Genomic DNA, 285777 nt, shown 5'->3' with positions numbered 1-285777 from the left:
GACATCATAAGTGTACAACCAGGAGTGTATCTAGAGAGAGGAAAATATCCTTTTGGGACAAAATTCTTCAACTTGCTAAGGTATTTCGAAACATAAATCCAATGCCCTCAAAATTACGGAGTTACTCTGTCCTAACGTAGAGATGCCGTTGCGAATAAGTGATATTATAAGCTTGATGTACATATAAGTAGTGTTAATGATTTCTTATTATCTGAATATTAAAATCTTAATTACTGCAATTAATTAGCAAATTCATTTGTCAGTTGATGAATTGTTCTAATTCTCTAATAAATTATTGATTGTACAATTGACTGTAAAAAAAAGGCTGGCACTATGACAATGTTGCATTCCTATATCTACTCTTAAAAACTGCCCCGGTTGTTCATTTCATGATATATAACTCAACTTAATCCCTGACAAATGCGCTTTTAATATCCACTTTACAATGTACTCTTATTCCTTTACGAACATCAGCTTTATTGGCATGAGCAAGGAATTAATTCTCTTTACGAGTCGCAGAATAAAATTGTGATGATTTATGAATTTAATAGCTCAATACATCAACAAAGTGCCATGACCGCTAGACAAATTCCATTTCATTAATTCTCATAAAAAGAATTTCCGCTAAACACTTTCACTCTCGTCCATCCTGCAAAAAATATATGTATTATATCCATTAAGGAATGTCTCGGACTCGACAGACACGAAATATTAAAATATTTATAAATTCAATAGCTAGTCAAATGCAAATGATACAAAAAAAAAAAATATTTTGATGATGAAAATCTTCAATCATTAATCATACACATGTGAATATATATTGAAATATGAAGAATTTTTCTCTCCTCGTGACTCCAACTCACTCCTTCTTTTTCTTTCATGAAAAATGATACAAAAACTGCTTTGAGACTTTTTATTATTATTTGTCCGAGCGGGCTAGATGAAATATTATTGTTACTTAAAGCAAATATTTATGAATTTTTTTTTATTTAATCTTTAGTAAAAATATGAACAAAAAAAAAAGTTGTTTTATTAATAACTTTATGGATAATTATAGCGCATTTCATTGATTTGATTTTATTACTCATTTATTTTTAATACGAACTACTTTTAAAAAACTGAATTATATCAAGTATCCATGAGCTCAATGAAACATTCAAATGAATTGAGCTTTAGGCTATTTTTCAGATGTTTGTGCAGTTAAAGGTTAGGAACATATTATGAAACGCATTTGACTGTTATCTTGTGGAATATTCTAAATGAGATTTAGTCAGTCTATTCATTTTTATTCAGTTTTGTTCAGTTCAAACTGTAGATGGGTTTGAGAAAATATTCGAATGCGATTTTCCCCAACGCTTACTGTAGCTCCCACTTTTGTAAGGAATTAGATTCCATTCTCACCTTAGATAGCTATCTTCCTGTAAATAATGTCTAACAAGGCAAAATTTATGGAAGGATCTCTTGTCTTTGGCAGACAATTACATTTTAACAAATACGAAAGACAGTTGTCCAACACCCAAATGTCTATGGCTATTTTGTGTATTATCGATATGACAAGAATATTCAAAATGCTTACTTAATTTCACAACACAAAAATAAAATCAAATACAAAACAAAGCGATATCCTTCATAAAGCTTAACCAAAATCCGAAATCCCAATAAAACAAAAGAGCTAATCTAAATATAAAAAGTCGACAGCGTCCACAAATGCTCATCAAATGACGAATATACAGATTTAAAAAAAATAAAAACTTTCCGTCCAGGTTTTATGGCTCCATTTAGTGATATTATCATCAAATCCTTCTTAAATATTTCTTAAGAGAGCTTACGTGAGAAACAAAAGGTATACATTGATAGACAGAAGTAGGAAAAGCTGTCAACAGCATCTTTATGTTAATTGTTCACACTTCTCATCTCGGAATGCTGATAACACCCCGTGGACTATTTGAAAGGATTGTTAGGACATCTGGATTCAACTTTATCTGATCGTAGTTCCAATCAAATCTAATTAGTGGAATGAAAAAATATCTGATTATACAAATCACATACTTTATTGAAATGATATCATTTGTCTGCCAAAATATAATTACTTAATGTCCATTCCGCATTAGATCTCACAAGTTGACAAAGTGATAAAGCTTAAAGAATTTCAGCTATTTTTTTGAATTAGCATCTGATCATTGATGACGACAAGTATACGACGATAAAGAGACATAGGAATGAGAAAAACAGATTTATTTCGCAAAAAGGCATTCTAGCGCCATCCAGAATTATTAATCACATTTATAAAAAAATGTTTATTTTTAGATGCGGATGGATGGATGAGAAGAATGAGTAAAAAATTATCGATAATGTTAATGTTCACATCTAACGACTTTTTTTTTTCAACAGTTGCTTTGCTGCTATTGTTGCTATTGATACTTATCATATTAAAAATAAAAAAAATTTTTGTTGCTCTCCAGCCAGTCGGCGCTCACAGACGAGCTATGTGGCGAGACACTTAAGCTGTCATTAATATCACCATTAATTTGCATTTTAGCGTTAACCAGTAGCAACGCAAATTAATTTAACACACACAAGTTTTTTTTTTGAAAATAAGGCGATGGAGAGCGAAAACATACAATATATAGTAATTGATCGGCGATCATTAGCCCTATCGTTTTAATTAATATGTGCTCATATAGAGAATTAAATTTCTTTAATTATCTTACTTTGAGACCGCGTTCGCAAATAATCGTATTTCTCTTAATCCGTCTATTTATTGTACGGCCATTGACTGTGATTGCTGAACTATATAGCAAGGAAAATGCGTTTTATAGTCGTTAATCATTAATATCTTTGAAACTCTACATTTTATAATTTTTGAAATGCAAAAAACTCATTTTACAAATTTTAACAACATTTTTATACGATCCTTAAACTCGTTTTAGATTTCAGAGTGCACAGCAAAAGGCGGCGAGTGTGATGAGTCAAAAAATCGTCCAGTATGTGGATCAGGTAAATTAAGTCTTTCTGGACTTGCAAATTAGGGAGTTCATAAGTGACGTCTGTCAAAATTGGAGATAATTTTTATAAGCCTGAAAGGTCGTGCGTCTAAATTCAAGCAAAACCTACTCACTCTTGTGAAGTGTCGTTCAAACTTTTTCGAGCTACGACATATCTTGGTGGTAGGCCCTGATCGAAACCGCACACGGCATGTGATTCATGACATTTTTAATGAAATTTTGCAGTACACTAGAGTACTATGGCACACAGTTTGGATAACACTGCTCTGGACAAGCTTTAGAGTGACTCAGGTATGGAATCGGATCTAGTCTAAACCGAAGTCACAGTCACATCGACTAGAAGACACTATTTTTCACCTTTTCATTTAGTACCCCTTTTGGGAAAGTGTCTCATGACTAAAGCACAAAGGTAACTCCAGATTTATGTAGAATTTCCCGTGAACCAACACATCTCTCCAAATTAAGACGTCACTTATGAACGATCCCAACTTAAAAAAATGCATAAAAAATTCTTGTTTTTATTTACCTTTCACGAATTCATTATAGATGGACAAACATATCCATCAAGATGCCATTTGATTCGTGCACAATGCAATGGTTATGAAGTAACATTTAAACATCGTGGTAGATGTAAAGGTAATTGACATTTCTTCATTTTTTTCTATTACCGTAGCAAATTTTTATTATTTTATTGACTTTTCTTATGTAATTACATTAATCATAGATGCATGTGTTGCATCTCGTTCCTATGCCCTTTCACAACGAGGCAAAACAAAAGTGAACTTTGTTCCAAAATGTCGTGAAGATGGCTCATATGCGCCTATACAATGCATAGAGAATAATGGATGTTGGTGTGTCAATGGGCAAGGCAAGCCAATACAGAAAACACACACGAAGCATGGTCGACCCAACTGTGCGGGCAAGGGAAATCAGAAAAGATCATCTGGTGCCAACAATAATGCACCGAGAAAAAAATGCTCGCCAAATGATCGAGTCACATTTAATACAGCATTAACTAATATCTTCCATACTGAATATTCAAAATCACGGACAGGCATAGAGATGGGAGATCATCAAGTTGTTGAATGGAAGTTTAAATTATTGGATACGAATAAAAATGGAATTTTAGAGAAGAATGAGTATCAGGGACTGAAGAAAATAGCAAAGACTGTAAGTAGCTTGACAATAGTGTTGAATATATAGCAAAGAATCAAGTTCAATTGTTGTCTCTGCCGTAGACTAGACAACTTTTATTAACATCCACACTTCCTTTCATTCTGATATTTAGGTTGTCAGGCCAAAGAGATGCGGCCGACGATTCGGCAAATATTGCGACACAAACAAAGATCTTTCAATAAGTCGGGAAGAATTTCATCAGTGCTTGAGCAAAGATTTACAAAGACGTGAGTAATTTTCCATATAATTTGTTCTCATCGCTTGCTTTAATTTATCATAATAAAATTAATGAATGCATTGCGATTGTCAATATGGAAATATTTACATTTTGCCTATATGTACTTATTATTACTTCTTCCACTTCTTGTTGCTGCTTATTATAATTTTATGTATATTATTATCTTTTTTTTTTGGATGTTTGAAGAAGCAAATGTGAATGTGAGGAAAATACGTGTGTGTCTGCATGCTATTACTGCCTTTATCTAATTTGCGCAATGAATATATGTTGACTTAGTGTTTTGCGTATTTTAGATTGTTAATAAAATGTATGCACTATGGTAATGTTTATTGACTTCGTGCTCTATATATATCTTTACTAACTAGTGGTTCTTAGACTTTGTGACGCGCGGTATTTGATTTTGATTCATGTTATTAAATATAATACAGTTGCTAGGTAAGATATGGAAACAGAGGATAATAGCCCGAGCGGCACAAGTATTTCATGGCAGGCATATGGTATCTGATTAAGAAATTTTATGATACTTGAAGTGAGAATTATCACTTGGACTCCACCTGGAAATGATTTGGCTGCCATGAATAATTTGTGTCGATCAGGTAAGATTTAGAGAAAATAACAAAGTCTATCTGGATCTAGATTGAGAGATTGAGGCTTCTGTGGTCTAGAGTTTTAGATACAAACTTAAAATCTTCAACCCTGAGAAATTGCGTTCAATTCCTATCAAAAAGTGGTCTCCATGGCGATCTCTCAATCCTTGCATTGAGGACTCGAGGATTTGTACAATCATAGAAAGCATATGGCATAGAAATGGCGAAAAATGAGTGAAACATAATCAGTAAATGTTCCTTAAGGCCGAATTTCACCTAGTTTGATCAAAGGCCAGAGTCACGCTAACCTGATTCCAGATTCGGAGTTGGCATGCAGGTAGAAATAATCGGCGAAAGTCCTTCGAATCATGGCTTCTGCAAATTGTCCCTTCCACAGGTTATCACCTTAAGCTGATGGTCTTTTTACAGGTTGTCATTTTTTTCCACTTCTATGCTATATGCCTCCCGGAAATGCTAAGAGAATCAGCCATCAGATTTTACACTTATCTACGCCCATTTGAATCTAAATTCCAGATATGTAGGCACTTTAAAACCTTATAGTCAATTACAAAGCCATGCAGAATTAGAGACAGTTCTTCCAATGAACTGAACTAAATCATACCTTTACAAAACTCATAAATCACTCATTGTTCCATAACTCAAAAAAGTTTAAGAACCACTGATTTTAACATATTTTTAGAAATAATATTAAGGCATGATTTATAACCAAACCGAAAAAAAATAATTTCCACCTTTTTAGTTCCACCTATTTAATATTCATAATAATCATAATGGACTTCTTTGACATACAGTAGCATTTTTTGTTTATTTAGTTCCGACTACTAACCAAATATAAAAAAAATTAACTAACAAAATTCAGTCTTTATTAATATTTTTATTTTGCATTTTTATGGCTTGAATTCTTGCAAAAATGTTAAATGTTAGAGAGTATTTTTTTATGGCATAAAGATATTTAATGTCTCATAAATAATAATATATCGATATATACACATAGCTTTATCAATTTTATTTGTTGTCCGTAAATAAAGCTCTTATCACAATCATTATATGTATAATAAATCACAAACATAAAAAAAAATATACACTATATACTACATACATGCAGATTTACCAGCACGTGGTTTAGGAAATGGTCTCAATTCAGACGATTTAGACGACGATGAGGAATATAATGATGATGAAATGGATGTTTTATTCACATTAGGAAATGGGAGAAAATCAGTTGGTCTACCAATTCGTACAACTGATGATTCACGTTATCAGTCAGTGCATTGTATGTATATTTAACAATAATAATAACATTATCTCATTAACTCATTTTTATTTGTTGTACTATGTTGAGTGATAAGTAATGCACATATGATGAAAAATGACTATAAGCAAATTTATGCTCTAAATTTAACAACGCAAAATTAGCCATAAATTTTTTGATTTTTGGATATTTTTTTTTCTTTCTTATTTTTTTTCGGCTTTACAGGCTCAAAATTTATATTTTTTTTGAGAATTTGACTTTTTTGGGACAATTTTTTTATATATTTACTAATTTATTTTCATAATATGTGTGCGTGATTAATTCCATTAACCAAAAAAAAATATAGAAAATTCGTGAATTTTATTCCTTCATGTGAACTATTTTGAAGGTATGACACATGAATAAAATATTATATACTTAAATTTTTCCATCTGCTTAAATGACGCATTAGGGTTGCGTGGAAAGACAACTTTGAATTTACAAAACGAATCTGATGGCGGTAGCAGAGACCATGATGATGACAATAATGATTGTATTAAGGATAGGAAAATTGCTTTAGAGGATAAAAGTGTAAGTGATGATTAATAATGAATTGAAAGGTGTACCGAACCCAAAAAATTACTCAGGGATTGCTGACTTTATTGAATAAAATTTGAATTCTTAAGGAACATACCAGGGATTGATACTTTACTAAAAATCATAACTTAACACTCGAATCACTCAAATTTTAAGAAAGTTTTACTCAATACCTTATACTGGAGTATCAAAATATCGATCGAATTTCAATCCCTGACTCATACGCTTATTACTTCAATGTCGGAATTAAAATTTACTGAATTCCGGAATTGATCCCTACTCGTCCCCTTAATCTGTTTGAATTACTCGATTTTAATTAATTTTAATTGACTCTAACTCAACTCAAATCACTTTTTCGATTATGTCGAGGCGACTGCTAATAAACTCGATTTGTAGTTGACTCTAAATTGATTCATTTAGTTATAAAATAACAAGTCAACCTCAAGTTTTTCTCCTGAAAAACCTGTTAATTTAAGAAAATTCATATTTTACATCCAGGATACCCTCTTTTTACCCGAATGCACTCCAGATGGTCGTTATCAAAGAGTTCAATGTTATCGCAGTACAGGATATTGCTGGTGTGTGAATGAAGATACAGGAAAGGTATGTTGTTATTCATAGTAAAGCATGTATCCGATCAGCATAACGCATCCACTATTGTACTGATTCATATTTACCTTACAATATCTTGATGACTCATCATGCTGCTCGGAAAGTTGATACCCAAAAGACATACAAGCTATGGATATTGGATATCTCTGGCGTGAAGTTGGATCTCACTAAATTCAGCTTCACGTTAGAGTTTTGACAGCCTGGAGTCACAAATCCATAGATAATTCAAAAAATCTCTCAAAATTAACTTCATTTCATTTCATCACAGCCAATAGCAGGAACATCAATGAAAGACAAACGTCCACAATGTGATTCTCACGTACCGACAAGAGCAATGGTTGGATGTCCACAAAAGAATGAATTTCTCAAAGATTTGAAAGAATTTTTCAAGGCACAAATCACAGCCAGTGGTAATCTTGGGTAATTAAGATGAATTTTCACGAAAAATCCATTTTTCATGATGATAATTTAATTAATATTAGGGCTGATAATACGAAATGGGGCACAGAAGATGAGAAGATAGCAACATTAAGTTTTGTGTTACTTGACAAGAATAAGAATAAAGTTTGGGAACGAAGAGAATGGAAGACATTCAGAGAACTTGTGACAGCTACAAAGTATGAGATTAATATGAGTATGAAAGATGAAAGTTTTTATGGATTTTTTTCTTGATTCTTATTCCAGAAAACTTCGTCGATGTGGAAAGAAAATGCCAAGGTATTGCGACGTCAATAATGATAAGAAGATAACTTTATCAGAGTGGCTGAATTGCCTTCAAACGCAACGCGTTCAAAGTGAACAAGTAAAGACGCAACAAAGTGAGCCAAAACCAACGACACAATCGAAACTTAAAGGCGTGAATCCCCTCGAATATATTCTGAAAGCAGATTAATTTATTTATGAGTTTTATACGTTTTTTTTTATGTCTGTGCCATTTTTATATGTATTTAATTTTTTTTAAATAGCCATCCATTTGCGATTCATTTATGATTTTTTTTTGAATATTAATTTTAATGAACTATTAATTATAAGCAGTATTAAAGATTTGAACGAGTTATTTAAAATTACGTCTATAATTATCTCCTCTATATGATCGATAAATTGATAGATAAGTGCATGTAAATGTAATGATTGTACATAATAATGAGTAATTATCCCTTTCTACTTCTTCCTTACTTCTCACTATCTTCATCCGATAATTAATATCGACATAATAATTGTGTATTCATACACTCACATTCAATTTATATACTGACTTTGAGTTTTAAGAAATGAGAAAAATAAAAAAATTATTAAAAATTATGAAATTTATGGTTTTCTTACAGGCTGTGGCTTGTCACTGACATTCAGCAATGTATGGATCTTTAGTCACTCTTTAGTCTAACATATGACTCTATTTTTACAGCATCATTTTGACTTTAAATGCGCCCCTAAATCAGATTCATCACGTAAAATCTTGTTACATTAACAACAAAAATTATGCCAGTTTGCTAATAGCTAAGTCTAGACGTGCTTTAATTAAGACCTGCATTTTGAGCTTATATTGTAGTCCGAACCGAATTTTGGAGCTGCGTGAGCTTAGTTACAATAAATTCCAATAGTTGCTCAGCTTCTGCTTCTGTATTTGATCTGCAAACTATAAAATATCTACCCAGGTATCTACCAAATAAAACAAAATACCTAGGAATACAGTCTACAGTATCAAATTTCAAGATCTCAATCACAAATTAATTTTCAAGAGGACATGACCGATTTGACCATAAGCGAGACATAAAAATTAGTCGGAATAAACAATTTATCGACAATTTGATACAACTACCAATTTTATTCAGTCATAAAAAAATATTCAATAAAATTTGCATCTCATAATAATTCGTTTATTGCTTTATTTAAAACTATGATGATTAATTTTGAGACTCCAATTTATTCACCACCTTCCAAATTATGTCATTAATTTATTTTTGATGGAATTTAAAAGTAGCTTTTGATAATTTTATGAAAATCATTAAATTAATATCTTTTATTTGTTTTTGAGGTCGATAAAAATATGATATTGGTAATTATAGCTGCAGATGACTTTGATAGCTACTTCTGAAAAATTAAAAAGTTGTAAAATTTTTGAAAGAACTTGGTTCGGAAATTTATAAAAATACAATTTGAAGCAGAATAAACAAACTCTGAATCCCTCTTAAAACCATTTAACCCTCTCTTTGATCTGCTTTGAGGAGTATATTTGAGTTTGGAATCTTATTAAGTATCGATCTTAGGGAGAGTCGAGATTTTGTTACGTCATAAAATTATGCAATAAAGGAACGAACCCTACGACATATTATCAAAGGAGCAGACAGCTAGTCAATAGCCTCGAATGTCAAAAATCACCAGTCGAATTGTTACAAATATTTTCGATGAGATGTGTTAAATTTTCATCAAAATTCATCAAGATGTCTTTGAATACCTGCAGATACTGGAAATTTTTCCACAAAGCGGAATAAAGACCAAAATAGCTAAAACCAGACGCGATCTACTTAGTAAGTGCCAATTGAATGATCTTGTCAACTGTCCGGTCTTCGTTAGAACATATCTGACTCTAATTATATTGAGAACTTGATCGTCGGTTAGACAAAATCTCAACCTGTGCCGATGCTCTTTAAATTCAAGAAGATTTCATAATAGGGAACAATGACCTCAAATCCTCAATTTTGCAATAAGATTAAACCTCAAACTAAGTAATTGTTTTTTATTCAATATTCTTTTAATCATCAACATAAACAACAAAGTGTCACTAAAATGTGAGTGAAATACAACAACAAAATTTACCATTCTTTTAAACATAACAAGAACTTTTTTTCAACTAATTTTATCCTTATAGGAACAAAAGATTTCGTGTGGGAATTTCCAACAATTTTTATTTAGCCTCTCCTCAATCTAAACTTTTTTGTGTCTCAGTTCACAAAATAAAATTTTCTTCACAACTTAACAACAATTCATTTCTCATTCCAAGTTACTTCCTTTAAATTCAATTACTTGTACTCGTCTATAACTGAAGCTAAATGCATAGCTTATGTGGCAATGTGCTTCCATTTCATTAGAAATGATTATTTTATGTCTAAAAGTTATACTTGGATAAAAAGTCGAGTATGAAAAAAACTTTTATTGCGTTTCAGCTTTTTCCAATTCACGATATTCCAAATTCTTCTCTTCAATGTCGCCGAGTAGCTTCTTCTGCTTTTCCAGCAATCTCAATTCACTTGGCTTTAGAATTCCTCGTAGAATTGTATCATAAGATATGTTCAAGCCTGTCTTCTTCATCTTTTCATATAATCTCCAGCATTCCTAAAGGACAATCATAACTTTATATCATCATATTTTTCCTACAATTTGCTTTTTACCTCCTCGCGTGGCTGTGTCAGTAAATCCTGAGATCTTTTCTCTTCAGACGTTCCATTAAAAAGTTTCGTTTTAGTTTTTGGCTTCTCTTTAATTATGGTCGTCTCTTCTTGTGGTTGATTTGAAGTGTACAAATCATTTTCATTCTTTGGTGCTTGCTGCTGCTCTTCAGTACTGTAATAAATTCATTAAATGACACTTTATTAGTATGAATTGAAACATTAAAGAACTGAACTTTATCCTACTAGACATTCCTTAGGAATTTTCAAAGGTTTTCGGAAGTCTCAGTTTTTGACAATTTTTTGAGACCGTGACCGAGTTCGAGGATGGGACTGAGACCAGAGTTGGCATTACACGATAGTGGAGGCGCTTTTTGGAGTTCGGACTCCAAAAGTCCGTTGTGAGATAAATCAAGAATTGAGTAGGTATGTTAGAATGCCTCACTTTGATAAAACCAAGAGTTATCTGTAGGATTCAGAATTTTAAGTCTAATTTCGATTCTAGGTCAAAATACAAGCTTATCTTTAAGGTCTAATAAAAGTTTTATACAGTACCCAATTTATAAACCAAGTTTCATGACTAAATCAGTGAAATAAAATTCCAATATTACCTGACTTGAAAGTAAGCCCAAGACCTTTGAGTAATAAAGTCCTAACTCTACCAAATATTTCTCATAATATGTACCTTTTAAATGGATTTGTCTGTATATTCCCAAAGATAATAATTGAAATATCTTTGAATGATGTTATCATTCCGTATAATTGGTAAGTTTGTCCTTAGCTAATATACAGCTTATACTGAAACTGTGCATAATTACAGATCATGCTTCATAATTTTTGCCAAAAATTTCTATCAGAAAACTTGAATTATTGATGTAATAAAAAAATATTTTTAGTCTTCCTGCATAAATGCGCCATCTATGTAAAATTGGTGCTTTTTGACAAAAAATTATGATCATTTTTGTGGTAATTGGCACAGCTTATGTTTAAATATAAATTTAGATGGTGACAATAATCATACAGAAAATCAATGTCGATCAAAGAGTCTGGTAACACTCGGAATTACATAAAATATTATGATCCACAATGCTCTACATATGTTATTAGGGAATAATCTAGTCTTTATGAATTCAGGTTTGGTAAAAGCTTCTTAAAAATTAGCTTTACGAAGCCCCGGTTACTAGAAGGTCCTTTCAAAGGCGAAAATTTACTTACAAGGCGAGTACCTTAGGGGATTTGTTGAGATTGGACTCATTCTTTGATTTAAAATCCTCAAAAATTTCTGGTTAAACGCTCAATACCCACCTATTATTGCTACTGGTGCTGCTGTTATTATTATTATTTGTGTTCATATAAAGATTACAAATTTCTTGACCAAATAAATTCCGTGTGTTTCTCATTCGACCTGCGAATGGAACCACAGAGTTCCTGCGAATATTATATCCATCCTTTCCAATAAGGGCTCCTGCCAACTGCGAATCGTCTTCTTGGAATGACACTAAAAATGTAGACAAACTTTATGATTAGTACAAAAGGTTTTCTTAGAGACAGAGGTGCTTGATATGGAGTAGATAAGGCAATGCATCAGCTGATTTTCTTAAAAAATCAAATACTTTACCAGTTTTACGCAGCATCGACCGAATTCTCGGTGCATCATTCTTGATGATAGTTTGTGGTGTTGGAAGTTCCTTTTCTTTGTCCTTATCCTTCTCACCTTCTTTTTCCGAGTCACTTTCACCTGAATTGATCATCGACACAAGCGTTTCAATTCCGATTTGATCACATCCCAATATTGTACGTGATCGCATCTGTTGTGGTGGAGGCTTTTTTGTTGTACCTTTAGGGACAAGTAAAGCGTTCTTCATATCCTCCAATTCTTCAGCATACTCGTCTGGTGACTCGTCAATATCCTTGTCCCTATTGAGTGTTAAATTGACTCTAAATTTTTGTCATGCATGATTTCATGATTTTTTTTTGGATTAATGCATTTTTAAAATGTTTGCGTGACGAATGAAAGAGCAAAAAGTATGCAGTTTGAAATGAATAAGCGATGACAGAAAAATATAAAATTATACATAAAAATAAGTTAAAGAAAAATTCAATAAATTTGATTTAAAAAAAATGAAGAATTGCTACTTTTTTGCAGTCTTTTTAAAATGATGAATTAAAGCCAATGAGTAAAGCACCTGAGTTACTTTTAAGGTAGTATCATGAACTTCCACGCTGTTATAAAATGATAAAAATTTGCAGTTTTGTGGACAATTTACAGCAGGATAGGTACAATAAATTGGAATAATATCCCGAACTGTACACGGATAGTAATATTATGACTGATTTTAGAAAGGAGTCCTGAGTGGAGCAGGTTACGATTAGTCAATACTCAAAGCCTTCAACTCTGGTGACAGAGTTTGTCAACTTTGTCACTTATCACCCAAATTGTCCGTCACCCGCTCCCAACGGAATACTATGCATAGTGAATAATTCTAGAAAAATTGAGATTTATTGAAGCATAGTTTGAGCTGCACTGTCCTAGGATATACAATTGTCGTGTCATTGTTTTCTCAGTCTCCTAAATACATATGGACATTTCATTTAACCTCAAAAGTTCAATCTGTGCTATGCCTCACTTGATTGTTCAACTAAATTGTCCTTAATAAGCAATCCCTATTTTCAGCGTGGAAGTCAATAATTTTAAATCGTTTTCGTGTTTCCGTTCAATAATTTTCACTTACCTTATAACCTTTTTCTTTCTCACTTTTCTCTTGTTTTTTGAGTCGTCTGTATTAACAATATTTATTGGACGAATTGGGGCACTCATAATTCGTCTGCTTGCTGAAAATTGTGCACGTCGAGAACTTGCTGATAATCTACCGTTCGCTGAACTTGACGATGTTTCGATGTTTGCTGTATTTGAATTTTTCAATGCAACATTTGTTGATGATGATGATGATGATGTTGGAGGCTTATGCTGCACATATGCGTTGGCGGACATGAAAGAAATTACAATGCATTATTTACGTCACAAAATATCCTTGACATTGCACTAAACTTGAACAAGAAATTGTTCTCATGTCATGTGAATAATCGTGAATCTAAATATATGCTGTACATTATATACATTTAAAAAGGTGTTACGTGAGCATTACGTGTAAACACAAAGTTTTTTAAATGAAATGTTCTATAGTGTCGCTACATGTCAGCCCAAATGACAGCCCTTTTATTTCATGCAATGTGAAATTGTAAAACTTTAGTTCAAGACGATTTCTTTATCATGTCGAGAACTTAAATGAGCTTTTATTCAGGACTTTATTTGCAGCACAACTACTTTAAATGCGAAAGCATTGTTACCTTTTTCTAGGAAATGAAAGAAGTTACTTAAAATGAAATTTTATGTAAAAATAAAAAGTTAGTATTTATGGCGGAATGATTTGAGACTCGACACTCGTAAGCGAATTAAATGGATGGATATAAATCCATGAGATTGATGGTCATTAACATGATGATCTGTAAGTCGCAAGCTTAATCTGGATGATTTATCTAGAGTTTATGCTAGGTTTACAGGAATATAAGCTAATTAAATAATTTGTGAATTTTCGACAATTCGTACCAATTTTATTCCACCGGGAATCACAACTGTAAATCCAATATCCTGTTGTAGAACAATTTGTTCTCGAAATATTAGAAAGTGAAAATTGACGATTTCCCTCTTATGCTCTAATAAAAAATGAATTAAATGTTTTTTGGCACATTCCAGCTCCCATACACATATTATCATAAATAGATCATCACTAAATGTTTTCATTTTCACAAAATTTTCATACAAGATGTCAGAATTTGTTAAATCAATACAGAAAATTTGATATGAGCTTATATGTAGGATGTCAATCTATGCTTTTGCATTTCATCGGGGTTGTTTACGGCTTATTAATTGAAAATTTGAAGAATTTGGAATTGAATTTCATGACATTTAAATTGAAATTTTATTTAAACATTCCAGCATGTTTCAAATTTCCATTAAATATGGAAAAACGCATATTAGTAATTTTTCGAATTATGTATTGCTATAATGCCTAGTCATATAGACACATAGTAAATTAAAAATCGGTAAAAATCCAATTTTCATGTGTCAAAGTTAAGGAAACACAACATGTGCTTTATTCTTAGAAGGTATATAATTTATGGCTGATTTGAATTTTGTGGTTGAGCAAACCCCAAGAATTTCTTTATCTAGATCAAAATAAATAGTTAGCTATCGAATATTTTGGTTTGATTATAAGGGGAAGTTATTTCGGAAGTTCTACGAGAGGTCTGACTTGCATAACGTAACAAGTGAATGGCCTCAAAAGAACAACAAATGGATTTGTCTATGATCTTGCAAAATTTTGTATTTGACTAGTTAGTTTTTCTGACATCCAAAGCAATAACAATGAAATCATATCTGGTTCAAAATGACATTCATTGTTTAAAAAGTACCTAGAAAGTACATATCATTGAAATGGCCAAAAAACAGACACCAGCTTGACGCTGTTTTCAGGCTAGATCAGATGACAGATTTGCAGATCAGAGTCAAGTCGTTCGGAGGTCATATTTTAGGCTATTTATTTGCCATGTTCCTTCTTTGGTAAAACACTTCTATTCTTATATTTTCATGTAAATATCACGTAGAGCACAAATAACAGAGAAGATCCAAAATATGGTGTGGGACGCACTATGTTTTTCCTTTATGTTAAACTAAAATTTAATCTGATTTGATCACTAGCCTTACTCTTGACTGGTACCAAATTTTCGACTTTTCTGGTTCCTAAGCACAAACTATCTAGACTCCTAAATTGTATTTTATGAAATCGAGAAAATCGCAAAAAATCGAACCGAATTTTTCATAATAACAGTAGTCTTGACATTAAGTCCTTCTCGAACTTTGAGCTACTTATTAAATGCAAAAATGAAGGCAAAAAAGGTTTAAATTATGTATAACTTGAATGTTGCAAAAATGAATGACTTCCAAAACAAATTGGTGCCTCTATTTATTTCATTATCCTCAATAAAATAGACACAAATTTTTATTCCATGAAAATGAAGTTCATGAGCGAATATCAAGCCATAAGAAATGATTGTACATAGCTTACTATTAATAATCAATGACTTAGTTTTAGACAATCCATTCCAAAGAAAATGACGTTATTGAATTTTAAATACTTTTGCGATCTGTTGGCACTAGGCAAATTGCATCCAAAATGAATGAGAATTTATTTCAGGCAGTTTCTAAGATCAAACGAAATCTCTGCAAAAAGTTATTGCTAAACTTTCATCAAATCATAAATTTCCCTCAATACTAACTTTTGTATTTTTAGGCATCTGCTTTCGATTAGTCCAAAATTAAATTAGTGAAAAAATTCGCACACACAAAAAAAAGCACCAAAAATTTCTAAGAATGTAAATAAAAAGTAGTAAATGAGTAAATCTCTTAAAACAGTACAATCTTCTTTCCACAGTCACAGATTTAACTATCCGAAAATTCACAGAAATTAAATTCAAGCAGCTAGTCGCTTTGAATCAATTATTACAAATGTGAAAATTTCAAAGGCTTGAAAACATGAAAAAATATGAAAAATCATAAAGAAAATGGGGACCGTACATGGATGACGTCACGGAATAAATTGGTTTATGAACCTTTCTTACAGGCTGCAATATGCATTAATAGGGAGAAATAGAATTTTTTTGGATGGAGATAATACTTTAAAGGGATGAACGAGAACAAATGAAGCGTTTTATACGTTTCGTTTCTAGGCTATTAATAGTTAAACAAATGAAGATTCGCCAGATTTCTCGCACAATGATATTGAAAACCCTTACTTTACAGAGATCCCGGGGATCTGTATATCTTAATTGAAATGCTGTTCAAACCGGTACCAAGCTGATAGTTCATTGAGAACCAAGAAGCAGCTGTGTTCTTATTTCGGTAGTTTTACTAAAGTATCAACTAGATTCTCAAAGATAGAAATTTGAGTACGAGAGGCTCCGTTCAAACGTATATCTTTGGATTCGTAGAATCATATCTTGGATTCCATCGGCTACAAATCAATTCTCTTATTGCGATATCAAATATTCTAGGGACAATCTGGAGCTTCTTATCTCCAGCTTATTACCCAGTTGACAACAAAACATAACAGTTAGTCCATACAAATGGCACGCGGCTTGAAAAAGTCGGTCTGTGACTTCGAACCCGTGCTAGAGTCATGCTGGTCTAAGAGCCCCATTTTCTCTATTTTAACGCCGTGAACGTTTTGACCAAAAGTTATGGCATATTGTTAGATATCATTTACAAACAACCCCAATATCCTTTGTTATGTAAAACACCAACATGGAATGCATAGAAATAAAAAATTGGAGCATGGATAGGCTTAAATTTGTATATATTGGTAACAATTCATTCAGCATGTCAAATAAAAAAATATTTTTATGTTTTGCAAACTTTTCCATTTCTTTTGTGCTGAAAACAGCTGTTGAATAAAGTTAAACTTAACTTTTCTTCATGGCATGTCTTAACTTATTCTTCCTTACATTCTTTGAACTTTTTATGAGACAGATTTAAGGAGTATGTAAGAAAAAAAATATTGAAAATGAAGCATTTACAGTCAGAATCGATGAATAAACTCTATTGACACAGTTTTGGAAATCGACAGCCACTAATACACATGTATGAGCATATGGGTGGCATAACATACTGCTGTTTAGTGTCATAAATGCAAATGAACACCTTTTTCCGTTTTCGTTGTTATTCTAAACAACTTTTCCCTATGCTTATTTTCCATTTTTTTGTTCCGCGTTGATTTGGTAACGAATTTTTAATTTATTTTCTGTACTTTCCCTTTCGTACTCAAAAATTGCGCCTAATCGAACTATTAGATTGTACCATAATCAAAAAACAGATGCTGTTGGTGAGGCGTTTGGAAATAGAAATCCATTCAATAGTAAGCAGCACATGCAATAAACACACTATAGATTGAGTATTGAGTAAAGTAAGATAAAATTTGTAGGGGTGTGGATCGAGACTTGTTACTATGGGTTGTTGCAGCTGATAGAAGGTACAAAATATGGTGGAATTGACCTTAAATATATCAAATAAATTTGATGTGAATTTTATGCAGGAAATGAAAATCATTTTGTCTTGAAGGTTAGGGGTAAGAGTCAATTTATTTTTTCTGGGGGATTTTATTTATAGTTTGTAGTCAAACATGTGCCACAAGCTTGGCCTACCCGCTGGAGCCTGATCCCTCAAACATGAAGCGAAGCTTGGCCTAACAAAGGAGCCTGATCCCTCAAACATGTGCCAAGCGAAGCTTGTTATACCCTAGCCTGAACCCTCATACATGTGCCAAGCGAAGCTTTTGTTACAGAAGGAGCCTGATCCCTCAAACATTTGCCAAGCGAAGCGGCCTACCCGCTGTTCTTGAACCCTCATATGTGCCAAGCGAAGCTTGGCCTACCCGCTGAGTCTGATCCCAAACATGTGCCAAGCGAAGCTTGGCCTATTATCTGGAGCCTAGTCCTCAAACATACCAAGCGAAGCTTGCTCACCCGTGGAGCCTGATTCCTCAAACATGTGCCAAGCGAAGCTAACCCGGGAGCCTGATCCCTCAAACATTGCCAAGCGAATTCCCACCCGCTGGAGCCTGATCCAAACATTTGCTCAAGCGAAGCACCTACCCGTGGAGCCTGAACCCTCATACATGTGCCAAGCGAAGCTTGGCCTACCCCTGGAGCCTGATTCCTCAAACATTTGCAAAAGCTTGGCCTATCCGCTGGAGTCTGATTCCTCAAACATGTGCAAGCGATTGGCCTATCCGCTGGAGCCTGATTCCTCAAACATGTGCCAAGCGACTCCTACCGCTGGAGCCTGATTCCTCAAACATGTGCCAAGCGAAGCTCCTACCCGCTGTGATTCCTCAAACATGTGCCAAGCGAAGCTTGGCCTACCCGCTGGAGCCTGATCCCTCAAACATGTGCCAAGCGAAGCTTGCCCTGGAGCCTGATCCCTCAAACATTTGCCAAGCGAAGCTTGGCCTACCCGCTGGAGCCTGAACCCTCATACATGTGCCAAGCGAAGCTTAGCCTACCCGCTGGAGCCTGATTCCTCAAACATTTACCAATCGAAGCTTGGCCTATCCGCTGGAGCCTGATTCCTCAAACATTTGCCAAGCGAAGCTTGGACTACCCGCTGGAGCCTGAACCCTCATACATGTGCCAAGCGAAGCTTGGCCTACCCGCTGGAGCCTGATTCCTCAAACATTTGCCAAGCGAAGCTTGGCCTATCCACTGGATTTCCTCAAATGTGCCAAGCGAAGCTTTACGCTGGAGCCTGATCCCTCAAACATGTGCCAAGCGAAGCTTGCACCCGGTAGGCAGCCTGATTCCTCAAACATTTGCCAAGCGAAGCTATGTAGGAGCCTGATTCCTCAAACATTTGCCAAGCGAAGCTTGGCCTACTCACGAGACTTTTTATGGGACGGTGTGAATATATCCGCATTGGGTTTCTACCCGATACACTAGTTTATTTTCTGTACTTTCCCTTTCGTACTCAAAAATTGCGCCTAATCGAACTATTAGATTGTACTGCATGTGCTGTTTGGAAATAGAAATCCATTCAATAGTTTAGCACATGCAATACTATAGATTGAGTATATTGAGTAAAGTAAGATAAAATTTGTAGGGGTGTGGATCGAGACTTGTTACTATGGGTTGTTGCAGCTGATAGGCAAGGTACAAAATATGGTGGAATTGACCTTAAATATATCAAATAAATTTGATGTGAATTTTATGCAGGAAATGAAAATCATTTTGTCTTGAAGGTTAGGGGTAAGAGTCAATTTATTTTTTTGGGGGATTTTATTTATAGTTTGTAGTCATACACAGTCACAACCTTGAATATAATCAGTTTATGAAGCGTCTTTTATGTTGCTTACAAAGGTAAGTGTGCTTTATTATTGTGGTTAATAAAAATTGTTATATTCTGCTTGGAATTTTAGAAGAAACTTTTGTTCAGAAGGGATTTAAAACTATGTCTTGTGATCGAGTGTAAAGTACTTGACTAATATTAACGGTCATGATCATCCCAAACGATCAAGTGACATTTTTTTACATTATCTTATTATTGTCTAGTCCGGTAAATACCTAACACAAATGCTCAAATACGAGAGAATAAAATGTTCGTGACATCGACGTTGCTCGGTCAATTCAATGCTGAGGAAACACTGTTGCTCTGGCTAGCACTTTTTCGCCTTTTTAACGCAATGAGCCTTAAGTGGATAAGTGTCTTAAGCCTTAAAAATTTTCTAGACCTCAAAATTTATTTTTTTTACGGGTCATGGGATTCCGCTTCATCCGGCTTATATAAATCTCTGACCCACTCTCGTCTGGATACAAAATTCAGTTGCTCAGGATCATAAGCTGTTTATTTCAGCTTCAATTTTTAATATTTTCTTGATATAATATTTCAGAATGCAATCACTTTGATCGCCAATTCCCATACACAATGTTACCAGCATGAACTAAGCTTAACTATCTACATAAATGAACAACAAACTTGTTACATCTCAGCGATGTTACTGCTAGCAAATTCAAAGCACAAATTCTAATCGAGGCATCTAAAAAATTTCATTAAGCTTTGAATAGGCACAATAAATATTAATGAACATGATGGCATTTAAGGCTTTAATGAAAGCTATAAGAAGGAATTTCATTTTCATATCGTGAAAATATTTCGCTCAGTGATTAAATTTATGGATGATAGAGAAGGCACAGGTAGGCAGAGAATATAAAAAATATAGAAATATGTAGCAGCAACTTAGAATACCGTGAATGTCATAGAAATGGAAAAATTTTCCGCAAATCGTAAAAGACAGTAAAGCGTCATGGAGAGGAAGAACCTTGAATTGAAGCTCCGATTCCGTGCATATATTCAGTAAATTTAAGCCACAGTCAATAAATAACAGAAAAATAAATTTTTGGGTTTTGTGATAAATTGATTTTCTCGAAGAGCTTTAATGCCAAAAATATTCTCTGTGCTGGATTTCCCCGACACAAAAATTTCGGATATGCTGAAAACTTAATAATATCGAATTGATGTGAAATTGCAAATAAATTGATTGAATATCCATGTTTTTGCACTGTGATTGCTTAAGTGAAAGGAATTATGGAAGTGCTTGACTTTTGAAGCTTTTGCGATAAGCTTTTTATGTAGTTTCGATCTCTACCAGTCACTTAATGATATCTTTCGATTTATTGAAAATATTACTGCTGATTATCTCTCAATAAAATGCTGTTTACGATAATAGAGACAATCGGAATCAATGCATGCTAAGGATAAAGATTAAAGAAATATCGGAAATTGTTCATTAGAACTAAACATGACATGCAGCATGAAATGAACTTTGATTTAATCACTTTGGAATGATATCTGTGTTAATAGCATAAACCAGTAATAGGCAAACTATGTGCCGCGACACACTGCTATGCAGTTTCGACCATTGCTAACCATGAAGACTAGCCGTGCCAGACAAAAGATTGTCCACCACTGCCTTAAACCAAAGAGGTGGTTTTGTAGTTTAAAACCCTCATGAGGTGATTTTGTCCAAAAATTTTTGATAGCCAGGACCACGGCCGAAACAGCATGTAGTTCAAGGCATGATCATTAGTTTGCCGCGGAAAACTGTTTGGATTACAGTGCTATTAAAGAATGAAATTTTTAAATAAAGACTCTTCAAAGGCAGGCTTTGCCTCTGGAGTGACCATTCAAATTCTAACTAAAGGAAATGAATTTTCAAAACTATAGCTAAGAAACTATTACTAAGCATTCTAAGAAAATTGAGTTATTTAACAATTATAGCGTAGGAAATGAAAATTCATGAACAATTTTTCAATGTGATTTTTGAGTTGTCATGCAGACATGATTATTAACAGAACACGTCATTGCTTCGTCAGGGTAGTGTTTTAATACTTAAATAAATAGTGTTCGATCAAAGGCTGAAGTTTTGCATTAAGATATCGACAAATTTTCGAGATGGAGATCGGGACCGAGATTATAAGGAGTGATAAATTGTGAAATTTTTAACAGCCTAGTAAGAGATTGCATTTGTGGTGTCTGAGGATAGTGAAATCTGGGAAATTGAGCGATTTGCTAGAACTAGTCATTTACTGGATATTAACTTGCTTTTAATTAGTTATATCTTATTTCTGTCTATTCAAATTAGACAGTGGTTAACAACCTCTTTTTTTCGGAATTTAATTATAAGCCTCGAACGAAGCCACACATGTCATACGGTTCATTACATTCCTAAATTCATGGCATACGGTTCATGATACACGAGTATGCATCGTCTCAAATATCTTTGTGACTCTACTTTGGCGTGGTTTCAAAACCCATAAGAACACGGTCTCTCAAACATTCTATAGAGTGCTGTCGACATGATATAGATTCGCAGAGCGCTCACGTGTTTACAGCAATATAAATTTATAGAAAGAGAGTGTTAGAGGAAATAAAGCTCAAATTTTTGCTCGTGTGATTTCAAAAGCTCATCAAAAAAGCTTTCAACAGAAATAAACTAAAAATTGAGAATTAGCCAAAAATAAAAAAAGAATCTTTAAATAGAGTTTAATAATTGATTCCAAACATTGTTACCTAGCATTTACAAATAATGAACTTCAAAAATAAAAATGTCAATTTTATATCCAACAAATAAACAACTCAATTAAAGCTCTAAAAGTTGTATTGCACCCCAATGCATTTAAATATAAATTTTCGTGATGATTAAAGCATATTGATAAGCACAGATGAATAATTATGATAAGCAAATTAAATCGAGGTGTCAAAAGTGAAAATTTTAAATTACTTCTGTGCACACAAAATGGAATTAAAGTAAAAAAAAGTGCAACTTTTATCACACATGATAAATTGTAATTAAAGTACTTGCACGAAACAGACATTTACACTCACAGTGGTTTGAGGTGCTGCCTCATTATCACTATATCCATCATCCTGTACATCATGTGACAAGAATATATTTATGTTGATCTTGTCCTTAGCCTTAACAGCTGTTTGTTCACTCGTAGCACTCTTCATTGTTTTTAAACAATTATTTATTAGGTCTTGACTGTACATACAGCACAACAGCATATATAGAACATGAGAAATTTATGAATGAATAGGAGTAAAAAGGAAGAAATTATATCGTTAAGGAACAAGGCAATAAATGTAAAATAAATGAGAAAATACACGCTTTATCACGCACTTAATATCTCATCGTAAATCCACACATTTAGGTCAAATTGGAACTTACTTGGTTATAGTATTATTGCCACTTGCACGCTTTTTAATCGCGTTGCTTTCTGCAATCCTCAAACTTGATTCATTTACTTGCCACAATAAACTATTTAAATCTGTTGGTGCGGAACTACTTGAAGCGTGCTTCAAGCTCGACGTTACATGATCGACTGATAATTGTTTACGAAGAATTCTTTTATTACTACTGTGGCTGTCACTTGCCTTATGATGTCGCATGCTAGACATTTTCTTAACACGAAACAAATTTTTTCCTTAATGCTATATATCCTTTTGTTGTGTGTATGAGTAGCTGTATTATGTAGTTTATTCATAAATTTGTTTAGTCAAATACATCCATGACTTTATTGCAATTCAATATTTTGTTGTTGTATACAAACTTTTCATATTTATGCAAATCTTTCTTTCTTGGATATCCATTGCTATTATTGTATATTTCTATTATTTTCGCAAAAGCACACACGCAAAAGCTCCTATGCTGCTTATTTTTATTTCAAAACAAATTTTGAATGGAATTAAATTATGATTTGGAAAGTTTATCCACATTCAGTCACACACAGATCAATGCCCTCACTTCTTCAACTAAAACCGTTCTGTGCAGCACAAATGGAAGCAATATTATTCCTAATAAAGTTGATTCTATACTACTCTATAGCACAATGTTGGGAATTGGATTTTTTTTTTATTTCCTTTTTTGTAAAAAAAATTCTATTAACACAAAGTTTCCACCTGCTATATATGTCGATATATAGTCAACATATCGGGGAAAATCCCTTAAAAAACATAATTTTTTGGATGTAATTTTGTAGAATAATGTGAGTTGAATGATGCAGTTTGTCTGGCTGTTTTTTGTATACTTCTAGGTAGTTTCATACGGAATGGAAAATTTTGTTGAAATGGCTAATTTTCAACGAAAAGCTTTTAGTCAGATTTGACAGGTTACACGTTCAAGTTCAATTTTTAACTAGTTCAAGTTCAAAAAAATTTAAATTTTTGAAAACCGTTAAATTTTTAACATTTTGAAGGTCTTCAAATTTTGAAAACCGGTACAAATTTGAATCTAAATTGCCGAAAATCGAGAACTTTTGAAAACCGTTGAGAATAATTTTTAAAATCCATTGAATATTTAAAGTTTAAAAAAACCAGTTGGATCAAATTTTGTAAGGTCACTTGGTGATTTAAATTTTTTAAAACCGTTGAAGTCTCAATACATTGGAATACAATGAAAAATTCAAATTTTTGAAGACCGTTAAAAATTCAAAACGTAGAAAATCGCCAAAATTTTAAGTTTTTTAAAGCCGTTACAAAGCAATAATCAGAAAATTTCACATAAAACTGCGTCTACAGAAAGTCCTTTCTCACAACAATACTTCAATACTTCCTTAAATATTCCCATTTCTCCTGAATGAATGGAAAATGAATGAAAAACGGTTTTATCGTAAAAAATTAACTGCACGATCACTTCATTTCTCACTAACATTAAGGCACTAAATTAAATTTACTATAAAAGAACTTCGATTCATGATTAATTTAAAGTAACAAGAGATAAGAAACAATTATTACGCCTCTATAAAAGAATTAAGAGAAAAATTTTCTACAACATAATAAATAAAACTCGTGGAAATTCTGACCGAATTTCTTTTCTTCTTTTTTTTTGTGTGCTGTAACCAGACACAAAAAAATTATTACGTTGAAACCATAGCAATGAACAAAAGTTTTGTTTATTCGCGGATTAATTTCCATAAAATTTGAATGAAATGGAAAGAAAAGAAATGTTTATTTGATAAGAAAATGATGTGATTCTGTCCCATTTCGCAAATTTGATATTTATCGATTCTTATTATAGGATACAATGACTTTTCATGTAAATGAATTATGATACTTTCTTATAAAGCTGCATAATCGGTCAATTACAGAATTTTGCAATAAAATCATCATAAAATATAATTGACGATCGCTATCCTTCTGGTACAGATTGTTCAATTTCCATATTTATTATAAATTTAGCGTACTTTTTTGAAAAGCTTATAAGATTGCTTTGTCTACAATGTTCTATCTGTTTGAAATAAATAACGACCAATTTAAAATTTAAATAAATTTTGATCAAAATTTTCAGATAATACGCACGTGTTCACTAATTTGAAATTTTTTCAGTTATAATTCTAATTCAAATAATGCGCACTCATTCACTAATTTGATTTTGATTGTTAGATTTTTATTGTGGATAATACGCATCTGATAAAATCTATTTTATGTTTTATTTCAGATAGTACGCATTCATCAACTAATTTGAAAATATTTTGACCGTTATATTTTTCATTTCAGATAATACGCATTAAATCACTTATTCCAGCATGCTCTTTTACTTTCTATAACTCATTGTATATGAATACGCCATTCACCTCAACATTGAAAATGCTACCTGCCTTAAATCGAAATATAAATCCTTTGTCTACTAATCAAATGCTATGATCGATTCGTTATGAGTCTGATGTTTAGATAACATGTAATCATGTTCCACTGTCATGTACTCTTTCTTTTCCTGCAACCTATAGCTTTGATAATGAAAATTTCAATATATTCATGCCGTTCCATTACATTACATTTTTTTGCTTTGCTCTTTTGAACGGAAACAACAAAAAAAAAAGGAAAAATTGATATTGCAATTTTGATTTCAAGGTAGCCAGGCTTTACTTTACATCATAATCCAAAGAAATTGTATAAGTATCAATAACTCTTTATTTCCTGAATGTCAAACAATTGCCAAATGTTTGTTGTTTACGATAAATGTCAAAAATTTTATTTCCATACTTCCGTAGGTATTTACATAAAAATAAATAAAATGAACAGTCTTTGTAAGCGAGTTGATACCTAATGTGACTACTTATCAGAGATTTAATCGAACCATGTTGGTACTCTATATGTCCAATTATTACTTTGAACGATCGTCAATTTTGGGCCGTAATAAGGTATTACGTAGTTAGAGCCATCAGCAGGTCCAACAATTTGAGATGCAACTGGAAAGAGATTCAGGATTATTAATAATCACAACATCCAGAACTTAGAACTTACTTAATATGACGTCGATTAATTGTCCTAAGAACATGAATCCTAATGTGAATAACTTAAAACATCCAATAGCTGGATATCCTAAATAAAATCTATCGATACCAAACATGCCGAGGAAAATCGATAGAATCAGAGCAACGTCAAAGTGCTTTCCATTTCTATTATTAGAGGACATAAAAATGAATATAAATTTATTTGGCAATAAACATGATTGATGCTTACGTGTATTCACATGGAATGGAACTATAAAATGTATTATTTGATGAATCCTCACATATTATGCCTTCACTTGCTATACACCGAACTTTTGCAGTTCCTTCTTTTGTACATCCTCTAATACTCTGTGTATTTTTATCGATATAATCATATGACGAGTCTGGATCTGGACAGATAAACTGCCCGATACGTAGTTTTGAACAATCAGTGGCAGATTCTAAGGCTATTGGACAGGATAAAACTATTATTAACAATATCACTTTCTTGTCCATTGTTTATGTTTTTAGCACATATTCTGAACGAATGTGATATAGGCTAAACTTTGTCGGTCTAGTCGTGAAAAATGCCCATATTCAATGATTCCCCACATTTGGGGATTCTCAATCATTGAAACCCAAAAATTTTCAATTCAAATATTTTATTACCGTTTATTTCCTTAATACTAAATATTTAATAACACTACTAAATATCAAAGACTGGGATAAATATTACATTATTATTTTGGTATGAGATTATATATATCAGCCTTAAGCATCAGCTTCTTCATCGGCACTTTCAACAAGCATTCTAACGTCAACTTGTTCTACATCAAAAATCACAAAGGATATTTCTGGATGTTCAAATTGGATGAACTTAAATTCATCAGTAAATGATAAAATATAGAAACTAAAAATTGTAGCGACAATCCATTCGCTAACTGATGAAGCTACATGATAGCGCCAGCCTCCATCACTAGGATACCAATGTCTTGGATCTGTTCCTTCGAACAGAATATGTGAAATTATACCACAAATGGCAACAATAAAGAAGAAAATCGTGCAAAATACTGACAAAATGATTCGATATAAAGCTCTCTTTACTGAGACGAATGGCTCAAGTCTATGTGATATGATGGTTTGGTACCAAAAGTATAGAGTTCCCATGCCAAAACTAAAATGAGATAAAATATTATTTTTAGGCACTTATTATATAGAATCCAGTTAACTTACGCAGAAAAAGCTCCTACATAGTGCATCGGACGTACATTCGTTTCCTGGAAATTAGCAACAATACTAATTCCATAACATGATACTAATCCGACGTAAAGACTGCGTTTATTTATTTTATCAACAAGTTCCTTTAATGATTCATGATGATCCGTAACGTGAATTATCTGCCTATAACGGATGTAAATCGTCAATCCCACTACAAAGGAAAATTGCAATTTGAATTACATCATTTGATGCAGAAAAATCAATTATTTTCCATACGTAAAACACATCCAGTATTTATTAATTGCCCGAAAATGCACGATTCAGGTGAATAAGTTGCTGAATCCGATATGTAAGGAACATCTGGAACTACATGATTTTGAAGAACTGAAGCGATGTACCTGAAAATAAAAGATGCATTTAATGACTTTTAAGGTACAAAATTGCACAAATTGCGTCTCACGTTATTATAAATGTTAGTTGAAATAATAGGAAGCAACTTATTGGCAATAAATAAATTTTAGACATATTTCTACTGAATCTTATCACTTCAATCCTATGACTAATTCATTTCACTGAATTTTCTTCAATTTTAGTTCACAAAAAAATTTCAAGTAGTACACAGAGACAATGAATCACTTATTTTACAATAACAAATAGCAGCCAAACAACAATTAATGATGGTTGGGGAATATCCACAGCTGACTTTTGTATGTTTTTAGCGCATTTTCGTAAAAAGGTGGTTGATGTAATACACTTTGTACGGTCAGTGAACTAGATGATTGGATTACTTGGATCTAGTTCTAAAGATAAGGAAAAATGCCTAAATTCCATTGGATAATGTATTAAGTCTCAGAAACTTTCTTTTAGACTTGTCTTGTGATTCTGAAAATGACTACTGGATCTTGCTATTTTGGGTTTTTAAGTATTATGGATCTTTCTGGATCTTGTATTTGTGTTTCTAGATGTGACTCGTATCCTTAAAACTATTCGTATACTCGATATAATAAATTACTGCATTAAATGCGCTGAAGTCACTCCATCAACTTTTAAAATTGTTTATTTATACCGGAAAATAACATGAGATAAAAGATTAATTTAACAACAAAATGCCACTTAACATCAATATTGGATTACTAGGTCACGTAGATTCTGGTAAAACGAGCTTATCAAAAATATTGTCGAATATTTCCAGCACAGCTGCGTTTGATAAAAATCCTCAAAGTAAAGAAAGAGGTAAGTTGAATATTTTTGGACACTTGTTAAGTCTGATATGAAGCTTAGGAAGCTTTCAACTGAGTTCCAGAGTTGAAAATATCCAGTTCAATGCCTTATTAATTCTAAAATACTTACAGGAATCACACTCGATCTTGGATTTTCAGCTTTATCAATTGATGCACCAGAAAGGCTGAAAGAAAAGACAGATGGATTGATTCTAACATTCGTTGATTGTCCAGGACATAATTCCTTAATAAGGACAATTATTGGAGGGAATTTAATTATTGACATGATGATTTTAGTGGTTGACATCCAGAAAGGATTTGAGCCACAGACAGGAGAGTGCCTTATTCTCGGTGAGATCAATAAGAAGCCAATGATTGTTGTGCTTAATAAAATAGACATGATTGAGGAGAGTAAGAGAGATACAGCAATAGAGAAAATGACTAAAAAGGTATCAAAAACATTAGAACCGACAATATTTAAAGGGACTAAAACCATTCCAGTGTCTGCAGTTAAAAATATTAATATTGATAAATTAATAGAATCAATTAAGGAGGAAGCATGCAAGTTGGAACTAAGAAGACCCAATGACGCTTCATTTTTATTCGCATTTGACCACTGTTTCTCAATTAAAGGATCAGGAACAATTTTGAGTGGAACTGTCTTACAAGGAACCATAAAGATAAATGACAGCATAGAAATCCCAAGCCTCAAAATGGATAGAAAAATCAAAAGCATGCAAATGTTCAAAAAACCAATCGAAAAAGCAATTTCCGGTGATCGTGTTGGAATTTGTATCACAAATTTTGATTCTAAATTATTAGAACGTGGATTAATTTGCAATAAAGGAACCGTCGAGACATCGTACGCAACAGTCATAAAATTAAATCGCATCAAATATTTCAAACGTGACATCAAGTCAAAAACCAAATTTCATTGTTCAATTGGTCACGAAACAGTCATGGCAACAATCATAATATTCTCAAATAATATCAATGAATTTGATTTTGGGTCTGAATATCAGTATGAAGACATGATAATTGAGAATGATGAGGATAATAGACACTACTTTGCACTTATTGAGTTCGAACATCCTGTACTGATTTATGATGACATGTTGTTGATAGCATCTAAATTGGATACAGAACAGACGAATGTCTGTCGACTTGCATTTTATGGAAATATCCTCGTTAAAAATTCATCAATTGACAAGAACAGTCACGAAAGCTTCCTCCAGAGACTTAAGATTTATAAGGAAAAGTCAAGAGAAGGAAATGTTCAGCGACTTGTTAACGACTATGAAATTATTGTGATTAATCTATTCAAAAAGGAAACAGACAGGTCGAAATTCGAGAGAATGAAATGTAAATTATCAACAGGTGAAGTTGGCATCATTTCAGGTTCTTTTGGCCAATCGTCAAAAGTGAAAGTACAATTTTCAAGTCCTCTGAGTCAGACGACAATTGATTCCATCAAGAGCTCGAAAAGTGACATTAAAGTTCATCTGTCATTCAAGAAATTTATATTCGATAAGAATCATCGAATGGTTCAATAAATAAATGTTGCTGGTGGGGGTTGTGCATATATGATGTCCAGGAATTTGTTGGATACTGAGCTTTTTGAATGTAGCAGTAACAGTGTCACTGAGGTCAGTGCATCATTGTCATTAAGGTCAGTGCAACAGTATCATTAAGGTCAGTGCAACAGTGTCACTGAGATCAGAGCAACAGTGTCACTGACCTTAGTGTAACAATGTCACTGACCTCAGTGTAACAGTGTCACTGACCTCAATGCAACAGTGTCACTGATCTCAGTATGTTAGTGCAACAGTGTCACTGACGTTAATGAGATCATAGATATTAATAAGAATTATCTAGCATTTGTTTTCGCCATATTTGAGTATATGACAGCCAAAAAGCTTCAAATAAGACATCGCTTATGAACGACTCCCGATATTGAATTTTAAATTTTATCAAATTATCGACTTTTTATTATATTTCATCATTTTTCATCTCAATAAATTACATTACAATTGTGGAATGATGGGGAAACTATGAAGAAAATTATTGTTTCATGTTTCAGAGATATATCTTGAAATTTGATAATTTTAAAAAATATTATTGACATCCATCTATTTTTTTTATATTGGGGAAATAAATATCATTCTTATTTATGTACTGTAAGTATGTCTTTTTTTTGTTAGTTAAGAAAATAAATAATATTGTTTAATAATAGAAAGGAAACAAGAAATATTTAATAAAATTTGGCTGATATTGCAGTGTTGTTGGTATTATATTTCATGTATAAATATCTCTTCTATTTTGTTGATTTCATTCTATTAACGATAGTGGATTTTTTTCATTTATATGCAATATAATCTTTATACTTAAGGGGTGAAAGTCTTTAATTTTAATCAATTTTATTGAATTGACTGTCATTTAACGGCTTTTTTGAATTTTGAATTAATCGCAGGATTTTCCCTTTAGAGCGAATTCAAATTTTGAAATTTTACTGACTGTTAATAATTTAAATCTCATTTTACCGTTACTTTTTAAGATTTTAGATGGTAAGAAATTCAAATCTTTTTTGACCGTTAAAAATTCAAATTCATCTTGATAGATATAATAAAATTGACCAGAAATTAAAGATTTTCACCCCAAAAAGTCCATATAATTTTATTAAGTTTGACTAGAATAATAATTTTTGATTAATTATTTTAAACATTTAAAATATAGTTATCTGAATAGGTAAGTTTACTGTGTGTACGTGTCTTTTATGTGTAACCATTTGACATTCTTAGGAAGATAATTGTATTAATTTATCATAAATTTGTATCTACAAAAAGAAAAAGTTATTAATTATTTAAATTTGAAGGAAATAAATATTGCATAAAGTAGAATTAGGTTAATTAAATTTAAATTCCGAAATCCATCTAATTACTGTTCCACATTTGAGGACCTACAAAAATAGTTTTTTTTTTCTATATCATAAATTTTTTATGCTTCATGTTTTTCCTTATCATTTACAGAAAATCCCAAAAAAAGAAGAGAAATACAAATTTTTTAGATTCAATCATTATTATTATGTACACACACGAAAGTAATCATGCACACGTCTTATTCACTCTTCTTTTTTAATTAAAATTTTTATTATAAAAATCATAAAACAAAACCTGAACAGCATTAAATTTGATGTGACAAGTTTTTCTCATGCTTGACAGTCGTCTTGGCTCGGAAATAACATAGATAATTGCCGTACCAAATGTTCATGCTGTTGACATAAATTAGAGGTTTTCCTAAGAAGAAAGTTTCCACTGAAAAGCTGGCTTAAAATTCATTAAAATTTATCTTGTCTAATAAGTATAAAATTTATAGTCCAAAATCCAGCACATCCAGTAATCAATGTTGTTAATTGTGTGCCTAAAATGCATAGAAACACTCAAACCGCATGCAACGTACGATTTTGGTTCATCATCATAACCCTTCCAAGTCTTGCACAATGTCATTCCAAAGTCGTACACAGCACACGATTTCAAACCAATTAAAAACACTGTTTACTTAGATTACATTCTTCTCTAATCAATAACATTCATAAATGTCCTTATGATGATTTTTGGACGACTATTAATCCATAGGATCATTTTCAAGAGTGAATTAACTTTCACGTTTTAACTTAAAATCATTAAAATTGTGTTATTTAGAGCCAATATTCACCGTAAGTTTCACATTCATGCTTTTCTTTTTTTAATTAATAAATACACAAGTCATGCCTTACAAACAGGCAGCACATCAAAACATTTCACTTTTCATGTCCAGTTTTTCAATTAGTTGAGATCAAAATATCGTAAACTTTGTGTATTTTTAGTCAGCCAATTTAAAGAATAATGAAGAGTATTATCACAACTATTAGCAAGACGCTGAGGAATGCAATTGTCATCCACTGGCGTCTATCGTTGTTTGATAAATGTAGCACTTTTCCAACTTTCTTCATTGTTGCGTCAAGTTTTGAGTCAGTTGCATCCAGTTCATTTCCAAATTCGTCGAGCATGCTGCAAAAATTGTGAAAGTAAGAAGAAAATGTCACAGATTAGTCTAAGAAATGAAAATTTTCAATTGTTTTTTAACGAATTTTCAGAATTTGAATTTAATAATGTTAGAGCGAATTCAAATTTTGAAAATTTTTAAACCGTTAAAGTTTCATTATTTTTGTTTTTAAAGCTAATTGCATACTGAGCACTACAATAATGCAAAATATCCCTTCTACATGTCACTTACACAGCTTGCTCGTCAATTTCCACTCCAATTTGTCGACTGACGGTTTTGAGTGTTCCTATCGAGTCACTTAGGACGTCAAGCTGTTCATCTTGTGATTGCAGCATTCTTTGTTGAATCGAGACAGTTTCTCCAAGGAATGGACTCTCGCCGTTAAAATTTCCATGATGATTGGGACTGTCATTAATATTCTCGAGCTTTTTGTATTTGGTACCATGATGTCGTGCAGCTGCCATAGTGCTCATCAAATTGTTTCCAATTGAGTTATTTAAATTATTATTACAATTATTACTGTTTGTATTATTGACTGTGGCTGTATTTATTGGCGATGGATCGTCAAGTAATGGTTGAATCGCTGTTATATCCTTATCACGATTTTTTAAGATGCTAATTTTATCTTTCATAGACTTGATCTCATTTTTTGTAGCATTTATAAAGTGCCGTCGCTGATTAAGTTCCTGTAAGTCAACTTTTTGCTTTGGATTCTTTTCAGCAATAGCAATTGTATCCTCTAAGTCCTCTAAATCCCATTCAATGGACCTTAATGAGTTCCTTAATTCTGTTGTCGTATATTCAAGATCTGTTGGATCGCTCGTATCGTTCTGAAGCTCGCGATATCGCAAAAACAGTCCACGAGTTTTATTTAGTCCTTTAAAAACTTCACTGCAAAATAATTGTACACGATATAAATTTCAGTGAAGATACACAAAAAAAGCCAAGGTAATCACAAAATAAACTTTTTTTAAAAAATAAGACTTTCCCGATTACAGCAGGAAAGGAAAAATCAATAATTTTTTTAGATGAAAAAATAAAAAAAAATCTGCAAATAAAAAAAGATAAAAATAACCAATGAAATGATAAATAATCTAGGTATATCCAATATTCCGGCCTTACACTTCACATTTTAAATATAAATCCGCAGAAGAATTCATCACAAATGGTACGGAAATTTAGAAAAAATTAAAATTTTATCAAGATTATCAGATTCACAACATTTTACCCACTTATTATCGGTAAACATAAGATTTGCCCACTATTCGCAGTTATTATTGCCCAATTGTGGGTCATTTGAAAAAAATAAAATTTTAAATTTTTTGTGGCAGTTATTTTTATTTCACATTGGAATCCTTTCCTAACTGACGAGATGTTAATTTAGATTAACGCGATTTTTTGACTTTTTACTGCATCGAATAGACTTGTCCTAATTATTTTAGACAAAAAATACTGAATTCAAGTACCGTAGCCATCAAGTTCAAATTTTGAACTTTAATTTGAATTTTGATTTTTCGTTACTTTTTAAATTTAAAATTTCCGTTAATTGTAGTTTAATTTAAATTGTTATTTAAACGATTTTTTTTCCTTACGTGTCATCCATCATGATGGTCAATGTATACATCCTTATGTTAGAAAGAAATATTAAGTTCTGAGATTTTTCGATGATTATGCAAAACAAAAGTTTTAATTAATTTCAAAGACTACTTAAACTACAATAAAATTTAACAGCAACATGACACGAGTTTCTTCAGCAAAAAATTGACATTCTCTCAAAAAAGAGACTCTAATAGTCAATTTAATACAGTTTAAGACATAAAAAGATTTACACATAATTGCATAGACTTTATCTTAAGCATCTCACGATTATGTGATTTATCTTCCATCATAAAATTATCTATCTCACTAGTTTCACGACTTCGACAACGATTTTCTCATCCAACAAGTACAAAAAAAAGTGATTAATAGTGCCATAAACTTTCCCATCTTTCAATCTTTTTGCCATTGGTCGTGTGAGATTATTTAAGCAATAAGAACTTGAGATCATACATTATGAAAATTTATGGAAAATTCATTTGTGGATGGAAAAACGTAGATTTTTCTTATGACCGAGAAACTACATCAAATTTAACCAACATGATATTTTTTTGGGGATTTTTTTCATTCATTTACATACATGAAGTCATATGAAGGAAGAAACATATTCATATGGTAATGAATGTGTTGAATATGAAGTGGTTAATGAAAATATAAAAAAAAAAAAGTTTTCCCATTTCTTCTTCCTTCCTGCTTTTTCAATTTTCACATGAAAATATGTGTGGTCTTGCATTAATAACTTCTGGTCAGAATTATTTTTATGCTTTCTGTGGTTGATGCCTTTAATTTATTTTTAATTTTGTGGATGTAGTTCATAAAATCTGATAACACTTTTATAGCCTTTCATTGGAAGTAATTATTGGCATTTCACTATGCTTGATACCTTTTGTGCCACAAGATAGACACAATCAAATTACTGCTTTTTATTTGCTTTTTAACCAAGGCAGGATACAGTCTGGCGGAAAGATAATTTCCTATCGTAAAAAATACTTTTTGAGTAGTTGGTCTTTGTGGAACGATTTATTGCTTAATTCTAGCCTCAAAGACACTTGCCAATTTGCAAGTCAAAGGTTGCATGAAGATTGGCAATAAAATAAGGTGATGTCAAAATTCTGATGAACTATTTCCCCTCGATATTGGCTGGATTTTAAAGATTTTCTTGCCAGCTTCCAACACGTAAGAAATTCTAAAAAATTCATTCCGACTGCAAGGATACTGGTTTAAAGAACATTGTAGAGTCGATTTGAACTTGTTTATAAAATGCCAACGGTTTTTTCATATTCAAATAATATGAGCATGCAACCCCCTTTTTATGGCTGTTAGTCCCCTCAATAGAAAATAATAATAACAATAATAATACTTTACAATCTTCAAACAACAAAACCATTACTTCTAGACAATTATTATTTAACCCGATAGAGACTTTTAAGTTCCTTCATTTACAAGTTATAGAAGTAATGCCATTAGATCGGTCAAGAATCACATCTTTGGCACACTTTTGGATCAATAATTCAAGTTAACAACCCCAAATTATCAACAAACATCTGCAAAACAGCTGAGTCGCCCTTTAATTTAAAATCTGAATAGCCAATCGCAGCATCTGCTGTGCCTTTTGCCAAACTTGCATTGCCAAATTTTATTTCAATTAAGTTATCCTCTCGAGCATAAATTTTTCTTTTATTCACTTTTCCTATCTACTTCAATATTCTCTTATTTGGCACTTTAGTCCTGTAATTGCTATGGTTTTTGCATCTTATCGGATGTACGTAACGAGCATTTTCCTTTTTACAAAAACTTAACTTTGCCTTGATATTAAATGAGGAAAATTTGGATAAAAAGTTTTCATCTAAGCTGCTCAAAAGACATCCAATGCATCTTTGAAAATAGCAATCACATAATTGAATCTTGGTAAAGAAACTTCGTCACAGAAACTTTAAATTTAATAAAATCAAAAAAGGTTTTTTGCAGATTGACCTGAATCAAAATATTGTCAATAATGAATTTAACTCATAATATTGTTCCAATGACTTAATAAGGGGTCACCTTCCTTGTTTGAGGATAAAGTTATTTCTTCTTTATTTGCATAAAATATAAGTCTGTGAACTTTTCTGTTTGAGCTTTATGCTTTCATTGTAGAAGGCAGGGTTGTTGAACAGGTGTGTTGAGGGTTGGCATTGGACTATGTTTTGGATGGTTGTGATGAATCTGGATGAAAGCTGTGGAGTATTTAGAATAACAATTGAGGAACAACATATCAAAGTCCTTAAGGCCTCATTTTGACAGAAAGCTTTAAATAGGTTAAGGTTCTATGGTGGCACCATGACGGCTGATTTCGATCCATTTAGCGCACAGAACGATATTAATCGTAGTGTGCTGCTCGGAGTGTTTATTCATCTACGATCTAAATAACAGCACTATTGAATATGCTTTTACTAGAGATTCCAGATATAAAAGGTAAACATCAACCCTGACAGGAGCTTATATAAAAAGGAAGGAAACGTATCAAAGCTACAGAAAACTAAAGAAATTTCAATGTAGCAAGAGAGCAAAAACTTAGAAGAATGAATACTAATAGTTGAAAATGCTTATTATCCTAGTCATATGCAAGTGAAATGAAAAATCGTGAATAGATCATGGAGCATGGAAGCATATTATGTATGCCTTGAATTTTAATAAGACATACAATCCATATTCCCGAATTTAAAACAATAGAAAATGTAGTAAATTAAAATTTTGGTACTTTGAGTAATTCATGCTGTCATCCCAGTACCATTTCGTGTACAAATAATTCATGAAAGAAGATTTAATGAACTCATAACAACATATTTAAATATTCATTTCTAATGAACCCTTACTACTTCCATAATTTATTACGTATGTGTCACATTAAATAAATTTATATGATAGGAACGTGCAAAACATAATTTTTTACTTAGAGATGCATATAGGTGGGAGTTTGTTGAAATTTTTATGTCTGTCAGTAGGTGTTGTAATGCCGTTTGAAGTATTTTCATATTTAAAACTGGATATTTAATTAAAATTACTGATGTATGTTTATGAAAAATACCTAACGACTTTTAAAAATTTAAATAAAGACTCCGAAAATTTTCTGTTTAATATTCAAAAAAATAATTTCCGTCAAAAATTTACAAATTTTTCTTCAATTTCAAAGCTTTAAATTTTAATTCTTTTTGCAAAATCTAGGTTGAAATGAGTTCATTTTCAAAACTTAAATTCCATGCAAATTAACACAAAAGGTGTTGTATTTATTCCACTAATAACTTAGAGCTGTTAACATCTTTAATTGCAAGCTTTTTCTAGCTTTTACATGCAAATTTAGTGCTTCAAAATGTATATAAACAACTTAGCAATGCTCCTTTAGAGAAGCTCTCATCTACGTGATTCATTTTACATCCACTTTATGATTTCCCTTTGCAACCATGAAGAGGATGTAGATATGTTTACAATTTAAATGGTACTAAATGCATGTAGTGCTTAAATTGACATCTTACTTGAAATTGTTATTTGGATTCAATGTCATAAAAACATTTGTGTACAAGACACACCAATCGATTGAAAAATTTCTATTGAATTGCTCGTTGTTTGCTGTCCCTTTGAGAGATTTATTGCTGAATTTTATTACGTCACTAAATATACTTCTGGGAAAACACACATCAACATCCTTCTCTCCAAACCTATCTAATATATAAAATAATGTAAAAAATAAATTGATAAAGAACAAGAAAAGCTCAAACAAGAGATTATAGCCGATCAATTCATCATTATAAAAACATCATTATTCATTTGTTTTCTTTGTTAAGTAAGGAATTGCCAGACATTCTTAATACCTAAAAGGATGTGTATATTGTTTAGCTGAAGAAGTCTCTTGAAGTGGGTGGAATATAGACAGTTTTATAACCGACTATTAAGCGGATTTTATTGAACTTTAATTGCATTTGCTCATATAAACTTAGTAACCTAGAATTATTATTTAATGTGCACTTGGAAAGATAGACGGAAAATAGACTCTTCGTCTATGACTAATAGAATCTTCAATAATTCAATGCTGTTAAAGGATGAGTTCAGCTATACTTATCAATATTTAATGATTTTTAAAAATCTTCTTAAAGAAAAGCTTTATGCTAAACAATTTAAATCATAATACAGAAAGCGATTGTATTAATTTGAAAAATTTTAAAAATGGAACTCAATTTTCAAAAAATTCAAAAAATAAACTCTACAAAGTAACTATCAAAAGTGATCAAAAAATTTCTAAGTAGAAAAATGCCTTTAACTTTAAATTACTGAGTGTGAATTTCTAAACGGCCATGCCCATCTTCAATAATTCAATGCTGTTAAAGGATGAGTTCAGCTATACTTATCAATATTATGTTTTTTAAAAATTCTTACAGAAAAGCGTTAAAAGTTTCAGAAAGCTGGATTGATTTGAAAGATTCAAAAGCTCAATTTTCAAAAATCTCAAAACTATCACAAAAAAAGGCTTGTTCACAAGCTCAATTTTAAATAAATTCAAAATTTTTCCAAAAAAAAGCTCTCAAAAAGCTCAATTACTTGAAAGTTTCAATTTAAAATTGTCGAAAAGTCAAAAACTAAATTTTTAAGCCTCAAAACTTTCAAAACGCTCATTTACTTTGAAAGTTTTAATTTTTTATAACATTTTCAAAGAGTTAATTTGTTTCGAAAAATTTAATTTTTTCAAAAAGTTCAAATTTAAAGAAATGAAATCTTTAAAAACTTTTTCAAAAAAGCAGAACTTTATGGTAATAAATTACAATCTCATTCCAATTCCAAGTTATATCAATTGCCAAGTCATCAGCTATTCATAACAACAGTTCTGTCACAATACGACCAGTTTTGACAAGCAATTTACTAGAATTTCAAATTATTATCCATCATAAAATAATTCAATGTATTCCCAACAGCTGCTATCACTAGAAAAAATCCTTCAAAACTCACTCAACTCTTCTATTCTTTGAATTGAATCGAGTACGAACAAAAAATGCCATTGATATTCCTTAGATCATGAAAGTATCATAAGTATTCACTTACAAAACATGTCACAAATCGTCATACCCGCACATACAAACACAGTGTCTGTATAATGCAAAAATAGTTTATAAAATCATGAAGCTTAAGAGAAAAAAATTTCTCCAAGTCATGTCTCAATATTTTTATGTTATTCCCACGACTCAAACACTGAATTCTCAATACGGAAAAACGAAAGGCTTCATGATCCATCATGATATAATATGCTTAAAACATCTTGAAGATATTTCCTTTGGTATGTAAAGTATTTGATGCTTTCAAAATATTTTCTCCCATCTTCTTCTTCTTCCTCCCATTCATCCTTTATGCTGACAATCATACTTCTCATCTTCGCATCCTTCATTCATCTTGAATCAAGCTTTGTGTCACTACATGAGGAATATCTTACCTATATATTTTTTTTGGTATGTAGAACAATTTATTTAAAGGGATTTTGGTAATGCCTTTAAGAAAATTATGTAAAGTACAACCACAATTGCGGTTCTGTATTGAATGTCAAGCATTTAATTTTATGCTAAATAACATAATCCCATTAATCAAAAAAAGAGAATTTCTTCCTTATCAATTGTTGTTATTCATTCATGATCAACAGGTGGTTCGTGTGTCAAAACATTCAATGTTTAATGTTTCAATGTTTCATCAAACAATCGAGAAAAAGGTGTTAAAACATTCAACATTTTCTTTCCGTTGTTGTGTGGAAAATGAAATTTTTCGTATTTTTTTTCTTTCTTTTTTTTTTATCAGAGCAAAAAATTTTCTCAGTTTTGAAAAAAATTCCTCAGTCATTCATTAGATCGCATCGCGTATTGTACGGTCTACAGTTAGTTGAAGAGAAAAAAAATAAATTATTTATTGATATTTATGTAGTTTTATTTTTCTGTGAATATATTGTGATCCTTATAAAATATTTATGTTTATGGAAATTAGTTAAGCCTTAAAAAAAAATTCAAAAATTGGAGGAATTTGCTCTCGTGATGACATATCAAGTGTGTGTCAAAATAAATATGATAATTAATCACTCATAATGTCCCATAAATATTGAGACTTATTATTTAGTCGAAAGATCTAATAAATCATCATTAATGGACTGGAAATGAATTAAAATGAAAAGAAGTTCTCGTGGGAAATAAAAATCTGGTGAAACTTAATTCCTTGTTTGTGCTCTTGACTCAGTCAAAAAGAAAGTTTTTTTTGCTTATTTAAAGATAAAAAAAATAAATGAAAAATTATCACAAGCGAGTTCAAATGGCAGAGATTTTTTTCTGTAAATTTACCGTCTTGACTCATAAATCAGCTAGTCAAAAAAATGTCAAATGCTGAAAATTTAGTACTTTGTGTTGAAAATTTACCATCTTTAAATTAAAATTTTGTTGGTTTTTCACACCCGAGGTGTAACAACTTTATGGAAGAACTTTATGCCATAAATCATATAACGATTCTGAAGAAGAAATGCAACAGTTGAGGATTCAATTTTTTGATCGGCTTTGATTGTAAATTTGTGATTTTTTTGGAGCTTTTAAATTCTGCTTATTCAGCATGAAATTTTGAAAGTGATATTTAATAGTATGGGAGGTCACAGCATGACTTAATACATTTTTTGAATTTGTTAAATTTCAATTTTCAATGTGTTTATAATTGTTTAAAATTGATGAAAATTCTGTGTTGATTCAGATTTTTTTGGATTTCAAATGGATAATTCTTACTTATTTACATCCTGGAACCACTCTCCGATTTGGAACTTAGGTTTACAAAAGTCTACATTGTTCAAATCAATTACTGGCCACATCACAAAACATCCAGTTCAAGTAATTCTAATCAATTCTAAATACTTTCATTGACTTAATCAGATCTAAACGCACTTAAAGCCTTTTCAATTGAACTTAACACAAATCAATTTCGAGTCGAGTAAAAATAATTGAATTTAAATTTATTCGTCTTTCCTTTCTTTTAAATTGTGCAACAATATTTCCGGAACAGTTAAACTTGTCATTTCCAAGTGGACAGCTTGACATAATGGCCAGTAATTAAATGCAGTCGTCTAATGACACGTATTATGGCACGTTCAGGAGAAAATGCCATTAATCGACCGTAGGTCTAGGCATTAAATAGACATTCTGTCGAGTTGTAAACTTTGGATAAGTTTCTTAATTTGTTTTGCTTTGAATTCTATATTTTATATTTTTCAGTCATATGGATATCACTCGGAGGTGGCTTCCATTTGGTTTTAATAAAAGAGCTTTTTGTGGAGCCTTCCTCATTTGTGTCACTCGAGATTGACGATGTCATGATGATTTTACGTCATATGACTGTCATTTGTGGTTATGTTGTGAGCTCGAATGTGCATTAAAAAAATTGAAATTTAAAGCCTCAATTACAAAGTTTAAATAGTGGTTTCACTGAAAGACCAAAAGCAATATATTCATCAAAATTGAAAATTTAAATATATTCAACTGCCTTCCTATCAATTTAATTTTTAAATTAAATTTCAAAAATAAGAGTTTGAAGCTTCTGTTTTCAATTTTTTTGTTTTTTCATATTTCACCAAAATTTTAACTACAGAATGTCAGGATGTCTCAAATTCTCGATAGAGTAATGCCCTAGAAAATTAATTAAAATTGATAATCTATACGAGACGAAATAATAAAAAGAATTCTTAATATGTTCAACATAAAGAAAATAATAAGATTTAAAGCGGATTTAAAAGTTAATTTGCAGACAGTCATGTTTGCTGTCTAATTAGCAAAAACCCTAATTAATATAATAAGCCCGCATGATAATTTTCAAGTAAGATTTAAGATACAAATTCGAGGATTAATTTTCTCAACATTAAAAATTCCATCGATGGATTCAATTTAAAGCTAGTCATAAAATATTCTTTTGAGCTTAAAAACTCATCATTGACAAAAAATTCCAACAGAAATAAGGTGAAATTAAATTATTTTTCAATCACTGTACGTGAAGCATACTTTATATTATTAAGGATTTATTTTGTCCTTGTGTTCGCGATGAGTTATAGGAAATTGAGAAGTTTATAAAATTTTCCAACAAGACTTTTTTTTGGATGTTCAAAAAATTTTGTAAAGGAAGAAGAAAATACGTAAATTTTTTATGAGCTTATGAGACATGTTGAGATTCAATTTATTGTCAGAAAACATCCGATTATATTGTATTTGATTTTTTTTTCGACAAAAAATGAGATGCAATTTGAAGAATATTGTGAAAATATGCAGAAAAACTGGAGCTGTTTATTCAGCAAATAAGGATTCATCGTATTCATAAATCTCGAATTGAAAATGTATTTTTTGTGTATTTATGTTCCTGAATTCGTATAAACTCACATAATATTTGATAAAGTTTTCACATTTAGTTTATTATTTTTGATTAAATCCATATTCAGGATGACTTTAAAGTGAACAGCTTCACAACATTTTTGCATAAGTTTATCATCAATTTTGATATTTTTAAATCCTTTTTTTATGATTTAACTTGGATTCAACTTGGATTTGAGATTAAAACTAGATATGGAAGCTTAGTTACTTAGTTTAAGAACACTGCAACATCCATTAATGGAAGTTTTGATTATCTTGTTCTTCGAGTTGAACAAAAAACTTCTTCATTTTGAAAGGGTTGTTGAGAAAAAGTTAGTCCAGTGTTTCTCAACCTTGCAACAGTGCAACAAAGTAAATTGAACATCAATTTCAACATTTTGATTGTAACTTATGTTGAATTGATTTCTACATTAGTCCAAAATACTGAGATCAGTTTTGCTTTTATTAGTAAAATTTCTAAATTTTCTCAAAAAACAATCTAAATTTGAAATTTTTGAATTTTTCGAGGCACAACTGAGTTTGTTCAACAGCACACCAGCGTACTGCTACACGCTACTTGAAATACACTGCTCTAACCCGTGTAAGACATCATAACAAAATAATACCCTAAACCCTTACAAAAGAAAATCATCGAAGTAAAAACTCAACAATAATAAGTTTTTATTTACTCAAAATCCAAAATGCACAAGCAACAGATTGAACGAATGAAATTAAACCTTCTTTCCAAGAATCACAACAAATTTAAGGACAATCAAAAAGATATTCTTACAGACATACAAATCCTTGATTATAATTGTCATTCCATAACATGCTGAGGGCGAAAAGATTCTTAATAAAAAGAGAGAGAAGAAAAGAAAGAAATAAAATCTGTGCGTGTGTAGATTTAATTTTCTTCTTATACGTTCATAGAACGGCAGAGATATCATCATAGAGGTGAAAAAGTTAAATGATTTATAACGCGCTCTGCATTTCTCTCTTCTATTCCCCATCTATATAATACAATAATCTTATTACAAATATTCTTCTTGTTATATCCCTTTTGGAGTATAAAAGCCTTTCTAAGATTCTTATCTAGGGTAGGAAACTACTTAAATTACAAGTCATCATTCTTCTTAGCATTTTCATCAAGGAAAAAGAATTTTCATCAAAGTTTTTTAACAATTCTTCATCTTGTTTTATAGTTTCTCTTTCTCTACATCTTACACATTGCTTCAGATTATCGCAAACGTTGCGTAAAATTTCATTAGGCACCGACAAAATCATCGTCTGAGCTAACATAAGGACGAAAAAATTGCTTACACTTTGATTTATGTATCCAAAACTTATTCAACCACTTGAAATAAATCGATTTAAAGTTTTAACCCAGTCTTCTACGTATTTGTGAGCGTGCGAATTATCTCTAATGTTTGTGTAAGCTCGTCAATTTTTCATGATTCTTGTGTTGATTTGCGTGATGAAAAGTTTTGTTTTTTTTTCTTTAGTTTTGTTGTAAGGCTTTAAAGTGGAAGGGTGGAGAAATGTTGACTTAATGTTAGGGCAGAGCTCGAAGTTGGCTGAATTTAAGTCGACTTAAGTCGACTCGGACTTTATGAAAAATGGCGGAACTCGACTTATTTTATTCAAGTTGACTCGAGTCGACTTGACTTGCTCGAATTCGAGCTTTAGTCGATTGTACTTAACTTCGAGTTCTGAGCTTTCAATTAGCAACAATTCTAAACAAACTTCGCAGGAAGCACATTTCTGGATTTTTTTCTGTCATAAACTCAAGCAACACAATGCGGCGTATCACATATTTCCTGGAAAAAATAAGGCAAAATAAATCTTCCGAATAACTTTGAGTTTGATTGTTAAGTACAATTTCGTCTTGTTTTCGTAACAAAATCCTTCAAAATTCTTTCCAAATTGATGCGATGGAGTTTGTTTGTCTTTTAAGGTTTAGATTTTCAACTTTTACCTTATTTCCAAGTTTCAAAAGTTTATAGAGTCACTACAAATCTAGTAATTTTTATTTTCATTAGAGTCTAGATCATGCCTAGACTGTCTTTTGACATTTGATCGAAAATCAATATTAAATGTTCTTGATACCCAGACCAAAACTTCTTGCTTTTGAGATTTGTTGAGACCGAGATTCCCGGAAATTCCCTTAAAATCTCTCTTGCGGTTTAAAATAGTTCCTGATTTATATTGAACTTGACAACTCAAAAATTTCCACAAAATTTGTCAAAAAAATTTTCAGAACAATTTGACAAAGTATCAGATTTCCTCCATAAATCCCCAATAAATCACCAAAAGACACAAGACAATTCACGCCGATAAAAGAATTTCCACGAAATATTTCCAACTCTCGTCATGACACTTTTATTCGCTTTATGCTGTCACATTTAATTTTTGTAAGAGTATCTCAAAATAAAATTTATTCGATCTAAAAAAGCATAGGCATAGAATTAAGTCTCTCATACTTTTCCTTATTAATTTTTCACTCTTCTTTATTGTTGAGCTTTAAAAACCGATAAGAATAACAAGAAGACATGAAAATTTTTTTCTTTAAACGTGATTAAAATGCTGAAAGGCGAAATAAGTTGATTGATTGTTGGGAAGTAAGTCTAAGGCTGAGTTATCACATCATAAAGAGAGTAAAATCATTTGTTAACTTTAGCTTTACGTAAATTCCCGTAATCATCTACAAGAATGACTTTACAATGACATTTTTTGCTCCATGCCTATAAAGAAGTATGTATCTCTCCACAATTTACGATCCCCACATTTTTCTGTCCTTTTTTAATGCGATTTATTTTCCTCATTTTTTATTATGATACTCATACACGTCAATACATTGGCAATGATTATCATTATACTCTATGGAAACTTTTTTGAGTCGCTTGGTGATAAGGGAGGTCGAGCTTTATATTTTATTATTCAATATAGGGGATACATATTGAGGGAAAAAAAGAGAGCAAGAGGACGAAAATAATAAAAAGCTTATTACTACAGGAGCATCTGAGAGGATCATGAGAATAAAAAGGAAATTTTAATAGGGGCAAATGCCCATGCTAATTACAGACGAAATGATAAGGATGAATCATATTTTCAAAAAATATTCATGAAATGCTCATTTCGGGGGTTGTTTGTAGAGTGCGTAATAAATTTTATAAAAGCTCATGCTAATTGCAAGATTAAACATTCATTTTGGTTGTTATTTCCCGAGCGACACAAATGAAGCCACAAAATTATAAAAGCACCGTTAAATCTTTTTTATTGACATCAAATGGAAGCCGTCTCCGAATGGCTTGTCCTTCTTCATTTTTGGACTCTTGCAATAAATTTAGCCCATTTTGTGTGACGTGAATACCACGAATTGATGGTCACGAGTGTGACCTAAAACAACCAAAAAGCACTCAATTCATGCTTTACTTTCCCTTGACTTGGGATCGAACTTAGATCGTCAACTTATAATGCCGATACTCTGTTTACTCGACCATCGCTGCTAACCAGAGTCAAAAGAACTTCAAGAATCTGGATTATACAAGTCAAAACAGACGCCTCTAATGCTGTTCAAAAGGACAAAGGGTCTTCTACAATGTAGTCCTGCTAAGTCGAGTCTTATACCCATTTTCTCTTGATAAATTATGGGAACCTAGTAAGACTAAGGTTTAATATATTCTGGAAGAACTAATGATCTGATCCTATACCCTTCAGGTTGAAATACACATAGAAATCCCCTTGGAGATCAAACCTAGAGAGGTTGAATCCCTTCTTAAAACGATACATCACCCTCCAATTCATAAAGAAACTTCAAGATAGTCTCTTCTTTCGATTTATGTACAAAACATTCAAAACATCCCCTTATTAATAATTTCAAGCTTTTCCTTGATTTTTCTGTATGAATAAAATTAATTTTATGTTTTTAGAACGACAGCTTTTTTTTTTTTTTTTGCTTTGAGCATCTGAATTTATTATTCATTTTTTAACCCTCATAAGTATATTAATTGCATTACCGCTGTCAAAAAAGACGGTAAATTTTTACTTCTTGCTTTCCAGGCATTATATGTTAACAACCCATAAAAGCGGTTTTGTGGCTTTTTAATAAAATTTTCTTCTGGCCCTAATACGCATTAATTGAATTTGAGTTTGGGAACAAAAGATAATCGAATGTGATGTTAAAGCACCAAAGTTTATGGTTTTTAAATCTACTGGAAATTTATATTGAAATGAGAAAATTGAAAATTTTTTAAAGACAGCCAATTCAATGATGCAAATCATCATAAAAAATCAACAAGTCGCGATGAAAAACCTGCAGACGAGAAAATGTTTATTTACATTTCAGAAAATTTAATTATCTCATTCAAGATTGAGTGTGTTTTAACTTTTTTTTGTACTTGAGAATTGCTGATTAAATTTTATCATGTAATTTGTTGTAAATGTATGAATTTTAAATTTGATTTGGGTATGAAATTGCTAACTTTTATTCTACATTCCGAGTAATATAAATGAAGAAGTCTTCGTCATGATTTTGCTACAGCTCTTTTATTAGCCAAAAATCAAATCCAACTGTCATAACGTTCATTTGAGATTTGAACAATATTTATTGAACATAGTTGAAATCCCCTTTTTCATAGGAAAGTTCAGCCTGTAATTGAACTCTGATGAATAAACATTTCTTTAATTAAATTGAATAAATTGATGGATTGACATTGTTAGCTCTGTATCATCGAGTTATTAGCTTATCGATTTGTTTAGTAGCTTAAAACCCAGTTTTTGCAAGCAAGGCTAAATGCTTTAATTGGTGATTTTTCCATTTTTTTTTTCACAAAAATACGTGTTTTTTTCTGCTTCAAAAATTTAAAATTTTACCTTCCGTTAATTTTTGAACAAAGTTTGACCGTTATTTTTCATACAATTTCAAGCTTATTTTCAAAACAGATCATTTCACAGGGAGCTATGAAGAAGTGGCAATCTTTACTCAATCTTTTCCCAAGTTGAAAATTTGAGATTCAATTTTCAAGAGATTCCAATAAAAAACATAATAGACCTCAATCTCTCTAATCTATTCCTAATATCGATCCTTAATGGCCCTCCAGTGAATTAATCACAAAGAAATTTAAAATTTTGATCCTTAATCATCAGATAACGAGTTTTTGGGTTCAATAAAAACCAATATTTTAGGTCTTTAATAAATTTTTTGAGCAGGCACAAAAAGAAATCATAAATTAGAAATACAAACCCAAAGAAATGTCGGAAGCATAAGCACACACACGCAGGAAGCAATTATGAACAGACAATATTTTTTTTTTATTATGAAAATTTTCATAAAAGCTTTTAGCACAAAATCTTTTTGTTTGACTAAAGCTTTTTAAAGCTTGTTATAAAAAATTTTCCTTCTTAAATCCCACAAAAAAAAATGATTGAATGATTTTTATTGCTACGCTCACATACATTGAAATCGATTTTACAGTAATGCATTCATTCTTTTGTTTTCTAAGCTTTTGTTCCTTTTTCACTCAAAAGCTTTTCAATCATTTAGAAATGTTCATATATAATTTCCCAGCTTGTGCAACAACATACAGATTAGTATGAGTAAACTTTTGATCATGTAAAACATGTGTGGCATAGAATACATACATCGTCCATTAAACAATAACTATTCTTTAAAAGTTGACGACAGAGCTTTTGTGAAATTGTTTAAAAACTTTTCAGACTATATAATTTTATTTAATTAAATTCTATAGTCTGAATATATACGGTTTCTGCATGCTGAGTGTTTGATCTTTGACTCTGAATTTAATGGAAAAATACTGTTTTTGTTTATTGGATTAATGCTTATTCGGAAAGCATATGCGGTAGAAATGGTCAAAATCCAACCCCAGGACCGCGTGACATTGGTTTCAGGCAACATTCGATGAAGTCAAACCTCAGGCTAGAGTCAAATTACCCTTTTGCTGAAACCATGTGCTTGCCATGTGCTTTCCGAGTTAACTGGTAAATTAAATCTCAATATCTAATTAAACTGTGTTGCATGGATTATTGCATAGTAAAAGTCAAGCTCTTCAAAAAAATCGTAAATGAGCTACCATATAAACATGATTAATTATTTAAATCGTGGTTGCGGAACTAATCAGTTCCGCTTCTTTGTTTGAAACTCAGTAGCTTGTTGAACATAGAGCAAACAAACCTCTAACCAACAAATGACTACATATGTACATTTTTGCTAATTATTTCAGTATTTATGAAGCTCGGATCTATATCTTTATGGATTAGGGTACCACATCTTACTTACTTACTTGAACCATGCTCCAACTTGGAGCCAAGGTTAATAACACTTTCACAGTGAATCAATAGGTCAACTATCATCTTGACTATTGATTAAGCATATACATTCATGTCCCCGTATATCAAAAAAAGGTTAATCGACCAATAACCCGGCCACACACCGACGTAACTCTGCCTTCATGCTGAATTCGATTTAAATCAAGTACTATCTCCAGAGTCATGATGGATTTTGAATCGATTAACCAACTCGTACTATTCGTGTGAGATATCCTCCATATCCTTATTTACATTACATCATAAACTTCAGCTGCATAATTCTAAAAAAAATATCAAGATTTCAAACCAAAATCTAATAAAAATGTAAATTACACATAAAATCTGTTCTTATTTATTACCATGCTGATCAATTTTTCATTTCATTCAAATCAATTTCATGATTTATTCAAGAATAACACAGACTGGGACATAAAATTAAGTAATCTTTGAAAAATATTGATTTTATTTTTTTTTCTGTGTAGATTTTATGTAGTGTTATTTGAGTTTAATGGCAGTTCAAAGACCATTTTCCTTTCCTTACTACCATTCGTTGATTGTAGTATAATGTGTCTTACTTACAGTAGAAAACCCATATAATATTTGATTTATGTAAATCCTATATAATCTTTTCTAATATTGCAATCTTCTATAGTATCTTGAATGAATGTCCCGAGAGCTGTACATGGGTTATATATATTTACTATCAAGACTGTATTAGATTCCAACTGAATTATTCCAGCATTCGCATAAAAATTCAAGTTTTTTTTACTAGTTTCCTTAACACTGACTCCATTAAATTGAGATTTTATGTTAGATTTGTCATCAGTGGCGTTTTCCTTCATGTGAGAGAAATTTATAGACTTTATTTCCCAGCAATATATAAGAAAAAAGTTTGTTTACAACTATTTGGTAATATTAAGGATAATTTATTCATTTCTTAGTGCAAATGTGATAGGAAAAAATATTTCATTGCCAAACTTTTCACATAGAATCGCTGATTAATGCTTTGTAGGAAGTAGAATTAAATAGATTATGGAGTGAGCTTTTTTTTGTCATAAATAAAAGTTTCGTTTAAAGAGAAAATTAAATTCGGGGAATAATGTAATAAAAAATGGAAATGGTGGTTTTAGTAGAATTGCGGTACTGGATAATCAAGTAATGGCGCATATCTGACGCATTCTGGAAAATTCTTCATCCAAAATGTTTGGAAGCTTAGAATTCTTTTGTAATGAATTTACATATTTTATCGTATATTAAACCATTCAGCACATGCTAAAATATCAACTGGTTTACTCGCCACTTACCTTAAAATAGCTGCAATGCAACTTAGATGTAATGAAAATGTAACGAACTTTTCAAAATTAAAAATTTTATGCTTAGTTTCTCACCCCTTTTTGACTTAGACAGATTCAAGCGACACAATTGAAACTGTAGGCATGGCATACAGGCATGTACGTGGCTTTCATTTTGTGTTGATAAAAGAGGTTTAGCGGAGCCTTAAAAGCTTAGTGGAGGAGCCTTCTTTAGTTGTGTTGCTTGGAGGGAAAGAACTACCGGCCTGATTGTCTTGCTTTAAATTAAGTGTTTAGTGAGCACATGAAAAGGAAGGAATACAGATATGAGTAACCTGAAGAGCACAAATCGGTTAATTGATCAACAATTCGACATCAGGTTGACGTGATCCTAACTTAGTGCCCAATCTGGTTTACATCTTAATGTGGAAAAGCCCACAGAAATGGATTATACAAGGAACAGCGTTATTACGAAACAGTTCAGATTAGGTTCAAATCCGACACCGTTTTAGAGTCACGTTTACTGATGCCTTATTTTTTATCATTTACCCGACTTGTGCTATTTGGGTAAATTGTGGAAAACTACTTAAAAACTATTCAGTCTGACAGTCAACAGACTTGACAATTGCAAAATTACTCTTGCAAAGAAAAAAAATGTGTAAAAATTGTCATTCAAATAAGCAAGTATCCACGAGCCTGACACAAAAAGCATGTAATTGAAATAAAATTTGTGGGTCGCTTCTGTTCACGAAAAAAAGGCAGCAAAAAAAAAAAAAAACAATAATAAGAAGTGAAGTAAGGGAAGGAAATAATAGGAATATAAAAGAATAAAATTTCCATCACAATAATTTGTGGAAGTTACTTAGCTTTCAAGCATTTAGTGACTGAATGGAACGAAATAAATAATTGAAAGGAACTTTTCTTGCATTGTGAATGTGAAAATGTGTGTTGGATGGAAAGGGCAAAAGACTGAATATAGAAAAAGTTTTTTCATCGACGTTTATTGAATATCAACTGACAAAAGTGGCAAAGAAGAAAGGAAAAAAGAAAACGAAACGAGAAGTGGGATAAGTGGTTGAAAAGTTTAATGTGTTTGTATGCTGTTCCTTACTTGGCACCAAACCACATTTTCATTCATACTCGTCTCTTCCGTCTATGAATCGGTTATACTTATGCTTTATGATATTTAAGCTATAAAATTTTATTATGATACTCTCATCTCTAGCCAGAAGCGGTTAACACTTTGCGATATTACCTTCCTATACAACAACAAGACAGAAATGGTTGAATGAATGCTCTTTAAATTGATATTGTTATTTTCTATTTGAAAGACAATCTAGAGCTATAAAGTTAAATAAAAGTGCGCAAACAAAGAATTGTTTGCTTACTCACGTACTTTTTGTTTTGTTGAGCTTGGGACATTGTTGAAGGGGTGACTACTTGGGCGGAATTGATTCTTTAATGTGGTTCAGACGTGGTCACTTATTACGTGTGATAATTCAAACTTAGTATACTCAAAAGTAGCGTTAGTGCTCAAAAATTAATTTAAAATAGGGCAGGGATGCATTCAGGATTAATTCCCTCAACTGAATCTTAAATTTCCAATTTTCAAGGGATTTTCGTAAAAAAATCCAAAAATCACCTCTTGCGATCAACTAAAAAAATTCAAATAAACTTAACCCGACCTCCATAATTTCTGGCTACCTCCCTGAAGTGAAGGGTTGCCTTAAAAGTGACGGTTATAGTGATAAATTTGCCAAATTGAAGAATTGTTCCAAAAAGAGGAATTTTGACCCCAAAATTTAGCTGAAGATACTAACGTCCTTAATAGAGCAGTGCTCCCCAAACTGTGTACCATGCCACACTAGAAGTGAACGGTTCGATTCGAGGCTTAAACTACCCAGGTGTGCGTGATACAACAGTTGCAAAAATCACCTTTTCTTTCCAATATTGATTCTAAGATTCAAGATTCACCTAGAAATGTCACTTTAAACAAACATTAAATTGTTTCATCTTCAAGCCAATCCTACGGTCTAAATTCTATACATTGATTCTTAAAGCATCTCAGACATCTCCTCATTACCATAAAATCTGTGTCAACAATGTATTTCAACACAATATTTCACTGCCCTACTTTTTCATATTCATCTCCAGTCCAATAAGTGTTACAAATCTTTCTACTAAGTAGTCCATCGCCCTAAAGTAAAATTAACTTTTTTCTTTTCTTTTTTAACGTAGGTAATAGAAGTAAAGTGAAAAGACAAACAATGCAGAAAAACATATAAAATGTGTGTGTAAAAGTTATAAAGTTATTAAAAGAGTTTTATTTTTGTATATTTTTTCGTGGTAAAAATAAAAGTAAAGGAAGAAAAGTTTGTGCTCGAAGGTAAAAACGTGGAAAATTCAAGGAAGTAAAAAAATTTCGTCAAGATGGAATTTATTACTGAATTTTTTTACGATAATGCAACATTCTACGACAGTACGTTTACAATGGATTATGAGAATTCAACATTATTGGATAATTTAACAGCTACGGAAGTGCCATATGTTAAATATGAAGATCGTTTAGAAACATACATTATTCCAACAATTTTTGCTCTCATATTCATAATTGGAGTTCTTGGAAATGGATGCTTAATATTGATATTTTTTCGACATCGAACCATGCGGAACGTACCAAATACGTGAGTAAATGCCAAAATTACATTTTATACCCTTTTATTCAATATGATTATGGAAAAAATGGAAATGATTCAAATTTATAGGTTCCGTAACACAAAGATAAAAAAAATCTCTTCCTTATCTTTCTCATTTCTCTCAATTTTATTATGATGATCCGAAAAGTCCAGTGGTGAGCAACCTTTTATTTTTTGGGGCACACCTTGGTGGTATGTCACGCATGTCATGTGCACGGTTGATTGCATTTTCAATAATTTATACCGACACACTATTGTGCCGCGACACACAGGTTGCCCATTACTGAAATAGTCATTTCGCACCCTTACTACCTCCTTTATCTCTTCCTTATTTGACATCTCTTCATCTTATTTTTTATATTCAAACGACCATTCTAGAGATTTTTAGTATTTCCATATTGAGATATCCTTGATTCTATGCTGATTTTATCTGCTACTGACAGATTGTCTGACTTGCTCTGATTACGAAATGATGAATTGATAAAGGTACTAATTTTTTTTCAATTAAAAAGCAGTAAAACTTGATTTCTGAGTAGGTAGTCTTTAAAATTTGATACCTCGATTGGAGATTTTAGCACTTGACCTTTTTAGCAGTTATTAAAATGAAATTTTTGATACTCTTTAATTAAAGACTTTCAAAAAGGAAATTTAGGAAATAAGGGTGGAATTCGATCATGTTGAAAGATATCAAATGGTTCGATAGAGATTGAATTGTAGATGCTCTTATACCTTTTTTTGGTATGAAAAATCGGCTAAAATCTGAAAATTTTGACTTTTTGGAAGTACTAAAAAATTATCCCGTTGGACGGGATAAATTATCCCATTGGACGGGATAATTTTTTGGTATGGAAAATTGGCCAAAATCTGAAAATTTTGACTTTTCGGAAGTACTAAAAAATTATTTCGTTGGACGGGATAATTTTTTGGTACGAAAAATTGGCCAAAATCTAAAAATTTCGACTTTTTGGAAGTACTAAATAATTATCCCATTGGACTGGATGCGTCTTCAAACCCCTCAAATCAATACACAAACAACATTCATTTTTCAACTAGTTTGTCATCCACAAATAAATATAAGATCCACTCACTTTTATTTTCCTTTTATTTGCCTCTACTGTTCCACTGTGGGAAATTAATTTTTCCTCTCGTTTCAGGCGAATTTTTTTTATTCTTGTCAACATTTCCTCTCCACGCTGCTTTTACTGCTTTTTTTGGTGGTGTTGTGTGTGATGAAGGCAAACAAGAAATTTTTATTCTATTTTTGGGTGGGATTTAGCTTCTTTTCCTTACTTTTTTTATCTTCCTCAAGAAAGTAAGAAGTTCAATGTGCTCAGCTTAGAGGATAGAATTTATTTGCGTTTAAGAAGAACGCCAGGAAAAGAATCTGCGTTCGTGAGCTGCAAAATGTCTTACTCAATTTCCATTTTCATTATTGCAATATATTAGGTTGACTAATCTTATGGCCTGCTTTATTGGAATAGTTGAAAATTGACGTTGAGACCAGCCATAAAGCAATAATGCGATCATCGTTGCGAATCTTTGCCGAGGGTAACAAGATTGACTATTGGGAATTGAAAAGTTCTTATGAATAAGTAGAAGATTGCCAAAAATTTATTATTAATCCCAGAGTTGGATAAAGGATTGAAATGGGTTGTGACAGAATGACATAAACATCGTTTATTCATTCCTCATTCATGCTGTTCATTCTTTAGTCATTGCCATTGTGATCAAAATCTATTGTCATGACATTTATTTCTATTAATCTGCAGTGCATTAAATGAACATCGTGAAATTTGATTCTAATAATGTCAATCATTGCAAGGGACGCAAAATGAAGAAGAAGGCTTCGCCACGGAGCTTTATGGGCTTCGTAAAAACTCTTTTATAAGCACTAAATGGAGGCCGCTTCCATATGACATCCATGTGTCTCTGTAATCCAGTGATTGGCAATTTGTATGTCGCGGCACTAAATTTTTGGGGAATTACATTAAAAGCATGTCTTGTGCGTTTTCGGTCAAGATTTACCCGATTGGCACAAATTATTCATGACAGCCAAGTGACTGCCATGACTCCTAAGTATCTATTTTCACAAATATGAAAGGATTGCCCACCACTGCCGTAGTCGAAAAGAGACACCATTAAAAGAGCTTTTGCGGAGTCTTTAAAGCTCCGTGGGAAAGCTTTCTTCATTTGTGTCAGTCATGCTTGTCCTAAAATCACTGTCTCTTTAATACCATTATACCTTAATCACTTCTTAATCCCATTTAACACCTCTGACCTCATCAATGTGAATAACTTTGAATGAAAGCTCATTTAATTAATCGCATTGTTTAATAAAATTCAAAACAATTTGCCATCCTCATTTTTGTTAAGCTTTAAAGAGCTTATTAAGTTTTTCTTTGGAAGTTAATTCTTATTAATAAGGATAATCAACTTAAAAGAAAAGTCGATGAACAGAAACTTTGCTTCTTTTATACGTTTGGTGAATAGATTAAGAACTTCTTGATATTTACATGATATTACTTTAAAGTAGATCAAGCTCATATAGTGGATATACATATGATTTCATCTCCCCGTGCTCATAATGTCTTTGAAATATTTTTTATGTATTTTTTTATGAGACAAGAAAGGTGAATCTGAGATCATGTTGTATTTTTGAGTGTTTAAATTACAGCTAAGGGGGTTCTTGTGATATTATGTAGCACCAACAAATGTCTGATAATCTAATTCGCCCAGCATGCTTTGAAAAATTAGATTTTCTAATGCACTTCATCATCCTACATCGTTCATAAATTTGCCTTGTTTACTTTCCATTTATAGGTAGACTAATCCGTATTATCACCTAATTAGCATATCCAGCAGCACCAATTTACCGTACTAAAGCTAGAAAATTTATGAATGAATCTTTAAAGACCGAAGAAATTTAAATTAAAGACTCAGGATTCACAATAAATTATGCGATTCTTTAAAAGATGTCCACAAGCGGAAATTAAGACGTTCCTTCATTCTTTCGCCCAGTCATGAAATTTTTCATCTCTGTTCGGATAGCAAAATTTACATACAAATGTATTTTCATGACAAAGCTCAACTCTACATCTCTGCTAAATTGAAAATTTTCTCTCTTTTAAAACATTCTTGTGAAGTGAAATATTTACTTTATGGAACTCTGTTTATGACTTTGGGTACAATGACTTTTAAAAAAACATATTTGACAGATTTGCATTTTACTTAATTGTGTCAAGTTCTCCCCTGGATATACTAAATGTCTTTTTCTCATTTCTGCAAAAAAAATCATTCAAATTCAAGTGGAAAATTGGTAAAATTCTGAATAAATAAGAAATACCCTTAACACATTCCTTTCCATTCGTAATCTACTGTGTAAACAATCTTGAATCTCAATAAATCCATTAAAAAGGACAAATGAAATTAAGGATGGGTGACCTTTTTTGAATCCCAAAAGCCGATAATTGTTAACACAATCTTATTGTTTTAATATCTACAGAACGAAAGTCCTTAAGTAGCACTGAATGAACATTTTTCAATAAATTTCAAGAGATTTGGGTGTCGGACAAGTAAAGTTCTTGAGTTATAGAATGTACGGACTAAACTAAAAGTTTAAAGGTAGAAGAATTGATTTTTGTTTGGGAAACTTTTTAGATTGGAAATTAGAAAATGCAATTTAGATCCATTTTGCTCGAATGGACAAAAATATAATATAACAAATTAATAGTAAGGCAATGTCCAGTTGGTATCTGTGATGTATGGCCAGAGTGGACTGTGGCATCGAGCTATATAAATTTAAATCTTCCAGTGAGATTTTAATTATTTTGCGGTCGAGTAGCTAAGCATCAGACCGAATAAAATCTTCTTCACTCTTTTGTGAGTACGTTCGATTCCCACCAGAGACAGATTACTCAATTATTAAAAAGAAGGTTGCCAATATGGCAAGGATTCTCACAATGTTCACGGCAGTGTCTAGTTCTAAAGCACAAGCATTTTCACTATTCTAGATAGGCACATATATAGATGTTGTTCATACGGCACTAAGTTAAGTGACCTATATTTAGAATCAGTCGGCATCTGCTTAAGAATGACATCCAAGTCCAAAGCATGAATTCTGCCAAGGAAATGTCAGTAGATTCCTAGTAAGTGTTAAGCGGATGATAATATTCCACTTAGTTCTACCTAAGTAATCCAATCGGGTTAGTTTCATAAATTCTAATCCGAAAATTTGATCTAAATTAAGTTTAGATTCCAAATGACTGCCTAGTCTAATTATAGGGTCTGTTTAGCTGTCTGTCAAGTGATACACAATTTACATTTATAGCTTTAATATTGCTTTAATCTGAACTAAATTTCTACTTTAACATCCGCAAAAACAAAAAAACACCCAATCTTATTCCAATATTGATATTATCTAGAAATGATCGATATCTAATTTATTTCAGACATACATAACATAAACAAACCTGAAAAAAAAAATTCGCAATTTATTCAAATTCGTTTAATTGAAAAGTTTTTCCTTTAAAATTTTTCCCACAATGTGATTAGAAGTCGAACTATGTAAATAAATATTTCCATTTCACATATTTGGATGTACCAAAATAAATCTTTGAAAATTCAACGAAATAATGTAAAGATTTTTCACAGCGAGGAAAAACAAAATAATTTTAGACTATACAATAAAACTCTGGTATTTTTCCTCTAGAAAATCGCACAACAACAAATGATTTAAACAAAGAAGCTTCTTCTTCCTTTAAAGATTTTTACAAAAACAGAAACTTTGTCTTATCTTATCGAATTTTATCTCAGCATGAGTTCATGAAAATTGAGCAGGACGGATGGTTTTGTGACATTTGAATCATTCATATCTTCAACCCTACTTAACATAATTTCTACAATAAGTGACCTATATGATTGAGTGTGTAGACAAACAAGTCGACGACAAAAATCAAAAGAGCGGTCGTCAGCAACTTCTTTTTACTTTGAGTCTTGAACGTGCTATAAATAAATTTAGCTGTAAAATGTTCATAACAACATACATCATCGATTGTTGTTTTTCAGCTACTTACAACAGTTTTTATGATAGGAAGTTCCATGCATAAATATAATGTATCAATAACATGAAACCTTTGAAGTATCTCATTTACATAGAGGAAGGGTATGAAGGAAAAAGGATGAATTAATATGAAATAATACGGAACTCATTAAGTATACATATAAAGTTATAATTAATCATGAAAGATTTTTTGAAATTTCCATATACTTACAGTGCAGTGTTGTTGTATGGCTGATTGGTTAGTCAAAACATGATTCGATTTGGGTTTGAGTATTGCATAAATACGTTGGGATGCGTATGAAATAGAAATAAAATGTAACGAGACGTCTGGATACTGTCAAAGTCTGCATTAGATATGTCTAAGCCTGAGATTGATTGTCTGATGAATAGGCACCTAGTGCTTGGAATAATTAGTAGATTAATCTTACTCTTGGTCGGCGTAAATCTGACTGGATGCTGGATATTATCTTATCTGGACACAGACCGTGTCACGTCAATGGTGTCGTATTTTTTGCCATTTCAACTCCGTGTGCTTTCCTGGTATGATTGATCAAACCATTGAGATCCAAACCTGCGCTATTTCGTTGCGCGAGTTAGAGTGTCTTAGTAGACCTTAGTGGACCAGAACCAATCGTTTAATGAAATTCCTAGCTTTGAAATGATGACTTCGAACCTAAGAACGCAGATCAATACTTCAAATTAGGACAATACTGAACTATTCTACCACCGAGCCACTTCGACTGAATTGAGTAAGTTATAAATTCATCGACGCCCGATTATTGAGTAAGGATAAAGTATTAATCTGTTCTAAACCTAGATTAAATCACATTGGCCTACTCAATCATACTTAAACTTAGCTTAGTTCAAGCAAAACTCTATAACACTCTGTATGCATCTAAAGTGAAAAGTGAATCAAGCTATTTGATGAACAACACTGAATAATTAAATTTAAATGGCATAGTAATATTTCACGCTTAATGGAAAATTCATGCTTTATCCAAAGAAACAATATTCAGCAGGAATGCTTAAAGTGAGAGAAAAAAAGGAATTTAATAAAAGAAAGAGAAAAAAATTCATCGTGTTTTCGACAATGTTTACATAGCGATTAATGTGAAGTGTGAAGACGATGATAATTAGGTATCAAGCGGGAAAAAAAACACTTTATAAAAAGCGTATCTATCTTCTCCGATATCAAGTTAGTCTAAACTTTATGTTATTTTCATCTCTCTCAAACATTTTACAGAACATAAATTTTCACACATGTTCTGCATGTACACACATCTTCATTCAATTTATATCCGTACGAGGCACTTGGCAATTTATTCGTTCTGTACACTGGCTCATATAAATGAATAGTGAGTCATAAGTGTACATAAAATTTCATGTAATCATAAACAAATCATTTAATTATATAAAACCATACTCGCTGTTTTCTTAACGATTCTTTTGGCCTCAAATCTCAAAGTAAATATTTTGTAATTGTTATCGCTTTAACTGTCTATTCCAATTGAAGATTGTTATTTTAGTATTGCACAAATATTCATTTTTCGCAGACTATACAGGAATCTGAAAAATGTTTGGTAAATTCATAATTGTTGATGGATTTGTTGAGGAATTGGTTAAATAATTCTGTAAAAATTAATGGAAAGTCCATGGAGTTGGTCACTTTATATGCAGCTTAAGGCATAATTTGAAGTTGAGTAATATTTTGCATGGAAAAGTCAACTATACTTCATAATAAAGCTCATAGGCGACTCATCTAAATGCACCCTTCACTTTAAAGCTGTAGTGGGTAGTCTATGTGCTGCGGCACACTAGTAACCGCCAAGAATCTTTGAAAGTTTGTTGGAAATGCTATGAAACATATCACGTGTGAGGTTTTGGTCGAGGCTTACGACAAAAGTGTAGAAAAAGAAGGTTCAAGAGTGCTTTTTGTCACACTTCCTAACAACCCTCGGTAGCTCAGCGGTAGGAGCATGCAATCAGAATTCTTAGGACGTGGTTTCAAATCCCACTCGGGTCACTTTGATGAAAATTGTACTTTTCTCTCTAGAAAATTAGGAGTAGCAAGGTTCTGAACATTCTTTGTGAAAAGTGTGTTCAATTCCCATTGGAGACAGATCCTCTCAATCATTGAGTAGATTGCAAAACACTCATGACAATACAGCATGATATGCTTCAATGCATTTAAATAAGATCATATTTTTAAACTCTAGTTTTTGTACCATTTTGCTGACATCAGTTACATTACTCAATAATATTGCATTTTCATATTTATTGAAATACTACTGCCATACATATATACAAGAATCAGCCGTGCAGCAGCAGCTTAACGTACACAGAAGATGATGAATAAATTTTATTTCCATCTTTTCTTCTTGACTGCTTTTAATTCTGCTTTTGCAGTCTTTTTTTGAAAATGAAATGCATCTCTTGCTTCCGTTTAATTTTCATTAAATTTATCTTTAGAGGTTAGCTCATGCTTTGTCTTGTTATCTTCTTGATTGACATTTTTGACCTTTAAAGTTATTTCCCAATAGAAATTCATCATCCATTGATTAATCTTCTAAAAATAACAAAAAAACCTTTTAATTAAAATTGTTACATCCTGGAATGTTGTTCATTCTTTTCCGAGAATGCTTTTTTGGGTGACTAGGAATAAAGCACTTAATGTGATTATCTCATAAAAAGTCGGAAAAGTTTGGTCAAAAGCAGTGTTGGGTAACCTTTTTTGGTGGCATGGTAGAGCTTGATGGTGAAGTCAGCAAATGTCCTGTACATGCTGTGCACAAGCTTCGCCCACAACATGCGGTTCACGACCACGAGTGGACAATATAAGTTAGAACTAGTCATCAACTTGCCATCAACTAGTTATAACTTTTTTTTGCCCACGAAATGCGGTTCACGACTGCTCTATGAAATTCATTGACTAATGGTTCGCGACACACAATTTGACCAACACTGACCAAAGAAAAGCAAACAGCAACAGAAAAATAAATCCACAAAACTTTTCCACATTCTGCTTTCTACACCAGCAATTCATCTATAGAATAGCAAAGAAAAAGAATCAAAATTGATTTTTTAACGTTGATATTAAGTCAAGCAAAACAAGCCAGCACACACTTTCCCTCCCTAAAAAAGTATGTATAGGAAAAAAGGTTCGATGTTTAATTTTCCGATCAGGTATCAAATTTCTGAGTAAGTCACTTAATAAGTCCCTCAGTGCCGCCAATTTATGAAGGTCAATCATCGTATAATTTTGATTGATTACATATTCAACACGTTCGCATACAGGCAGGAGGGAACAAAAAATAAAAAAAAAATTATTAATATTGGAAAATTATGTTTACATTATGAATACATCTCATCGACGCTATGCACACATGGATTCAATATGTGGGGTATATTTATCTAATATATACACACTTGTATTATTAGCAATAATTGAAATGGATGAAATCTTTCCGCACATTATCATCATAATCATGCCATATCATTATCATTATCGTCATCCACGAAATTATATGTAGACGTGGTTTTTATACTCTTTGATTCCTGGAAATTGGATGTGGTATAATAAGAGCATCATTAACCTCATTAAATAACGATGAAGTACATGTAAAGAGGTTGTTAACTTGAAACGTAAACGTTGATTTTTATGATGATTTCAAGAGTGAAATTCTTTTGGTCTTATGAATAGATGCTTTTATGAATCCACAATAACGTGGCGGCTTCTGATGAGAGCGTTAGAAAAAATTGCGGATTTATACGTTAGAGTGATTACCCTTGTAGGAAAATTAGGATATAATTTAGTAGGATTCTAGATGTGTGTATACTAGAATGTGTATACTATAGTGTGTATGCTATGTCTTGTTCTGTATGCCTTAATATTTTGGGGATCTGTAACTGGTGTCGTAGTATTTACATTTGAGTAACCATCAAATTCACTTTGGCATGCCTAGGTTTTAGGAGATATAGGTCTAAGCTTACCTAGTAGTGCCAAATCTGTTTCCAGTAGCTGGAATAGATTTTTGAATTAAAAAATCAATAGCTGACAACTCTGGAAGCATTTATTAATTTTTGGGAGTTTGAATGCAATTGCTATAGATTTTCCTTACAAATTTGATAACAAATTGCAAAGCAGTGCTATTTGGTTAATTCAACGCCATAAAGTACCCTAAATCAGTTCGCCTTAAAAATCAGCTATCAAGATACCAAGATTCGAGTCTTGACGCTAATACGGTGGTTGAGCGGTGCTCTAGTAAACACGTTGTGCTATTCGGATTAAGGAACAAATGTTGACAAAATTCCTAAAAAAATCCAACCAAAATTCAATTTTCAAAACACGAAAACTCACAAAATTATCGCAATAACTTCATGATTTGTTCCAGCATTCTGATAAAATCACATGCAAAACTAGGTTGAGTTATTTCATTCTAAACGTATGCCCTGAATTATTTATGCAATTTTCGAACTAACAGCTTAAATGCTTTATATATTTAAAATCGAAGTTTTGCATTTTTTCATCACTTCCAGAGCATGTGCATCTGGAAAAAATATATATAAACACAACAAGCAATACAAAATTCAGCATAGAGCAAGTCTATCTATAAAATTCATTTAATGTGTTAAATAAACATTTTTATGGACGCAGAAAAATGCTTGAAATTTTCCACTTGTTGTAATATCCAGTCAAGATAAAAAACAACTAGGAACTGCTTCCGAAATAAAATTTAAAAAGATACAGTAAAAGTTAAATTGCCAATCCAGAACTTAAATTCCACCAAGACATAATCTCTAACTTCTAACTACAAATTGAAATAAATTTTTCAATGTCATTCTGTGTGCTGAGCGGAAATGATTTTTTCCTACTGCTAACAAGTGTCATTGAAAAGTTTTGTTCTCTGTTGAGTTAAGATTTGATACAGAGTTGTCGTTCCGGATATCAGTTTTAGGCAAATTTCATATTTCTTCATAAGAATGGACATAACTCACAATCTTGTTGTTGTCAAGGCACCCTCGCCCTCACGTCTTGCCATAAAAGCGACGCCCTAGCGACTGTATTGTGTTGAGTCGTTTTCTCCATCGATGTTATGGTACGGAATGATATATGTATAACACTGGAACGGTGCAATGATACACTTATTTAGAATAGTGTCTGTCCTGTACCAAAGGTACACCAGTGGAGCATCTATACTTTGCCGCCACCGGAGAAATCAGCCCTGCTCTAGACATGAAGTTGACATTAAGCTAAACTCTCAGTTAGGTCCATCAAATATTATGTCAAGTCTGTATGATTATGATGTCACTGCGATTAATAATCTTATGTAGTTTGAAAGGTGTTGTTCAGACTTATAGTTCATAGTAGGATTCGAACCACTTCCAAGCTCATTCTTTCCATTCCTGATTATTACACAGTTACCCTTAGTAGAAAAACTACTGTTTTGACAACCCTGACATAATGATTATTTATAGTGTTCCTTACTCATTCTTTTACTACATGCTCCATTTTTTTACAAAACATGACTGCTTTAAGTAGTCGTCATTATTTAACTGTGAAATGATATGACATGAATGTACATTCTTTTTTTCTTCTATCCTGTAGATACATCCTTTCGCTGGCACTTGCAGACTTGCTAGTTATCGTCACAACAGTACCCTTAACAAGTGTCATTTACATCTTAAAATCGTGGCCATGGGGTGAACCACTATGTATAATATCAGAATATTTTAAGGATTTGTCAATTGGCGTATCTGTATTCACCTTAACAGCATTAAGCGGTGACAGATTTTTTGCAATTTGTGATCCATTACGTAAATTTCATTCACATAGTGGGAAGCGTGCAACAAGAATAACAATAATAATTGCTGTTTCAATATGGATACTTGCCGCATGCCTGGGCATACCAGCTTTACGAGGATCGTACATTAAAGTAATAATTTACAAGTTTTTTTTTTATTTATTTATTTTACATTTACTTATTGTTCCTTTACGCCTTACATCTCTTGTATAATATTCTATGTTAATAAAACATGACATTAATTTTCGTTTTCTTCACGTAATTCTTGTATAATTTACAGAAAATTGTCATTAACGGAGAGGTCATTAATATATGCTACCCATTTCCAGCGGAACTAGGAAAAGGATACGCAAGATTAATTGTGACGTTTCGATTCTTGTGCTATTATGCAATACCATTATTTATAATTGGAGTTTTTTATGCTCTAATAGCTAAACATTTAATTCATGCAGCTAGTCATGTTCCGGGTGAAAATTTTCAAGGTGTACAGAGACAGGTAATTAGTGCACTTGCTGCTGTATGTATTTATATTGTATTTGTTCAATTTATTTTTATTTTTTGTTATCTTTAGCATGCTTTGTGGATTAATATTTATGAAGTTGTCGTGTCTGTCCTGTTTGTTGATTAGCTCTTCTGGGAAATTGAGGTTGTTATTGATGATATTGAATGTTTGAGAGGGATTTGAGAGCAATGAAGGAGACATTTTTAGATGGACTTTTAATGATGAAAATTGATGGAACTGGAATTACTTTTAAAATTTTTTTAAACGATCTATCGAAGTAAATGACAAACTCAATAAACATAAGTCCAAAAAATTCATCATCAGGAGTCGATTTCTCCTTTATGGCAAGGTACGGTACGCGAAAAGATCATTACTATTAAGGTACAATGGTAAACCTTTTATGGCAATGTGGTATTCCTATACTGTACCAGTGGTATACCTGTACTGTAACTTATAATGTCATACCATACCACTACCCGAGAATTCGGCCCAAGTAATCCGTACCTTTGGTACAAGTTCAGATATAGATACCGCTTTACCATACTACAATTTTGTTGTATTACGATGAACGTTGAAGTGGCATCCGTAACCTAAATGGTAGAGCGTTGGCCTTGGGTACCATAGATCGTGGGTTCATTCCCAGGAAATGTCTAGTTTTGAAGCTTTTTTTACATTTCACCGTTTTGGTTAAAACGCTCGGCTCGTTTTTTGAGTGCCATAAAAGTCCACAAGGATATACTTGTATCTGGATGATATTCTATGCTGAATCTTGAATACTCGAATTGAAACTAGATGCGATTGCAGTATACCAAACATAGGTAAAGACAACTAGGGAGTAGAGACAACTAGATTTAGACAATAGAGCTCTGCCACAAATGCAACTATTTAGACGCTTTGTGCAATTCAAGTTCGCTTACCAATTTCACCCTCAACACATTCACTACTCGATAACCCTCAATCCAGTTATATTAATTTTTATCTTATCAAATTACCGCCAACAAGTTATCATAAACCGAATGCTATTGAATATTTACAAATAAATGTATAAATAAATTCATTTATACATGAGCAATTAGAGCTTAACATTATTAATTGTTGTTAATTAACGACGAAAAAAGTAAAATCCCCTCATTGTGCACGATAACAATATATTGATTCTGATTTTTTTTGCTATCGTTGCGGAAGTACTTTACTGTATATAATTTGTTCCCTTGCATACATGAATGGGTTTCTTATTAGCTTTTAGGACGTCCTTTTATCCAATTTATATTTCTAATGGCTATCCTTAAAAAGTGATATATTTATGTTTCACTTTCTCCCTAACGCTACATGCTTATCTCGATCAGCAATCCCTAACTTCACTTGTGTAATTTAGTGCAGTATTTAGCCAATGTACATTAAGGTTCTCTCTCTTTTTTTGGGTTAAAGTTCAGTTCGTGAAAAATTTATGGAAAAAAAAAACCCTTTGGGCTAGCTTCGCAAATGTCACATTTTCTTCCTCCTATGCCTCTTGTTTACGCCTGTTTGTTTTCATTTTTATTCAGTATATGGTGCTGTGTATCGAGGAAAAAAAAATATTATTTTCTTATTTTTTTCGGTTTCAATGAAAAATGATCTGATACTTCTTTGCAACCCAAACATTTTCTAATGTTTTCGTTTTGCATTAAATGGAATAAAAAGAGGGAAGTTGGCAAATATTGGTTGAATATTTTCATAATGAAAATTGCTTTTTTTATGAAAAATATTTTAATCAGCTTATATCCCCATTCCGAGGAGCACAAATTAAGAAAGGCACTACCATTGCCTCGGTGCTTTAATGGCTCGATTTAAGTTATGTATTTTAGTAACACCAAATTGAAGTAGGCTCTAGTTTGGAGCCGGACAGATGTGGCAATTTAGAATCTTCTTCATAAATATGTGGTACTCGGGCATGTTAAAGTTGATAGAATTTGTTTAGCTGTTCAAGTTCATTAGCGTATCTCTGAAAAGTTTGGGTGTTATCTCTTAAAATATCGTTTTTAAATCCCCCTTCTCACATCGCAATGCTTTGCATCAAAATTGTAAATAAACATTTGAATCCAGTAACAACACTGTAAAACTCTTCTCTTCCTGGCTTCCTTGACGTTACATAATAACTCCAAACATTACTTTAGTGAGGTCTAAAAGGCTCTGGATCCTTATTAATCAACAAAACGCTTAAGCTTATTTTGTAAACTTGAGAAAATCGATCTAAAAGCTTCATTTGAAGAAACTCATTCATATGAAGCAGTGCTGGATCACTTTTATTTCTCGTGGTACTGTGATAGATTTCGACCAAAACTACTTGCGACCCAAGGTTCATGGTAATTCTTAAATTTTGCCACAGCAAAAAGGTTATTAACCACTGATATAAAGCATGTATTATTATTCCCGAGCAACACTGTTGAAATGTGCTCTGTCGTGGAATTTTTAGGCTCCGCAAAAGCCTTTTTATGAATATCAAATTGAAAGTGTCTCTGAGTGGCATCCATATGACTTCCAACAAGAGACGGCCCCTTCTTCATTTGTTTTACCCGGGATGTTAAATCAAGATTATGGATTGCGATGATATAGCAAGATTCTGAGCATTGTTTCCACATCACTAAACAATGTAAACTCTATGATTAAATATTATTCCTTTCTTTCACCAAACTCAATTTATCCAGAAAAATGCGCAAAATTCTCCCTTATTTTTATATATCCTTTGATAAGATCTGTTTTCTTTAGTCAGTTCCTTATTTACAATATTGATCAATGTGCTTATGTTCCTTATCTCAACTCGTTTCTTCCTAATGCTACATAAATGAAATTCAAATTCCCTAAAATAACACGTCTCAAATTGAGTATCAGATTTAACTTTTTATTAAATCTAAAGGAAGTAAAAATATTTTTTATGCTTTTTTCCCAACAAAAAAAAGGTTTTAAATAAAAAATGGATAAACATTTCTTTAAAAAGAACAAGAAAGCTTTTTACACAGGCACATTGATCTATTGTTTTACCGCACTTTGACTAACGGCATTTGAGTAAGGTATAGGAAATATTTTTTAAAGAGATATGTATTTTTCGCTCGATTTAACAGATTTCTTTTAGCATGTTATTTGTTATTCATATCCTTGGGAAAAAAGGAATAAAAATAAAAAAAGGTTTGGGGAAGGTATGCCTCATGAGCTTCCTTCAAAGTAGATTGTAAATATCATTTTGTCATTTGTTTTATTTGATTTGAGATTCAATAGATGAAACTTATATCCTTACACATGAATCAGGGGTGTAGCCAAGGGGGGCACAGACCCCCCCTCCGAGAATTGGAAAACCATTTATTTTGTAACGTATTTTTTATTTTTAAATTTTTTGATGGCTTTTTAAAAAAAATTTCAAAAAATAACGGTTGGGGCTCTTTTTTAGCTACACCCCTGACATGAACATCAACCTGATATATGTCAATAAACTAAGGTATTCATTGTATGCCTTCATGCATCCTTTCACAATTCTCAAATGATTTTACTAACAACAATGGCAATGAATATTGTTTGTTGATAACATTAGCCTTGATTGAGGCACATAAGCATCTCAATTTCCTCATGTGACCATACTGCATCCTCTTCATAATAATTAAACCTTAAACCTAAGTTTAACAGCTCTCTCATGACTCATCGAAAAAAAAACAAAAAATATCCTCAATATCCTGCAAAAAGGTCTGATAATTTATGAAAAAAGTCACTTGCAGTAATGTCCGCAAAAAAAAAAATCATGTATGAAATAATCACGTACGCAAACCTTGTTATCACGCATGGGATGTAATTGAAATGTTCTTTACATTTAATGTTATCATAACAGCAGCAAAAAAAGAGGAATTCACGCGTTTCAGCACTCAATGATGAGATTGAATGGACTCAAATTTCAATTATTTGTTGAGAGATTTGAAAATTAATTATTCATTGAGTTTCAGTTTCGTGATCTTTGCTCACTTAATCTCTTCTTGTTTACAGTATCGGCTTTATGCTTTGGTTGAGGGCATTTGCATAATGAATTTAGTATCGTAATAAAGTAGACAATGCTGGTCTACTCAAGTGGCAATTCATCTTTTTGTTTTATGGTACATTTACAATCTTTCTTATTAATAATAATTTAGGATTTGAAGGTGATGGATTTCCTAACTTGACACAATATTCATTGGATAAAAAGAAGCTAATAAGAAACCCATTCAGAGGACAGGTTTCTTAGTTTACAGCTAACACCAGGATATACATTAGGGTAGGATAGGGGCAAAGATAAGGTGCAGGAGTAGCTGTTTACCGAAAAATCGGCTCTAGGGTATATTAGTTCATTGCAATTTATCACCTTTTGCAAGTCGCAAATCATATTAATCGAGTTGATGTTGCTAGAACAGCGAAAAATCACTCAAAATCTGACTTGGTTTTCCCTGGGAATCGAAATCAAGTCATTAGGATCGGTTAGGACATTCTAACCGATTACTCTTTTTCACTGAATGACGGCTACCAAGTGGCAAAAATAAGTTATAACTAGTTGATGGCAAGTTAATGTCCAGTTGAAAACTAGTTCTAACATATTTTTGTCCACTCGAATTCATGACTAAAATGATGATTCTACATGGTACACATTTGTTCTGCGACACAAATGGCTTACACAGATAAAATAATTTGGAATTTTTACGACACAAATACACCATCATACGTTGCTCTTCTTTTTTTTACATCAAATGGGTTGAGTACAGCTGTTATGATGGATTATGGCCTTTTGGCATTTAGTCGTCAACACAGCTATGACGCAATGAACTATAGCGAATGTTCGGATATTACAAAAAGCTGTAAATAGTGTTTTAGACCCCTTCTTCCACCGTAATGCTTTATAGACCATACAAATATGTAAACCTCCTTCTTCCCCTTCATCTCTATGTCTTTCGTAATTTTTTTTAAAGTTCCTTTGCTTTTGTGCTGCTCGGGGCTTATTATTTTAACATTTTTGTAACTCAAAGTGATAACTTTAAGGGATATAATTCAATTCACACAGCTTTTAATACTATTAATATTTGCATGCTGTATAAATCTCATTCTGCAAATGAATCAAACAGAACAACCTGAATATTTCTATGCTGAACATTTTTAATTATTTCAAAATAAATATTTTCAAATCTGACTCCAAATGCGCTGTATTTATTTAGATTAAATACAGCATAAAAGATTTACCTCTTTGAGCTGATTCAGCATAAACGTTATTCAGGTACTCTCTGATGTTCAATCAAGCCAAAAGGAATGAATCCTTTCATAAACATTTGCAATGATGCTTGAAAAGAACCTGTGTTGCAGAAATATTTTATATATTTATTTGCTTTGTTGTTGTATTTTCATTATTTTCATGGCATGCCTTCATCACTGGATGAAGGGGGAGAACAGAAATCAAGTCTAACGTAAAGCTTTTCAGACATGTTTGCACATAATATGTTGGATTCATGCCACGAGACTTTCTTTTTTGTTCTCTCCTTTCTATTGTACAAATATTTATTTTTTTCATATGATATTTGCAAAAAAGTATATAAATATGTGTGTATATCCTGTGTATCTATTTAGGTAAAGGCAAGACGGAAAGTAGCTGTAACAGTTCTAGCATTTGTCGTGATATTTGGAATTTGCTTTCTACCCTCTCATCTTTTTATGCTCTGGTTTTATTTCAAGTAAGTAAATAAGGATATATCTTGAAATTACTTTCAGGGTTAAGACTAGATTTTTTATGAATACTGTGACATTGTCCCAAAAATTTTGTATTTTTTTTTTGTGGCTGAAATTTTTTTTGTGCTGTAGACTATTTCCCGAGGGACACAAATGAAGATGAATTCACCTAGGAGCTTTGAAAGTTTCGTTAAAGCTCTTATATTATCACCAGATGGAAGCTGCTTGTGCCATAGTCTATAAGCTATACCCATAGCCTACAGGTTGTACCTATAAGCCGTAGCCATAGCCTATAGACTCTTCCTATAAGCCATAGCCTATAGGCTCTCTCAATAAGCCGTAGCCATAGCCTATAGACACTGCCTATAAACCACAGCTTATAATCTAATGGCTTCTATCCATTGTATATCAGACAGCTTTACCGGAGCCTTAAAAGCTCCATAACAGACTCTTCCTCATTTGTGTCACTCGGGTCTGAAAATATTTAGCACTTGACTTTTAATTAACTTTAAATTTAAAACTTCTGTCCGGAAATATTGTGCAAAACTTAATAGACTATTTGGTATCTAGATCTGTATCATGCTTGTGGCTCTTCTTTAAACTTTTCTTTAAATCGTAAAAATTGTTGGCATATCCTAGGATATTACAAGGACAGAAAGATTACTATTTGTATAAAAGTTTAATTTTTTGGGTGAGAAATTAAGTTAAAGGTATTGTCACTAAAAAGCTAGGGTTTATGACTTTGCATTTTATTTAATAAATTTGCAAGTTTTGTAGCTTATTGGAGCTTTTCTGACTTTTTGTTGATTTTAGAATTGATGAGAAAATTTGTTTGAATTTACAAAGCATTTTGTGGGAAGTCAGAAAGATTTAAGGCTTATTACGGATAGATTATTGAGTTCCTGCGATGTGCTGAGTGAGGATGCGCCAGACATTTGTACTCAGTAAACCTATCGTTTACAGTGGGGGATCAGAACCTCTCTTATGGTGAAATTATTCCATGTAGCTTACAAAACAGGGCTGTTAAGTGCGTTTCCATGAAATACATATAATTCGAGAAGGGACAAGTGAAAAATCCTTCTTAGTCTCGAACCCATGATCACAGAGTCGGAGTTGCAATTATTAAATACTAAAGCACTAACCCATTCCACCACCGTGTCAATTTGACTCACATGAGCATTTCACATTAAAAAGCATACAGAACCCTCAAAAATTAATTTTTCATGAAGTTTTTCATGAACTTTAATTAAAAGTTCCCAAAAACAAATCTAATTAAAATCACGAAAAAATCAAAACAATGGAAGTGCTCACACCTTGTTCTCATTTTCATTACAACATTATACTGTTTGGTGAGGGTAGACAAAAAAAAACTGTCATATTGACTTGAGTGTGCATACATAACACCTTTAGACAGTATGAGTTATGAAACAACATACATATCATGGTGAAAGCACAGTAATGAAATCCACTTTTGTCGCTTCCCATAAGACGCAATATATATATACCTAAACGCAAAAAAAAAAATATAAAGTATGATAATAATTCTCGGGGTTGTTAAAGTACATTTTATTACACGTGTATTAAATGTGTACATATACACGGACCAGTGAGAATGTTGATATAATGGTGATGATGGAGTACTATGCAAACATTAGACGAAGCATGAAAGAAGCAGAAAAGCCAACAAAAAAATTTTTTCATCACATAATTTTCTTTGGTTCATGAAAAATGTCCACAATTTGAGTGAGTGAACATAAACAACATCGGGTTGAAGTAAAAGTTTGTTCCATTTTCTTTCAATCATTTGGGGATTGGTGCTTAACTCAGCATAACACATATTGTTGATGGAGATGGAAACAGTTCCCCCAAAACACATTTATTTATTTACTTTATTTATTATTGCAATTCTTCGTTTCAAAAAAAAAATTTTTGGTCCTTTTTTTACAGTGACAATGCAGAAGAGGATTATAATGATTTTTGGCACATATTACGTATGGTCGGATTCTGTTTATCATTCGCCAACAGTTGTACAAATCCAGTAGCATTATATTGTGTCAGTGATGCCTTCCGAAAACATTTTAATAGGTGAGGATGTGTTCCTTTTTTTTGTGAACTTAATTTACCCATCATTATGTAGTCATTTGATGCCTGTGTGATGTAAACTTTAATTACATTATACTTCCTTTCTGTTCCATCAATATAGATACTTGCTTTGTAGAAGTTCGGCCTTGTCTCGTCATATGACGTACGATAAAACACATCGAGAGATGACCATTACGAGTCAGTCAACAATTTATAGACGATATCCTTCTAAAAGGTTCGCAAATCAAAGTATCAAAAGGTAAGAGGTATGGAAAAAATATATATAAAAAAATTTCTATTATTTTGTGTTCACTCCAGTTCCTTTTACCTTTACAATTAATCTAAAATCTTTCGTATTTGTACATCCATTGTCTATTTTGTTGTGTAAGCATGTAGATGTACATGGAAAATGATAATGTCATCTGTATATCCCTGCGTTTTGTATACAAAATGCAATTCATGGCTTTTAATTTAGAATTTTAATTGCTTAGCCATGAGGAAGCTTCAGATTCCAAAAATTCGACACGTGTATTTTGTATATTTTATTATGAGTGACAACAAGATAAACGACATTAGTTGTATCGGTCATTAACGTAACTACTTCTTATCTGATATTTCATAAAATGCAATCTTCCATTATTGGTATTATGTTCAGCTGCTACTCAATAGATTGTTGTTGTATCTCTTACCTCTATTCAGTGGCGTTGTTTGCCATCATTCCTTTGGCTATTGAGTTTATAGAAGTATACATAGACGCCTAGCTGAGCATCGTTTGCTTTTGCTTTAGAATCATTTAGACTGACACATACCTAGGCTAGATAATCCCTGTCATTGATAGGTTTAGCACTATCAATAACGGTTCAAAGCAATCCTTAAAGGTGCCTGAAGTTAGTTTTGTTGTTCAACCTCTCTCTGTCAAATATCCACCAATAATGTCATTGGAGTTGGGCAAGATCTTGTAATATCGAAGTTACTCTATATAATAATTGAGAGATCAGTCTCTAGTGGGAATCGAACCCACATACTCCTAAAAGAGCGATACCGATATTCAGTCTATTGCCTAACCACTCGGCCACAGTGCCCTTACTCTCGCACTGACATATGTGCCTTTATACATAGCTCAATACCCCAGATTCCAATATCCTCAGACACCACATCACCATATTATGTACAATGATTCATTGCTATAGAGACATAACTCAGCTTAACATCGCCTCTCTTGGCATTTGTCATTGCTAAGCTCAAAAGCTTTTGATTTTTTTATTCCGGAAACAAGCATTAAATGACCACATAACTCTTGCTCTGTTTTGTCTTCCTGAATAGTTGCAAAAACTAACATATTTATTATTGTCACGAGTCCAATTTTTGTTGTCTGTCCACAAAGTACAACTATGTTGTTAGATAGTTCACTTCCTGGAAATCTGTTGATAATGACAGTAATAAAAGGATTACATGTTGTGGCTGTAATTTACATTCATGTGCCTTGAAGGCTTTCCTTCAGGCAGAAGATTTTCGCTTTTGAATATTGTGCATTTCATGCTGCACCTAAGGGCATCTCTTGTTTTGGCATAAAATCGATTGAATTCTCAGAACAACCAACTGACTTTCAATATGTGTGCAGTCGTGTACAGGTGCTTAAAAGTCCTAAATTATCATTTTACACCTTCATAAAAAATGCGTTAAAGTCACTGGATTATTAACGTCTTCTAAATTTTGTTCCTCCAATTTATATGACAGCATGTAACATAAAGTAAAATTACATTCATTCCATTTAAAATAATGGGATGAAGCTTTAAAGGTTTTTACTTTTTCTTTTGTGGTATAAAAGAATAAAAAGAGTACATTATCTACGATCTGATGGATTTAAAAAGAATATATGAAGATATAGGATATGTAAGCCCGAACGACATAAATGAAGAAGGCTCCGCGACGGAACTTTTAAGGTTCCGCAGCGGAACTTTTAAGGTTCTGCAGCAGACTTTTAAAGTTCCACATTGGAGCTTTTAAGGTTCCGCATCGGAGCTTTTAAAGTTCCGCAGTGGAGCTTTTAAGGTTCCGCAGCGGAGCTTTTAAGGTTCCGCAGCCGAGCTTTTATGGTTCCGCAGCGGAGCTTTTAAGGTTCCGCCAGGGAGCTTTTGAGGTTCCGCATCGGAGCTTTTAAGGTTCCGCAAAGAAGCTTTTAAAGTTGCGCAGCAGAGCTTTTAAGATTCCGCATCGGAGCTTTTAAGGTTCCACCAGGCAGCTTTTAAGGTTCCGCTAAACTTCTCTTATTAATACCAAATGAAGGCCATTTCAGTTTAGTGTCCATACGGTTGCTAACAAGAAACGGGCCTTCCTCATTTGTGTCGCTCGGGAAGATCAGTTGTTGTTGTCTATATCAAAAGAAGTATGTCCTTTTCTTCTTTTTGGACGAAATTTTAATTTATTTATTTGGAAGTTGTAGCTACTCTTAGTTACTAGATTACTATAATAAAAGATATTTTTTTGAAGGTTTTTCAATTGAAAGAGAAGCAATTTCAATTCCATTTAGATGATTTGAGTGCTGTTGACAAATTTTACAAAATGTACTTACGAGGTTACAAAGGCTTCAAAGAGTAATTCGTATTCGTTACTAAGTAATCAAGCTGATGCTGTATTCAATCAAAGGTTTTTTATTTGATTTCCTTGAAAACATAACCTCCAAAATTATTGAAAATAATACTTTACAATTATTATCCGTGCTTTTGAGTTGTTGCTTTTATGGAAAATTGATACAACAATTTTGCAAAGTCACATCATTTTGATGTTCATGCCTTTAATAAGAAGTATATAAAATGAAACGTTACACATGTTTTATAAAGTTTTTCAAAGTTTTCATGTCAAACGCTCGTGGCATTATTTCTGTATTGCTATAATTTCAGTCATTGTCTTCCTATAATTTCGCTTTTTAAGCCATGATTCTTTACAGAAACATCAATTTTGCTAGGAAACCTCGAATACTTTCCCAATCCCCACAAAAGCCAGGTTCCGTACACTTATTACAAAACGTTCAAAAACGTACTCCTGAAGGATGTTTTTAACCGATTTCTGGAACTTGTTTCAAAAAGGGAAGTTAATTAAACACTTTTCTCGTTCGTGCGTTCGCGCGTATGGGCGTCTTAGACCTCCTCGAGAACTCTAGTGTTTTTCTCGCGCTGAAATCTTGTTAATAGCTCCTAATGGATTAGTAATGAGTTTGTCTAGCCAAAGTGAAAATCTGAGTGACTCTAACCGGTTAAAGCATGCTTTCTTGGTACAGAAATACCACTACGTACCTTTAAGTGAGGGAGAGGCAAAATAATCTAAATTTAGCTGAAGAGAAGTCACTTTCGTCTATAGAATGAATCCGGTCCTGATCTCAAAGCACGTTTATATACAGCCACGTGTCACTTGAATGCTTCACTTGTTTACTAGACTAGTCTATCTAATCTAAATCTCTTGATTTCTCAGAAAAAAAATGAATCCGAGAAATCAAGAAACCTTATTAGGAACTACTGAGAAAACAGATTCCAGAACAACATGATATAATCCTGATCCTTTAAAACCCTTTGCAAATATATGCTCTGAGAACATATTTTGATAATATCAAAATTATTCATTTCTGAGTTAACTCTGTTGACATTTTTTGAATTAAATCCCAAAGACACATGGAAGACACCACATTAGTTTCCCAGAATAATTTTCCATCTACAGCATATAAAGTTTATTAAAAAAACGTACATTTTGTGGGAACTGTCTTTTTTACAGTTTCTTGTCGTTTGTTTATCTTGATGTAAAAAGATCTGATTCCAGCTCCATATATGTATTTATATATAAATATTAAATATGCTTGATGTTCCTGGTAAGATAAATAACTGCGAAGATCCCGCATAATATTCATATTACGAAATAAAGCTTGCTTTTGAAAAATGATCAGGAAATGGAATTACATTTTAGTTCAAGGAACTTCCATAACCATAAGACAGCAAATAGTGTGTCACATAGCTTCTAGTAATACATAATCTAGATTTTATGAATAGATTCCGATAGAATCTATAGAAAATTTATGCAAGGATAAATGGAACTAGTTATTTACGTAAAAAAAGAACAGAAATATCTCGTACCTAATATTTCAAATTCCTTTTATGTTATTTTTCATCTTGTTGAAATAACATGCACATTCGAGATATTTCCATCAGAATTTCAAATATAGACATGCAGGATATTTATTTTTTTTTTTATGGAAGACACGAGTATGAAACAAGTTTAAACATTTTTTTTGGGAGCGTAAAAAAAGTTTATCAAAGGATATGAAAATAAAGCTCGTAAATTTTTTTAAGTAGTTTATATGTAGGCGTTGCGGATGAAAGCAGCTAAATAAATGGTATTGAAGGGGTCGTCCAATATGGATGTATTTTTAGCGTACCCATAAGTATTCCAAATTTAATTAAAAACAATATAAAAGTTTTATTTTTCAAATATATCTTATACCAATGTTATCTTTATTTCAATGTTTGGTATGGTTGGGTTGAAGAAGTGCTAAGCAAAGCTATGTATACACCAGCAATGAAAGAACAGTACAGAACGCCAGTTCAGTTTTCCCAAATCTAGGGATGTTAAGGAGCATTTGAGATGCGGAGAACTGCAGTTTAAGTTTCACCTTATAGATAGTCCAAGGTTCCAGGCCTATATTTTTATCTGCAGACCTGTAATTTTGAAGTTTTAGTTTTAATCTAGTTTTAGTCAAAATGATGTCTAGGTAAAGGTGTAACCCAGAGTTGGAAAACAGGCACTTGAGACAGACAAAAACCGTACAAATTCTTGATAATTTGTATGGATTTGTAAGAATACTTTATAAATTATCAAGAATTGCCTGTCTCATGTGCCTGTTTTGCAACTTTGGTGTAACCTTTGATGAAAATAAGATGAAACAGCTAGTTACCTGTCTGTTACGATCAGACACGCATACAGGAGGGGCGGGGTGTGGTTTCATGATCAAACCCATCAATCCCCTCTCTTTTATCAAACGTTTTAATATCTACAAGAAATAATTTATCCAGTGAACCTTTTGTAAGGATCAAATTCTCACATACAATGAGTATGTTAAATTCAGAAAGTATTGTCTTGAGCATGTCTGGTTAGTATATTCGTGTATACACTCAAAATTGATTATGCTCAGAACATCCTCATTATATGCTAGGTATGTTTTGCGGTAAATATTGAAATGTTGCCACCATTGCGACATGGTGGTAGTATACTTAGAACCAAGTGGCAGCCACTTGACGAAAACAACCAGTTTTGCCAAGTGGCGAAAACAACCGGATTTGCCAACCTTCATTGTGGCAACGTTTCAATGTGGCAACATTTCAATGTGTGCCGATCGGGAACAATTTAAATTTTGACCTAAATTTATCTAAAAAAGTAACTCCAATCCACAAACAGTCGCAAGCCACTAACAAATGACCTCATGGAATCATCAATTACAAAATGCTTAACATGAATCAAGAATTCAATAACAGAAAGTTATGATTTCAATTGTTACATCTAAACTTCTTACATATCAATTTATTTATATCGCCTGCAGTCGCCTTTCAATGCCAAAAAAACTCACAGCCTGATTATTTCCAAGTAAACGGATACAAAACGAACCATAGTGCAGACAATAATGATTTTTATCTCTATGACGAGATACGATAACAATTCTCACAAAGGAAAAGAAAACGATGAGAATTTCTTGCGTCTTAAAGTAAATCCTTCTTGCTGTTCATTTCCAAAAAATTTATTTCCATACTTCAAAGAAGAATTAAGAAAATTTTGTTTTCTAAACAGCCCTTGAATGCTCATTTTCATCTTCTTTTGAAGATTGTTACAATTTGTTTTGTGATAAAATTTGAATGGCAGTTCCTTTCATTTAATTTGTACCTCCGAAGAAATTTATGAAGTTAAACAATTCTTTTTGTGAATTGTAAACATTTATCACATCCTTTTGTACCTTTTTTTGATGCTGTTTTATTCTTAATGAAAGATGATGTTGATGGCAATATTTCATCTTTTCGTCTAGTAGTTCACCTACGCAATATGCTGTATAGTCACAGTTTGATCGTCTATTTTGTGTGTGAATTATTTTCTACTCTAGTAAATCGAGGGTGCGGAACTGATCAAACACATTTATGCATACTTGTAATGAATACGAATTTTAGCACTTGGACTCTTGTTGCTATAGTATCGGATAGGCAACGATGCTTATGCATGTGTTACTATGTCGATTTAATGTTTTTTAGAATTCAGAGCTTACATACAGTATCAGCAAACTTTCGTACAAATTTGCCAAACTTTCACCGTTCTAGTTTAGAAGCTCGTGTGTTGGGTGCAATTTTGAGGTCTTTGGCATAAAATGTGTCCCTCCACAGTTAGGTATACAAGTAGATACCACTTAGTATTTAAATGATTACCTTTAAGAAATCTTACTCACAATAATTATAACTGTGTACATTGCAGAGTACACAAGGCCATGATTCATGGCAGACTCTCGTTCTTGCAATGCGCTGAGCTTACAATTGATTTCCCACTACAGTACTACAACTATTAACATTCAGGATAAAATTGTGTCCTTCCTTTACAAATATGACAATTATCAACTATTCACCAAATGGTATTCGAACCCTTGTCCTCTCGATTACATGTCAATTTGTTCTTACCTACTGAACTACTGGGGTTAATTTGGGATAGTGGTATAACGATCACTTAAAACCAGAGCTCGAAGTCAACTCGGATTTTATATGAAATAGAGTCGAATTTCGAACTTTGAAAAACTTAAACCTTTTTCTTTACGCATTCTGATTGATTTTGAGCCACTAATTCAAATTTGGCTCACAACCCCTTATTGCAGAACAATCTGTATTCAATAGCTACCCTATCTTAAAACTCTTTTTTTCGGTATTCTATATTCAATAGTTATCCTAACAAACAGCCAAACAGTATGTTCTTAGATATCGTATTGGTATTACCGGACAATGAAAGCATGCTGTTTATCTATTAGGATTAATAATTGCTTAATAAGAGTCATTTAGAGACATATCTAGAATTTAGTTCATTCTCCTTAATCTATCTGCCTATCTACTAGAAAATTTATCTTAAATTCGTATGTTAATATCCCTGAATCAGTATATTGATTCCTAGATCCCTAACAAATAGCTTTAAAAGCATCAGTCGTGTCCAGAATTGTAAATTTATGTTACATCCAATAACCTTTTTCTATTCTAATCTTTCAATACATATTTTTTTCTCTTTAAAGCACCAGTAGAGCAGCCGAAACTACAGTGATTATCCTTCAAGATACTGGAGATGAGAATAACGGCTTGATTGATCACGAAAAGATGAGTTGTATGTAAAGAAAAGAAAGAAAAAAATGAAAATATTCATTCGTGCATTCATGGAAGGAAGAAAAATGTGATTGAATAGTAAAAAATTGTGACAAAAGCAAAGTCATGGGACGGACGAATGACCGGAAAGGAACATTATTAGAAAAAATTTGATCGATGTGATGTGATTTCTATTGAAGAAATGTTTTTTTATGAAGAGTAATTCAATATTGAATTGAATTGAATATATCGAATTTTTTTCTCTACCCCTTCCTCCCCCCCATCTCCCCCAATCTTGAAAATGTATAGTAAATAGTTGGAAATTTGATGTAGATAATGAAAAAAAAAAAGAAATTTAAATTTATTTGTAAATAAATGGAGAAAAAAACATTTAAATGCCGACATTGAGCTTATTTGTTTGCGTATTTTTTTATGCCTTTTATTTCCTTTATTTCAGCTTTCTTTTTTTTTTTGTGCTGACGATATTGATTACGAATTACGTAAGGATTCTTTTATGATTGCTCGATTTTATTCTTATTGATGCACTTGAAAAAAGTTCTGAACTTTTTTTTTGTTCTTCTCGTTTTCTTAATCATCATTAGAGAGTGCTTGATGACATTACAGATTATCTTGTGAACTTCTTTATTATGTCCTTTAAGTTTCTAAGCGTAAACACCTACTAATCATTTTGGATAGACACTCCCAAAAGTTTAGTAAATAACAGGGTAAATGATGAATTTTGAGGGCGTCAAAACTATATTTTCAGGAGGCAGAAGCCGAATTGCCAGCTTTAGGCAGTCATCTGAGGGAGGCCATGGATCACAATTGATCTGTAAGTACTAATTCACTAAAAACCAATTTCAGCTTGATTTATATCAAAAATATTACAATTTGTATGAAATGATATACTTCACAAGAGCCAGCAGAAAACATACAAGGCTTTGCAACTTACTTACTTCCTTCACTGATAGTACAGATCTACTGTAATCCATCGCTTCGCTTAGTTGACTTAGTTGATTTCTGAAGCTGGATCTATCGCTGGCTGCTCTTTGCAAATCACCAATATCAAATGCTACAGTGTTTCTATCAACGGACTATGTACAAAATTTATTTGGCCACCCTCGTTGTCTTTTGCCATCACCTAATCTATGCAAACTTAGGCGTATTTAAGAACTCTAAGTAGACCAAAGAGCTCATGGTATTGCTGTGTGAGCAACGATGCTAAAGTGCTGGGAATTAGAAACTAGCAGAAGTTATCTAAAGACAGATCCAGCTTTCGAAGAATTCTAAATGCGGAAATGGGCCCCCGTGCGCCTCAGACCTCAAATTTAGGAATATCTTGAGGAATAACTCGAAATCGACTAAAGTCAACTCGTCTGTTTTTAAATTTCGATTGGTATCCGAGCTCTTACTTTAGAGATTTTTTTGTTAGAAATCACCATAAAGACCACATCACTTGCTCTAAGATCATTGACTCAATGCTCATTTACATCATAAACGCTAACACAGTTCAATTATTTAAGGTCTGCTGAACTGAGGTTGTTTTTGTCAAATGACTGCAACTAAGTTCTAAAAATACTGCCGACGAAGTCGTTAACATTGAATTTAATGCGGAGGAAATTCATTTTGTTAGGAAGAAGTGGTTCTGGATGAAATTTTGTGTTTGCATCTGATGAATAAATCTTCAGAAAGTGTCAATGCATTGCTGCTAGCTCGTCCTCGTGACGACAGCTTTCAATGTTTGCCGATCGGATTAGCTTCACAGGTGCAAAATCTAAAAGTTTCTCGTTTCTAGTTCCAAAACTCTGTGAATCTTCTTGATGATTGATGATAATGAGTTTCTAATTATCCTTTACGAATCATAGGGCATTAATAAAGAAGTTAAGCATGTTACAGTCAAAGGTTATGACAGCTTCTTCTGCTAATACCTTTTACTTTTTTATCCAGATTTAATACCTCCATTAAATCATGGAAGTTCATCACTAATCGTATTTATATCCTGTTTTAAGCTTCAATAATTGCTGCAGGACATACCAAAAGCTTAAAGTAGTAAGTACTTACAATCTATCATTATTATATTTCAATATACAATGCGAAGCATGAGTTAATGCATTTTTTATTATGTCCTTTAATCAAATACGATTGACGCCACATTATTACATAATAATACTGTCCATTCCACATATTTACTTAATAATATTTACAGTCCACAAGAATATCATGCATTTTAGTCTACAGACTTACAATTTTTATCATTTACAGCAACAATATTCCATCATCATCATCAATGTTCAGTCTAATAACCATCATATTGCTATATTAAGTTGGAAAGGATGTAGTAAATGTGTATCTATAGCAAGTGTGAGAAAATATATATATTATTAATGTCAACAAAAATGTAGATTGAAAAACATTCAATTGTATAAATGTATGACATTGAAGACGTAACACAGAAGAAAAATGCTCTCATCTTTCCATCCACAAAAAAACATATTTCATTTCTTGTTATGCGAATTTATTATAATTTGATGGAAATGGAATGTAAACATTATTAGCGCATTTTTGAAAGAAATGACGTTTGTTGCTTCACTTTGATCGGCTGGCTGACTGGGTGGGTGGGTGTCTGGCTGGCTAGCTAGTTGGTTGGTTTGTTGGTTGGCTGATTGACTGACTTGCTGGCTAACTGACTAACTGACTAACTGGTTGGCTGCCTGACAGTTTGACTGACTGACTTGCTGACAGTCTGATTGACAGTCTGATTGACTGGCTAACTGGCTGGCTGACGGGCTAGCTGATTGACTGACTGACTGACTGGCTTGCTGGCTGACTGACTTGCTGATTGGCTGACTGGTTAGCTAATTGGCCGGATGGCCGATTACATGGCTAGCTGAGGTGCGAGATCTTACAATCCAGACATCGTAGTGAGCTCTGGTTTGGAGCATTAACTCTGTACCATCGAGTTACTGGTTTATCGATTGGATTAATAACTAAGAGCCATCATTAAATGCAGAGTGCGGCAAACTGAAAATCGAAAATTCGACATTTGATTGTCGAATTTTTTCTCAAAATTCGATGTTTCATTAGAAAATTTAAAAATAATTTGATAGTTAGCAATTTTGTAACTAAATATTTACGAAGTTTTCATTAGCTTTCTCATTCTAATACAAATTTCGAAGCTTCTAATATCCTAATATAATCACTTGATTGGTTTAACGTTATTTTGTGCATAAATTTGCTTAAAATTTTTTTGTAAACATTGAAAATTTTTTCAATGTGTTTTGGAATGATCGGTTATTTCTTCATAACGGAAATTTATTTTTTGAAAAAAGTAACGAAAAAAATAATTCAAACAAAAAAATAACAGAAATTTTTCAGATAGCCGCACTCTGATTAAATGCTTTAAATTATGATTTTTAATTTTTAATAGGAAACGTGCTTTTAGCCCTTTGAAAATTTGAATTTTTTTCGACCGTTAAGTTTCAAAAAGAAATTTAACCGTTATTTTTAACACAATAGTCAACTGATTTTCAAATGTTTGCCTACTTGAATTTTATTCTGCTAATCAAAATCTAATCGTTAAGCAAAAATACGCTTTAGTCCCTCGATCAATAATACGAGGACTTTTTAACTTTTCTCTCTTCCTAAATTCAGTCTTCAGTTTTCTTAAGCAAATACATACAATTTTTTTTATTTCAAATTAGAAATCCTAATCGTGTGATTATTTTTCAAATCTCAAGTCTATTCCTTAAGCTTATTTCAATTCTACTTTGCCGCATATATGTCGAGTCTTATTTGCCAAAGCAAAAAAAAAACCTTTTTCTCGAGAATGCAAGTAAAAATAAAATGAAATGATGATATTTGTTGAAGCATGTGCATTAAAATTTCAAATAAATGTAGGAATCTAACATTTTTAAACAGAAAGGAATTTTCATGATTGAAGTGTTTTCGATGAATTTTTTAGGATAAGCGGTTTAGTATTTAAATTCCGTATTAGAATCTAAAAGAAGATAGACATGTGCTATTCAATCTATACTCAATCATCTAAAAATAAGAAATAATAAGGTCAGAGAATTTTATTTAGAAGAATCAAATAACGCTTCAGGGATTAGAATCAGTTGCATGTTCAAATATAGATCTTTAAATCACCACAAATACTTTGTTCTATTCCTTAATATTCAATTTTTTATTACAGTTTCATGTTGGAAATTTTTGTTCATCAGCATTGGAAAAGGAATTGTGGCTATGGTTGTGGTCTTCCAATGGAACAACCACAATCCGCTCTTAGAGAAGATTTATTTGGATTGCTGTGGTTACTTAAAACCGAGCTGGGTTTCATGAATATGCGTTAATATTTGAAGAAAAAAATCAACTTTTAAGACATCCTTTCATCACTTTTCGAGCAGCATGTTGAGAAAATTTGAATTTTGCATCAGATAGTATGGTCAAGTAATAGTGGGTTAACATCGCGTACGACAGTAATGAAGGAATGCTAGTTAGAAGTCAAAACTGAAAATTTCTTCAAGCTTTGTAATTCGACCAGCTTACTTACTTACTTCGCTGGCCGTAAAGATCAAGTGTGATCCATGGCCTCCCTCAGTCGGTTCCTGAAGCTGGCTCTATCGCTGGCTACCGCTTGCCAATTTAATTCCACCAGCAATAAAGTTAACTGTACCGTCAGGGTAACTTCACGTCTCATCGTCAACGTGTAGAAGGTGTAACAAGTGAGTCTTGAAACAGCTATCATTGTGTTGCTCAGGGTTTCTTGACGTCTCATCGTCAACGTGTAGAATGAAATATTCCTGAAAATGTGAATCTGAATTGCTCTACCGGGTTTTGAGGAAATTTCAAATGAATCTCAGAACTCCACAGTAAAATGTCAGACTCGTCAGAATCTTAATTATCAGCCATTTTATCTAGATCAAATGCTTATGTGTACAAAGCTTATTTGTATGTGAAATTTGTATGGCATCAAGTCGAATTTTCCCTACAAAATCCGAGTCGACTTCGAATTCTGCCTATAACTATCCAAACCTTGAAATAAAACTTTAATATTATTATTAAATAGAAAATATTACAGAACAAACCATTCCAACCATTATGAAAAGGGTCATATGTAATTTCAGCAAAAAGATGAAAAATGAGTTTTGAGATTGGCAAAACCATTTACACACCTGTGTCAATATTACGTAATGAATATAATTTAGCTCAAAATTTTACTATCCATTCGTATGCATTAAAGCTAGTAATTTATGGTATTTTGTTAAAAGTATGTCTTTCAAAAAGTTTTTATTTCTTTCGCAGGTTAAAGAATAAGAATATTGTGTAGAGTAATAAGTAAGGAGCTTGACTTAAATTTGTTCTGGAAATGTCAAAAGTCGTAGGTTCAAATCCTTCCATTTTCAAATCTGTTGAGATTTTAAATTCATTCTGAAGATCCTCCTCAGTCCTTATTGAAAACTTCCTGTTCTTCTTTTAAAGGTTCCAGATCTAGGCGGCACAAAGGTCCACTTGACAGCCATTTAAGTTGGAATTTTGACTGCTTAATTAAGAGGAGGGTTAAGGATTTGCGAAAAACCAGCAAGTTTACGGTTAAGGACGTTTATTTGCGAGCCTACAGTTTCTGGTGCTGTATAAGCTTCGGGAAAAATCTCTAGGCCAGCACATCTAAATATACAGGGATATGCGTAGGCCTTCAGTTATGGCCGAAACCATAGAAGGTCATGATGATCTCCAATTTATAAATATGTTCAACAAGCGAGAATTCTTGAAATTTTCATCAAAATTCCTCGATTTTGATATGAATTATGTCAAAATTTACTTCCTAATAAAACATTAAGCATCATAAATAAAAGAACAAGCAGCACAAGTTGAGCAGATATTTGAAATCTAATAAAATGAAATTTTTTCAATTAAGAAGAAATATTGAAACCTATCAAAAGATATAAGAAAGTTCAAAAAGAATTGCTTAAACTTAAACCATTCCCAAATCTTACCTGAAAAAGCATTGCAAATCTTCTGGCAAAGAAGCTTTAAAAACAACAAAGAAAACTTTTCGAGAAAATGCGGAAAAACATATCTCACGTGAAAATCTTTAAAATAAAAAGTTTAAAGCCAACTTTACATTTTTCTTTCGATACCCAAACATGTTGACTTCGTTGCCTTACATTTACGGCAGCATCATTCAGTGTCTGTACGCAACATCATCAATAAGGTATTATGTCATTTGCTATGAAAATGTTTGGAAACAAATTGCACGTCGAGTCTTGAAGTTTGGAAATCAATCTCAACCATCAACCTATCAATTTTCAATATTCTTCTTTAGAGATTTATCACAGCTGAGATGAGGAAGCTTCTTCCATGAGACTTTTTATTCAGAAATTTTGATTTATGTTCCAAATTTTGGTTTTGTCATGAAAATTGTTTTTGTTGGAATTTACTTGCTTACTGCAACTATGTTCCTATGTGGAGCTTAGGTTACAATTGCATAAAAGGCTTTCCCATTCCTGAGTCTGTTTCAACATAAAGCTTTCTGTCACCTTATCCTGGCTCTGTCATCCTATCCGCAAATTGATCTTATTTTCTTTCATCCCTGCTACACGTCAAGTAGCTTTAGGAGCTCCTGCTCACCGTTTCCAACTCACAGTCACAACTTCCGATTCGGAAATTCAGATTCAGCCAAAAAAGACTTTAATCAAAACATAAAAATGTTAAATTTCCACTTTTTTTTTTGGATTAAAGATTCATATGTAGTTCGTGACGACCATTAAATTAATTTATATCACTTTTGTGGGTGTAAAGGTATTCGACATTGCCTGTTCACGTGATACATATTTGGAGTCTATGGTATTTTTATAAATAAATATATTCTCACATTTATAGTTATGGAAATTCCATATTGAAATGATAACAGTATGCTTGAAAATGTGAAAATATTCTGCTGAGATAGGCAGAGATAAAGTTTTTTGATGATTAAAGCACAATTGATATAGATTTTCAAAAAAATTGCTATTTCTAATAGTTTCTAATAAAATTAAATAGAGATTGAATATAGTTAAGTTGAGCTAGTCTATTCGACTTTAAAATAATCCCCAGCACAATGTGGGGAATCACACTATTAAACGTAAAAAATTGTTGAAATCATCTGTCATAGTTACGAAAGGGCAACTTGACACGTCTTGAACAAGTTGTGATGTTTGGAGATTAATTATCAAACTCTATAAATGATGATAAATGTGGATAAATGCACTTTAAATTATGATCGACAAAATTTTGAATTTTAACGGATTTATAATTTTTAAATTTTAACTGTTTTTGAAATTCTAGAAATTTGTCAATTTCAAAATTAATAAATTTCAATGGTTTTCAAAAATTTTCAACGTTTTTTTAAAAATTTGAATTTTCACGGATTTTAAAATATTTCAATATTACAATTTACGAAATTTCATTTTGATCAAAATTTCCAAATTTATAATTTTTTAACAACCATCAAAATTTCGAATTATCCCAAATTTTGACAATTTTCTAATTTAATCAATTTTTGAAAATTTAAATTTTAAAGTTTTTTAAAATTTTAAACGTTCTAAGTTTCAAAATTCCAATTTTAACGAATTTCAAAGTTTCAAATTTTAACTCATTTTTAAATTTCAAGTTTCAACATTTTTAATTTTCATGGTTCAAAATATTCAAATTTATATAAATACTTTTACATCTTTTCTCAATAATTTCAATTTCAACTAAAATCCATTACATACACACCACAAATCCTTTATAAAAAGAAACAAAAGAATCGCAAGAAAAATTGAATTTCTGTCTTTACTTTATCTCTCACCCAGAATCATTCCTCCACACATCCTAGCAGCCAAAATAAATTGTATTTTGTATCATTCTTGTAAGAGTAACCCCCGAAAAAAAAATCGGAGATTGAATAAAGCCAGCATGCGTGAATAGTATTAGTTTGATCTTGATTACGAGACCTCATTACAAGCATCTCATAAAATGTAACTTTTATTTCAGATTGAATAGGACAATCATTTTTATTTTTGATTATCCAACGTCATGAGCATTGAAAAGGCTTTCATATTTGCCAAACGTGCGAATGGTGTGATGAATCATTAATGTCTGTGTATATAGACATACATACATATACAGTTAAATTAGTGGGATATTTTCAGTGATGATACACATTTGATGCTTTTTACGTTCTCGTCTTTTATTTCCTTTCATTACGACAAGCATGACTGAAAGGTTCACATCCAAATAATATAGTCCGGACATAAACTGGAATTTTTAAAGCATAATATTGTGAACAAGAAAATTGAAATAAAATAATTTCATTTATGTCTTATTTTAGCGAGTTTTAAAGCCTTTTTGGGATGTTTTGTTTCGGGATTGTTTGGATATTATGTGACATTTTTGAAATATTCTGTGTAACTGCAGAGTGTCGCTGATAACATTCTAATGAGCTCTTTTGGTCTCGAGACCGAAACTTTGAAGAAATCCCTTGTAGCCTCAATCTCAATCTCGGTCTAGATCTACAGTTACGTTACAGTTACAGTTACAGTTACAGTCTTAGTCACAGTCACATCATGCTCAGTCACAGTCAGAGTCACATCAAGCTCAGTCAAAGTTATTGTCACAGCCACAGTCACAGTCACAGTCACAGTTAAAGTGACAGTCACAGTCACAGTTAAAGTGACAGTCACAGTCACAGTCACAGTCACAGTCACAGTCACAGTCACAGTCATAGTTACAGTCACAGTCACAGTCACAGTCACAATCACAGTCACACTCTCAGTCTCAGTCTCAGTCATAGTGACAGTCACAGTCACAGTCTTCAAATTCGTCGGAACCGATACTTCGATAAACCATCTCATCCTCTCCATTGATTATACAGCACGATGCATAAACACATTTCGTTCTTCAATGCTGTTGATTATGATAACCTCAAAAAGTTTTCCCTATTGCATTACATATGGACGCGGACACATTGTATAAATGAAAAAGTTTGTCCTAATTGTACCAGACAACAACGAAAAATTTTTATTAATAAACTTTTTTGTTAACAACTTTTTAAAAAAAAAATCATTAAAAAATATGAAAACAAAAGCGCAACTCGTCATTCAATTTAATAGGATTGAAGGAAAAAAGGGTATGAGTGCATTAATAAAATTTTATTTGTCACTAGCTGCCATTCAGCGTCTCGAGGAACCTCATTAAACGGTTATGGCATTTTAATCACAGTCATTTTGAATGTTTTCATTTTAGATGGGTTGGAAATTTTTTTGAAAAAATAAATTGGAAAAGTTTCCTGTTATGCTGTTGAACCCGTTAAATTGGTCGATGACTAATTTTATAATATTTTTCAGCTATTGAACAGTCAATGTCGTCCCAAATTTTTATCATTCAGAATTATTGCTGATGCTTGTATCGGAGCTAGTTTGACTGAATTCATAAGGTTTTAGCCAAGTAAGTCTAAAAAAGGATGAAAAACTTTAATGCTTAGATGATGAAATAGTTCCTGAATCTGATGATGTTCATTTAAGAAGAAAATTCAATTCAATGGATTCACAATTTTTTGATGCAATTTAGCAGAAAATCAGATTGTGCTTTGTGATTACGGAAGTCATCAATCGAATGTTCGATGTCACAGCAAAGGGAATTTAGAAGCAATGAAGATTTATTGTTTGAGATTTTGATGACTTTTTGCATTGAACTAAATCTTTCAAAGTAGATCTGAATGGACACAAAATTCTTTAAAATTGTTCAATGCCAAGGCTGTAATGTCGTGAGCCTTATGTGAACTCATGACATATCGACAACACGATGTATTAGTGATGAGCAACCGCTATTATAATCCGCTAGACACCTTGGTGGTAAGCCTCAACCACGGCACCTGGTGACTTTCTGGATGGAAAAGATCTCGAAGTTTTACCAAAGAGCTTATGAGATTACTGTGTGTTGCGTATGGGATTACGATGCAAAAGTGCTCAATCTAAAGACATCAATTATCTAAAGACCGATCCAACTACTCATGAACTCTAAATGAAGCAACAGGTACTCGCCCGCCTTCATTAAGGAAGTAAGTAAGTAGTGTAACGGAACATTGAGTCATCGGTTTCTGCTGGGAATCGAACCGACGCCCTCATAAAAGAGTGAAAGAGATATCCGATCTGTTGTCTAACCACTCGGCCACAGAGGCCTTACTCTCGCACTGACACATTCGTCTACATATGACTCAATTCCTTAGATTCAATTCTACTTAGACATCACAAATCTCATCAGCTCTAATGTCAAGTTCTAAAATATCATTGTCCAATGTAGAATTTTTGGTTACAATTGACTTCAAGTCTACTCAATTGCATCCTTTTCATATCCAACAAAATTAAAACAAACACACTCTCAAGCAATAAAATTCAAGTGCTGAGTAGTCTCAATTTTTTATATGATCAGGTGCAATGATGCTCACATTTGCTGACTGTTTTTTGTAACAACAGCATTTTTTTGCTTAATATTTACAAAAAAAGAAATTATTTTGGTCATGAACGAGACTTATTTTATATTTCATACGACGCAGGGAAAAATGCTCAAGTAACGAAACTACAGACAGTCAGTATCAAGGCTCTATAGAATGCATTAATTCCCAACATAATATCCATTTGCGTCCATTAGTGAGATTTATTAAATATTTTTTGATTCAAAATTCCTTTTATAAAATGACGACAGAATCATTGCCTGTCGTCAATGCAGACGTCAGCAATTAAGCCTACCCTACTCAATGCTACACTTGTCAGTTATTCGGAAGCTACAAATAGTTCGAAGTTCAAGTATAGTCAGTATAGATTCTATATTTGCTGACTTTGTGTCACTCAGTCACAATAAATAAAAGCAATTTCTAGGTATCATTGTAGCTGCATCACTTTGATATGACATTCTCGGTCAGGATTAAATATTTCATCCGGAATATAAAGTCAAATAGAACCGACATTGTACGGAAAAATTCCCATTTTAAAATGACATCTTTCAGGAGCATTTTTGACGTCAACAACTTAAAAAGCAATGCAATCAGCAAATTCCGAATCTGAACATGTTTTTGAAGCGTACAGAGCATTTCTATTGCTGGAATTATATCAATGAATATCTCAAATATTTGGGTCAGTGCTGATTAAAATGACAATTTTAGATTGAGATCTTGAAGACATCTACAAGAATTATTTTTTTAAATACGAACATTTCAATTTAATAATTTTTATAAGTTGCTGGATGTGATGAACTCTAATTCAACTAATTCTATGAAGGTTGTTCAAAAGTGATGTCTATTAAAAATGATAATGCACGTCCTTGATACTAAGGATATATAGTTTGATGTTTCGCAACACGTTGTGACACTGTAGTGCAATGCTTCTTCTCCTCACTGTGCTGCTACTCAATCTCAAGAATGTCGTGACACATTCAGCATACATAATTTAAATTTTTAACAAAAATAAGTCATTATTAATCATAAATTCAGGAATTTAATGTCTCGCGATTTCACGGGGTAGCCTAATTGAATATGTTAGGAATTAACACTGCCCTAAAAAAAGGATTCGAAACTGCGCAGCCATTTTTCTGAATAGTAGCCGTTGTCGACTTTAATCAACTTGCCCGAATGTCAATCGATCTATAATCCGTCACCATGTCGACGTGACTCTAGCATGGTGTAAGATTCGGTTGAAATTTAGCAGCAAGTCAGAGTCATGTCATTCTGGATCAAATTTTAGACCAGTTAACTCAGTGCTGAGCAACTTGTCGTCTTGGTCGTGGCTAACCACCAATGTGTTCCGCGAAAAATTGGTTATTCTCCACTGCATTAATTATTTGTGCTATTCGGGTTAGTGATATTGTTGTATTCAGAGATCTGTAAATTGATAGATCTTAATCCATTAAACAAGATCTACTACATAACTGCCTTCTTAAGAGTCGAACGTCATTTACGAGCCACCCTCAAATAGTGCACATACAAGCACATAATAATCTTTCCAAACTCCATCAAAAAAATAATATGTCATAAAATACTTACATGAATATAATGATGAGAAATAAATTGAGTAATGTCAAAAATCCAAATGACATGAGATTAAGTTGAAGATATTTGAAGAAAACAACATGAGCAGCACCATTAACCACGATTGTCACATGAAGTATTATGGAAATTCCAACAATTGAGAGAACAATTCCATAGAAATCGTCCAAGATGTCATCATGTTGGTGGATATCAAGAAATTTCATTGAATACATTTTAACGAAAATAATTCCAATTTTTACAGCAACAAAGATACAAAGTGGATTCATCGCTCCGAGATTGTCGCTGTTGAAGATTAAAAAGAAGCAAAAATTTATTGAGTATCAATTTTTAAATTTCAAATCGAATGGAAATGCTTACCATAAAAATGATAGAATTACGTGACATAATGAATAAGCAGCCATCATTATCAGCATACCCAGTACATAGATCGATAATTTTGTGTTGAAATAGATTCTTTGAAATAAGTGGTCGCCTAAGGATTCCATTCAGTCGTTCAATGCTGTTGCTTTAAAGTCAACGAAGCCTAAAATAACAAAATGATGCATGAAGGTGTCGGTGCCAGTTGGTATGGCTATTAAATTTATGTGTGTGTATCGTCGAACGTCTCTTAAAGTTGAAATAAAGAGCACCAAAAGGAAGGTAAAAATTATTTTCGAGGACATGCTTTATTAAGCAGCGTATTTGCATTTTTTCACGCATAAAAATTTTATCTCCTTATATATATTTCTTTGCTGATATTGTACCAGTACGATTATAATGATGAGCAATGTCCCAAACATAAAAGCAGAAAAAATGAAAAGCTGCAGAAGATTGAAGAGCAACAAAAAATAATCCTTAAATCACAAAAGGAAAGAATTTTTATGGCTCCAAGGTGTAAAGGAAATATATATTGTAAAATATAGGTAAAGGCATTAAGATGAATGTGTGAAAATAGCGCATATTTCTATGGCAGAATCAAATGCTCACAATCTTTTACAGAGTTGTCCAAGCTTTTTTGTCCCATGGCACACCTTGATGATTAATCACGACCAAAATCACACTAAGCATGCGATTCATTGAATATTCAATAAATTTTGACAGCACATAGTTTGAACAATACTGATCTGTAGGAAGCTCAATAGGATTGTATGGAGTTTGCCGATAAACTGCAATTTTTATTGATCTAGATGCGCAGGTTTGCAGGTTTTTCTATCTATCCAAACCTGTGCATCTAATTTTGGCTAATCTCAGGATCATAGGATGAATCAATGGAATTAAGATTGTTGTCCCGGAAAATCCTATTAAAATTAAGAATTTTGTCCAAATAACAGGGGGAGTAGGTTGAACCCTCTACCTTGATATGCCCCTGAGTAAGTCTTCAATCGGTTTTACTAAGCAACAAAGAACAAAAGTCAACTTAAGCGAATTTAGACCTTTCGATTCATAATGTGATTCAAGTAAGATTATGTAAAAAATTTCCCACTCGACTCTCGCTGGGTACCAGTGTGTATACCAAATAAATCCTGAAGATCAAAATCACTATGCCACCGAGACATATTTATTTAGTGGCTAGACCACCACCCACATTTTCAAATTTTGATGATGAATTGTTATTGAATCCTAAAAATACTCTCTTTGCTCCCTTGACCCTGATCTGAATTATTTTTGAACCTTTCGCACTTATTAAAATCCCACACATCATTTGAACCATTGAATTGATCCACCTGCCTACAACTGTAATTCACATACGCTTGGTATCTAATTGAGTCAAACATGTATCGAGTCTCATTATAAAATTCATCGAAATAAAATGCAAAACGACACCAAACCCAAGACATTCCCACACACAAAGAAAGCTCTCATTTCGCAGAAGCACTAGAACAACAATCATCAGAAAAGAAGCAAAAACAAAAAATTTTTCCTTTGAACTGTATCAATGAAAATTCATCTTAAATTGTTAAGTAACAGAACAGATAAATTTTCCGGCACAAGACAAAAAAACCTAAAAGGAGTAAAAAAGAAGATTCTCATGTCGTATCGTAAATGTCGAGCAGCGTTCATTCATGTCTGCATACTAATTTTATTTTATTTTTGGCAAGGCAAGGCTCTGGCATTTGTTGAGAGATATATAAATTTACGATTTCATTTTTTTCATAAAGGCAAGCAAGTGAAATAAAACTTCAGTTATGCCCAAAAAAAAAATATGTATCTCAAATGGATAATGTTTTATGCAATTTACAGTCACAGCAAAAGGTATGCGAATGCTGATAACAATAAAAAAAAAACTCTTAAAGATATCCAGCAGCATGCTCTTAAAGCTTGTTTTAAATCTAAGATGCTTGATAAATGTTTAAATATGCTCAGGTTCATGATGCCGATTACATGCATGACATAAAATAAAATTCATACTTTCGTTTGCCTTTTTCAATCAACTTCCTTTTCTTCTGCATCAGAAATTTAATAAAAAGAATAAGGTAAAGGGAAATGATGAACAATTTTTTACGTTTTATATACGCATACCTAGTAAATGAATATGCAAGAAATAAGCAACAAAACAAGAAATAAACAGTTGAAAATGTTTAGGGGAATCATGCAGGAATGATGTTGTAGACTTGCTGAAGGATATAGATTGAAAGAAATCATTTTAATTTCAAGGGCAAATGCAGGAACAAACTCTCTCTCAAGTTAGAGCAGTGTCGTCCGAACTTGTTTGTGCCACGGCACACATTGATGGTAAGCCACGACTAAAACCGCAAACGGTATTCGATCCATGGCATTTACATTTACGGTACACAAATACACCGCGGCACACAGTTTGGACAGCTTTGGGGCCAATTTATTTGATCGTGGTACGGTACGGCATGGTATAGGTACACCAGTGATAAGGTTTAATGGTACACCTGTTCTGAACCAATAGTGCATCAGTACCGTACCACCATCGGTACCATAAGATGGGTGTACCACTGTAACTTCCCTTGCCATACCAGATGCACCATTGTACTGTACTAGTGGTGTGCCTATACCATAATGTACTGGGCCGTACCCCACAAGAGCATTCGACTACTGATCTGTGGGGTTGGAATATAGAGGGGATTTGTTGAGTCAGGAAGTAAGTGAGTTTCAATAGACGAACATTGTGTCTGACTCTTATTTGAAGTGTGCCCAAGTTACACATGACTAAGAAACCATTCACTTACTACCTTACGCACGGAAGTTAGGTAAATTTTGTAAATTAATTAGTGAACATCATCTACGGCCTGTTTCACTAAAGTGGATTATCCTCGATTTCGGATTATCCACTTCAGTTTTTTGTTACTATCTCTAACATTTTAAGATTTTTCAAAGATATACTATATGATACTTGTAGAGTACATATAAACCTATATTTTCGTATACTTGGAATTTTTGGTTCTCAATCATTGACAAATTTATTGCAATAATTCCGGGAAATCTACTAGATTTGACTAAAAATTTGAACAATTAATACATCTTAAGGACCAACAAAATTAAAAATGTATAGAATTGTCACGGCTAGGTCATATTATTATAAACTAAAAACAAAATTATTTCAGCTTTTAAATTGCTTGAGATATTTCCAAAAAACTGAAGTGGATAATCCGAAATCGAAGATAATCCACTTTAGTGAAACAGGCCGCTAATGTTCCACCTCTTGAACTACCTCTGCATCTCTATTTCAACCCAAAACACAACATCTATTCAACCCCTTAAAATATTAAGCAAGTCATTAAACAATTAGTAATTAATATTATGGCTATTTTTATATCACAGCCCTCACTGCCAACATTAAATATTAATGAGCTTTTAATGAAATTTCTAACTATAAAATATTATGCTGGTATAGCAAAGCTGATGGGATGTAAATTGACCTAAACATTCATAATTTACATCATAAAAATAATTACTTCGGAAGCTTCAAAGTAAATACTGAATAAATCCGTCTATATTTCAGGTTAGTAAATAATAATCTGCAGTAAAATTTTGATTATAAAAAACTTCAGGAATAGATGCAAACAATTTTTTTAAATATTTTATCGCGTATGTTGTTATTATTTTAGATGAATTTGATGAAAAGCAGGTGCCTCAGCAAAATCAATGAAATTAGATCACAGCAAAATCACACCAATTTAGCAGAAAGTAATTAAACTTTTAAATTGAACATTCTAGATGAGATAGGCAAATAATATTTTTTATTGCAATAAGCCAGTGGTGGGAAATCTGTGTGTTGCGGCACACTATTGTGTCGGCAAATTTTTTTGGAATTGCCAAAAACCTTATGCACGTCCATGTCTGTCGTTTGAGGCTTTCTACAAAGGAGTACCGCGGAATAAAGGTTGCCCGCCACAGCAAAAATGAAAAAATTACGCGTACTGCAATATTTGATCAAGAATTAAACAATCCATTAAGAAGAGGAGGGTATTGACTTCCTTAAAACAGTTTCCAGAGAGGCCCTTTTGTGTAGTTCAGAGGGGTCCTTGTGAATAATCCAGAGGGGCCTTTGTGTGCAGTCCATAGGGACCCTTTTGGACAGTCTTGTGTATAGTCCATATGGACCCTTGTGTACAGTCTTTTGTTTAGTCCATAGGGATCCTTGTGTACAGTCTTTTGTATAGTCCATAGGGACCCTTGTGTATAGTCCCATGTGTAAAGCCCACAAGGACTCTTTTGTATGAGTCACAGAGATTTAAGAAAGTATATATTAAAATACATAAAGAGATCCAACCAGTAAGGAATGAATCCGTATTCAGGGGGCAGAAGAGGTGGTTGTACAGTTAAGCGCTCGTTACAAAATGATTCTTAACCTTCTCCTTAAAAAATTTCTATCTGCGTCACTGCCAACCAGAATTGGTAAAAGGACGCGTAATAAGTAGAAAAAAGGATAGCTCACAGAGGTCATTCATTTATTAAATTAAGTAAAAATGAACATTTTGACCAAATTTTGAAACAATCAACACATGTACTCACCCTGAATTGAGCACTAGATTTTCAATTTAAATCCACACAAAATCAGCAATTTTCAGCACACAATAATAAAATATTTCATCCCATTAATCAAAAAACCCATTGAAAAATTGAAAAATATTTGAAAGCTTTTGAATAAATAAAAATATATATTTTTATCTATGTAGCTGCATTCATCACTTGTTATTCACGCACAGATTAATAAAATATTCAAATTACTGCAAAAAAAGTAAATTTTGAAACTTAAATTCAACAAAAACAAATAATTTAATCGATATTTCAAGGCTGGCTACGATGACGAGTCAGAAGAAAACTTTCCATTGTGAATAATTTTTTTTAAGGTATTGTGATGAATGAGAACATGAACAACATCCAGATGAGTACGAAAAAGAATAAAGTTCGTTACCAAAAAAAAGCAATAAACACGTACAGCATATTAAATTGAAGCAAATAACATGTAGTGCTTTATTAAAAAAGTTTTGTGACTGAATTCAATCAGAACAAAACAAAAAAAAAGTCATTTTTACATTCTCTTCAGGGTCTTATTGTGTGTTTGATGGCTGTAAACTGTAACAATGTAAATTTGAAATTTGATTCTTTTAAGTAATTTTAAAATTAAATTTCCTGATTTATTTTTTAATATAAAATGCCAAAAATGGAAGTGCAACCAGAATTGTTTGGCATCGGATTGAGTGCCAAAAATATTTTCAATTAAGTGGGGTTGAAGTTTATTCAACTTGACTTTAATTACTCTTGACGAAACCTCGTTTCATGCATTTTTGAATGGGAATGTTGCGATGATAATTAATCAGTTTTGAGTTATGGAAATGTTGAGCACCTATTGTTTAATAGTTTGATAATTGAAGTTTCAAATTTTTTAGTGTATGCTGAGATGCAGTTGATAACAAGCTGAAACGTGAAATAAATTGAAGTGTATAAACAAAAAGGGATTGTGGATTTTGAGAGTCATGTGTAAGGGAATCTGGTAATGCAAGTGTAAGGTCGATAACCAGGGGCATAGCCAAAAATTGTTGAAAGGGGAAGATGAAGTCGGTGCATAAATTTTTTGTCACAATTTGAAAAATTTATGAGGAATTTTCATGGATCTAACTGAAAAAGTGAAATTGCGATTAAAGGATTAAAGACTCGTACTCACGTCCTATGAATTGCGATTGCATGTTTCTACTACTGAGCTATCGAGGGTTTCTCGATTATATGGCAAAACGTCATGTATAAATTGTACATTTTCTGTATTCTCTTGCTACTGCTCCCATCGGCACTCTTTAAAATGTGAACCGGATTTGCCACTTGGCGGCCACTTGGTTCTAAGTATGCTACTAACTCGTCGCCGTGTTGGTAACATTTTAAAGAGTGCCGATCGGGTGCACTCCCATTGTTATACCATTGAAATGCTGTTCCAGGAATCACATTGCAAAAATTAATCTGGCCCCAAAACGCCTCCTTCCAGAAAACACCTCTGTCTATACCACATGAATCCATGTGATACTTACAACATTAAATGCCGTAAAATAACCACACTCACAAAATGAAGTATTATTTTTAACGGCTTATAACTATTTGAAATTTAACGGTTTTTCAAAATTTGAATCAATGTTTAGTTATTTTAAGAAGCGTTTAAATCCAGGCTGAGAAACTAGGCAGTATCGGCGGTATTCAATGAAATTCCGCGTCATTTGGCAGTATTTGTAAATCTTTCTTTTTGCACTTTTTATGACTACTTAAAATGGGCGAGATTTCAAAAAAAAAATCATTAATTTAATTAACTACTGCTCTAAAATAATGGCTGAAAATTAAGAATTAAGACATAATTCAGCAAGCATCTATAAAAAGGTTTCCGATTATCCAAACTTCTTTCCTGCACCTTAAAAGACACCAGACACTGAAAAATTATTGATGTACACGTAAGTAAATCTTAATTATAGCCATAAAGAGCTTCCCCAATTCAAAAACAATCCACAAAACAAACTTTTCAACTTTTATAGCATCGTCAATAAATTAATTACTTCCAAAATTATGGCTTCTAAAGGAAAGTATAAATCATTATGATTTTTCCTATTAAATTACTAATAAGCTTTCCATTTATGACCGAAATCATTAAACATATCATAAAACATCTATTTCTATCATAAACATGAATTATAATGAGCACAAACAACTTTTTATGGCTTGCTGTAAATAGTAAAAGTTGTAAACTATTTCCCGGGAAACAGAAAAAAGGAAGAAGAAAAAAACGTGTAAATGAAGGCTTAAGGTATTCTGATGTTAACTTAATTACTTAATGTATTACCATGGAAAATTTTTTCATATTTTTCTGCATTTATCCTTACTGCATTAATCTCATGATTTAAAATTTCATCCTTTTCAGCATTTGTAAGGCAGAAAATTGATGTGCTCATGGATTGAAATGTTAAAAGAGACAGGAAAAAAGTCTTTTTCAATGTTGAAGCTTATTTGAAATAATTCATGCATAAATTAAGGACGTTATGAATGGTTTAAATGATAAGATTATTAAAATAAATAAAGATGGATGTTGTGGTCAGTTTGAAGATTCTTTAACGATGTTTTGACATTTTGACTCAATTTTGAAATTTCAGAATTTTTTAATTTTTGGAATTTTTTCAAGTTTTTAAATTTCTTGAGCTTTTTGAAGTTTTTTCATCTTTTTTAGATTTTTCAAATTTTTTAGAAATTTTCAAATGCTTCAAACTTTTAAAAATTTTTGAGCTCTTCAGATTTTTCAAATTTTCAAAATATTTCAAATTTTTCAAACTTTACGATTTTTTTAAACTTTTTGAACTTTTCAAATTTTCTGAATTTTTCCAATTTTTGAACTTTTCAGATTTTTTAAATTTTTCACGAAAAAACTTTTCAAAATTTTTGAACATTTCAAATTTTTCACAGTTTTTGAACTTTTAAATTTTTTACAATTTTCAAATATTCCTAATTTTTTAAACTCTTCAAATTTTTTAAACTTGTCAAACTTTTGAGAAATTTTAAATTTTTTAAACTTTTCAAACTTTTCAAATTTTTTAATTTTTTCAAGTTTTATAAAACTTTTTAAACTTTAAAAGTTCACATTTTCTAAGTTTTTCAAATTATTAAAAATTTTCATATTTTTAAATTTTTTACTTTTAGGTACAGTTTAAACTTTTAAAATTTTTCAATTTTTTTTAAAGATTTTAAAAAGTATTTAATTTGAAATTGTTTAAATAAAAGCAATTGATGGATTTTATTCATCGCAATTGTAAAACTTTCCAGAAACTCAAAAACAAAATCTTTTGTTATCGCGACAAATAAAAAAATCAACTTCAAAAAAAGCTTTCTTTTTCCATTGTGTAAAATCACAAAACGCGAACAAACACCAAAGTTTTCACTTTGAATCCCTAATGAAACTTTTTTCAAATAGATGCATTGAATTTTTAATGACATCATTTCCATTCATCACGAGAAAGTTTTACACATTTATAAAGTTCTGGATATTATAAAGCATCTGAGAAAAAATAGCAGCAAGCTCTATTGTTAATTTTTAATATAATTTAAAAATAGAGCAAAATTTGTGTCTGTATTTCCTGACTTTCATTGCTCATTGTAAATAATGAATGGAATACGATATCCGAGTGATACAGCTATTGTCTCGAGGTCATATCCGCGATGCCACAGCGGTGTCAAGATGAGATTTCTGTGGTGTCACGATGATGTCTCGGTGCTGTCACAATGACGTCTCTGTGGTGTCACGATGACGTCTCTGTGGTCACGATGACGTCTCTGTAGTGTCACGATGGCGCCACGATTGAGTTATTATGACATCACAGTGCCGTCAGAGCAACTTCGCATTTTGTCGTTAATACGTCGACGCAACTGTGTCCTAGCGAACACGATGTGCTGTTCGGCATTTTGTTCAAATTTTGAGAAAAGTCTGCAATTTTGTAATCGTTGAAACAAAAGAAATACATTTTTGCATTCAAATTTTCTAACAAGTGATGGAGCATAGATTTTAAAAATTCGTGTCTTTTCATACACTTTTTAAGGTATTTGATTTGACAATTTTATTCCAACATAATTAAATAAATTGCTCTTTTAAATGACCTTCAAATTTTAATAAAACAAATCATCATTCCAATTGCATGCCAATACACGCCAGACTATGTAAACACAGCGTGTCATCCAGACTTACTTTCGAAGGGACATTCTCAAATGACGTAACGATTATAGCAAGGAGGGAGGAGGGATTATGATTCTCCTTCATATCACACAGTCCTTGACCTACCTATACGCATACCAATTATGTGATCTAATTAATTAATTAATTAAATCCCATCATGTTTGCATACGCAAAAATAGTCTCCAAATGTACAAACTATTCACATCCAACATGGACGAGTCTCAATAATCTTTACATATTTTCTATTGACATCTAAATTGAAAGCATTGTTGCTATGATTACTTCCTCTGTGAAACGTGAGAAAATTCAATTAAATCCAATGCCTTTGTATAATCGTCTTTACGCTTTCACAGCTCATCTACCGAACATTCTGACTTCTTATTACTATTATTCTTACCTTTATTTGCGTGTTAATAGAAATAAAATAAAAAAAAGACTCTACTGCCAGAGCCAAAACTAACACGTGGCGCGATAAAGAAGAGTTTACCATGAATGTTAAGTATAATTTACATTATTGCAACGGGTTGAAATTTTCAGAAAAAAGGATTTATAAAAAAAATCCGATATTTGACATGCTTCCGGATCTTGGGTAGTGTTCATAAATTACGTCATGTTTAGTCATGGATGGGGAATTGGAGCTGTAGATTGAAAAATTTGTGGCTTTGCGGTTTGAGAGTGTCTGGGACTTGTTTAGAAGTTCTTAGGCGTTCTCAAAACTCGAACGTGTACCCTGGGCACCCTGGGGTAACTTACTAGAATGTCAACCTCCCTATTCCCCTCCTGCAACCCACCAATTTTAATTTCATACAAAAAACACAGATACATTCGCAGGACCTCTCCCAGACAATCCTTAACAAATGTGCATCCAGCCAAATATCTTGGACGTCATTGATGAATGACCTCCTACAATAAAGCTCTACATGCAATCTTACAAATCGCTTCATGTCTCATAAAATTAGTATGAAATTTCCGCAACATCTGTTATTGATTTTATGGCATGTACATGGCTGATGTTAATGTCATGTCAGTGAACATTAGAGTTACTAGATATGAGCAGTTGACTATTATCAGATATTTTTAAAAAATATCATGTTCTCGGAATACTTGAATGTAGGGCACGCTTCCTTTAGTAAAAAACATAAAAAAGTCCTCAAAAAAACTTAAATATATTAAATTAGAGCGTATCCATATTCTCATTAATTTAATGGTTCCTTGAACTAATTTGCATTTGCATGTACGTCGAGAATTAATTGGATCTAGTTGAGTGATGGTCAATCTGTGTGCCGCGACACTCTAGTATGTCGTAAAAATTCTTGGATGTATGCCATGAGCAAATTCTGTCGAGGCTTGCCACTAAGGTGGACCGCATAAAATAAATGGTTGCCCATCACTGATCTAGACTGTTGGACTATTTTATTATATTTCTCATGAAAAATGACACAATGTGTATGAATGCAGAGTAAATTTATGAGCATTAAGATTAAAATAATGATAAACCGTAAAGTAATTCCAGTCAGGAGTTCCACAACACGATTATATACAGCACAACAAGTTGGATGACTAGAGGAAGTTAACTTGACTTGAATCTGGACCTTCAAATGGAAAATTTTCATGATTCATGCAAATTTCCCAAATTTGTGGACATTTTGAGACTATGTCGGGACACAACATCAAGTGACAAAAGTACAGCACGGTCCTACCTAAAATACAGCACATGGCCGTCCCTAACAACAAGTCTCAAAAATCAACATAATTTTTTAAAAAATTATGAATTCGTGTTTTGGATTATATCTTTTGACAGCAAAGGAATTGAGCAAACAATATAATTTTTTTTTATTTCCTTGAAAGTTTGCCAAGTATCAAGTCACACCAGCAACAGAATATGCTTCAACAAGTAAGTGCTCAATGTAAAATTCACATTTTGGCTGTGGAAGTGAGAAAAATAAATAAAAAAAAAATTTGGAACATTGTTTAATTTTAATTCTTTTTGGATGTGACTTAAAGCTGTATAGGAACATTTGTTTAAAGCTCCAGGAATGCTTGATTTGTGGATTGAATGATATTCATAGTATTTTATGCTTCATTTCTTGGAAATGTGTGAAATATTTTAAACATTTCAATGGTTTTGGTTTTGAATTGTTTGGTTTCATGTCAAGATACATACTTCAATTGGATATGAATTGACAAGGGCATTGAAGATGCAGAGATTTGTTTGAGATTTGGTTTGGGCTTTAGAAGACAAGGAATTGTTGCTTGGAAATTGAATTTTAAAGTTAGATGTCTTGATTAATTCCGAGCAGCACAATTTAAGAAGGCTCATCCACAGAGCTTTTAAGGCTCTTCTAAAGCTCTTTTATTAATACCGAATGGAAGTCGAATCTGTGTCGTATTGATACAGCTGCCAAATTTTGGCAGCTGTAACATTTTAGGCAGCATTTCGTGTTAATTCGAGGCCGAAACCTGACCGTTTTCTTAATCTACCCGAAAATTACTACCCTGTCTTATTCGGGCATCCTTAGGTACTCAACCTACCCATGTATTCTAGAGTACCAAACCTACCCGATTATCCTAGGGTACCCCACCTACCCTAACTCTTCGACAACCATAAGTTACCCTCTCCAACACTATCCTAGAAACTGTACAGCTGAAAAAGAGATAAGGTAGGTGAATTTTTCTTGGATACATACTCAAGTAGGGTAGATCATCTCGGTTAGGTTGAAAAACCAGACTTATGACTTTCTACTCTCGGTCTCGAGATTTGTAACTTGGAGTTTCGCTGAAAAAATTCGTCAAAATCGAGACTTTAAGAACCCTAATTTACCAAAGCCTTAAAATGCTCCGTGGTATAGCCTTCTTCATTTGTGTTTCTCGGGTTATAGAACAACTCAATCCCAATAACCACGGAATTTTTAATTTACCGCATATTAAATTCTTATTGCTATATATTGATATATTCAATCATGCAATTATTAATTTTTGGGAGTGTACGCATTTTTAATATTATTAATAAATTCCCCGATTTGCTTCAGGCAAGAATTAAAAGGTCAGACTTTTTAATAGATTGCTCCCAAAAATCCTATTTTTTTAAATTTTTTGCAGTTACTGTGGTATTTTTATACAATTTGATAGATTCCTAGAGATTTGATGCCAAAAAATCATATTGATGTCAGGGGTGCAGCCAGAGATTTTGTGAATTGGGACACCCCTTTTTATGGATCCCAAAATATTAGAGGAACGAAACCCACAGCAAATTAAAGAGTTTTGTGACTCCACCCCTGACTGACAACAGTCACGATGAAAATTATACTCAATAAAACCATCGCGATTGAAATGAAAATTCTTGTGAAATTATGGGTGAATTAACTTGTAGAATTAATTAATTACTGAAATAATTCAGTCATAAATATTTTTATAATGTTGAAATTTAAAAATAGATTTTTGAGATTAAATTTCGAGGAAAATAGCTTGTCGATTAATTAATTTCTTCCATAATATTATTTTTAATATGATTTATGATGGTACTAAAACAGCGTAAATAGTAATCTAAAAGAGACAATCTAGTGCTGTTGAAGAATTTCATAGGAATCGGAAGCTTCTTAGATTTAGTATTTAAATTGTTTTATAGGGGAATCAGAATTGAAGTTCATTTGATTTTTGATAATTATTGTATTTTTTTTTTGGTCTCCGTAAGGTGTACGAATGCGGAACATATACAGTCACGTACCGCACTCAGCCTAATCACATCAAGTGCTAACCTCATCTTTGCGCGGTGAAGACCGTCAATCCAAACCACAAAGTGGGGCGGAATCAAACGAGGCCCTGGTTAATACTGGTTAGCATACGCTGGTCTAGCAAGCTGCCATCATTATACCAAACGCTAAGGGACCCAAAGAGAGAGGTCAACTGGAACTAACAACGACAACCAAAGCTAAACGGTAAAGGACTAATGATTTGTAGCTAAATATGTGAAACTGAAAATGATACTTTGATACAGATGAGATATGAGAAAGTATGGCTGGATAGGGCATACGCTTCGGAAGGAAAATGTCATTGGTTGGACAGAAACACAAGTATGTTACACAGCCCTTGGATAGAATCCACAAGGAAAAATGCGACCAGAAGCTTCAAAAGCTAATTGGCGCAGATCAGTAATGAAGGAATCTCAGCTCAACGTGCGGACAGAGAATTTGTACAAACTAAGTGACAGAGCCAGCAACACAGTCAGATGGAAAGCATTCTGCTTTAACCTAAGCTCCACATAGGAACATTGTTGCAGTAAGTAAGTAAGTAAAAAGGTAAAGCGTGCAGACGCTGTACAGAAGACGAAATGAAGCGGACATCAAGTAACGCTTCTTCAATCAAATCCCCCATCACCCCATCCCCATCTCTGTACAGTAACAAAATCTGCAATAAATAGTAATATAGTGTTCATGAAAATACACTTTAAGTAGCAAGCTTCATATTTTACACAAGTAAATCGAGAATGTCAATGAAAATTACTATCTTGATATTATGTAACCCCTAATAAGCATAAACAGCCACCCTTCGTATTTGTTTATAAATAGCGAACTTTGTAGAATATCTCGGTTGTTTTCAAAACAGTTGCGAATGCTTTTAGATTGATAAAAGGATCACATTTCTCAACAACGAAAAAAAATATAGCAGTAGATAGCTTTAATATCGCATTTCTTTGTTTTCACTTATAAATTCACAACAAAAAGCTGAACATTCTTATTCCCAGCATAACAAAAAAAAGCAATTTCTTTACTCAACACAATCAAAATTGTCTATGCTTCAGCCAGCACAATCACAAAATGTCTTTTGGAATGGAAAATTTTGTAAGGAAAAATGGAAGTCATTTACAGTTTGAAAGTATGCTTTACAAAAAATCAATACTAATTACCATGCGTCACAATTAATGCCATTTTCCTTATCTTTGAAATAATTAAGAAGCGACTCCGAGTCAAGCTGAAAAACTTACATCAATGACTTTTTAATTGATGATGGACTTGGAATGAAATGTGAACATTAGGAATGAAGCTTCAAATAAGTGCCTGTTAAATGTAATGAGCATTAATGCCTCTCATTAACAGTTATCCCGGGATTGCTTCCTGCTTCCTAATTATACCATTAATCCCGTTTAAAAAAATATGATCCTTGGTTTATTGCTGCTCTGTCTTTTAATCTGTTAATTATGCAGGAATAAAATTATTCCCGAATTTTTAATAGGATTAAATTAAATTGCATTCAGCTTCTCTCATATGCCCCAAATAAGATTAAATATTGGGCGGTTAATGATAATTCTTGTTTATGTTAAACAAATACAATAAATGAGGAATTTGCATTTAAATGTTAAATTAAAATTCAGAATAAGTGCTGGAATCCAGGATTATAACATGAACTGATGTAAATTTTGTTAGAATTGTTGGATCCTTGTTAGCTAGCTTCTGGAGCGTAGCCAGTAATTGTTTGAATCACTAATAACTAGATGCGATGGATACGTGTGGGTGTTCTTGACTTCTCTGTTGCTTTTCCCTCATTTACCGACTTTTCAAAGTAGCTTTTGTCTCCAAATGTCAATTTGAGAAGCCTATTGAGATCATAAAAAGAATGTTCATGTCCATCTTTCATTCGAAATATTCAGCAAAATACACAACGAACCAGAATATATCCGTTTGAGTAAAAGCCTTTCATGATGAATTTACGATTCTTGTATCTTTCTTATTTCTAACTACTCCATCATTCATGATTCCGTTGTTGTATCTTACATTGACTAATTCTTGGTTCCCGTCATTAAAATGCTACACTTAAGAAGCCATAGAGTCTAAATTTCCGAAAAATCACTATATTGATAGTAGGATTCGAACACAGGAATTCAAATGCAATACCAAATTTTGTGACCCGAACCTTACTAAGTGAATTATCGAACCACTAACTAAGTTATGGCAAATTTACTTTAATTAATTTTTGGAACAAGTTGTCGTCAAGAGCTTTAAGTAAAGCATCAATTTTCCGAGCAACTCAAATAAGAAGGCACCGTCACTGAAGAGTTGGAACTCCATCAAACCATCATTGCTGTCTTCCGGGCATCTAATGAGACAAATAAATCAATATTGATTAGATATACCATCAACTACAAAAAAGTCTCAATTCTTTATTTGACTATTAACTACAGTCACATTTGCATGTGACAGTTCAAAGTTCATTAACTTTTTTCACAGACAACGTAATCAAATAATGATTAAGACATGTTGATTGATGATACCGACATGATGGTTGCTAAGTTTATCAACCCCATGTTATATTGACATCAATAACATCCTTCAACCTCACCTGATGATTTTATTACTATTTATTAAGAACTGTCCCCGAGTGACATAAATTGAGATGGATGTTATTGAGGAGGTATGCGGATGTAACATTGAGGTGGATTCCGTTTGGTGTTAATAAAAGAGGTTTAGTGGTCGTGGCGGAGACTTTTTTATTTGTGTCGGTCGGGGTCTATTGATTCAAGCATTTAAAAATTAATGTTGGCATACTTTAACTGAGCTATGTCAATGATTGGTAACTTATGTGCCACGGTACTAACGGTTATTGATTCGTATGCTATGTGTGGATTCGGTCGAGGCTTACCAGCATGGAGTGCTTTGTCAAGGGCGTATTCAGGAGGTGAAAACTGGTTAATCAATAGCAAACTCCGCATCAGGTCGACGTTTCTTGATTTAATGCTAAATTCGATGAAATCTTGCTTTGGGGCAGAATAAAGCAGGTCAGGAACTCAATTGTCAGCCATTTTACCCAATGCGCCTTCCAAATGAATGCTTCAGGGCAGAGCCAAGCTGGACAGAAGCTCAATTGTCAGCCTCCAGTTTGGTCATTTCTACGCGAGTACTAATCGACCAAACTTGGCTACTTTAATCTTCCTGAATACTTATTGACTTAAACAATAAAAGGTTGCCCACCCCTTGAGCTATGCTAATGACCTCAAAAAAATAATTAAATTTAAAATTCATCTGTGGAAGTTTATGCCAAGTTTATGCAAACAACTGTTACAATAAATATAAATATTTTTTGTATCCATTATGAAATTTCAGTGGCTTCAGAATTAATGAAATGCATTTTCGGTCAAGTGGTTGGAAACTTTAAAGGATTTAATTGAATCCATTCATTAATTCAAGAGCCTCAATAAATATTTGTTTGATTAATGATGTTGTGGCTGAATAAAGCAATCTGATTTCAAAAAATTTATCTCTAAACATAAGAGACATCCCCAACAAGATGAAAAATACCTCAATCGAAATTAGGTATACCCAAAAATAAATTTATTAAGCCTCTTCCTTTCCCTTTTTTTTCTCTTTATTTTCATTATTCATTCAGCATAAAATTTTGTTTTTCCTCTTTTAAAATTACAGTGATTAAAATGAAAATTCAGATTTATTGAAGTTCCGCTGAAAATTAATCATTTCAAAAACAAATGTTTACTTATTATGAACGAAAACTTTATTTATAGCAAACAAGGCAAGCTCAAAAAAGTGGAAAAATAAATTTACAGCAACTGACGGTGTTGTGTTAGAGGCAAACATTTTGATATAGAAAAAGTGTTATTTTTTATTACTTAAATCAGTGGTGGACGACTACCTTTAATTTTTAAGCAAACCTTAGTTGCTACCATTGGGCTTAAGGCTACACATGACATAATGTTCATGACATTTCCTTGGCCAGGTTGGCCAAAACTATCCTTAACTTTCTAAGTAATTTATGATGAGTTTTGAACGAATTTCGGAATATTCGGTTGTTGCTTACACTGACAGAAGAAGTATAATTCCAAATTCCGAATCCTGAGTGGGACTTGAACCCACACTTCCTTCGATTTCAAGTCACATGCTCCTACCATTAAGCTATCGGGAGTTATTCGATTATACGGCAAACTGTCATATATAAATTACACATTTTCTATGACCATCTTACTGCTGAACTTCCAATAATATTCTGATTAAAGATCATAGTTACCAGACTAGCGCCATTTCATTTCGAAAGGATTCGACATTGGTTTCGAAGGATTCGAAATTTGATGCGAAAATTCTAGAAAATAATTACCGTTACTTTAAATGTAAACAACGAATTTTTTTTACAAAATTTATGAATATTTCTCATGAAATTTCATGAAATTAAGACTCAAGTGATCATTGTTATCATTGCTTATTTGAAAGAAAACAGTTACACGCCTCAGAATTTAAATAAATATTGACTTTTTGTTTGTAACGTATTTTTTGATTTTAAAAAATTTCAACGGTCATTTATTTTTTAAAAACATGGTTTTTATCCCCGTTTTTTCATTCAAATAATAACGGTCAGTATTCAAAATGGCGCTAGTCTGATAGTCAATTACTTGCTGCACTGGTCATACAGATCAATTGGGATCCATGACATCCCAGAGGAGTCGCCTGAAGCTGGCTCTATCACTGGATTCCACTTTCTTCCTCTGACCTATTCCAAAATATGAATCTACAACAAAATCTTCGAAATTATTCCATTGTCGTGCAATCGAGGATAATTTCCGGCCTCTTTTCCCCACAAAATCCTTCTAAATTTGTTAATTGATTACATGTAATTGCAAATCTATCAATCAGGTCATTAGAAGCGTGTTAAGAGGATGGAAGGGTGTGATTGATACTCAACAAAGGCTAGATCGATAGTGATCCATGTAACCTGAAACTGGCCCTTTCGCTTGCCAATTTCAAAATACAATAATCCCGATTGGTATTAATTATTCATAGTTGTAATATGCTGTCCTAGTGGCCATTTTTATTGCAATTTACATTAATTAGGCAATTTTAATGTGAATTTCCATAGAAATTGCCTCATATATGTCAAGTGTCCATTATATGGCAGCCATTAAAAACATGTGCCGATCCAAAGTGTCTCTATCAACAGCTTTCACCCATGAACCAATTTTTAAGCAATTGACTTTAAAAAGCTTTATTAAGCGAATCATGACGTTACATGATACAAATAATAAATCATAGCGTTGAAGAAGAAAATAAAAAAGTCATAAAAAAATCTGCCATCGACTATAGATTTTCCCGTCATTTATTTCTCTTATCAGAAAATTACCCCTCGGTATTCTTCTAGTTTGGGTTATGGTCAATGTCAATGAAAGGATATTTTTTTTCTTTCCTTTCTATTTAATCAAGAAGAAACATTTTTTTCATCCTTTTTCTGACCACAATAATTTTTATAAATTAACCTTAAATTGAATGAAGCACAGCCATGAAATGAAGTGCTATGGACATTATACTGCTTCATAATAAAAAAATCTGGGTTCAAAAAGCATTTAAATATGCTTTTTTTAAAAATACAGTCAAGTTTAAAAATAGAATCTGAAACAATGCATGCTTTAAAATAGAAAGTTGATAGATTATTAATTAAAGCGTCGTCGCTCTAACCAATGGAAGCTATCTATAGAGACAGAAAGTGGAATCGATATTTAATTCTTGTGAAATCAGTGTGCAGATAGACAAAGCTACATTCCGTTTGGTTTTTATGAATTTGATGCCCCGGTGATAGTTGTGTTACTTTTAAATTAAACTGACGAGCAGCACGAGATTTATTTTTAAAGCGTCGCGCTAGCACATAATGACAAAGGGCAGAGAGGAGTGCCTACTGATCTCGAGAAAGACCAAAAAAATCCTGGATCGAATTAGTCAAAAAGGAAGCTAAAGTCCTTGACATTTTGAACTAGCAGAAGTTCTCGAAGGATAAAACCAGCTTTAGACGTTCTCTCCGTGTGGTAATCGGCATACATGCTCCCCAGCCAAGGAAGTGAATAGGTACCCCGGGATCCCAAAACGCGTCACTACACAAATGTTCATGTCAGTCATGCTCAGTCAACCTGAGAATAAGCCATTGTTCGTTCAGTGGATTATTAATAGCACAAAAGGATTTCAAAAATATCCGAACCCGAACAACAGAGATGCGAGCGACTCTGCCATGGTGTAATGGAACTACTAAAGGATTAGTGGCTCTCTCTTTCAGTAACATCCAATAAAAGACCCTTCATTGAAGCCACATGGATTTGGCATATTGATAATCGGAAGCAAGCACCAGTTTCAGGCGGAATCTGAGGAAGGTCATGAATCACAATTGATCTGTTCGGTCAGCGAAGTAAGTATGAATGGATAGCGTTATGGATGATACATCTTCCGTTTGGTGTTGGCAAATGAGCTTTTTGCAGACTTTTAAAAGCTCCATTGTGGAGTCGCTTGCATTTGTATTGCTCGGGTTTGGATATTTGCTCAAATTTAAAAGATCAGCTACCATGAGTCGAGGTGACTCGATGACGTACTTCGGTACCTTATCATTGTGATACCGACCAAGCGGCAAAGTTCCTCGTCAGAGCCTCCTAAATTTATGTTGCTCGGAAAAAACCTGCAAATATCTGATAACCAATTATTAATTGATGTCAATATGAGCAATATGAGAATATAAAACACAAATGAATAATCTGATGCCATAAAATTGAAATTTTTACAGAATAGCCTTTGTGTAGTTCTGACCGGAAAAAAAATCTGATATTGAAATAGTTAGAACTGATTGCAATAAATGCCTTCTCACCCACAGCAGTCAGAAAAAAGATGCAAACATTTATATCCTACTCACATCCACTTATTTTTTGATGACGAAGAAACCTGTTGACATAAACATTTTAAATATTTATGGGTGACATTTGTAACATGTATAGTGCTCAGGTGAGACAGAATTACGTTTCAAACAGGAAATATGCCGCACATGACATTTTGTCGTACACAACAGTCTGTAAATCTATTTTAATGATTTCATGACTAAATGACATTAATAGCAGCATTGCAAATTTTGGTAATTGAATGACTCTATGCCTTTGTGTTTTATTATTGGATCTGAATGGTCCATAATTTGACCATATAAAATGAAGGCTCATTAATGTGTCAGCAGTTATTGTTGACTGTACATTATTGTGTTAGCTTGCACAAATTTCTGTTGATGCCGGTTGGAATCAAAAGTATTTTTAGAATTTGACAAGTTTAAATCATTTAAAGTGTTTGAGTTTGAGGTTGTTATGGAATTTTAGACAGTATAGCACTTGATTTTGGTGATTGACAAAGGGCGGTCAGCAAAAGAGCCAGTTCTAGGCCTCAATTGAGAGAGGCAATTGGTTACAGACATCGTGAGTTGAATGCTAATAAATTTCAATTAATTCTCTACATAATGCGCCCCATGTAAAATTGGCCTTTTCATAATGCGCAAATAATGCGTAAGACAAGAAAAAAAAAAAACATATTTTTCGTATAATACGCCCTGTAAAATTAATGTTCACATAATCCTCAACATAAAAATTCTCAGCAAAACGATTTTGTCCCATACAAAATTCCCAGCAAAACGGTTTTGCCCCCATATAAAATTAATTCTCCACATAATGCGCTGCATAAGAAATCAATTCATTACATAATGCGCCGAATAAGAAATTGATTCCTGAAATCCCTTATAATAACCAATCAAACCTCAATTTAAGCTATTGCTCTTTTCCCGCCAATTCAATCCATGTATTCCTAAATGTCCAAAAGCTCTCAATGTTTCAAAAAACATTCGATGATGTTTCTCAATGTTTCAATGTTTTAGCAAAAAACATCAAGAAGATATTTCAATGTTTACCAAAACATTAACTTGCTGTCCTTTATTCCACAGGCAATTTAACATAATTCCATTACAAATCTCAACAGGATATTAAAGAATTAAAAATTTAAGTAGCTATTTATGTAATTGCTGAAATTTTTTGTTGTTTCTAAGGTCGCCAATTTGATGAAATACCTTAATTTCTGAGAGGTATGTAGACATTTATTGCATAACACATTTATGATGCTTTATTACCAAGATTATGCCTCAAGGTAGACAACAACAAAAAAAATTTCTATGGTATTTTGTTATTTAATTAAATGTATTTGGTATCCACTTAGAATCCATTTATCCATAAGAAAAGCTTACTGTAACTAAGAGATGAATCTTTTCATCATTTTAAAGTAATCTTATAAGTAGAAAGAAGATTTAAGACAGCATTGAGGATTTACGTGACGAGCTTTAAACCTTTTCATTCAGAAAAAAAAATTTTTCATTCGGATTAAATCCAAATCCTTTCTAAATTCTTGTAAATTACGCAAGTATCAAGCTTCCAAATAGAAATTTTTTGAGTTTCTCTGTTTACAAATAAATTAAATCTCTAGTTGATGTTTGCTATTTTGAGCAGCAACAAGTTGGAAATAAAAAAACTTTTTATCTTCAAATAGACAAACTTTTTATTTTGAAAAGAATCAATATTGGATGTTTATTCTATACATTACTAATTGACTATTTATTTATTTAATTTTGGATACTTGTGCGTAAAATGTTTAGAATTCTAATATTGATGAGTTGCTGGGTTTAAAGCTATGTGAAATGTGAAATTTATTTTAGTATCAATTGGTAACAGAGCAATTTAATTCTAGAGTTGTTGTTTAAGACTTGAAGTATGCTTGCAGGTGCGTAGCCAGAATTTAAGAAATAAATTAAGAATTAAAATTTTTAAGAAAGAAAAAAAATTTAAAAATAAAAAAATCGTTACAAAGTAAACGGTTTTACAATCCTCGGAAGGGGCCCACTCAATGTCCCCCAGCCTATACCCCTGATGTTTCCATCATTAAGGAATTCGAAGAAGAAAGAAGCCAACTTCGGATTCAAAACTTAGAAAGCACATGACGTAATAAGACTCGAAGCTTGCTTTCCTCTAACCCTGACAGAGACTTCTGATTTTTCGATTCCTTTTCTATTACTTGTGTAATCTTCGGAAAAATAAGAATTTGCTCAAAAATGGTCCAAAATCAACTCTCTTTGTGCTGTTAGGCCAACTTCGCGCTTTGCCAATAAACCTGGATCGTAATGATGCCTTAGCTAACACGGTCGGATGTTAGGGCTGATTTCATCTATGACAAAGTATTACAAATATTCCAGAACACAAAGTCGACTTGGAATTAGTATGAAAAAGCCGGAAACTAATAAAATTTTAGTCGACTTCGAGATCTGGAATATTCAAAATTGCCATTTGCCAATTCATCATTATCTAAGTAATCTGAGTCCACAACTAAAAGTCAGTTTGGATTTTTTATGCCCTCGAGTAGCAAAGGAATCCCACCACTAGATCTAACCTAGGTAATGAGACAAACTCAAGTTTGGGGTCAAATTGGATTTTTATGGACTCGGAAATCAATTTTTTCAATTTTTGGATAGAATTTTCAATGAAAAGAATCCTAAAGTTCCTTTCAAAAATTTCTGACTTCGCTTCTAAACGAGTTAATCCTCTCTTTGCGAATTCATTCATAGAAAAGTTCATTACAAGTATTCTGTCTGAACATATGAGTCACAATTACCTAAGCTTTTCGAGAAACTTCGACTTATAAGAGCAATCCATAAATAAATCAGATTACTTAAATTCAATAAATTTCAAAATCCTAAAATTTCTAGAAAAATCCAAGCACAGACTTTAAATTATCCAAAAATAAATTGCCTTAAAATTTTCAAATGAAACTCCCATCAATCTATTCAATGAATAATTGGCACTTACTTGCGCATCCTAGAAAACGTGATGTAAATTTTACGAGGCACTTGAAGTGTGACGAGATAATTGATGAATCCTCATTTGTGACGCATAAAATAAAGTTCAACGCAGGAGGCGGAAAATATTAATTTCCTATTTTTATAAGCAAAAAACAGCATTTTATTCCTCATCATCTGAGTACTTCCTTCAAAGCATCTTGATGAAGATGAAATGACAAATTCAAGATGCTCTTCTGAACAATGTCGTCATGATTCTCAAATACCAAATTTTTTGATTATTAAACAAACGAAAAAAAGAAGTTGTAAGGTTAACTGATATATGTTAAGAGCATCACATGACATTGACGTATGTTGATTAATCATGAAAGAAGAAGTAAATTGAATCATTGCATATTTTATTTCATTCATTTCTATAGTCTAGATTTCAATAAATATGAAGGAACGTGATGTTATCAACGTATTTGTGAGTTAGTTAAAGATGGAATTATTATGAATTCATTCGACAACAATTGAAGACGGAATCACTTACCATTCTGGATGGCTTATTCTTTGGAATGCGGAATCGAATAAAGCTTCAGCGTCTTTGCTTTGTTATTTGATTGTATTAAAGTGTTGTTTATAAGAAACTTTCAAGGCTTCTGCGCTATTCTGCTTTGTACAATTCAAAAATGTTTTAAATATGTCGATGGTGTATCCGAGTGTTGTATCTGGGGTATGGTTATCGAGTCTAATGAAGGCTTATCTATCTGTGCAAGAGGAAGGAATCTGTGGCCGATAGTTAAGCAACAGATCGGATTTCTGTATCATTCTTCAATGAGGATGTAAGTTCAATTCCCACCAGAAGTCGATCTTATCATTGAATACATGCAGCGCCGTCAATATGACAAAGGTTGGTACAACAATCTCACGATATTACACCGAACAACTCCACGTGGCTTCTGATCAAATTATCAAATTAAATAATTCAGTTGCACCTAGTAGACCCTTCAATTTTGAGGGAGATCAAACCGACTCCTTTGATGGCATTACTGCCTATATTTCACAAAGGAATTCTTATTTTCGAATTCTCTCAATTGGGTCAATTGGGTCTAAATCAGCCGTCACGGTGTCGTCAGGGTGACTTCGCGTCTTAACGTTAATACGACGACGAAGCGAAAGAAGCTGTTGATAGAAACAGTGTAGCAATTGATAATTTGCAATGGGCAGCCAGCGACAGACGAACTTCAGACGTCAAGTAAGAGACCCCATGGATCACAGCAGTTGATCTGTATGACTTGAGTAGTAACTAAGCAAACGATACCCTAGGAAATACGTTTGAGTAATTGAATCGCTGTGTCTCCCGAAGCCAGATCATTATATTGACCGTAAAATCACCTAATTTACTCAAATTCCTTCATTTCTAATGTTTCCTAACAATTACCTTAATCGTTATTCCTTCAACAAACTAGATAAAGTAAGCAATTTACCAACTTTTAATCAAATTAATTTTAAAGAATAGAAGCTCTACTTTCCCCCCACAAGCTAATCTGTTATTTTATTGTTAGTACCTGTAATAAAAATTCATTGAACGTAGATCCAATTGAGCGTATCACGGAAAAAAATCTTTTTTCATCAAACATGATTGATTTAATCAATGTAATTGACACTTTTCAATCTCATAGTTTTCATTGTTGTGACCTCTTATCTATTCAGGTGCTTGATTGAAATGGAAATAACATGATATTTAAGCGATTCATTGATTCAGTTTTTTGAAAAGCTTTTCTTTTGTGTCATTGGATTCGCTTCTTTTTTTATTAAATTTTGTGCGAATCAGGTATGATATTAAAGATATTAAATATTAAAGATTCATTGTCTCGCATTCTGAAATATTTAGTGCCATACTCAGACTACATAAATTATGTGAGTTTTACGAGCATTGAATATGAAATGAAATTCAGAAATCTCGAATCTACATGATTGGACATTCAATGAAGAGACGTTGTCTTGGCTGAGTGTTTGGATAGCTTAGATTATTTTTTAAACGCCCAGTCATCACCTTTCTTATGGGAATTCAATTGATTCAGATTTATATTTTGGTTTTGAATGTTTTTTCTTAGATTATTTGTGATTTTAGAGTGATTAGGACAAGATTGACAGGGTTGTACTTGGTTATGATCATTGGCAAGCGGTAACCAACGATAAAGCCAGATTAGGACGCTATTTAAGGGTAACTATGAATCATAGATCACTGTGATGCCAGAGAAGTATATATATAAATACTAGCTACATTTGCTAAAATCAATCCGTTTCAAATACTCAATTGTAGCTATGATATTTGATCGGATTAGGATACAAGCGTAAATTTTACACGTTTTACGAACTGTGTCCTGTTCCTTTACGCTAAGAATAGTTAAATATTCTCAAAAGAATAGAAAAAACTGCAATTTTTAACCAAAGTTTCAATTTTTGTTTGTAGATTAGTTTGTAAACAATTAATGTTGTTGATTCAAAAAATATCAAAATCATAAAATCGTAAATTTTGGTTCATTAAATAGAATTTGCTAACCAATATTGATGTTAAAGGCTTTGCTCACACTTGTATATTGCTTAATAATCATTTAAATCAGTAATTAGCTAGTAATTAGTTCAAAATTGAACAACAAAATATTCAGGTGGAAATGTAAACAAACCGAATATTGACACCAATTTTCCTTAAATTTGTCAATAATTCAGCTTAATTCTTGTTCCTAAAAACCATTCATAATTCTCTATACTCATTCCTATCATTCGACAGCCAAGCATTTCCATTCTAATGTGAAATTTATGAGTAACTATCATAAAATAATAAAAATGGAAATGCTTCTTTTTCCCCAAATATCACACATCTAGTGTCACTAATTGATTTTTTTTTCCTCAACACCATTTGTGTGCCAAATTGATAACGCTCCAACATGCACAATCGTTTGATAACAAAATTTGTACATTTATTACAATTTCAATTATATTGCCTCAGTGCATAAAGCTATAGCTGCATAGCCATAAAAAAAATTCAATTTATTCAGCATTAATTTCTTTCAAAAAATATACATAAAAAATTGGGATAGATTTATCAGTACAGCAAGTTCACAAAACTTTCAATCGAGTTTACATGCTAAACATATACTTTAAGTTACTCGTGTTAAATTTAATTAATAAAAGTTTTAAGGAGCAAGAAGATAACGAAAAAATTTTTCTCATTAATATTTGCTGGTTAAATATGAATAAATCATTCTACTCGCCAAGACATGATGATATTGCTGATGTAATGAACTCTTCAGCAAATGTCTCAACGGCACTCAATTTTTCCGATTTTTCTTTATCACCTAACGATGCAAGTGCTTCACCTTTAATGATATTATTAACGAATGTATCATCTTTTGTAAATTTGGCATTGATGCATGTTGTTTGCTTTGGATCTGATGAAATTTCTGACATTTTTTCGATTATATCGCTACGAATTTTATCAGTAAATTGCTTTAATGCAGCAACACATTGTGGTTGTGTGCTGTCATATGTAACATGATTAAATTCGGGCTCATTGAATCCTCTGGACTTTGAGTAGGCTGCTAAGCATTCAAATGATGGGTCGTCGCATGATATTAATTCGATATTCCATAAAAAAAGAAGGGTTGTGAGAGTTATGATTGTCCTAAATAAACGTGAGATGATTAATTGGAATGAATTATATGTGAATGGATCCTTAATTGAATTGGTAGTTCAAGGAAATGTAGGAGTTAGTCGGTTGAGTAGTTTGAGTCTTAACAAACAGCGATCTTGAGTTCGAATCTCACTAAGGTCACTGAGACTACCCCAAACAACCAAACATATTGTTAATCTAGTTATCCTTGCTTTAAGCTTGATCAAAACTACAATAATATACCTGCAAATCGTATATAATGCAAAAGAAGCTAACACACAAGAAAATAACTTTCAACTCGTTCTTAAAGATAGTAAACATTTGACACAATTTCTCAAAAAAGTAAATAATGAACACCAGTGTTGTCCAAACTGTGTGTCGCGGCCATATGTGGTGGGCAATCTATGTGCCGCCAAAATGTTGCCCAACTGCACTAGTGTGTCAATGTTACGTATGAATCATGTGACGTGCGTTTGCAAAGCAAAAAATTAAAAGTTGTCCATCTCTGCTCTAGTGTGTCGCGACACACAAAGTTATGTATGACCATATGACGTGTGCGGTACAAGGCGTGTCACAAAAATTTAAAGATTGTCCGTCACTGTACTAGTTTGTTACGACACAAAGTGTTACGTAGGACCATGTGACCATGTGACGTATGCGATTGTGGTCGAGGCTTATCACCAAAGCGTGTCGCAAAAAAAAAATGTTGACCATCACTGCACTAATATGTCACGACACACAGTTTGGATCACAGTGTTACGTATGACCATATGACATGTGCAATTGAGATCGTAACTTATCACCAATATGTGCCGAAACACAAAAAAGTTTGAACAACCCTGATCTATACCACAGTCAATATACAACTTATCTACATCAAAAACTCATTTAAATTTTAACATTTTCAACAATAATGTCAAGCACTTGAGAACCTGAATGTGCAGTTAGATGTGAACAACTAATGTCAATAGCACAGAATCAAAAAAGAAACTTTTTTTTTTAAATTTCTTTAAGTTTTATGGATTCGGTGATTGCATCTTAAGGTCAGATAAAAACATTGAAACTTTGTCGTCGCTCTAAACAGCAAACCGAGAAACTTTGCAATTTAATGATCCAATTTTCAATTTGAACTACCTTAGTAAAGTCACTAAATATTTACCTAGTATTCATGCTATTAAAATAATAAATTAACCGTCAGCTGAATTTCTTAAAACTTCTACTCAAATTGATGTCCACAAGCAAACTAACTAATTTTCATCTAACCCATTTTCATGCTTCTTTGTTTCTGTTTTTTTTTAAACCTGTTTCAACACGCTCTAACTGTCTGATGACCTTTTTTGCTCATCGGTTCTCTCTTCTTGAGGCATTTTGAAGACTTTTTTTTAACAAAAAATTTCTCTCATCAACAACTTTTTTTTTTCTTTTCATTTCTCTCGAGAATCTTCTTTTTTTTGTGTGTTTTGTTTTCTTTACTCCGTTGCTGTCATATCGTTCTATAATGAAAGCTTGAATGGAAGTCGCAGAGAGTTGCGAATTAAAGCTTGAGCAAATGCATGACAAAGGAGAATGAGAGAAAAAAGAAAGATGTTATGAGAAGGCCTCGAAGCCTTGATTTGATAAATTAGGCGCATGTAATTGCAATGAATGTCCTAGAAAAGATATGTCAGATTTCTAGAAAAGACTATGAACATTCTAAAAATAATTTGCAAATTTTTAACGGCTTGTAGTTCAAATTTTTTAAGTAATTTCAAGACTTTTAACCAAAATTTCAATTTTTCAAAAATTTCGAAAAAATAGTTAAAAGCGGTTTGTAGAAAGTCCAACGGTCGATTTTTCGCTCAAAAAAACGATTAATATTTGCATTGACGTTTTTTTTCCTGCTGGCACTTGTTAAGTATAACCTTTTATATCATACAAATTTCAATTGATTCTTACCGAACTGTGTAGAACTCAAATGGGTGTCAACCAAATTTACGGTAAGAAATTAAAATATTAAACGGCTTTTAAAAATTTAAATCGATTGTTTTGTAAAATATGAATTTTAACGGATTGCAGAAATTCAAAATTACATCGGATTGAAAGAATTCAACACTTTCAACTCAATATTTTAACGGTTTGCAGAAATTCACCTTTGAGTTTAATAAACAAGGGTGTGAAACTAATGAAATGTTCCAAATCAGTGTTAGGCAACCTTTTGTTTTTCGCGGCACACCTTTGCGGTAAACCTCGGCTGAAACAGAACTCGTTATACAGTTCATGTGATTTCCAATCATTTTTGGATCCACTCAGGTTGCCAAAATTGATCAAAAATATGATTTATCAGTTCTAAAGCCTTCTTTTAGACATAGGACAATAATGAAGGAATGCCAGTTAGATGTCAAAACTGAGACTGAGCATTGTGATTCAGTCAGCAAAAAAGTCAGATTTAAAGACTATTTTAGCAACCTAAGGTCCAAGTCTGAGCATGATTCCAGTAAATAAGTAAGTAAATTAGTATATTCAAATTTGAAGCATTCGAAATCGTGCAAATTTTTACTCCAAGTCTACCCTGCCACCCACACAGTACAACAAAGTATAAAATTGCCATATAATAAAGCTGTCTATTTTTCAAAGAAGAGCTAAAATTGAATTTTAATTTCCGATAAAAGAGTAAAGAAAAAAAAAAAACAAATTTCGATTATATGATTGACTTTTAATGACTTCTTTATTTCAGCACGTAGCAATTTTGGATGTTATATTTGAAAAAATTTGAATAAAATTCTCACGTTCAACGATCTTTTGTTCTGATGTGATATTAAGTGTTGACAATGCGGTAATCTTCATCACCAAATCAAAATAGTCTGCCTCACGAAATTTATCCACAGCACATTCAACCTTCTCATCATTCGAAAGGTTTGGCTTTTGAAAGTAAATTGTACTTAATTGATCGTAAACGTCTTCATTCGATTTTCGTATCATTTCCTCACAATTAAGTCCCGTCACGTTAATATTATGTGGATTTGGGTCAATATCATAGGTGTAAATATCAATCAAATTATTCTTAATTAAATACTTTTTTATACAATATTCTTCATATTTTGTTAAATTTCTAGTTCCATCAAATGTCGAATTAAAAATCACATCAAACTCATTACCAACTTCATCTTCCTGTCGACATATCTGGATTGAATTGTTAATTTCCTTCAATATACTTGAAATCGTACGATTTATTGAATTATTATTCTCATCAAAATGCTCAAAAATAGCGGCTTTTATGACTGAATGCACAAATGATTCACTTCCTGTTAACTTTTCGTAAATACAATTTGAATATCTTGGCAAAATTTCCACTTCATTAATTTTCGATCGAATTTCGGTACGAACACGACTGATTAAATTTTGTCTTGATGTTGTACATTCAGGCATTGTACTATCGTACTCAATTTCTTCATTTAGCACCGGTGTGTTTATATCTTTAATTCCTTGTAGCTTAGCATATGAAACTAAACATTCAAATGATGGTAAAGTTGTTCTTACTGTAATCTGAGCAGATGTTGATATTGATAGTATTATAAGTGCTGTAAGACGTAGAACGATGAAGCTACTGTTTGGAATAGAATAATTTCAATTGAGCACACACAAAAAAATTTGGGATTAAAGTTTTACCTTAGTAAAGTCATCACGGATACACAAAAAAAAAAAGACAAAAATTTTGGTTTTAATACTTCTGCGACAATTTCGATACTGAGAATTTCCCATCTCAGAATATCTTCTTATATAGCTTGTTGTCTTGTGCTTTCGCCTCCATTCAATTTCATTATCATCATCGTTTTCAGGTGTAGAAGGATTCTTCTTATTAAAGGATTAAATCAAGTTTTGGAACGACCTTCGCAGGTCAGACATTTGGTCGCTTCATCCATTCACTCACTCATTTCATTCATTTATTCTTTTGAGTTTGTTCTCAATTTCTCAAGAATTAATTTTGTACGCTCTCCACAAATATTATTTTTACTTTTTTTTTTTAAGATGTGAATGAAATGAAATAAAAACCGGAATTGAGTTTTAATATATTTTATTTATAAATAAACAGCACCAAACCGGTGCTTTTTTTTGTCATCGAATCTTCTTCCATTCATTCATCATTTCCTTTCCTTTGACTTCTTTCTTCTTAGTTTATACATTTGTGTTGGCCTTTTTACTGCTATTACTCCTACAGTATGACGTTGTTGTTGGTGACCTTTTGTGGGATCGTTCGTTTGTTATGGGTTTAATCATATTCACACAAAATTGTGTGAATATATTGTTTTTTGGAAATCTACTTTTTTCGATGAAAATTGACTTTTTGGCGTAGATTCACTTTTGAGTCACTTATCTAAAGTTCGAATTTTTCGACATTAAAATATCGAATTTCGAAGAATTCGAACATTAGAATTTCGAAAAATTCGAACATTTTATCAGAATTCGAGCTCTGACTTTTAATATAAAAATTTACGTTGCAAATCCATCCTCTCTCCATCCTCTCACCACTCTCTCTCAATGCTCTCCATCCTCTCCATCCTCTCCATGCTCTCCCCATCCTCTCTTCATCCTTTCCCCATCCTCTCCTTATCCACTCCCCATCCTCTCTCCATCCTCTCTGTCCTTTAGCAAGTCCATTTTAACACAAAGTTAAGACTCTTTTTTCTATCGATAGATATTGGTTATCCACGAGCTCATCCTCTCTCCATCCTCTCACATATTTTAATTTGGTGATCCTCTCTCCATCCTCTCTCCATCCTCCCCCCATCCTCTCTCATCCTCTCCCCATCCTCTCCCTATCCTCTCACCATCCTCTCTCCATCCTCTCTCCATCTTGTTCTCACCCCCTCTCCTATATCCTATGAAAAACCATCCCCAAAAGTTTAAAATCATAATCTCTTCATCTCTCTTACCCATCCTCTCACCATACTCTCTCCATCCTCTCCTATCCTCCCCCCATCCTCTCTCCATCCTCTCCCCATCCTCTCACCATACTCTCTCCGTCCTCTCCACATTCTCTCTCCATCCTCTCCCATTTATGTTGAAATTTCCTCCCCCTTTTGATAAACAATTCTCTATGGTTAATCTTCGGGCGAGCGAAGCTTCTAATAAGTAAACGCCCCCCATAAAGTTACATTATTGAGTACCCAGTAAGTAACTTAATGCTACTCAATGATATTATTTACATTCATCAACAGAACATTTATGTTGAAATTTTTTTTGATAAACAATTCTCGGAAAGTTCTATAGCATTGATATAAATAAGTGCAAAGACTGTAAACAAATTAAATTCATTCCAGGAATTGTAATGTCTGAGCAGAGTGGGAATTTGGGTATTGAGTATTATGTAGGCGAATCTGCCAGAGCGAGAGAACGGTCTGTGTGGATGAATGCTTAGGGGACAGAACGGATATCTGTATCATTTTGTTGTGAGTACGTGGGTTCGATTCCCAGCATCTCCCCAGATTCTCCCCATTCTCTCACCATCCTCTCTCCCCATACTCTCTCCATCATCACCCACTCAGAGTAGATATCGATTTGACAGGGATACACAAAGTGCTCAAAACATTACCAGGAATCATTAAATCCCTTCCATGTGCAGCAACACGCGCTAATTTTTCTAATCGACATTTCCAACACTTCAATGAACTTTTGCATGGAAACATCTTAAAATATGAATTTACGTCATCCCATTTAAATTGTGTCATCAAAGAAAATCTTGTTGATAAGCACTAGAGAGAGCATCAGCACATGCCAAAGCTCACGTTCATTACAGAATCTCTTAAGAAATCATTTGAAAAATGCTATGCTGTAATCGATGAATGATAAATTTATTTTAAATCAGATCTAGCTGTGACTGAAATGAAAAGAACAGACGAGAATGAATGGCGGCATTAATTAGAAATTTCACACACGTGTGTAGCTTTTGTCAGCATGCTGTCTATTAATAGATATTGCGTGTAAGGAACTAAAACTTTTCATCTGAAAATAATCAATACTATACATTTAGGCACACAAACATTTGTTACAGACATAAGAAGCACTCAAATGACAGTTAACATATTTCACAATCAAAACTTTATATCTTCTTAATCATTGTTACTCTCGGGAGAATACATTTCATCCTCATTCATCAGATTACCTATGAAATGGGTTGGAAATGGGATTCCGAATCACTTCCAGAATGTAGTAAACATGATATTGCTTTGGGAAAAGAGTTCCACACTTAGTAATTATGTTGTTCTTCATCCCGTATCAATTAATTTTTTGGGCTATGTTTATGTGCCATTTGATGTTGATTGAGGAATTGATGGTAAAAGTTGGGAAATTTTAGGTAAAAATTGACAAGTTTTAGATTTTTCCGTTATTTTTAAATGTTTTTCAGTCAGGTATGAAAATTTTCAAAATTTTGCTTACAGTCAAAATTGAAAATTTCAAATTAAATCAAATTTTAAAGGTTTAACTGGAAGTTTTATCCATTTATGTCCTTGCTCACTCATTTTCTATCATATTCAACCATTAAACAAGCAAATAAATCAAAAACCAGATCAAATTTTGATCCCAAACATTTGAGGTGGTAAAAAAAATTCACTTTAATTTTCCCGCCAAAATAATTCAATCCATACAACACGTGTTTCGAAAACCTCAAAATTGTATTCGAAAATTTTGTGACCTACAAGACTCAATCATAAATTAGATGAGGAAATTTCACCTCGAGCTTTACAGTATTTGTATCAACATAATTAATTGAACAATTTTGATGAAATGTGAAAAACTTTTATTTTCCACCTTGATTAATGAAATGTCTTAGGAATACATGCAAAGACCATTAACAGGCAGAAAAAAATGTTCACGTTGTGATATGTTTGCAGTTCCTCATCAGTTTTTTTGGTATGTTAAATTTAATTCTTACTCTTTTCTTGTTCGTGCGTATAAATGTAAATAGTAAACGACGAAACATTTCACTCAGGAACTTATCGGATACGGAAACATGTGTAAATAAAATATTACAATTTTTGACATGGATAAATATGATCGAAACATGGGTTTTATGATGATATTTAGAAATTTAAGGATAAAAACTTGATAGTCATACTTTAATGGATTGAATGTAACTTAGTTTGGTCGATCAAGCATATTCTTTAAGTTGCCAAGTCTTCAACATTTTGAGCATATGCCAAAAAAATTTAAAGTTGAATTTTTTTTGGTAAATTTACACAGTAAGCTCGACCTTTTTGTTCTTAATGGAAACAAATCCTCATAATTTGTAAGATGAAGACTTTTAAATGGATATAAACTTGAAAAGTCCGAAAATGGAATAAAGCTTGACTTTTTAGTCAAATCTTTACTAGCCCGAACAGCACATCGTGTTCGCTTGGGCACCACTGAGTAGCCGAATTTTGAGTAAGACGGGAAGATAGTTGGGAACCTTACAAAACTTCTAAGGTTTTAGAGAAGATAACGACATTTTCCCAAAGCAAAGCCGTGTGGGATTCGAACCCACGTTCTTTGAGTCCCGGTCACATACTCCTAACACTGAGCTACCAGGGGTTATTAGGGAGTGTGGCAAAAAGCACATTTAAACCTTCTTTCTGTATTCTTTACAGCTCTCATCGTTTTTTTGGACCTCAGCACAAATTCATCAACATTCTCAAGATATGGTGGATTTTGACCTTTTGTGTCACTCGGAATAGTTAATGTAATTAAGCTATCCACATCTAGGTACTGTGTAAATTTAAACGACCGTTTCTAAAGGACAATCTTAAATCACAGTAGCCGCTGCCAAACTAAATTCATATCTAGCACAAAAAAACCTTTATGCTGCATAAAATTATTTCTCATTCCATTTGTAATCTTAATAAGAAATCTTCATTTAGATGGAGCATATTAATCAAATTTCATCACTTAGATCGATTGATGGAGATAAAATAAGAGAGCAAGAACAGCCATAACTCTGATTACGAAACAAATAGATGTTTGCTATCTGGTAGTTCCGAGCGTTACAATAAAAATGAAAGCGATGCCTCAACAAAGGCTTCAATCAGCGTTTTTCAATCATAAAAATGAATGGAAACTTGATTTCCCACAGCAGATAATTCAGTATGCAGCATAGAAAATAAATCTGAATGTAAAGTAAGCATTAGATATGCAATTTTATGGCATCCTCAAGCAGTTGATCTGTTAAAATTAATTTTTTTTTTGTATACTGTATTGATTGTCTTGAACGTAGAACTGCAAATGACATTTGAAATTGAACGTAATATATCGAAATGGATAGATTATATCCGAAATATCGACACCAAGCATTCATGATTTATTGGAAAAGTTAGCCTCATGAAGCAGAACGGAAAAAAAGTTCAAATCGCATTAAAGCTAGTGCTATCATCATATTCTCAGATGATGAGGGTTTATGGATAACATGATGTATCATGTAAATTGTTTTATCCTCACAATATATATGTGATACAAAAGATTGACCTGAATATAAAGCTCAGAAGTTGGAAACAAGAGGTTAGGGAGACATCAATTGCAGTTTGTAAGGACAAATAACTTTGAAATTTAAATTTTTGAAAAAGTTGAAATTTGAATTTTTGAAAAAGTTGAAATTTGAATTTTTGAAAACCGTTGAAATTTGAATTTTTAAAAACCGTTGAAATTTGAATTTTTGAAAAACTGTTGATATTAAAATTTTTGAAAGTCGTTGAAATTTGAATTTTCAAAAACTGTTGAAATTTGAAGTTTTGAAAATCTTTGAAATTTGAATTTTAAAAAACCGTTGAAATTTAGTGTTTTGAAGACGTTCAAATTTGAGTATTGAACACGATTCTGAAAACGTTGAAATTTGAATTTTCAAAAACTGTTAAAATTTGAAGTTTTAAAAACTGTTAAATTTTGAAATTTTGAAAACGTTGAAATTTGAATTTTTAAAAATCGTTGAAATTAAAATTTTAGAAAGTCGTTAAAATTTGAATTTTTGAAAATCGTTGAAATTTGAAAATTGAATTTGACATAGCTTTCTACCCCCTTACAAATTTTTGAAACCATGCCAACTTGAATTGTGTACAATAATTTGTCATGTTGATGAAAATGACAAAAGTCACAATCATACATAAGTGTATCATGGGAGCTTAATTTTGACACTCGAAGTCATCGCACACTCATTTTAGAATTCTCCAAAAATAGCAAAAAAAAAAAATAATAAAATGTAAATTTCATCATGGAATTCAGTTCAAATTTCTTATTATTTCAGATGCCGTCAGTCAATTTTTTTCTCTCAAAACTGTAACATATTTCATGGGAAAGGAAGAATTACCATAACGATTTGAGAACAAGACTTGAGGAGAATAGGTAAGTGGGATGGTGCAGATGAATTTTGAATTAAAATGCTTTGACTGATGATAACAAGCTATTGTGAATCACATTGTCATAACTTAAAATATCATTTTAACCGAACCACATGACTGAATTGAAAATTGCAACTTGCAAGATGTTGCAGCACTAGATGATAGTTCACAGTTGGAAGCTTAATTTGGAATGGGAATAACAATTTATTTTCATTCAAAAAATTCGAAACTAATTGAAAATTAAGAATTAATTAAAAACTAATTTTATCGGAATCTTTAATTGAAAGTTTTCATTGCTTAAGGTAATCTGAGCATGAAAAGTCATTCATTAAGAAATTCTTATTTTATTTGGGTTGATGGATTTTCATGAAAATATTTTTCACTACTATTACAATGTTTTTCTTTGAAAACATGAGTTTATGACTGGTTCCTAGAAAATTAGATTTATAGTTTCATTAAAAAACATTATGGTCGAAAAAAGTTTGAATTTTGAATTTTTGAATTCCGTTAAAATATGAAATTTTCATAACCGTTAAAATTTGAATTTTTAAAAACCGTTAAAATTTGAAATTTTGAAAACCGTTAAAATTAGAAATTTTGAAAATCGGTAAATTTAAAATTTTGTAAACCGTTAAATTTTGAATTTTAGAAAACCGTTAATCTTTAACTGCAAGTACAGATGTGTAGATTGATTGAAATAAAACTTCAAAATTAAAGTTCATTGCCTCTAAAACTGCGCCTTCCATTTCATTTCAAATCTCAACTTTTACAATATAATGAAAAAATAAATTCACGATTTATTAAACCTAGAAGAAGAAAATTTTTTTGGATGTTGCCAGAGAAATTTCCAATTCCCCCCGGACCGAAATGATTGACATCAAAAATCGTGAAAGAAAGCAAAAAAAAGTTGCTGAACTCAATAAAAAAAGAAGCTAAACTGATAAAAATAGCAAATGACTTGCGAAATAAAGTTTAGAATGTAATGAGTAATGAATGAGGAGAATCAGTCACAAGAAAATATAGAATAAAGGAGCAGATGTCAATAGTACAGATGCCTTAAAGATGCTAGTGACAGAATAGAAAAAAAAGCTCATGCCAGTAGCAGAATTTATTAAAAACTTTTTTTATTTCATGCTTTAAGAAGCTGTCTTTTTAGGTATAATATCCATAATATTGTTCATCTTCAGCATAGAGAAGTGGTGGTTAACCTGTGTATCGCAGCACACCCAAAAATTCTTGGAACCGTATACATATCGTGCACGGTTTCTGAAGAGGGTTGTCACCAAAATGTGCCGTGGCATACATGTTGTCCACCACTGGCATAGACCACGATTGAGCAGTGGTGGGAAACCTGTATGTCGCAGCATCCTCGTTTTCCGCCTGAAAATTCTTAGAAAAAATGCCATGAACCGTATACCGTGAGCGGTTTCAGTCCAGGCTTACCATTAAGATGTCCCACAATCATAAAAGGTTGGCCACAACTGCCACCGAGCATTAAAAAATAAGAAAAACAAATTTATTCATGATATAAATACTTTTTAATCCAATTTATTTATTCGAAGAAAATTATTTCTAATCTACACTCTTTGTGCCGTAACCGAACGCACTTCTTCAATTTATTGTCCTCATTTGGTTCCTATTTATACATTTCCTCAGCATCAGCATAAAATTCAATTTTATGAGTAATTTAATTTTTGTTTCGCGGCGTGCATGAAATTTTTTTGGATATGGAATTTAGGGAAATTGCAGAATTTCTAGGAAGACCGCTTTATTAAATTAGTTGGTACATCTTTTAGGTTTAAAGTGTTATTTTAAGGTTATAACATCCTCGGAAGGTTCATGGGGAAGAAAAGGTAGAAAATTTGGTTCATGTTTGATTGCTATGTTTTAAAACATGACCTCTGAAATGATGGTAGATCTGACATCAAGTCAGAGTCACGCCAGTTTGAGACTTGATTTGTCATCGATTGACCGATTTGTTTGATTATGAGTTGGAGGAATTGCGATTAACAAACAAGTATCACACCTGCAACGTATACAGGAAAGGGGGAGGAAGGAGGGGCGGTGGATAAGTTTCGCTTTATGTGGATGAATGGCCCCTTTTCTTGTTTTTCAACTGAATTTTTGTCGTATTACAAGTTTAATAAAGACAATTATTAAAGCTAAAAACTAGCAGTCTCATCACTTCAAAATAAGTAGTCAATGCACACATCCAAAATCGTAAAAAATTTAAAAACATCCATAATAGCAACAAAAATTACAACTTTATGTAAAATATCAAAAATTCCCAAACCCAAATGAAACCAAATTAACTTAAATAATGAAACGCCATAAAAGCTTTTATATCATGGAAATGATATGCATAAAAGATGATACTGTGATGATCAAAAAGTAATGATAAAGTAAAGTTCTTTTTGTTTTATTCAATCCTAGATTGAATATTGATTTTTTTTTTCTATCTTTTGCAAAGTCATTTGAGAGGCTTTGGCGAAATTGGGTATTAGTAGTCAATAGAAATGGAGAGGTCAATAATGAATACATAGATCTATTTTTATATTTAAGTATAAGATACATTGCAACGTGTCCAATCAATCATTAGCAATGATTCTAATATGCTCAGCACGTTATGGATGATATAAAGGACGGATGTGATATTTGTTTAGATAATTTACATTAGAATGCATTGACATTATGTCTTTCTAAAGGTGGAAAGATCCATAAAGTTAGACAAAAGTGTCATTTGAGAATTATTTCTATAGAGACAGATTATGTAGATAGACTAGAGATAACGGTTAAATTTTGAAAAAAAATTAATTTTCCCGCCATTTTGGTTTTCTTTCTTAGAGGAATTAGAGGACTTTCTTACAAGACTAAAGTGATTAAAATCTCTTTGCTCACTAAATTTGAAGAATTCCTGATCATTTACTAGTCAAATTAGCTTCAAATTTCATCAATATTTACAATTAAAAACTCGAGGTGGAGCAAAAAATTTAGGACAAAATTGATTGATATCTCTATGCTCACTAGATTTGAACTGTTCCTTATCATTTACTGGTCAAAAAAGCTTTAAATTTCCCCAATTTTTACAGTCAAAAACTCGAAGTGGAGCAAAATTTTCATGAAAAATTAAAAAACTTAACGTAAAACTATTCCATCTACACTGGATGACTAGAAACAAACAAGTCTAGTGAGAATACATCATCAACAGCTACATAAAATGAGCATAAACATTAAAACTCTCATTACAATTGTCTCTTATTTAAGAACTTTAAAAGCTATTAAATTACCAACTTGAGAGACTTAAAGATAACAAATATGATGAATCTTTATGAATGATCATGAAGCAGGTGTGTAATTGATGAAAAGAAACTCAAATTAAGTGATGTTATGCTGTCAAAAAACTTTTTCTCCTTTGTTGTATTTTATGAAAGACTTTGTGTACAACGACAATTTTCATCGCACTTAAATCTCCAGGTGAGCATCCGTAATGAAATTTTCCATCTCTCTACCTTTCATTGCGGAAGTAAATGAACGTAAGTGGGTGAGGGAAAATGAATAAAACTTTTTCAATTTTTCTTTTTCTTTTATTTTTCCATCATATTGCATAACATAAAAGCAAAAAACTTTACGCAATAAAAGCGTGTTCCTGTAATGTCTCAAAATTTTCGCGCATTTTCACTGCCAACGGAAATTTAAAATAAAAGATGGAATCCAGAACAGGAACAATAATGCAACCTTAATGTGACAGTGAATTTATCAAACGAAATTTTTAATGCAAAAAGAACCCATCCATGAATCCTTATTATTTTCTTCCTGTATAAATATTAATGCTAGCTCTTTTATTAAAGTTTATGAAAAGAAATTTTTATAAATTAAATGAGATCTTTTTGAATATTTAAATAGCTTTCATCCTTTTTATGAGTAAATTAAGAGATTTTCGAATCAATGAGCAGCTATAAGTTTGCTTGAAGCGATTAACAGGAACATAATAAGGAGATTTCAATTTTGAGGAATGGGGAGTCTTACAAATTGACCAAAGACTGTTTGATCCCCTCAAGGCGTCTCTTCCCCCGAGGCGAGGCACTTCTTACCCCATGGCGGGGCACCTCTTACCCCGTGAGGTGAGTTACATCTTACCCTCTTTCCCCGAGGCACATCTCCCCCCGAGGCACCTCTTACCCCGAGGCACCTCTTACCCCGAGGCACCTCTTACCCCGAGGCACCTCTTACCCCGAGGCACCTCTTACCCCGAGGCACCTCTTACCCCGAGGCACCTCTTACCCCGAGGCACCTCTTACCCTGAGCCACCTCTTACCCCAAAGCACCTCTTTCCCCGAGGCATCTCTTTCCCCGTGGCATCTCTTTCCCCGTAGCATCTCTTTCCCCGTAGCATCTCTTTCCCCGTAGCATCTCTTTCCCCGAGACACTTCTTTCCCCGAGGCACCTCTTCCCCCAAGGCAACTCTTCCCCCAAGGCAACTCTTCCCCCAAGGCACTTTTTTCCACGAAGTAATTTTTCCCCCGAGGCACCTTTTTCCCCCAAGGTACATCTTCCATCTAGGTGCTTCCTCCCCCCGGGACCCGTTTTCGAACGAGGCAACTTGCCCTAAAGCAACTTCTAATATTTGTTTAGTTTTTCAACATCCACATAGTTTCCTTTCGAATGCGCCCCTGATGCTACATCACTGAAGCCCCATCACCTCCTACTCAAAATTGTGTTAAACACAACTTAATAAGAGTAATTATAAGAAGTGCATTAAAACTGAAACTTTTGATTCTTTGTACTATGCATTCATTTAAATATAACAATCTAAAATTGTGAAAATATTTTATCTTCAAGGAAAAAACTTTTTCAGAAGTAGAACAATTTCCATTATTAGGGTTTGTATATTAAAAAATTAATTAAAGAATTTTATTGTGTACCAAAAATATTCACTGAATTAATTTTCTTTTTTTTTCCTACTTTTGAATTCATCTTCTTCTCCGTTTCATCCTCAAGTTTGGGGTTTTCTGCACTCAATTGAATTAAATCGAGGTAGAATAAATTCTCATAGATGTATTAACAAGCCATAACACAAATTCTCAGAGAACCTCAGATACTTGATGAGCAAAATGAATTTTATGATTATGGATATAAAGATATGTGTTGAGCATTGAGTACATCCAGTGTAAAAAAGGTAAGCAGTATTAAATTTTCTATTCAGTTGAGCATTTCAGGCACGCGAGAATATTTTCTGAATGGAAAATGAATAATAGTTGGTTCATGATGTGGTGTAAATGGATTAAATTTCATTAAAGTCAGTAAAAATCAGAAAATTAGTAACAACTACTAAGAACGAAGGATGTGATTCGTGTTACAAATTGGTGGAGTCACGTAGACAGGGAAGAAATTTTGAAATAACCTGGAAGGCACACGATGAACATATTATCCAAAATCCTGATCCAGAACAGCTTGACTCTTGATCCAGGCCACATTCTATCCCGATCAGCACAAATTATGCATGGCAACCTAATGATGTGGATGGAAAGATATCGCGAGGAAGACCGAAGAATTCAAGGATTGCGTGTGTTGAAAAGGACGCCATAATATCCCGAACTGGCAAAAGGTTTCGAAGGAAAGAGCTGTCTTCAGACATGACTTACGCGTGGCATTGGGCCCTCGTGCGTTGTTGCCAAGGAAGTAAGGAAGTAAGCCTAGTGATTGCCATTTGGCGTCTTAGTAACAGCTGTCATGTCAACAACCAAAAAAAATTGTCACTTGGATACTATGTGGCAGCCATGAAAAACTTGTCCTGATCAAGTATGGAATCTGATTTCAGGTCAGAGTCAAGTCAACCTGGAACTGGACTTTTGATGATTTCGACGCCGTGTGATTTCCGGGAAAGCTTTCATCATAATTTTTGGAAATTCAGCCAAATTTCAGTCGATGTTATTGAACCACGTCTGACCAATGTATCGCTCACGTGTGACCAGTGTGTTGCTCAAATGTCACTCAAGTGTTGCGCAACATTTCTTAACAAACTCTGCCTTTACAACTAAGTTTTCCCTCAAGTTCAGTCTCAAGGCCAACAGGAAGCCTTAAAAACGAATGAATAATAATAAAATGCTTTTATTTGACTTGCTTTTATAATTCCTTTATTAAAGCAATTGCTAAATTTTCCAGCAAACAAACAGTTCATCCATGAAAAAGTTATCATTTTATTTTTAATTGCTTTGCTATTCTCTACAATCTTTATTCTTATTGTTTCCGTTTCATTAAATTTTTTTACCATTGCTATCCTTCGATGTCCCTTTTTTTTCAAACAATAATGACAAAAGGAAATAAACGCCCACGCTCATAATTCTTTCTGGTATTTTAGCATGGATTATTAAGCATTGAATATAGGATTGTTGATTTTGGGCTGCAAAATATATTTGAAATGCTTTTATTTTCTTAATGATGAACTAGGTTAGGTTTGGTGGAATGGAAGTGACTTTAAAATGTTGATGGAATTTGAGCTGATTGTTGAATGAATGTGTCTAAAATAGTCAGGTGGATTGGGGATTTTTGGGATGATTTGATTATCTACGAAGCTGACATCATAGCGTCATCAAGGTACTGACTTGCTACTGACCATTTGACGTTATAAAAGGCTTATTCTAGGAATAAGATGAGGGAACGGAAGGGGCTCTTTAGATTAGAACGCGCTTAATTCCTCACGACTTTACAGCATATCCTAACAAACAAAGAACATGCTCTCGAGAGCTTGATCACCTTAAATATACTAGATGAGCATGCTCTTGAGCCTAGCTCTCAGTTTACTCTGCTCACGCTCTTTGCCTGCTAGGGTTAACAAATACTTTATTGATGCTCAATTCATTTTGGTTCCACCGTCTTTCCAGTGCATTTATGTAAATTTCTATTGATTTCAGCATTTTAAGCAAACAGCACAACCAAATTCTGCATCTGAATCAGCATAATCAGCTTTATTTGATGAAATTACATAATACTGTAACTGACTTACTTGTACGTGAACTTCAATGATTGAGGATTGCGACCATGAATTTATGTTGGCGTAGTAAGTAAGTAAGAGCATCCTTCAGCATGTTTGGAGTCAAATAAATTGGATATTAGCAGAGAGCATAATAATTTAGAAGGTAAAAAAGCTCTCTAATGTTGAAATGTCGGAATCCTATTAGCTGATCGAGAGTCCTAAAAAAAGTTAATAGACATAAAAATCAAATGATTTTATGCAATGCTGCCCACTGTTGTATTGCGCTTCTACTGAATTTAAATCTGAATGAAATTAAAACAAGGTCAACAAATGCAGTAAGTAGCCAAAAAGTTGAGAAGGGATAAGAACGTTAAAATACAAAATTTTAGGGGAACCTCCTCATTAATTAGGGTCAATTCACTTATTAAGTAACACGAAATCCTCTTCTTAACCTCAAAACCTCCTCCCAGCCCAAAAATCTCTTCTATAACAGAATCTCAATTCAACTCCAACCCCCTCCGTTCATTATCTACGTCTAAGAGCGTTACATAATTAATGAACAGTCCCTTAAAGAATCGGGCCCTTAAAAACTCAGGAAGATCCCCATTGTATACCCCAGGATAAGAAACTAGATGATAGTGACAGTCATTTGTATTGGATACCGCAGTATTTAGCAATATTCATCGGTATTTTTATGGAGTCGACATGAGCATGGAATATGTCCATGTGCTTATAAAAATAACTTCATGTTCCAATCTACAACATCCCACCGATGCCAATATCATAACTTTTCAGTATCAAAATCAGTATCCCACAACTCATATAATGTATCACATAAACAACATATGCGATAAAAATGTAAGTATAAATAGCACTATCAAGCAACATAAAGATGTGTTTAGTGTAATAAGATCTCTGATTGATATTACAGTAACCCAGGAAGGAAGTTGAAGAAGAAGAAAAGAAGATATGTTTGCGTTCGTTTGGATTCAATTTCCTACATTGATATTACAATAAGGTCAACATCTTATCGGTCGGAAGGAAGCAGTGATACTTTTTTGTGAGTTGCAACATTATTAGTGAGACAATTGTTAGAGATGCAGGGGTGGAGGAAGAGGTGTTGTCAAGGTCAATAAGGAATCCTTATTAAGGATGAATTGGTCTTGGAATGAAGCTGTGGATAGAGACAGTATTGGATTTGGTATTGGTAATTGGCAGACGGAAGCCAGCGATAGAGCCAGGTTTAGGTGTCATCTGAGGGACGCCATGGATCACAGTTGATCTGCACGGCTATCGAAGTAAGTTAGTAAGCAAATCCTCAACTTGAGGTATAAATCCAACCCTGTTTCAATAGAAAACTGCAAATGCGACTCGCAAACTTCCAACATAAGCAAAATTAAGCACTTGACAAAGCTCGAGCAAGCTAAAATTATGACACAATTCAATTAAGCAGTTGAAACTAGATGACATTTATTGCACAGCTTTTAAAATACTCAAATCAGAGATCCTGCATTGTTGTTATTCATGAATTCATTTGAATAATTCGATTCCCCATGTACAAGAACTTTTGTAGACGAACTAGCTTAATAAATTAAGTCTTGTCATAATTTTAATTAAATTCAATTATTCCATCGTGGATATTGTGGGATTGCAGCTGATATAAAATTTTTGAGGAAACATAAAAGGAGCATGAATATGAATGTAGAGTTTTGACTAATGAAATATGGTTGGGATGCTTTACAACTTTATTTTTTTCCCTTAAAGGATGCTTTCGCGGAGCTAATGCGGCCAAAAAATTTGTTTATTTGGTTGAGTGAATTTTTAGAAATAAGCAAGTTTTTAGCCTGGAGACGTGATTCATACACTTTTATGAATGAATTTCCTGTTTCAGGAATTTCCAACACTTGTTGTCTCTATGATTCAGGCACTTACTTAGGTTCCATTCCGACTTGAAAAAGGTTATTAAAAAGTTGAATCTGACTCTTGCCACATCACAAAGCTTGTATAAATTTCTGTTACTTGACATCTAATTGACTCCCGTACGGATCACTGTTCTACGCCAAGTTGCCTTTGGAGCACAGGGCGTGCTCTGAAACTTGTGGATTCCATCCAAGCGCGGTGAAACATGTTTGTGTTTCCATCCCATTTACGACACATTCTCTAGTGTTTCGTTTTCGTATGTGTCCTAACCATCCAACTTTAGTTTGAGGACTTCCTTCTTCCTGACCAGCTCTTTACCGCAGTACTTGGTTTGACGGCCAGTCAAGTGGATCACCAGTTTTTCAAAGTATGGTCTCTATCAACTATCCTTCCAAATTATTTGGCCGTCCATTTGACACTGTTTACTTAAAAGACAGGTTTTCAATCTGAAACAAATCCTTCATTTTTCGAGACAAATCAGTGAGCTTTAAGATTTTGTAGTTTGTTACCTAAACCAATGAGGCCCACCATATGAACTGTGATTGCACTGCATTTACTGACCACTCTCAGAAGCCTAACTCACCCTTGACTAGGCAGCACACAGTTCACGTTGCCACACTTCAAGTGCAGGCTTTATCTTTTGAAACCTTGTCATAAGTTTGAGATAAACATGACCCAAGCTTGTTTTCTACGTATAAATTCAATCAAAATGAGACGTCAGACACCAGAAGCATGAGTCAGGAAGTTTGGAGAAGGAAATGGCTGAGACAGAACTATTTGGAGACAAAAATCACCGTGCTTTTGATAAAAATCCCACAATTCCAAATCGATGTAAGCCACCGTGCAGCAGATTCAAAAACTAACATGCATGTACTCAATTGACTTGTCAAAGTCACCTATAGCTTTTATCAACAAGATGTAACTGTCAAAGTCATGACACATAAATCTGTAAAGAACAACAAAGTTGATTCATAGAATGATGTAATGCCTTAAATGTCAATATACATATATAATCGAGAATTTTCAGTTCTATGTGACTATAGACGGATACTTAATACTCCCTCTTGCGACAACAAAGTTTTGTTTGATTTACTATGTCATGAGTTATAAGTAAGGACATGAGTAAGTAACACAACATGGTGTTTTATTACAAATTTACTCAAATGTCACCTTTGGAAGTGACAGATGTATCTCTAGAGATGGAACTGAGTAGTTTGTAGTATTTTGAGTTCTGGTTAATCAGAAATGATTATTGTTGCTAGAAACAGTCTGCATCTGTAAATGTAAAACCTTAGAAATGTCCTTAAGAGATACAATTAACATACATTATACACAAATTTGGCTCATTATATGCTTCCATTGCCTTGCTAACACAATTTTATTCTGAATTTCATTAAAGTTCGTCTGAATTGTCTAAGTAAATTTACGAAAATTGCCAAAAAGTTTCCAGCAGGCAGCTGCTTTAAATGCTCAACAATGTAAAACTTTCCACATAAAAATCAATAACATCCTCCTTGAAAATGTTCTCAAGTTCAAGTATGGTCTTGTGTATAAAATTACATGCTTTAAAGCTCTTTAGTTCCCTAACAAAAGCATCCATTGTATTATCAATAAAAAGCATGAAAGGCATCGCCATACCAGTTGTTGCTTATTATTTTTACATCATGTAACCAAAAATTTATTAGAGTTAAGTGATCTGAAATTTATGTACCGTGCAGTAAACTTTATAGCCACAAAATAGGAAAATGAATCTTGAGATTTATATGAATATTTACATATCGAAAGGTTCCATAATCTTGATAATAACGGCATCATATGTTGTTGTACTTGGTTTATGTTTATTTTGAACCCATTGAGGATGTAAAGTCAATTTGAACTGCTTACGGCAGTGGTGGACATTTTATGTGTCGCGACACACTGAAGATGCAAAGTCAATTTTAACTTCATGCAACAGTGGTGAGCAACATATGCGTCGCGGCACACTGAGGATTTTAAGTCAATTTGAACTACATACAACAGTGGTGAGCAACATACGTTTCGCGACACAGTGATGATCTAAAGTCAATTTGAACTGCTTATGGTAGTATTGCCAACCTATGTGCCGCGGGATACTGAGGATGTAAAGTCAATTTGAACTGCTTGCAACAGTGATGAGCAACATACGTGTCGCGACACACTAGTGCAGCGCCACAATTTTTTGGAAATTCCATTAGCCGTACATCGTGTGTCAAGGCTTACAACCAGCGTATACCGTGTCATATAGGTTTCCCACCACTGCCATCCATAAACAATGTTGAGCTACAAAAAAAGGAATTTTTATCACTTTATGCAGACATAAAATTAGAGATTGAGTCTGAACACAAAATTAGGAATCGATAATTCCGTTAAAGATGTATCCAGGGAATGAAATAAAATATTATCAAGTGTAAATCAGAACCAATATTGGGTTACATGACATTGTGGATGTCATCAATCATTGTAAAGTTCCGGTTCCTATACATTTATCATTTATACTCTTGATATTGTTACTATGTGGAACAAGAAATGAATGAGTCCCACATGGAACTTAAGGAAATATGAATGGAGCTATTTATGTCCAAAAAAGGTCGTTTATTGAGCAATCACGCAAAGGTTATTGTGGAACTGCTGGTACTTTTCTCAGTTAGAAATTACATAAATTCTCAAATTAATGTCTGGTCAGCAAATGTTGACGCCACATGAATGGAATATAGTCTCAATGTTTATATCCGATCAATTTCACATTTTTCCTTTTATAGCGACTGCAATCTTGTTCTTTAATTCATAAATAATTTAAGGACATAACGTCTATGGATTATCATAATTTCAAGGGTAAATTGATTGATGGGAAAAATATTTGTAATTTTGCAGTAATTTAACGAGTATGTCAGACTATAATTGTGCATTTTGTGGACTCTTGCATGTCTATACAAAACCAACATGTATTTATGGATTACCACTTCCTCTTGAATTTTTCATGAATGAAAATTGCTGAAAATTTAAATTCCATCAGGTAGAATTAAGTTTAAAAGTAGCTTACTATAATTGAATCTGGATAAAGTTTATGGATTAAATCAAGTTACTATATGGACTTATTTTAAATGCTATAATGTGAATATTTAGGTATCTATCTAGACAATGAAACTATTTTAAATCTCATATGCATTGAATATCTCAAAGTTGTGGTTGCATAATTTATATATTTAAGCTGTGATTTAATCTTGGTTCATTAATATTAGTACAAGCAATCAGAAGACTGCATCTAAAGTCAACAGTCATCAATTTTAGTTTAATTGGAAGTTAGAAAGCATTAAAGTGTCATATTCAAAAGCAGGACAAAACATCAAAATGACGGTAAGTCTATAATTAAATGCTCAAAAATTCTAAGGAATTGAACTCGTTCGACACAAAATTGCATGAATTTCCTCGCCTACTTGGTTTTACTTACTTACTCATGACTTCTGAATATCTCCGCCTTAATTCTTGCCTTTCCTTCTGTAAAATTCATCCTAAACTCATCATATCCAATTTCAATCTTTCCAGGTCGCCTATCAACTACTGTCACTTCCAGATGAGATCCTAATAAAAATCCTTCTCATAAATGAGATTAAGGACGTAAAGAACTGTATGCTTGTTTCAAGGAAATTCAGACATATTATTTTCAACGCACCTGAGATTATGAAAAAGATTCAAATTAACTTGAGGCCAAATTTTATTGAATGGGATGCAGGCACAAAATTTCTTCGTAGCAGAGGACATTCCTTTAAAAATTTAAAGTTCAAACTGTTTGACTTGACTCGGCCGCTTATAAGATTCATCATAGAAAAGACACCGAATTTACAGGAACTAATCTTAGACCATGAACAGCCTTTAGAGAAATTTGGAACTGAATCCGATGATATGGACGAAAAAATTGACGAAAATACACCGGAACTGCCGCATTTAAAATCATTACAGCTTGAACTTTGTGACTTAAGGGAGTTCCTTAAAAATACAAAAAATATCAAAAACCTTGAGAAATTTACTGTCGGTTCCAAAAATTATGAAGATCCTAAACTGCTGATGAGATTTTTGAATCAACAGCCTAACCTAAAGGAACTGACAATCAATGCCACAAAGGAGAATGAATACGCAAAATTCATCAATTATTTCGGAACTAAAGCAAACTTCCAGTTGAAAACATTCAAACTTCATCTTTGCAGCTACAAAAATGAAAGACACATTGTGGACTTCCTTAAAACTCAAACTGATTCTTTAGAGGAATTGGAATTTAGTGAAGAACCAGAAAAAGACGTTCTAGAACTAATTTTTAAGCAGTTTAAGAGATTAAGGAAATTGTCAATCCTTAAAACAAGCTACAGAACGATTCTGTTCAAGAATACATTCACTCCAGATCTCATATCTACACTGACGTACTTTGAAGGAGATTATTTTGTGGATTTACATGAATTAATCACAAAATTCCCGAACATAACAACCTTAAAGTGCAAGAAGCTGATAGCAGATAAAGGAAATTATGAGAAAATAACAACATTGGAAGTAAAGCTTTTAAAAATGCTGGTTTTTATGCATGTGAAATTCCCAAACTTAAAGAATTTTTCAGTCACGAAGAGCTTTTATACTGATTGCTGTGAAACATGGAAGTTCATTGCCAAAAACATTAAAAATGTTGAGAATATCACAGTCAATGCTGGAGGTCCGTATGAATTCTCAGACATCGACTTCTTCAAGGGTTTGAAGATTTTCCATAACCTCAAAAAATTCTCGTACAGACACATGCTCAATGGTCAGCTATCTGACAAACCAGTTGCTGAGAATGAAAGAATCAAGGAAGAGGATTTCTACTTGAAAGTCCTGGTTGATGGACAGAAGAAAACTGTTAAAGTTTCCAACTTCCTTGTTGACAGATACAAAGCAGCTTTAAAAGTCTTGTTTGATACTTTTCAAGGATATCAATTTATTGAGTTCTGCTTTGAAGATCTTTGGGAACGTCCGATTAATTTCAAAACTGCAATGACTTATCATTTGACAAGAAATAACAAGAGACATGCTGAATATGATGGTAAAAATGGAAGCAAGAAAGCTAGGTCAATTGAAAAATCATTTAAGTAGTCAATATAGCTTTGAAGGATTATGTTTGGTGCCAAAAAGTACTCATGATGACTGACTAACTTGTACTCAAATTAGTTTTTGATGTTAGATTTTTGATCAATTTTTATATTAAGTAAGATGTAAAGCTTGAATTTTGATTATTCCAGAGCTCAAAGAATACAAGAAGAATACAAGACGAATCTTGTATTTTATCGAGTCGACTTTTTCATACAAAATCTAAGTCGACTTCGAGCTCTGAATTTTAAAATAGAAAAAATAAAAAAAAAAAAAACATTAAAAAATACAGCATATTTTGACTTTTACAATTCATGTCACAGCTCCTGCAGATAATCTGTTAGTCGTTATTCCTTGTACACCATTCTAATCTCTGTCACAACAGTTACAGACTGTTGAAAATTGAAATTTATTGCAAAATAAATCTAACGGAAAATTAGAATTCAAAAAGTGACGAAAATTCAACTCAAAGTTCAAAATTTGAACTTCACGAGTTTTGGCGCATAAAAAGCTTGGAAAAAAGAAAAGATTTTGAAAAAAGTTTTATTCTGACTTGAAGTCTAAGTGAGAAAACATCAAAAATGTGCCTTCCATTCGTGCAAAGTGGAAGGCGCAACCTGTGTGACGCGGTATATTAGTGTACGGCCAACATTTGTTGGAAATGCCATGAATTTTGATCGAGAATTACAATCAAGGTATGCCGCGAAAAGTAAAAGGTTGCCAACCACTGATCTAAAAGAAGGATAATTTTTTAATCCAAAGGATAATAGAACTGAGGAATAATTAAAAGGAAAAACCAAATTAAGCACTTTTAATGCACTGAATTAATGATTAAAATAACTATCTTATCTGTTCTAACCGCATCGTTGGTTTTCAGCATTGCAATTTAACTTAAAAACTTCCATATGAACTTGATGCAAAACAATATCTGTTCATCCAAATTATTCAACAATGAACTTATACTGAGCACAGTAAATCCATAAAATCCACTTTATGCTACATACTCACAAAAAAAACTGTATAGTTGTAACATACAATAGAGCATTCTAGATTGGATATTTCACTTTATAACAATAGAACAGCAGGATAGTTGAATGGTACTGTAAAAATATATGTTTTTAAATCCATCAAGCTGTACAATTCATGAAAAAAAATCTCCTTTAAATCAACAAAAAAAAAAAACTTTTTCAATTTCTCACGCTGCAGTTAGCAAGCATAACTCTTATTCCTTTTGAATTTTGAGCTGATTATTATCATTACATGAATAATTTAATTTTTTTTTTGTATTCATGTTTACATAAATTTTATGTTATAGTCTAACTTTTTTTTGTGCTTAACATAGTGAATAATGCAGAGGAAATACACTCATGTAATGTACAATGAAGACTTATTCAATAAAGCTTTTTTTTGTACCGAACTTCATGAACTGATATAAATTTACTCTTATTTTTAATGAAACTTTATATTTTCGGAGTAAAAAAGTTAGTGGAACAATATATTTTTCATTAGAGTCATTCATTTTTACACGTTGTAAGGACAATCAACTTTTGATGATTTAGTTTCCTTTCTTCTTTCAATGGAGCATGCAAAAATATTTTTTACTATATTTTCTTTGCCTTATTTTTGTTTTGAAAATGCGTATTTGTTCTTATTTTGCCTATGGTGTAGACCCAGAAATGGTAGTTTATTATCCGTAAAGCACAACGTGGTCGCAAGGACACTATTGCGTCCCTATATAGACATTAAGATGCATATATCACGTTGACGTCATGTCTCCGTCACGTTGACGTCATGTCACACTCGCATAATTAGGCTGTTCATCTGTGCACTTTTGGTCCAGAATGTTCCATTTTATTTTCACAAATTCCACGTCCTACTTTAAATCTAATGTCTCGGTTAAAATTCCATGGCCCATTATAGACAGTCCTTATTTATAGGATCTTCAACTAAGTCTTGTTGTAACATTTCCAGGTCATTTAAGCTTATTCAATATAGTTTCCCGAACAGCACAACGTGTTTTCTAAGGCACGACTACGCTGCCATGTTTAAGGTAAGACGCGAACAGATTTGCCAGGACTTTGGGAGTCCGGAATCTAAAAGTCCAAAAAGTCACCTAAACTTTTTCCAGACTTTAATGGAGACGACACCACTTTTTTCCACTTTGGGATCCTGCCAACTCTCATCGCAAATTGGACAATATCTCAGTTCACTCAGACAATCAATGAGCCGATTGAATATTAAAGGACCTTGACTGATATCGATGATACAGCATTGTTAGCATCGGCAGCATAGTGTTCCAAATTCCAAATCCTTAAATTCTCGTCAGACTTCCAATAAAAAATGCGTTCAAATTCCAAATCCTTTAACCTTTTCATCTCTCACCACTCATTCAAACTTTCTTATCCTTATATCCTTATCGAATGACGTACTGAAATTTCTATTAACCATGTCGAAGAATGTTATTCGGGTCAAATACTTTTGTATACGCAATTCTCATTCATTCACTTGTTTTTGAAAAATCTACAGTCCGTTCGAAGGATGTTTGACTTTATGTTCAGCCATCGTCTTGATGAAGAAGCATGAAGAAGCTGACAAGTCATAAATTTATCGCTCCTGTCAAATTAAATTCGGAAGTGAATGTCAAGTCATTGTGTGATAATTTTGATAAATGATGCTAATTATACTGACAATATCCACAATAATTATTAATGCTGAATATTCTATACAATCAAAATTTAACAAAGGATGTTTGGTTCCATTCATGATCTTTTTCCAATAAAGGCATAGAGTAGGTAATTAATAATTGCCATCAGCATAATCTCATCCTTACTATGAGTATCAACAAATAATTTTAATTTGGGTCCTCAAGTTGTTGATCCAATTTATTTTCGAGAATGCTATTATTTGCTCTACTTCTTATGCCATTTATTTCTCATTCTTAACTCATACATTCAGTCATCGACTTCAATGTAACAAACTTTTTCGTTATATCCTTATCAACTTTTTTTATGTATTTTCTTACTTAATGAAATACTTAAGATCGGAAGTAAGCTGATAAAGTGTTTTGATAGTCTTTTGACGTTTACATGATGTTAACCCGAACCCCCAAGTATGATATGCAAATAACAGTTGTATGGGCGTTTCCGGTTGAGCTCCTTAAAATGACTGGGGTACTCATCTAGATAAATTAACATCACGTCTTTTGATATAATTATCTTTTCTTAACGACAAACTAATTAGTAATTGCTCGTGGAAAAAATAAAAACATCCTTCAGACAATAAAGTTTGTTGTACTGCTCACTTTTTATTGTACTTCGTCGACAATGGGCGACATGAAAATATTTTTTTTTTTTTTTGTTACTGATCGATTTTCTCCTTTTTTTCGATTATTGTTTAGTCTTGAATTGTTTTGTTGGCTTTAATATGCCGTGATATTTTCAATGCCTGGAACTTGTCCTTCACGCGGTAGGAACCAAAAAAATCATTACAAGAAGCTGAGATAGTATTACAATTGGAATTGGTAATTTTCAAGCGGTAGTTAGCGATAAAGCCAGCTTCAGGCGCCGACTAAGGGAGGCCATGAATCACACTTGATCTGTACGGTCAGAGAAGGAAGGAACTAAGGAGCTGGTCCTTTTAAATCAGATTATTAAATCCGAGTCTTTGACTTATGAAGTGTGTTCTAGTCTCACGCAATAGCTACTCTTTTACTGTTTTGATCGATTCAATGAGGAAGTCTTGCGTGTAAATTGACTAGGATTGGAGTGGGTAACATGTGAGCTAAGCAGCATTGAAAAATAGCTGTTTATTCCCACCTTCTGTCCCTGGCGACCACCGATGGGTATCGACCGTCGGGAACACCGAATATTGCTGGTCTGTTCCGGCATTCCAACTCTGGTGTCAAGGACGTATTCAAGGCAAAAAGGGTTGCGAGTGGTCTGGTCAGACTTGATGTCACTAGAACAAATCCGTGTCTCACGACAATCAAAACAATGTTAAACAAATTTACTATATTGATGTCTACAGTATATCTTTAAGGATATCTTGATATATGCCCATACTCAATAAGACACTTAAATGTCATAACCTTGAACAACAGCAGTTTCATACCGATAACATCAAACGCCTGCACAGTTGATAAAAATGACCTCAAAAACATTGTACACAGTCAATAAACTTGCTTTTAGAAATAAGAATTGAGCGACAAGACTTTCATTGTTATTTGTTGATAGCCAGCATACAAATAAAGATTCCTTTAAGCATCTAAAATTACATACAAATTAGACACGACTGAAGGATAAACTTAAAGCTTAGAGATTAAGTTTCAACTTGCAAAGACAAAAACTTTCGGACTTGCTTAATTTGAGATATTTTGATAAAGTATAGTAAGCATCCATGGACGATGAATTTATTTATATCACTTAAATATAGCAAAACTTTCTGTGTCGTGAGATACATGAGACCAATTCGTCTTGTCTAATTTTACTTCTATTGACGAAGTTGTTGAACTCAACATCAGTGCTGGATTCGATTGTCCAGGAGCCTCTTTGGATTTGTAGAATCCAAATTCCCAAAGTCAAGCCAGCTCTGCACAACACTATCTAGTAACAATCACATGAATTTAAAGACATTACTAATTAATCGATAGCAACAAGAAGCACAAAAAGTTTGCCGAACAATAAAGCAATTAAAAGGATATAATATGATACCTACTTTATTATATTACGGTTCCATTAATCGAGTAGCATTTGGTGTTTAATGTTATATTAACAACTGTTGCGATATTTAATGAATATATCCTTACTATGATTTTTATTATTAAAACATTCTTAGTATTTTTTTGGACCGGGAATTATTCGCACGAGTAGCAATCCAGCTTTAATTTCGACAATTTGGGATATTTTCAATAACATTCATTGACGGCTCACTTTTATTATTTTCAATACATTTACTTATTGAGAATTAAATGCTCAATTTTCACGCACAGTAGGAGCACATTTTATGAATTGTTATACTCATTTCCTAAGGATTCATTCACGAATGGCGTGACTCTTATGTGACAATAATATAGTTTATCAGGCTTGAAATTAGGCGGTTTTGGGTATTTCATTGGATTTAGGGATATTTTAAGAGAGATAATCCTAATTCACCGAAAAGACAAAAGGACGTCTGAACTAGTCACCAACTGGACATTAACTTGCCTTAAACCAGTTATGTCGTATTTTTGTCCACTCGGGTTGATGATAATTGATTCCTTTTTATACACAGTAAAGCATTTAGTAAAGGATGTTCATTGTCTTTTAGGAACAGGGCTGTAACCTAACAGACAAAAATCATCCTTTCATGAAACATAAAGGCCAATACGATGCCTAAAACGGTCTCGTTGCTGGTGAAGGTTAATAATTTGGATCATTTTCCAAATTCTGTTCTAACTTCCAAAATGTCCAGACATCATTGAAAAATCAACCAATAATTATTACAGCTATATATACCACCCATGATTCATCCCTCACGTGATTCAAAACAAATTAGAAGTGAAATTCGAAAACAAAAATAAAATTATATAATTTTTGTCGATGTGGCTACATCATAACACAACTAAAGCCGGAAATATATTTTATGATATCCAACACCACGGTATTTTTGGCGACATCATGATTTCGTGTCACAGCATAACAAAACCAAACATTTGTAAATGACATACGATTCAGCCTATGGGTGCTTTAATGTGAACTTCAAAATGAATATATTGGGTGAATAGCCAATTGGAATCATTGAATTAAGATAGTGTTTTGGACGGAAATATTGGAATTCATAGGTTTTGGCTAATGGGGATCGTTAAGCTGTCATGTCCATAATAAAGAAATTTCAAAATTTTATGGCAATTCTAAGAAAAATTTGACTTCAAAAGGTTCAAAATAATCAAGCCAGGGGTGGGCAACCTTTTAAATGCCATGGCCACCTTGATGATGAGTTACGACCAAAACTGCACACGACATTCTGTTCTTGACAATTTCTGGTGACGCACAGGTAACCCCCCGAACAACACAAATTAAGAAGGCTCCTCCACGAAGTTTTTAAGGCTCTGCGACACCTCTTTTACTTATACCAAATCGAAGCAGCCTCCATCTAGAGGAAAAGAGGTGCAGTGGAAACTTAAAAGCTCCTTGTTGGACCATTCTTCATTTATGTCGCTCGGGCTAACTCCTTATTCGAACAAAAGAGCCTAATGCTATCCAACACTGCAACAGACATAACAAGCAATCCTCCATAGACAACTCAAACAACAAATGATTGTTTCCTTCCAACTGCACATTGTGTCATATCAATAACAACACAACATTATGTAAGCATATGCAACAATTGTCAATATTTACTTCTTCAATTATGTGAAGCAACTGAAACTGACCATGACAATAAATGGCAAATGCTTATGATATAGAAAATATTGACACAATAGAAAGTGTAATTAAAATTCTTTTAACATCAACAGCATATTCTCATGACTTTTTATACAGAATGTGATAGAAGAATATGAAAATAATATTTAAGGACGTGTTTGGATAGCAAATAATATCAATTGAAAGTGCATGAGAAAGTTCAGCATATGCTATGTTAGTTCCTTTAATTGCATATCTTCAAAATGAAAACATTGAAATGAATCAAATGCTGTAATTTAACATTTTTAAAAGAAATTGTTTGCTGAGATTTATTTATTATTGATTTGGATGCATTGAAAGCTTTACATTGTAAGGAAAAGGAACTGGTGCATGTTTCCGTTCACATTGCTATTCAAGCTCTTTAAAATATACTATGTGAAAGTTTGCCAGATGCCCCGTGGCAATGATAGAGAGATGCTTATTTTTATGAGCTGCAATTTAAGAAAATTATGCTTATAAATGTTTTGTGGATTGAAATGACTCAAGTTATCTCTCAGCTGGATATTTATTTATACTTTAGATCTTTGTTGAGATAGTATTAAAAGTTTGTCTTTTGGTCAGAATAGTGCGACCGAGTAGCATACTGCGCCTCATTGCTTGGTGTTAAATTAGTTGAAATTAGCTGGCTTCGAGCTTTAAGTGTAAGGATGTATCTCAGGTAGTTGTAGGTGCATACAGGGGAAGATTTTTTAACCAAACCTCACTTTCTCTTTTTTATTGGATAAAATTCTTCAATTTGCTAGGGCTTTTCGAGGAAATAAATTCTTAAATCTCCCTGAATTGAATTCAATCCATACCACAAATTACAAGCAATATCTGGCTACTCTCCTGTTTGTAGGAGTATACTCATAGCAAAACTGAATCATTAATAGTTATTTAAGAATAGCCAACCGCTTGTTTTAGCTAACAACTTTCCTAGTTACTTTCTTCAACATATTCTTAATCAGATGCCACCTAAAGCTGGTTCCATCACTGAATTCCGTTTTTCAAATTCCAGGCCTTAGAGCCCACAGAGCAATACTGTCTCTTTCATCAGCCTACTTCTAAGAATTCCACATGACTTTTACAATCTACAATTTAAAGACCTTAGGGCTAGGAGCCTTCGAGGCTTAAGGAGGACCTAGAGGTGCAGCGTAATCTCAATGTCTCCTAAAATGTTACGTTACAAGTGTACAGCTCTTCAATTGGAGAACAAGTGAGAAGCTATATTCCACCAACTGCTTATTGTGTTTCTCGGAATGAACTTTATGACAATTATGTGAATATGAAGCTTTACGCTTCAAAAAGTTTTTTATGTTTGAAATTTTATGTCACATGTGGACTGACAATCCATCAAGTGTTTCTCTAAAGAAAACATAATTTAGTTTTTCCGTCATTTTTAAAGATAAATCTTTTCAATTCGAGGAAATGCTAAGAGCTAGTAATTGCTGTAGGTCAGTGGGAATGCCATAAACTTTAAGCCGTTTGTGGTTTCGGTCGAGGCTAATCTTGGGCTAATCATCAAATTAAAGGGGTTGTCCACCATTGTTGTAGATTGCTCAATTCTTACTATATTTTCAACAATACATTCACAAATTAGGAATTGAATAAGATGAGCATTCACAAAATGACAAAAGGACCAAAATAATTCAATTAAATGTTCTTAAAATTTATTTCCATTTCAGTATAAACAAGCTTGTAAGCTTATTATGTCTTTTTGAATTATTTCCTAGTATAATAAACCAAATTTACCAAACACTTCAAAAACAACCGAAATAGACATTATTATTTCATCACTTCCATTTTAACATCATTCATTGATGTTGTTTACATTCAATTTTCTAATAAAGCACTTTAGTTTAATGCTTAACAAGAAGTTCCTCATGAGAATAATCCTTTATAAATTCATGATGACATAGAGTTATAGTTTTATAGACAGAAAGATACAGAAAAAACATTAATATGGATTCTCAAGAGAAGATTAATTTGAAGTTATTAACATATTCATAAAATATGTACATTCACTCTCTTTCGTGTGAATTTTAATCTCTCTTTCATAGTAACTTTATTCATTACATTGAATTTTATAATGTGTTTACTCTTTTCATCTTTAATGCTCAAAAAGCTTCCTTTGAGAAGAAATATTTAATGGTGAAATGCGTTTAATTTTTTTGAGGTTTACAGTAAAATGAGTATAGACACTTTTAGCAATATTGAGTAAAATGGCATGGAGGTATAGGTACATTTGTCATGTTACCCATGACGGACAACCTTTTATTTATGGCTGCACACCTTGGTGGCACATCTTGGTCATGGCATTTCCAAAAATGTTTGGCAGCATACAGGTTGCCCACTACTGTTCAATGGTAATGATTGATAAATCTGACTTCTGATAGGAATCAGAACCTACGTCGTCCATATAGAATTACAGGTAAGAAGCTTAGCTACTAGGTCATAGAGATCTTATTTTTGAACTGATAGATTCATCTACATACGGTTTGATGTCTTAGATACATGTGCCACATACCACAATTACATAGTAGGTAGATGAGAATGCTGAGTTTTGTGGCCATACTCATGAGTATGCTCCTTATCTGTTCTGGTGGAAAGTTTTCTTACACTTAAGCATATTTAGTGGAAGACCCTAAAGCAGTGATGGCCTAAAGAAGAGGAGCACGCGGCATGCAATATCGGTCGAGGCAGTCAAGGCGTGCCGCGAAAAATAAAAGGTTGCTCACCTGAATTGCTCTATTTTTTATGGCATTCCAAAAAAAATGGCTGCTCACAAATTACCCTCCACTGTCCTAAAGCAAGGTCAGACATTTTTATCATTCAATATGCAATATTATAGCGAAGTAACATCCTAGTGGGATGAATCTCTTTGGGCCAATTCATATTTATTTTGGAAATCAAATACAGTCACACCTACATTCAAATTGATAAAAAATTATTCAATTTTTCCAATTATAGCCAGCAGACATAGAAATTTTTAAATTCTTAAAATAGAAAGTACATACCAGAAGCTGTTTAAATCTCATTGAGTAACTTTTACAACTTAAGGCAGTGTTGTCCAGACTGTATGATGCGACACACTAATGAGTCTAATGTTTTTGCAACGTGCAGAGCCTGCAAGTGATGTGGATCTCAATATGAACTTTAGGTCTAAAGGATGTGGTACAACAAATTGTTAATTCAGTGCTTCCAGCTCATTAGGTTGAGCTCTTCAAGCATTATATAATTTGATATCAAATTTCCTCATAAAGGCCATGAACCACATACCAAGCTGTGCCGTGGCACAAAAAAGTTTGGACAACACTGGATTAAAAGATAAATCGCAATCAATGCACTTGATACATCAAAGTCATCAAACCATCTAATTTATGCATCATACAGCAGATTATTCATCCCCAACTGGATGCGTTAAGAATCAACTTGAGAACAAATTTTCAACTTTTTATTACACATGTTCCATTTTCAAACAGTATTTTAATGACATGAAAAGGCGATGGAAATTAAAGCTATATTAATGTTAAGTGAATTGTAAATGAAAAGAATTATCGCTATGGAAAAACAAGCTTGCTGAGGCATCAATATACATTCTTGATATTCATTTAATTGCCGCTTCGAGAATTATAATATAGGAAATTAATGCTTTCATTCAATTTTTACATCCTACGCTACCACTCATTGTGAACATTAGAATGACGCTTTTAGGATAGTTAGGCTCATTCACACTTCCAAATACACGAATTAATTTTATACAAACATTAATTACTTTGTGAATTCTGTTGTAAGTTGAAGGTCATGTACCGTAGTGTACTTAAATTCAGGTCAATCAATTTGTGTTGGTGGACGAAATTGGAATCTAAAGAACGAAAAGTGAAATCTATATCATTAATTTAATTAATAGACAAATGGCTTACGTGATGATGAGATAAGTTACAATTGTTGACGTCGTCTAGAATAAAAGGAAGAATGATTGATCGTGAGAATATTTGCGTAATTGAGAAAATCTATATAAAGCATCTACGTAAATCTTGTCAATGATTCTTAAAGACTAAAATAAGACATCGACCTGATAGCAACTCACCCCGAACACTATTTTCCAATTAATGTCAAAAAAAATTGTTTGCAGCTTTACATTTCGTACTTCAACAAGCTTCAGCACATCAAACAGAAACGCATTAACCGGCAACAAATCAGATATTGAACTTATTGCTTTTGTGATGGAAATTTTAATGCTTTCAGCTTCATGTGTCGTTGAATGACCGATATATGAGACCATTGTTTTATACACAAAATGTATGATAATATAATACAGAGCCATCAGTACATGCGAATAGTTTGTTGTGGTCAATGAAAGATGTGCAAATCCGTAAAGTCCAAACGTATCGATTAACAAGATTGTCAAGATTGTTGGAATAAGGTGTAAAGTAAATAGTGAATTTATTATATCTACTGCATCACAGAGACTGTGGAAAAGCTCTGTAAAGAGCTTTATGTCGAAATTTTTCTCTATGAAGTTTCTGGATCTGGAAATGATTAATAAAGTGAATGTAAATTCATTTTTACTTCTTTTAGCTTGTATTGAAGAGAAAAAGTCGTTATTTTTTTTTAGAAATTTGAATTTTTCCCGCACTTTTTACAAAAATTTGTTTGTTTACAAAATTGTGTTTGAAAAACATCCGAATTTAAAAATTACTATTTTTAATCTAATTAATGTGTTTTATTAACACTAATTGACTTTAATAGAAGCGATTGATATACATTAACTTGTCAACATCTTTAAAATAGTTAGAAATCATCAAGAAAAGGTAAAAAATTTAATTTTAAAAATTTCAACAAATTATCAAAATTTTAACAAGGGAAAAATTCACAACTTTTGATGTTAGGTCAACCACAGCTAGTTTCTTACCTTATGAAACTATTAAACAGTTTGAATCGTTCACGTAGAATGTAAGTAAATACGAAAAATTGTAAGCAGAACATGCACTCGTAGGATAAGTGAATATTGTACATAATTTCGGATATCATGGTCTCCACAGTAAAAACATCAAAGACAATCCCAAATAAAACTACAAGTGGAGCTCTTATGATGAAAACTAATGCAAAAAGTATCGATAATTTTTTGACAAATTTTCGTTCCTCAAAATAATCAATTCCAAGTGATAAATGGGACAGCTTCACGTCAATCGAGTGCATTAGTTTTAAAAACATTTTGATTTCATCCATTTTGTACATTTGATAAGCAAATTGAAGAAGGACACAAGTCATGCCAAGCATAAAGATCCATGTCCAGATTGAGTCAGTAAAGAAACTTCCTTCGTGGACATCATAAACATAATAATGAGTGATGTTTCCAATTACTGATACAAAAATCACAATAACTGCACAAATAGTTTGAATTATGCTACATTTTGTGGCACTCAAGTATCCTTCAGTGACTGGCTTTTCAAATTTTAGTGGAAAAAATCCTAAAAACCTTAGAAATATGCACAAAGGCTCAATTGATGTGTAAAAATTTTTCATGCCTTTATATTCACGTATTTACATTCTTACTGAATCTTCTGGACTAATTCACTATCTGCTGGAGTTTGAAATTGATAACTGGAGAGTAAACATGAAAATTCAATATTTGGATATAATTTGATATTATTCTCATTACTCACACTATAATCAAATAAGTCACAGTTGTTGATATAGTCTGAAAATAGGAATTACACATTAATAATAGATAAAACGAGCAACAAGTCTAGTTGAACTTTACACCAAGCAGGATATTCCAATTGATTGTGAGAAAAAATGTTTGAAGATTAAAGCTTCGAACTTGAAATTCTTTCAAGCAGTCATGCAACATATACCTTTGAGGATGACTTCGAGGTAACTTATTCAGCAACTTTGCCATAAATTCAATCAATATTTCAGGTTCAAGTGATGTTGTACTTCCACTATATGCCATCATAATTCTAAGGAAGTACATATTTGCAACAAAGTAGACAGTCACCATGTTTAAAAAAATGTTGCCAAAATATGGCGAAAAATGAAGGGCAACATATAATCCAAATATATCAACAATTAACGTATATCCTAAAATTGGAATCATATGTATAGCAAATAAACTGTTGATGATATCAATTGCATCACAAAGGTCATGAAATATTTCACCAAATAGCTGAATGTTGAGAAATTTTTCATTGAAATTCTCATATCTGAAAATGAAACAATCAAGTCTAAACTTGTCAAGTGCTTATGCATGAAAATTTAATTACCTTAACAAATCTTTTAGTAGTCTGAACCGTTCACGCAGTAAATAACATGTAAAGACAAATTGCAGTGTAAATATGAATATGTATAAAAGATATCCAAAATATGCGATTTCCTGAGCGATTAAAATTGCATCTGTTTTAAAATTTTTACCATATTTGATCGTAAATACAAAGGTTCCTGTGAATCTTGCTACTAATGTGCTTATAAAAACTGCAGTAATTCCAAAAATCACTTTTCTGTGTCTTTTATGCTCAATTTTGATGAATAATTTATAACATTTGTTATCAATTTCATCCATGAAGCTGAAAAAGTCCCGAATATCCTTTGCTTTGATCATTTGAAATGTCAATTGAATAATTATCATTGGATATACTAAAATTAGAAGCCATGACCAAACCGTTACCCCTAAAAATGGCTGTTGTTCTAAAATAAATATTACGTGATTGTTTGCAATTAAAAATGTCAGCACAAAATAAGTAACAAAGGCTATTGCTGTTCTAATTATACTCAAATGAGTGAATTTCAAATTTCCTCTTTTCACAGGCTTTATAAAGCTCATTGGCAATAAACAAAAAAATATATTTGTTATTTTATAAAATGGCTCAATCGATGTGAAATAATTGTCCATGGTGTCGATCCTGTATGGTAAATTTATTAAATGGAACTAATACCTGTAAAATTAATCAACGAATTTAACAGAATTTAATTTGAATTAGAAATATCCATTAGAATATTAATTATAATCAATAGAGTCGTCTATTTAGTGCTTCATACATATTTGATGATATTTGACAGAATGCAAAATATTTTATTCTAATCTATAATTCATAAATGCCATAAACTCAAAACTAGATATTCTCATACAAATATTTATACATTTTTGACGGTTGAAGTTTGAATTTTTTATTAACACTAACACTATGAAAGAAAATTGTTAAATTTTATTATTTAGAAATTTCTACTTTTAGTTGAGTTTTGTTAGTACAGAAGTATTGCAATTTCTTTGCTGTATGCTAATCTAACTAGAAAAAGCTAATAAAATTATGAATCTTTTGACATTTGTGTAGAAATTTAAAAATGCAATTTTACAAATTTCATTGTTTACATTCGCACACATAATTCTGTTTGATCGATTAAACGCTATGAGAGCAGCTATATGTCTTAGCCATAATTAAGGTATTATGCGTACAGAATGTTCAATCCTTAATTAGACAATGGCGCTTGATATTGGTACCTGGAAAATTGAATTTAAGAATCAGATCTCAAAGTTGTCTTGAATTTCATGGATTCGAATTAACTTTTCCATACAAAATCTAAGTCGACTTTGACTTCTGGAATTAATCATATCTAAATTATGTTTTAACAACTTACACTAAAATCAAATAAGTCACGATTGTTGATATTGTCTGAAAAAAGCGAAATTCCATATTATCAAGTTCAAGTTCAGTAAAAGCTCAAAATATACTTTACCCCTAACAGGATATTCCAATTGATTGTAAGAAAAAATGTTCGTAGCTTAAAGTTCCTTACTTGAAACTCTCTAATGTAATCTTGTAAAGTATATCTTACAGTATGTGTTCGTGGTAGCTTGTTTAATAATTTTGAAGCACATTCAATCATCTTTTGAGGCTCTCGGGATGTTGTGCTTCCAAAGTATGCAATCAGAATTCGACATATGAAATTTTTTAAAATAAAATAAAATGTCACGAGATTATAAAAGAAATAAGGATGTAAAGGTGAACTTTGAAAGGCGCCATGCAGTCCAAAAATGTCTACAATTATTGTCGATGCCAATATCGGAATCAAATGAATTGCAAATAAACGATTGATGGCTTCAATTGCGTCGCAAAGGTCGTGAAAAATTTCACCAAAAATATTAATTTTGAATAAAATTTCGCTGAAATTTTCGTCTCTGGAAGTAAGATTGAGTAGGTTAGAACAGTGGTGGGCAACCTTTGTGCCGCGACACACTAGTGTCATGGCCACTAGGAAATGCCAAGAGCTACATGCCGTGTGCAATTTCGGTCGTGGTTTGCCATCAAGCTGTACCGTGACACAAAGGTTGCACACCCCTGGGTAAGAATGTCCAAAATACAATTTTTTATGACTTACCTTAGTAATTCCTTCAAAAGAACAAACCTTTCTCGGACTAAATAGCTTGCAAATACAAATTGTAATGAGAACATAGTGATATACATCAAATAGACTAAATAAGCAATTTCCTGAACCTGCATACTTCCTTGTGATGTGAATGAACTAATATTTACTATACCAACCACAAAGGAGCAAGAAAATCTGAATAAAAGAGTTCCTATCATAATTAAAGTGACTATAAAAATGTTCTTCCTGTAACTTTGATGATCAATTTTAATGAACAACTTGTAGAACTTCCTATCAATTTGATCCATGAAGCAGAAGAAGGCTCTTATTTCCTTAGCTTTTGTTAATTGGACTATGAACTGAATTATGATAAATGGATAAAAAAATAAAAGGAACCAAGACCAAATCATCACACCCAAGAAGGACTTCTTTTCATGTGTGAATATGATGTGGTTCCTTATACTCAATATCATCACTATGATTAATGCCACATAAATTAAAGCTGTCCTGAATATGCTTAAAAATGTACATTTTAGATTTCCTTTCCTGACTGGCTTTTCGAAGCTCATTGGAAAAAATCCAAAAATCTTTGTGATTCTGTAGAAAGGTTCAATTGATGTGAAATAGTTGTCCATAATTCTGTCTAATTAGATACTGTATGTTCACTGGCCTAACAGGATGGTACTTATAGAGCTTAAAACTATATTTGAATTATAAATTGAAGCAAAAGACATGACTGCTTCTACCTTTTATTGATAATTTATATGTTTATTAAGAAATCAATTAAAAAATTAGTTTGACTAGTTTGATTGACATGTTGAATATCCAAAAAGAGTATCAATCAATTAAAGTAAAGCACATAGATATTGTTGTTAAAACCGTTTGTAACTGATTCTTGGAATCCTATTGTAAACTATGTTTCAATTACAAATTGATGGTTTTCAATAATGTTGAATTATTAACAAATTGATGATAATGGAGAGTTAGTAATAAGGTTTGACACCCAACACCCAGTAAGGGGAAAGAGCATTAAGCCCCTTAACGGCACACAATTTCGACACAATAAAGTATTCATCTAAGCTGCTTGTTGAAACTGGCATCTGTAATTAATTAGAAATTCAATATTTTAATGAATTTATTAAATTACAATTTAAATTACTTACATAATTATCAGATAGGTTACAGTTGTCGAAATTGTCTGGAAATCGAAAGGAAATTATCAATTACGTTCACAATAAATTACAATTTAATCCAGGGTAAGACACTATTGTAGTGTTGTCCAAACGTTTTGCACGAACGCACACCTTGGTGGTGAGGCTCGACCGAAACTGTACAGTGTATATGGTTTCGTGATATTTCTGCAAAGCATTGGTATGCCACCAATCAGTGTGCTGCGGCACACAGTTTGAACAACACTGCACAATTATTGTAAAAACTACAAATTTAACTATTAAAACTTCAAACTTTTATAATTTTCACCATAGTGTCACACCCTTCCAATTACTCAAACTCACACCAAGTAGTATAGTCCAATTAACAGTAAGAAACATCGCCTGAAGTTTGAACTGCCTCGTTTGAAACTGTTTCATTAAATCACATAATGAATGTCTAACAGGATGAATTGATGTTAATTTATTGACTAGCTTTGCAATCATTTCAATCAGCTTTCTAGGCTCTCGAGTTGCTGTGGCTCCAACATACGCAATACAAAGTCTGAATATGAAATGTTTTGAAACGTAGTAAAGTGTCATAACATTGTAGAACATACTTTGCATTATTGGAAAATTCTGGAACATTGCGTAAATTCCAAAAATATCAACAATAAGCATCGAGAGTAGAATTGGAATTAAATGGATCGTGAATAGAATGTTAATGGAATCAATAGAATCACAGAGATCATGAAAGACTTCGCCATAAAGATTTATATTGAAGAAACTTTCACTGAAGTTCTCGTAGCTGAAATAAAAGATTTTGAATCTTTGAATCTCGGTCTAGATCGGCTTTCGGTCTAGATCGGCTTTCGGTCTAGATCGGCTCTCGGTCTAGATCGGTTCTCGGTCTAGATCGGCTCTCGGTCTAGATCGGCTCTCGGTCAAGATCGGCTCTCGGTCTAGATCGGCTCTCGGTCTAGATCGGTTCCCGATCGATCGGTTCCCGGACAAGATCGGCTCTCGGTCTAGATCGGTCTCGGTCAAGATTGGCTCTCGGTCTAGATCGGCTTTTGGCTTAGATCGGCTCTCGGTCTAGATCGGCTCTCGATCTAGATCTGTTCTCGGTCTAGATCGGTTATCTCTCTAGACAAATTCTCGAGACCCTTAACCCTTAGTTTTAAGCTGTACCTTAGTAAATCCTTAAGCAATGTGTATCTTTCCCTCAATAAATAAGCCACAAATGTGAATTGCAGAATGAAAAAGGTTTCATAAAATAAAAAGCAAGCATAACAAAACTCTTGCGCAATCATGTTTGCATTGGTTAAAAACTGATCACTGTTAACAATTGCAAATGTCAAAGATGTAAGAAATCTTGTCAATAATGTGGTAACTGCTATAAAAGTAGCACATAAAATAACTTTTCGGTGTCGTTGATGATCAATTTTAATGAATAACTTCCTTATTTTGCAGTCGATTCCATTCATAAGTTTAAAGAATCTGTAAATATCTTTTGTTTTACTGGTGTGGATGGCAGCCTGTATAATCATTACGGGATACGAATACAATAAGAACCAAGACCAAACTAGCATTCCTAAGAATGGCTGATTTTCAGCCATATATGTAAGGTGATTCTGTACAATGAGCACTATCAATCCACATAGAGTCGCAAAAACTACAAAGGTTTTCATGATATTAAGACACGTGAATTGTAAAGCTCCTTTTTGGACATCATTTTTGAAATCCACAGCATAGAATCCAAAAATGTAACCGAATTTTAGAAATGGCTCAAGAGCTGCCAAATAATTATCCATTTATGTTGATGTACAGCTTACATAAACGACTGATGACAACTACAGTCAGTTGATTTTAGATATACATATATCCATAATATAATTAAATTTGTTTTGACATTTGGATGCGTTCGATTAATTGACAAAGTAGATTTTAGGTAAGTCCATAAATAATTCAATTTTTGGCTGGTGATTGAAATTGACATCTGGAACTAAATATGGTAATCGAATGTTTAAATGACGATTAAGGCATTACTCACATGATGATTAGATATGTGACAGTTGTTGATATTGTCTGTAGTAAAATTATAGTTAATAATTTATTTAAGTCCTTGATTGATTACCTAAGCCAGTGGTGATCAACCTTTTATTTTTGTGGCATATCTTTGGTTGTAAGTCTCGACTGAAACCTCACATGGCAATATCTCGTCACGGCAATATCTGGATGATAAGCCTAGACCGCACAATGATTACGGTTTAGTTGAAAATAAGTGTGCCTCAGAACACAGGTTGCCCACCACTGACTTAACCCCAGTGTTGTCCAAACTTGTTGACGCCATGGCACAATCTGTGTGATAAGCCTAGACCGAAACCGCATACGGCATCCGGTTCGACTGCACACATTAGTACCATGACATACAGTTTAGACAACACTGTTTTACCCCAAGTAGAATATTCCAATTGATAGTAAGGAACAAAGTTTTAAATTTAAAATTTCTTGTCTGGAACTCCTTTATAAAATTTCGTAGAATTGGTATTGCTGGATGATTAAATGACAAGTTATTTATAAGTTTTGCAATCATCTCAATAAGAATTTCTGGTTCACAGGTTGTTGTACTTCCGATATGTGCAATAATAGTTCTCAGAATGTAATGCTTGACTATGTAGTAAATGATCACAAGTGTCGAAAAAGCATCAAATGCTTGTCCAAATGCATAAATGTATTTACATATAGCAAATAATCCAAATATATCCACAATAAGCATTGCTGATAATATTGGAATCAAGTGTACAGCAAACAATTTGTTAATATGCTGAATCCCATCACAGAGATCGTGAAATATTTCAGCAAAAAGCCTAACATTGACAAAACTTTCGCTAAAAGTTTCGAATCTGAAAAGATACAAAGTTGTCATCAAGTGAAACGTATTCTGGCAGATTAGGGGCTGTTCACTTATTACGTACTTCTCCTTACTGCTTACCTTAACACCATCTTTAGTCCACTGAATCGTTCTCGTAGCAAATAAGTAAGGAACACAAATTGTAGAGCAAAAAAGCTTTCATAAAACAAGAAAAATAAAAAACAAATTTCATGTGAAATTCTATTTCCATTTGTTGAATAGTACTTCCAAAATATCTTAGACATTACTAATGATGCTATAAATTTCAGGAACAGAATTACCATTAAGATGGATATTGATTTAATAATTAATCTTCGATGCCTTCGATGGTCAATTTTAATGCGCAATTTCATCAACTTCCTGTCAATCTCGTCCATAAATTTGAGAAACTTTCGGATATTCTTCATTTTAAGGACTTGAAAAATTAGCTGCGTGATTATCAATGGATAAATAAAGACCAGAAACCATGACCAAAAAGTCATGTCAAGAAATGGCTGATCTTCAGCCATAAAAGTAATGTGGTTGTAGATGATAAAGCAGATCATCAATAAAAAGACACCAAAAGTCATCGACGTCCTTAACAAACTTAAACGAGTAAACCTCAAATTTCCTTTATTAACAGGCTCTTTAAAGCTCATTGGAAAGAGTCCAAAAAACTTTGTGACTCTATAAAATGGTTCTATTGATGTAAAATAATTATCCATGCTGCACTTTAATACTTTTGTATTAAAACACGATGCGCAACTAAAATTACTTATTATCTGCACATGGAAATACACAGAGGATATAACAATATGCATAATATCTTTCATCCATTAAGCTGTTATTTCATTAAATTACTAGATTATTACAGAAGGTGTAATTAATTTTAATGGGTTCAGTTGCTGATTGGAAAATTTAATTTGCTTTTTATTGTGAAAGTAGAACGACCGCTAAAGGTTGGTCGATATAGTGGCTACAATTTCAAGGTATCGATGAAATTCACCCGATCGGGACATATTGAAATGTTGCCACCATGGCGACGAGGTGGCAGTATAGTTATAACCAATTGACAGTCTTTTGGTAAATTTGGTTGTTTTCGCCGTGGTGGCAGCGATTCAATAAGTGCCGATCAGGTCACTTAAATCCCGAATAACACAAATCGATTAATAGATCAAAAACCGACCTTATCTTAGCGGGACTCTGACTTGTTGCTGGATTCGATGTAAATCCCGAGAGGCACAATGCGACAAGCTGCGCAAAATGGACCAACATCAGCTGTCACAGTGCCGTCAGGGTAACTTTGTGTCTTTCCATTATTACGATGACGTGTTGTGTGCAATTCCATTTTGTGCAATTCAGCATTTAAAGCTGGATGATCCTTCAAATGTAATTTATTGCCCGCAAATGATGGTTGTCAGTAAATGGAGTTCATCATTTACAGCGACGTTCCTATGATTCTGTGAAATTTGCTCCAATATAACAGCAAATGATGATAATATTAATTATTAACAGGTGATTGAAACTGACAACTGAAATTGAATGCATCAAGTTATTGCCATAACAATAATTCAATTGAAATAACTTACATAATGATCAAATAAGTCACAGTTGTTGATGTTGTCTAAAAAAATTAATGAAAATCAATCAGCACATGATAAATCAATTGACTTGAACAGCACAAGTCGGTTAATCATCCAAAATCCTCTTCAATCCCAGAGTGACTTCATAGACCTGAGTGTCATAGTGACCTGAGTCAGTCCAGTCACACCAGTGGTGCCAGAGTCAGTCCAACCTGCCTAAGTCACTCTAGCTTGGTGTCGGATTTTAGATCGATTAACCAAATAGTGATTTTCAATTGACCCTTACAGCAAGCAGCATGTTCCAATTGAATGTAAGAAATAATGTTTGAAGCTTAAAGTTCCTCGTCTGAAACTGCTTCATATAATTGTACAAAACAAATCTTGCTGGATGATTGAATGACAATTTATTGATAAGCTTTGCCATCATCTCAATCAAAATTTCAGGTTCGCTGGATGTTGTACTTCCGGTATGTGAAATCAATATTCTCAAAATAAAATGCATTAAGATGTAATATAAAATAATTGTATTGGAAACGCCATTTCCACTTAAAGATGATATAAATCCGAATATGCTGTACATTCCAAACACGTCAACAACAAGCATAGCTAATAACGTTGGAACCAAATGAATAGCAAATAGATTATTAATCATCGTAATTCCATCACATAAATCATGAAAAGTTTCAGCGAAAAGCTTCAAGTTGAAGACTTTCTCATCGAATGTTTCGTGTCTAGAGTATGTAAAGAAGTTATGGATTTATTGATAAAGTCAATCAAAATATGGATATTAAGGCATGGATTACCTAAGTAAATTTCTTAATAAAATAAATCGTTCTCGGATTTGAAATGTCGGAAAAATGAATTGAAGTGAGAAATAGCACTCAAAAAACAATACTGCGGTATATCCAGTTTCCTGTGTTAGCATCTTGCCTGCGGTATATTGTCCTTGTACAGTGAACAGAATAAGTGACGAGAAAAATCTGATTAAAATTACACCAAAAATCGTAACTGTGACATAAAGGATGAACTTCCGGTACTTCCGGTGATCAATTTTAATGTACAGTCCATGAAGTTTCTTGTCAATTCCACCAACAAAATGCACAAAACCTTTTACACCATTTGTCTTATAAATTTGATAAATAAGCTGGATGATAATGGACGGAAAAGCAAGAAGCAGGAACCATGACCAAACCATACCTAATAATGGCTGCTTTTCTGACATTAATACAAAATGGTTGATGATTATCAACCCGATCATCGAAAATAATAATCCAAAGGCAATAACCGTCCTTAATATGCTTAACTTTGTGAATTTAAGGCTTCCTTTCCCAATCGGTCCTTCAAAGCTCATTGGAAATATTCCAAAATTTTTTGAGATTTTGAAGAAAGGCTCGATTTCTGCGTAGCAATTTTCCATCTTCCTGCTGTATAGATTGTGTGCCTTAATCCCTCTTAATCACTTCTATTGATGCACGACTAAATTAGAATTAATAAAGGCAATTTTACTGATTGGACTTAAGAAGAATTTGTGGCTGACAAGCACAAAATCCAGCATAAACACCCACAAAATTTATAAATCTTCCTCTAAGCATTCACAAATACTAATTTTTTTGGTGCTGAAAGCTTCAATTTTATTTATTGACTAAATTGACTTTAAATGCTCTTATTGAACTTCCATTTTGATCATTATTGATTTTTCCATAATCATTAGTTCTACACATCTTCCTGCATACTAACGTAATGGTGATTGAAATTGACACCTGAATTGTAATTATAATTAGTAAAGTATATTTTGGTACCAAAACAATATTTCGGAACTTACGTGATAATTAGAAATGTGACAATGGCGTATGTTGTCTAAATGAGGAAATGAAAAGTTGGAAATGTTAAAATATTGTAGTGCTTGATATTCAGCTTTAGGCTGTCGAGCATGAGACTAGTTGATGCCGAGACTGCGAAGGATTCCCTTGAAGACTCGGTTCCGATTTCAAAAATTGGTTGTAATCAAAACTTCAGGAACAAATTCCCTTTGTCATTAAAGCCTAACTCAGCACATACTTACCCCAAACAAGATCTTCCAGTCAACCACAAAAAATATGTTCTGCAACCTCAAATCCCTTACTTCAATCTGCTTAAGTACAGTAAAAAGCAACAGCTTCTCATGAAGTGATTTCGCAGAATTAATTGCCTTAGCAAAATGAATTTTGACACTTTCAGCATGACTTGTTGTCGAATATCCAATGTGTGAGATCATTGTCTTCAGTATCAAATGTGCAAGAACGTAAAACATCGAAATGAGGATATCCAATAATTTGTCGGGAGCTGACGAAGCTTCTGTGATTCCATAAATACCAAATGTGTCAATCAGAAACATTGTAAGAAATGATGGAATCAGATGAGATGAAAATAAAATGTTGATTGTGTCCAGTGCATCGGAGAGATCGTGGAAGAGTTCAGCAGTTAGATTTAGATTGTATAATCTGAGTTTTGAAGAGTTTGAGCTGTTGATGATAAAGGACAATACGATTATTCATCAGAGTTCATGAGTATACTTCAGTGGTGGACAATCTCGACCGAAACCACAAACAGCATATGATTCATGGCATTTCCAAAAGACAATAGTGTGTCGCAGGATACAGATTGCCCACCACTGGCTTATTCAATTAATTAAACTGAACACGCTCAATCTGATCATGTTAGCAATCTGGCTTAATATTGTCATAATCGAGCTTGGCAGGGTTAACCCTACATGATTATTGCCGATTTGTCGTTGTATTGCCAACATTCACTCTAGCAGCACAATGGGTTTCAAGAAGTCGTTTAAATGGCCTATTGACTACATTGTGCTGCTCGGGTTAGCTCTTCTATTGTATCATTGCATCAACTACTTTTCAATTACCTCAAGAAGTTCTTCAAGACCACAAATCGTTCTCTCAGCAAATATGTAGTTATTATAAATTGTATACCGAATAAGCACTCATAAATCAATATGAAGCTATACATGATTTCAGATATTAAAACTTGTGTTGTATATACATTGAAGATAAATTTATAAAATATGACAATTATTGGAATTCTGGAAAACATCATCACAAGAACACTTAATGTGACATTTCTGACCATACGTCTGTATCTTATATGATTAATTCTAAGCTCTAATCTCTGAAATTTCACATCAATTGAATGCATAAGTTTAAAGAACTGCTTTATGTCATCAATTTTATGATTTTGATAAATACATTCGATGAAAAATAAGACGATTCCCAAAGCTAGGATAACTGTCCATATTTGATAAGTCAAGAAATTATATAGATAGACTTCAAAAAACATATAATGTAAAATGCTTCCAAAACTCAATGCTATTATGATTCCAATTCCAATTATTGTTTGAATTGCAGATATTTTAGTCCTTTGTAGATGTCCTTTATACACTGGATTTACAAAAGTTCTGGGAAAAAATCCCAAGAATCTCAAAAATGAACATAAAGGCTCAATTGACGTGTAAAAATTTTCCATTTTTGATGAATTGAATTATTAATTGATCGAATTTTAAGTAGTACTTGATGAAAGTTAATTGACAGACTAAAAAGAAGTTTTTGTGTTTGAAGCAATAAAAGTATTAAATGCTGCAATATAATTAATTGACTTTAACATGGTCTATGTTTATCATGATAAATTATAATTAAAATTAATTGATATTTATAAGCAAATATTACTAAAATTGTATGTCATTACGTGATCACTAGGAAAGTTAATATGATGTAAGTCATCTATTTGGAAGGATAACAAAATTTTTAAAATTCAGACATTGAATTCAAATATTAAAGTTTTTAAACTAACATCATAGTAAGTTTTAAAGATAATTTTAAAACAAGTTATTGGAAAAACTGTTAAACGTTCATTTGAGTTTTAAATATTATTTATGAACATAGTTGAAAACCCCTTTTCATACAACAATTCAGTCTGTTTTTAAACTTTGAAGAATAAACATTATTGAATTAGTCATTGTTCATTTGAATGGTGTTAAAGGAGGTTTTGCGGAGTTTTATAAGGTTTATGGCTGAGCCATCTGCATTTGAATTCCGAAATTCTACATTTTGTTACAACAAACAATAATTTCATCAACTAAAATAAGTATTTTTAATAATTAATGACCAAATAAATAAGAAATATAATAAACTATTAGTTAAATATAGGATAGAGATAGAACTCACATATTGATTAAGTATGCAAATGTTGATATTGTTTCTAAATTATGCGAACAATTTTATACACAAACATTTGCGTTATTATTTCTTTATGGAGCCTTTATTTTGCATAGGGTGCAAAAATGACCTCAGACTCGACGATTTAATTGATATATGACACGTAAAACTTGTTGCATTCAAAACGTTTTCCATAATTTAATGTTAATTTAATTCCATTTAACATACAAATGTGCTTTCACACATAATTACTTTATTAATCATTTACTTGATGTAAATAGCACTTGAAAATTTTTTTTAATTAAAGCGTGCATGCAAAGTATTTAAATCAATTGATCAATCCTCGTATTCATTTATTAAGCTATTGGCGATTGAAACTGACATCTGAAAAAAGATATTAATCAACATTTATAAATTAAATAAATTAACAGGCTAAAAGCTACTTACATAATGATCAAATAAGTCATGGTTGTTGACGTGGTCTGCAAATAATGTTAATTTTTCATTAATTTAAAATCAGAGTGGACAAAAATGCATTATTCACTGAAAATTTGGATTTAAACTTACACCAAGCACAATATTCCAATTAATTGTAAGAAATAAAGTTTGAAATTTAAAATTCCTAGTTTGAAACTGCTTCATATAATTGTACAAAACAAATCTCGTCGGATGATTTAGTGACAACAAATTAATAAGTTTTGCAATCATCTCAATCAGCTTTTCAGGCTCTCGTGATGTTGTACTTCCAATATGTGCAGTAAACACCATCAATATAAAATGAATTGAAATGTAGTATATAGTTGCAAGATACATAAAAGTACTCCCAGGTATTGTTAGGAATTTAAAAATATTATACACTCCAAAAACATTAACTGCTATCATTGCCAATAAAATAGGAATAAGATGACTTGCAAACAGATTATTGATACTTTCGATTGCATCGCAGAGGTCGTGAAATGTGTTGGCGAATAACCGAAGATCTAAATATTGTTTATCAAATCTTTCGTATCTGAAAATAAAGTTGACTTTTAACTCTTTTATTAGCACCAAAAGGAAGCCACCTCCGTTTAGCGTCCATATGGCTGCCAAAAGAAGGCGAATTCCATTTTGTGATAATAAAGAAGGTAATACGGAGTCTTTTTCATTTGTGTCGCTCGGAATTGATAGTAAATACTTCAAATCTTACCTTAAAACTTCCTTCAACGCCCCAAACCGCTCCTTAATTAAATAAACAGGAAATATAAATTGAATTGTAAAAAAGATTTGATAAAACAGAAAGCAGAGATAAAAGATTTCTTGAAGTATAATATTAGCTTCTGTAAAAGTACGCGTGCCACTTGTAACTCCATAGAATATTGCTGTTGCAAAAAAATTTTATCGCCATATTTCCAATCGCAAACATTGTTGTATAGGATATTATCTTTTGACATCTTTTATGGTCAATTTGAATATGAAGATGTCGAAATTTCAAGTCAATTTGATGCATAAACTGAATAAAGTTCCTGATATCTCTCATTTTGTAAACTTGTAGTGTCAATTGAAAAATAATTGTTGGATATACGAGAATTAGGAACCATGACCAAATCATCATATCCAAAAAAGGTTGATTTTCCGATTGATACGTTTTGTGATTATGAATTATCAAGACATTCATTGCTAATAAAAACACGAAGTTGGCAGCAGTCTTAAAATGCTGATTTTTGTAAATTTTAGATTCCCTTTCCTTACAGGCTCCTCAAAACTCATTGGAAAGAGTCCGAATATTTTTGCAATTCTATAAAACGGTTCAATTGATGTAAAATAGTTTGCCATTTTAGACTTGTTGTACAAAAGGCACAAAGAATATTAACTCAAATTAGCAATAGCTGGATACTAACAATAATTAAATTAATTTGCATTAGTTGAGCATTAGCAAGTAAAATTGTCATTTTGTAAATTAAGTACGAGATATGCAGGTGTTATGAAAATTGTCCACAACTTCAAAGTCTTCCTCTCAATCTAATTAGCTAATGGTGATTGAAACTGACATCTGTAATTGAGCAATGCATAGCCAATTAGTCTATTGCAAATACTGATAAGCTACTCACAATATAATTAGATAGGTCACGGTTGTGGATGTGGTCTGGAAATAATGTGCATTTATGAATTATTAATCATTCAGCTATTACATTCATCACTTACACCAAGCACAATATTCCAATCGATTGTAAGAAACAACGTCTGAAATTTAAAATTTCTAGTTTGAAACTGCTTCATGTAGTTAAATAAATTAATCCTCAATAAATGATTTGGCGATAGCTTATTGATTAGTTTTGCAATCATTTCAATTAATTCTTTTGGTTCCTTTGATGTTGAGCTTCCAATATGAGCTATGAATGTTCTTACGATGAAGTTAAAAATGATGAAAAGTAAAATATTGTAAATAGCAGCAATATTTCCAGCAAGAACATATATTTTAAAGATATTATACAATCCAACGATATCAATCAGAAGCATTGCCAGTAAGATCGGTAGAAGATGAAAAGTCGCCAACTTGTTTATAAGTTTAACAGCATCGCATAAATCGTGAAAAACTTCACCAAATAATTTGACATTAAAAAGCTTTTCATTGAAAGTTTCGAATCTAAAGGAGTAAATTTGTCAGAATTAGCATTGACAGAGCTCGAAGTCGACTTGAATTTCGTATGAAGTCGAGTTAACGTTTCCCATACAAAATCCGAGTCAACTTCAAATTCTGGCATTAAAAGAATTAATTCAAATTTTACCTTAACAAATCTTTTAGAGCTTTGAATCTCTCACGAAGTAAATATGTGATAAATATGAATTGCAGTGAAAAGAAGCAGTAGTAAAATAGAAAGCACATGTAGCAAATTTCCTGAATTACAACTCTTGGTGTAGCTCGATACTGAGACTCATTGTATACAAGAAAATAAATTTGCAATGCAAACCTGATGAGCATTGTTACGACAAGAAACCCCAAAATCGAATGGATAAATCTTCGATGTCTCTTATGCTGTATTGTAACTAAATGATTCAATTTGCCATCTATTGCGTTCATAAATAATAAGAAACTTCTGATTTTCTTCATTTTGAAAAGTTGAATGACTAATTGAATGAAAATTACTGGATAAATTAGGACCAGAAACCATGACCACACCATATGAATCAAAAATGGTCGGCGCTGAACAAAAAGTATAATATGATTTAATAGGATGAAAAAAATCATTGCAAGTAATACCAAGAAAGCCAACAGTGTTTTTATAACACCGCAAACAGAGAACTTAAGAACTCCTTTTGTAACTAGTCCTTCATAGCTCATCGGAAAGAGTCCAAAAAACTTTGCCAATCTATAAAAAGGCTGGATTGATGTAAAATAATTTTCCATTGCTGTTGAATGCTATTCTATTAGTTTGTGTATGGCTATTGACACTGACAACTTTTGATTTTCATATTGTCTGACAAGATTGACAATAAATATGCATTATTTACGTTATTACTAAATATGTAATTACAGTCTATAGTCTATACAATTGATTTGATGGACGATCAGAGGATTAGAAATTAAAATATGGTAATAATAAATATACAATAGCAATGACTATATTTTAGTTGATTCCTAAAAATGCGTTTTGCAATCCTTGATCAAAACTGCCATAATAAATTATAGGATTCTATCGCATTCGCACTCTGTGACGACAGTTTGTTGGCACTATTTGCAATTATCATTAAAATATTTGATATCAGATGCTGTGCAATGTCCAATTAAGAACATAAGTAGAATATTCATGATCAAATAGTACGAATTTATAGTCATTCTAATTCCTGATGAATTTGCATTCTAATATGTGCAGCGAACTATGTCGTATGAAAAATGCTCATAATTAGAATATCCAACATTATTAACGATTTTATTTGGAATCAAAAATAGTGTTAATTGAATCTATAGCTCTGCATAATTTATGAAAATCTATGAATTAATTTGTTTGATAAAGCATTGCTTGTTGAGTGATATATAGAAAATCGGCAATAAAAAAGCCTTAAATCTTGAAGAAAATTAAATCAAGTTTATCATGTAAACTTTGCAGTTTCAATTGATCTCAACAAAGCGGTATGCTCTCAAATTAACACTAATTTTATCAATAGTTTACCATACCTGCCAGAATATTTCAATTCCTTTCTAAACTTTGCTAGATATAATTTAGAAACGAATCAAAAATGAAAAATCAGAAAATTGATTTCTTTAATATTTTCAATTCGCTTTATCCAAAAGATGTGAAGGCGAATTCAAAGAAGCAAAAAATTTGAATTTTCAAAAGCCGTTAATTTTTCAAATAAATAAATCCATTGTAAATCTGTAATTCAATGACTACCTACTTAATTAAAAATTCATATTGTTTTAGATAATAACGATAATTGTTTTTATTTACATTTGATTTGCCTTTTATATTCAGTAAATTATGTGGCATAAATTATGTATTTTATTTTCATTGATGAGTGTGTATGTGTGTTTGTTTGTGTGTGTGCATGTGTGTGTTTTCCCGATATTTACACAAAATGAGATAAATTAAGGAAAAATTATTAGAAAAATACAAATTAAATACTTTTTTGAATGACAGCAGTTTAATATATCAGCTAAAGTGTTTTGTGTGTTGTACATTGATTAAGAAAATTATTGTAAAAATCCCGAATGGACAAAAATACGTCATAACTAGTTGTCCAGTTCAGTCCAGTCAATGCCCAGTTCTAACATATTTGAATCCACTCGAGAATAGTGAAGCTAGGCTTTAAGTCCTGACAAATTTTTAGATTAATTTTTCCTGCTTTGTTTCGAATCGATTTTTAATAATTTTTTATGGTTTTGTAAGAAGATGAAAAGGAAAACGTCATTAAATAAATAATTTATGTTGATGAAAGCTCTATGTAGTTATGTTGTATGTAAGATTTTTTTTTTTTTTTTCATTATCATTTTTTACTTATTTTTTTCTTTTTATGAAAATTAATGAATAGTAGGAAAAATAATCAGCTTATCTAAATATTGTAAAGCCCGTACCAACAGGCGTTTTAGGACTAGAGCACATAAATAGAAAGTCATCATTCTGTAATTGCGATTGTGTCAAATTCGGTTCACTTGCACTTCGATGAATTTTTGGTAATGTCCTCAAAATATTTTCCAACATATTAAGTAATAAACGAAACAATGGCCGTTCACATCTATCAAACTTGATACAGTCTTCCGCGCAACGTTTTAATGCTTGTGGACAATCAGATCGTCCTTTTGACAAATCTGGTCTCAATAATCCACGACCAACTAAATACAAAATCTGATCTTTATTATTAATATGTGAATATGGTAATTGTTCGGTTAAAAGTTCATAAAGTACAACGCCAAATGAATAAACATCTGATTGAAAAGAATATGGATTTGGTTCTTCCATGCGTATGATTTCCGGTGCCATCCTAAAATGTCATACATTAATTAACAGCTTCAAAGGATATAATTGCATTAAATTACCATAATATGGAACCTGTTGGCTGATTTTGTCCTGTTGCTCCTGACCATTGAACTTTGGCAGTTGCTAAACCGAAATCACCACTAAAGTGTGAAAGAGGAAATGATAATTATCAGTTTTATTATTAACTATAATAGTCAGTCAGAATATGAGAGTTTCAAGTAATTAGTAGCATTTATCTCCCAAATTATTATACATACATTTTAACTGTGAGATCATCATGTAAGAAAATATTATTTGATTTTAAATCACGATGAATAATATTTTTGGCATGTAAATAATCCATTCCCTGTGCAACCTGACGTGCTATGTCGATAAGTGTATTCAGTTTAAACTTTGTTTCAAGTACATGAATATGTTTATAAAGACTGCTTCCTTCACACCACTGTGTAACAATCGCTAGAGACGGCTTACTCACGCATCCCATAAACAGCAATATATTGCAATGACGAGTCTTTTTTAGCATTGCTACTTCATTTTTGAACGCTTGCAATTGAGCTGGCGTTGGAGTTTTCACATTTAACGTTTTAACTGCTATCGGTCCATGCCAATGAGCTGTAATCAATCAAATTAATTAGTTAATTGAAATATCATGTGATTGACTAATATTCACCTTTATATACAGTTCCAAACGAGCCAGTTCCGATACGAGGACCCAAGAGAATTTCACTTGCATCAATATTCCAGTCCTCACCGGCTGACTGCATTTGTTCGCGTGGCGATAAAATCTTATTGCTCTCATCAGCTGATCGAGCACGTTGTCTTCTTTTGGCATGCTTCAATGTATTTGTTGGCGATGCTTGAGTGGAATGTGAATGTTCAGAGTATGGTTGCAAAGGCAATGGGCACTTTGCATTTACTAAAATCTTATGATCGACTCCTTTTAGGACACTATTAACACAAACATTTGGTGCTGAATTTGATCGATTCTCAAAGTTTAATGTTTTTGGATGTCTGGAAATTGTACAAAAATAAGACTTGAATTTTTGACATGCAAAGCTATAGCTACCTGTGGAATCCACTAGATCCAGCAGTTTCGGAGAGCAATAATTGATAGTAAGTGTCCATTTGCAATTTACTACATAGCGGTGGAACCTTGTCAGCACATCGTTGATGAAATCTATAGTTACACTGATTGCAATAAAATCCAGTGAATAAAAGTCTTCGACAGCATTCACAAAATGCAAGTGAGAAGAATGTCTTGCGAATGAATTGATGTGAGATATATGTTGGAAATCCCACAATGTCCAATATTTTAACACTAATCTCATCACAATTGATTGTACTAATGTCTGTATCCCATGGAATGGGTATATCCGAATTCGGTTGATAGACTTCACACATTTCAAAATTCATATTACGACGACTGAGGGCTTTTGCTAATGCATCACGAAGTCTCTGACCAGCGACAATATTGATTGTTGTACGCTGTTGATTTGGCAAATGTGCTCTAAGAAATAATTTTGGTTGCTTCGGATGTGATTTACTTTCCAACTAAAAAAGCAAAAAAAAAAAAATCGTGCATTACTATATGATCCAAAAATGGATGCAACCCCAAAGAAAAACTTACTTCAGCTTCTAATGATTGTATTTTTTCGATTAAATTTTGTTCCATTGTCTTAAATTCATGTAATTTTCGTGTAAGGTCCTGATATTCCTCAACATAGATTTTTGGTGATGGCTTAAATTTACTAAATCTTTCATTTAAAGCATCAATAGAGCTGCATTTTTCGAAGGATTAGAAAAAGGAAAAACAAATTTTCATATTAGGAAAATTTTTCGTATTGAAAAGAAAAAAGTATGGAAAAAGTACCTTTTTGTGAATTTTATGACACTTTGTACATTTTCCAGTTCCATTTGCATCTCAATTAAGAGAGCACTGTCAGTTAATGTGCCGTTTTGATCCATTTTAAGTGTTGTTTATTCAAAATTAATTTTATCCTGAATAAAAAAAATCAATTTTCATTTTTCACCATTTTTCCACATGTTTTCACTCTTACTCACCGTTATTTCTATCTCCTGTTTATTTAATCCTTGCATTTTAACATAATTTAGAAAATTTTCACATCTTTACCTGATAGATAATGAATAATAATGCAGAAAATCTTAATAATACTACGACTGGGTTTTCTCCGATTTTTTAGAACTGGCGAATTTTACTGTGACCTGTGCTTTTTCTGGCTTGTAGATATGGGCATTCTATTCACACCGCATTATATTCTGACCTTTAAATGAATTAAAATTACTAGAGTAGAATTTTAACGATTTAAATTTTTTAAAGGTTTTACCGGCTTTCAAAAATTTGAATGTTTATGATTTCTCTTTGCCTTCTTTGTTTACAAACTCAAAAGTTTCTAAATTAATAAAATAATGCTTTTAGAGCTCCCATTGGCGACTGATAAGTTCAGAATGATGCAGCTTTTTCAACAGTTAATTAGATAAAGCATCTTAAAGTAAGTTTTCAGCAATATTAACCAACTTTTAAGCTATTTTTAAAATTGCAAAACTCTTCGGGGTGTACTCCGAGTATTTGAAAAAAGTCAACATAAAATTTGAATTTTTATTATCCGTTAGTTTTTGAATCATCATTTATAGACGAAATTTCACAATTTTGGCTAGAATTTCTACATTAACTAAGCAAATTAAACAAAATAAAAAAGCCGGTTTTTGGTGTGAATATTGTTGACACACATAATACCCCTAAATCATAAAAAATCAAAAAGTTGAGTAACGTATTTCAAGCATTTGAATTTACAGGGATTGAAACTAGACACACAAAACATAAAAACAACAAACAATAAATTGAAAATAAATTTAATTAAAATTTCATGGTAAAATGAAAGAATTAAAAGTAAAGGAGAAGGAGAAAACAGAGGAGTCACCAAGACCGTTCAAATTAGCACATCAGATTTTAGCACTGACTGGTATATCATTCGAAAAAAAGAGTATAATTGTAAGTTTGTTTTTAAATGCCGATTAAACTAGCTGAAAATTAATATTTTTATGTTTTTCACTGTCTTCTAGGGTTTTACGGAATTAACGATCGTTCCTGTAAGAGAGACACTAAAATACATCAAATTAAATGCAAAACAGTGTCGAATATACAAAGCAATCTTAAATGACACTTATGAAGCTCAATTTCACTATTTTGATCCATTTACAAACATTTGTCAGGAGAATCCAAATACGCGTTCATTAGAGCAGTTCTCAAAGCATCATTTTAATGCATCTCAATTGATAGATCCTGATCAAAATGCTGGTGAATTAGTTATCATAATTCCACAAGAAGCAAATCATTTGATAGGCGAAGGACGTGGATTGAGAGTAGGATTAGAGTTTTCCTTAGAGGAACCATCAGGTGGAATTCATTTTGTTATTCCTGACGATGGAACTGACAATCCAAATGCAATGTACGATCTTGGTGCTCATATGTTTACTTATGGACATGAAAATTCATCACGTTTATGGTTCCCTTGTGTTGATTCATATGCTGAACCCTGCACATGGAAGCTAGAATTTACAGTAGATGAGAAAATGACAGCTGTTTCAAATGGTGAATTAACGGAAGTTGTAATGACTCCAGATTTAAGACGAAAGACTTTCCATTATGTTGTTAACACGCCAATTTGTGCACCAAATATATCATTAGCTGTTGGACCTTTTGAAATATATGTTGATCCAAACATGCATGAAGTCACACATTTCTGTTTGCCAAATCTATTGCCACTGCTTAAAAATACAGTGAGATATTTGCATGAAGCATTTGAATTCTTTGAGGAAGTTTTGGCATCACGTTTTCCATTTTCGTGCTATAAACAAGTGTTTGTCGATGAATTGGAAGGACAAGTTCATGCTTATGCTACAATGACAATTTTAAGTACACATCTTCTTCATTCGATTGCCATTATTGACCAAACTTTTACGTCACGTACAATTATGTCGAAAGCAATTGCTGAGCAATTTTTTGGCTGCTTTATAACGATGAAAAATTGGAATGATGTATGGCTTGCACGTGGAATTGCTGAATATCTTAATGGATTTTATAGCAAGAAATGTTTCGGTAATAATGCTTATCGTGCTTGGATAAGAAGAGAATTGGCAGAAGTCGTGCAGTATGAAGAGAAATATGGTGGGATTATTTTAGATCCATCTCAACCACCTGCTCCACTTCCTGTAGCTAATCAATCAACTAAAGTTGTCGAAATACAGAAAATTGAAAATGTTCATTATTTTCCCATAAAAAGTCTTCATACAATGTCACCAAAATATGTCGAAATTATGCGAAAGAAAGCTCATTTAGTAATAAGAATGTTGGAACATCGAATTGGACAGGAACTGCTTCTTCAAGTCTTTAATAAGCAGTTAGCACTGGCAACAAATGCAGCAACAACAAAAATTAGTGCCGGCTTATGGCATCAATTGTTGATATCAACAAATGTGTTCACAAAAGCTATTTTTACTGTGACTGGAAAAGACATGACAGTTTTTATCGATCAATGGGTACGAACAGGTGGTCATGCTAAATTCAGCCTGACATCTGTATTCAATAGTAAACGTAATACAATAGAATTGGAAATACGGCAAGATTCATGTAATCAAAAAGGTGTGAGGAAGTACGTTGGACCTTTATTGGTACAATTGCAAGAATTGGATGGAACATTTAAGCATACACTGCAAATTGAAAATACAATTGTCAAATCAGACATAACGTGTCACAGTAAATCTCGTAGGAATAAAAAGAAGAAGATTCCATTATGTACAGGCGAGGAAGTTGACATGGATTTATCGGTCATGTCTGAATCGCCCGTTTTATGGATTAGACTTGATCCTGAAATGACTCTTATGCGACATGTCAATTGTGAACAACCTGATTTTCAATGGCAATTTCAATTAAGACATGAAAGAGACGTGACAGCACAACTCGATGCAATTCAGGCATTAGAAAAATATCCAACAGTCGCAACTCGAATGTCACTTACTGATGTAATTGAACATGAAGTGACATTTTATGAAGTAAGATGTGAAGCTGCTAAATGTCTCACAAAAGTAGCTAATGCAATGCCATCACAATGGTCAGGTCCACCAGCAATGTTGACTATTTTTAGGAAGCTTTTTGGATCATTTTCAGCATCGCATATTGTAAAACAGAATAATTTTACCAATTTCCAACATTACTTCCTGCAAAAGACAATTCCTTTAGCAATGGCTGGCTTGAGAACAGCACACGGTATTTGTCCACCAGAAATTATGAGATTCTTATTGGATCTTTTTAAGTACAATGACAATGCAAAGAATCATTATTCCGACGTTTATTATCGTTCAGCACTTGTGGATGCTCTTGGTGCATCAATCACTCCTGTCATATCTGTTGTCATTCAACAAGGATCAAAAATTAAATCTGAAAATTTAACACCAGATGCAAAATTAGTTCTAGAGGAAGTGACGAGAATATTAAATCTTGAGAAGAGCCTTCCTTCATATAAATTCAAAGTGTCTGTTTCATGCTTGAAAGTAATAAGAAAGTTGCAGAAATGTGGACATTTGCCACCAAGTTCCAAAATTTATAAAAGTTATGCTGAATATGGACAGTACATTGATATTCGTCTAGCAGCACTAGAATGTCTTGTTGACTACATAAAAGTTGATGGAAAGTGGGAGGATATGGAATATATCATACAAATTCTCGAAAATGATACAGACCCGGAAGTACGTCATCAACTGTCAAGAATGATTGTAGAAAATCCACCATTTGAACGTGGTAAGCACCATCGACTAAATCGTGAAGATTTACGTGACAGAATTTGGAGCAGCATGAATACAAAATTGTCACACGATACACGACTTCGATGTGATCTTGTTGATGTTTATTATGCACTTTATGGCGCAAAGGAACCAATGATGGTCAGAAATCCAGAACTTGATGCACTTTATCAGCCACAAAAGGTTGAATCTTCTTCAAGCAAAAATGAAAGAGAGAAAACTGAAGTTGAGGACCTTAAAATTGACATGGTTGATGCCAAAGAGGAACCGATCATTGAAGGTATTGAAGTTGTCACAGAATCAATGGAAGAGCATAATGCAGACACAATGATAATTGAAACACATGACGATCTTGACATGAAAATTGATGCTGATGACTATAAAGCTATTGAAACTTCATTAATTCCAACAACATCAATTAGTGACACTGAAAAAGTTCCGACACTTTTCAGCGAGACTGTTGAAATTCCATCAGCTAAACGAATCAAACTTGATTATGCATCAGATTCTCAGTCACAACCAAGCACTGAACTCAATGAGATTCCAAATCTTGGTGAAAGTAGCACTGCTAATCCTGGAGAGCCAGCGACTAAGGAACATAAGGTAAGTTTAATCTCAGGATTTATTTTAAATCCAAGGATTTAACTGATTTTTAATCCAACAAAATTTGTTCAATTAATTCACAGAAAAAGAAGAAGAAGGACAAGAAACGCCACAAAAAGAAGCACAAGAAGGAAAAGAGACGTGAAAAACACAATATGGAAATGCTGGCAAAACATAAAGGAGAAGTTACTGAAACTTTATCAAGCGGCGAAAGCTCTCGTTCCTCATCAGTTAATCTTGATTTAACAAATTAAAAAGTTTATGTATTTTAGCAAGAATGTTTATTAAATTGAATAATAAAGTAATGTTTTATTATTTTGTGTAATTTTCATCGCCATCCTTTATTGATTCCATGTTCTTCTTAAATTCCGTTTTGAGTTTACGAAGTTTTTCGTTCTTATTTTGCCGTTTTAAAGACTTTTCTTTTTCCAGCCTTTTACGTTGATTTTCTACAGACATTTCCTTATTATAATATTCATCAAGCTTGTTAATCAATAAAGTGCGAGCGATTTCACGGTTCCTAGACAGTAATCTAGTTCCATGATACTTGACTATAATATTTGTTGGTATATGACGAAGTTGGACGCAATTTGATGTTCTTTGAACTGCTTGTCCACCCGGACCATCTCCTCTCATAAAGTTCTCTTCTAAATCAGTTTCAATTAGCTGTGGAACTTTGGAATAATCTAGCTTCTTCTTCATACTACTAAAAAGTCTAACTAAATTTACTGGATTACGTTGCATTATATTAGAGAACATTTTTGGCTAGCATAAAAACTCTGGCTTGTTTCATGCAATATGGGATGTTTCCTTCCTTGATATCCTTATTCCTAATAAACTCTTCCTTGACCCACCTTCTGAAATACTCTTTGTCTGTTAGCTTCAAATCTTTACTGTATCGCAATAATTCTGTAAATAAAGATTATTAGCATTAAAATTTGATGTCATGTGATGTTCTTAGTCATAATTACCCTTATAAAGCGCTAGAACTTGTTGTCTGTAGACCATTTTACACTGTATTATTTAATTAATTGAAATAAACAAGTTTTTTAATCTCATGTGTTTTTACTGTTTATTGCGATTGATGCGACCTCTATAAACAAGGGATTATTATTCAGAAAAGCTATAGGCAGTGTCTAGGCAAAGGAAAAAAAGATTGTAGGGAACGGGCTAGTCGTTGTAAATTAATTAAAATTTAAGCGTTTTTCCGATGAAATTTAATTCTGCAATATTGGTATCTCTATATTTTGCTTCCTTACAAAAGCTTTATAATCGTCTTGAAGCCGCTATTTAATTAATTATCCTGTGAAATGGCCAAATTTGCACTTTAAAAGTATGATGTGACGTTGGCGTCGAATTTGCCCGAATGCACAAAAACTTTGAATTTGAAATGTCCGTTAGTTTTTTTGGTCATTGACCGTTAGATGGTTTTTGAAAAAATATCGAACTTTAGAAATTTGAATTTTCTTGTCAGTAATTTTCCGTGATAAGTTTTAGAGCAAGACTGCATTAAAAGCACAATAAATTTAATTATTAAATTTTTCAATTCCAGCATTTAATTATTAACGTTCAAGCATCTCAGTCCAAAGTTTACAAATCAAGCTATCTCAGTGACCTCTGCGGTGAAATCTCTCAAGTTCCTTCGATTGCAAAATTCATTAAAGAAATTTTTTTCATAAAAATTCATCGATAATCATATAAAGCTTAAATTTTAGACAGTGATAACGTAATATTATTGAACATATTCTAAATCTGTAATGTAATTAATTGGAGTACAGTGGATATTTGTTGCCTATAGCTTATTAATAGTGTTTTTTAAATTTTATTATTTTTTGGTGACTTGGAATTTTTTTTCTCGCAAAAAGAAATAAGAAAAATGATCTAAAAAGAAAAGTGGATAGGCAGATCAGATATTATAAATATACCGTGCTTGGAAAATAGCCCAAAAAAATATAAAATCAAATTATAGTTATAAAGTGGAATGAGTGAAAACAATATTAGTAAATCGATAACATCGAATGATACAGCAACAAAACGGAACAACAACATAAATAGTCAAGAATCAGCTAAAATCATTAATATGTCTGAAGACGAATCAAAGAACAACAACAGCAACAACAAAATAACTAAATCTGGATGGTTGCTAAAATGGACAAATTATTTAAAAGGTATATGCTACATAAGATTGCATCATACAAGGCAATATAAATGCATAGAAGAAAAAAAACATATTTAATCAAGTTCAAATCAATGTACAATAGTGGATTTCAATGACACCAATACTCAATATTTCTCGTCTTGTCTTGTCTTTTTCTTAGGCTATCAGAAACGATTTTTTGTGCTCTCAAATGGCGTTCTGTCATACTATAGGTGAGCTTATTAATCCACATTTTATATACTTTAATACTACGTTTCTCATTCTTATTCATTTTCATTTGTTTTGGCCGTCTGTATGACAAAAAAAAGTTAACTTATATACAGCATACAGACGTGGTGAAATGTCTTGAAAGATTATATTGATATTGATATGTACAGACATAAGATATATTATGTAATGAATGGTGTGTGCTGTTTGATGTATTTTATATTTAAATTTATTTTTTATCTATTTGATTATGATTTTTCTTTTTCTTTATTACTACATCTTATCTATCTATCTGTCATACACTTGAAACGAAATTAAATAATTGGAATCAACATACATTACACATTCCATTAACATTTTATTTTTTACAATAATTTATCCTAATTTTTCTCTTATTTATTTAAGTTTGTTACTCATACATATCATACTATCGATAGTAATTCTTAGAAGCATATGGATATCCTCAATCCTGAAATGAAAAAACCGAAAATTTCATTAGAATCAGCATTGGGTATATCCTTGATATTAACACTTTATTGATATTTTAACGTACGTATACATTTATTGCATGCATTGCATTATGAATTTATTCACTTGTATCGTGTGCTGAACAGGTGGTAAAATAATATACAAGCATATCACAGGCTCGCGTTCTCGACACGCAAAAAAAATGGGAAATTTTCTCATTTCCTTAAAATATGTTCTCTGTTTAAACGGAATGTTTGCATTAAAACACATGATTTTTATGCTCCTTATCTTTCAACTTTTTCTTTTTTTTTTAATTTTATGTTATCAATCGAGAAATGCTTTATTGTCATCACATCTATTGATAACAAGTCATATATTATTAATGAAATGGAATGTTATGTATTATCAACAATTATTATTTTATGCTCAATTGCTCGAGAGAAATTCTGTTCCTCTCCATGTTATTTCGAATTGTTTACGTCTCGTTACTTCTTTAATTTTTTGACAAGACACACGCCTCATAATCTTTATATACTTCAATATGTAGTAAGATAGTAATACTTTATTTCAAATTTTTTCATCGCATTTGATACCAGAATATAATATTGGTGCAATATGACAAAATTTGGTTTATTCAATGTGATAACCAAAAGAATTTTTATAGCTGTGGTGAAGTACCGTGTTTGCCGACTCGATCATTGTAAAATTATATCAAATTGAGGTTTTATGATCGAGTGCCAAAAGAGCAAACGCTTGAAATTCAAAGCATCCGTTAATTATTAGAAATTTGAATTTTTGAATTTCAAAATAACGAATTTCAAAATTCAAAGTAACAAACTTTTGAGAGTCAAAATACCGAACTTTTTCAAATCAAATGAACTGAAACGAAATGAACAAATGTTTGCTGAATGATTTTCTGATCATTTGTTCAAATATTAGCAAACATCCTTTTCAAACACCATTTAGATTAAATAGTCCATTTTAAAATGTTTACTTAACCTGACCATGTTATGTTAAATAACACACGCACAAAAAAAGTGGGTCAGAGGTATCTAATTGAATAAATTATGCAAATATTTTGAGAATGTGTGCAAATTTGTGCGCATCCATTAAGTAGATCTGAATATTTTATTTACAACTTCGTTATGACATTCCCATCAGTCAATAGAAATGTAATTATTGTCAGCGAGAAGCTTATTAGAAATTCTAATGGTTCAGCTTTAGGAGCTAAAAGCTCATTCTAGCTGGCAATCAGCATGTCATCGAGAGCTTGCTCACCTGTATCATACAGGTTACTCCCAGCTTGCTCTGCTCTTGAGAGCATGCTCTTTGTCTGTTAAGGTCAATTTTTCTATAGCTGCAAATTATGAATAACCGGTTATACCTTGATATATACCTCAATACTTCTTAATAATCGACGACATTTGATCTTTTCTAATGATTAACTTGATTCTATCTCGCGATGAAGGTGAATTGATTCCATTCATATCTACATATATAATTTTGTGACGGATATACAAAACTTAATTCCATACAGATTAATTGCTACCCTTATGTCATTATCATTCGGAATATTAACGTTCAAGACACATATGTGAGAGAGGTGCATTAATTAGAATATCGTTCGGGGAAATAAATTGTTACTAAAATATTTAACACATCATTCATAATCAAGCCAATAATAATAATAATTTCATTATCAAACGAGTGTTTTTTTCTCATAAAGTCCATATTTCATTTAAAAATTATTTTATTATAGATCATGAGTCATTATTTAGCATTATTTTGTTACCTTTTTATTATTTTTTTGTTTTATATTTTTTTTTCTTTTTTTCCCTTTCATTTTTTTATATATTTCAAAAAAAAATTAAAAATTGAAAATACCTTAAAATCTGATTTTCATACGTACTCTTCCATCTGTATAATCTTCTGGCACCTATTTCTATAACTTTATATATTGGATTTTATTGCTTTTACAATTTGATCACGTTATGTAATTTTGTGCAATAAAAAAATGTAAAAAATCCTTAGAATGCCAAAGAAAAAACATTGGAAACGTAAAAAATTGATGAATTTGATAAAATCAAAAAGCTTAAATGACATTGAATATACCGAAAAATATGAAAATGATGTTTTGTATTTGGGGGACAGGGCTGAGCCAGGAGCAAGTGGTGGATCAACAATGAGTAGTAACAATAAAAGTTCCGTTGGTAAATTGTCAATTCGTCGACGAAGGAAGAATCATAATCATACATCCATAGTGGAGTGAGTAGTCATAAATGAACTTAATGAAAAAAAAAAAAAAAACAATTCCAAATCAGACATTCGTCATTGTTAATTGCAAATATTTTGGTTAGCTTATGCTTTTAATTCCATTTATGTTCCTCTAACTTGTTAATTTACATTTTTTATTAACTCATTACTTTTACTTTTTTTTTGTTATCGTTATAAAGGACAATCTAATTTTTTTGGGAACTTCCTAACGATTATTATGTGCTGCCTCTATCTCACCTCATAGACATATAAATTTTTATATTTAAATGAGATTTTTTTTTTGCGTATAGAATGGAACATACTTTCATAACATTGATTTTTGTTCTACTTATGCTATAAGATTTTTGTTTTGCAGTTCGTTTCTATTGATTTTAATTTTAATTCCTATCTATTGCATTTTAATCTTACAAAAAATCTAACGGTTTTTCAAGGTTCAAAATTCAGTCATTCAGTAATCCAAGTTCATTTTCTTTCCGACCACTTAAACATGAAAACATGAATTTTCGAAACGGTAAAAGTTTTAATCGGTTTTAATTCAAATTTTGAAGAACCGATAAAATTCAAATTTTCGAAAGTCGTTAATATTCAAATTTTTGAAAACCGTTTGAATTCAAATGTTTGAAAAACACTAAAATTCAATTTTTGAAAGCCGTTAAGATTCAAATCTTCAAATCCCGTTAAATGTTTCCTTCAATTCCACTTGATTTATATCTCAAGAATCAATAGAAACCCTCTGTATTTTTCATGCCAGTTAATTATTTTTTACCTTCTCTCAAGCATTACACCTCTTCATCAAAAAAAAGGAACAACAAATAAATACATACAAAAAAATAGTTTAATTAATAATGTATGAAAAGTTAATGTGTATGCTCGCGATAATAGCCACACTGATTTATTTTTCGTAGTTCTATGTTATTTAAAAATTTTATTTTATGATAATTTCGTTTGCATGTTCTTAACAAAACAGTTTTTGTTGTTAATAGATAGTAATTTATGGTTTGTTGTTAACTAAATCAGACAAAAAAAAAAGAAGTTGTAAAGAAAGGAAAAATAATTGTGTGGAATGTGTTAAAAAGGCATTTTGATTAGCTAGTCAATCTATCAGTATTTATATTTAATTACTAATTACTTTCCCCTATGTCACTACTATCTTACTTTGTGTTGCCATTCCTTCATACACAACAAAAGACTTGTGTATGGGAAGCAAAGGCAAAATAAATTTGTTAATAAATTTTCATGCACTTCGTCCCTTAATACCGTTGTTGTATATATATTTTCCTTCTTATTCTTCATACTTTTTTATTTATTTACATATTTTTATCATAATTTCGCGTTACAATGAGTAAAAAGGTAGTGGCTTTGGTTGGAAGGAAACGAACAGTAAAAAAATCATATTTATCGATCTATTCTTTCTCTTTCTCTCTCTTTTTTATATGTTTCGGAAAATTCCCTTACAGAAATCAAGCAGAAGTGGCGCATACATGTCGTGGAACAATATCTCTGCATGGCGCCCTAATTCATACAGTTGATTCATGTACATTCGTCATCTCCAATGGTGGAACACAAACTTTTCATATTAAAGGTAATTTTCAAACTTTTTTTTTTATTCTCAGCTTTTATTATTTCATTATTGCCTTTATGGCATGCACTATGCGGCAATGAAAAAGAGATTTTTAGTGTGTGATTGCATGGAAATATAATATTATTACAGTATAACCAGATGAGCGTATTTTCTAAGAGTTCAGTCCATGTTTTTGTACGTCTGTGGCAGTATGTGGTTTGCGACTAGTCAGGTCATATCCCATGACACCAAAACACTATCTAGGCAAGCTAGTGGTTTAGAAACGAGTAGTGGCTTTTTACAACATCTCTCAACATCCACAAGAGTCATATTAAGCACTGCCCCAGGAAAATGCGCTCTTTCCGTCCACAAAAATCCTTGCCTTTCCCAACTTTTATTATATTTCTCTTTCTCACTCTTGTACAATCCTTTCCATACACTCACATTCATCAATTCTCACGATATGTTATATTTACAGCAAGTAATGAAGTAGAACGACAATCGTGGGTAACTGCACTGGAACTAGCAAAAGCGAAAGCAATTAGAGCAATTGAAAGTGAGGAAGAAGAGGAGGATAACACGGCGAATGCCATTCCGAGTGAAGAATTGAATGCTGTCGTTCGTGATTTAACGATTAAGTGAGTATTTTTTGGATCAAATATTAAAAAACTTATATCCAATAACTTTTTTTTTTCATTTCATTTTCTTTATTGCGCAATAAATAGATTAGAAAATTTGAAAACTTGTTATGATCTGATAACGAAACATGGCAGTGCATTGCAGAGAGCTCTCTCTGAATTAGAAAGTGGAGAGGATTTAGCAAGTAAAAATAAAATTGTGAATGAACGAGCAACATTATTTAGAATATCATCGAATGCTATGATTAATGCATGTACTGATTATTTATCAACGGCTCAAACACAAGGACATAAATGGAGTAAAATGCTTCAGCATGAACGTGAACAAAAATTGCATTTAGAGGAAATGGTTGAACAATTGGCAAGACAACATTCGCATTTAGAGCAGGCAGCTGCACATCAAGGACAGCGTGCCCTTGTAACATCGCCAAGTGACGATGAAGAAAATGAGTTTTATGATGCTCAAGAAGGTGCTTCCATTGCCTCAAATGAGGATACATCATTTATATTAAAGATTCCTGGTCCGAAATCACATCAACGTGATGCATCCAATGATGAGGATGACAGGAGCTCCTCAGAAGGCGAAGATTATAAATCTCAACAAGTTTTGGTTGTTTCGGATAATAATGATGCAAATTTATTGAATAGTAACACAGATGTGACTGATAGAGCATCAGTTCATTCTAGCAGCTCACTTACGCCGCTTAATCTAAAGAATTCGCTTGTTAAGAGACGAACTAAAGTTCCCGATAAGCCTAATCATCCACTTAATTTGTGGAGTATAATTAAGAATTGTATTGGAAAAGATTTGTCTAAAATTCCCATGCCAGTTAATTTTAATGAGCCATTATCGATGTTGCAACGATTAACCGAAGACTTTGAATATTCTGAGTTGCTTGATAAAGCAGCAACGTGTAAAACTGTATGCGAACAATTAGCTTATGTAGCTGCATTTACAATTTCTAGCTATAGCACCACAGCAAATCGTACTGGAAAGCCATTTAATCCCTTGTTAGGTAAGCATTCGATTTTTTTTATAAAGGTCATGGCGTGACTATCATTTAATGACGAGCATTTGCGTAACTTTTGAATCCTAGAATTTTAATCTCAGGATTTATATTTTAAATCCGAGGATTTAAGTTGAAGCTTGAATATTTATGTCATGGGATCGTTGAATGTACATATGAGTTCTTTGGATTAAAACTAATGTGATTTTTTCATGCTCATATTTCAGGTGAAACTTATGAATGTGACAGAACAGATGATTTAGGATGGAGATGTTTAAATGAGCAAGTTTCTCATCATCCACCAGTCGCTGTCCAACATTGTGAAGGTAATTGAACTCATTTATCCTCATTTTGTGGAACTAATAAATAATACAAAAAAATTAAATTTATGTTAAAGGTCGTGGCTGGAAGAGTTGGCAAGAGTTCACAATGACATCGAAATTTCGTGGCAAATACATTCAGGTTGTGCCATTAGGAAATTCGCATGTTGAGTTTACAGCAAGTGGTAATAAATTTTCATGGAGAAAAGTGACGACGACTGTTCATAATATAATCGTGGGACGTTTATGGGTTGATAATCATGGTGATATGGAAATAATTGGTGAAAAATCAGCTGCGGGATACAAGTGTCATTTAAAATATCTTCCATATTCGTACTTTACACGTGATTCACAGCGTAGAGTTAAAGGTGTCGTAATGGATCCAGATAAACAAGTTAAATGGGTATTAAATGGTACATGGGATAATAAAATGGAACTTGCCTCGGTCACATCAACGAGTGGATCGCCTGAGAATCCCGTTTATAGAACTTCGAATTATAAGACGATTTGGCAACGTCGATTGCCACCGCCTGATTGTGATAAATATTATAATTTCACTACACTTGCATGCCAATTAAATGAGCCAGAAGAAGGTAAACATATATAAATTATTGTTTATTGAATGATTTATGGGATATTAATGAATATGATAATTTAGATGTTGCACCTACGGATTCTCGCCTGAGACCCGATCAACGTTTAATGGAAAATTCAATGTGGGATGAGAGCAATTCGGAAAAATTGAGGTAAATATTGACATCTATACTTTCCATACTTTTTCGTATGTAATTTAATCGGACCACTTACTTTATAGACTTGAGGAACAACAACGACAACGTCGTAGACAACGCGAAGCAGAAGCTGAAAAAGCAACAATAGAAGGCCGTCCGTATCCACCATATGAATCGACTTGGTTTAGAAAGGAGAAAGAGGAAGGCACTGACAATGTAATACATGTTTATAATGGACAGTATTGGGACTGTAAAGCTAAACAAGATTGGTCTAAATGTCCTTCAATTTTCTAAATTTAATCATCACAAAATCAATGGAATTGCTTGATTTCCCGCATCAATGACGAATGATTTCTTGTGCAATGAACTTTTTCCCTTGGTATTTTTTTGATATTGTACGTAGTACACAAAATTTTTGCTTAACTAAATAACTTCTTCTTTAATTAACAATGAAAAACTATGAAGCTGCGTTTCCTATTTAAAAAAAAAAAAAAACTATAATATATTTGATGAAAAAAATATCTCAAAAAAGTTTAAAATATATTATTATTATTACTATTATTGCTATAACTATTATTATTATTGATATAATAGTAATAAAAATTGTTAAATTTACAAAAAAATTAAATGTTTTATTTTTAACGGATTTTTCAGATTTGAATTTTTATTTACAAGAAAAAAAACTTTCATCACTGATAAATTTGAAAATTCTTCAATAACGAACAAATTTATAGAAATTAAAATATTTTTTGTCATTTACACGTTAATTAAGCTTTGTTTCTTCACAAGTCACATTGTAATGAGTCGTAAACACGAAACAAAAGTATATCAGCTAGAAGATTTGTCATCTTTAGTTGATAATGTTCCAGAAAAACTCCAAGATGCTGTGACTCAAATTCATTATGGGATTATTTCGCATTATGCATACAATAACAGTGGCTATACTTGGTGCAAAGATGATTTTGAGCTAGGAACACCGCTAGGAAAAGGTTTGTGCCATCATAAGCTCCTCAATCAATCATAATTTTAATGTAATTTTTGTGCTGGATCATTTAGGAAAATTCGGAAGAGTTTACATTGCTAGAGAGCGAAAATCAAAGTTTCTTGTTGCCATGAAGATCCTCTTCAAATCGGAATTAGTTAAAGGACGTGTTGAGAAACAAGTCCTACGAGAACTTGAGATCCAGTCAAGATTAAAGTGAGTTATTAAAAATTAATTTAAATTATTACAGTTACGATAAAATGAGCAATTTCAGGCATCCAAATATCCTCCGATTGTTCACTTGGTTCTACGATGACAGAAAAATCTACATAGCACTAGAATTAGCTAGTGAAGGAGAACTGTATAGGCATTTAAAGGCCGCTCCTCATGGACGATTTGATGAGCACAGAGCAGCAAAGTACACATATCAAGTAGCTGATGCATTAAATTATTGCCATTTAAACAACGTTATTCATCGAGATTTAAAGCCTGAGAATTTGCTACTTACTGGCGATGACAATGTAAAACTTGGTGAGAAACAAATTAACTAATTAAATATTTGCAATTACTAATTATGGGTAATTACAGCTGATTTTGGATGGTCCGCACATACACTTTCAAATAAACGTAAAACAATGTGTGGAACCTTGGATTATTTGCCACCAGAGATGATTGAAGGCAAATCATATGACGATAGTGTTGATCAATGGTGCTTAGGAGTTTTATGCTATGAATTTCTTGTTGGAAGTCCACCGTTTGAGTCAGATGATTCTGAAAAGACTTATGCTAAAATTAAGCGAATTGAAATTCATTATCCAAGATACGTTACACAAGGTGCACGAGATCTCATTTCAAAGCTACTCAGGCGAAATGGATTGAGAATATCATTGAGAGAAGTTATGGTACATCCATGGATAAAAGAGAATATGAAGAGGCCATTGGACGAAACATACACAGCAGTTTAAGAATGTCTTAATTTATAACAATTAGATATTAATTAGCATGTATTATGTAAAATCAGCTAGTTCCATTTTTCCGTTAAGGAACTAGCATAACGGTCGTTTAAAATTCAAACATTGTAGAAACATTTTGACATTACAATACTCTCTCTCTCAACCAACATTGGAGAGCTTCTCTCTCAGCACTATAGAGTCAGTCTCGTTTTGCATTTTGGACTTAAAACAACAGCTTGTTTTTTTATCTGCATATTATATTCCTATTATTTCTACACAATTTATTTTACACACATTTTTTTCATCTAAAATATTAATATTAATCTAATCTCTAATTCCTTACAACTATAAAGCTGTTCTTAATACTGTAAAATTAAAGGAACTGATAAAATCTAATACGCAGAATATTCACACATTAAAAATAAACCTCAAACAAAACGCAAAAGAAATTTTTTTAAAAAAGATATTTACGTAAATTTTACGGAGAATATACGATTAATTTATAGTAGTAACATAAAATTGTGAAATAAGTATAGAAAGTTATATAAAAGAGTGTAAATTTGCAGGAAAATCCTGTTTGATACATTAAGTGTCTACCTGTTGAACATTATAATTTGATTGTATTAGTCATAACAAAAGTAGAAAACAGCATAAAAAGTAATATAAAAAAAGAATCAGGAAGATAGTACAACAAGAAGAAAAGAAAATAAGTAGAGTACATAACATATACATACTATATAGCTAAGAGCACGTAAACATCTGACGATTTAGTGTATTTTGTGATTGTAATTTTCGTAACTCAAGGATTTTACCCTTAATCATCGTATAACAAGTTTACGGAAATAACCACAGAGCATAAAAAGATGCGTCATAAGAGTGATCAATTCGAAGAAATTGGCAAGCTTATTACTAACTTTGAGACTGAAGATGTCATCATTCAATCGATGAAATTAAAGGAAATCCTCAAGATTTTTACAAAATATATTGTGGATGATAAGACTTTAAGGTAATGATTGTGACACGTCAAACAATTGAAGAATATAATTAATTAATCTACATAACTGCTTTACATTCAGTGATTTATTTGACTTCCTCAACACAAAAGCATTAAAAGACGGTGTCTTTGTATCGAAATTCGTTTCCGTTCTTTGTACTCGACAAATGGATGGATTTAGTGCGAATGGCAAGTCAACAAAAAATGCATGCATCGAAATCTTGCAAAAGAACTTTCAATGTAAGTAAATGTGACATTTTCTCGTCATCAAGAGATTATAAACAGCTTATTTTACGGCAGGTGCTGACCATTATAAACGTGACGATGTCAATAAATTTTATAATTCTATAAAACTGCTCGGAGAATATTTTAATAAAGCCAGAAATTCAAATGGAAGTCCAATAAACATTTTGGGACAATCGCTGCTGAATCTCCTTAATTTGGAACTCGAAAAAGAGCTCAAAACGCTTTTTCATTTTAAAAATGATAACTTTAGTGAACTTATTTTAGCTCAGGTATGACTAAGTGCTTTTAAATCAATGTCACATTCATTATGCTCAATGCTGTTTCATTTTCAGATGGCTCTTAATGGAAATCTCTTAAAAAATCGTCATAAAACAGAAATCGAATTGGTGTTAATGAACATAAGGAAGTGCCTAATTGAAATAAATTCATTAACATCCAAAACAAAAGCTTTTCTTCTCATGACGCTTGATCTCCATTATAGCAGCTTTAGTGACGCAATATCAAAGTCCATTGATAAAGTCTATAAGCCTTATTTGCTGGAAAGTCCAAATATAAATCCAAACTTTTCAAAGGACATGAAAAAATCTGAGGAATCAGAGAAAGTGATAAAAGTGACCAGCAAAATTAATGAAAATTCACCACCGCAGCAGCCAACGACGTCACAAAAATCAACAGTATCAAATGAAAGGAGATACGAAAGATATCCGAGTGTTCCTAAAAGTGTTCCAGTAAAGCCTGTAAGGCCTCCTTTAAGGAAATCTGAGCCAATTTATCACTCAAATAGCTATAATTCTAATACCCACCAACCAACCCAACGATCACAATCAGTTCCTCAAACGCAGCATAAATCACCACAAAAGAAAGTATCACCAAAGGAATTACGTACAAGAACTAACAGTAACAACAAGACATCACCAAGAAATGATAAAGTATCGTCAAAAAGTCCAAAGGCGTTGCATATAGTCGAAAGTGCCATTGACAAATTACAAATTAAAAGTTCAAATGAAATAAAACAAACGTCAAACACATCAGAACCTGTACCTCAATCAGCTAATGATGAAAATTTAATTTTAAAGCAGCAAAATTCCAATGGAAATTCTGTAAAATCACCGAAAAATTCAGATGCGAGCAAAGTGTATTTTAAGGAAGAAAATGTCGAGAATTTAGATTGGAATGGTGAATCATCCTTTGAAGATCCAGAGAAACCAGCCGATCCAGTATCACCGAATCAATATTCTAGCTCGTTCCTAAATTTCTTAAGTAACAATTAGTCTAAAGTTTAGATTGTACATAAAAACATGAGTAAAGCTTTTTTATTGTTAAAATATTTTTTTTTTTTATAGATTAAACTTTTTATCGTCAAATCGATTATATTTTTTTCCAACATTAGTTTTATCTTCCTTTTTTTATAAATAAAGTGCTTAGATGTATATTTTTATAAACTAAACTACGGTACACTTGACTAATAATTAACCAGAAAAGGACAAAATTAATTTTTTTTAATACACATTAACATCACTTTTTAATTTCTACTTTAAATGGTTTGAATTTTAGCATTGTTATATAAAAATTCAAGGGACAAGCATGCTGGACATAATGCGTAAGCTATTGTTGATCGAAATTTTTTAAAATTTTCAAGATCGAAAATAACGATTATTAAAAATTCAAATTTTAAAACCATACAGATTACTTAAAACAACAGTTTACTTTGTAAAACTTAGAACCTCACAAATTATATTGCGTGTTTCAAAACCATACAAATTTTATTTTTGGTTTCAAAACCTTTCAAATTATATTGAAACATTTGTGAGGTTCCTATCAGCACTGAATCATTTGACATAGGTAGTCAAAATAAATCTCAAATTTAATTTTCATCAATGCCTTACTAATTAAATCAACGTAAGCTTCATTTACACATCATTATCAAATTTGTTGATCCCTTGATAAAAATCTACAGTAAATGGACAATCACACTAAATCTTGCAATTTGAAAGTCTGAATAATGAAAAAGGTGAGGGATAAAAAAATGCAATAACTTTATCATCTCGATGCAAAAATTTTGTAAATATATATATATATATATCGCGTATCTTATAAAAAGAAGTCATCCAATTTGGCTCAAATTTTGTCTGGCTGATCTGATCATAAGGTATGTAAATTCATTAATGATGCAATGCACAATGTGTTATCATATTTGTAGCTTAAATGTTAAGTTACTTTAATCGTTTTGTTTTTTTTTTTCCTTTAAATTTATCTAGTTTGCTTTAATGCGATCCGTTTTGATTAAATTAGGTTCTTTTAAAAGTATGATAAGTTGATTCCGTAAAGTTCTTGCTATAGAAAATTGTTTAATTGGCCAAGCTGTGAATGGAAATAAGGAAATTGAAGTTATTGTCACTAAGTCATCATCCTTTATTATTGAGTATTACTTACCAAAGTATGTCGCTGCACTTCCTTATCAATTACAAGCTGAGTCTGCTGAGGAGTAAATTTGAGAACAGCTGCAATTACTTTCACTAATGTCGTGCCATTGGCATTAACATGACCCGATAAATACTGTAAAATATATAATTCTTAATATTCTGTATTTTTTGGATGACTATCTACAATTTATGACAAAAATCCAGGCTTGATAGTTCATTCAACTTATAATCAAGACGGTTGCAATCATAAATTCAGATAAACATCCTTAAGTATGCATTAAATTGACTTACTTGGAACAAAATGTTTCTGAGATATTCAAATTCCGTATTGGCTTGAATTCCTTCATTGTGATGCATTGAGACCTGATTTAATGATTATGGAAATTATTAACGTTTTACGAAATAAAAATAATTTATGGTTCATTCTCAAATGACGTCAACAATAGTGTGAAGACATAAATTTGTCAACGTCCATAAGTTAATGACCTTTAAATGCGCACTCACCAGAGTTTCGTCAAGCTGTCTCATCAGTTTCTCATTCGTTAGCTTCAATCTTTCATTTGATTGCTCAAGAATCAGATAATTTTCAACCTTTTGTTCTAAGAACAGATTCTTATTGGACACATCTTCAACTTCTATCATGATTTTCTTCAATTTATCGGCAAGTTCGTCTCGTTCTGTTTTAATGGACGAAATCCCGTCGCTATTGCCAGACTCATCATCGCTCTTATTCGCCGTCTCTTTCACCAGTTGATCATATTTGACTTTTAGCTCATTAAATTCTGAATTGATTTGAGCAAAATGTTGTGAATTTTCTTGTAGCTCTTCAATCTCTTGTGTCATATCTGAAATTCTTCTCTCGCTTGTTTTCTCGAGATTTTCTAATTTTTCAAGAAGCTTGGAATTTTCCATTTGAAGTGATTCATATTTATCGGATGTCTTCATGCTCTCTACTGTATTTAGTTCTTTATCCATTGTAGATATTTTCATATTATGACTTTCGACCTCCTCAATCAATTTTGCTTTTTCTTCTCTCAACGCTTCCATTTCTTTTAAGTTGTCATTGAAATCTTTATTTAAATCACTAATTATGCTCCTACTGCTTTCTATTTCTTTCTCAAGCTTAACCTTTTCATCGTTGATTTGATTGAATTTGTCATTGACCGTTTGAATCTCATTTTGAATGCTTTCAAGTTCTTTTTGAGTTTTTGCATGCTGTTCTTCGACTTCCTTACAATGCTTTTGTAATGCCTCATACTTCTCATCGACTTCCTTGCGTTGATTTTCCATAACTGAATGATTCACTTCCAATTCCTTACAGCGATTTTCCAGCAAATTAAATTTACTGTCGACTTCCTTCTTCTCATTACGTAATATATCCATCTCCATTACCAATTTATCATATTCGCATAACTTAATTTCAAATTCCTTCAATTTTGCTGACAACTCATTATTTTCGGTAATGCGAGACGCGAGCTGTTCCTTCATACCATCATAATCTGATAGTGAATTCAATTTAATTTCCAATTCATTGACTTTTGTGCTCAACTCAATTTTCTCAGCTTGGATATTTGCTGTTAATTTATCACTCAATTCCTTCAAATTTTTAATCACATCATTCTTCTCGTCTATCTCCTTTGATAATTCATTCTTACTCGCCAGCTCGTCTTTTAAATTGCTTAAATCTGTTTGCAGTTGATTGACTAATGTCTGCAAATATTCATTCTGAATTTTAATTTCTTCGTAATTTTTCATTTTCTTTTCGATATCCGTTGCATTCTTATGCAATGATTCGGTCAATGACTGCTTCTCATCTGTCGTTAATTTAAGCATATTTTCCAACTCTGTGAGTCTGTTTTGATTCTTTGCATTGAGTGTGTCAAGTTCACTTTTTAGTGATTTATTTTTCTCACTTAGATTCTTATTGAATCCACTCAATTTATCCATTTCAACCTTCATATTATCAAATGACTTTTGAAGTTCATCTCTTGTAACAATCATTGCTTCATTTTCTGTCTTGATATTGTTAACGACAATTCTCAAATTATCACAACATTCAGTCAAATTTGATTTTTCGGTCTCTAATTGGCTCACTTTTGATTTACATGAATTTAGTTCCTCTTGAGCAAGCTTCAAATCTTCCATCAGGCATAATTTTTCCTTCTCAATCTTTTCATTTGCATCTTGTAATGATCTATACTGATGATCAAGCTGTTCCTTTTCGTCAAATAATCTTGCATGATCACCAGTTAATTGTGTGATTCTGTCATTGAGCGTGAGAATCTCCTCCTCTAATTTACTCGAGTGATTAATTAATCTATCATGTTCATCTCTCAGTGATACCTGATTTTCAGACAGATTGGACTGTAATCTCTTAATTTCATCGGAATTACGACGTGAGCTTTCTTCTAACAAGCAATTCTTCTCAGCTAATTGAGAATTTTCACATTGAATTTCCTGCAATTTTGATTCTAGCTCCTTAACTTTAGTCTGCCATTTATGAATATGATCTTTTTCCAATTTTGATTTACTTTCATTATGCTGTCGCTGAATTTTTTCGATTTTCTCTTCCAATTTTTGTTTCTCAGCTTGAATACTCGAATGACTTGATCTAACTTCCTTTAATTGCTCTTCTAAACGGCCAATTTCTTGAAGAATGTTTGTGACTTGTGCTTTAAGCTCATTTTTCTCTCGAATTTCTCGTTCCAACGTTTTTTCCAAGTCACGTTTTTCATTTTTCAATGAATCAATTTTCGACTTGCAAGTGTCACGTTCCTTTTCAATTTCACCGTACTTTTCTAACATCTCCTCGTGCTTACTTGTTAATGACGACATTTCTATTGATTTATCCTCAATTATTTTATTGAGTTCTTCCTTCGTTTTATGCAAGTTTGTTTCTAATTCAGCCACAGTTTTTCTCATTGATTCCTGAAGTGTATTAATCGTTTCCGATTCCGTACTTTCGCTAATTATTTTAATGCTTTTAATTTCTTCATTTAATAATATTTTTTGTCTTTGAAGCTCATTAATTTCGTCCTTGCATTTTTTAATTTCCAAACTCAAACCTTCATTTTGATTTTGAAGTGATGCTTTGTCATCAGCTAGTTCCTTAAACTTGTTATTTACTTTTTCTATTTTATCCTTCATGTCTTTCAACTCATTATTTACCGTCTTTTTCTCTTCAAACACTTCTTTTAGGCGCTCTTCTAGCTTTAATTTATCATTTGAAACTGTTTCAAAGTCTTGTGCTTGCTTATTAAACTTTTCTTTTATTGCTTTAAGCTCGGTTGTGAGTGATTTTTCATTAACTTCCATTGCTGCTATCATTTCCTTATATTTCTTTACCTCGGATTCTTTATTTTCCAATTCAGAATGAATCATCATTTTATTTTGTGCCATTGTAATGTTGTTCTCTTCCTCACAATTTTTCAATGAATCAATTTCCTTCTGTGAGCTTTCAAGTTGATCTGTCAGCTGTTTTATTGTGCTCTCATGTTTACTGATTTCATCAGTATGAGTTTTCTTTAAATCGTTTATTTCTTTTTCAAGTCTATTGATAAGTTCGTTATGTTCGTTAGACGTGTCTCCTTCGCTTGAGAAATTTATAAGGCTGTCTTCTTTTGATGAGGAACCATTTAAAATGTGATCAGGATTTTCACCAAGCAATTCTAATTTTGTTTTTAATGTCTTAACTACACATTGCATATCATCCATTTCTAATCTTAATGCACTTTCTAAATGAGCTTTTGCTTGTTGCTCTAATTGACATTGTTCCTTTAGCTCACTTATACGACGAAGTGCTTTATCTTGCGTCTCGACGAGAACCTGGCGTGCTTTTGCATTTTCCTTTTCGAGTTCTCTAAATCTCCTAACTATATCCGTATATCGACCTCTATATTTTTGATATTTATCTAGTGAGTTTCTGTACGCTTGATAGATGTGTTCCTTACTAATTTGTTCAAGTTGAGCATCAACTGATGGGGCGAGTCCTGAGTCTTCAGCCTCACTTGCTGATTCCCAATCTGATTGTATGTTATGTGCCTTGAATTAAATAATTTACATAGTTATCATGATGCATGTGCATTACAATTGTATAACTTACAGGCTGCGATTCATAGTGTGGTAAACGAAAACTGACATCACTTGCAACAGATGAATTAGATAATCGTCTTGTACGTTGCTGCGAAGTGAAAGATGTACCGTTATTCACAATTGAAGAACTTTGCGAGGATGGACTGTATAAATCTACACTGACTGTTTTACTGCTACTTGGTGTCGACGAACTATTATTAAGTGGTATTTTCATTGGAGAATTTTGGGGTGTATCTTCACTGAGCGAGAAAAAATTTTCATTTGCTGATGACGAGTATTCGCTACTTTGATTTGTGTTGGATGTGACATTTTCATCAGAATTGGAACTAGAACTTGCCGAACTAACAGCCGCCTATAAATAAACGGAAAAAACAATATTTATACACTTCAATACGATGATTTGAATAAACAATGAATCGCTATAATTTAATTATTTGATTTTCCCTTAGTCCAACAAAAATTATATTAATTTTCCTCGATTTTCCCATACCTGCGCTGTATTTAAGATCTGTTCCCATCGAGCAGGTGATTGCTTTACTTCTTCTGCGATCTTATCCTTAAGTTTCTTGAACATTTTCCTGATATTTAATGGAAAAACTTAATTTTTAGACGAATTATTAGTGAAATATTTTCTTTGCTCTTTCTCACTCACTTTTTTTTCGCGTCTTTTTGCCACGGTTCGCGTCATTTTTTGAAAAGCGCTTTTTCAAAGTTTACTAAGTTTTGTTTACTTGAAAGGATAGAAAAAATAAAGCCGAAAATATTCAACAATTTAAGTTTAATCGTGTTAAATTAACTAATTTTACTATAAAAACATCCTAAAAACGGACTAGAAGGTGAGTTGAGTTGGATAAAATGTGAATTTCAATGGTAGATACTGAATTTATAGGATTTTTTTGTCAATTTGTTAATTGTTGAAATCAACATTCTGAAAACAGACATTTTCGTTTCCAAACGTTTATAAAAATGCGCTATTTTCACTTATTAAATTAATATTACTATTTTAACCTTGTTCTAACTCGTTTAAATCCTATTAAAACATTATTTAGGACTATTTAATAATACTACATTATTAACCTCAATTTATAGATAGAAGTGGGATAAAAAAATATCCAGGATGAATCCTTATATGCTGCCTCCGGGGATGGGACCACCCCAATCTCCCTGGACAGCACAACTTATGGCTCAGCAACAGGCAATGATGGCTCAACAAATGCACGCTCAGCAGTTGGCAGCTACTCAAATTCAAATTCCTCCTAGTACAGGAATGGATTGGAATTTTGGAAATCCACCGCCACCAAGAGAAGATACAAAAATCATAAGTGAAGAAAAACTACAAGAAAAGTCACAAAAATGGGCACAACTTCAATCAAAAAGATTTGCTGAAAAGCGGAAATTTGGCTTTGTAGATGCACAAAAAGCCGATATGCCTGCAGAACATGTTAGAAAGATTATCAGAGATCATGGTGATATGACAAGTAGAAAATACAGACATGATAAGCGAGTCTATTTAGGAGCATTAAAGTATATGCCTCATGCAGTCATGAAACTTTTAGAAAATATGCCAATGCCTTGGGAACAAATTCGAGACGTTCAAGTCTTGTATCACATTACAGGAGCTATAACATTTGTAAATGAAATTCCATGGGTAATTGAACCTCTATATATTGCATTATGGGGTACAATGTGGATTATGATGAGACGTGAAAAGAGAGATCGTCGACATTTCAAAAGAATGAGATTCCCTCCATTTGATGATGAGGAACCTCCTCTTGATTATGCTGATAACGTTCTTGATGTTGAACCGTTAGAAGCTATTCAAATTGATTTAGATCCAGAAGAAGACGGCAGTGTTTTTGATTGGTTCTATGAACATAAACCACTTGTTGGAACTCCTCATGTCAATGGATCCACATTCAGAAAATGGAATTTGACATTGCCACAAATGGCCACATTATATCGTTTAGCTAATCAATTGTTGACAGATCTTGTCGACGAAAACTTTTTCTATCTCTTTGATCCAAAGAGTTTCTTTACCGCTAAAGCCTTAAATATGGCAATTCCTGGCGGTCCAAAATTCGAACCTTTAATTAAGGATCAACACTTAGGAGATGAAGATTGGAATGAGTTCAATGACATTAACAAAATTATCATTCGTCAACCTGTTAGAACTGAATATCGTATTGCATTTCCATATCTTTACAACAACATGCCGCTTTACGTTCATCTTTCATGGTAAGTCATATGATTTTTTGATCCTTAATTGTCCACAAGTCCATGCGAATTGGGTAACTTTCTAAGACAATGGAAATTACCTTTGTTTCCGTGGATAGATTAAATCAAAGCAATCAAACTTTACTACAATATGTGCTAATTTTGTGCATGACTGTGTATTGCAAAGTGAATGCCATTTCCTTAATACCATATATTGGGTATATAAGGGCTGAGTTTCACTTATACTAATACAAAACATTTTTTGTTTTGTAGGTACCACACACCAAGTGTTGTTTACATCAAAACAGAAGATCCAGATTTGCCAGCATTCTATTTTGATCCACTGATCAATCCAATTGCTCATCGTCATGGAGTTAAATCTGTTGATCCATTACCAGAAGATGACGAAGAATTTATTCTTCCTGATGAAGTGCAGCCATTTTTGCAAGACACTCCACTTTATACTGACAACACAGCTAATGGAATTGCCTTGTTATGGGCTCCAAGACCATTCAATATGCGATCTGGACGTTGTCGTCGTGCTATTGATGTTCCAATCGTTAAATGCTGGTACAAAGAACATTGTCCACCAGGAAATCCAGTAAAAGTTCGTGTCAGTTATCAAAAGTTGCTGAAATATTATGTCCTTAATGCTTTAAAACATCGTCGACCAAAACCACAAAAGAAACGCTATCTATTCAGATCGTTCAAGGCAACAAAGTTTTTCCAAACAACGACATTAGATTGGGTAGAAGCTGGACTGCAAGTGACAAGACAAGGATATAATATGTTGAATCTGTTGATTCATCGTAAAAATTTGAACTATCTGCATCTTGACTATAATTTCAATTTAAAACCAGTTAAAACATTGACAACAAAAGAGAGAAAGAAGTCACGTTTCGGAAATGGTGAGTTAATACTTTGAAGCTGGGTTTAATCTTTGGATTAAAATTAATCCATGGATTAAAAGTTGCTTATAGCTTAAATTTCGAAACAATTTTACTACGTAAATCTAATAGACATTTATTTACAGCTTTCCATTTATGTCGTGAAATTCTGCGTTTGACAAAGTTGATCGTCGACTCACATGTCCAATACAGATTGAATAATGTTGATGCGTTCCAACTTTCTGATGGTTTGCAATACATTTTTGCTCACGTTGGACAATTGACAGGAATGTATCGTTATAAATACAAGCTTATGAGACAAATTCGTATGTGTAAAGATTTAAAGCATCTCATTTATTATCGATTTAATACTGGATCTGTTGGAAAAGGTCCAGGATGTGGTTTTTGGGCACCAGGATGGAGAGTTTGGCTCTTCTTTATGCGTGGTATTACACCATTGTTGGAAAGATGGTTAGGAAATTTATTGTCACGTCAATTCGAAGGTCGTCACAGTAAAGGAGTTGCCAAAACTGTCACAAAACAACGTGTTGAATCTCATTTCGATTTGGAATTGAGAGCATCCGTTATGCACGATATCGTTGATATGATGCCAGAGGGAATTAAGCAGAATAAAGCAAGAACTATTCTACAACATTTATCAGAAGCTTGGCGTTGTTGGAAGGCAAATATTCCATGGAAAGTTCCTGGACTTCCGATTCCAATTGAAAATATGATTCTACGTTATGTTAAAATGAAGGCAGATTGGTGGACAAATACAGCACATTATAATCGTGAAAGAATTCGTCGAGGTGCGACTGTTGATAAGACTGTATGTAAGAAGAATTTGGGAAGATTAACGAGATTGTATTTGAAGGCTGAACAAGAGAGACAGCATAATTATTTGAAGGACGGTCCATATATTTCTCCAGAAGAAGCTGTTGCTATATACACAACAACAGTTCATTGGCTTGAATCGAGAAGATTTGCTCCAATTCCTTTCCCACCATTATCATACAAGCACGATACAAAATTGTTGATTTTGGCACTTGAAAGATTAAAGGAAGCTTACAGCGTAAAATCACGTCTTAATCAGAGTCAACGAGAGGAGCTTGGATTAATTGAACAGGCTTATGATAATCCTCATGAAGCTTTATCGAGAATCAAAAGACATTTACTCACACAAAGAGCATTTAAGGAAACTGGAATTGAGTTTATGGACTTGTACAGTCATTTAATTCCAGTTTATGATGTAGAACCTTTAGAAAAGATCACAGATGCATATCTTGATCAATATTTATGGTATGAAGCAGATAAACGTCGTCTATTCCCTCCATGGATTAAACCTAGCGACACAGAACCTCCACCGCTTTTAGTCTATAAATTCTGTCAAGGTAAGTTTCATTTTGTTCCTTCTTATTTGCGTAAAAATGGTTTTATATAGATATTTTGGTGATTATTGTGAACGTGTGCTTTGTAGCATAGAGATTAGATTTGATTTGTCCCCTTGTTACAAACCTCACGCTTACGGTAAGTCTTTTGACAACAGAATAATGTAGAGCACATCAGTAACTATTAGATTTTATTATCTGACATAATTGGTAAATAATTAAAATAATAATGAATTTATTTCATAGGAATCAACAATCTGCAGGATGTTTGGGAAGTATCTGAAGGTGAATGTAATGTCCTTATGGAATCAAGATTCGAGAAGTTGTATGAAAAGATTGATTTGACACTATTGAATCGATTGCTTCGTCTTATCGTGGATCACAACATTGCTGATTATATGACAGCTAAAAATAATGTCGTTATTAATTATAAGGATATGAACCATACAAACAGTTATGGAATTATTCGTGGTCTTCAATTTGCTTCGTTTATCACACAATATTATGGACTTGTATTGGATTTACTTGTGCTTGGTCTACAACGTGCTAGTGAAATGGCTGGACCCCCACAAATGCCTAATGATTTCTTGACCTTCCAAGATACTGTCGTTGAAATTTCACATCCAATTCGATTATATTGTCGTTATGTCGATAAGATTCACATCTTCTTCAGGTAAACATTCATCATTTAATTCCTTTAGACGTTAAGTAATTGATAATGTTATTAATCAACAGATTCACAGCAGAAGAAGCAAGAGACTTGATTCAAAAGTATTTGACTGAACATCCAGATCCTAATAACGAAAATATTGTTGGCTACAATAATAAGAAGTGTTGGCCAAGAGATGCAAGAATGCGTTTGATGAAGCATGATGTCAATTTGTAAGATTTTTCACTTCCTTTAAATTATTTAAATTATTAAAAGACAATTTTAATTTTACAGAGGAAGAGCAGTTTTCTGGGACATTAAAAATAGATTGCCACGTTCAGTAACGACTGTTCATTGGGACAATACATTCGTGTCTGTATATTCAAAGGATAATCCCAATTTGCTGTTTAATATGGCTGGATTTGAATGTAGAATTTTACCAAAATGCAGATTACAGCATGAAGAATTCACACATCGTGATGGTGTATGGAATTTACAAAATGAAGTGACTAAAGAAAGAACAGCTCAATGTTTCTTGAGAGTCGATGACGAATCATTAAATAGATTCCACAATCGTGTAAGACAGATTTTGATGGCTTCAGGATCAACAACATTCACAAAGATTGTCAATAAATGGAATACAGCACTTATTGGTTTGATGACATACTTCAGAGAATCAGTTGTAAATACACAAGAATTACTCGATTTACTTGTCAAGTGCGAAAACAAGATTCAAACTCGTATCAAAATTGGTTTGAACTCAAAAATGCCTTCAAGATTTCCACCCGTTGTATTTTATACACCAAAGGAATTGGGTGGCTTGGGAATGTTGTCAATGGGTCACGTTTTGATTCCACAATCTGATTTGAGATGGTCAAAACAAACAGATGCCGGAATCACTCACTTCCGATCTGGTAATTTAATATCTGTAAATATTGGTATTGCCAATTTATTAATTTGATTCTTCGTTCTCTTTGTTTATAGGTATGTCACATGACGAAGATCAATTGATTCCTAACTTGTATCGTTATATTCAGCCTTGGGAAAGTGAATTTATTGATTCCCAACGTGTTTGGGCTGAATATGCTTTAAAACGTCAAGAAGCTAATGCTCAAAGTCGACGATTGACACTTGAAGATTTAGAAGACAGTTGGGATCGTGGTGTTCCTCGTATCAACACCCTCTTCCAAAAAGATCGTCACACACTTGCATACGATAAGGGTTGGCGTATTAGAACTGAGGTAAATATAACGATCATTTCAAATTTGAATTCTAACGGTCATTTTATAATTTAAAATGAACTGAAATGAGTTGAACTCAGAATTACTGAACTAGCATTAAATTCTTATTTTTATTTGCAGTTCAAGCAATATCAAGTCTTGAAACAGAATCCCTTCTGGTGGACACATCAGAGACACGACGGAAAATTATGGAACTTGAATAATTATCGTACAGATATGATCCAAGCATTGGGTGGTGTTGAAGGTATTCTTGAACACACATTATTCAAAGGAACTTATTTCCCAACATGGGAAGGTTTGTTCTGGGAAAAAGCCTCAGGTTTCGAAGAATCGATGAAATATAAGAAATTGACAAATGCACAGCGTAGTGGTTTGAATCAAATTCCTAATCGTCGTTTCACTTTATGGTGGTCACCAACAATCAACAGAGCTAATGTATACGTTGGTTTCCAGGTCCAACTTGATTTGACTGGAATTTTCATGCATGGTAAAATTCCAACATTGAAAATCTCATTGATTCAAATCTTCCGTGCTCACTTGTGGCAAAAGATTCACGAATCTATTGTTATGGATTTGTGTCAAGTATTCGATCAAGAATTAGACGCTTTGGAAATTGAAACAGTACAAAAGGAAACAATTCATCCACGTAAATCATACAAGATGAATTCTTCATGTGCTGATATTCTTCTTTTCCCTGCCTATAAATGGAATGTCTCGAGACCATCACTTTTGGCTGATTCAAAAGATACAATGGATAATACAACAACACAAAAGTATTGGATTGATGTACAGCTTCGATGGGGTGATTACGATTCCCACGATATTGAAAGATATTCAAGAGCCAAATTCTTGGATTATACAACAGACAATATGTCAATTTATCCATCGCCAACAGGTGTTTTGATTGCAATAGATTTAGCATATAATTTGCATAGTGCTTACGGAAATTGGTTCCCAGGTTGCAAGCCTTTAATTCAACAAGCTATGGCTAAAATTATGAAGGCAAATCCTGCATTGTATGTGTTAAGAGAACGTATCAGAAAGGCACTTCAGTTGTACAGTTCAGAACCAACTGAACCTTACTTATCATCTCAGAATTATGGAGAATTGTTCAGTAATCAAATTATTTGGTTTGTGGATGATACTAATGTATATCGTGTAACAATTCACAAAACATTTGAGGGTAATTTAACAACAAAACCAATTAATGGAGCTATTTTCATCTTCAATCCTCGTACTGGACAATTGTTCTTGAAGATTATTCATACATCAGTATGGGCTGGACAGAAACGTTTAGGACAGCTTGCAAAATGGAAAACTGCTGAAGAAGTTGCTGCCTTGATTCGATCACTTCCAGTTGAAGAACAGCCAAAACAGATTATCGTAACAAGAAAAGGAATGTTGGATCCACTTGAAGTCCATTTACTTGATTTCCCTAATATCGTCATTAAGGGATCTGAACTTCAATTGCCTTTCCAAGCTTGTTTGAAGGTTGAGAAGTTTGGTGATTTGATTCTTAAAGCGACAGAACCACAAATGGTTCTTTTCAACTTGTATGATGACTGGTTGAAGACAATTTCATCATATACTGCATTTTCACGTCTGATTTTGATCCTTCGTGCACTTCATGTTAATACAGAACGAACAAAGGTCATTTTGAAACCTGATAAAACGACAATTACTGAAGCTCATCACATCTGGCCAACATTAAGCGACGAAGAATGGATAAAGGTTGAAGTCCAATTAAAAGACTTAATTTTGGCTGACTACGGAAAGAAGAATAATGTAAATGTAGCGTCATTGACACAATCTGAAATTCGTGATATTATTTTGGGTATGGAAATATCCGCACCTTCAGCACAACGTCAACAAATTGCTGAAATTGAGAAGCAAACAAAAGAACAATCACAATTGACAGCTACAACAACAAGAACGACAAATAAGCATGGAGATGAAATTATTACATCGACGACATCAAACTACGAGACACAGAGTTTCAGTTCAAAGACGGAATGGCGTATTCGAGCTATTTCAGCCACAAATTTACATTTACGTACAAATCACATTTACGTCAGTTCCGATGACATTAAGGAAACTGGATATACTTACATCTTACCGAAAAATATTCTCAAGAAATTTGTCACTATTTCTGACTTGAGAGCTCAAATCGCTGGATATTTGTATGGCATCAGTCCACCAGATAATCCACAAGTTAAGGAAATTCGCTGTATTGTCATGCCTTGTCAATGGGGAACGCATCAAATTGTCAATTTACCGAATATTCTACCTTCACATCAATACTTAAAGGATATGGAACCTTTAGGTTGGATTCATACGCAACCAAATGAATTGCCACAATTATCACCTCAGGACATTACAACTCATGCCAAGATTATGTCCGAAAATCCAAGTTGGGATGGAGAAAAGACTATCATCATTACTTGTTCATTTACGCCTGGCTCATGTTCATTAACAGCTTACAAATTGACGCCTTCTGGTTTTGAATGGGGAACTAAGAACACCGATAAAGGTAATTATTGCCATATTTGATAAACCTTAGATTTATTTTATTTTAATAATTAATTTAAATATTCTTAATTCACAGGAAACAACCCGAAAGGCTACCTGCCAAGTCATTACGAGAGAGTTCAAATGTTACTATCGAATAAATTCCTCGGATTCTTTATGGTTCCAGCACAAGGCAGTTGGAATTATAATTTCATGGGAGTACGTCACGATCCAAACATGAAGTATGACTTAATGCTCTCAAATCCAAAAGAATTTTACCATGAAGTTCATCGACCGGCTCATTTCCTAATGTTTTCAAATCTCGAAGATGCCAGCGATGGAACCGGTGCAGATCGTGAAGATGTATTTGCTTAAAAATAATCTATAGATTTATGTCTTGATATAAAACCCAATGAAACAATAAAAAAATAAATAAATAATAAATTTTTCCTCATTTTAAAAAAAAAATAATCGAGTTTTCATTGATTTTAAAAAAATAAATAAAATTGAAGGACAGAAGAAACATTTTGGCGACATAAATTCAATACATAGTGAATGAAAGTGAAAATTTATCTATAGTTGATCACATAAACCATCCCCTAAAAAATAAGCAACGAAACTGACAAAAAGACAGCAGCAAAAATAAATACAGCAAGGCAAGAGAAAAGAAAAGCCGGCAAAAACCACCAACCCTCTTTTGCATGCATTGAAAGGATATACAGTGAAGAGAGAGAGAATTTGCACATTATACACGATATATGTACGGTATAGTACTGCTCTTGAAGTTGAATGAAGAAACTAAACGCAAGCGCAATAATTTCTGATTTTAAAAGCATCATATTGAATAATTTCATTTGTAAAACAACAATCGAGTGCATCGAATGTGGATATAGTTTGTGCTGTTCAGCAGTCAGTCTTGTCATCAATAAAAGTCAATTGTGTTATTAATTTGTGACTGAAAATAGAATCGGAAATTTAGATTTTTAACGTATTGTGTTGACAATGGATGATCAGCCGAAGGAAGGTGGTGAAGGAGATAAGAAGATTGTCCACACATATGCATTAGTTAAGGTATGAACAAATTGCAATTCCTGGAACATTGTAGGCATACTAGAATTCAATAGACCATATCCGATACCTTCGATTATCAATCGTGTGACATAAAAAGAAGTCGACAAACAAAAGGCAAAGCGCGACTGAAAGGTTGCATGCAGTAACGACATTATCAGATCAAATTTCTTCATATAAGTTAATTTTATAGTCACAGTTGATATTTTTTCGGTGTGTCACAGTTATCGACATAAAAAGAAATGTAACACATTGTAATCAGCCTTACAATTTCATTTAGTCATCAATATCCGCTTCTATATGTCTAGCTATTTATCTTTATATTCGCATTTTTCCCCTATTCATTACAATCCATACAGTTTCTTCAGTTGCTGCTTTATTTTTTTTCCTTACAATGAATTTTATTGATTCATAAAAATCATAAAGAAAATTGAGCATAACGAGCTTAAAGTTATGTGTGTATCCATGCTAACTAATCGACAGAAAATAAACAAACCTTTCTTTCTTATACTCAGCGGAATTATATGTCGTTTATAATGCGGTCTATTATGTCACTTTGGTTAGAATTTTTAATGATTGACACTTAGATTCTATTAAGGTTTACAGACAGGCAATAGAATGATTTTCCTATCAGACTGCTTTGATTTTAAGTTATATCTTGGGATTTATTTTTAATCCTGAGATTAAGTTTATTTTCTTTTCAAATCATTCAGAAACTCAAGTTCAATTCAGTTCAGTTCAAATGATTCATGACTTTGAATTTAAGAAAAACGTTAAAATTCAAATCTTTGAAATACGTTAAAACTTAATTTAAAAATTCCGTCATTAAGATTAGCTCCGAAAATCCCTCAGAATTCAAAAACGATAAATTTTGATACTTTTCCCCAACCAAGTCAAAATATGCGTTCCATCCATTCATTTTAATCCGTTTTTACCTACCGTACTTTATCATTCTACCTTCAAACCGTGTTCATGCATGCTCTTCATTTCACATACAAGCATTATCATGTATATCTATATCGTAACTAAACAAATATCCTTTTAATTTGCATAGCATTCCGACATGAGTGACGATATCAAAAATGAAGCAATAGAGATTGTAACGACAGCATGTGAGAAATATGCACAAAATTATGAATTAGCAGCGAAAACTGTCAAGGAGGCAATGGATAAAAAGTTTGGATCGTTTTGGCACTGCTGCGTAGGTGAAGGCTTTGGATTTGAAGTGTCGTACGAGACAAAAAATATTGTATATCTATTTTTCGGTGGTAATTTAGCTATTGTCCTATGGAAATGTTCGTGAAAGTCATTGATGATTAAACTGTGCTGTAAATAATCCTCTTCCAAAGAAATGTGAAATTATTTTGTACAAATTTGTATACAAGGGCGGAGGGTTTGGGGGTGTAATTCTTGTCAAGCATAATTTATGATAGATGTGGTCAAAAGTGGTGTGGGTAATACGACTTTGACAATTTTACGATGTTAATAGGTGTTGGTGTTATTTATGTTTAAATTATGTGTGATTAATGGTAAACTTGATGTCAAAAACTTTGATAAGGTAGCATATGGTGTCGGGGATGATTCGGATATTACGTAACGTCCAAAATTGCCATTTTTGAGCAGTATATTCCTTCCATTGTAGCATTAAGAGTATGGGCAGTCAAACTTCAAATTTATCGTCATTTGTGGACGACTTCTATAAACAAAGCAGATGTCACAACCTCTAATGCTCTAACTACGTAATTACTGATTCCTCCCTGAGTCAGCTTGACAAATCATTGCCCCCAGATTCTCCGCCAAATGTAGATGTTGACTATATATTAATTATTTATCAATAAAAGAAACAAATAAAACTATTTTTGGGAATAAGCAAACATTTAAGAAGTAGAATTTTTATTAATTAAATTACAATTTGCCAAATACAATGTTTTCTATCTCATCTCGTCCAAATACATAAGTTTAATTTTTTTGCAGAAAAAAATAATATATTTTAAATGCTATAAATTTATATTATGAGGGGGATCCACGAGGGTATATATTGCAAAAAAGTTTAAAGCATATCTTAATGATTCTTCTAGAATAAACATAAATACACAAAAAAGAAGCAAATTCATGTCTGTGTATTGGAAGCCAAAAAATAATAATAGAAGAATATAAAGGAATAACTCTCGAGTCCATGAAATGATGACGAAAACAGAATAAAAACCTTGGAAAGTTTTTGACATCATTTCATGAAGTCGTATTCCATAAATTAATCTCATAAAAGCGCTTTTTCATATTTTAACTTAAAAAATAAATCTTTAAGGACAGAAAATTAAAAATTGTCATCATGCAATTTGCTCGGATATTCCATCGAATAATAGAATATGAAAATTAATTCCGAGTCATTCACTGAATGTCACAAAAAGGAACTAACTCGAGCAGTAAGCACAACTAAATTATAATGTAAACTTTCTTGACATCCTTAGAGCAGTAAATATGGCACTGCTTATCATTTCACAACTCTTCAAACTATGCTTTGTTTTTAAAAAAAATGTTCCTTCGATGAACAATAATATGATTAAATCCGACTAGACAAAAATAATTTTTTACTCTTGTTTTTCTTCCTCGTTCCATTCTAAAATATGATAAGTTCCTCATAATGTTTCTTCAAAAAGGAGAATCTTGACGATTGATTACTGTATATTCTTAATTTATAGTAATGATTATACATCAGCTACATATTATCGTTGATTTATTAACGAAGACAAAAAAAAAACTTTTTCCTTTTGATTCCTTAATTGTAATAGAGCGTCATAAATTTTATGATAATTTATGCTGTGGAAGAGAAAATAGAAACAAAAATTAACGGATTATTGAAATTCAAATTATATTTTGAACTTGGTTTTGAAAACTGTTAAAATTCAAAATTTTGAAAAACGTTAAATTTTCCAGTCTTTAAAAATATTCGAGTCCTCAAATAACCAACTTTAAGCATTGCATCAAATATACAATTTTTGCTTACCAATTTGTTCGCAAGTCGAACTTCTCTTGATTCTCGTAACATCCTTTGTTGGACTACTGACAATTTTTCTGTTGACATTGCCTGTAGGCGTTGACAGCTTACTTCCTCCATTTAATTGAGTCGACGAACTAGAAATCGTCCTCTTTTCATTATTCTTCCATATTCCTGCAATTTTGCTCGAGACAATTTTCTTTGGATTATTCAAAGTTATTCCTGTATTGCTGCGTGCGACAGGATTAGATATTTCCTTAATTTTCATAGAAGCATTACTATTGGAGCGATATTTCAATTGTGTTAAGGAAGATGGTAAATTGGAAGTTCTTTTTGGCGATGAATTTTTACTTTCAATCGATGGAGTTTTTGATGCTGATGATAAGCGTGTCGGTGGCTTTAGTTTTGATTGTTGCTGAATAATTTTAGTTGTTGGTGTAGCTGGAGGTTCAACATCAACAACTGGAATTTGTTCATTTGTTGGCTCATCCTTGACAAAAGTCCCTTGACGAATGATTGGAGCCGGTGCTTGTTCTTCGATTATTTCTGGCTTTAAGTTGTTTTGTGGAGATGCAACAACATTATTTGATTTCATCGATGCTTTTGGAATGACTCCAAAACGGCTCTTGTTTCCATTCAATTTAGTATTCGAGATGTTCAATTTTGGTGACAAAATGTTGTTGGATTTATATTCCAGACATGAGTTTTTAGTGGTAACAACTTTTGCTATTATTGGTGACTTTGTAACTCTGACTGACTTATTCTTTGCTGGCGTTATCTTGGCTGACATTCGATATGGTGAAATGTAGGATGTTTTAGTTCCTTTTGTTTTGACAACGTCTATTGCTGGAGCTGCAATTTTTTCCTCTACATTTATCTCTTCCTCTATATGCAAAACATTTTTGAGATCTCTTTGCGATTCCGTTTCTGATGACTGATGCTCATCCTCGAGACTTTCATCACTATTTTTATTCGACACCTGTGCTGAAGAATTTGATGAAGCATTTCCATTTGATTTGATACAATTCAATTTATCTCGAAGTCCAGCAGCATCAAAAATATTATTAGAAGCAACTTTAATCGATTCCGTTCGAATAAATTCAAAATTAGCAGTCATGTCACGAATCGAGCAATCTTCATCATTTTCAATGTTAAATGTCTTGTATCTTTCAGGATCATCTTTTCGTCTTGAGACACTTAAAGATGCATCCGGTGAATGACTGATTATTTGTGTCTCAAACCTTTGTCGATCTTCTTGACGTCGCTGCCTTGCATTGAGAGATGAGCGTCTTCCTGATTCCGTACTTGAATTTTGCATTTCTTGCTGTTCCTTAAGTAGCATATCAACAGCGATTGTATATGTCTTAAAACGTTCCTTTTCAGCTTGACGTTTTTGTTTCGGAGTTCCAGCTCTGACATTTCGCTTTTTCTTTGGTGTTGACTCTACGCTGCTGAAATCAGATGACATTGGCGTCAAAGTTTCATCCTTTGAGAGATCTTGACAGCTTCTTAGTGTCAAACTGTCTTCCATATCACTTAAAGCTGTCTCATAGCTAGATATTGCAAATGTTGGATCAACTATTTCACTCATAATTGAATCAACGCTTATCATCGAATCAAGAAGTTCATCCATAAGTGATGGTGGACGAATGCTGTCGATATTATTAACACTTTCGACACTTCCACCAAACATTTGATGTCCTAAAGCACGTTTCGCGACTAATCCAGTAAGTAGTGACTTTTTATTATTGCCATTATTATTTGATTGGCCTTTAAATGGACTCTGTTGGACAGATACATCTTGATAACTGCACAAACTAATTGAGTCCATGCTTGAAGGCGGTCTTATGTTCTCTAAATCTAAACTTGATGTACTATCCATCATTTTACTGTTCATTAAATTATTGGCAATTCTTTTCGCTTCGACTTGAACAATTGTTGAGTTACTCATTGTCGAGCTTAATGTGTCAATGCTTGCTGGACCGCATGACAAAAAACTAACTTTATTGCCATTAAGTGGCTGAATTTCTCCGCCCACTTTAAAGTCAAGTTTTGGTGATGGACTGTCACTGTGTGTTTCATTCTTAATTACATTAAAGACATATTGCTCATTTGTTGGTGTTTTGTCATCAAGCTGATTATTTCCATCTTTTTCATCCTTTTCATCCTTTTCTTCCTTCTCTTCAGGCAATGGATTTATTTGATCTGTTGCAAAAGTCGCTTCGTCATTTGTCGAACCAATCATTGGAGCTGTCATACTTATGCTTGGGAAAGAAACTTCATCATTCCATGTATTATTGCTAATGCTACTTGACATTTTCTGTTCACTAACGTCATCAACTGCATTCTTCCTTAAATATTCAGCAGTTGATACGAGTTCTTGTGTCAAACGATCAACAGATTTAAGCATTAAATCAGGATTCTTATGTTTATCCTCAATTTTAGCTTCAGATGTTTTCTCATTTTCAATCATAAATTCATTGGACACATCCATAATTGATTCATCGTCTAAATCTACACATGCTGCAATCATTGATAATTTATTTGCTGGATACTCATTCGATCTTTCGAGTACATTATCGTCCATACTGTTTAGAGATGCACTCAATTCGTATGTCATACTGCTAGACCCATTTGGCATCATCCAAATTACTGGGAGAGAACGTTCGTTTTCGGAACCGATACTTTCGTCTTGGTCTTGCTGCATCACGTTGCTGTATATCTTCGAGATGTTCTTTTCGGTACTTGACTCTACGCCTGTAATTACACATTGGACATCCGTTGTTGCAATTACAGACGTAGTCTCTCCGTTTTTTGGATCGGCAATTGACAATTTTGTGAAATCCTCTAATAGTGCATTATCAGCCTTAGATGTTTTCATCATTCCCGTTGCTATGCATTCCTTAAGTAGTTCCTCATCTTGAAGTGCTTGACTTTTTTCAATTTTTATACTCTTATTAGAACTTGATGGAATAGCTCTAACATTTGGTGTTGGAAGTAATGATTTTTTAGGTGACGACGTCATTAATGGACGATTCTTGGAACTATCCTTCTTAACTACTTTATTAATTCCACTCCGTATACATTGCTCTAATATCGAATTAGAAGCATCGTCTTTATCACACGAGTCTACGGAACTAATTGAATCATTCGCAATGTCGGCTGATGTTTTTGGTTTCATTGGAATATTTATAGGATTACTGACATCTTGTTTCTTTGGATTTTGAACTCCTGCTGCTATTGCTTGATTAAGTAAATTTGTATCATCTTCCGATTCAACTGATAATGAACTCAGCGAATCCTCATAATCTGGCCGAGACATTGTCAATGGCTTTTTAGATGATCCTGGTCCTTCATCAGTCTCGTTACGAACTGTCGGTTCCACTTTTGCAGTTGGCCTTGAAAAAATAAAGAGAAAATTATATAAAATTTTTTAACGAATTTACATAATTCAAATGAACTGAACAAAGATGAACTGAGATATTACTGAACATTTATACAATTTTCAAATGTTTAATGACCGTTAAATAATAATAATTTTACTTACTTGTTAACTTGATGCATATTCGACTCAATTGTTATAGCCGAAAGACCTGACATTACAGAGAAATTGCATGGACTATCCTCAACGATAAATCTATTCATTTCGTCGACTACTGGAAGATAAGGTGGCAATAAAGGTGTCGATCGCATCATATCAATTGGATTTTCTTTCATCATTTGAGGCGAAATCTTTGGTATTGTTTCTGCTGAGCTTAATCCTAAATTTAAAATGAAATGTTAGGATAATATATTAAAATCTATAAAATGTCATTATTTACCACTAGTTTCAGCTCTCATAGATGCATTTCCATTAGTTTCCTTCTGTTTTACACCTCGATTGATTCCCATGTTAATGCAACTTTCAAGAAGTATGTTGTCGTCTGAAGACTCGACGTCTGAATGCTCAGCAGTTATGTCTTGAGCAAAGTTCTCTGTCGCCATCATTTTCTTAGCAAGCTTTGAGTCTTCATCCTCGCTTGGATGCTTCATCAAATGGAAGTCTTTCGAAATTGTGTCAGTTGATATTTTAGGTTCATCATCAAAGCTTAAATTTGACAAACTTGTTCTTGACGAAAATACTGCAGGCGTATTTTCAACATTAAATGTGTTTGTGCTATCTTCAGCTGCTTCAGCACCAATAATTTCTCTCGTTGCGGGCAATGGGGTTTTAATTGTCGGGATACTTCTTGGTGCTGGTTTTGGCTGTCTTGAAGATGGCGATTGAGGGACGCTTTGTGTCGGTGAGTCTGGCAAATCTGATGGAGACATGATTCCACTAGCTAATCGACTGAAGTCACTAACGACAGAACTTTTGTCATCATTACATGCTGGTTCAGCACTCGATAATGATCCCATAGAGCTTGTACGAGAGAACATTAAAGGCGTTTCTTCTGCCAAATTTACAAATGTCACACTTTTTGGAGTTGCTGCAACTGAATCTTTTTCGCCTACAGATTCTTTTTTAATTGCTAAAGGTGGTGGGATTTTTGAAGCAATTGACGATTTATTTGGAATTGATTTATTAGCCGTGCTTGTGTTATTGTTACTTGATGTGCTGATTTTTGGTGGTGTTCTTGAAGCTTCCTCTAAATCACTTAAAGAATCATTGCGACTAAAATTGCCTGGTGTTCCTTCAACACAATAATTAACAGTCTTCTCTGGACTTTGCATACCTGATGCACCAGCTGAAAATTTGCCTTTTACTTTCTTCTCAACGTCTGCTGTTTTGGCTGGTTCTTTTGACAATAATTTTTCCTTACGCAAATCACTCATAGAACCTGCTTTCGAGATTGTTGCTGGAGTTCCTTCTTCATTATAGCATTTTGTTGTGTCATCAGCACTCAAAATATTTCGTCGCTTTCTCGTGTCTTCACCATCAGAGTCACAATCTTGATTTTCACCATAACGGATTGAGTAATCTGTAATTTGATCCGACTCTTGATATTCACACTTCTCACCCGTTTCTTGATCATCATCGAATTTACTAAAATTAGTAGGAGCTTCTTCATCTTCAATATCTTGAACTCTCATTTCACTGCTTCGAGTATTATTATTATTATTCTTATTAACTTTCGATACTGTCTCAAAATCCCTTATCTTATCATCTTTTGTAGACGGTGATGTCTCATCAAGTTTATAATTTTCAGCAGTCAAATTTAATTCTTGTTCGAGTGCACGTTGCTTTCGGACATTAAGAGTAGGTAATTCTTTGAGATCCATCATTTTCGCTACGGAATCTAAATTCTCGCCGTGTGTCATATTTGATTTACACGCCAATAAATGACGTAATGCTACAGTGCTTCCTGTCGAAATCATTTTGTGTTTTGAATAAATTAAAGAACGAAGCATTGGAATCGCTCCATTGTCACGTAAAAATTTCTGATCTTCAACATTGTGAGCTGACAAATTTCCCAAAGTTCCGCATGCATTCGATACGACAGTTAAGCTTGGTGATTTTAATTGCTGTAAAAGGATTGTGAAGCAATTCTTTTGTCTTAAAATGACTCGATATCTTTCATGTAATGCCATGTGAGTTGAAATGTTTCTTAAAATACCTCCAGCATTCTCAATTACAGCCATTGTCTTGCTTGGAGCATCATATGACAGCATATCGATGAGGAATTCAATGGCACCTTCTATGTCACAAATTTCAGCCTTATTTTTGGCACAATGATTAGATAAGTTCCAAAGTGCAGATAAAATTGCTTTCAGCGTATTTTCTTGTGTGCATTTCATTGAAGCAAGAGCTAGTATTTTAACTGTTTCGATTTCATTCAGTGCTTCTTTCATATTTGCATCAGCACGCCACGATAAATTACGAATAACACTTGCTGTCACTTGCACCAATTCATCACTGTTACAATTGATTTGATCAACAAGTGCCTTCATAAAATTCTTATTTGAGCACAAAAGAGCTTTATTGTTTCCATCGCCAAACGTTAAGTTTGTTAAGCACATTCCAGCATAACGACGCATTGTTATGCAAGAGCTATCGCTTGAAGTAGATCCGTGCACAGCATGATCTAACTGAATTAATGTTGAAATGGTTTGTAAAGCACCAAGTTGACACATTGCATGACGATGTTCTTCATCGAAACTGATTTTCATTAACGTTCCAATAGCTTGAATTGGATGTCTGTCCACATTATCACTCAATTCATTTCTCAAAATTAATCGAAGCGCATCACAATAATCGAACAATTGTTCAATCAATTTAATCACACGTGATTCTCGTCTCCCCGCTTTATCGTCTGCATTACAATGAATTATATTGTGTAATGTTTGGAGACACTGTTTTTGGCGAACCTCATCGTCCGGTTCCGAATGAATAATTTGAACCAAAAGCGAGATACAGCCTGATTGGCGTAAAGTCGCGCACATTTCCCTATTTTTAGAAAATTCTAAAAACTTTAACGTTATATCTGCAGAATTATATGAGCCGAGCATTGAGAAGATTGAATAAACTGTTTCTACATTATTACTATTGTTATTATTTGTCAATGCCGACGTATTTGAATTTAATTGATCCAACGAAGCCATTTTTGACGTACTCGGACGATCGTTAATTAATTTTCTCTTACAATCTAATTGATTTGTTGGTGCCGTCGTAGGTCTATTATTATTGATGTTGCTACTACTACTGCTCATATTCATATTTATTGGATAATCATTTGATGGTTTTGCATTCATTGCATTGATTTTTGCTGTATGCTGCGGTGAATCACCATGAATCGAATCACCATAATCATAATCCAAAAAATGTTTTTTCTTCTGTGCTTCCAACTCCTCTGAATCATCCAATAAATCCTCGTCCGAACTACTTGATTTCCTACCGACGCCGTACATTTTACCTGCTGGATTCATTTATTCTTATTGGCAATGATTGAAAATTTGGTATAATTTCTGTGAATAAGAATGATTCATACAATAAATATATGGAAATTTTATCAAAGGATTTTCTAAGGCATAAAGTACAAAAATGGACGTCACAAGGAAGATTTTGCAAGGAAAAAAAATATTGAAAAAAGGTTTTTAGCTAATTTTCTTACCATTCGATCAGAATCGAACAAATCTTCACACTAATCTATTTTTAAACAACACATATTTAATATTTTTGACATTTCTACATTAATACACAGTGCTTATAATAGAGAAAATAGACTTTTCTGATCTCCCAAATATTATGCCTTTTGAACATAAATTTTTTTCACACAAACTGATGCAAAGGAAAAACCAATAAGTAAGTATGCATGTATTCGTCTAAATGACTTAAGCGCATTTAGGTTATCTTATGTTTCTTGATTGATTTTTCAACTTTTATAAAACTAAGTAATCCCTGAAAGTTTCTAAATTAACAATAATCAGAACTGAGTAATTTTTAAATGCATTCAGCGTCAGAGTCCAAGTTACCCAGACAGTCAGTCAAAATTATTCAAAACATCGCATTATTTCAAAAACTTCGCTAAAAGATGCAAAGAAAAAACGAATTTTCGCGTCTGTTTATAAAACAAAAATCACATTTTAAGTGTTAATTCCTTAAAAAATGAAAATAACTAATTTATATTCATCGATTGCTGTCAATCGATCTCCGTTTGCACTTGATTGGGGTAACAATGGCTTGATATGTTATGCCGCTGCAAATTCTATAGCTATCTTAGATCCAAACGTGAGTAATTTGTTATCTATTCTTGAAATGTGCTTATAATGTCAATTTATCATTATTTGCAGTATGATGACTCATGTAAACTACTTAAAACACATGCAATTCACACGAATCGGGTGAATACTGTTAAATGGATAAGGAAGCCTGGTGTAGACAAGGAAAATGAATTGATTTCTGGAAGTGATGATAATTTGTGCATTTATCTTAATATTGAAGATAATGAGAATCCAAAAACAATTTTACTAAAAGGACATACAGATTCGATTACATCTCTTGATAGTATTTATGTCGGAAATACCTTATTAATTGTTACTGGATCGGCTGATTCAACTATTCGATTATGGAAAATTACAAATTTCCAAGAAGAAAGTATTGAAGCTTTTCAAGTAATTGACTTAAATCGAGGAATTTGCTTTAGCGTAAAATTTGTGGAACTAGATAATGCCGGTATTTTATTGACGTTCACAACTGATGACGATAAAGTAAAATTTTATGGAGAGAATGAGAATAAAGAATTTGTAAAAATTGAGGAACTAATTGGACATGAAGATTGGGTACGCTGTCTAGATTTTATTAAGGATGATAATGGTGATTTATTACTTGCTAGTTCATCTCAAGACTCCTTCATTCGTATTTGGAAAATATCACCTTATAATGCTAATGTTGAATTGATTCCAAAAGATATTGATGAAATCCAAATTGAGACCAGAATTTTTACATTAAATAATCAAAAATTTGTATTGGCAATTGAATCAGTTCTGCAAGGTCATGAAAATTGGGTCTACAGTGTTCATTGGAATAGATCATCTTCCAATACACTCCAATTACTGTCAAGTTCCATGGACAGAACAATGATTATTTGGACATATGATAATGATTTATGTATGTGGCTTGAAAAGGTCAGAGTGGGTGAAGTCGGAGGAAATACTTTAGGATTTTATGGTGGAAAATTCAATAAGACTGGCAATTTAATTGTTGGACATGGATTTCAAGGAAGTCTGCATTTGTGGATGAAATCTAACGAAAATGATCGACTATGGGAACCATCGGTAATAAATAGCGGACATTTTAGAGAAGTCAAAGACATCGTTTGGGAGCCAAAAGGTGAATTTTTGTTATCAGCATCTATGGACCAAACAACTCGACTTCATTCAATATGGGCACGTGATGGTAAAACGACGACATATCATGAAATAGCAAGACCACAAGTTCATGGATATGATATGCAATGTATAGCTGTTTTATCAAGGTACAGATTTGCAAGTGGAGCTGAAGAAAAAATTGTAAGAAGTTTCCAAGCTCCTGCTAATTTCGTCGAGAACTTTAGAACTCTTACAAAAGATCAGGAGCAAGACGATGAAGGCGACGCAATTGCAAAGTCTAATCAAAAGGGCGCTGCAGTTCCATCATTAGGCTTGTCCAATAAAATCGTATATGAAGAAGATTTATTAAATCCAGTAAATGAAGACAAGAAATTTAAGGATGAATATCCTGAAAATTATTTCGTACCAATTTTAATGAAGGAACCGCCAACTGAAGAATATCTCACACAAAATACATTATGGCCTGAAGTACAAAAGCTTTATGGTCACGGATATGAGCTTTATGCTCTTGCAGCTAATAAAAGTGGAACTATTTTAGCTTCATCGTGTAAAGCAACAACTTTAGAACATGCTGAAATTCTTTTATGGAATACAAGCACTTGGAAAATAATCCAACGACTTCGTTCACATAAATTGACAGTCACACAACTGAAATTTTCATCCGACGGAAACAAACTGCTCTCAGTATCACGCGATCGAAGGTGGTCTTTATTCGAGAATCTTCCTGACGCAAATAATGACGTCAATTTCCAATTAGTGTCAACGACAGACAAGAACAATGGAATTCACGAGAGAATTATTTGGTGTTGCGACTGGACACATGATGATAAATTTTTTGCTACTGGATCTCGAGATGGAAAAATTGCTGTTTGGACTAAAAGTAGCACTTCCTCAGAATCTAGTTTGAAAGACTATGCAAGCTGTTGCACAATAAATATTCCATCTGAATCGATTACTGCTTTATGCTTCGCTCGTAGCTTCTATAAGCAAAACAACTATTTATTGGCTATTGGACTTGAATCTGGAATCATTAAACTTTATTCTTTCAACGGCTCTGCCTGTGAACTTCTCTCGTCTTTAAATAATTCAGACGCACATCACCTTACAGTAAATAAGCTTGAATTCCGCCCATCTGAAAATAAAATTCATCTAGCAAGCTGTGGAAATGATCATCTCGTAAGAATTTATGAAATAGATCAGTAAAATACAATACTAAGCTAAAAGAATAAGGCTATAAATTAAGCAATCGAAAAAAAGTTGTAAATATATTTTGTATTAATTTGCATCGAAATAAAAAAAGGTTCTTTATAAATATTTTTTGATTTGTAAAACACAACAAAAAAGAAGAGAACTAGAATTCTATGTAAAATAGAATTAAGCTAGGTAATTGGCTTAAAGAAAGACAAAATGACTACATCATTTAAATTTTTTTATAAAAGGATCAACTATAGTCTATTAATATGGAATACATAATTCTTTAAAAAGCGCAGTATCGTTTGGGGTACGATTACTTGTGACGTCCAAAATTTTGTCTGGTCAAGAGCAGGAATTGATACTTTACTCATACTCAGTATTCAATACTCACACAGAATTGAAAATAATACTCGAATATCAATTCCTGGCTCAGTTAACTGCTTAGGACTAGTTCTAGTTTCATTCTTTATGATTACTATATCCAATAGAAAGTTCAAGCAGAAAAAAAAATATCCATAAAGTAACAAACAGCTTCACACCCACTCAAAACTTTAAACGTCACACGTGACCGACTTCTTATTAGATTATATTGATCCGGAAAATTATGAATCCTTACTCTTCTTCCAACAATTATCACAAACTCTGACATCACTATTCCAGCCATGTTGCGGAACTGACATTCGATTGAGCGAACATTTATTACAGATAGCAGCTCCACATCCACGACACTGAAATATAAAAATTATCATTTTAAGTATAAAGCAAAAAGGCAATAAAGTCAAAAGTATATTACATGATGTCGTCGAATATCGAGAATGGCATGGATTGGAGAATTTTGCATGCCGAAATTTCCAGAGGCATTACTCAGCTCACGAATTTTTGATTGTTCCATGTCGTCAATGTTATTTCCAAATATTTGATCACACAATGCACATGACGGCGAGTCCGAATCCTTTGCCCAATATTCAGGTCTAACGCTATCCTTAATCAATTCTTTAGGATATTCCAATGCAGCAGCAACACTACTTACAGCACTTGCCAAAACTTCTCCATATTTTCGTACTCTGACATTTTTAGTTTCCTCATCCATGCGCTCTATGAAAGTATAATTACAATGTAGGAAATATGAATATTAAGTCTATATAGACATATTAATTCACAAGTTAATTTTGTCGATGACATTGAGTCACGTTTTCAAATCTTGTAATAAAAATTCAAACAAAGGAATTCTACGCAACTAGAAAAATAATTTTTTTTTTTTTGCAACCTATTAATACATACTGATAATAATCAAAAGGAATTAACTACGTATCCATAAAAAAAGGCATCGAATCTAATCAATTAAAAAAATCTAGTGCACAGCGAGACGAAGCCATTTCTAATCTACGAACCTTTGTTATCACTATTACCATTTTCATTTTTCATTAACTCGTCCCGGCATTTGTTGCAGACTCGTACGAGATCAGTTCCCCAGCCTAATTTTAATGGCACGGTCATACGATTCTTTGAGCACTAAGTAAATAAATAAAATGACACATGATAATTAATATCACACGATTGCCTTATAAAAAGTTCACTTACATCATTACAAACTCCTTTGCCGCAGTTCCGGCAGTGATGTATTTTTAATCCACTTTGTTCAAAGTTGGTCTTGCAAAGTTCACAGTGCACAATTGAACTATTTGGAACCCAATATTCTGGATTGACAAGATTATCAGCAACCCAAGATGTAACTGATTTAGTTGGCTGTGCTGAAACTGATGAAATTGCATCTGATATGTACAATATTCCATCAACAATTGCTTGTGCTGAATGAGTTGGAACTTGATTCTTAAAAAGTCCATCACGCCAAATATGAACAGCTTCAGAGAGGACGCAAATTTCTTCTGGTGATTTATTGCCGTACCAGCGACTACGATAAATTTCACCATGACGTTCACAGTCAATTTTGGAGAAACTCCATGATGTATACTTAGCTATCCAATCTCCATTAGAGTTGATAACTTTGACAATACTTCTGCGTCCTTCTAAATGACACTTTTTACATAAATAAATCTTATTGTTGAGATGTTGCTGATAATTACATGCTGACGAATTTGTATGCTCAGTTCCGTTCTTAACATGATCTCTTGTACTTTCACATCGCTGATAACATCCTTCACATATTGTTTCACATACAAATAATGATTCATGTAAAGTATATTCCTTATCTATGTTATACTCAACATTTCCAGAAAACAATTTGTTCAGCATATCAAGTTGCTCATAAATACTACGAATTGTCCTTGCTGGTTTGAGTTTATTTTCAATATCATTCTTTAAAATGCTCTTTAATGGATTAAAGTCGGTCGGTGATGAATTTGTCTTAATACCAACATAATGTAAGGAACTGAATGCGTCAATGTTTAATTTCATCTCAAGAAATTTCTCTTTAATTATATTTTCTGGTGCTTCCACTAAATTCGATTCTAATGGCCATGTATTGTGAACTTCATGAAAAATTATAACCGTTGGACCTCCTGAAATGCCTTGTGTATTATCATGTAATATTGGACTTAAATGTCTTTGATATATTTTTGATGCCGTTCCCAGAAATTTGTACATGTCCGAATTTAGTCTTTCCGCTCGTGTCCTATAAATAATAATATCAGATACAGCCAGTACCTTCATAAGCATTCGATGCTGTTGATTTTCATTTTGTGCAATTCCTTGAAGACCTTCGGTGTCCAGACATAAGATTTGACTGTTGTAAAAATACTTTTGGAAAGCACAACTTACACCTAGTGTGCATGAATGTTGCTTATTACTCATCTTGAAAATCTCATTTCCATCGAAAAAGACATTATTCATTGTATGCGATTTGCCATCACCTGAGTTACCGAATATTGAAACAACTTTGACCTTCTTATCAGGATCGGAAATGCCTAATTTTCTAATAAAATTTTCAACATCGGTCACTTGGAAGTTTTCATTTGAGTCTATAACGGTAAAGGATCTACTCGATGGATCATTATTTTCGTATGAAATATGACTATTTAAATTTATGCTATGCAGTGCGTCTTCAAGGTCTTCATGTCTGTAATTTAATAAATCTGGCTTTGAATCTGCTCGTGGCCAAGGCGATGATATTGCGCCTTCCTAAAAAGAATGAATAAATCCGAAGGTCACAAAAGTTGAATAAAATTCCATTAAAAAAATAAACGATCACAATGTTGCTGACATAATTTTAAAAAAAAGTTTTAATCACAAAGTCAAGTATCAGTATGGATTATCAGTGTGAGAAAACGTCTGAAGGCTTGTCTATTTGTTATTAATTTTTTTTTTTTTTTTATACATCAGATTTTTTTTCTCCCAAACAAAACAAAGAGATTTGTGTTATTTTACCATTTTCTTCTAATTATCTGTCTTAATTTAAGTGTTTATCTGCCGCTTTATGTTGCTAAACCTTATTACCGTACACTTATCACAACTAAATTATACTAAATGAATTAACTAACACGGAAACACCTTTTTCACTGTTTTTGATGAAAATAAACAAAATTTGATAATAATGTTTCTGAAGTTTTGCTCATTTTTGCTGACCTTCTATATTCACATCGATTTTATGCTTGTTTTTAGTACCTGTCTTATATTGCTGGATGATTTTAATCCAGTAAAAGGCCGTTCGAAAATTTAAATTTTGAAAAACCGTTATGTTAAAATTCTTTAGCATTTATAAAATTATTGGCTAATTGCATCGTGTTCATTTAATGACTCTAAATCTCAAATCCCTAACATCCCAAATTTAAACGACCATACCCAATGTGAATATGTCAACAAAAGCTTCATGCCTTTCAACTTGATTTCTATTGTTGCTCAGTTTCAAATTTTATGAAATTGATAGTAATTGACAATCTGAACATTATTTTTATGACTTGATGCTATTTTCATCACAAGCAACATGATTACAAAATGATCCCGTGCTGTTATTAACATAATTAATAAAAAAAATTCAAATTTACATACCTGAAGTTCAAAAAGCATTTTGCATCACTTGACTTTCTCGTACACTTGAACTTGACGTCCACGCTTTAATGATAACGTTACTAAAAGACTAGAGAAAATTACATTTTAACATAAAAGTCGTTGAAATAAAAGCACAAAAGAAAGAAACTTGAACTTTAGTCGTATGAAAACACTTATCAAAGTACATCCAATTAGTCCGAGTAATTGAGTGAAAATGGCACTTTCAAGACCGATTTATAACTTTTTAGGATTCTATTTTGAGCAATTGTTTAATCATCCAGTGAGAACAAAGTCAATCACTAGGTAAAATGCTGAAAAACATGAAAATTTCTCTTTTGATTATGTATTATTGATGATTAAACATTTTAGTTCCATTGTGGCCACATCAGGTTCAATTGCATCGCAGATTTTATCAGGACAGAATGTAAATCCTCGTTCAGTGTTTGCATATACATTATTTGGATTAATCTTTGGAGGGTATGCTTAGTGACTTCGTCACTTAAAATAAACAGTCAGTCATAAATAATATTTATTTATTTTTTCAGATCTGTGCCTCATTATTTCTATACATTCTTTGGAAATGTCGTACCTGATGTCCAATACAAAGCATTATTTGAATTTTTATTGGAACGAATACTTTTTGCACCTACCTTCGTAGGACTTAGTCTTTATTTCTTGTCAATTTTCGAAGGTAAATCACCTGAGCAAGCAAAGAAAATCCTCAAACAATTGTACTTACAAGTTTTGGTTACAAATTGGAGATACTTATCACTGCCGGTATTTGTGAATTTCAATTTTGTACCACCTATGCTTAGAGTGTTTGTCGCCAATATTATTGGATTCTTCTGGATCATTTATTTGGCTGATAAGAGACGTAGGGCAGCAGCAAAGAAAGAAAATACAAAATAAATATTGATAATATGCAACTGATAACTATTATCATACTGTATACATTCACAAATATTCTTGATTAATGCCTGGTTTATGGGATATAAAAGTAAAAAGACTTGGATGGATTAATTATTTTTCTTTTAATTATTTTATGATATTCCTTTATTTCATAATTATTATTTTATTACTATAATGTCCTTATAATATCATGAAATATGTGATTAATTGCTTTTATTAGTACAAGACAACAACTGCAGAGAGGAAAAAAAATATAATTTATTGGATATTCCTTTTTAAAAAAAAAGAGTTGAGACTAGATTTTAGTGACCAGAAAAAACTAAACTCGTGCTGATGAATGTCAAATATGATTATGGACTTAAACTTCTTCGGCTAACACTTGAGCTATGTGAACTTCCTGAAGAATGTTGTGATGATCTGTAGTTGGGTAATGGAATCGGTCGCTTTCTTGCACTAGATTATTATTTTTTTTATTGGGTTAGTAAAGTTAAGAATGTTAGTAGATTAGTAAATGACTTTTTTATTATTTTCAAGCTGATTATTAGTATTGTAAGCAATTTGTATCAAAGAATAAAGTAAATGTTGACTTACCAAAATCAAGAAAACAAAAGAAAACTGAAAGAGCTTATTTAAATAATAAAGTTGTGCCTAGATTACTTCACAAAGCATAAATATTTATGGTTTGGACACTTTTTATTTAAGAAAAATTTCATCGAAAAATAATAAGTATGTAAGAATCAAAATTATGATCTAATAAATGTGAGCATCAAAATTCAAAAAAACAAAAAAGTTGTATAGCTTATCTTACAAAAAATGAAGCACACAAAAAAATATTTAAAAAAATAATAATTGTTTCATTTATCGACGTCTTCGCCGATAATTTGAACTTCTACTCCGTGATCTAAAGAATAATTTCAAATAATGAAAAAAATATAATTAAAATTCATGCTACTTAAAAGGTGCTGTGCAAAAGCAATCCTCTTACCTTGTGATTCTTCGTCTGTCCAAAAATGACGGAGATCCAGCTCGACGAGGGATGCTTGGCGAACGCGATCCATTTTCAACTGATTCATGTCGTGAACGTTCTGTATGTGTTGATTCTGATGATGAACTACTGTGACTTGAATGTGATGAACGACTAGAAGACCTACGAGAATCTTCACTCGAATAATGCGATGATCCAGATTCTGAAGATGAACTTGATGACGAACCTGATCTACGTCCTCTGCAATTGAAAATTCAAAATAAAGTTTTGTTAAATCGTGAGATTAAAAATAAATCCAAGGATTAAAAATGAATTTCAAATTTAAGAAGTAACGGTCATTTGAAATTCAAATAAATGAACTGAAATGAAATGAACTTTCTGTTCAGAAAATGATACATACCTTCGTGGTGACTTTGATCGACTTCTTGACTTTCTGACGCGTACAGCATCCTTTTCTGGAGTTTCGGATGGTTCTTTCTTCTTCAATGGTGCATCATTGCTTGATTTTTGAGATTTGCCAACATTTTGCTTGTCATTCTTATCATGTTTTTCTTTTGTAGGCAAACTAACTTGTGCTACCTGCACTTCTTTATTCTTATCGTGCTTTCGATTATCAATAAATTCAGGAGATGCCTTTTGCTTTGAATCTAATTTCGGCTGAGATGAGGAAGCTTCTTCAGATATAATTTTCTTCTCTAAAGATTCCTTAACTTTAGCTGCCAATTCTGATTTCAAAGCTTTTAAGCGATTAAATTCCTTGTCTTGATTTTTATCAATAAGAAATTCATCAACCTTATCAGCTTGTTCATTATCGGAACTTTCATTATCACTTTGCAATTTAACTACAGGCCCTGTATGCTTCTTAGCTTTTTCATTGGATTTATTTTTTGCTTCCAAAATCTCCTTGTATCGCTCTGGATTTCTACGAGCTGGTGAATAGCTCAATGATCGATCAGATTGTCGTTCCTTTGTGTGACTTTTGCGTTCAATTTCTTTAGTTTGTGATGGATTTTCTACACGAGACATTTTCTTTTGGACTGGAGATTTTGATTTACTTGCTGATCGTTTTCGTTGATATTTTGCCTGATTTCTGTCTCTTGAAGATGACCTATCTCTACCTCCTCTTTTATTATCCATTTCAGGACGACGTCTATCTGGTGAGCGACGTTTTGGTGAAAAACGTCTTCTTTCGTCATCACGACCTTTTTTATCTGGTGTTCTGTCCCTTCTATTTCTATTATTAGAAAAATCTCGTTTTAAGTCACGATCATCTCGTTTTTCAATAGATCTGGAACGACGACGCTTAGGCGGTGAAGGATTTCTACGAGGATTCCTTTCGTTTCTATTTAATGAGTTAGAACGGTCTCTTCTTGCTGATCTGTCCTTCTGGTTTCGTTCATTTTGAGGTGATCGATTACGGATATTTCTTGGAGATGGCGAAGGTCTTCTTAATAGAGGAGAGCGATTTCTTGACGGAGGTGATGCTCGATTTTTAGAAGGAGGCGAGCGATTCCTTGTTGATGGTGAACGATTTCTAGCTGGTGGAGAACGATTCCTATTTCTAGAAATGTCATTGAATCGCCGGAAGTCATCTCTTCTTTCTCTGCTTGGTTCAAATCTTCGCCTTTCTGGTGACTTTGATTCTTTCCTGCGTCTTTCTGGTGACTTTGATTCTTTCCTGCGCCTTTCAGGTGATTTAGATTCCTTCCTGCGCCTTTCAGGTGTTTTAGATTCTTTTCTACGTCTATCTGGTGTTTTTGATTCTCTTTTGCGCCTTTCTGGTGACTTTGATTCCTTTTTGCGTCTGTCTGGTGATTTTGATTCCTTCCTGCGCCTTTCTGGTGTTTTTGATTCCTTTCTACGTTTTTCAGGTGATTTTGAGTCCTTCTTACGCCTTTCTATTGATTTTGATTCAATTCTGCGTCTATCTGGTGATTTTGATTCCTTTCTACGTCTATCAGGTGATTTTGATTCCTTTCTACGTCTAACTGGCGATTTTGATTCCTTTCTGCGTCTGACTGGTGATTTCGATTCTCTCCTGCGTTTTTCTGGCGATTTGGAATCCCTTCTTGACCTTTTAACTGGAGATTGTGAATCCCTCCTTGATCTTTTGACTGGAGATTGTGATCGCTGATATCTGTCACTACGACTGCGAGACACTTTCCTCTCATCACGTTTACTTCTTGAACGACTTCTTCTTGGATTACGGAAATCCTTCTCAGGAAGACGCGGTTCGATTTCTCTTCGGTCATCTTTTCGACTCTTAATTTCCTTCGAATGATTCTTTCGTCCTTTATCTAACGAGCTGAATTGATAAAGATAATATTTAATCAATACATACTAGAAATAAATCTAAATTAATTACCTTTCACGTGAACGCTCTTTCTTCTTTTCATGCTTTTGCTTTTTCGACTTCTTCTTCTGTTCAAATAAATCGTAAACAAATGGAAAGAAAAACAATTTTATTAGACAATATTATTCAGAACGTAAGCAATGTTATCAAAATATGTATTTCAATTCTCATACTTATTTTTATTTATTATTATGTTAAACATTGATTTTGTATGAAGACAATGCACAAAACTTGATACAAAATCAATTCAAATAAAAGCGTTTTCACCATCAATAAGTATATTAGATGAAAGCAAATCAAGAAAACTTTCACGTTTTACTTACAGTTCAACTAATCTCCTAACATAACATTATATTTAGTGTTAATACGTGTTTAAGGATATGCCAGAAAGAATTTTACGTCTTTTAATAACATGTTTTATTAATTTATTACTTTTATAGCTAAATAAATTATTAATTACTAACGGAAAAATTGATTTTAAATTTATTAAATTATGTTAAATCCGAAACAAATTTCAAGATTTAAATTTAATCCTGAGATTAACCTAATTCTCACTTAAAATTCAAAATTATCTGCATTAATTTTCCGTTAATAATTAAAAACTTTTTGCTGATAAAAAAAATCATGTAGAAGCATAATTAACTTGAAATATTGACAAACAACTACTCTTAATTGTGAAAGTTTTCAAGCTTTCGTTCCTTCAAATTTGAAGCATACAAGAAAATAGAATAAAATCTTTTTAATGTTTTTGTTTTTTCAGTTTCTTTGAATATTTTAATATCAATAGATGAGCAATTTGATAAGAACTCGAAGAAAAATATTATGCTTAACATACATAGTTAAGGGGGAAATGTAAATAAATAGATATATGTATTGCAATAATGTTTGTGATATTCATTGATTTTTGGACGAAATATCTCATAAAAATTTGTGAATAAATTTTGGCAGAGTTGGTACTTCCGATATTCAATTGGACAAACAAAACTATCATGCTATTTGGTACCAGACTAGTCAACCATAAAGTGACCTAAAGAATCCATCTAAGTAAACTCGGGGCAATTTCGTCCAATCATCAATGAATAAATGATTTGATTTAGACAGTAAAAAAAATGTGAGCACTCTTTAAATTCAAAAATCATAATTTATGTATCAATAATCAAGAACGAAAACGATAAGGAACTAAAAAAACTTAAATTAATACAAAAATATAAGAAATTACTTTAGTTTTTAGTAAAAGTTTTTGAGTTTTTACTAGATACCTTTCCGTTATCTTCGGTTTTTGAATAAGGACAGTTTGAATTTTTAGAAAAAGAATTATGGATTTGGAAAATATATAGAGAAGTTAATAAAATTTATCATATTTTCATTTATCGTAAAATGAAAGCAAAAGAAAAAAATTGAAAAATCAATGTAAATGTGATATATTGAGATTTCTACATTAGCTATAAATCTGTACTTACTTTGTTCTTTTTACTCTTCTTGCGACGTTTACGACGATCATCAACACTGGATGCATCAGACGAACTTTCGGAATCACTTGAGGAAGAATCTTCACTGCTTGAGTCACTTGAATCGCTACTTTCATCACTGTCGCGACGTTTTTTAGAACGTTTCTTCTTTCCACTGTGGATATAAAATGGATTATGCATTAATATTTGATGGATAATTAAAGAATTCATTCAAACGGATTTCTAGTTATGGTAAGAGACTCTATAAACGGGTTTATTTTGTCTTTTTTTTTTTTTTGGTAGAATCCTTTAGACTTACCTCGATTATCGTCTTTAACACGAAATTTTCGTATCAAAATTAAAGAATATTCAAATGATAGGAGATAATGTTTAAAACATTTGCATAGGAAGGTTTTATATTATAAAAAAATTTGGGATATCGAGGCATTGAATGAGGTCAAAAAGTGTTATTATAGACATGAATTCTATCTCTTACCTATCTTTCTTATGCTTTTTCGACTTCTTTTTCTTATCCTTTTTTCGATCTGGACTTGAAGACCTGCCAAAATATAAAAATAATATTTATTTATTGATTCCGTTAAAATAAATGATTATGTCAAAAGTTTCTTACGCGTCTCTCTTTTTATTCTTCTTCTTTTTATCAACTTTATCGTTCTTTTCGTCTTCTGTGGCAGGTGTTGCTTCTTTTTCGATATCAGGAGATGGCGTTCTGACAAGAGCATATTTCTTCTGATTAGCCTTATCTGCCTGAATCTCTTTTTGCAATGCCTCACTTTTTGCCAGATCTTCGCGTGCCTTACGATCGGGATCAAAGCTTGTTCCCTCGACAAAGTATTCTGATATTCCAAATGCTTCACGTAATTTTGCATTCTTCTCTTGTTGAGCTTGGGCGATTTCGTGAGTTTCCTTCAAACTGAAAAATTAAATAAAATTATTAATTTGTTTACTTATGGCATATTATTTTCAGTATATCAGTTGACAAAGATAATTAAGGACGAACCTCATAGTTCGAACACCATTTCGTTCATTACGAATTTTAACATTTTCTCCTACCGACTTTTGCATGTAAGTGCTAAAAGCCGGCATATCGTAATTTATTTGCCCGCCACTCGTTTTGATAAACTTTTCATGCTGTGTCATAATAGTTTTATTTAAAACTTCTGTTGTTAATTCTTTTGCCGCATTCAAGCATTTACTGCTGCCCGCAAAATGCATAATTTGACTAAAATCGCCTAGATATGGAGATGATAATTTCCTTCTAGGTTTTCTTTTCGACGATCCTGAGCATGCGCAATGACAACAACATTTGACTGAGGAAAAGTTTTCAGTATTTGTATTTGTGTTAGTTGGATAGAGTGAAATTGGAGAAGAAATTTCCTCATTTTTTGCTTGTTCACTACGAACTAAAGTTTTCGACATAGTTTCTTGCGATGCGGCATAAGATATAGAATTTATTTTATGAGAAGTCGATTCCACGAGTTGTAAATTATCCGAATTCTTATCAATTTTCATCTCGTTATTTGCATTTCCATTAATAGTTTTATTTGGAAAATTACTTTGCCGCTTGTAATTTCTATATCTATTATTTGGCTTCCTTCGTTTGTTCCTGTTATTTTCTCTCATATCATGTTCAAAATATTCTTCTCTGACTTGCTGCCGTTTCTGTAACTTGGCCCTTCTCAGTCGTAATCGAAACTTTTTGGCAGGCGACAGATTTTTTATTGAACGACTTTTCTTATTCTTATTATTGCCGTTATTACGAGAAAAATTTTGGTTTGGATTCTTTGGAATAAATTCCCGTCTTGTATTCATGTCTTAATAATTATTTATTTAAATTCAATTGCACTTAATTTTAATACTAATTTTAAAAATTTTTAAGGAAGACTAGCGATTAAATCACAAAATTTCACTAAAAACTTGTGTTTTAGTGTGGAAGACAATGTGATTTTGAAAAATTTATTGATTAAACGAAGTTTACATTTTAAAAAACATGAAAAAAGCTAATATCTAATAACTCTGGAAACCGTTCTTTTTTTTCCTTTTAATTTCTATTGCTTCCTTTGCAATATTACGATTATCCACCATTTAAGAGTCCCATTTCATTCAGAAGTTAAACTTAAACTTAATTATTATATATTATTATTATTTTGCACAACTTATTCTCTAGACTTCTCATAATAAACTGAGAAAAATCGATATATGGTATATCCTAACTACTACAATGAAACGAAAAATCTCCCTTATTGCATGAAAAGCGGATGCTGAATAAATAGGAAAAACATTTTCACGTGAGTTTCCCCCACTACGAAATTTTTCTCAAATAAAAAATATGTTGAGAGAGATGGAAAAAGTTTGGAATAGGCAATCAAAATTGCCAAGAGTTTGTCAACTGATATAGTGATTAAAAAATAAGAAAAGGTCAAGGGTTAAACTCACATTGGACGTCCATATTCATCTTTCGCTACGTCATTTCCATTTTGATGATTTGTGCCTATAAGTTTGCTCCGAAATGCATCAACTTTCTTTTGAATTTCTTCTTCGGATAGCCTGTAATGGTATGAACAAAAAAAAACAGTAACAATATGAGGAAAGGGGAAAGTTAGCATACACATTACTCACATATCAAAAATATATTAATATTCATGACAGGTGATTAAATGTATGAAATATGTGAGTCATACATATATTTAAACCTACCCTTGTGATTCTAATGCTTCTTCATATTCTGCACATTTGACTTCTATTTTCCGCTTCCTTTCATGATCTAATATTTCAAGGTTTGGTTGACGATTTGTTGCAGCATCTAATTTCGCTATATCATCTTCGCTCCTATAATGTATATTATCCTTTTTTCCAGGTCTAACAAATGCAAAGTTTCTTTGGACATGACCATTTGTTCCACTACCTCTTGGTGTTTGTAAACCAATTCCATTATACATTTTCTAGCTAACAACTTTATGTTGCTTATAACATTAATATTAATGTTTAAACGTTTTGCGGTGTTTTTTTAATTTTTTTTTTTTCTACTGGATCTTTTTAAGATCCCAAAATATTCACCAATGAAAAATCAATAACCAATTTTTTTACGATTTCTTCTAATCTTCTTAATTCTTTCAATCAAATCGATATTGTACTATCTCAATAGAGATTTTCCGCACACATTTCACTAGTTTAAAACCGTAAATACTGAGTATTATTAAAAATATTGTTCAATAAAACTTTTCAGTTTCTTTTCACGAATTTTTGCGTCTTTTTCAACATACCCCTTTCATTTCGCATCTTTCTTTGCGATTTTTGAATTTCTAAATTACCGTTATTTTATGCTGAAAAAATAAGTTTTCTATGATATGTTTGATTAGAAAAATAAATAAAATAAGGCATGATATATATCATTTTTAAAGGAATTTTTGTTTTATTTCATGTTTTCATCCCCGTTCACATTATTCTTATTAATGATACAAATAAAAATTTCTTCAAGATGAAAATTATCATCAAGCTGTGTGTTTAGATGATTCCGATCTTGTTGGCAATGTCTAGCGCATCATAATCGCGTGCCAATCTAACGTATGCCTTCTTCTTGCCATCAGGTCTAATCAAGCAATTAACTTTTGCAACTTTGATATCATAAAGTTTGCGCACTGCTGCACGAATGTGATTCTTATTGGCTCTCAAATGAACTTGGAAAACCAAGGTGTTGTTATCTTCAATCTTCTTCATTGCGGCTTCAGTTGTCAATGGGTATTTAATAATGTTAAATGCGTCCATGCGATTTCTGGTTGGGACTGCCTTTCGTGGGTATTTTGGATTACGGGGCAATCTGAGGGTTTTTGGACGACGGAAACGAACTGAGGTACGGACTTTACGGAGACGAGTTCCGAATGGTCCCTTGACAGCCTACGAATATAAAATGGTTTTTCTCATTAGTTATTGTTTTTAATAAAAGTCGTCGATTGTAGATGGTGTCTAAATATCAGACAAAGGATTAACGAGTGTATTAGTGTTTTTTTTTCATCTTTTTACATCAAAGAGATTCCCAACTAATAATTCATCATAAAGAGATTAAATAAATTACAAAATGCAACAAAGCATACCTTCAGACGAGCACGTTTAGCCTTTAAGATAGCTGCTGCCTTTGCGCGAGCTGATCCCTTTTGCAATTTTGCTGCTGTTACAGTCTTTGCAACAACTGGTTTCTTAGCTGGAGCTTTTCCAGCAACTTTCTTGACTGGGGCCTTCTTTGGCTTGCCATCTTTCTTTGCTGCTGGTTTTGCAGTTTTCTTGGCAGCAGGCTTCTTGGCTGGAGCAGCTTTCTTTTCTGCTGGCTTTGCGGCCTTGGCTGGTGCAGCTTTCTTTTCGGCAGGTTTGGCTGCTTTCTTTTCAGCTGGTTTGCTAGCAGCGGCTGCTGCTGGACGTTTTTCAGCAGTCTTCTTTGCTGGTTCAGCTGGTTTTTTTGCAGGTTGAGCTCCTGAGCTTGATGCGGCAGGTTTTTTGTCTCCAGCCTTTGCAGCATCCTTCTTTGCTGCGGCTGGTTTCTTGTCCTTATCGGACGATTCTCCCGCTACAAGTAATTAAAAAGATGTCCATTAGTTTTTATTTATAAAAAAAATTTTGAGGTTATATTTATAACAAAATGTTTTGTAAATTTAATTCACTTGTGCATTTCTTCCTTGATTAGCTCATTTACTTTACGGTAATAAATTTTATACAATTCAATTGATAGTCATTTGTACAACGTGAAAACACGATGGAAAAATGTTGAACAATTGAAATATCCGCATGATAGAAAAAATATTGCTATTTTCTCAAATTAATTAAGTCAAATTCCACTTTACATTGATAACTCCATTAAATCAGGATTAAGGAAGTCCTTATGCACAATATCACACATAATTACACCATGTTCAAGTGAATTAAACTACAAAAATCTTTAAAATTAAAAGAACTCACTTTTTTTCGGAGGCATATTTCAGGAAAAAGAAAGAACGTAGCTTCGTGCCGTGCTACCTCGATTCGAAAGAGAGATGCAGAAAAAATGTTTTCTACACATTCAAATAATTTTTGACGGTTAAACTTAGTAGGTTTTGGAACAAATATCAAAACTTTGAATTAAGTTAATTCAAGTGAAAATGTATATCTTGGTACTAGTGGTGTGCATGTAGAACAGAGAGGAAAGTGCTTATTTACCGGCAAATATGATGCAATGATAAACAACTTACAAGTACCGCAAAGCTAGTTTAGAGGCATTTGTAGCACTGATCACCGGTAGAAATGATCGTAGTTTCATACTGTGCTGACTTAATTCAAAATAAAAGACGCAGTAATAATGATTCTTATAAATTCAATTAATTATGGGCAGTTATAATTAGTCAATCATCAGAATTAGCTAGATATGGAAGTAAACAAATTCAAGGAACGAAAAGAATATCCATTGAAACATTTATTCGATGGAAATGAGCTGAATGTCTACGAAAGTAACTTTATCAATCTATCAGCAGGTATTAGCTGTAATTAGTGATTGTATTTGAGTATTCTAAACTTAATTAAATATATTAAAGGAACACCAAATGAGGTTTTGTTGGGTAAATGCAATCAGCTGTTTGAGGATGCAACAAAACATTTACTGGTAAGACTATAAATTATTTTGTATTGGAATCAAGCCATTTGTGTTTATTTAAAAAGATTATTGAGAACTTACTCTAAGATCTAATTCAAGTACACTCTTTTAAATATATGAATAGTAAAATGATAAGAAAAATAATAATATTTAACGACGATAACGATAACGTTTAAAGTGAAACCATAGCTGGAAAATGTTATTCTGAAATTGACATCGAAATCCTCTCTTATATGAATACTCCCACTCTCTGTTAACAATCTTGAAAGCTATGTCTTCATATGGAGGGCCAGCATGGAACCGTAATATAGCAAAATCAGCATTATCAGCACATGGAGTTAGGAAATATTGTGGAGTTACACTTTTGTTTATAAGATCAGGATAGAAGATGTTGAATTTATATCCTTGAACGATTTTGGGTGGCGGATTGTCAATGTCATAATGTGTTTGATTGTATTTGTTCCATTCGAATCCAGTATGAACTCGATTAAAGTATCGTGGTTTTCGTGGTCTGTATTTCTCTGATGACCACAAATGTGTTTGCGGGTCTAATTTTGCCTCGACTGAAAATTCAGCTTCATCGTCGTTCATTCCTTTACGGGCTTCTTTGCGCAATAAGACCTCTTGTTGAGTGAAAACGTCCTCATCCTCTTCTTCAATTAATTTACTTCTCAGTTCATCGATATGTCTCTGATTATCTTCTTCAGTTATCACGTCCACATATGACTCGATGTCTGCTGGTTTGATGTATTTTGGACTGTAATTTCCTTTCTCATATAATTTGAAGCATTCTTGAAGTAAATCCGTTTCATTTGTCTTATAATCCTGAGAATCTTGTGATGATTCATCTGTTTCCATTGCTTTAGAAGTCGATGGTTGACATTCGTTAGATGTTGACGGTCTTGGTGAGTTAGAAGCACTTGATGATGCTTTAGTTTCTGGCATTTCACTATCACCGTCTTCCTCTTTCTTAATTAAAATTTCTTCTTGCTCCTTTTTCAAAAGCTCCAATTTTCTCTTTAAATTTTCTTGGTGACGATCTCTTAGTCTTGCTCTTGCCATGTGAGCTTTAAGCTGTGACAATAAACTTTCCCAATATCCAATGTCAATTCCATCACTTTTGCTTGATAATTTGTCTTCAATCTTTGTTTTTAATTCGTTTAACTGTGTTGTAGTCTTTCCGCGAAATATTTTAGAAACGTCCTGAGCAACACTTTGATGAATGCCTTCTCGTCTACCTTGATATGATGTTTCTGATTCTACTTTCTTTAACTTTTTCAAATCATCGTCAACAATAATCATTATATCATCCCAGTAGTCTGAATTGGAACTCTGTTCAAGTTCATTGTATACCTTGATATCAGCAAGCAGATCCTCTAAATCGTCAATACTTAGACCACGAATAAATTCATAGGGCTCGTGCATTTGCATTTCTATCGAATCTTCCAAATTTTGATCACTAATGTATTGTGCTAATAAATCAATCGGCTTTGCACGTCCATCCTGGATTCTTATTTTACTTCTCAATCTAGCTTGTTCCAAATGAAAGTTCTCTTCCTGCTTTTGCCATTCATCAAATTGTGCTGCTTCCTTTGCTCTTTGCTGTTGGTACATTTCATTTTCTCTTTCTTGTCTTATTAATTCCCGTTCATGTCTACGTTTCTTCAACTTCTCTAGTTCCTCTAAATTTTCTTGCTTTTTGATCCTGTTTAGATGTTCCACTTCCTTCCTTGACAAATTTTTTAAGCCTTCTTTTTCTAATTTTTTGCTCCAAACGAACGTCGAGGAACCTTCCTCCATTTTATCTCCCCAGCCCATCATTAAAGCTGCTTACACCTGAAGTTTATGTGCAGTTTAGCAAGCAATAAGGATAGAATTAAATATATTCTTTGAAATTAACAAAATAATGAAAACGATTGTAAACAGACTTTTGCGTCACTTTTCGCATCAATTTGCGTCTTTTTTTGAATTTTTTTTTGGCCGTTAACAAAAATTTAAAAATATAGCTGCTCCTTACTCTCAATTTACACACTAATGATCTCCCACAGGAATTTGAGGCTGCAAATCATTCGTACATTTTTCAATATGGACCAACATGTGGAACTTATAAATTTCGTACGAAGCTTGCTGAATTTTTATCCAAAAAGTATCAATCAAATGTGGATGCTTCTGATTTAGTTCTGACTGCTGGTGCCACTTATGGCTTACTAGTCATTTTGTCAACTCTTATGGATTTAAATGGAGTTGTCTTTTTGGACGAAGCGACTTACATGATTGCTTTGGAAAGCATTTCAGACTTCAATACATTAAAAATTGTTCCTGTAAAGCTTAATGATGACGGTGTGGATCTTATTGATTTGGAAGAAAAGATCGTCAGTCATAAAGTTCAAAGTGGAACCAAAATGTTCTGGGGATGTTATTATACCATGCCCACATACCATAATCCTACATCGATTGTATTTACTGAAGGTATTACTGGATATCAATTTAATTAATGCCATTTATCTAATCTATATAATTAATTAATTTTATTGAATAGAGACTTGTCAAGCTTTAATTAGAATTGCTCGAAAGCATGACTTGCTGATTGTATGCGATGATGTTTACAATATTCTACATTATGATGATGAAATATCACCAAAGCGTCTCTTGGCATATGATTCTATGGATGATGACGATTACAAAGGTCATGTCATATCCAATGGAACATTTTCCAAGATTTTAGCACCAGGTGTTAGAGTTGGATGGATGGAATGCCCGCCAAGAATTGCGAAAGCTTTCCAAAATTCTGGTTTCCTTAAAAGTGGCGGTGGAATTAGCAATTATGCATCAGGTGTCATAACAAGTATGATTGAAACGGGAAAATTAGAGGAACACGTGAAGGAATGTTGGCAAAGTTACAAGTCACAGCGTGATGCACTAGTTCAAGCATTGACAGATAATTTACCACAATGTTGCACATTTTTACGTGCACGTGGCGGATACTTTATTTGGATTAAGCTGCCCGATCATATTGATGGCGAAAAAATGTGTGAATTTATTTTGAAAAACTATAAAGTCTTTATTATCAAGGGGAATCGTTTCTCAGTCGAGAATAAATTACGGAACTACGTGCGAATATCGTTTGCATTTCATACACCCGAGACTTTATCAAAAGCCGGCAAACTACTGTGCAGTGGCATAGAAGATTACCTTGCAACACAGTCAAAAAATTAGTTTAAAATTTATACAATGAGGCTACAGGGGTGTACCTAGAGGGGGGTACTATAGATTGAACTTTTGAGGGTTTTACAGATTATTATTGAGTGGCAGATCAAGGCAATCTAGATCAAAAAATGCATGTATGGCAACAGTCTCGTAACAGACAAAGAGCATGCTTTCGTGAGCTTGCTCTTCTCAAATATACTAGATGAGCATGCTGTTGAGCGTTATTCACACTTTACTCTACTGTTTAATGCCTGCTATTTACATGCTAGACGTCTTGGATCGTACTATTGTCTCATGACAGCCAACTGACGTAATGTTGCCATATACGACAAACAGCAATCAAGTAACATATTATAGCCATGTGTTTAGGCATATTGCTGCCACAGCCCATGATGAACCGCTCTCAAATTGAAATTTATTTAAATCACCTACTACCCTACCCCCTAAGTACACTTCTAATATGGCTACAATAAAAAAAGATTTAAAAATGTTTTGCAGATGTGACCTTGAGGCTTTAAACTGCTGTTTATTTTAATAATGTAATGATCACAATTGTACTGAAAATCAATAAGTTCAAATAAAAAAAATTATTGAGTACGTAAAGATATATTTTTGGGACATTTGCACATTACAGAAGATGATGATGTTGTGTACGATCCTCAAGTGATTTATGAGACGAACAAAAAAAAAGAAGTAAAGTGATTCTTAAACACACACACGACCATACGAACAGAAAAAAAAATATATTACGAAGTAGTTGAAACACAACAAGTCGTACGCTTGACTTAATTTTATTTGCTAATGAGCTTTCGAATTAATATCGTAAAGGAAACTGCGGAATACCTTTAGAATAATATTTTTTGTGGTCAAATTATTTGAAAATTTGTGAAATTATATGGTTCTATTGATCATTTGTGCAGTTATTTAATCAGAGTGAACTATTAAGACGTAATAAAAAATCTAGAACCAGTTAAATCTGATATCAGATTGAGTGCTGTGCTTTGTTTAAAAAAAAAAAAATATGAAGGAAATTTCATCGCATTTAATTAAAAAGTTTTTGAGTATAAAGAGAATATTTTGAAAATTGTATGACCTTTGATCCTTTACTTTACATACATATCATACATTAGCAGTAACTTGAACACTCATATGACTATTTTTCCTCAGATTTAATAATAGTGTATGACCACGGTAATTTCCCAGTTAAATTGACAAAACAAACAGTGTAATAATAATGGAACTAATGGATAGTGAGACGGGTGAAGTTCTATTTCAACGAAATAATAATCTAGAATGTCATAATTTGGATCTCGAAACTGGCGAAATATTGGAAGAGTGTGATGAGTCAGAAAAAATTGATGAGAATCAGCAAAAACAGCATTTTACTGCACGAAAAACAAAATTTAATGTCCCGAAGTCGTTAATAAAAGAACCGAAATGTGAAAGCAATGCAAAATTTGACTGCTATTTATCATCGCAAGAATCGTTTTCGTTGACAAATAAGAAGCGTGTTATTGACCTCAAAGAAGTAAATATTGATAAGATATACGAAAACTGCATTTTCGAGGCAAATGTTTAATTTTTCTATTTTTAGGAGATCATCATGGGATATAATAAATTTTCACACAGACTGTTTTTGATTCCCTCATTTTTCCTCTTCCCAAAACTTGGAGCAATCTACATAATTGTTGTAGAATTAGTACTACATATTTGGGCACATCATAAGAACAAGAGGAACCAGAATCCAAAAATATACTATCGATCACCTCTTGACATTCTCACGTCACAGTTCTGTAACTTTTGTCGAGAAACAAAAGATTTGCAAGATCTGCAGAGGGTTCATAGGCAGGAATTTCCGAGGAAATTTATGACGGCAAGTTTCTAATTGAATATGTTATAAAATTATGACTTACTCGAATTAACAATAAAAATATTAAAAGTTAATAAATTCTAAATAAAAATTTATTCAATGGAACTCTCAAAATATCTCCCAGTTGGTTTTTTTACCATGCTTCCATTTTGTTTAGTTGGTGACTTTTTACTCTTATCACTATTAAGTAAAAGCACAATAACTCTGAATTTCTCTCTGGCGATTACAGGCTTTAGTGTCATCCTCATATTCATGGCTTCTTTTGCTGATGAGTATGTAACGTAGGCTCGAGTTGTCGGCGTTTGCTTTAAATCAATCTTTTCGTGACCAGGAAATAGCTCTCTTAATTCCTCCATTGTGATTGTTTTCGGTATGTTTGTTACTAACAGCTTATTTGAATATTTTTCAAGTTTTGATGACTGGAAAGTTGTTCTGGCTAGACTGTTTAATTTATCCTGTCTCTCATTGTCACCTTTTCCATCCACTGGATCATGTTGCTTAATATTTAATTTCTTCACTTTAACAGGTAATGTGGCAATCTATAGATAAAAATATTGTATAAATCTGGTAAAAATTGACATCCAGTAGTACTTACATGCTTCTTTTCCTCCAAAATCTTTTTGCATGCTTCAGCATGTTCTATAGTTTCAAAATCTATCAATATCCAACGAGCATTTTTCTGTCTGGGTCTCCTTATATTCAGGACATCTGAATAGATTGCTCTCACTTCATCCTCTAGATTAATTTATTTAAATAAATCTTAGTAAACAAACGCACGTGTGGGAATTTCATTTTATAAGTTTTACTTACGAATATTTAATGGATTTGGAACTCTACGTGAGAATTTTACAAACAGAGTATAGTATGTTACTGCAGAAGCTTTACTTTTCTCGGCTTTCTTACTCATTTTCGTGATTTTTACTTTTTTTTTAAAATAAAATTAATATTTTTAATGAAAATTCAAATGTTATTGATGCAAAAAAAGACGCGAAACTTGAAAACAAAAAAAAAACTCAAATGCTCTGCGCTTAAAGGATAGATTCTATTTAATATACGTAGTATACAGCTGTAATATAGTTGGTATTATTTTTTGATATTATATCAAGAGAAGTGATTAATGAAGAACAAAGAAGTTGGCCGAACAATATATTTAAATCATAATACATCAAAATAGTGAGTATGAAAAATAAGTATATGCCTTATCATTGGAAAAATTGAATGTAGAGACTTTTCTGGAATCAGATAATATTGATTCTTATCTTAAAGACGAAGGTTAGTTCGGAAAATCACTGCTGGACTTTATGTTTACGGTTTGTTTTCATTTTCGTTTAGTACTCTGAACATTTCAGATCTTTGGCGGAGATATATATTTTTTTAATAGTTTCCAAGTAAAGGTATGGGGAAATTCCATCAGTTTTTCTTTCGTCATAATATAAAGCTTTGATAGATAAGGAAATTTCATAATCAAGATAGAATTAAACCAAAATTTTTGGTGTCTATTGCATAACGGTACTCTTTTTTATGACTTAACAAAAATCTATTTTACAGGTCATTCTACACGCACACACGATATTTACATAATTATAGGAAAATGTCTTCACTGTTGAATGCTATAAAATCATCTAGCATTGTCCATCTGTGCTTCGCCATCAGTTATTTCACATCAGGACTGATGATCAACTTGATGCAATGTATTCTGTTTTTGTGCATTAAACCATTCAATAAGAGATTATTTAGAACATTACTCTATTATCTCTGCTACTCATTTCATTGCCGTAAGTTTTGTTTTCCGTTCATTTACTTTGCACGACATGTATTTTTAAATTTTTTTATATATAAACTAGAACTGGTTGCTATAGGAGAATGGTGGAGTGGATCAAAGCTCAAAATTTACATTTCCAAAGAAGATTTAGAAAAGGCTGGAACTGAACATGGTAATTAACTTTTTATTCTCTTTTAATTGTATATAAAACTAATATTATTGTTTTTTTAAATTAAGCTTTGCTGATCATGAATCATACGTACGAAACGGACTGGCTTTTTGGATGGATGTTTTGCGAAAAAGTTGGTGTTCTCGGTAATTGCAAAGCTTATGCCAAAAAAGTCATTTCATATATACCAACAATAGGTTTGTTATTCAACATGTCTATGTCTATATTCCTTCATTAAAAATTGATTTATTTGATTTTGCATAGGATGGTCGTGGAAATTTGCTGAATTTGTGTTTTTGGAGAGGTCGTTTGATAAGGACAGAGAGATTATTACAAAACAGCTTAATGAAATCTTCGATTACCCAGACCCTGCGTGGTAAGCTATTTTTATTTTAGCAATATGATAACGTGATTAACTTGAGAATGCTGATAACTTACGTTGAACTCAGCTATTTTTAATTTTAATACCTAGTTTTTATTTTTAATCTTACGATTTATTTTAATCCAATAAATTTTATTACTTTTAGGCTTTTACTGAATGCAGAGGGTACGCGATTCACACAGTCAAAGCATGCAGCTTCAGTGAAATTCGCTCAAGAGAGAGGTATGCCAGTTTTGAAGCACCATTTGATTCCAAGAACGAAGGGATTCACAGCTAGTTTACCAGTACTCAAAAAGAAATGTCCAGCTATTATGGATGTTCAATTAGTTTTTAAAGAAGATGATAAGGTCAAACCAACAATTATAAATTTATTAAGAGGAAAATGTATCACAGGTCATATATATTTGAGAAGAGTATCAATGAGTGAGGTTCCAGATGATGAAGAACAAGCAGCACAATGGCTTCATGATTTATACGTACGAAAGGATAAATTACAAGCAAGCTTCCATGAAACAGGCGATTTCTTTAAGGGAAATGATATTAAACCAATTGAACCGATTACTATACCTCGAAGATTATCCAGCGTTACAAATTGGATAGCGTGGATGATTTTTGCTATGCTTCCAATCTTATATTTATTGTTTTCCATGATTGTTAGTGGAAATATTTACTATATTCTAAGTGGAGTTTTCGTGTTAGTTTCATTTCATTTGCTGTATAGCTATGCAATAGGAATGTCAAAAATTTCAAAAGCATCAAACTACGGCAGCAAGACGGTTGAAAAGAAAGACTAATGCTTCATATTTTCTGGATGTCAATTATATACATTATATAATTATACTATTAAAATGCTCTATTTACTCATAAGTACTTGATCAAATATTCTCTTGTACTTAACAAAAATGTTGTTTTTCTAATTTTTTGACAATGCACAAACTGAATTCAAATAAAGTACTTTATTGCGTATATCTGTGTCTACATTAAAAACAGTTCTTTCAGTTTTAATTTTTAACGTATTTTTCAATTTTGAAATGATTTACCGCCAAAATTTAAATTTGAAAAATGCAACGGAAATTCTTTTGTTCTCATTGTATTAAATCATTTTGAGTGCAGACTTTGTAGAAGGATGAGTGTGTTTTGTTAATATTAATTATATTAAGGAAAAAGTTGTATTAAATATTTTAAATTGATAAAGTGTAAGATTTTTAATGAGAATAGTGGATATTTTAATTAAGTAATCATTATCTTCGTTGATAATGTAAAAAAAATTAATTAATAGTAAGATTGCATGAAAATAACCATGGGAACAATATATAAATTAAATTATTTGGATCTTTATGATTACAAATCAAAGATCATTGCTGTAAAGTTCATGAAAAATCTGTAAGTATTTAATATTATTAAATTTATGGATAACTATGTTGAAACTTGTTCAAACGTGTTTTTTTCAATTTTTTTTTTCGCATCACTTTCATTTTTCCAACATCCAGTCAAGTGTAGTTCCCCCTGAGAAAAAAAATTTTTAATTTCACAAAAAAGTTATTTTTTAAGATTTTTTTAAGAATATGCGATGAAAATTAAAATTTGCAAGGTATAAAGTGCTTTAATTACTTATTAATCGTAGTGTCGTGTTTATAAGATCAAATTCATCTCAAAAAATGCTTTAGAAAGTTGATTTAATTAATGAAAATAAAATTTCTACGAATGATTTGGCAAGAAAATTTTTTTCACACACTTTTCTGTGACTTTAATTAGATATAATATGATTTCTTGTCATAAAATTGCCATTTTTACATATTAATAGTGAATATAGTGTCTTATTGAGTAGTTTAAGATTAGACTGTAAAATGATTAAGAGATTTATATTTTGTGAAACAGAAGAAAAGAAAAAGTTATATTGGCAGTGTCTGAACTTTTTAACATTGAACATTGGCAAGTGAAACACACGGATCTAAATTATTCCACCAAAAGTTACTTCATAAATCCTTCAAAATAATCTAGTTTAAATACAAAAAATGACTTTATATGTATTGTGTCAAGTTAAAATAATAATAATATATTAATATCATTTATTATTTCTCTCGTTATTACTATTATTGTACCTAGAAAGTTCTGTGAGTCATCAATGATGAAAGAAAAAAACTTAAATTGAGCAACATTCCTTTTGCATTAACATTTCAACTTAAAAATAGACTCTTGTTGTTGCCATTGTGTCTCTTGTCTTATATATTATTGTGAATATCCGGATTGTGAAATGTGTGCTATTTATTTTAATTATTTTTCGTGCAATACTACAGTAATGTAGTGAAATTAATTAATTAGTTAAGTAACGATTTCTTCTCTGTCCTTATAGAATGCCCATATCGGCACCATCGTGGACTGACTTTTTAATCTGTCCAATTTGTACGCACGAATTTGAGATAAGTTTTCGTGCGCCTATAACTTTAGCATGCGGACATACAATATGCAAGAATTGCCTTGCAACCTTACATCGAAAGCAATGCCCTTTCGATCAGGTAAGTGATTAATAAAAATTAAATTCATTAATTATACAAAATAATGAAAGAAACAATGTGGATAAAAGAAAGAAAAAAGCTTTTTTTAAAAAAACATAACATAATATAAAGCAACTATATGCATGAAAAACTTTCACTTTCTTCAACAACATTACAATTCACAAAAGAGAAGAAAAAGAAAAGGGAAAAAAAGAGAAATAGTATTTTAGTTTTTCTTTCTTTTATTTGTCTGCTCTTTGTACATGTACCACCATCATAACCACACAGATATACATATAGAGTGTGTGTATGGAAAGAAAGAAAAGTCGTCATCGCACAACCACTTGTTTTCATAGTATTATTTTTGTTATTTTATCCAATGACTTCTTTTTTTTCCTTTCGTCTCTCTCAAATTACGTGACCTTTTTCTCTACATCATTTGAATTTCATCTCACAGACAAACATAACAAAAGATTTAGACAACTTGCCAATCAACTATGCATTACTGCAATTAGTGCCGTCATCAACATCGTCAAATAATATCGTCGAACATGAGATTTTGCCCTCTATTATTCAAACACTCACAGCACAAGATTTACAATATTACAAGAGTGCTACACGATGTATCGAAGAATTAGCATTGTATTTGAGGCCGAGTTCAAATATTTCGGCACTTTTGTCGAGACCAATGCAAAGGAAACTCGTTACACTTATTAATTGTCAACTTATTGAAGATGAAGGACGTGCGAGATCATTGCGTGCAGCTAGATCATTGGGCGAGCGCACAGTCACTGAGTTAATATTACAACATCAAAATCCACAGCTATTGAGCACCCATTTATGGGCTGCTGTACGAGCTAGGGGATGTCAATTTTTGGGGCCAGCCATGCAAGAGGAAGTACTTAAATTAGTTTTACTTGCATTAGAAGATGGCTCATCATTATCACGAAAGGTATTAGTACTCTATGTTGTGTCTCAATTGGTAACAACATTTCCACAAGCCTCGAAAACAAGTATTGGACATGTCGTACAACTATTGTATCGAGCAAGTTGCTTTAAGGTTTCAAAGCGTGAAAGTGATTCATCGTTGATGACATTAAAGGAAGAATTTAGAACATATGAAGCTTTAAGACGTGAACATGATGCACAAATTGTGCAAATTGCTACCGAAGCTGGACTCAGAATAGCTCCAGATCAATGGAGTGCCCTATTATATGGTGATAATAATCATAAGTCACATATGCAATCGATCATTGATAAACAACAAAATCCATCATCATTTGCATTGTCTGTTCATGAACTTGTATTGGCATTACAACGTACTGGTGATCCTGCGAATCTCTCTAGATTAAGGAATCATATGGACAATTTAGCTATTATTGACAGCTCATCGGAACCAAGCATCATTCCGACATGGATCGAATGCGCTAATGCATTGGATTCGGTGAAGCAAGTCGTGAATGGATTGATCGACTTTATTCAACATCATGGGAATCGAAAAACACAAGAGAATGCATATCTACAAAACACGTCACGTTATAAGGTGAGCTTTTGTCGAGAGTTGCAAAATCATGGAAATTGTGCTCGCGGACAAAACTGTAATTTTGCTCATTCCGATGAAGAATTGGAACGATATCGTGCAAAATACAAAAAGAATACCATGAGAAATTCTCAAAATTCATCACTCGGCAACGGGAACAACGGCAACAATAATAATAATAATGGTAATAGTAATAATAATAATGGGAGTAGTGGCAGCAACAATCAAATGAAAGAGTCGAATAATTTTAATGCTTCAAATGGACCAAATCAAAAAGTTAACATGAATCATCATTCAACATTTGCCAAAAATAATCAAGACAACTCTCGATTTAATAAGTCAATGTCATATCGTAATGAACATCATCACTCAATGACACCGAATAATAGTAATCATCACCACCATCATCATTCTAATCATTTAAAGCCTACAAATGTATATTCAAATTCTTCGTCAACTTCCACGCCGAATTTGTCGTTACCTTTAAGTCCGAGTCAACATAAGATGCACTCGTCAAATGGTCCGAGATTTGCGTTTAACGGAAATAGTCCAAATTATAATAGTAATAATAATAATAATAATAATTATTCGTCAAGTAACTTTTTGGATTCACAACATCCAAATTTATCGGCTCAGCCTGGAAAATTTTTGAATCGTCCACCGTTATCGGCTCCACCAATTACTCAACAAAATTACGTTAAATCTGCTGATTTTAAGAAACAATTATCTCCCTACCATGGTCATAATAATAACATGCCTAATGCATTCTCATCTCCAACACATAACATGAATAATAATAATCATTTCAGTGCAATGAAATCTCCCAATAACGCTAATAACAATAATGGCGGATATTATGGGATGCAACAGCAGCCACCAACTCATTTTTTCAATAATCATGTTTCACCATACAACAATAATAATAATAATAGCAGCAATGATGAATGTAATACATCTTCTTCATCATCTGCGTCATTTGGAGGAGATCAAAAGTATGTACCGTGGAATCGTGGTCAAGAGAAACAACAACAACAACCAAAATCGCCAAACAATTTAATGCCAAAAAGTCCGACAACATCACAACAATTCAATAAGCCAGCAAATGCATCACCAATTAATCGTTTCGATGTCTCGCCAAATCACGACTATAATAATAAGCATCGTAATCAAAATGTCAATCAAATGAACATGGTTCAACCATCGAATTATGTTTATCATCCAAAAAATAATGTCAATAACGATGAAACTGACGGAATGACCAATATGTGGAATTATCAGCAATTCAATCAGCCACAATCATCACCACAAGTTATGAAAACCACAGCTCCTTATCATTTCACTCCAACAAACACGACAATGATGTCTGGTACCATTAATAAGGACAAATTCATTCGATCTGACTCAATATTGACTGCAAATACCGACGATTCATATGACAACTTGCCAACAAATGGAAAATATGGTGCTATTGGACTCAAAAATAGTGACATGAATGTTTTCAAAGCTAATCAATGGAGTGGCTTGCAACAGACGGTTCTATCAAGCATCGATAATAATAATTTTGACATTGGAAGTACAAGTAGTGGAAGTGGCAACGATTCTTTTAAATCTATTGATCTTGCACGGTCGATTGACACAAAAAAATCCAATGACGCTCACTTAAATATTGGATCATCGGTCAATCAAAATTCTCAACATAGTCTTAATGAACACTTCCTTAACATGACAATTTCTGATATTAACGTGAGTGATATAATTAATTTTCTTTTTTAAATGCTTAGTAAATCCCAATGCTAATAATTACTTATCTGTTCTTCTTAATTCAATTAGATTTCATCAGCGAATGCATCAAATGATTTCTGGTCAAATGATTCATTGAAATGGAATGAATCGAAGAAGGATGTTGATTCTCTTGGCAATGATATGTGGAAATCAGACTTATGGAACTTTATCGATGAGTAATTCTCACGCAAGTTGATAAAAAAATATTATTGAATACTACAAAATGATAGTGACAAATTAAGTAGCTAAATGAAAAAAAAAAGAAGTAAACATGAAGAGTTTACAAATTAATCACGGATTGTGAATGAAAAAATATAAAAATAAAAAAGTTTTTAGGTTCCCTTTTTTATATTAATATTATATCCTTTTTAATAGTTTGAGGAAAGAAAGTGAATAGAAAATGTTACAATAATTCGCATAGACTTAAATGTTATAGACGAAAAAAAGAAGAAGAAGTTAGTTATGAAGAAAGCGTAAACTTTTGTGTTCGAGAAAAAATAATTTTAAATCATACATGCATAATCTTATTTATTGTGATTTTTAAACAATCGTTTAAATTTGTTTATGAAAAAGAAAAAAATTCAGGAAATTTTTTAAAAAGTTTAATGATGAATAACGTTAATTAATTAACTTTACATAATGTTTTCAATTTTTTCTTAAATTTAAGTTCAAATTAATATGTGATGCATTGAAAGTTTATATTTAAAAAAAAAAAGAAACAATCCTTGATTGATTATTGTTAGAAAATAACTTATATTATTAACATGGAAAAATGAATATTTTTAACTATAATTTGAATGATTATTTCGTCATGTGTTTGACAATGAAAGATTATTATTAACACTATTTGCACACTTCTTAGAATATATATTTTTAGTATGTACTAATATTTTTCACTGTCGAACGATTTAAGAAAAGCATGTCGTTAGAATGTAATGGAAAAATAAAGATTTATAGTTAACGTTGAATGTTCTATATTTGAGAAACACTGAAGAATATATCTATCTATTTTACAATATGCATGCATAATATGCTGATTAGCTGAGATAGACTCTTTCCACAAAATAATTTGATTCAAAAATTACATTTAAATTTTAACGGTTTTCTGAGATTCAAATGAACCGAAATGAAATGAAATTGAAAAATAATTGCTGAACGGATTTTACAGTTCAGCATTCGATGGTACTCAGCTAGTCAGACAAATTTGCTGCACAATAGCTAATATACTTGCTTGATGCAAAATTAATGAATAATTACTGTAAAGTTTTTCTTCGGCTGTTAATCAATTAACAAATCCTGATTACGTGAAAATAATGTCCAATGCATATATTATAGTACATAATGTGCATCAACATACAAGAAAATATTCTGCCCGAAAAAGCACAACAACAACAAAAATTTAAATATTATAGAGCTAGTGATGACGAGGGCAAATATTTGGTATAGTTTACTTTAAATTATATTAATTTAGCGCAAAAAAAAACAGTGGAAGAAGTAATGAAAAAATTAAGAAGTTTACTAGTTGATGATGTAAAATTAGTAAATGAGAAACAGTTAACACACAAAAAAAACTTATAAAGATGATGAGAAATTATCGACATATTATGTAAAAATAAAAACTAATTAAATCTCTAATTTATGAGAGATTAAATTACGATCAAATGTTCTTCTTTAATTTGAATTTCGATGCTTCATCTTACGTACTTTAAACTCTTCATTAAGATGAAATAATCAGACAAAAAAATATATATATATAAATAAATATTAAATATTTAATCATAAATGTTGAATTTATAGACAAAATATTAATGTTTCTATACATTTAAAATCTAAACATTGCTGCTTGTTTCCTATTGAAATGAAAAGATAAAAAAAAAAACGTTTAATGAGAAAAAAAAGATATTTAATTATGTTTTTTTGTATCCAATAATTTTTAAATGAGAATGACTTTTTCAATTTTACTGATAGAGTGACAATAATGTGATGATTTTATTTTAATTTTCCCACTCCTTTTGATTTTTTTTATTACCATGATTCGTATTTTACACATAATTGGACTTTTCCTAGCGCATTCTACCTTTTCATTAGTCAATTCATGAGATTTTAAACAGTAGCGAGTTATTTCATAATTAATAAAAGAAGATCACAATCAATAACTCATTAAAAAATTGTCAAAGCTCACCGTTTGTGTAACAATAGAACCTGAAAATGAGCTTTTTTTTAGCTAAACTTAATGGAACAAAAGTTCTAAATGAACCATAATTAAAAATTGAGATTTACCACAAATTTAAAATATTCTTGTTTGCTAGGACATTTCCATGTAAAAGTTCACCAAATAATTATTTGAAAAAAAAAAACGCAATATTTTCTCAGAATTAATGATCAAAAATCAGTAAAATGGTAATTAAAGCGTAATTTTGCAGGCATTATTAGTGGGATGAATTTTTAAAAATTGCTGAAATTTTAACGGTTTTCCAAAATTTAAATGAACTGAAATGAAATGAAGTTTACTGAACAAATTTTTTGTTCATTTAATTTTAATGATTGGGTTTATTTTAATCCCTGGATTTAACTTAATCCTTGGATTTTTTAATTTTGAATCTTAGGACTTATGTCTTAATTAATTACATTCTAAATATAAAGACGTAATACATTAGAATCCTAGGACTTAATATCAAGATTTATCTCAAACCACAGCTATACCCTTAATAATTTTGCCAGTCAAAACACGCTTGATAACAAAAAAATGAAATTTAAATTCTAATACAAAAGAGTAACATTAGAGAGAGATGAGAAGTGATAGTTGGGTAGATTTTTTCCATAGATTAATAGTGCATACACTTCTACAATCAAATCAGATTAGATAATTTTATCCATAATGCTCTTGTTTTTAAAATAAACTTTGTGGAGTACCTGTTCTTTCTACACATTTCTTAGTTCTCGCTTTAATATCATTGAAATAAAAATGATGCAATTTAATGAAAGAATGACGTCATTTATATACAAATAATTTTTTTTAAAAAAAAGTCCCTTATCCTTCTTTTATGCTCTCATTTTTGTTTTCTGAATTGTGATGTGAAATTAGAGTTAACAAAATATAAAAAAATATGAAAATGAAAATACAACTTTTAAAATCCCGTTAAAGGGATTCAAAAAAAAATGATATAAGAAATTTGAACTTTGAATAATGATGCATTATAATTGATAATCGTTGATTATTAAAAACTACATGTCATACAAGAAAAAAGGCTAAAAAAAGGATGCATGTAGAATTGTATTTTTTAAAAAAATAATAATATGGTCCTTAATTGTGCAAGATAAAATAAAAAACTATTTTCAAATCTTCTGCAGAGCAAAATATATACCCATGTGTACGTGGATGATAAACATATATATTATAGATATATATATCAGTTAACATTTTTTAGGAAATTATTCTTGGCTGTTGTGTATACAAGAAATAAAAAATAAAAATTATTAAAAATACAAAAATACATAATATCGATATGAGAGATGATAGATGAAGATATAAATCATCTAATTGACTTTAGAAAGTGTCATTCGATATTTACTGAAATAATAAGAAAACTTTTCGCTGTTATGTTTTTCATACATTTCTGATCTTTTTATTCAAGCAAACTAGAAACGATGAAAGTTTTGAGGATGAATTATAGTGCAAAAAAAAAAAAATGAGTATAAATGATGAAGCACAAAAAGAAATGTCTATATTAATGAAATTGTTATTGCTTTTACACAACAGAATTTTTAATCTCTTCATACTGTAATTTCTACTCTATGTTCTCGTTTTTAACATTACATATATCTGCTATATTCTCATAAAAAACAATCAAGAAAAGTTCTTAATGGAAGTAATTTACTGGCAAATTTTGGTAGAAATTAGATTGTTGGAAATTAAGCACATTAGAATACCTGTGAATAACAGAAAAATCAATAGAGAAAAGCTTGAAGCTTATCAGCACTTAAATATTCAGTTAGTTTATCAAAACAGTTCATAATTTGTTCAAAAATGCTTCTTAAAATAAGCACAAAGATCTGACATAAATTTTCTGTTTCGCAACATGTGTGTCGTGACATACAACTGTTTCGATACATTTCAACAGCACACTTGTTTTTAATCTGTAAAATTATGACCTAAAGCTCTTTTGAGTGTCACAACATAGTCGTTTGATAACATAGATCACTAAGTTGCCGTGTTAATGGCAAAAGACGTGAGAAAGTTCAAGTTTCCCTTCTACATTTTTAAATCTTGAAAAAAACGTTTCTGGTTTGGAAGACTATAGCTCATAGTTGACCCAGATTTAGTTTGGAAAAGTCGATTCAAGTCGACTACTCCATACATAATTCTGGTCGACTTCAAGTTCTGGTTCAGACCCAAGTGCCCAGATAGTACCATAAAAAAGTGCTTCATTGGGTACAATACATAACCAGACCTAAATTTACTCAACCAACTGAAAATAAGGTTAAAGTTCTGAATTTCCATATAATTTCCACATCCAAGCAACTTAACTTACAACAAAACAGCAACAACAACACAAAATGTTGTACGTGACATGTGTGTCATAAAGATAAGAACAAAATTCAGAACTAAACTTTTCTTCTTGTTCACTGGAAAATTCCTCAAGGAATAAAAGTTCATCAAAAGCTCAAAAGTTTTCCAATTTTTTCTATTAATCTACAAACTAATGACAATTTCTAGTAACTTTGTCAGTTTATAACTTTCATCAAGAACTTAATCTTTTAAAAAAGAATTAATCTTCTACAACAGCATGTCTGTTAAATACCTAAAAAAGAAAAGTATAAAATTAGAAAAGGATTTAAATAATTTAAACAAAAAAAAATATATTTAAAAGAAGCTCCATTAAATTAAATGTTCAGTGCAGTCAGAGCATCATTAATTCATCGATTGAATGTGCAAATCGTAGATTTTGTGGTGCATTAATAATTAATCCCTAAAAATCGACAATGATTCACAGAGATGATGAAAATGAGTCTGAGTGCATTTATAAGCTTTTTGCTGTTAAAATTAAAAATTAAAAAAAAGTAAAATTTAAACAAAATTTAGAATTAAATGTCTCTTAAAAGAAGCAATTTAAAACAGGCATCGGTATATAAAATATAGTAGGACGTAGCTGAATATCTTTTATTTCTTTAATTATTAATTAGTTCATCATGTTTCTTTGTTATTTGACCACAAAAAAGCGTTTTTCACATTTAGTTAAAGCTCATTTAATTGCATGCATATGAGACTTCAGTAAGAAGGCCTTGATGTGCATGCTGGAAATTTACATTTTTCAATATCAGTAGTGACATGGAATCATCGATGATAATGAACCCAAAATATATAGAAAGTAATGCAAAAGACCAATATTTTACGAAAAATGACAAACGAAAATCATCATAATCATTAGCAGAACATAGATGAAAAGTGAAAAGTTTATAGAACTAAAAAAAAGTAGATTTCTTTTTCTCCAATTTAACTACTCTTTTTACTAGTTAAATATTTGCAAGGGAAATACATGGAATATCCTGCAATGTTGCAGGATTATTTTTAAAAACAAAAATAAAAGAATTAAAAAAAAAAAAACATTTTTTATCATTATTAAAAAATGACGCTAATAACGATTAAGTTTCTTTATCTTAAAGAAAGCATATATAAAAAAAAGCGTTAACGATCAAAGCTTTGATCATGATTTTTAATTTATATAAAAATACTTTATTTGTTTTATCCGTTGTGGGATTTATAGAATTGGATCTAATTTAATAACAAAAAAAAAACAAGATATATATATTAAAAAAATGATAATACGAGGCAATGATTTGAGAGAAAAGTTTATGGCAATCGAATATTTGTGAAGAATTCACATTCAAAGTTAAAAAAAAAAGTTGAATATGAATTAATCTATATATTATTTAGCGATATTTGTATTAAATCATAAACGATTTGAAAGTTTATATTAAACATTTCTGTGGAAATTCAAGTATATTTAAATAATAAATACAAGAAATCTATGCTAAATACATTAATGTCTTATTTATTTCATCTACTTCTTATTTTCAGTATTATCTTTCTCAGCTAAATCCATTTGGAAGTCTATAGGCTTGTCATATCCCATGATTTTAATGTAATGGTTCGTATCATCAAATAGTCGTGGATCTACGAATAACGGATGAGTCTTCTGCGAATCCTTGCTCTTGACATTAAATGAGGCAAACATTCCAGGAATATCTGGCACTGACACATCTTCTGGCTTGAAGCGGATCTGTATAATGAGAAATTATGAACAGTTATGTCTTGGATCTTTGATTGACTGAGTTCCAGTGTCTGAATTCAGTTGTATAATGAACTGGATGCTGCATATCAGACACGGAGTCAAATCACAATTCCTTACCTGCTTTTTCGTCAAGTAGAAAGTCATAACAGTTGCTATATAATCCCTAGTTGTCTTATCAAAATGCAGTTCAGTCACATATTTCTTAGTGATCATGTGTATAAGAAACGGCGTGATAAATGTGAAGAATCCAATGAATCCACAAACAGCTACAATAACCGGCGTTGAACTTCCCAATCGCATTGCTTGCTCGTAAAGAACTGGCTGTGCACATATTCCGACAATACTTGTTGTCAATGAAAACACTTTTACAGCACGTATTTGTGGGGTTAAAGTTCCTGGAAAATTAAATTATGTGAAATTATTGATGATTTAAGGAATTTCTGTAAGTTACCGTAATAAACACGAATTTTATCAGCTGCATCTGATTGATTCTCCTTTTGGATTTGCTGAGCATGAAGCAACAGTGATGAGTGAAATCCTCTTGATGTATTTAGCAATGTACAGCATTTCGTTTGCTGTGAAAATGCAATATTCTTAATTAAATTTATATTCTTTAAGAGCAGCATTGTTTGTTATGAAAGAAAAAAATTTATTGGAAGTGACGCGAAAAGTTCCAGGCCCTTGTTTATAGAATTTTGCAAATTTATTAATAATCGTTTTTAAAGTTAATTAAATTAATTATGTTCACTTTATGGTCATTATTAGAAGCGACACTATTGTGTCTTAATGCTGTCTGTATTCTACATGAAGAGAGATTTCTAGCAAAGTGTAAGTAACATGAAATATGAAAATTTCATTCAAAACTTCCAACTCATAAGGAAAATTTGTTAATTTTATATAGTCGGCTGGGGAGCAACATCGCATCAGCAGAGTTTTGAGCCTCCATCTGTGAAGTCACAAGCTTTAAATTTAATCAGATCTATTAGAACCGTTGTGAAAAGTAAGTCAATGATTATTCTACTGGATCTTTAAATTACATATATTTCCTTTTCTCTCTCCTTCCCGCAGTTCCGTTGATATTCTTCAATATATTTGCAATAATATTTAAAATGATATTAGGATAAGAAATAAAATATTTAAATAAAAAACCCCTTTTTTAAGCATAAAAAATAAAATTTTAAGTCAATGTGCATGCAATTTTCCCCAACGAGAAAATTCAATTCGAATGAGTTTTCCACTGGAAAAATCTCATCTTAAGGAAAATTGATTTTTCTTCGAAGTTGGAAAAATCAATTTTTCGAGTAAGTGAATTGACAAAAATTTTTAAAAGAGAAGGAAAATTTTTGGAAAATCCTGATAAGTTAATCCTTAAAATGCATTTGATATGTAGATTCACAAGTGCGATAATATGAAATCACATAAAGTCATGCTTTCAATAGTGAAACTCAATTAAAAATAAGTGAATAATGAATTAGTGTTTAATTGTGATATTGTGTCTAGTCGTTGAAAGTGATTTTGAAAAAAAGTATTCCAATAAAATTAAGAGTTTCAAGATATTTCATAGTCGAAGAGATTAGTAAAGATATTAATTATATAAAAATGCAAACGTTAAGGAAGAAAACCTCGCCTCTAAAATGTAAGTATGAGGATGAAAAAAAAAAATTATGTGGGTGCTGAGAAAATGGGAAATGTCTGAACGGAAAATCAATTTCGGCTTTTGAGAATTTTCCAGTTCCTCTAAAGGAAAATTTAATTATTTTTAAAATAGCTACTTGACTTTCCATGAACTGTAATATTTGTACTATAATAGCCTCCGGCTAGGTCTCTTAAAATTGAATTGTTATACATGAAATACAGAAATAAAATATAATTTCTTTTTTTAAAAAAATACAAAATAACAAAGTAGGTTGGTAAACTTTGTATAGGCAATAACGCAATAATATAACTACACAAAGTATCTGTATCTGTATTTCGAAAGTCTCTTGTTTAAACAATCATTAATATCGAAAAGCGCTTTCTAGATGTGATAGTTTAAGCAGTTCTTTTATGCAAAAATTCAGTATTTCTTAAAATCTCATCCGAAAAACATTATTATGAATTTCCCTCGTAAATAAATAAATTTAAAAAAATATGAAATTAATAGTTTTAGCGCCTATGTATCTGAAATATATTTAATATTAATATATAGATTTTAAATAGTTTATTTAAGTTTTAAAGGAATTGAAAAAAAGAAAAAAATTTGCAAGGATAAAAGTTTTATTGAAAAAAAAAAATTATCTACCTGAAAAAAAATGAGACCAAGTGAAGATAAATGTATGCTGTAAATCATTTCAATTATATAAGTTCTCGTCACAAGATTACTCTTATTTATTTAAATATTTTTATATTTCATTTAGATCGTAATGAGCCTGCCAGATTTTTCGGTGATGGAGTCGTTTTCAAGGCCAAATTGATTGGAATTTTAGAAGTTGGAGAGGCGAGAGGTGATCGAATGTGTCAAGAGGCCTTACAAGATTTAAAAATTGCAATTAGAGCTGCTGGCGAGCATAAGCAACGTATTACAATTCATGTAACTATTGAAGGATTGAGACTAAGAGATGAAAAGACGGGCGTAAGTCAAGAACGAATGAAAATAATTTCAATCAGAAGAGATAAATTAAAAAATGTTTTTAAATTAATTTAAATTGATCTTTTGTAGGAATCACTTTATCATCATCCTGTTCATAAAATTTCATTTATTGCACAAGATATGACGGATTCGAGAGCCTTCGGGTACATCTTTGGATCACCCGACTGTGGTCATCGATTCTTTGGCATTAAAACCGATAAAGCTGCTAGTCAAGTTGTTTTGGCCATGAGAGATCTTTTTCAGTGTGTGTTTGAGTTAAAGAAGAAAGAAATCGAATTGGCGAAGCAACACATTCAAAATCGTATTACGGCCCATGAGCATCAACAAATAAAAAATTCAATTTTAGAGCATAAGAAAACAACTTCAAGCTTGTTGAGTGAAGCGAGGTCAACACCAAAGCCAGAGAAATCGCCAGAAACTACAGCTAATTTAGTTGATCTCGAACAAGAATTAAGTTCCATACAAAGAGGTATAACACAAATGGAACGAATAACGCCAAATGACGATGCACCGACAAAGAATGTTTTAGATGACGATCCATTTGGTGATAGTTTTAGCACTAGCTTTTCATCTACACCTTTTAATATTTTACCGCCTCCCGCTACGGCCAAATCTAGAAGTCAACAGCAACAAAAACAAAGCGAAGATGATCCGATGAGCGATTTGATTATCGGAAAAACATCTTCAAATTCACCACTTCCACAACAAAATCCTCAAACTTCAATAGACTCATGGCTACAAACAACTTCGTCTTCTATTTTTAAGGATAATGATACAACAAAGATTGATGATGGGTTGTCTAAAATCACCAAAACATTTGACGATAGTAACAATACAAATTTAAGTTCTACTAAATCAGAATTAATTGATGCATTTACAGATTTAGATCCACTCGGTACCGGAAAGTCCAAACCATATGTTGATAAAAAATACTTTTTCCAGGATTTAAAAAATCCACCAAAGAAGGTCCTCAAAGATTTATCAGAACACGATAGCATTTTCGATGCGCACTTTTCACCACAAAAACGACCGATTGGAATTCAAGGTTTCAGCCTAGACTCGAGCTTAACTACAGGAAAAACGTCACAGGTTGAAAGCTCTAAAATTATTGATCCATTTGATGATGAAGATTTCTCAAAAATTAATATCGATCGATTGGAATCCTCATCTACAACAACAACTACAAAATCAATATCACCCAATCAGAAATCTATTATATTACCCGATACAAAAATCTCATCCAGTGAAGACAAACCAAAGATTGAAGATAAGTTAAATGACTTTAAAAGTTTTAGTACAGAAGCGCCTACTGAATCGTGGACATCTCCAAATTATTCTGATTTGAGAAGACAAGGTTCCGATGGATCAGTTAAAAATGTCTTTTCAGTTGATTCTTTTTCGAAGAAGCTACCAAAACCAAATATATTCGGACAGCGTAATGTAAAGAGAGATTCTAACGGTATTAATATGAGACGATTACAGGAAAGTGATTCGTTAAGTGAAAATGAGCCAGAGTTGCCTCCACGACTGCCAGATTCTAGTACACATGAGCCACCTCCTTTGCCTCCAAAGAATCAGAAAGACTCATCAAACGATCAAATTGACAGACATCGTTTTAATCGTATGCCTGTCAAAACACGGGAAAACCGTTATGATTATGCGAATAAGTTTAACTCAAATTCATCTGATTCACCTCCTATTCCATTACCAAGTCGAAAAATAAATCGCACAGAAATAAGCATTTCATCAAAGTCATCTAAAAAGTCAAACGATGATGATGACTATTTAACACCTAATCCATCTCATGATTCATTCCCAACATTGCCGCCTCCACCACCATCAAAATTTCGAGGACCAAAAAAATCCGATACCGATCCTAAAAATCTTGATGCCCCAACTCCTCCAATATCAGCTAGATCAGATTACACATCATCAACTAACCCATCATCAATCATACCGGATATAACATTGAGTCAATTACTAACTTTAGGAATCGATGATTTGGCACATAAATTAAATGTACCATCATCAAAATTAAATACAATGACATTAGTTGAATTAACTACATATTTGGCTGAATTTATTGAAAAGTCTAAACAGCCTCCGGTGGTACCACAGCAGCCTTCAATGACTGCTAATGATACACCACTCGAGTCACCAGTCTTTAAAGTGAATTTCGACGATGCTGTCTTTGAAGCTAAATTTGATGATAATTTCGGTGAATTACAATCTCAGCCAACAACACAAAGTAGCTCATTTGTTGCAAACTTTGATCATTTCAATCAACCTCCAATCTCAGTTATTCCTACAGCTGATCGATATGCAGTTTTCAGAGAAATTATTGATCAAGATATTCAACAGCATCAATCGTTTGAAGGTCAACATCAAGAATCAATTGAATCAAACAATTCAAATTCCTTAGATGAAGGACAAGACAGTCCATTTGAATTTGCTCGTGGTGGCTTTAACAATCAATTTGAATCACCACTTGATAATCAATTTAAACAAAGTCCAATAACGACGCAACCAACGAAAATTGACAACAAAATAACGGAAGCATTATCAGGTGTTAAAGATCGTTATGCTGCATTGCGAGAACTAAGAAACATCGTTTTAGTTGAAGATCTTTTTGATAAATCTCCGAAGCCACCATTAGCTTCCATATCCGATTCAAACTTGAGTGATGATATTGCCGATGATATGTCAAGCTTTAATCAGCAAGTTTTCGAAACAGCAGAAGTTGCCGATAATAATTCACTAGAAAATGTTCCTACTTATAGTGTTTCGTGGGCAGATGCAGAAGATAATGAAGGAATGATTTCTGAGAATACCATTGAGAATCAAATGCAACTTGATGACCAACCACAAAAGTCTAATTTATTTTCTACAAGCAATAAAGATGATTTGGAAATTGACGAATATATGAATAAAGCGATATCTGAATTGTCGCTTGATCAACGACTATCTCCAAACATACAAAGCAAATCACCTCATAAAGTAGATGAGGAAAGCAATTTCTCAAAACAATCATCACCGCTACCTGTGGAGCAAAGAAAATTGTCGCCAAGCTTAAATGATATGCTGGCTGCAGCTTCTCCTAAAAATATAATTCCAATCAATGAGACGAGATTAGATGAGAGTCTAAAAGTAGAAGAAGAATCGATGCAATTTGAGTCGAAAAATAATAAACATGCTTCAAATGAGAACATCATCTCTCAGCAAATTGAAGAAACAAGAGAAAACAATAATATTATTGATGATAGTCGAGGTAAATATCTCAATTACACTGTATAGTATAGTATTATTTACTGTATATGTTTCTATTTTTAGAGAAAACTGTAACACCAAACGATGTGAAGCCAGTCGATGCATCTGAATCATGGGCTGTTTTTGAACAAGATGATACGAAGGTGATTCAACCAGATACAATACAAGGCCGTTCAAAACAAGAGCAAGAATCTAATTCATCAGATGGAAAACCAGAATGGAAAATTAGAGAAAAGGAATATCATAAAAGGTGGCCTAAACCTCCACATACATCGTCATCATCAAGAGAAGCTAGTCCTTGGGATGATGATCCATCAGATCAAAGAAAACGTCCACATAATGTACATCCTCCGGCACCTCATTATCATTCAACAGAACGATATGCTCGTCCACCAAGACGACGTATGAATTCGCATGAAGAGGAATACGATGATGATTATGAGAGGAGAAGAATGAGAAATGCAAAGCCACCGATTCATCGTAGTAAGGAAATGTTAGAAAATGAAAACTGGTATCATGCTGACCAACATTGGTATCCAGATGAGGAAGATGATGAACAGGAAAGAATGGAGAGAACTCCACGTCCATTTGATAGAAATGCTTATGAAAGAAGCACTTATGGACCACCTTATGATAAACGAGATTCCAGAAATTATCAGGGATATGATAGACGAGCATATGATAAACGTTCAAAATATTATCGTTCCTATAACCGTCCAGAGTACGATTATGAACATCCTTATGATATGCCACCACCACCGCCACCTAGTAGAGGAAAATCTAGAAAAGAATATGATGAATATGAAGGAAATTTCGAAAGGGGTGCTCGAGAAACTAGAAGCGCAAGAGAATATTTCTATGATAGAGATAGACGTAGTTTTGATAGTAATGAATCATATGATAGTGGTAGAATGAACCGTATGAATAGTGGAGAATTACATGGAAGTTATGAAAGTGGAAGAGGAGGTGATTATCGTGAAAGATATGCATCTCAAGGACGAATGTCAAGAAGAAATCAACGATCAAGAGGAACTATTGAAGACGATTCTGATGAAGTTCCACCAAGGAGACCATCAGGCGATACAGGAAGTTTACAGAGAACTCAAGGTGTAAGAACAAAGCATTCAAATATTAAATTAGATGATGAAGTGTGGGGAAATGCTGGTAAATATTGGAAACGACCGGCAAGTGCAACAGCTGGAGATCGCATGTCAGGCTCAGGTGGATTATCTGGATCAGATGGTGAACGAGATAAAAGACATCGTAGAAAAACAAGACAAAGAAGTAAGGAAATTGAATTGAGATCTAATTACGCAACTATAAGATATCCAGGTCAAGAACAACGAAGAAAGGAATATTATGATTTTGAAGACGAACCTAATGATGAACCAATTCCAAATAATGCATCACCGCGATTCCAAGCAATGGATAGCAGAGATTATTATGCAAAAAAGAAACAACATGCTGCAGCCGGAAATGTACGAACTAGTACAACACCGAGAAGTGAAAATAAAAGCTTTAGCGAATATGTGAAACCACGGTATGCGTCACCATATGAAGACTCAATAGGAGATGAAAACTTTGATGACGAACATCGAGGGCATGGAAAAAATCAAAACTTCAAGAAAAGTACTAGTAAAGACATTTTTTTAGACGAAACAAAGGAACATTTCCCAGCAAACAATAATGAAAATTCAAAGAAACAATCGATTGTAAAGCGAACAGAAATTAGCTCGGAGGAACCAGCTACTCAACCACAACCTAGTAGTAATAAGTTTGCATTTGACGGATTCGAAAGCGATTTTACAACATCACCAAAGCAACAGAACGATCAAAAAAACGAACCACACAAGTTTACATTCGAGGAACGAGAATTCTCGTCTGTATCGCCTAATACTGCAAAAAATGGAAATAGTCAGCAGAAGTTAAGGTTTAATGAGAATGTGTCAGTCTCAAAGTTCGATAAGAATGCTTCATCACAACAAATGTTTGAAGATGATTTTCTTCAATCATGGACACCAGAAACGCCATCGACTGGAGGCGGTGCTCTAATTCAATCGAGTTTGAAGAAAACTGCTGTAAAAGGAAATGTTGTTTTTACAAGACAAGAAAATATTAAAAAGTCTGATTCTGTTAATATTTTTGCACGAAAGTCTGATGAAGATCCGTTTGAAAATGACGATTTCTTTAGTGGCGGTGATGGTGGAAATGAAAAATCTGAAGAAGATCCATTCCAATGGAACAGTAAAAACAATTTTGCAAATTTTGATGATAATAAAAACATCTGATCAATAACAAAATCATCATCATCTTCATCATATGTTAAGAATAACGGCAACAAGCATACGCACTATCACAAAAGAGCATCGAAATTAAATGATGACTCTACATACAATATTAATAATAAAAATTATAACAATAATAATTTCACAAAGTATCATCAGTTTAATGAGAACGAAAAATTAACCATTTTAAGCAAGAGGAGTGTGTCAAAACGTAATAATTATCATGTAAAATCAAGTAATACAACCTCATATTATTATTACAATAATAACAATAATAGCAACAAAAATTATTTAATGCGACTCTTAATGAAATTGGTTTATCTATAAATCACACAAAAAAGAATACCTTATAATTTATTTTTCATAATAAGGGAAAATAATAATAATAATGATAGTAATAATACTCATGATGTATAAAAAGAAGTGCATGCAATTTTTAGATGGGAATATAAAACCAAAATGAAAATACTTTCCATTTGATTACAAAAACAAGTTAAAAAGATATAATTGAATGATCAATTAATCAATCATATTTAGATAATTTAAATGAATATCATAATTTATGAACAAAAAAAAAAAAACAAGAAGAAAAAGACGAACGATGAAAAGCTTTTACTTAGATGTTGACATGTATGAGAACGGGAACCGAAGAAGCATTTGAAAGAATTTTCTAAACATAAAAAAAAATTTCACTAAATGTTTATAATATTTTTGTTATTATGATGCAGCTTATACAAGGCATTATTAATAATGTTGACTACCAACTATTCTAATATTTCCGTTAATCATGCAAAACAAAATGCATACATAATGTAGCTATTTATGCGAATTCAATGATCAAAAAAAAAAGTCATGTGTACTCGAAAACAAGTCAAATTTTAATTGTGAATATAATGTTGCCATTTTAGATGATAATTATAGTTTTCATGCAACTTTTTGAAACAAAAAAATACGAGTCTGATATTTTATAGCAATCTTCTGCTACTTATACCTTTTATTTCTGTCTTAATTTATTGTTCCTCCTACTCCATAATAATAATCCCCAATAATCAGAGCTTGAAGTCGACTCAGATTTTGTATGGAATAGTTCATATTAAATTCGAGTCAACTTCGAGCTCTGACCATAACTAATCATTTTTATTTCTTATTTTTCATCATCACTGCTTGAAAGTATTAAACCAATATTGAATCATTTTATGCGATCTGAGATTACTTATGATTTTTACAAAATTAATTAAACCACAAAATTTCATGATGATTTTAGTAAATAATCCCAGCAGATTTAATCTGAATGGATCATGCAATGTGTAATTTAAAAATTTAAACAAAAAATCTTTCTTGATAAATAAAGAGAAAAAGAATTAAATTTACTTGCGTTTTTATGTCAATTCTTCAATTTATTTTTTGTCTTGAAGGGATTTTTGAGAAAAATAATATTTTGCAAACGTTTGCGCTATAAGCAATGGAAGAATTATGGAAGCTTCACCATAAATTTTAACTGGTGTTGCTGACTGCTTAATTTTACCCCAACTTACTGCTTCGTCACATCTAGCACCGCTATCTGATCCATCATATTCGGATGCTGTATTTAAATAAACTGCATAATCTGCGCCATTTCTCATTAAATTTGCATTACATATATGATGCTTAATGAGACCACCGCCGCATATTATGATGCCACTTGACAATGACTTTACAGCAATTGTATTCAATCTCCGGAGATCAGAAATTATGTCAAGTATCAATCCTGGATTTCTGAATGAATGGAAATACATCATATCACCTAAAGAACCGTCAGTAAGTGCTGGACAAAATACTGGAATCTTGTTTTTTGCTGCCCAATAATAAATTGACTCTTCATTATCTATTCGTTCGCCTAATCTTTGGATAACTTTCGATGGTGTCCATATAACTTCATTTTCTTTCTGTTCCTTCAACATCTCATCCAATAACGGAATGATCCAGTTTTCAAATAAACAATAATTGTCATTAGGAACAAGCAAATTTCCGATTCTGTTAATTCCTTTTTCACGTAACTCCTTTCCTTGTAGTTCAAAAGATCCCAAAAATGTTGGTGCCAAGCATTTGATGAAGTCTTCTTCTATTCCACCTGCAAAAAATTATAAATTAAGGATTTTGAATGTAATTCAATTTAGAGCAACTTACCAGCTGTTGTTACAATACAGTCTACAAGCTTGTGTTGCACAAGGAATCGAATATTTTCTCTTAAGCCGCTACTAACCATGTTTGATGTATATCCAAGGAAAACTGTGCATTTATGTTTTCTTTTGATAAACTCATCATCTTCATATTCATCAATTTCTTCTCCTGTCAGCTCTTCATGTCTGTCCTTAAGCATTTTATTGATTTCTTCAGTTGCTTTTCCGAAATTTGTTGCTTGAAATCCACAATTAGCAAAACTTTGTAATAACTCGTCATAATTGATTCCTTTATTGAAATCATATCCTTGAACGACTGGAGTGTCTTTGGACATTTGAATGCTCTCCTTGAGCACCGATTCCTTTGCTATATCAGGTTCCATTTTAATTTATTTAAATATTGCAAAATCCAATGTGAGTTTTATTTTCAAAACAGATGCGAAAATGTTAGCATTTTTTGAAAAAATTATTGTTTGTTCAAATTTTGTCTGTCTGGACATAGCAGATGTTTTATTTGGTACTGACTAGTCAACCTTGATTCTTTTTATTATCAAAGAGCTTCTCTACGATATCAAATAACTGATAAAACATTTGAATTTGTTGAAATACGTTTAATTTTTAAAAGTGCGCTTTAATAACTTGGTTGCTATGATGCTTAGTGTTTTAAAACTTGAAGATGCAAGAAATGATGCAAAGACACCTCAATTGACATTTTCATAATAACATTAACTTTTGATAAATAAATCATTAATAATTAATTTTTTACTAGCATAAATAGTCAATTCACAATCATAATTTCATAATAGTTACACAACTCATCCAAAATTTAGCTGACAATTCAATTTAAATGAAATTTTCGTATAAAAATGTGCCTATGAAATTTAACGGACAAATGAAAAAATTTGAAAATATCTCTCCGGAAAGTAGAGTAAATTGCGAAAAATTCAAGTACAAAAAGGTATTTTCAGTCAGTCGTATTTTAAACGTCGAAGGAGGCGTATTGTTCGAAATTTTGTGAAGAAAAATATGAATTTTAGCTAGAAAATTGCTTAAAATCATTTGATAAACAGAATAAAGTGCATAAAAAGGATTAATTGATAAACTACATTCCAAGTGTGCATATAATAACAGTGTTTGTGCTTTTAAATCGGAGTGAAATTGAAAAGAAAATTGAATTGCAAAATGTTTCAAAATGTCTAAAAGAAAATTTTTCGCAAAATAGCACATAAAGATAAAAATTTTTCATAAAGGTGGAATAAGATGAAAATTGCTATAATTTAGAATTAAAATGCAATTAAAGTTAAAAGTATATGACATAGTAATGAGTGGATATAGTGATTTTAAATGGATTATATCGAAAAATTAGTTTTAATTGAAATGTAAGTGTTTCATAAATCGTAAAAAAAATGTTTATTCAATCAATAAATTGTGAGAATTGCTTAGAGTCAAATATCAACATTTACTCGTCGTATGCCTGCAATAATTGATAGATTTAAAGAGCAAACTAAATATCTACAAAGTAATTTAAATAATAACAAGATATCAAACGTCTACGATGATTTTTGGCATAATATATAGCTATATACTTATACAATTTTTCATCTCCAATATTTTTTCCTCTCACACGAGAAAAAAAAAATATCCTTCGAGACGAAAAGGAGAACCGAAAAAACCTACGAAAAATGTTTTCATTAATTTCAAAAGACGGATTCCTATAGAACCTGATGATTACACTTTAATTAATGCTTTGTTACAAATTTTATGATCTTTTCAGTTTATGGGATTTTTTCTCATTCCTTTTACATTTTGCCATCTATTCATTTTCGTCAAAATTCTTTATTTTTTATGCTCTTCTCATATATAATTATTAGGTATACATATCTTAAGAATTCTTTTCCGTCTCTTTGATTTTAGGTAAAAAATTAATTTCAAACTCACATATATACTGAAAACCGCTCAATGTGAATAAGCTAGCAGCACAACAAGAAAAGAAAAAAAAAATATGAAATAAATAATAACAAAAAAAAAATACTAAGAAGAAGAATAAGATATCTTGATTTCAAATGATTTAAAGCAGTCTCAAAAGGCAGAAAAAATTACTTGATGATATGATTGAAATGATGAGAACACTAGGAATTTTACTTTTGGTCGTCATGCCAACATTGATCAACTCTTTGGCAAATTGTCCAAATGGTTGTGAATGTAATGATGATACATTAGTTGTGACATGTAATGAAACCAATTTAGATGTAATGCCGATAGCCCTGAATCCTTCGATAAGGAAATTGATTATGCGTAAAAATAAAATTAAGTCAATTGAGTCATCGATACAATTTTATCCAGATTTAGAATTTTTAGACTTATCAGAAAATCATTTACTAAAACTTTTATCAAAGACGTTTCAATATCAGAAGAAATTAATTGAATTGAATTTGGGACAAAACAAAATATCCCACATTGAATCGGATACATTTCAAGGACTAGAAATGCTACAAATATTAAATGTGAGAGGCAATTTGATAGATGAACTGAATGATAATGCATTCTCCTCATTATCCAATTTAGAGGAATTAAACTTAGGACAAAATCGTATTGCTCAAATCGATCCAGATGCATTTTATCGTTTATATAATTTAAAAATATTATATCTTGATGATAACTCTTTAACTCATGTTCCTGCATTGTCATTTCCACCGTTAACGAATTTGGCTGAACTTTTCATCGGTGTCAATTCATTCACGACATTGGAAAAGAATGCATTTGAAAAATTAAAAAAGTTAACAACGTTAAGCTTAAATGGTGCACAATTGCATAACATTTCATCCGGTGCATTTACCGGCTTAGAAAGTTTACGTATATTAGATCTATCAAGTAATCGTCTAACACGTATTCCTACAAAAGAAATGTCTATTCTAAGTCGACTAGAAGAATTAAAAATTGGAATGAATGATTTTGATATAATATCAGAAAAATCATTCGATGGACTGTCTAATCTTCATCAACTCGAAATAATTGGAGCCAAAAAATTGGTTCGTATACAAAATAATGCATTTATAGAGAATGGAAATTTAAGAGTGATTCGTCTAACCGATAATGAAGAGTTATCACAATTTGAATCTGCTGCATTTCATGGATTGCCGTATTTAAAGGAGTTAATACTTAAAAATAATGCGATAGAATCAATACGAGAGAATCTATACGAATGGGATAATCTTCAAACGCTCGATTTGTCTGATAATCCATTACGATGTGATTGTCATTTACTGTGGTATAAAGCATTTTTAAATGCACGTAATAGTCATGGAAATAATAATAGAGGAAATATCATTGTCAATAATAATAGTAAAGAGAACAACAGTATTAATAATAGCAGCAATAGTAACACATCAAGCAGCAGCAGTGTGAATTTACCAAAAGCAAATTCATTAACTGATAATAATGACATCAATTTTAATCATCAGCATAACATCGTATGTGCATCACCACAATTTGCCAAAGGAAAAGAGTTAGTAAAGCTCTCGGCTGATTTATTTGGATGCACACCAAATTCAGATCCAAAAACACAAGCAATCATTTGTGGATTACTTGTAATAACGGCGGCAACAATAACCGCCCTGATTCTCCTTGCATACAAATGTCGTCGAAGAAAGTTCCGCAATGTATTAAAGGAGAGCGGATGGGATATTAGCAGTACAATAGGGCGTAAAGATCGTGATTATCATAAAACATATGCTGCCCCACAATACATCGATACAATGCGAAAACATACAATGAGCGCATCACCATCACATTGCAGTATCCCTGGTGCCAATAATTACCAGCAATATCCAATGATTCCTATAACCGAACTATAGCATAACGCCCCTCCCTCTACGAGGGAATATTCAAGTGAATATTCCAGTGGGGGAGGCAGCAGTACTGATCGTAGTAAGTATAATGGCTCCAAATCAAGTGGTATGACAATTGCTACCACGACATTCCTAAAATTGAATCAATCTCATTTCAATCAAGGAGGCGATTACATGCCAGCTCCCTCACAGCCAGTCAGCGAGTCAAATGACTTCTATCAACATCATTTTCCATACCATTTCGTTGCACATCATCAATATTATCCACATCATATGCATTGCACAACACCACACAATTGTGATCATCATCATCATAATTATGGAACTACGAGTAACAGTGGTGGTAAGTCATTTGCACATCATACTTATCAAACAATTGGTCCATCCACAATAAGCTCAACCGTATATCAAGAGCATCACTATGCAAAGCCAGATAATATGGGTAATATTGAAATTATTGATAGTAAAAAACCGCGCAATTTCGATGATATGAATAATGAAATTTAAATTAATACTAATTTATACATAACATAATTTATAAATTATCGTAAACGGTCTAAGCTAAACAATTTAAAAATAATCAACACATTTTTTTAAAAAAAAAGAGAAAAGAAGAAAAAGTGTAAAATAGTCAAAAAATTTTCGTAAATTAAAAGAAATGAAGAACAAGAATCAAGAAGAATAGCGTTGATGTATCTTTCCACAATAAAAAGATTTCCGTTTTTTAAAACAATTTATATAACCAATTAAATTAAATATGGAAAAATACACAATAATGATAAAAATAATAATCACGTGTAATATATATAAACTAGGACACATCATAAAACTCAGCGAAATTAAAAATGCCGATTATGAATTCACATATATACAAATATTAAAGAATTGTAATTAAAGAATCAAAAAATAATAAAATACCCATAATAGGTATAATACAATTGTGAATTAAAGCATAAAATAATAATAATAATAATTTAAATTATTCTCGAGAACACATTCAGTGAAAATGTGCACAAAATCTAGGTTGGTTGTTGTGTTCAACAAGAATTACACAAAAATTTTTTTTTCCTCATAATAATAAAAAATAACAACAATTCCAGCACAACATACATAAATACATAAAGAACATATACATAAAAGGTGTAGAAATTCAAACAACAACAAAAAAAAAAATGCTTAGCCATAAAAAATTCTAAAGTTTAACAAATGCCACGTTCTTGGAATAATTTTTATATAAACATTCAAACTCACTTTTTTTTCTGATATCGATTGTGCTATAAATATTATTATTCTTCTCCTTTTTTTCCTTTCTATACTTCTTTTAAAAGAATATTTTCCGGTTATAAATATGATTCACCGTTTCATATTAAATACTCTTGAATGAATTGAAGTACATTCATAAAAACGTAAATAATATCATGAGCTGTATTTCACAGAATAAAAGTAAATTATATATAGAGATAACGATTTTCGAAAAGCCTAAAAGAAACAGCAGTTGTGGTGTGCGATAAAAAGATTCATTCGCTAAGTGTTCATTTATATACCTATACATACATATTTCCAGTATATTTTTCTTTTTGAAATTATAGAACGATAAATGAGCTTCAGTTAAAATTTCATGAAAATGAATAATCTACCCTTAACATAACTGCCTTTCCTTACCAGTAAAAATATATTCGATATGTTATCATTATTTGAAAAATTTGCTGTGAAAATGATTCCTTTTTTTCTCTTAGCTCAAGCACGCTATGGTGAATACCAAAAAGCAAAAGAATTATTTCAAAGTAATTTGCAGACTATGGAAATCTGAGGCTTGAATTGCTTAGAAACTGAGTGGCCAAATTTCAAATTTATTTTGACTGTTAAAAAAATAAATGAAAAACTTAATGAATTTTCTACTTAAACTGAAGATTGATTTGTTGGTATCAAGCATAATGATTTAAAATTTAAAAATTAATGAATTTTGTTATACATTTCACATTATAAATTAAGTCATAACGATCTTTCCAAATTCAAAAATTAACGGTCATTAATTTTTTAAAAATTCCATCAATTTCCACAGTCTGGTAATTTGTATGCCAAAAATATATTGTAGCTAAGAAAGGAAAGAATGAATAACACACAGCACAAGTCCCTCTTGAGAGCGGAGCGAATTATAAAAAATTTCCAAGTACACTTCAAAAATTGCTTTTTTTTTTTCTCTGCTTGCCATCCCCACATGAGAATCAAATTATATGTTATTTTTAATAATATGCGAAATTTTTTGGTCTGACGACATTCAAAATGATGTAATTTCTCATCTCATCCTATTCTTGTCTTGTTATCAGTGTGAAAGAAGTATGAAAATTATAAAATATATACTTTCGGTTTTTGCATTAAGATTGATATAAAAAGGGAACTGCAAACGGCGACGAAAATTAAATGACTTAATGAATGCTAATTGTATAAATATTGCACAAAAAGACACTTGAAGTGTGTGCCCAGGCGATAACATGAATGACGAACTGCTTGACAATTTCAATTTTTTTGTTATTTTCTTCCATCAATGCTTTTTGTCATTGAACTTTTCACTTGAAAGGGCATCATCATCGCAATTGTGCATCAATTTTTAAAATTAAAGTCGAGCAGCTACTGAGATTGAAATGTGATCGAATAAATAAATAAATAATATTTTAATTAATTCTACTTATAAGTGCGAAACATTCCATTTTAATCAGTTTCTTTTTTTGGTTCAATTACATTGGCCTGTGTACATATTATGTATATATAGTGTATTGTATTTATTCCTCGCATATAATTTCTTGTTACTGTAAAAGTAATAACAATGTTTACTTATTAGTTACGCGCGAAATATATTATATGTATTATAATTACTATTCTACACGTATTACTTTCGTCAACACTGAATGTGAATATAACGAATAATTTAGGGATTGTTCACTTATGGAGTACATCCAAGACATGATTTCATAATTCTTAATAATCATCATTAAAGTATTAGATGAGTTTTGGTATTTTAAGTGATTAAATAGCAGCTAATCATTTAAAATTTGGGTTTTTTTTTATAATTCAATGTCAAGTTTTTGATACGATGCTGTTGAGGCGTATTTCGCAATTAAGACAGATTGCTACTCAACAATGACCCAGGGTTTATCAATGCATTGCAATTTGTGTGATTTCAAATGTGAATTAAAGTCAAGTTGTTGTGATACAGAAAAATAAAAATTCCTAAAATTCAACTATAGACTCGTTAGAATGGGACCAAGATTGCTAACTTCACCTTGACATTGAATTCGTTTCTTGATCAAATCTGGGAATGATAATGTCCTGAGTGGACAAAAAAATCTAATTTCTAGTCACTAACTGCACATTTACTTGCCTTTAACTAGTTAAACCGTACTTTTGTCCACTCGAGTGATTAACTTACTTCGCTGGTCAAATAGATGAATTGTGATCTATGGTCTCCCTCGGTTGGCGTCTGAAGCTGACTCTATTGATTAATCACAAATTGATTAGTCTATCCAAAAGAGACCATCGCTACACCACCTTGGTGTCGGATTTAAACCGAATTCAATTCTAAATCATGAGCAAGTTTCATGTCAGCCTGGTGCCGGATTTTTGATCGATTAACCGATTTGTGCTATTTGGACATCCTCTCCTTTATTACTGTCTGACCCATTTGTTACAAAATTCTCATTTCGAAAATTCTATAGTTTCAAGTATAATACACTTCAAGATCCCACAAACATTAGACGATATTAGTGAACGACTCCCTAACGAATAATTCATTATATTTATGTAATTTTCTATATTATTTTATGCTCGTGATGAAATATAAAAGAATGATATTTATAAGATTAAAAGACGATAAACACGACGGGGCCGAAAAAAAGCGGAGCTCAATTAAAAGCAATTAAATATACGTTTTTTCTCATAGCACTCTTTGTTCTTTTATTTCTGGTTCTGCACTTCCCTTACTATGCCTTGCCTTTTTTTTCCTTTTATTTTATTATTTAATTTTTTTTTTTGTGTTTTTCGGGGTAGAAAAAATTTTCTACTTTTTTCGTGATGTGTGAGTATAGTCGAAAAAATAACAAGTTGAAGAAATATAAGAAGAGAAGCAATGAAATATGAGGCCGGGGCAGTAAAAAGGTTTTTATTTTTTCATTTGATGTATTAAATACTAGCGAAATTACACATAGGGACATGAAAATGTCAGACAGGGAACGCATTCATTCATTATAATTAATTTTATTTCCATTTCGTTCATCTTTCTTCTTCTCCATCCCTCTCTCTTGTGTTCTCGACCGGTTCTTCATATTCCTCCTCTAATTCCTTTATTCTCAATGGACATCAATAATATCTTTACTGACATTCACCATATAATTCATTACATCACTTTTTTCATCTCATTCTCTCGCATCATTATTGTTATACTTTTTTTTTTGTTTCTGCCTTCTGCCTTCTTCCTTTCCCAATGTCGAAAGATCATCACAGGCAGTCAACATTTTTATGAATGAAATTGAGTTCTTTTGCCTGACCCATCAAAGAACCGCGCGTCAATTTATAGTATTATCGACACAGCATGAAATAGAAATCTAACATTAATGTGCGATATATATGAGGAAGATGCTGTTTTTCGCGCAAATCAATAGAGGGTGAATAGAAGAATGAGATTGAATCAGATTTATACATCAACAATATTCAGCCTCGGTGTAGTTATTTATCGTGTTCTTTCACTTAAAGCATATACACAAGAATGGAACATGCTCCCATTGTCATACAAAAAAGGGATCCTTATCAGCCATCAAAAACTGAAGGAGACGAAAATGTATTATATAAAGAAACCATAAGAATGTCAATGGATAAAATTTACATAAGGCATTCTTAGTGCACTTTTATTGACAGGATTTGTCGATTAAGATTCACTTCGACTGACCGCCTTCGATTTCAGTTCCAACACTCTGAATTGATTATCATATTTTAAGCAGAAAATAAGACAGCGAAATGCTCTTTAACCTCCCCAAACATCTAAGATGTCGATCAAACTCTGCCTTTCCGTTTCATTTTGCATTTTCGATACTTCAAAATTTATTGTTTTTTATTTATTGCATATACAGCTCCTCTCGCAATTCTTTTTTGTTTGTTCCATCCAGAGTTGCAAAACAGAGACTTGTCGTAGGCCAAAACCGTACAATTTCTTGATAATTTGATCAATTTTTCTTACAAAACCATACAAATTATCAAGAAATTGTACGGTTTTTGTCTAAGGCATGTGCATGTTTTGCAACTCTGATTCCATCACCTCTCCAGTGACATTTTTCTTTTCATTTCCTTTTTTACGTATTCCATACGTAATGCTTTTATGTGGATGTTTTGAGCATTTGAAGTGTCATGACGCCGTCTCAAACTACTGAAACGAAGAAAAAAGAAAAAATAACTCCCTTGTAAAGCATGTGTGTAGGTACAAGAAGAACATTGCTTCTGATATTATTTTCACATCATGGAAAATTGGAAAATGCATTGAGGGAAAAAAATACACAAAAAAAAATGAAACGAGAAGAAAACAAAAAAATTTTCACTTGGCTTTCCGAGTGAGTGAATGAATGAAGGAAGAAGGAATAGAGGAAGGAACATTTTAACAGATTGTTTTATTCTTATCACAATCAGAAGAGAGAGAAAAAAACCCCACATAATGGTGGTACAATGTGATGAGGAAAGAAAAAAGAATATGAGGGAAGTGAGGATGGAGTAGTTAAAGATCAAGACGACTTGAGGCAGAAATATGAACAAAACAAGAAATAAAGAAGGGAGAATTTCTAACTGTTAGTGAAAAGGGGGTGCAAAATAAATAAATAAATGTATATATAAAAATATAAATACCTACGTAGAACACAAACGAAGACAAGAAAAAAGTGGAAATGAGGAAAGAGAGTGAATGCAGGGTTGATGTCTTTGAACTAACTGACAAACTACAATCGGACGAAGTTTGACTTAACATACTTAGTATCTAATTCTCAAGAGAAGTCACAATATAATTGTCTTAAGTTACTCATTGAATGTTCCATATGATGAACTCTGAAATATCATCATCATAGCACTAGGGACTATACCTGGGACTAGGAATACAGTGTTTTAAGAACTAGTAGGGCGAAAGAAGAAACCATCAAATCCGCGTCACTTTGTATTTAATTACATTACCTAAGCAGTTGTCACGACACCCAGACATTAAGTCTTAACTGTTTAGATGATGGTATAGCGGTCTCGCAATGAATTGCTGCGCCACTTGAGTTGTTGTCATAGTTAGTGGCAATAATTGACACTAGTATGTTGTTGAGGTGTCTGTACCAGAGTAAAACAAGCTGTAATTAGTCAATCCGGTCTAATACAATCCATATGGTTATAAACTTGACTTTTGTGGAACTTCCCATGATATATCAACTTTACAACTAGACATCCGGTCTACAAATCACAGCTTATTTCACACGTGATTATTATATCTATGATAAGACAACAACTATGGTAGATTTCTCATACATAGCAAGACACAACAACTAGAATAACAACTCTGAACAAAACTCGTACAATAAGTTGTGAGAAAATAAAACTCGAAATGGATAATGATATGGAAAAAATGAATGATTACTTAAGATTAAAACGTAATAATGAAAATAATAGAAATAATCACAAGGGAATATTGTCGGCACTCGACACAGGCAATATAACATTCTATTGCCCTGTAGGTAGTCATGAATATAAAAGAGAAAGAAATTATTTAAATACTACTTATTTCGCAATAATGACTTGTTATTTTATATACCACACAGTGAAGCACCACATTATCGCTATTTTATAGCTTTCTTATATCTCTTCATTTTGATATACAGATATGCATAGATATTGTAATGATTCTATTTTGAAATCTTGTTCCTCATCACGGAAAGGTGATACCGTAAGCAATCCAGGACTGACTTTATTGAACTTAAAATCCATTTTCGAGAGTAAATGCTTCAATTGTTATATCTGTTTACCCATTATCGATAAAAGGAAAGAAAACTTAACAATTTCACTGTCTGTCACTAAAAAGAACAAACGAAGAGTATTGAAAGCAGTAAAAATGCGAATCAAGATTTTTTTCAATTTTTATTACGCTCCATGAACACAACAATATTATCTATACAGATTTAAGGATTCTCTATTATGATAAATAACTTTGTTGAAATATTTATGGATTTATGGCTTGCTCATCGGCAAAATCGCAATGAATGGAACGACTATAATCTCTGCCTTTTCTCACTCATTCCAATATTCCTATTCCTTGCTTGCTATGTACGAAGGAAATGAGAAAATATTTCGTATAATGAATGATAGGCACAGAAAATGATGTTAAAAGTTTATATCAGCAAAAGACGAGAATAATGTGCTGTTCTTTAATCATTAAACATTAAAAATATTATTATACTAAATTTCGTTGGCGAAATCGAAAAGCAATATTAAAAAAAAAACACAATGATAATGAAAATTGTAGCCCAGTGAAATGAAAAATGGATGTTTTCATCTTTCCGCAATTATGATTAAACGAGTATTTTTTGGAATTTTAACATTTTTCATTTAATATATCCAGAGGAAGTAAGACAATGACATTTAAGTGTCCAAATGGCTTTAATGTTCATTTAGGAACATCATTGTTGTCAACACAACACTCCATTTGACAACTAAAGGGAGTTCAAGGCTCATTTGGAATCCGCATGGATTATTCCTGTTACTTTACGTTGCTTGGGTACTAAGGAACCGTACTGATCAAATTGTGATTCATAGAACCCATCGTGATGCAATCAAAGTGCAATAGTATCTAGATCAAAAGCTTATTTATGAGATTTTTGACACGTCTTATCACTTGACAACTAAGATAACATAAATAAAAGTTGAATAAAACCCACACAGACATGACTAATATCTACGAAATGTCAAATCTTTACATACTTAGTCACATGCTTCAACAACTTAGTTACTGATACAATTACTAGATAATGGATATCCATGATCAAGTAAATATCCCACTGTGTAAATTGTCAGGATGCACAATTGGATGTCTAACAACAGACACAGTTCCACTCAGAATTGACCTTGATATACTTTTTCATGGCTTCATCCCAGGATGAAGTATTTCAAGGTAGTGAAATATATTGAATCAACAAAGTTCATCACTGAAATTGATTTCCTTGATTATTACAAAGGTTTCTATGGTTTTCTATGAAAACTACATGATGATAATAAACTACAAGCACTCTATGAAAGCTTAGAATTCCAAGAATCTCGTTTAAATAACAAAATCCGAAAAGGAAGTTAATTAAAAAAGTTGTAAAAAGTATAAATTTAAATGAATTGAAGGCTTTATAAATAAATTAAATTCAAAAGATTTCTATCATACAGCACAAACATATGCGCGAAGAGAAAATTCATTAAATCAATTGCTTCTTCTATCCCGAAAATCAAATTAATCGAAAAGTTTGAATGATGATGATTTTGCAAACGGATGAAGAATAAAAGTGAGAGTAGCTGAATATTGAGATACATTCATAGATCGAAGTTTTGTATGCTTTTTTCGCTAGCTACCGCATAAATTATTTTCAGCAATTTTCTGAACTTGAAGTTCTTTTCTCTTTCCCCTTCTTTCTTAGATTTGGTGTGCGGAGTTTTGCTCATACAGCACATAGTCACTTTATTTTTTAGATGAGAAGTCTGAAAAGGAAAACATGAAGCAAATTAATAATTAAATCATTCGATAAGAAGGGGAAATGTCCCGATCGGTAAATGTTGAAATGTTGTTTACACGACGGCTAAGCTGACTGTGAAGCGGCTACTGTTTAGTTGTATTAAATATTGTCCAACTATGGATTAAATGTTTGAAGATTGAAAACAGACTAAATATTTACATTTACACAAAAAGGGGTTTGCAACTATGATACTAATTGTAGTGGTGAATTCAATTTGAATATCAAATGACCGTTGAAATTTTAGAATTTTGACAACTTTCTAATCTGATTTCTTGCTCAACATTTAGCCAATATTTTAACATATACAGATCGGGTCTATAAATGTATTTGTGTGTGTATTATTTGCACATCTTTTATTCTCATTCTAAATGAATTCCTCATATCACACCATATGCTTGATTTATTTCTTCCCTCATTTTTTTCCCAATCCCATGCCTCTCTTGCTTATCCTCCCTCCATTTACAATTAAATTCAATTTTCATAATCTAACATTGTATTGAATTTTATCATGGTTTGGTTATTAAATCCGACAATTGATATGTGAATGTATTAAAAACATCTTAATAAATGTGGAGATTGCTAAATGCTGATTGAGGAATGAATAAGCAGGTTATTAAAACATGTACAATAGCAAATATAATGACTTATTCGGTTTCGATTAATCAAGAATTTTTCAAATATTTATTCATTTTCAAGCTACTATAATATGTAATGCCATGTGCAGTGTAAATATTGGATTTACGTCCATTCACTCAATCTCTTTCTCTTCTACTCTCCCCATACACACGCTTCACGGATATTTCAACAACTCGTTACACACAAAAAAAAAATCATTTTTCTTCTTCATTTGACTTGTGAACATCCAAATATTATTAATTTGTTTTATATTACATTTTTCATCAAGAAATCTTTCACTAATCACCACCGACAGAATCAAGTTGAATAAAAAAACAAGTTATTTAGTTCTGTTATGCCTCTTTTTATAATCTGATCAAAAGCCTATCAAAGCCTTACGCATTTTTTTATGAATAATATGTTGGAAGTCCGAGTAGCATAGTTAGATTATGATATTTTCTTGGTGAATAGCTAACTTCATACTTAATTACTTCGCTGGAAGTTCAGATCAATTGTGATCCAAAACCTAACTTAGACGTCTTTTGAAGCTGGCTCAGTCGTTGGTTTCCGTAGCTAACTCCATAATACGAAAAATACAGCGTATTATGAAAAGCAATCAATGTTCAATGAATGTTAGGTTATTAACTTGTAATGTCTAAGTGTCTAAATTCATGTCTTAACATGAATTGAAATATTGAAATGTTAATTCATATTCAAGATTTAACCACACTGTCGAGTAGCCCTCAGTAGCTCAGTGGTAGAGACATGCAACTAAGAATCGCAAGATGTGGGTTCGATTCCCACTCGACGACTCGAGTCGACCTCGAGTTCTGAACGAAATTATACCTTATTATTCTCGGTCTAATTCTTCATTTCGAGATATAGTTCTCAGATAGGCGCTTGGCTTGGTATCATGGAAAGGAATCAGCCTTTCCAAAAGCAATTCCTGTTGTAGATATCTGTTTAAATTCAGCAAATGACAACTCTGCTTCTACATATTCCAAGCGACCATTACAAATCTTAACCCTCTTAAGTCAGTCTTACTCCAAATACCAGCATTTCATTCTCAATTCTTCCAGTTTATAAGCATACAACATCAGTGAAGCTTAAGATATTTTCAAAATAAAACTAAATTCACCTTGACAGTCTTTTAATAGTCAAAATAAAAACTCTATCAGCCTATTAAAATCCAAGTCATAAATGTTATCAAGTAATTATCAAACGACTGGAACTGTGCAACTCGGATAACTAACTAATAAAAAATTAAATCGGAATCAACAGATTAAAACGAAATAATAATAAAAAATCACAAGAACACAATCTAAATTTAAATGATTGTAAACATGTTGAATGATGGAGGCACAAGCAATCGAGAATGTAATAGACTTATAGTCAAATGATTGAATTAATTAATATAGATGTGTTTTAATACATGAAAAGCGATAAAAGGAGAGACGACGAAAGAGAAATTAAAGTCGATACCGATAAGTGTATTTTTTCTATCTCGAAAACTAAATTTTCTCACATATTAAAGCACCCAGCAGCAGCAGTGCTGATTTGTAATCGTAAATTAAAAGCTAAACACATACACAACAAGCATAAATTCATCAGAGAGGAAAAATATTTAATAGACACTATACACAAACCAGCGAGTTCAAGACATTAAATTGAAATCTTGATTGAAAGAAATCGAAAAATTGTGTATTTTTTATTCTCCTTCCACTTCCATCGTCTTCTGATTCGATTTATCTTCTTGAGGGTTATAAAAAATAAAATTTCGTTTAAAATTACGTTCGGGATTATAATCAATCTATCTTCAAATATATATAGATATATATATATATATAAACTACTTGCTACCACTACTTCCAATTTCTATATCGAATATACATACAATATATTTTAAAGCAGATTACAAAGTAAAAAAACATTTGTACAAGAGAATATATATAAAAAAAGTAATAAGAATAATAGTTAGAACTGAAATGGGGGTCATCCGCTTATTATGTTTGCCAAAAATTGAATTTTATAACCTGACTCCATGTTAATAATCCAGATTTACAGCTAAGTCATCTTAAATTTAGGAGATCATAAGTGACCGACCCCTCTGGGGCTGATTACTCCGGTATTGGAATGGTATGATACAGATGTACTATTCTACCGTACTAGATATACCACTACATTATTTCAGTGTTCTGAATATATCATACCTTACCATACCAGCACCAGAGAAATTAGCTCCTAGACTGAAACGGGGTCGTTCACTTATTATATTCTCAGAAAGCAAAAGCGAGAGATATTCTGGTGATAGGTTGACGTGAAACTGGATTTGACATGAAATTGGCACTAAACCGGCAAGAAACTGTTCCTATTCCGAATTGTTGGTATTGTATGCCAACTGGAGTTGCTTCCTTAAGTGAAAATAGCAGAAGGGCACTACAGTCCCCATTAGGAACCTTGGGTTGATTTCTCCGGCACTGATACGGTAAGGTACAGATGCATCACTGTATGAATAAAGTGATATACTTTGCAGGGTTTTGTGGTTGATCTATACTGTACCATCCCAATGACGGAGAAATCGACACTTGTTTCTTGGATAAACACTAATATATTAGAATACCTAAGAATACCAAGGCCATAACCTAGAAACCTGCTTTAGTTATAACAGTGTAGTTATGATCAACATTTAAATTTTTAAGCAACATAATAAGCAAACGATCCCCAAAAAAAAACGTGTAGAATATGATTGTAAAGTTTTTATAAGTTTAAAACAATGGTGAAATTTTAGTGATGATCTCAGACACCAAAACACTAACATATTATCGTTGAAAGACCATATCAGTAATTCAACAGAATTTAAGCGCATTTATTGCATTCTTGATCAAAATAAAAATTGAAAATTGAAGGAAATGCCAATTTTGCCACGAAATTATAAAATGAAATAAATTGGCTTTGAACATTTCCCGCCAAGAAGATTGCAATCCAGTTTATCAAGCAATGAGCGTTTATTTTTATTCTTTTTTTTGTGCAAAAAATGTGCTAAAAGAATTGTGAACCGAATTAAAGTCATGCCAAGCTGCAAAAAAGAACAAAAAAAAGATGAAAGAACTGTCCCATGAGAAGCAACAAAACAAAACGACAACATAGAGAAATGAAAAGTGAAGTCAGTAAGACATAAATGGCCAAAGTCATAAAAATCCTTGCCAGTTAGTTAGTACTGTAAGTTGATAACAAGGATTGCGGGTGATAATGGATGTAAAAACTTATCGTCAACTTCAAATCCCAGCTTCTCATTTCCAAACTTTTTATTTTTATTTATTTTAAAATTCCACATTCTTATAAAATATTTCAAGCCATAGAAAAGCATTACTAAGCTGTATGATCCATGAAAATAAAATTATATACACTCAAGCATAAACATGCAAAGGAACAAAAAAGGGATTTGTTGTCATTTCAAGTTCTAAATTATTTTATTTGATATAAAAATTCCAAAACAGCCTGACTAACTAGATAAAAAAAAGAACTAAAAATAAAGTCACTTACGACGAGGAGAGGCCAGAGAGACAACATATCAGAATTTGTATATATTAATGAAAAGTAAAAAAATAAAAAAAAAAAATTAAAATGAAAAGGGAAACTCATTTTTACTGCTGTGGCTGTTGCCTGTTAGTTTTGTTGCTCTTTTTACAAAAATCTAGGGGATTGTTTGTGACATCTTTATAGTTTTGTGACACTAATGGGGTCTAAAATGACGACGATGATGTTTCTGTAAGATAGATAAGCATTTTTGAAAACTACCAATTTAATTTACTATTAACATAATATTGTATGATGAAAAATTTATTATAATATGATAATGATAATTAAAGCTACTTGAGCTGTATTTAAGGATGATGATGCTAAGATTTATTCGGAAAGATGAGAAACCAAATTATGTTTTTTTTTTGTTTAAAAATTCTGACATGATAATGTGACGAGAAAGAAATTTTTGTTTCCAAAACTAGTACTAATATTTCATTGGTGAGAGATGTCAAGTTTGTTGAAAATGTGTCATTTCAAGACAAAGTTGAACGTTATCTCATCGTATCGTCTTCAAGGTTTCGCAATAAAATATTTGCTGAGCATGAGATGTTTGATAATCAATAAAATACATTCTTGTTTTTCGATGCAAATTTAAGAAACCATTGAAATTTAAAGGTTATTAAAAATTTAAATTGTAACGGCTTTTTAAAATTCAAATTTTAGCGATTACCTAAAATTCAAATTTTAACGGTAATCGAAAATTTCAAATTTGGCCACTAAAAATTTAAATTTTAACGAGTACAAGAAATTCAAATTCTAACATCTATCTAAATTTCAAATTGTAACGGCCAGTTAAAATTCAAATTTTGAAAACTACTTAAAATTCAAATTTTAACGGTTATTTAAAATTTAAATATTTGAGAATTTTGAATTTTAAAGGTTTTCTAAATTTAATTTTAAAAAACTTTCAATTCCTTTACAAATTATTCAAATAAAAAGTTTATTTTAAGCCTTTAAGCAATTTGATAAGGAAATATGAAATAAAATTAAAAATGCAAATATTTATTCGGCAAATTCTTTGTTGTGATCCTTTTGAAGATAAAGATGAAATAAAACTTTATATATAAAACCAGTGTAATTCCATTGAAATTTCTTTCCATATACCAAAATTTAAAAAAAGTATATATATATAGAGAAGTATATCCAAAAAAAACCATGAGATATATGAAAAAAGAAAAAAACTATAAAATTAAGTATTTTATCATTGTGTGGATTCATTATAAAACTATTTAAAATAATATTAATTAAAAAATTATGTAAATATATTACAAGAGACACAACAAACAGAGACAGACACACAACATGATGAAAAAAAAAGCAAGAAAAATTTTGAAATAAAAAAAAAATATTTAAAACATGTAAAATTATTTTTTTTCTTTATTTTTGCTTCCCTATGCCTGTTAATTGCCTTCTCTCCCCCTGCTAGCATTTACTATAAGTGTATGCATAATGCTTACAATGATCATGTTTCAGTGTTCCATGCAAAAAGCAAAAAAAAAACTATGGCAACAGCAAACACACAATTAAGGTAAAAAGGTAATAAGATTACTGATGATGAGCTTACACACAATGGAAATGCATAAAATAAATGGAATGAAGGAAGAGAAGAAGAAAAAAGTAGCAAATAAGCAGTAACAATAAAATTATCTTAAACACCATCTTCTGGTACCCAAAAAAAAAAAAAAAATGTCTAAACTGGTGTAAAAGTTAACATGTTCAGAATGAATGATGCGTCTTATCGTCATTGGATCTCTTGCTATGCCTTTCAACCCTATGAATCAGCGTTAAAAATGTCATAATAGACTTCAGTGATACTTTGGGAATATTTTTTGATTTTTTTATTTACAGAGAAAAAAGGATGGGACAATTTGGAGGTGTTGGTGATGTTATTTATTGTGGTAAGATTTAGTTTATTTGCTTCAATTGTTCCTTAAGGTTTTGAGATTTTGCTTCAAGTGATGCGAAAAGCTTAAACTTTTTTTAATTAATGCCTAAAATTACTAGAATGTTGATTCAAATGATGCAAAAAGATACGACTTTTTGCTTCAATTGATGCTACCTGTTTTAATTTATTGCTTCAATTTATATCAATAGCTTCAGTTTTGACTCAATAGATGCGAATTAGTCCAAATTCTTCTTCAATTTATGTTGAAATTTCCAAAATTGTGCTCTAATTGATGCTTCATTTCTTTAAGTTCTTGCTTCAATTTATGTCAAAAACTTCGGTTTTGCCACACTTGATGCTGAAAAAATTTAAATTCTTCAATTGATGCTCAAAGTTCAGAATTTTTCCTTCAATTGATGCTAAAAGCTCAGAATTCTTGCTTCAATTGTTATCCAGAATTTCGTTTTTTGTCTCAATTGATGCAAAAAATTGAAATTCTTGTAAAAATTTCCAATCTTTTTGATTCAATTGATGCGATTTAAAGTTTCTGCTTCAATTGATGAGAACATTTTGCATCTTTGCTTCTGCTATTCTATAAATAATTTACATCATTGTATCAATGGACGCCATAAATTATCACAAATTTCAAGTAAACAAAGAAAATTTCATGAAATGAATTAACCAGTCAGAAATAATAGGATTACACCTGCATTTTTGTATGCTAAATTTGCACAAATAAAACAGCAACAAACACAGAAGAATAATAATAATATTAAATTTAAAGAAGTGAGCAAGTGGAATGAGTTTAAGCAATGATGTTATGTTATCGCAGATTTTCATTCTCTATATCGTTCATTCATTTGAAACTTGCAAGTCTGCATTCTCTAACACTTTTGTTCTGGGCAAATAAAATAACAGAAACAAAAAAAAAAAATAAGCAAGATGTACATTGTGCATGGCAAAAAGGAACGAAAGAAGATGAGGAGAAGGTAAAATTACTTTATAGGTATCCTGAACTTTCAGAGTGTATATATGATATGCTCAAACAAGTTATTCCCCATCTCCTTCTCACTCTCTCAATGTTCTTCATTATTTTTATTCACAATGAACATGCTACACATTCCTTACTCGATGCCAATCGACCAAAGCAACCTGTAAAAAAATCTACACCTGCACAATAGGCACTAAAAAAATTGTTTTTTGATACAATTTTTTATGTACGTATTTCTCACGAATATCAGATGATGATGATGATGATATTCTTTTATTCAATATCTATTCTGCACACATTTACAGGAGTTGTCTTGTTACGTCTGCCTACTGAATGAACTTAATGTTCACCATATAAGATATTATTTTACAGTAAATTTGGCAATGCCGCAAAAAATATTTTTTCTTTATTTATTACTTTGCCGCTACTTCGTCTATGCTGACTTATTTTTTTTCTATTTTAAAGACTCGTTTTTTACTATTTGCTTGTATACCAATTCATGTTGATGCTGCTCCTTATTCTTTCGTGCATTTCATTCAATGAAAGGAAATCGTTGGAAATGATTTTGATTGGATTTGCTGTTAAGGCGCTGTTTTGATTTGCTGGATCTGAAGTAAACGTAAATTAAGACTGATAAATGTTAAGCTCTTGTTTAATTCTTCCTTATTTAATGTTCTTTCAGGCATTTTCAGATCCTAAATCATTAAAAATTTACTTTTTTTTTGAAAGGTTAATTCCAAGATTAAATTTTTTTACAGCACAAAAGAAAAGCACACCTTTTCTTTACCTGCTTTAAAGGATCATTCTTAACTGCAGGAGATTTAACATTTTCACACAATTTTTACATTTTTTTGCACAATCATTATTATATTGTTAAACACAATAACTACTTTTTGGCATAAAAAGAATGTCTATGGCCAATAAATTAGTTTGGAACAAATATATTTGACACTTAAAACCCCAGAGGCCTATTATTTTAAAGGATTGTAAGCATGATTGAGAACTAAATTTAAATTAGTTATATTGTCAACAAAAGGCTTTTGTGCAATTTATGCAGTTATTCTTGAACTGTGTGT

At 32.3% G+C, this 285777-nt stretch overlaps 33 protein-coding genes and 1 long non-coding RNA gene across 46 annotated transcripts in view; 16 read left to right on the top strand and 18 right to left on the bottom strand.

Moving 5' to 3' along the window:
• magu (SPARC related modular calcium binding-like protein magu) overlaps positions 1-8774 on the top strand; it is a 19791-nt gene extending 11017 nt beyond the window's left edge. For 2 of the 3 annotated variants that reach the window (XM_070643393.1, XM_070643392.1), the window contains exons 3-12: positions 2931-2997; positions 3552-3641; positions 3730-4175; positions 4294-4408; positions 6133-6300; positions 6731-6849; positions 7354-7458; positions 7736-7887; positions 7950-8084; positions 8152-8774. In XM_070643393.1, coding sequence (XP_070499494.1) covers positions 2931-2997; positions 3552-3641; positions 3730-4175; positions 4294-4408; positions 6133-6300; positions 6731-6849; positions 7354-7458; positions 7736-7887; positions 7950-8084; positions 8152-8359 — 1605 coding nt within the window. In that variant the 3' untranslated portion in view covers positions 8360-8774. The remainder of the gene's footprint in view (positions 1-2930; positions 2998-3551; positions 3642-3729; positions 4176-4293; positions 4409-6132; positions 6301-6730; positions 6850-7353; positions 7459-7735; positions 7888-7949; positions 8085-8151) is intronic. The other variant, XM_070643394.1, reaches the window with a different exon arrangement.
• Positions 8775-10231: 1457 nt separating this feature from the next.
• Positions 10232-23411, bottom strand: LOC139092749 (uncharacterized). Its single transcript, XM_070643283.1, has 7 exons — positions 23189-23411; positions 22846-23002; positions 13586-13821; positions 12472-12770; positions 12159-12351; positions 10857-11028; positions 10232-10800 (listed from the first exon to the last, which is right to left on the bottom strand). The coding sequence occupies exons 1-7, from the start codon at positions 23407-23409 to the stop codon at positions 10618-10620; spliced, it is 1461 nt and encodes a 486-aa protein (XP_070499384.1). The 5' UTR covers positions 23410-23411; the 3' UTR covers positions 10232-10617.
• A 2549-nt stretch (positions 23412-25960) lies between these two features.
• bisc (TM2 domain-containing protein 1 biscotti) lies at positions 25961-26770 on the bottom strand. Its single transcript, XM_070643336.1, has 3 exons — positions 26482-26770; positions 26263-26417; positions 25961-26207 (listed from the first exon to the last, which is right to left on the bottom strand). Exons 1-3 carry the CDS (start codon positions 26745-26747, stop codon positions 26086-26088), a joined length of 543 nt encoding a protein of 180 aa, XP_070499437.1. The 5' UTR covers positions 26748-26770; the 3' UTR covers positions 25961-26085.
• A 106-nt stretch (positions 26771-26876) lies between these two features.
• On the bottom strand, positions 26877-28113 carry LOC139092707 (DNA damage-regulated autophagy modulator protein 2). Its single transcript, XM_070643224.1, has 4 exons — positions 27910-28113; positions 27726-27847; positions 27465-27660; positions 26877-27405 (listed from the first exon to the last, which is right to left on the bottom strand). Exons 1-4 carry the CDS (start codon positions 27972-27974, stop codon positions 27003-27005), a joined length of 786 nt encoding a protein of 261 aa, XP_070499325.1. The 5' UTR covers positions 27975-28113; the 3' UTR covers positions 26877-27002.
• A 378-nt stretch (positions 28114-28491) lies between these two features.
• Positions 28492-30811, top strand: eEFSec (eukaryotic translation elongation factor, selenocysteine-specific). Its single transcript, XM_070643277.1, has 2 exons — positions 28492-28682; positions 28802-30811. Exons 1-2 carry the CDS (start codon positions 28556-28558, stop codon positions 30220-30222), a joined length of 1548 nt encoding a protein of 515 aa, XP_070499378.1. The 5' UTR covers positions 28492-28555; the 3' UTR covers positions 30223-30811.
• Positions 30693-33948, bottom strand: Syx6 (Syntaxin 6). The gene is made up of 3 exons (XM_070643278.1): positions 33833-33948; positions 32942-33601; positions 30693-32715 (listed from the first exon to the last, which is right to left on the bottom strand). The coding sequence occupies exons 1-3, from the start codon at positions 33868-33870 to the stop codon at positions 32541-32543; spliced, it is 873 nt and encodes a 290-aa protein (XP_070499379.1). The 5' UTR covers positions 33871-33948; the 3' UTR covers positions 30693-32540.
• Positions 33949-40190: 6242 nt separating this feature from the next.
• CCHa1-R (CCHamide-1 receptor) lies at positions 40191-79892 on the top strand. 2 transcript variants are annotated; one of them, XM_070643247.1, is made up of 8 exons: positions 40191-40361; positions 52536-52981; positions 63658-63985; positions 64134-64349; positions 69960-70063; positions 72006-72143; positions 72262-72399; positions 79432-79892. In XM_070643247.1, the coding sequence occupies exons 2-8, from the start codon at positions 52728-52730 to the stop codon at positions 79526-79528; spliced, it is 1275 nt and encodes a 424-aa protein (XP_070499348.1). In that variant the 5' UTR covers positions 40191-40361; positions 52536-52727; the 3' UTR covers positions 79529-79892. The 2 variants fall into 2 exon arrangements, with proteins under 2 accessions (XP_070499348.1, XP_070499350.1); XM_070643249.1 differs by having other exon boundaries at positions 72262-72406; positions 79432-79537.
• A 37407-nt stretch (positions 79893-117299) lies between these two features.
• On the bottom strand, positions 117300-119279 carry LOC139092807 (uncharacterized). The gene is made up of 2 exons (XM_070643340.1): positions 119136-119279; positions 117300-117988 (listed from the first exon to the last, which is right to left on the bottom strand). Exons 1-2 carry the CDS (start codon positions 119144-119146, stop codon positions 117571-117573), a joined length of 429 nt encoding a protein of 142 aa, XP_070499441.1. The 5' UTR covers positions 119147-119279; the 3' UTR covers positions 117300-117570.
• Positions 119280-120653: 1374 nt separating this feature from the next.
• LOC139092833 (uncharacterized) lies at positions 120654-121688 on the bottom strand. Its single transcript, XM_070643378.1, has 2 exons — positions 121622-121688; positions 120654-121559 (listed from the first exon to the last, which is right to left on the bottom strand). The coding sequence occupies exons 1-2, from the start codon at positions 121633-121635 to the stop codon at positions 120686-120688; spliced, it is 888 nt and encodes a 295-aa protein (XP_070499479.1). The 5' UTR covers positions 121636-121688; the 3' UTR covers positions 120654-120685.
• A 29722-nt stretch (positions 121689-151410) lies between these two features.
• On the bottom strand, positions 151411-152934 carry LOC139092880 (uncharacterized). Its single transcript, XR_011544647.1, has 4 exons — positions 152669-152934; positions 151844-152285; positions 151677-151711; positions 151411-151618 (listed from the first exon to the last, which is right to left on the bottom strand). It is a non-coding gene; the product is annotated as an uncharacterized lncRNA (long non-coding RNA).
• A 17406-nt stretch (positions 152935-170340) lies between these two features.
• Raf (Raf oncogene) lies at positions 170341-173866 on the bottom strand. The gene is made up of 9 exons (XM_070643111.1): positions 173748-173866; positions 173464-173684; positions 173273-173400; positions 173030-173180; positions 172469-172953; positions 172073-172413; positions 171660-172014; positions 171462-171542; positions 170341-171406 (listed from the first exon to the last, which is right to left on the bottom strand). Exons 3-9 carry the CDS (start codon positions 173365-173367, stop codon positions 170974-170976), a joined length of 1941 nt encoding a protein of 646 aa, XP_070499212.1. The 5' UTR covers positions 173368-173400; positions 173464-173684; positions 173748-173866; the 3' UTR covers positions 170341-170973.
• Positions 173867-174238: 372 nt separating this feature from the next.
• Taf2 (TATA-box binding protein associated factor 2) lies at positions 174239-178151 on the top strand. The gene is made up of 3 exons (XM_070643350.1): positions 174239-174412; positions 174484-177822; positions 177906-178151. The coding sequence occupies exons 1-3, from the start codon at positions 174296-174298 to the stop codon at positions 178074-178076; spliced, it is 3627 nt and encodes a 1208-aa protein (XP_070499451.1). The 5' UTR covers positions 174239-174295; the 3' UTR covers positions 178077-178151.
• LOC139092790 (mitochondrial translation release factor in rescue) lies at positions 178135-178566 on the bottom strand. The gene has a single exon (XM_070643321.1). It carries the CDS (start codon positions 178564-178566, stop codon positions 178135-178137), a length of 432 nt encoding a protein of 143 aa, XP_070499422.1.
• A 906-nt stretch (positions 178567-179472) lies between these two features.
• On the top strand, positions 179473-187646 carry Osbp (oxysterol binding protein). Of its 3 annotated transcripts, none has more exons than XM_070643078.1 (10): positions 179473-179990; positions 180141-180192; positions 182687-182920; positions 184387-184511; positions 184969-185128; positions 185216-186144; positions 186363-186461; positions 186533-187048; positions 187114-187201; positions 187270-187646. In XM_070643078.1, the coding sequence occupies exons 1-10, from the start codon at positions 179804-179806 to the stop codon at positions 187478-187480; spliced, it is 2601 nt and encodes an 866-aa protein (XP_070499179.1). In that variant the 5' UTR covers positions 179473-179803; the 3' UTR covers positions 187481-187646. The 3 variants fall into 3 exon arrangements, with proteins under 3 accessions (XP_070499179.1, XP_070499181.1, XP_070499182.1); XM_070643080.1 differs by having other exon boundaries at positions 179475-179990; positions 182807-182920; XM_070643081.1 differs by lacking the exon at positions 182687-182920 and having other exon boundaries at positions 179476-179990.
• Positions 187647-187934: 288 nt separating this feature from the next.
• On the top strand, positions 187935-189304 carry LOC139092608 (aurora kinase B-like). Its single transcript, XM_070643083.1, has 4 exons — positions 187935-188175; positions 188243-188384; positions 188443-188699; positions 188757-189304. Exons 1-4 carry the CDS (start codon positions 187986-187988, stop codon positions 189131-189133), a joined length of 966 nt encoding a protein of 321 aa, XP_070499184.1. The 5' UTR covers positions 187935-187985; the 3' UTR covers positions 189134-189304.
• A 281-nt stretch (positions 189305-189585) lies between these two features.
• On the top strand, positions 189586-191850 carry LOC139092607 (uncharacterized). Its single transcript, XM_070643082.1, has 4 exons — positions 189586-190127; positions 190198-190355; positions 190416-190630; positions 190694-191850. The coding sequence occupies exons 1-4, from the start codon at positions 189985-189987 to the stop codon at positions 191630-191632; spliced, it is 1455 nt and encodes a 484-aa protein (XP_070499183.1). The 5' UTR covers positions 189586-189984; the 3' UTR covers positions 191633-191850.
• Positions 191733-197450, bottom strand: Golgin245 (golgin subfamily A member Golgin-245). The gene is made up of 6 exons (XM_070643084.1): positions 197367-197450; positions 196887-197228; positions 193289-196825; positions 193076-193147; positions 192795-192917; positions 191733-192722 (listed from the first exon to the last, which is right to left on the bottom strand). Exons 1-6 carry the CDS (start codon positions 197448-197450, stop codon positions 192696-192698), a joined length of 4185 nt encoding a protein of 1394 aa, XP_070499185.1. The 3' UTR covers positions 191733-192695.
• A 146-nt stretch (positions 197451-197596) lies between these two features.
• Positions 197597-206205, top strand: Prp8 (pre-mRNA processing factor 8). The gene is made up of 10 exons (XM_070643077.1): positions 197597-197712; positions 197966-199111; positions 199364-199998; positions 200124-201368; positions 201612-202038; positions 202101-202247; positions 202309-202928; positions 202999-203255; positions 203376-205785; positions 205861-206205. Exons 2-10 carry the CDS (start codon positions 197994-197996, stop codon positions 206136-206138), a joined length of 7137 nt encoding a protein of 2378 aa, XP_070499178.1. The 5' UTR covers positions 197597-197712; positions 197966-197993; the 3' UTR covers positions 206139-206205.
• A 430-nt stretch (positions 206206-206635) lies between these two features.
• On the top strand, positions 206636-208699 carry LOC139092574 (dynein axonemal light chain 4). The gene is made up of 2 exons (XM_070643020.1): positions 206636-206834; positions 207886-208699. The coding sequence occupies exons 1-2, from the start codon at positions 206766-206768 to the stop codon at positions 208132-208134; spliced, it is 318 nt and encodes a 105-aa protein (XP_070499121.1). The 5' UTR covers positions 206636-206765; the 3' UTR covers positions 208135-208699.
• LOC139092788 (adenomatous polyposis coli homolog) lies at positions 208686-231723 on the bottom strand. Its single transcript, XM_070643320.1, has 12 exons — positions 230550-231723; positions 230160-230462; positions 230025-230087; positions 229541-229703; positions 228093-228148; positions 226128-228032; positions 225728-225967; positions 225122-225195; positions 213648-216719; positions 213374-213587; positions 209836-213224; positions 208686-209648 (listed from the first exon to the last, which is right to left on the bottom strand). Exons 1-12 carry the CDS (start codon positions 231359-231361, stop codon positions 209644-209646), a joined length of 10296 nt encoding a protein of 3431 aa, XP_070499421.1. The 5' UTR covers positions 231362-231723; the 3' UTR covers positions 208686-209643.
• Positions 217372-219948, top strand: Elp2 (elongator complex protein 2). Its single transcript, XM_070643015.1, has 2 exons — positions 217372-217534; positions 217597-219948. Exons 1-2 carry the CDS (start codon positions 217412-217414, stop codon positions 219835-219837), a joined length of 2364 nt encoding a protein of 787 aa, XP_070499116.1. The 5' UTR covers positions 217372-217411; the 3' UTR covers positions 219838-219948.
• On the bottom strand, positions 219873-224704 carry LOC139092572 (zinc finger FYVE domain-containing protein 1-like). Of its 3 annotated transcripts, none has more exons than XM_070643016.1 (5): positions 223834-224704; positions 221410-222966; positions 221220-221340; positions 220622-220923; positions 219873-220556 (listed from the first exon to the last, which is right to left on the bottom strand). In XM_070643016.1, the coding sequence occupies exons 1-5, from the start codon at positions 223849-223851 to the stop codon at positions 220431-220433; spliced, it is 2124 nt and encodes a 707-aa protein (XP_070499117.1). In that variant the 5' UTR covers positions 223852-224704; the 3' UTR covers positions 219873-220430. The 3 variants fall into 3 exon arrangements, with proteins under 3 accessions (XP_070499117.1, XP_070499119.1, XP_070499118.1); XM_070643018.1 differs by having other exon boundaries at positions 221238-221340; positions 223834-224702; XM_070643017.1 differs by lacking the exon at positions 223834-224704 and adding an exon at positions 223213-223407.
• LOC139092573 (peroxisomal membrane protein 2) lies at positions 223951-224853 on the top strand. The gene is made up of 3 exons (XM_070643019.1): positions 223951-224136; positions 224203-224310; positions 224379-224853. The coding sequence occupies exons 1-3, from the start codon at positions 224048-224050 to the stop codon at positions 224740-224742; spliced, it is 561 nt and encodes a 186-aa protein (XP_070499120.1). The 5' UTR covers positions 223951-224047; the 3' UTR covers positions 224743-224853.
• A 258-nt stretch (positions 231724-231981) lies between the features above and the next one.
• Positions 231982-232488, bottom strand: LOC139092787 (SRRM2 protein homolog rsr-2-like). Its single transcript, XM_070643319.1, has 2 exons — positions 232247-232488; positions 231982-232096 (listed from the first exon to the last, which is right to left on the bottom strand). The coding sequence occupies exons 1-2, from the start codon at positions 232486-232488 to the stop codon at positions 231982-231984; spliced, it is 357 nt and encodes a 118-aa protein (XP_070499420.1).
• Positions 232489-232936: 448 nt separating this feature from the next.
• Positions 232937-234570, bottom strand: RpL23A (ribosomal protein L23A). The gene is made up of 3 exons (XM_070643218.1): positions 234497-234570; positions 233641-234107; positions 232937-233443 (listed from the first exon to the last, which is right to left on the bottom strand). The coding sequence occupies exons 1-3, from the start codon at positions 234510-234512 to the stop codon at positions 233054-233056; spliced, it is 873 nt and encodes a 290-aa protein (XP_070499319.1). The 5' UTR covers positions 234513-234570; the 3' UTR covers positions 232937-233053.
• A 310-nt stretch (positions 234571-234880) lies between these two features.
• Positions 234881-238973, top strand: LOC139092554 (uncharacterized). The gene is made up of 4 exons (XM_070642990.1): positions 234881-235044; positions 235105-235172; positions 237212-237632; positions 237703-238973. Exons 1-4 carry the CDS (start codon positions 234939-234941, stop codon positions 238377-238379), a joined length of 1272 nt encoding a protein of 423 aa, XP_070499091.1. The 5' UTR covers positions 234881-234938; the 3' UTR covers positions 238380-238973.
• On the bottom strand, positions 235186-237101 carry cactin (cactin, spliceosome C complex subunit). The gene has a single exon (XM_070642989.1). It carries the CDS (start codon positions 236982-236984, stop codon positions 235314-235316), a length of 1671 nt encoding a protein of 556 aa, XP_070499090.1. The 5' UTR covers positions 236985-237101; the 3' UTR covers positions 235186-235313.
• Positions 238974-240303: 1330 nt separating the features above from the next.
• Positions 240304-241204, bottom strand: LOC139092556 (uncharacterized). The gene is made up of 3 exons (XM_070642994.1): positions 241051-241204; positions 240836-240975; positions 240304-240779 (listed from the first exon to the last, which is right to left on the bottom strand). The coding sequence occupies exons 1-3, from the start codon at positions 241145-241147 to the stop codon at positions 240333-240335; spliced, it is 684 nt and encodes a 227-aa protein (XP_070499095.1). The 5' UTR covers positions 241148-241204; the 3' UTR covers positions 240304-240332.
• Positions 241205-241223: 19 nt separating this feature from the next.
• On the top strand, positions 241224-243519 carry LOC139092555 (1-acyl-sn-glycerol-3-phosphate acyltransferase delta-like). Of its 2 annotated transcripts, none has more exons than XM_070642991.1 (6): positions 241224-241413; positions 241789-242015; positions 242085-242174; positions 242240-242368; positions 242436-242547; positions 242699-243519. In XM_070642991.1, exons 2-6 carry the CDS (start codon positions 241832-241834, stop codon positions 243345-243347), a joined length of 1164 nt encoding a protein of 387 aa, XP_070499092.1. In that variant the 5' UTR covers positions 241224-241413; positions 241789-241831; the 3' UTR covers positions 243348-243519. The 2 variants fall into 2 exon arrangements, with proteins under 2 accessions (XP_070499092.1, XP_070499093.1); XM_070642992.1 differs by lacking the exon at positions 241224-241413 and adding an exon at positions 241517-241634.
• Positions 243520-243781: 262 nt separating this feature from the next.
• roq (RING finger and CCCH-type zinc finger domain-containing protein roquin) lies at positions 243782-254411 on the top strand. 2 transcript variants are annotated; one of them, XM_070643242.1, is made up of 4 exons: positions 243782-243936; positions 244907-245069; positions 245506-248331; positions 248419-254411. In XM_070643242.1, the coding sequence occupies exons 1-4, from the start codon at positions 243842-243844 to the stop codon at positions 248548-248550; spliced, it is 3216 nt and encodes a 1071-aa protein (XP_070499343.1). In that variant the 5' UTR covers positions 243782-243841; the 3' UTR covers positions 248551-254411. The 2 variants fall into 2 exon arrangements, with proteins under 2 accessions (XP_070499343.1, XP_070499345.1); XM_070643244.1 differs by lacking the exon at positions 243782-243936 and adding an exon at positions 244052-244144.
• LOC139092724 (transmembrane protein 70 homolog, mitochondrial) lies at positions 254399-255898 on the bottom strand. Its single transcript, XM_070643246.1, has 3 exons — positions 255115-255898; positions 254781-255058; positions 254399-254651 (listed from the first exon to the last, which is right to left on the bottom strand). The coding sequence occupies exons 1-3, from the start codon at positions 255287-255289 to the stop codon at positions 254433-254435; spliced, it is 672 nt and encodes a 223-aa protein (XP_070499347.1). The 5' UTR covers positions 255290-255898; the 3' UTR covers positions 254399-254432.
• A 60-nt stretch (positions 255899-255958) lies between these two features.
• On the top strand, positions 255959-264210 carry Dab (DAB adaptor protein). Of its 3 annotated transcripts, XM_070643241.1 has the most exons (5): positions 255959-256299; positions 257060-257274; positions 257362-258118; positions 258173-260560; positions 260623-264210. In XM_070643241.1, the coding sequence occupies exons 1-5, from the start codon at positions 256263-256265 to the stop codon at positions 262845-262847; spliced, it is 5622 nt and encodes a 1873-aa protein (XP_070499342.1). In that variant the 5' UTR covers positions 255959-256262; the 3' UTR covers positions 262848-264210. The 3 variants fall into 3 exon arrangements, with proteins under 3 accessions (XP_070499342.1, XP_070499340.1, XP_070499341.1); XM_070643239.1 differs by having other exon boundaries at positions 257362-260560; XM_070643240.1 differs by lacking the exon at positions 255959-256299 and adding an exon at positions 256775-256976 and having other exon boundaries at positions 257362-260560.
• Positions 263843-265452, bottom strand: Dhps (Deoxyhypusine synthase). Its single transcript, XM_070643245.1, has 2 exons — positions 265011-265452; positions 263843-264954 (listed from the first exon to the last, which is right to left on the bottom strand). Exons 1-2 carry the CDS (start codon positions 265384-265386, stop codon positions 264242-264244), a joined length of 1089 nt encoding a protein of 362 aa, XP_070499346.1. The 5' UTR covers positions 265387-265452; the 3' UTR covers positions 263843-264241.
• A 541-nt stretch (positions 265453-265993) lies between these two features.
• LOC139092874 (leucine-rich repeat neuronal protein 3-like) lies at positions 265994-283189 on the top strand. 2 transcript variants are annotated; one of them, XR_011544645.1, is made up of 3 exons: positions 265994-266382; positions 266918-268930; positions 269015-283189. XR_011544645.1 is itself a non-coding variant. In XM_070643427.1 (2 exons), the coding sequence occupies exon 2, from the start codon at positions 267112-267114 to the stop codon at positions 268855-268857; it is 1746 nt and encodes a 581-aa protein (XP_070499528.1). In that variant the 5' UTR covers positions 265994-266382; positions 266918-267111; the 3' UTR covers positions 268858-283189. The 2 variants fall into 2 exon arrangements, 1 of the variants encoding a protein (XP_070499528.1); XM_070643427.1 differs by having other exon boundaries at positions 266918-283189.
• The last annotated feature ends 2588 nt before the right edge of the window (positions 283190-285777 follow it).

Source organism: Chironomus tepperi, unplaced genomic scaffold (assembly GCF_022539635.2).
Source record: "Chironomus tepperi strain 1889 unplaced genomic scaffold, CSIRO-AGI_Ctep_v1 contig_309, whole genome shotgun sequence".
NCBI classification, from domain to species: Eukaryota; Metazoa; Arthropoda; class Insecta; order Diptera; family Chironomidae; genus Chironomus; species Chironomus tepperi.
Note: the sequence above shows the minus strand (reverse complement) of the source record. Positions and strands in the feature narration are given on the sequence as shown.

What these genes read in the sequence shown, in the direction of transcription:
- LOC139092788 (XM_070643320.1), bottom strand. Translation starts at nt 231,361, where the DNA reads ATGAATACAAGACGGGAATTTATTCCAAAGAATCCAAACCAAAATTTT. An exon ending in AATGGTGTTCGAACTATGAG is followed by an intron (nt 230,463 to 230,549) that starts GTTCGTCCTTAA and finishes TTAATTTTTCAG; the next exon opens with TTTGAAGGAAACTCACGAAA. An exon ending in TATGAGAGCTGAAACTAGTG is followed by an intron (nt 213,588 to 213,647) that starts GTAAATAATGAC and finishes TTTTAAATTTAG; the next exon opens with GATTAAGCTCAGCAGAAACA.
- Golgin245 (XM_070643084.1), bottom strand. Translation starts at nt 197,450, where the DNA reads ATGTTCAAGAAACTTAAGGATAAGATCGCAGAAGAAGTAAAGCAATCA. An exon ending in TCAGAAACATTTTGTTCCAA is followed by an intron (nt 192,918 to 193,075) that starts GTAAGTCAATTT and finishes TATATTTTACAG; the next exon opens with TATTTATCGGGTCATGTTAA. An exon ending in AAGTGCAGCGACATACTTTG is followed by an intron (nt 192,723 to 192,794) that starts GTAAGTAATACT and finishes TTCCATTCACAG; the next exon opens with CTTGGCCAATTAAACAATTT.
- LOC139092707 (XM_070643224.1), bottom strand. Translation starts at nt 27,974, where the DNA reads ATGTCTAAAATTTATTTATTGCCAATAAGTTGCTTCCTATTATTTCAA. An exon ending in CAACTAACATTTATAATAAC is followed by an intron (nt 27,848 to 27,909) that starts GTGAGACGCAAT and finishes TTTTATTTTCAG; the next exon opens with GTACATCGCTTCAGTTCTTC. An exon ending in AAATACTGGATGTGTTTTAC is followed by an intron (nt 27,661 to 27,725) that starts GTATGGAAAATA and finishes TTTCCTTTGTAG; the next exon opens with TGGGATTGACGATTTACATC.
- LOC139092555 (XM_070642991.1), top strand. Translation starts at nt 241,832, where the DNA reads ATGTCTTCACTGTTGAATGCTATAAAATCATCTAGCATTGTCCATCTG. An exon ending in TTCATATATACCAACAATAG is followed by an intron (nt 242,369 to 242,435) that starts GTTTGTTATTCA and finishes GATTTTGCATAG; the next exon opens with GATGGTCGTGGAAATTTGCT. An exon ending in GATTACCCAGACCCTGCGTG is followed by an intron (nt 242,548 to 242,698) that starts GTAAGCTATTTT and finishes TATTACTTTTAG; the next exon opens with GCTTTTACTGAATGCAGAGG.
- Dhps (XM_070643245.1), bottom strand. Translation starts at nt 265,386, where the DNA reads ATGGAACCTGATATAGCAAAGGAATCGGTGCTCAAGGAGAGCATTCAA. An exon ending in CTGTATTGTAACAACAGCTG is followed by an intron (nt 264,955 to 265,010) that starts GTAAGTTGCTCT and finishes AATTTTTTGCAG; the next exon opens with GTGGAATAGAAGAAGACTTC.
- LOC139092874 (XM_070643427.1), top strand. Translation starts at nt 267,112, where the DNA reads ATGATTGAAATGATGAGAACACTAGGAATTTTACTTTTGGTCGTCATG.
- LOC139092607 (XM_070643082.1), top strand. Translation starts at nt 189,985, where the DNA reads ATGCGTCATAAGAGTGATCAATTCGAAGAAATTGGCAAGCTTATTACT. An exon ending in CTTGCAAAAGAACTTTCAAT is followed by an intron (nt 190,356 to 190,415) that starts GTAAGTAAATGT and finishes ATTTTACGGCAG; the next exon opens with GTGCTGACCATTATAAACGT. An exon ending in GTGAACTTATTTTAGCTCAG is followed by an intron (nt 190,631 to 190,693) that starts GTATGACTAAGT and finishes TTTCATTTTCAG; the next exon opens with ATGGCTCTTAATGGAAATCT.
- RpL23A (XM_070643218.1), bottom strand. An exon ending in CTAAACGTGCTCGTCTGAAG is followed by an intron (nt 233,444 to 233,640) that starts GTATGCTTTGTT and finishes TTATATTCGTAG; the next exon opens with GCTGTCAAGGGACCATTCGG.
- LOC139092556 (XM_070642994.1), bottom strand. Translation starts at nt 241,147, where the DNA reads ATGAGTAAGAAAGCCGAGAAAAGTAAAGCTTCTGCAGTAACATACTAT. An exon ending in TCCAAATCCATTAAATATTC is followed by an intron (nt 240,976 to 241,050) that starts GTAAGTAAAACT and finishes AAATTAATCTAG; the next exon opens with AGGATGAAGTGAGAGCAATC. An exon ending in TTTTGGAGGAAAAGAAGCAT is followed by an intron (nt 240,780 to 240,835) that starts GTAAGTACTACT and finishes TTTTATCTATAG; the next exon opens with ATTGCCACATTACCTGTTAA.
- roq (XM_070643242.1), top strand. Translation starts at nt 243,842, where the DNA reads ATGAAAATAACCATGGGAACAATATATAAATTAAATTATTTGGATCTT. An exon ending in GTAAAGTTCATGAAAAATCT is followed by an intron (nt 243,937 to 244,906) that starts GTAAGTATTTAA and finishes CTGTCCTTATAG; the next exon opens with AATGCCCATATCGGCACCAT. An exon ending in TGACAATTTCTGATATTAAC is followed by an intron (nt 248,332 to 248,418) that starts GTGAGTGATATA and finishes TAATTCAATTAG; the next exon opens with ATTTCATCAGCGAATGCATC.
- eEFSec (XM_070643277.1), top strand. Translation starts at nt 28,556, where the DNA reads ATGCCACTTAACATCAATATTGGATTACTAGGTCACGTAGATTCTGGT. An exon ending in TCCTCAAAGTAAAGAAAGAG is followed by an intron (nt 28,683 to 28,801) that starts GTAAGTTGAATA and finishes AAATACTTACAG; the next exon opens with GAATCACACTCGATCTTGGA.
- CCHa1-R (XM_070643247.1), top strand. Translation starts at nt 52,728, where the DNA reads ATGGAATTTATTACTGAATTTTTTTACGATAATGCAACATTCTACGAC. An exon ending in TACGAGGATCGTACATTAAA is followed by an intron (nt 63,986 to 64,133) that starts GTAATAATTTAC and finishes TATAATTTACAG; the next exon opens with AAAATTGTCATTAACGGAGA. An exon ending in TTCAAGGTGTACAGAGACAG is followed by an intron (nt 64,350 to 69,959) that starts GTAATTAGTGCA and finishes GTATCTATTTAG; the next exon opens with GTAAAGGCAAGACGGAAAGT.
- Osbp (XM_070643078.1), top strand. Translation starts at nt 179,804, where the DNA reads ATGAGTGAAAACAATATTAGTAAATCGATAACATCGAATGATACAGCA. An exon ending in GGCGTTCTGTCATACTATAG is followed by an intron (nt 180,193 to 182,686) that starts GTGAGCTTATTA and finishes AAAAATCCTTAG; the next exon opens with AATGCCAAAGAAAAAACATT. An exon ending in ACAAACTTTTCATATTAAAG is followed by an intron (nt 184,512 to 184,968) that starts GTAATTTTCAAA and finishes TTATATTTACAG; the next exon opens with CAAGTAATGAAGTAGAACGA.
- LOC139092787 (XM_070643319.1), bottom strand. Translation starts at nt 232,488, where the DNA reads ATGTATAATGGAATTGGTTTACAAACACCAAGAGGTAGTGGAACAAAT. An exon ending in GAAGCATTAGAATCACAAGG is followed by an intron (nt 232,097 to 232,246) that starts GTAGGTTTAAAT and finishes ATACCATTACAG; the next exon opens with GCTATCCGAAGAAGAAATTC.
- Prp8 (XM_070643077.1), top strand. Translation starts at nt 197,994, where the DNA reads ATGAATCCTTATATGCTGCCTCCGGGGATGGGACCACCCCAATCTCCC. An exon ending in AAGATTCACATCTTCTTCAG is followed by an intron (nt 202,039 to 202,100) that starts GTAAACATTCAT and finishes ATTAATCAACAG; the next exon opens with ATTCACAGCAGAAGAAGCAA. An exon ending in ATGAAGCATGATGTCAATTT is followed by an intron (nt 202,248 to 202,308) that starts GTAAGATTTTTC and finishes TTAATTTTACAG; the next exon opens with AGGAAGAGCAGTTTTCTGGG.
- LOC139092749 (XM_070643283.1), bottom strand. Translation starts at nt 23,409, where the DNA reads ATGCGACATCATAAGGCAAGTGACAGCCACAGTAGTAATAAAAGAATT. An exon ending in GGCAATAATACTATAACCAA is followed by an intron (nt 23,003 to 23,188) that starts GTAAGTTCCAAT and finishes CTGTATGTACAG; the next exon opens with TCAAGACCTAATAAATAATT. An exon ending in TGACACAGCCACGCGAGGAG is followed by an intron (nt 10,801 to 10,856) that starts GTAAAAAGCAAA and finishes ATTGTCCTTTAG; the next exon opens with GAATGCTGGAGATTATATGA.
- LOC139092608 (XM_070643083.1), top strand. Translation starts at nt 187,986, where the DNA reads ATGAGTCGTAAACACGAAACAAAAGTATATCAGCTAGAAGATTTGTCA. An exon ending in AGGAACACCGCTAGGAAAAG is followed by an intron (nt 188,176 to 188,242) that starts GTTTGTGCCATC and finishes TGGATCATTTAG; the next exon opens with GAAAATTCGGAAGAGTTTAC. An exon ending in GAGATCCAGTCAAGATTAAA is followed by an intron (nt 188,385 to 188,442) that starts GTGAGTTATTAA and finishes GAGCAATTTCAG; the next exon opens with GCATCCAAATATCCTCCGAT.
- Taf2 (XM_070643350.1), top strand. Translation starts at nt 174,296, where the DNA reads ATGAAAGAATTAAAAGTAAAGGAGAAGGAGAAAACAGAGGAGTCACCA. An exon ending in TCGAAAAAAAGAGTATAATT is followed by an intron (nt 174,413 to 174,483) that starts GTAAGTTTGTTT and finishes ACTGTCTTCTAG; the next exon opens with GGTTTTACGGAATTAACGAT. An exon ending in CAGCGACTAAGGAACATAAG is followed by an intron (nt 177,823 to 177,905) that starts GTAAGTTTAATC and finishes ATTAATTCACAG; the next exon opens with AAAAAGAAGAAGAAGGACAA.
- Raf (XM_070643111.1), bottom strand. Translation starts at nt 173,367, where the DNA reads ATGGATCAAAACGGCACATTAACTGACAGTGCTCTCTTAATTGAGATG. An exon ending in GATGATCTCACAGTTAAAAT is followed by an intron (nt 171,543 to 171,659) that starts GTATGTATAATA and finishes TTCACACTTTAG; the next exon opens with TGGTGATTTCGGTTTAGCAA. An exon ending in CCAACAGGTTCCATATTATG is followed by an intron (nt 171,407 to 171,461) that starts GTAATTTAATGC and finishes ATGACATTTTAG; the next exon opens with GATGGCACCGGAAATCATAC.
- Dab (XM_070643239.1), top strand. Translation starts at nt 256,263, where the DNA reads ATGCAAACGTTAAGGAAGAAAACCTCGCCTCTAAAAT. An exon ending in GAAAACCTCGCCTCTAAAAT is followed by an intron (nt 256,300 to 257,059) that starts GTAAGTATGAGG and finishes TATTTCATTTAG; the next exon opens with ATCGTAATGAGCCTGCCAGA. An exon ending in TATTATTGATGATAGTCGAG is followed by an intron (nt 260,561 to 260,622) that starts GTAAATATCTCA and finishes TTCTATTTTTAG; the next exon opens with AGAAAACTGTAACACCAAAC.
- LOC139092572 (XM_070643016.1), bottom strand. An exon ending in GCAAAGGAGTTTGTAATGAT is followed by an intron (nt 221,341 to 221,409) that starts GTAAGTGAACTT and finishes TTATTTACTTAG; the next exon opens with TGCTCAAAGAATCGTATGAC. An exon ending in TCGATATTCGACGACATCAT is followed by an intron (nt 220,557 to 220,621) that starts GTAATATACTTT and finishes TTTATATTTCAG; the next exon opens with TGTCGTGGATGTGGAGCTGC.
- LOC139092554 (XM_070642990.1), top strand. Translation starts at nt 234,939, where the DNA reads ATGGAAGTAAACAAATTCAAGGAACGAAAAGAATATCCATTGAAACAT. An exon ending in ATGCAACAAAACATTTACTG is followed by an intron (nt 235,173 to 237,211) that starts GTAAGACTATAA and finishes GATCTCCCACAG; the next exon opens with GAATTTGAGGCTGCAAATCA. An exon ending in ATCGATTGTATTTACTGAAG is followed by an intron (nt 237,633 to 237,702) that starts GTATTACTGGAT and finishes TTTATTGAATAG; the next exon opens with AGACTTGTCAAGCTTTAATT.
- LOC139092724 (XM_070643246.1), bottom strand. Translation starts at nt 255,289, where the DNA reads ATGCTGCTCTTAAAGAATATAAATTTAATTAAGAATATTGCATTTTCA. An exon ending in TAAAATTCGTGTTTATTACG is followed by an intron (nt 255,059 to 255,114) that starts GTAACTTACAGA and finishes TTAATTTTCCAG; the next exon opens with GAACTTTAACCCCACAAATA. An exon ending in TCTACTTGACGAAAAAGCAG is followed by an intron (nt 254,652 to 254,780) that starts GTAAGGAATTGT and finishes CTCATTATACAG; the next exon opens with ATCCGCTTCAAGCCAGAAGA.
- cactin (XM_070642989.1), bottom strand. Translation starts at nt 236,984, where the DNA reads ATGATGGGCTGGGGAGATAAAATGGAGGAAGGTTCCTCGACGTTCGTT.
- LOC139092790 (XM_070643321.1), bottom strand. Translation starts at nt 178,566, where the DNA reads ATGCAACGTAATCCAGTAAATTTAGTTAGACTTTTTAGTAGTATGAAG.
- LOC139092574 (XM_070643020.1), top strand. Translation starts at nt 206,766, where the DNA reads ATGGATGATCAGCCGAAGGAAGGTGGTGAAGGAGATAAGAAGATTGTC. An exon ending in ACACATATGCATTAGTTAAG is followed by an intron (nt 206,835 to 207,885) that starts GTATGAACAAAT and finishes TAATTTGCATAG; the next exon opens with CATTCCGACATGAGTGACGA.
- Elp2 (XM_070643015.1), top strand. Translation starts at nt 217,412, where the DNA reads ATGAAAATAACTAATTTATATTCATCGATTGCTGTCAATCGATCTCCG. An exon ending in TAGCTATCTTAGATCCAAAC is followed by an intron (nt 217,535 to 217,596) that starts GTGAGTAATTTG and finishes CATTATTTGCAG; the next exon opens with TATGATGACTCATGTAAACT.
- Syx6 (XM_070643278.1), bottom strand. Translation starts at nt 33,870, where the DNA reads ATGAATTCTTCTGCGGATTTATATTTAAAATGTGAAGT. An exon ending in TTATATTTAAAATGTGAAGT is followed by an intron (nt 33,602 to 33,832) that starts GTAAGGCCGGAA and finishes ATTATTTTGCAG; the next exon opens with TGAAGTTTTTAAAGGACTAA. An exon ending in GAAATTGACGAGCAAGCTGT is followed by an intron (nt 32,716 to 32,941) that starts GTAAGTGACATG and finishes CAATTTTTGCAG; the next exon opens with CATGCTCGACGAATTTGGAA.
- LOC139092573 (XM_070643019.1), top strand. Translation starts at nt 224,048, where the DNA reads ATGGCACTTTCAAGACCGATTTATAACTTTTTAGGATTCTATTTTGAG. An exon ending in AGAACAAAGTCAATCACTAG is followed by an intron (nt 224,137 to 224,202) that starts GTAAAATGCTGA and finishes TAAACATTTTAG; the next exon opens with TTCCATTGTGGCCACATCAG. An exon ending in TTTGGATTAATCTTTGGAGG is followed by an intron (nt 224,311 to 224,378) that starts GTATGCTTAGTG and finishes TTATTTTTTCAG; the next exon opens with ATCTGTGCCTCATTATTTCT.
- bisc (XM_070643336.1), bottom strand. Translation starts at nt 26,747, where the DNA reads ATGGACAAGAAAGTGATATTGTTAATAATAGTTTTATCCTGTCCAATA. An exon ending in TCCATTCCATGTGAATACAC is followed by an intron (nt 26,418 to 26,481) that starts GTAAGCATCAAT and finishes CTCTAATAATAG; the next exon opens with AAATGGAAAGCACTTTGACG. An exon ending in ATTAATCGACGTCATATTAA is followed by an intron (nt 26,208 to 26,262) that starts GTAAGTTCTAAG and finishes ATCTCTTTCCAG; the next exon opens with TTGCATCTCAAATTGTTGGA.